At 44.1% G+C, this 288,358-nt stretch overlaps 5 protein-coding genes across 12 annotated transcripts; 2 read left to right on the plus strand and 3 right to left on the minus strand.

The window, feature by feature from the left end:
• Positions 1-6,802: 6,802 nt before the first annotated feature.
• Positions 6,803-57,551, minus strand: LOC141089102 (twisted gastrulation protein homolog 1-A-like). The gene is made up of 5 exons (XM_073575390.1): positions 56,276-57,551; positions 52,094-52,213; positions 51,216-51,315; positions 36,979-37,188; positions 6,803-9,371 (listed from the first exon to the last, which is right to left on the minus strand). Exons 1-5 carry the CDS (start codon positions 56,285-56,287, stop codon positions 9,124-9,126), a joined length of 690 nt encoding a protein of 229 aa, XP_073431491.1. The 5' UTR covers positions 56,288-57,551; the 3' UTR covers positions 6,803-9,123.
• Positions 57,552-57,701: 150 nt separating this feature from the next.
• On the minus strand, positions 57,702-75,335 carry PPP1R3E (protein phosphatase 1 regulatory subunit 3E). Of its 2 annotated transcripts, XM_073575387.1 has the most exons (3): positions 74,857-75,335; positions 73,225-74,813; positions 57,702-61,901 (listed from the first exon to the last, which is right to left on the minus strand). In XM_073575387.1, exons 2-3 carry the CDS (start codon positions 73,636-73,638, stop codon positions 61,407-61,409), a joined length of 909 nt encoding a protein of 302 aa, XP_073431488.1. In that variant the 5' UTR covers positions 73,639-74,813; positions 74,857-75,335; the 3' UTR covers positions 57,702-61,406. The 2 variants fall into 2 exon arrangements, with proteins under 2 accessions (XP_073431488.1, XP_073431487.1); XM_073575386.1 differs by having other exon boundaries at positions 73,225-75,132.
• A 197-nt stretch (positions 75,336-75,532) lies between these two features.
• LOC141089100 (polyadenylate-binding protein 2) lies at positions 75,533-126,339 on the plus strand. 2 transcript variants are annotated; one of them, XM_073575388.1, is made up of 7 exons: positions 107,499-107,834; positions 108,322-108,436; positions 111,856-111,923; positions 112,177-112,283; positions 120,154-120,241; positions 124,605-124,753; positions 124,844-126,339. In XM_073575388.1, the coding sequence occupies exons 1-7, from the start codon at positions 107,520-107,522 to the stop codon at positions 124,881-124,883; spliced, it is 882 nt and encodes a 293-aa protein (XP_073431489.1). In that variant the 5' UTR covers positions 107,499-107,519; the 3' UTR covers positions 124,884-126,339. The 2 variants fall into 2 exon arrangements, with proteins under 2 accessions (XP_073431490.1, XP_073431489.1); XM_073575389.1 differs by lacking the exons at positions 107,499-107,834; positions 108,322-108,436; positions 111,856-111,923; ... (2 more) ...; positions 124,605-124,753; positions 124,844-126,339 and adding exons at positions 75,533-75,683; positions 76,695-77,120; positions 77,245-78,398.
• A 51,343-nt stretch (positions 126,340-177,682) lies between these two features.
• Positions 177,683-282,505, minus strand: EFS (embryonal Fyn-associated substrate). Of its 6 annotated transcripts, none has more exons than XM_073575396.1 (7): positions 282,420-282,505; positions 261,459-261,511; positions 192,433-192,744; positions 192,229-192,339; positions 190,173-191,156; positions 189,997-190,074; positions 177,683-178,298 (listed from the first exon to the last, which is right to left on the minus strand). In XM_073575396.1, the coding sequence occupies exons 3-7, from the start codon at positions 192,667-192,669 to the stop codon at positions 177,879-177,881; spliced, it is 1,830 nt and encodes a 609-aa protein (XP_073431497.1). In that variant the 5' UTR covers positions 192,670-192,744; positions 261,459-261,511; positions 282,420-282,505; the 3' UTR covers positions 177,683-177,878. The 6 variants fall into 6 exon arrangements, with proteins under 6 accessions (XP_073431497.1, XP_073431494.1, XP_073431495.1 ...); XM_073575393.1 differs by lacking the exons at positions 261,459-261,511; positions 282,420-282,505 and adding exons at positions 192,836-192,893; positions 204,956-205,219; XM_073575394.1 differs by lacking the exons at positions 261,459-261,511; positions 282,420-282,505 and adding exons at positions 192,836-192,893; positions 205,107-205,124.
• On the plus strand, positions 267,522-287,336 carry CMTM5 (CKLF like MARVEL transmembrane domain containing 5). Its single transcript, XM_073575397.1, has 5 exons — positions 267,522-268,261; positions 278,707-278,859; positions 279,273-279,371; positions 284,816-284,909; positions 287,095-287,336. Exons 1-5 carry the CDS (start codon positions 268,166-268,168, stop codon positions 287,109-287,111), a joined length of 459 nt encoding a protein of 152 aa, XP_073431498.1. The 5' UTR covers positions 267,522-268,165; the 3' UTR covers positions 287,112-287,336.
• Positions 287,337-288,358: the final 1,022 nt, after the last annotated feature.

Below are 288,358 nucleotides of genomic sequence, written 5' to 3' on the forward strand. Positions count from 1 at the left end.
CAAAGTAGCAGAACTAGCTCTATTATTTAAAGCAAATTCGGCCAAGGGCAAAAATGAAACCCAATCATCCTGATCAGCAAAAAATAAAATATCTCAAATACGACTCCAAAGTCTGGTTTGTTCTCTCCGTCTGCCCATTGGTCTGAGGGTGAAACGCAGAGGAGAAGGACAACTGAATTCCCAGCTTGGAACAGAAAGTCCTCCAAAATCTAGACACAAACTGAACTCCTCTGTCAGATACAACGTTCTCAGGAATCCCGTGCAAGCGAACCACCTGTTGCAAAAACAAGGGCACCAACTCTGAGGAAGATGGCAACTTATGGAGTGGTACAAGATGGACCATCTTAGAGAATCTATCACAAATCACCCAAATAACAGTCATTCTCTGAGAGACAGGCATATCAGAGATAAAATCCATTGAAATATGGGTCCATGGCCTCCTGGGCACCGGCAAAGGCATCAACAACCCACTAGAGCGAGAACAAGGTTTAGACCGAGAGCAAGTCCCACAGGACTGCACAAAATTTCTGACATCACGAAAAAAGGCGGGCCACCAAAAAGACCGACTCACCAAATCTCTAGTACCAAAAATACCTAGATGACCAGCCAATGCAGAGCAATGAACTTCAGACATCACTCTCTTCCTCCACTGGTCAGGAACATACAATTTTCCAATGGGACAACGCTCAGGTTTATCCTCCTGAAACTCTTCCAGAGCACGTCTAAAATCGGGCGAGATGGCAGAAAGAACTACCCCCTCACCTAAGATGGTAGCAGGCTTGGTCACAACAGGAGAATCAGCAAAGAAACTCCTAGAGAAGGCGTCTGCCTTGACATTCTTAGTGCCCGGAAGAAAAGAGACCACAAAATCAAAACGTGTGAAAAACAAGGCCCACCTAGCCTGTCTAGGATTCAAGCGTTTGGCCGACTCCAGGTAAATCAAATCCTTGTGGTCAGTAAGGACCACGACTTGATGTTTAGCTCCCTCCAACCAATGTCTCCACTCCTCAAATGCCCATTTCATGGCTAACAGTTCCCGATTCCCCACATCATAGTTACGTTCGGATGGGGAGAACTTTCGGGAAAAGAAAGCACAGGGATTCATTTTAGATGTTACAGGATCTTTTTGGGACAAAACAGCTCCTGCACCAATCTCAGAAGCGTCCACCTCTACCTGAAACGGGAGTGAGACATCAGGTTGCCGCAAAACCGGAGCAGAAGTGAACCTTCGCTTCAGCTCCTGAAAGGGAGAAACAGCCTCCAGAGACCAATTCAGCACATCATCACCCTTCTTAGTCAAATCAGTCAATGGTTTGGCAATACCAGAAAAATTAGCTATAAATTTACGATAAAAATTAGCAAAACCCAAAAACTTCTGGAGGGCCTTCAAAGAAGAGGGCTGAACCCAATCATAAATGGCCTGTACCTTGGCCGGGTCCATTTCAATAGTTGACGGAGACAAAATAAATCCCAAAAATGAAATCCTCTGTACACCAAAAAGGCATTTCGATCCCTTGACATACAGGGAATTCTCCCTCAAAATCCGGAACACAGTCCGAACATGTTCCACATGAGAGTCCCAATCCTTGGAAAAGATCAAAATATCATCCAGATAGATGATCAAAAATTTATCCACCAAGTCTCGGAAAATATCATTCATGAAGCACTGGAAGACAGAAGGGGCATTAGTGTGCCGAAAAGGCATCACCAGGTACTCAAAATGTCCCTCCGGAGTATTAAACGCCGTCTTCCATTCATCCCCATGCTTAATGCGAATAAGATTATACGCCCCCCTGAGGTCAAGCTTTGTAAACCAGCAAGCACCTTTAACTCTGGAGAATAGATCAGAAATCAGGGGTAGAGGATACTGATATTTAACAGTAATTTTGTTGAGGGAACGATAGTCAATACAAGGCCTTAATGACCCATCTTTCTTAGCCACGAAAAAAAAAACAGCACCTAAGAGTGAAGAGGATGGTCTAATATGACCCTTCTCCAACGACTCCTTAATATAGGATCGCATAGCCTCGTGCTCGGGTACAGATAAATTGAAAAGTCGACCCTTGGGAAATTTACACCCAGGGCTCAGCTCAATTGCACAGTCATAACTCCTATGAGGAGGCAAAGACGCAGACTCATTCTCACTAAATACATCATAAAAATCAGCCAAATAGTCAGGAACATATTGCGACTGGGGAGAGGTGGAGAAAACAGGAGCATCACTAAGGGCACACCGACAACCCCAACTCACCACAGACACAGATTTCCAATCCAAAACTGGATTATGGTTTTGCATCCAGGGAAACCCCAGAACAATAGTATCATCCAAATTATGGAACTCCAAAAATCTGCAATTCTCTTGATGGTCTGGGGCGACCCGCATTACCACCTGGGTCCAAAACTGAGGTTTATTCTTCGCCAAAGGAGTAGCATCAATAACCCTCAAAGGGATAGGCGTCCGCAGAGGTGTCATAGGAAATCCACAACATTTAGCAAAATCCAAGTCCATCAGGTTCAGAGCTGCTCCCGAATCCACAAAAGCCTTAGCGGAAAATGTGGACAGGGAGCAGGTCAGAGTAATTGCCAGAAGAAACTTAGGTTGAACACCACCCACAGCAAATGTGTGTGCAAAACGTTTCTCTCGTTTAGGGCAGACAGAAATAATATGCGAGGCATCACCACAGAAGAAACACAGCTTATTACGCCTTCTGAACTCCTGACGTTGCGCCCTAGACAAAACTCTATCACATTGCATAGGTTCAGATATTTGTTCAACAGGTGGCAACACCTCTCGTGCGGTTTTGCGTTCACTCAAACGCCGATCAACCTGAATGGCTAATGACATAGAATCGTCAAGACCAGAGGGAACAGGAAATCCCACCATAGTATCTTTTACGGTTTCTGACAAACCCTTTCAAAAGAGAGCTGCCAAGGCACCATCATTCCAGGTAGTAAGGACCGCCCACTTTCGGAATTTTTGACAGTACAACTCTGCAGAATCCCGACCCTGGCTCAATGCCAACAGGGCCTTTTCAGCCTGATCAATAGCATTAGGTTCATCATACAACAACCCCAAGGCTTGAAAAAATGCGTTCACATTAGTAAGAATAGGATCATCAGGTTTCAAAGAAAACGCCCAATCCTGGGGATCGCTGCGCAGCAAAGAGATGACAATTTTAACCTGCTGCGCGGAGCTTCCCGACGAGTTAGGCTTCAAGGCAAAAAATAATTTACAATTATTCTTAAAATTCAAAAATTTAGACCGATCCCCAAAAAACACATCAGGAGTAGGGAACTTTGGTTCAGCAGCATGTGAATGAGCAAGATAGGCGGAAATTCCCCGCACTTCAGCAGTGAGCTGCTCCACACGATCAGACAATTGCTTCATCTCCATTGAGAAAGAAAAAAAAATTCCCCCTACGGCCTCAGAGACATAGAGGAAAAAATATACACAAAAGAAAAAAAATTCTGACAAACTCTTTTTTTTTTTTTTTTACAATTCTTTCCTGCTATTGAGTACCCTAGGATCTGTGGTATGGTTGGTGATTCTGTTATAAATGAGTCACCAAAGGAGGAAAAAACAAAAATACAAGCTAAGTCCAGAAAACCGGAGAGGTTGGTAGCTATCGGATTGCAGACCCCTGATCCTATCCACAACAACTAACAGTAGCCATGGGGGGTTCCTACGATGCCCTAGACCCCTCGATCACAGCCGGAGAACTAAATAGGACTAAGGAAAGAAAGGGGAAATCTAAACTGCCCCAGAGCAGACCCCAAAGCAATAGGCAGCCCCCAACATATAATGACGGTGAAGCAAGATGAAAACACTAACACAGATAGAAAGATAGGTTGAGCAAACGATGGGGCCCAAGCTAACTAAACAGGACAGGATAGAAAAGCTGCTGTCTGCAATCCATAAAAAACCCTACCAAAAAATGTCCCAACCGTCTGATAGGAAAAACAGGCCCTGAAGTCGCTAGGACTTCAAAATGACTATATCAGCACTCAGGTAAATTCTGAAGACAGAGCAAAGAGACAAACTGATCAGAGACAAAAATGGAACTCAGCACACCCCCGACCGGGGATGGCTGAACTCCAAAAAACAAGGTAAACAAAACTAATAAGTTCAATAGCAGAGCAAAAACTTATCTTTGGAAGCAGGAATCAGACTGGTCTCCAAGAATCCAGCAGAGAAATCACCAGCGACTCAGAAGGGCGTCGGCTGCCTTATATCCAGTCAGAAGTTCCTGTTACCCAGTCATCATCTACCAGACCAGGTGTTTGGTAATCAGCATCACTACCTTCCTTCACCAGAAGAGGGAGTTCATCAGACATCGATGGTGAAGGGGAAAATGAACTCACAACATGAACCGATATAAAAAGGTATTTATGCATGAAAGGTGCGGGGTCAGGAGGAAGCAAAAGTACTAAGAGAATCCTTATGTGACACACAATTGAATGATAGCATTATATGATATCTCAAAAAAGGGGTGACAGATTCCCTTTAAATGTTTTTATTGAGCTTTGCTGTGTTTTTTGCATGTGTTGTCATTGTTCAATAAAATTTAAAACTTTTTGCCTTTTATAATTGTGGATGTTGCCAAGGTTCTATGCATGCTTCTTTGATCTTTTGTTTCCTTCCACATTTATTTAGTTATATCGCAGGCGGATGAGGAATACCCCCATCAGCCACTCCTGCTGTCACGATTATTAGTGTCAGCAGGTGTAGGTTGATGGGAGTAATAGTCCCAAAAGCCCCCACTTGCTGTCATCGTTCATCATTCTCCCCTGCTCGCACCGATCGCTAGCAGAGCAGGGGAGAATGAGAAAAGCGTCTTCAGAACCTGCCGCCAGGGAACAGCACTTACTGTAGCACTTCTTCCCCAGCGCCGATACGTGTCACATGAATGACATCAATGTGTGTTCTCGGTGTGCAGGACATTTTGCGGCCCGTACTGACGGTAAAAAACGGACATGTCAGCATGTTTTGTGCATGGACACACGGTCCGTGGAAACACACTGACATGTGCACAGACCCATGAATGGGTCTATGTGTGTCAGTGTCTCTGGTACGTGTGAAAACAGTCACCACACGTACTGGAGATACAGAGGTGTGAAAGAGGCCTAAGAGCATTTAAGATGGGTGGTGGTTGGGTCTTCCAGTATGACAATTACTCAAAACACACAGCCAGGGCAACTAAGGAGTGGCTCCATAAGAAGCATTTCAAGGTCCTGAAGTGGTATTGCCAGTCTCCATACCTGAACCCAGTAGAAAATCGTTGGAGGGAGCTGAAACTCAATGTTGCCCAGTGACAGCCCTGAAACCTGAAAGATCTGGAGAAGATCTGTATGGAAGAGTGGGCCAAAATCCCTCCTGCAGTGTGTGCAAACTTGGGCATGAACTACTGTAATTGCAAACAAAGGTTTCTGTACCAAATATTAAGTTCTGTTTTTCTTTTATATCAAATACTTATTTCATCCAATAAAATGCAAATTAATTATGTAAAAATCATACAATGTGATTTCCTGGATTTTTTTAGATTCTGTCTCTCACAGTTGAAGTATACCTATGATAAAAAATACAGACCTCTCCATTCTTTGTAGGTGGGAAAACTTGCAAAATCAGCAGTGTATCAAATACTTATTTTCCTCACTGTAGATGAAATAAATAGTGGATGATCAAATATGTATATTGGCAACCTGATAGCTCCCTAACATTTATTGGGCAAAGGAAGCATTTTACATATTTGATTTCAACATATGTAAAGACACTGGTAGAAGTGTCACGCTCTGGTTTATTACATCTCACTCTATTGGAATATACATACTTGGATGTTACGGCAGTTTTATGTTGCTGTTTTAAATGTATTACAGAAAGGTAAGAGCTATAAAATGAAAGCTATAGCTTTTCTCCCACAGAAATTTTTTTTGCATAAAAGTAAAAAGTGAGAATAATATGTAAAACATGATGTGCGACCAATGGACAGAATACCCTATTTTTCGGATTATAAGACGCACTTTTTCCCAAAAATTTTTTTGGGGAAAATGGGAGTGCGTCTTATAATGCAGATATACCTTACCATCCGCGGTGAAGCAGGGTCCCGGGGTCGCTGCTGGAGGAGGCAAAAGTGGCGCATTGCTGCAGGCCGCAGGCTGAGATGAGGGGAAGTTCCAATGTGTGCCGCTGTGGGTGAAAATGGCTGCGGTGCTCTGTGGTGCGGGGGGCTCCCACGGAATTTTGTGAAAGCCCGGAGCTCCCCGCATATCCATTACTGCGATGTGGTGGCTTCCGGGAAAATGGCTGCGGGGGCAGTGCATGCTCAAATTGAGATTTTGGCAACAAGATCTCGTCTAGAGATCTTGGCACCCAAGATCCCGTTGCCGAGATCTCAATCTGAGTATGAGCCGCCCCCTGCGGCCATTTTTCTGGAGCCCCCCGCACATCCATTACTGCGATGCGGTGGCCTCCGGGAAAATGGCCGCCGGGGGCGGCGCATGCTTAGATTGAGAACTCGGCAACAAGATCTCAATCTGTAATGGATGTGCAGGGTGGCTCTGGGCTTTCATAAAATGCCGGCAGAGCCCCCCACACCACAGAGCAGCATAGCCATTTTTATCCGCAGTGGCGCACATCGGAACATCCCCTCATCCCTGCCTGCAGCCTGCAGCAACGCGCCACTCTTGCCTCCTCTAGCAGTGACCCTGGGACCCCACTTCATCACCCCCGGTAAGCAATAAGATGCATGGATTATAAGGGGCACCACCATTTTATTAAAAAAATATTTTTTTCCTCAAAATTTGGTGTGCGTCTTGTAATCTGGTGTGTCTTATAATCCATAAAATACAGTATTCTGTCACTTGCTGCAGACTGAAATGTTTCTGTTTGCTCAATTTTCATCTTTGTATTCACACTGTGCTCACAGAGTTTGTGTGACACAAGCACCAGGAATGCACCCGATACATACATCAATCATTTCCGTAGGGTTATATTTACCTGATCGGAGGCAAAAGAGTGTCTATTTGGCTTTTGTTAAGCTAGTACACATCACAATGTAGATCTCTGCACTATTCCGCCTCCTGACAAATGCCTCTGACATATACTGTGTTGGGACTAGAGCGCCGTACTGGTTATAAACTTTTTTTGTAATTTGGTTAATTTGCTTAAAACAAAGTAATTTAATTTATTTTTGCCTTTAATTTATCAAGTTACCAAGCTAAATCGTCTGGGAATTTTTATATTAAGTTGACCACAATTGACAACCTAACATAGGCCAAGGTTGTTGAATTGACATATGTGGCTTGCTACATCAGCCATGTTTAAATGCAGAGTAAGCTAAAAGCCATGTAGGTGTTTTCTTTCTTCTGTACAAGGAAAGAATGGTAACATATGGGAGCTGTATGAATGCTTATAACAGTTCTGGATAGGTGAGAGTTGTTGTTACATTAATTCGGGAAACATGATGTTCAATCATGTTGAAAAATAATATTTTGCTCAGTGCAAAAAATCATTAGTGATAACGTACATCTTAGTGAGACCATTCCTCACAGTGCTAGCGGTGACGTCATGAAGGTTATCGCACTTCATCGGCTGGCTCACACTGAACTGAGCATGGGAACAACTGACAATGACCAGCGGTAACCTCTATGGCATTATCGCTTGTCATTGAAGCTGAATCTCAAGCTCACCTTAGTGTGTCCTGGATTCATGGCTAAGAAGTCGCATCATGGCACTGTTCAGTCATGTAATCCAGATGTAGCAGCGCTGCAAATGGATTGTCGTTGGACAGGTGAGGAATATGGTGTTTTATAATTTTAATTTTACAGTATAAATGGTAAAAAGAGGGTGGGGAGTGTTTATTTCAAATAAAAGAGTCTGTGTCTTTATTTCAATTAAAAGTACTTTATTCAGCCTGTGTATTTTTTACTATATGACTATGGGGTTAGTAATGGGGATGCCCCTCCATTACTAACCCCTAGGCTTGATGTCAGCGGCCATAAAACCACTGACATCAACCCCAACCTTATTACCCCACTTGCCACTGCAGCATGACAAGTGGGAAGAGTGAGGCTGTGCGCCAGATTTGGTGCACCTTATGGATGTGCAATTTCTGTGGCAGCTGAGGGCATATGTTGTTATCCTGGGGGGGCAATATCCCTGGCCCCTTCCCAGGCTATTAAAATTAGCCCACACCTGTCTGTTTAGCCTCAGCTGGTTAGAAATTATAGGGGCACCCTATGTAATTTTGTTTCTGGGGTCCCCCGTAAACTAACCAGTAAAGGCTAAACAAACAGTTGTAAGCTGTTATTAACAACCTGGGAACCTATTGGCATTTTGGCCCCTTTCCTAGATTATTAACATCAACCTCCAGCAGTCAGCTTTTCCTCTGCTGGTTATGAAAATTAGCCAGGAGCCCATGCCATTTTTTTTCAACTTATTTACTCCCATCATTGTTGCCTGGTCACGCTGATCTCAGGGAGACCAGGAGACAATGATGAGAGTTGTCGTCAGCGCAAACGCAAACCGCACCGCTTTTTTCTAGGTGTCCTTTACGTGTGACACTGATGACACATGGATGTCATCTGTGTGTCATCAGTGTGCATGTATGCGTAACATTTTGTGGCCCGTGCTGCTGCTAAAAAACAGACATGTCAGCGTATGTTGCCCAGAGACACACGGTGCGAGGAAGCCCACTGACATGTGCGCAGATGGGTCTACGTGTGTAAGTGTCTCTAGTATATGTGCAAACTGTCACCACACTACTGGAGACACTGACATGTGAAGGCCTAATAAAGTACAATGGCTGTGTCGCATGATACCACAGTGACTTGGCAGTTTGTCTTGACGGAGCAAGATGGATTTGTGTTGATTTTCCAGAGTGGTTGACAAATTCAGGAGGCAGGAGGAGAGGGAGAAGTGGCAGATAAGTGGGGAAGTAAGCTGATTTCCCTGGTAAGATGTATTACAATTTTTTTTACATTCCCCTGTATTATTTATTTACAAAAATGTTATTGAAAATACAATTACATTTTTAACACTGTATGAATCAACTTTTTCTGCACTACGGATTATGGATTTAAAGCTCACCTCTTAAATTTTCCTTTAGGTTTTGTATATTTCTATTACTACTTTGTATCTCCTTCTCCAGCAGTCAATGCTCCTTTAGGGTGGCACTGCTGGCATAGCGGTTCCTTGCCTCCATATCCATAGCAGTCTGGTCCTACACACTGACAACAACCATTGTGAAACCAACGGTATCTGGAGGATCCAGTAAATTCACAGGTTTCATGACAACGTCTCATAGACATGCAGGTTTTAATGTACATTACAGTGCAGACACCGGATGTATTCACTGAAGACGGAGCAGGTACAACTGAATGGCAAAAGAAAGAAACAACTTAGTCCGTTATGTGCTGTACATGTTACACATATAAATTGGGGCACAGTATGAGTAATGACAATATAGATACTTGATTTCACTCTTGTCATTATGAGTAAGTATTGTAAGGTAGCGCTGTCATTCAGATAGAGGACACTCGCTTGGCAGCCAAATAATGAGATCCGGCAGGGGTTTTCCATAAAACAATCTCAGTCCATGCGGTTTATTCATGCATCATAAACCATCAAAGCAATAGAAAACAGCATGGCGTCCAAGTCAGAGCTTCACTTTGTCCAGCCTGTGGTCACACAGGTTATGCAATGTTCCATACACAGGCTCTTCAGCCTCACAGTTATCTCACCCGTCAGAGTTCCCTCATGGCTGCTTCAGCTCACTGCAGATGTCCATTCCCTCCAGGGAACTGTCAGGCACGAGCAGCCATTAAACACGGCGTTCACTTGCTGTCAGGAAGACAGCCTCATCTCTCTCAGACGGGACCTTCCAAAACGGACCAACCAGGTCCCAGCATTCACCTCATGTGACCTATCCTGGCCACCTTATATGGTCCGTAGCCATGCCCACCAGGTCACATGGCTATGACCTCATCACAGGTCCTTCAACCACTCATACACACTTTACAATAGCATTCTTTACCACACCCCTGGATGGATTTGTAGGTAACTGGTTCCGCCCGTCTCACCAGCTACCTAGAGACTTCCCAAACACATTGAAAAAGCACCTCAGCAGTATCACTGCTGATCAACATACACACAAGTCTCCATCCCAAGGCCACCCACCTTGAGATACATAACGGTCATTCAGTATTCTGCCACTCATCCTCTCTCCTGGGACATCCACACAGCGCCCCCTAGCGGACACAGTGGTCACTACACCACAGTATCAATATGTTCAAAATGAAAGATTTTATATACATACAGCAATATGAAAACCAACTTGTCACATAATATTTGATATATCACACTGAATCATTTCTTATCTTTACACTGTGCTGTCATGTTTAAGGGTAAGTGCATTGAACTTGCAAAAAAAAGTACAATAATTTTTTTTTTACCTGACGTTTTTACGGATACAATTTTGGGTTTTTGATCGCCTGTTATTGCATTTATTGAAATTTTGTGGCAGGCAAAAGCCGTAATTTCGGTACACCATTTACCGATTGGATGAACTTTATTTGATATTTTTAATAGATTGGACATTTCTGAATGCAACAATATCAAATATCTGTATTTTTTTGTTTATGATTAATGGGGCAAAAGGGGGCAATTTGAACTTGTGTTTTTTTTATTTTTTCATATTTAATTTTTTTTTACTGTATTTAATAGTCCCCTTAGGGGACTTGAAGCTGTGATCATAGCACTGCTATGTATAGAGAAAATCACAATCTCCAATTTGTGCCAGGCATGGGCTGGTTTTCACAGAAGTATCATAATGACAATCTCAAGGGTCATCAGCAGAAAAATTTGGCATGCTAGAAAAGTGAAAACTGGCAGGATAAGTCTAAGAGGGCTTGCCACCAGTCCAAAAGTGGCCAGTTTTTGGTCTTTTAATCTCACAGTATACTGTGGGTTTTTTCTTTTTAATCCTCTATATGGTTCCAGAGTTTTGGTCCTTTTTATTTAGTGTACCTTTTTATGATCTGTAGAAAAGGGTCATAGCTCACAGGATCACAGGGTAATAATGAAGAGAAGCCTGAAGGCATGCCCAAAGAGAATCCTATGGGTTACTCCCATTAAGTAAAGTCCATAAGAACTAGCAGAAAATAAAAATGCCCATATCTCTGGAACCATATCGTGGATTTAAAACACAAAAATGGCATACTCAGTCGACAGCGGGAACAAAATAAGAACAAATGCTGGTCACTTTTGACTTAATGATACTGTAAGTCTTGTTTAAATGATTTTTTTTACATGCCAAAAAATAACCTGCTGCACAAAAGCTCTGTATTAAAAAAGCCATAAAGGGGTTGTTCACTACTCAGACAAGCCCTTCTCAATCACAACGTTTCTCTCCAGTTAAATACTAAGGCTCGAGTCAGACACAACGTATAAAAATACCGACCCCAATGACAGGTTTTAAACCACAAACAAAAGAATAGATATAGACACATAGAATATATATATATATATGCACTTAGCCGCTCTATTCCATTGCCCTGTAGAGGTGGCTAATGGATTAATAGTAATGGATTAATGTCACCTTGCTATTGGAAGGTGACATTAAGCTGGGTTAATAATGGAGAGGTGTCAATAAGACATCTATCCATTATTAACCCTAGAATAGGAAAGGGTTAAAAAAACCCTCACACAGACATTAATTAAAAATTCTTTTAATGAAATAAACACATCAAGTTTTTGACCAAATTTATTCATCTGCTAATGCAAAAAAACCCATGGATCTGTAAAAAAAATAAAATAAAAAACGATATACATACCTCTTCCACTGTTCAGTCAGGTCCCCCACTGCGAACCATCAGAAGGGGTTAACTGGTTTACAACGGGGAGCGGTACTAGTGCGACCGCCCACTGTAAACCACTGCTGAATGAATTAATCTCTGCGCAGCCTCCCCGGCTGACTGGAGATGAACTAATGAGCGTGGGAAAGTTTCTGAACTTTTTCCCACGCTCATCAGTTCACCTCAGGTCAGCCAGGGGACTCCGCGCAGCCTCACTGACGTCAGCAGTAGTCACTCAGAGATATAGATTGAAACCCCTATGTAAGTGCTCCACCTAGAGTGCCTGTCAGATGCAGCAATCCTTCATTATCTCCATGGTGCTGCTTTCACCTTTATATTTTAGGCTATATATTGTAGTGTGTTTTTTCATGAAGATTTTTTTATAGGGTTAGCACATTTTGTTTACCCAGGCTTCTTTTCTGTGCATGGTCATTTGGTTTGCTTATGAATATATGGGGACTGTTTCACAGTATATTGTGTGCTTATTATGTAATTTTTTGTCCCCTCTATAGGGATATTCTAAGGACGGTTCCCTGCATTATATCTTCCAGCTACGCAGGATTTCCTCAGGGATTGTTTCATATATATATATGCATGTTGTATGTTTAGATTTGTATCTTATGTCTTGCTCTGGGTCATTTATACCTGAGGTTTATATTGGTGGTTTCTTATATTGTGCATGCTATATTCTATCATTTAGGGTTTGTGGAGGATTTTGACCCATATCATTATCTTTGCAGTTACCCTGTATTGCATGTGGGAGAGATTGGTCTGTTTTTAATTGTTTTTTTATGTTTCATTGTCAATAAAGTTCCCTTTTTTATATATTAAGACTGCGGTGTGCATGCTCTTCAGTGGTGTCTTTCCCCTTCTCTTTTTGATGCATTGTTTATTTGCCACTGTCATTTGTACGCGCTTTTTGCTTACACTATTTCATATATGTGGTGCGCCTAGTGCTCATTAAATTATTGCTTCCACGTTACTGGTAGCATAAAGGCTCTGGAAAAGCGAAATGGCTCCTCGCCCCCCAAAAGAAATTCAGCAAATTATCCGCTTCCAAATCCAAATGCCCCCCTCCCTTCTGAGCCCCAGTGTGCCTAAACCACATTTAACGCCCACATATTTGGGATTCCTGTAGTGATGAGAGCCCGCCTAATTTACAGGTGTGTGTCTCCAGGAGCATGAGTTGGGTATAATGTACTGGTGACTGCAACCGCAGTTTGCAATTTTCACTCAGCAACATCCACTGCTGTTTTTTTTTGGAAAACACCCATGGAGTCAGAATAGTCAATACACCTGTAGATAAATTCCCAAAGGGGTATAATTTACAAAATGGAGTCAGTAGAAGGGGGATTCTGCTTTTCTAGCACTTAGGGGCTCTGTATATGGAGTCCGCAAACTATTCTAGGAAAATCTGCGCTCCAGGAGGCAAATAGCGCTCTGTCCCTTCCGAGTCTCTCCGTATGGCTAAGCAGTACTGTACAGCCACATATGGGGTATTTCTACATTCAGCAGAAATTGCAAGACAAATTTTGGTACCATTTTTACCGTTTTCCCAGTATGAAAATGGTAAATATGTAAATTATTTTTTCTTCACTGCCCAATGGTATAAAATTCTGTAACACACCTGTAGTGTCAATATAATTACTGCACCCCTAGATGAATTCATTGAGAGGTTTAGTTTGTAAAATGGGGTCACTTATGGGGGGGTTCTGTTGTTCTGGCACCTCAGGGGCTCTGCCAATGTGACATGGCACTCTCAAACCAGTGCAGCAAAATCTGCACTGTAAGGCCAGTTTTACACGTCCTGATATTTCAGGTACTGGAAAAAACGATACCAGAGATATCCCTGTACATGTGTCCATTTGTCACATCTGTGTGGCATCCATGTGCTATCAGTGTGTCCGTGTGTACCATCCGTGTGTGATCCATGTGCTGTTCGCGTGGATACATACCAGAGCCTAGTATTAAAACAATTTGTTTCAATTTTAACCCTAGGACTTTAAAAATGCACACTGACGGCACATGGACGCCATCCATGTGCAGTATGTGTTTACACTGACCCATTGACTTGTATGGGTCCGTGTGATCTGTGCAGATGCACAAAAACGGACATGTTGACATGTGGAGCACACGGACAGACGGTCCGTGAGAAAACACAGATATGTGCACAGACCGATTCATTTGAATTGGTCTACTTGTGTCAGTGTCTCTGGTACGTGTGAAAACTGTCACCACACGTACTGGAGACACTGATGTGTGAAAGAGGCCTAATATGGCACTACTTCCCTCCTGAACTTTGCATAGTGCCTCAAAAGTAGTTTTCAACCACATATGTGGTATCGGTGAACTCAGGAGAAATTGCAAAACAATTTTTGGAGTCTTGTTACCCTTGTGAAAATACAAAATTTGCAGCTAAAAAAGGTTTTTATGGGAAAAATGTGATTTTTTTATTTTCACGGCTTAACGTTATACACTTCCGTGAAGCACCTGGGGATTCAAGATGTTCAATACAATCTAGATAACTTCCCATTTAGGATTTAGGGACATCAAGGACTCTCCAAATGGGACATGGCGCTCACAGGCCATTCCATCAAAGTCTGCGCTCCAAACCATAACTTTTTCCCTGCTGAGCCCTGCTGTGTACCCAAACAGTAGTTTTCCACCACATATGAGGTATTGGCGTACTCAGGGGAAATTGCACAACAATTTTAGGAGCTCACCACAAATCTAGATATGTTTCTTGAGGGGCCTAGTTTCCAAAATGGTGTCATTTGTTGGGGGTTTCCACTGTTTATGCACATCAGGGGCTCTCAAAACATGACATGGCGTCCACTAATTATGCCAGCAGATTTTACATTCAAAAATTGAAAAGGCGCTCCTTCACTTCCGAGCCCTGCCGTGTGCCCAAACAGTAGATTTCCCCCACATATGGGGTATCGGCATGCTCAGGATAAATTGCACAACAAAGTGTATGGTCCATTTTCTCCTGTTACCCTTGCAAAAGTAAAAAAAAATAGGTCTAAAGGAAAATTTTTGTCAAAGAAAAGTAAATGTTTATTTCTTCCTTCCACATTCCAAAAATTCCTGTGAAGCACCTGAAGGGTTAATAGACTTCTTGAATGTGGCTTTGAGTACCTTGAGGGGTGCAGTTTTTAGAATGCGGCTGGAGTCACACTGGCGAATAAAACGGACGAATGCAATGCGATAAAATATCGCATTGCATTGAAACCCATGTTATTCTATGGGGCAGCTCTCATCATGCGATTTTTTATCGCATCCGATCCTCTGACCGAGACAATCGCAGCATGCTGCGATTGTCACCGATTTTCGGATCGGATTTGACAATGCATGTCTATGGGGGCAAGAAAAACTTGGATTGAAAACGGACCCGATGTGTGAGTTGCGATAAAAATCGCACCAAAAACCGGCAATTTTTTTTCCTAAATACACTAATATCAAATTGTCCAGTTAAATAAAGCAACGAATTAATAGATCTAGACACATTAAATAAATATATATATATTTTTATATATATATATATATATATATATATATATATATTTTATACATGTTATAGAGACACATTAATATATATATTTCTAGTTCATACAGTTCTTAATTGCAGAATAGCCGCTGACACATTAGCCGGCTTTTTTATAACATTCTCCTGCCCGACATGAAATGACACATGATTTACATATAGTTAACCATTTCATTTCATGGTTTTTTTTTAATGTCTATCACTAATAATTATATGAGGGCTTGTGGGTTAAATTTTGGGCTTGTTGGGGTTCATTTAAGGGGTTAATTAGTTGTATTAAATTACGGGGACTCCCTGCAGCCTCAGTGACGTCAGCGGGAGTCCCCGCAATTTAATACAACGAATTAACCCCTTAAATGAACCCCTACAAGCCCAAAATTTAACCCACAAGCCCTCATATAATTAATAGTGATAGACATAAAAAAAAAAAACATGAAATGAAATGGTTAACTATATGTAAACCATGTGTCATTTCATGTCGGGCAGGAGAATGTTATAAAAAAGCCGGCTAATGTGTCAGCGGCTATTCTGCAATTAAGAACTGTATGAACTAGAAATATATATATAAATGTATCTCTGTAACATGTTTAAAATATATATATATATATATATATATATATATATATATATATATATATATATATACAGTGCCTACAAGTAGTATTCAACCCCCTGCAGATTTAGCAGTTTTACACATTCGGAATTAACTTGGCATTGTGACATTTGGACTGTAGATCGGCCTGGAAGTGTGAAATGCACTGCAGCAAAAAAGAATGTTATTTCTTTGTTTAATTTTTTTTTAAATTGTGAAAAGTTTATTCAGAGGGTCATTTATTATTCAACCCCTCAAACCACCAGAATTCTGTTTGGTTCCCCTAAAGTATTAAGAAGTATTTCAGGCACAAAGAACAATGAGCTTCACATGTTTGGATTAATTATCTCTTTTTCCAGCCTTTTCTGACTATTTAAGACCCTCCCCAAACTTGTGAACAGCACTCATACATGGTCAACATGGGAAAGACAAAGGAGCATTCCAAGGCCATCAGAGACAAGATCGTGGAGGGTCACAAGGCTGGCAAGGGGTACAAAACCCTTTCCAAGGAGTTGGGCCTACCTGTCTCCACTGTTGGGAGCATCATCCGGAAGTGGAAGGCTTATGGAACTACTGTTAGCCTTCCACGGCCTGGACAGCCTTTGAAAGTTTCCTCCCGTGCCAAGGCCAGGCTTGTCCGAAGAGTCAAGGCTAACCCAAGGACAACAAGGAAGGAGCTCCGGGAAGATCTCATGGCAGTGGGGACATTGGTTTCAGTCAATACCATAAGTAACGTACTCCACCGCAATGGTCTCCGTTCCAGACGAGCCCGTAAGGTACCTTTACTTTCAAAGCGTCATGTCAAGGCTCGTCTACAGTTTGCTCATGATCACTTGGAGGACTCTGAGACAGACTGGTTCAAGGTTCTCTGGTCTGATGAGACCAAGATCGAGATCTTTGGTGCCAACCACACACGTGACGTTTGGAGACTGGATGGCACTGCATACGACCCCAAGAATACCATCCCTACAGTCAAGCATGGTGGTGGCAGCATCATGCTGTGGGGCTGTTTCTCAGCCAAGGGGCCTGGCCGTCTGGTCCGCATCCATGAGAAGATGGATAGCACGGCCTAACTGGAGATTTTGGCCAAGAACCTCCGCTCCTCCATCAAGGATCTTAAGATGGGTCGTCATTTCATCTTTCAACAAGACAACGACCCAAAGCACACAGCCAAGAAAACCAAGGCCTGGTTCAAGAGGCAAAAAATCAAGGTGTTGGAGTGGCCTAGTCAGTCTCCTGACCTTAACCCAATTGAAAACTTGTGGAAGGAGCTCACGATTAAAGTCCACATGAGACACCCAAAGAACCTAGATAACTTGGAGAAGATCTGCATGGAGGAGTGGGCCAAGATAACTCCAGAGACCTGTGCCGGCCTGATCAGGTCTTATAAAAGACGATTATTAGCTGTAATTGCAAACAAGGGTTATTCCACAAAATATTAAACCTAGGGGTTGAATAATAATTGACCCACACTTGTATGTTTAAAATTTATTAAAATTTAACTGAGCAACATAACTTTTTGGTTTGTAAGATTTATGCATCTGTTAATAAATCCTGCTCTTGTGTGAAGTTTGAAGGCTCTAACTTATTTGCATCTTATCAAACCTGCTAAATCTGCAGGGGGTTGAATACTACTTGTAGGCACTGTATATATATATATATATATATATATAAAAATATATATATATATATTTAATGTGTCTAGATCTATTAATTAGTTTGTGTCGGGAAACCTGTCATTGGGCTCCATTATATGTCCATTTTGCTTTCCAGCGAGAAAATCTCGCCAGACGGATGTCAAAAGGATCCTTACATGCGATTAAAATCGCATCAATGAAGATAAATCCTCACAAGATCTCCTTCTCTACTCCCCTCTTATCTCCTCTTCCCACAATCGCATACAAGATTTCTCTCGCGCATCACCCCTACTCTGGAACTCTCTACCACAACATATCAGACTCTCACCTACCATCGAAACCTTCAAAAAGAGCCTGAAGACCCACCTCTTCCGACAAGCCTATAACCTGCAGTAACCACCGATCGACCAAACCGCTGCACGACCAGCTCTACCCTCGCCTACTGTATTATCACCCATCCCTTGAAGATTGTGAGCCCTCGCGGGCAGGGTCCTCTCTCCTCCTGTACCAGTTATGACTTGTATTGTTTAAGATTATTGTACTTGTTTTTATGTATACCCCCCTCACATGTAAAGCGCCATGGAATAAATGGCGCTATAACAATAAATAATAATAATAATAATAATAATAATAATAAATCGCATCAAAAACGCATCACTGGTTAAGATACCTTTGTGCGATTTCGGACCGTTAAAATGGGACCGATTTTTTATTCGTTGTGTGTGACTCCAGCCTACTGGGTATTTTCTGTCATATAGGCTCCTCAAAGTCACTTCAAATGTGTGGTGGTCTCTAAAAAATTAAATGGTTTGGCAAACTTTGTTGTAAAAAACAGAAATCGTTGGTCAACTTTTAGCCCTTATAACTTCCTAACAAAATAATTATCTTTCAATAAGGCTGACTTCACACGTGGCGTTTTTTTCGCATTTCCGCGGCGGTTTTAACCGTGCGATTTTGCCGCGAAAACGCGAAAAATAAGCATCCCATGCATTCCTATGGGATTCCGCAATGCTGTGCTAATGCTGCGGTTTTTACCGCGGCGGAATCGCTTCGCGGTAAAAACCGCAGCATGCTCATTAATTTGCGGAATCGCGGCGATCCCGCACCCATAGGAATGCATTGTTCCGCTTACTTCCTGCATGTGGCTGTGCACACCATGCGGAAAGTAAGCAGAACAGTTGCGGATGGTACCCACGGTCCGGAGGAGAGGAGACTGTCCTCCGGGCGCTGGGTACCATATCCCTATAAAAAATAGAATTTAAAATAAAAAATATTGTTATTCTCACCCTCCGACGTCCTGCGCAGTCTTTCCGCTTCTCTCCACGCTCTCGTTCCCAGTAATCCTTTGCGAAAATGCCCGTGATGACGTCCGTTCTCGCGGGATCGCGAAGTCTCGCGGTCTTTCGCACGACATCATCGCGAATTACCGCGAGACATCGCGATCCCGCGAGAACGGACGTCATCGCGGGCATTTTCGCAAAGGATTACTGGGAACGGCTGCGCGGGACGTCGGAGGGTAAGAATAACACCATTTTTTATTTTTTTTTACATCCTATCTTTTACTACTGATGCTGCATAGGCCGCCTCAGTAGTAAAAAGTTGGTCACACTCGTCAAACACTATGTTTGACCAGTGTGACCAACCTGTCAATCAGTTCTCCAAGCGATGCTACAGATCGCTTGGAAAACGCTAGCATTTTGCAAGCTAATTACGCTTGCAAAATGCTAGTTTTTCCACGGGAAAATCGCGGGAATTTAAAATGCGATTTTCCCGCCGAATGGAATTCCAGAACTCTCGCGGTAATTTCCGCGAGAGTTCCGGTACGTGTGCACATAGCCTAACTGTGCTGATATAAAGTAGACATAACGTAAATGTTATTTATTAACTATTTTGTGCGATATGAATCTCTGATTTAAGGGCATAAAAATTAATAGTTTGAAAATTGCAAAATTTTCAAAGTTTGTTGCCATCTTTCTGTTTCTTTCACAAATAAACGTAAGTCATATAAAAAATTTTTTACCGCTATCATGAATTACAATATGTCTTGAGAAAATAATATCAGAATCAGTGGGATCCATTGAAGTTTTCCAGAGTTACGATCTAAGAAAGTGACGGTGGTCAGAATTGTAAAAATTGTCCTCGCATCAATACCCAACACTGCCGCCTGCACTCGGGACCAGAGTGTGCGGCTGCATGTATTTCTACAGCAGCGCACTGATTCAAGAGCTTTGTTAAAGGTTTAAGCGATATCGCTACATGTGACACTCACCTCCTACTGGCCCCCCCGCTGGTTATCGGTGATCGCGCAAGATCGGCCTGGTCCATTTCTCGTCGTCGGCTTCCTGCTGGTGCCGACGGGCGAGCCATGGACGCAGGCGGAAGACGTCACCCTCGCTGTGTGTGACGGTAAGTATTGACCGCCGACCGCTGCTGCATCTCTAGTGAGAGCTGCCTGTTTGGCAGCTCACTAGCGACCATTTAGCGATGCACCAGCGATCCTGACCGGGTCATATCGTGGTCGGGATCGCTGGTGCATCGCTAAATGTAACGGGGCCTTTACCCAGGTTATTGAACTTTTAATTTAATGATTAGATCTCAGCCAGTCAGCACAACAAACAGGGGTTTTTTTTTGCTTTTTGTTTTTAATTATCTTGTAGCACTTTTTTTGTAACGAGCAGTCTCTTGATACTAGGAGAAAACTCATTTAGAAATATTGGCTCTGGTTATAGAGCAGTACTTCTTAGCAATTGTGATTAGATGAAAGTGCAGTTTTGGCAGCTAATGATTTCTAGTTGCATTTTCATAGCCTGTGCCACATTAATAAAAATATCTAACAATGCCAGTCCTGATCTAATTTTACATACTGTATATGCAGGGGCGCACTGATTTCCCTATATGGGCTCATACCCATTTGGGATTAAATAAGCGGTCCGATTTCTGGACTGTAAAAAAGGGAGGAGTGCTATGCGAGAGTCATGCGATTTCTATGCGATTTTTAATCTTTCCATCAGTTTTCCATTCCTTTTAAAACGGTTTTAATCGGATTGCACTCATCCGATTTTCTCTCCAGTGAGTATGAGTCCTTACCCTGAAACCCTCCAACACCGCTCATGAGAAGCAGTCACTCAGCTATGGAGGATGTCCAGGACTTTGATGTTGACAGCCTACTTTTAGGATACGTTAAATAAGTGGGGGTTTGACACTCTCCCCAATGTTCAAACGCATTAACCTGTAAGGGCTTGCTCCCACTTGTGATTAAATCGGACGAATGCAATCCAATTAAAAGTCGTATTGCATTCCTACCAATATTATTCTATCATTGTGTGTCTATCTGCAATTTTGTTTTCACCAGATTGGATCACAATTGGACTGGAAAAAAATTGCAGCATGCTGCAATTGTATGTGAAAATCAGATTGCATTCATCAATGGAAATCAATGAAGAAAAAAAAAAAAATCGCACAGCACTCAGACCATGTGAGTGCAGTCCAATTTTTACACACCCATGTTCTTGAAAACCTACATTTCAGCAGCCCCAGTAAATTCACAGCGGGACTTGACAGAATAGAGTAGATACTGTATATACACATAGAATTATAGATAGCTATAAAGATGTCAGTCACATATATAATTACAAATATTATAATATTATATATTGCCTAATAAAGGCGGCATTTCCAGTAAATACATAAATCATACAAAAGAAGAAGGAAAACCATGTGCCATAAAAACAATAGACTTTTATTATAAATAAATTTATAAAAGCATTGAAGTACAATGCAATCATGTAAGGAGACAATGAAAGCAACAGAACAACGGTCTATACAACAAGTACAATAAATTATATGCAATTCAATAGTCCATATGGAGCTACAACAGCTTCCAGATAAAATGTAATTCCCAAAATATGAGAATAATAAGGGACTATATCAAATATCATTAGCATCTAAAGCCCCCAAAAGCCATACTCATGAAGTGGCACATTGTTCAGAGTATTTATTATACAAAAAATAGAAATGTATCAAAACCAATGTTAAAGATGCCTACATAAATGATGGCATGCAGCCATAAAATCAGATCCTCAATCGCCAATATAAGTGAGTATTAGATCTTAAATTAAATGCAGCAAGTGAAACAGGATAAGAAAAGAGGCTTAGTGCAGTCACTATAGACCGTTGTTCTGTTGCATTCATTGTCTCCTTACATGATTGCATTGTACTTCAATGCTTTTATAAATTTATTTATAATAAAATTCTAATGTTTTTATGGCACATGGTTTCCTTCTTCTTTTGTATGATTCACATATATAATTAGTACAGTGCTTTTGTAGCTTACTGTACATGTATTTAATTAATAAATAAAATCTCTGAAAAAAATGTTGTGGGTCCCTGACATTTTATTAACCAGCAGAGGGAAAGCGGACAGCTGGGAGCAGATGTTTATACGTAGCCTGGGAAGGGGGTAATACCCATGGAGCTTCCCAGGTTGCTAATATCAGCTCATAGCTGTATACTTAGCCTTTACTAGTTATTAAAATGGGTGATCCCCCCCAAAAAAAATTACATAGGGTTCCCCTATAATTAATAACCAGCAAAGACTAGGCAGACATCTGTGGGATGATATTAATAGCTTAGAAAGGGGCCATGGTAATTGGCTCCCTCCCAGAGTAAAAGCATCAACTCTCAGCCGCCCCAGAAATGGTGCAACCATAAGATGCGCCAATCCTGTCACTTGGACTCTTTTTTCCCACTTGCCCTGGTGCGGTGGCAAGTGGAGTGATAGTATCGGAGTTGATATCACCTTTGTATTGTCAGGTGACATTAATCCCAGGGGTTAGTAATGGAGAGGCGTCTATAAGATGCCCCCATTATTAACCCCATAGTCAAATTGTCAAAAAAAAAATAACACCCAGAATAAAGTCCTTTATTTGAACAAATGACGCAGACTCCTTTATTGACTCTTATTCAACCAAAATCACATACTCACCTTATGCCCAATCCATTGAAGCCCATGTCTCCTATAATAAAAATAAAATAAAGCAACATCATCCTCACCTGTCCCCGACGTGAAAATAATAATCCATTTGATCCATGACACGTCTAGCTCTGCTACATCTAGATGGCAGGATGCATTGTTGCATGATGTGACTATATAGCCTGCCATCCAGCAGATACACTGTGCTATGCATGCTTGCTCAGCTCAGTGCCTTGGGGTGAACTCCTTTTACCTCACTGATGTCACCGCGAGCGTGAGAATCTTCTCACGCTCTCATGGTGCACTCAGATAGGTCATCGAAGTTCAGATCCAATTATCTCCTTTCATCTCTTTTCAATGATCTTTTTATTGATTAATCAAAAGATGATAACACCACATAGGAATTTAGATTGTGAGCCCCAATAGGGACAGCGATGACAATGTGTGCAAAACTGTAAAGCGCTGTGGAATATGTTAGCGCTACATAAAAATAAAGATTATTATTATTATTGAAATAACCAATTTAAGGTAACATGGATTGTAATGGTGTAAAACATTTAGCAAATGCAAAATATTTTCATTTATGAAAGAGTAGAACTAACAATAGAGATGAGGGGGGAAGAGAGGCGTAAAGAAAATGTGGGAAAGAGAGAAGGAAAGAGAGAGGCGGGGGGGGAAGTAGAGGAGAGATAGAGAGAGAGGGTAAGTGTTCCGAAACATCACAGACCAAGTTTCGAGTTAATCAAATATTCATACTTGTAGAGGAAAAAAAGAAGAAATATGCAGCACTCACCAATGTAGCTGAAAAACTGTGAGTCTTTATTTCACATGATTTCCATCAAATGTGTGGACATGCAGGACGTGGAGGAATGTTAGGGGAGGGAGGTGCCAGACAACGGCCGTTTCGCGATTACTCGCTTCTACGGGTCCAGGTGAGGGGATTAGCTAAAGGTCATTCCCTTTATAGGAACACAGACCTTACTAATTAACATACATAAGTTGTGAAACAAACATTTACAAAAAATATATAGTTATACAATATTCGTGGTTTATATTATTTTTTGTCCATGTGGTTATTTTTATATTGGAAAAACTATAAGACCACTTACGATACGTTTTGGTGAACACTATAGATCTATTACATCAGGAAAGGGCTCACTGCGATTAATTAAGCATATTCAAGATGTGCATAAAGCTAACCCAGAAATTTTGAGTTTTGCAGGGATTGAAAAGGTCAATTTTCCACCTCAAGGAGGCAACCATGACAAAGCTTTATTGCAATAAGAAGCAAAATGGATCCTGAAAACGAACGCACAAGGTCCTTTAGGACTAAATGACCGGATCGATCTATCAGTATTTTTATAAAAAAATGTTATATAAAAAATTGTATGTAAAGTTATTTAGATTATAATCTTCCTATGATATTGTAAAAATATAGATTATCTTGTAAATCGATATGGAAAGATTTATTCTTTACTAGTATCTTGCACTCTGTATATTGTATAACTATATATTTTTTGTAAATGTTTGTTTCACAACTTGTTATGTATGTTAATTAGTAAGGTCTGTGATCCTATATAGGGAATGACCTTTAGCTAATCCCCTCACCTGGACCCGTAGAAGCGAGTAATTGCGAAAAGGCCGTTGTCCGGCACCTCCCTCCCCTAGAATTCCTCCACGTCCTGCATGTCCACACATTTGATGGAAATCATGTGAAATAAAGACGCACAGTTTTTCAGCTACATTGGTGAGTGCTGCATATTTCTTCTTTTTTTGCTTCACATTGAAATATTCATGTTTTTTCATGCAAGCACCTCCTTTTTTTGACTGAATCATATGCCGCAATACTTCAGATAAAGAGCTCCGTCTGGTAATGTGGTGATTTGTGTGCCCTAGTATGCCGTTCATCTGTTTGCTCTTTGCTGGGATAATACTTGTAGAGGCTTGAGGGTAGATCTATACTTAATCCAGGAGCGCCAGTTCTCTTCAAGAGATAACCGTGAATGGTTCACTGAGGCAACAATCTCAGCCATATGATATAGTTGGTCAATTTTTGTCAGCAGTTGATGAGAAGTGGGTATCTAGGTTGTACCACAGTAAGTCGAGATTAGGAGTTTGGCCGCAGCTATAATATTGTGGACTAAGGTGTGAGCCTTCTTTTGTTTGAAGTATATAGGGAGGTTCAGCAGAGCTGTCTCGGGTGTCAGCGACACTGGGGACTCTGCGATATCTCTGATGAATTTCTCTGTTGCTGCCCAAAAAGGTCGGAGGACAGGGCAAGTCCACCATATGTGAAGGTAGTCACCCCCCCCTCTTCCTCGCAACGCCAACACCAAGCCTGAGCTCCCGACCGCCAGACACAAGTCTGTGCCGGTGAAATGTACCATCGTGTAACTATTTTAAAAGCGTTTTCTTGGGTTTTCACGCAGCTCGTTGGGCCGTGTGAATGCGTATAGATATGGTCTATTTGTGATTGTGTGAATTTGTATCCTAGGTCTTTTTCCCAGAGGGCAAAGTATGCTCTTTTCAGGAATAGGTCTTTAGATAAGAGTGTCTGGTAAATTGTAGCGAGGACCTTGGTTGGTCTTGATACCCTGGAGCAGAGAACTTCATAAGGTGTAAGCTTGCATGGATTATCCGGACAATATTGTATACGTTTCAATAGCTCTCTCAAAGAATTATAGTGGAGAAAAGTGAAGCTCGAGGGGGCCAAGAGATCACTCAATTCAGTTAGCGGAAGGAGTGCCCCATCCGCCATTATCTGATCAATGGAGATTTGTCTCAATTTCTGGGCTAGGTCACCTCCCTCCCTTAATGCGTCCAGAGATGGAGACAAGGCGTCGGATAGTTTCAATAGTGGGGACGAGGGGGGTACCAGGAGGGTGTGGAAGCTCGACCAAACCCTGAGCAAAGCCAGAGAGAGGGGGTTGTTGGGGGGAAGGAGATAGAATGTTTTCTATGTTGACCCAATGTTTGTCACTAGAATTCCTAATCAGGTCCACTGATCAAGAAAGCACCGCTGCATAGTAATAGCTTTTGATGTCGGGGGCTCCCATTCCACCTCTATGTTTTGGCAATGATAGTGTGCGCGAGTTAATGCGGGGTCTTGCGCCCCTCTAGATGTATTTGATAAATAAAGAGTTCACTCTAGATAAGAAATAGTTTGGTACATGGATGGGTAGAGTTGAGAATAGGTATGTGAATTTGGGAAGGATCAAGCTTTTTTGGGAGATTCTTCCTTCCCGTCCAACTCCTTTCATCTCAATTAAATCAGAGAAGTTTAGTGTCACACTCTAAAAAACGCTTTTTATTTCAGAAACTAGTTTTTGCATCACCATATTTTGAGAGCTATAATTTTTCCATAGTTTGGTCCACAGAGACATGTGAGGGCTTGCCTTTTGCGGGACAAGTTGACGTTTTAATTGGTACTATTTTTAGACATATGACATTTTGATCGCTTTCTATTCTGATCTTTTTGAGGTAAAATGAAGAAAAAACAGCAATTCTGGAATTTTTGTTGTTTTTATTTTTTTTATGTCGTTCCACGTGTGGTAAAACTGATAAGGCAGTCTTATTCTTCGGGTCAGTACGATTACAGTGACACCCCATTTATATAGTTTTTTATGTTTTGTAAATATTTTTCCCAGCAATATGCGCTCCTGAAGGATGATGATAGAACTTGATTTAAGAATGATTTTTATTTCAAACTAAAACACAACCGGTTTCGACTTCTTAGAGTCTTCCTCAGGTATAATGTCATTCTTTCTTGAATCAGAATATTGAGTTCCATCATCATCCTTCAGGAGCTCATATTGCTGGGAAAAATATTTACAAATTGTTATCGCCTATGAAAGCACTGTTCAGTACTCTCATTAGTTCCCAGATCCAGGGGCGGGACTACCGCGGTCGCAGGGGGACGCAGCTGCGACGGGGCCCGGAGTGTTTAGGGGCCCCATCGAGGAGCTGCAGCCGCTCATTGGCTGTGCAGCTCCTTGCTTTGAGTGGCTGTGTGTGATGTCTGCACACAAGACCTGTGATGAGGTCACAGAAGGGGAGGAGTCAGGGGTGACATGATCAGGAGCCTCATGTATGCAGGACACTGCTGACCTGGTTGTCATGATGCTGTCTGGATGAGGGTAAGTTTATGTGTGGGGGTCAGGAGGGGTTTACAGGGTGGATGTAGCGGAGCCGTGTGTGTATGAGGTGTATGGAGTGCAGCCGCATGTGTACGGGGTGTACAGAGTGGAGCCGTGTGTGTACGAGGTGTATGGAGCGGAGCCGTGTGTGTACGAGGTGTATGGAGCGGAGCCGTGTGTGTACGAGGTGTACGGAGTGGAGCCGTGTGTGTACAAGGTGTACGGAGAGGAGCCGTGTGTGTATGAGGTGTACGGAGCGCAGCCGTGTGTGTACGAGGTGTACGGAGCGGAGATGTGCATGTATTTTGGCATGGGGGGCCCCATTTGAAAGTACGCATCGGGGCCCATAACTTTGTAGTTACGCCACTGCCCAGATCTCTGCAGCAAACTGAATGGAAACAGGAATGGTGTGATCCATGAATTGGATCTACACGTACGTAGTATCTCAAGACACCAAAAAGGTGAGTGGATTCACATTGAGTATATACCTTTGAAAACTAACTACTACACTCAGAAGCCTGTGCATCCCATTTCTCTCCCTATAATCCCCTCTTGTTTTTTATGTGTTGTCACTTTTACACAATAAAAATTATTTTATTGAAAAAATAATTATTTTTGCATTGCTTTATTCTGAGAGCTATAACTTTTATTATTTTTTCACTGCTGGAGCTGTATGACATCTTGTTTTTTGCAGGACAAGATGACAGTTTCAACAGTACCATGCTTATTTATATTAGTCTTTTTGATCGCGTTTTATACCATGTTTTGTTTGGCGGTATGATGATAAACCATTGTTTTTTTGCCTTGTTTTTTTTTTATGATGTTCACTAAAGGGGTTACCATATATACTCGAGTATAAGCCGACCCGAGTATAAGCCGAGGCCCCCAATTTTGCCACAAAAAAACTGGGGAAACTTATTGACTCGAGTATAAGCCGAGGGTGGGGAATGCAGCAGCTACTGGTAAATTTCAAAAATAAAAATAGATAGCAATAAAAGTAAAATTGAGACAGCAGTAGGTTAAATTTTTTTGAATATCCATATTGAATCAGGAGCCCCATATAATGCTCCATCCAGTTCATGATGGGCCCCATAACATGCTCCATACAAAATACACCCCATGTAATGCTCCATAAAGTTCATGATGGGCCCCATAAGATGCTCCATACAAAAATATGCCCCATATAATACTGCACAAAGGTTAATGGCGGCCCCATAACATGCTTCATATTAATATATGCCCCATATAATGCTGCACAAAGGTTAATGGTGGCCACATAACATGCTCCATATTAATATATGCCCCATATAATAATGCTGCTGCGATTAAAAAAAGAGACATACTCACCTCTCATCGCTGCCTGCTGCTCCTCAGCGCTGACTGTTCAGGCAGAGGGCACGCACTAAACATGTCATTGCGCCCTCTGACCTAAACGTCACAGCCAGAAGACAAGGGAGACAGAGCGCAGCGGTGGAATGAGGACAGGTGAATATGGCATGGCTTGTCCTACTCACCCTCCTGGTGACTGCATATCAGGCTCTAATACATCTCAGTCCCGGCGTCTACTTCTCTCCCTGTCTTCTTCCTGTGCGGTCATGTGATACTGCTCATTAAAGTAATTAATATGCGCTCCACTCCTATGGGAGTGGAGATGCGTCCATATTCATTACTTTAATGAGCGGTACCACGTGACCGCTCAGGAAGAAGACAGGAAGAGAGAAGCAGATGCCAGGGCTGAGATGTAGCAGAGCCTGATATGCAGACACCAGGAGGGTGAGTATGATGTCTTCTGCTCCCCCGACGGCTTTTTGGCATATGACTCGTGTATAAGCCGAGAGGGGCATTTTCAGCACAAAAAATGTGCTGAAAATCTTGGCTTATACACGAGTATATACGATAGAAGTGGGTCAGTTTTAGAGGTAAGGTCATTATGGATGCGGTGATACTAAATACAATGGGTATGGAAAGTATTCAGACCCCTTTAAATTTTTCACTCTTTGTTTCATTGCAGCCATTTGGTAAATTCAAAAAAGTTCATTTTTTTCCTCATTAATGTACACTCTGCACCTCATCTTGACTGAAAAAAATAGAAATGTAGAAATTTTTGCAAATTTATTAAAAAAGAAAAACTAAAATATCTCATGATCATAAGTATTCAGACCCTTTGCTCAGAATTGAGTAGAAGCACCCTTCTGAGCTAGTACAGCCATGAGCAGGGTTGAACTGGCCCACCGGAGAACCGGATGATTCTCCGGTGGACCCAGGCACTGACACCTGCTGGCATACAGGGCCAGCAGCTGCCGAGGGCCCCTGCTGCTCCAGGAGCCCCCAGCCAGTGGCTTGTTGCTACTAGCGGCATTCCACGTAGCTGCTATGGGGGCCCCCGGTGCCAGCGAAGCAGCAGCGGGTGACAGGAGGCAGAAGCCGGCTGCTGTGGCTAAAGCCTGCCCCCGCTGCTAAAGAGAAATTAATATTCACTCTTTCCCATGCCTCCATGGGAGTGGGAGAGTATCTGAATATTCATTTCACTTTAATAGCAGGCAGTGTTAGCTGCAGACTGCGGCTAACACTGCCCGCTATCAGGGCCGGCAGACCAGGTCCCCCGCTCTCCCCCAGGGGCCCCCAGCCCACACGGCCGCTATGAAGCAGTAAGTTGGGGGGGGCCCGGCGGCAGCGCCGTCCCCCCAGTGCGCGCCGCATTCAACTGTATCGGCATCATAGATGCCAATACAGTTGAAAGCAATTACGGAGGAGAGCGTCAGATGACGCTCCCTCTCCCATCATTCCCCTCTGCCTCCGACACAACCGATGTGTGATGACGTCACTTCATCACATACAGTTGTGGCCAAAAGTATTGACACCCCTGCAATTCTGTCAGATAATACTCAGTTTCTTCCTGAAAATGATTGCAAACACGAATTCTTTGGTATTATTATCTTCATTTAATTTGTCTTAAATGAAAAAACACAAAAGAGAATGAAGCAAAAAGCAAAACATTGATCATTTCACACAAAACTCCAAATATGGGCCAGACAAAAGTATTGGCACCCTCAGCCTAATACTTGGTTGCACAACCTGTAGCCAAAATAACTGCGACCAACCGCTTCCGGTAACCATCAATGAGTTTCTTACAATGCTCTGCTGGAATTTTAGACCATTCTTCTTTGGCAAACTGCTCCAGGTCCCTGATATTTGAAGGGTGCCTTCTCCAAACTGCCATTTTTAGATCTCTCCACAGGTGTTCTATGGGATTCAGGTCTGGACTCATTGCTGGCCACCTTAGAAGTCTCCAGTGCTTTCTCTCAAACCATTTTCTAGTGCTTTTTGAAGTGTGTTTTGGGTCATTGTCCTGCTGGAAGACCCATGACCTCTGAGGGAGACCCAGTTTTCTCACACTGGGCCCTACATTATGCTGCAAAATTTGTTGGTAGTCTTCTGACTTCATAATGCCATGCACACGGTCAAGAAGTCCAGTGTCAGAGGCAGCAAAGCAACCCCAAAAACATCAGGGAACCTCCACCATGTTTGACTGTAGGGACTGTGTTCTTTTCTTTGAATGCCTTTTTTTTTCTCCTGTAAACTCTATGTTGATGCCTTTGCCCAAAAAGCTCTACTTTTATCTCATCTGACCAGAGAACATTCTTCCAAAACGTTTTAGGCTTTTTCAGGTAAGTTTTGGTAAACTCCAGCCTGGCTTTTTTATGTCTCGGGGTAAGAAGTGGGGTCTTCCTGGGTCTCCTACCATACAGTCCCTTTTCATTCAGATGCCGACGGATAGTACGGGTTGACACTGTTGTAACCTCGGACTGCAGGGCAGCTTGAACTTGTTTGGATGTTAGTCGAAGTTCTTTATCCAACATCCGCACAATCTTGCGTTGAAATCTCTTGTCAATTTTTCTTTTCTGTCCACATCTAGGTAGGTTAGCCACAGTGCCATGGGCTTTAAACTTCTTGATTACACTGCGCACGGTAGACACAGGAACATTCAGGTCTTTGGAGATGGACTTGTAGCCTTGAGATTGCTCATGCTTCCTCACAATTTGGTTTCTCAAGTCCTCAGACAGTTCTTTGGTCTTCTTTCTTTTCTCCATGCTCAATGTGGTACACACAAGGACACAGGACAGAGGTTGAGTCAACTTTAATCCATGTCAACTGGCTGCAAGTGTGATTTAGTTATTGCCAACACCTGTTAGGTGCCACAGGTAAGCTACAGGTGCTGTTAGTTACACAAATTAGAGAAGCATCACATGATTTTTCGAACAGTGCCAATACTTTTGTCCACCCTCTTTTTTATGTTTGGTGTGGAATTATATCTAATTTGGCTTTAGGACAATTCTTTTTGTGTTTTTTCATTTAAGACAAATTAAATGAAGATAATAATACCAAAGAATTTGTGTTTGCAATCATTTTCAGGAAGAAACTGAGTATTAGCTGACAGAATTGCAGGGGTGTCAATACTTTTGGCCACAACTGTACCTGCTGTGTGCCAGGCAGATGGCAACGCAGCTCCTGACATCTGAGTGGAGCTGGAATCAGCGTGGGTGTGAGGAGGAGAGGTAAGTATTGTGTTTTTTATATACAGTGCCTTGCGAAAGTATTCGGCCCCTTGTAACTTTTCAACCTTTTCCCACATATCATGCTTCAAATATAAAGATACCAAATATAAATTTTTGGGGAAGAATCAACAAGTGGGACACAATTGTAAAGTTGGACAAAATTTATTGGTTATTTAAAATTTTTGTGGAAATTCAAAAACTGAAAAGTGGGACGTGCAATATTAACTTAATACTTTGTTGCACTACCTTTTGCTGTGATTACAGCTGCAAGTCGCTTGGGGTATGTCACTATCAGTTTTGTACATCGAGAGACTGAAATTCTTGCCCATTCTTCCTTGCCATACAGCTCGAGCTCAGTGTGGTTTGATGGAGATCGTTTGTGAACAGCAGTTTTCAGTTCTTTCCACAGGTTCTCGATTGGATTCAGGTCTGGACTTTGACTTGACCATTCTAACACCTGGATACGTTTATTTGTGAACCATTCCATTGTAGATTTTGCTTTTTGTTTGTGATCATTGTCTTGTTGGAAGACAAATCTCTGTCCCAGTCTCAGGTCTTTTGCAGACTCCAACAGGTTTTCTTCAAGAATGGTCCTGTATTTGGCTCCATCCATCTTCCCATCAATTTTAACTATCTTCCCTGTCCCTGCTGAAGAAAAGCAGGCCCAAACCATGATGCTGCCACCACCATGTTTGACAGTGGGGATGGTGTGTTCAGGGTGAGGAGCTGTGTTGCCTTTACGCCAAACATATCGCTTGGCATTGTTGCCAAAAAGTTTGACTTCGGTTTCATCTGACCAGAGCACCTTCTTCCACATGTTTAGTGTGTCTCCCAGGTGGCTTGTTGCAAACTTTAAGCAACACTTTTTATGGATATCTTTGAGAAATGGCTTTCTTCTTGCCACTCTTCCATAAAGGCCAGATTTGTGCAGTGTACGACTTGTTGTTGTCCTATGGACAGACTGTCCCACCTCAGCTGTAGATCTCTGCAGTTCATCCAGAGTGATCATGGGCCTCTTGGCTGCAACTCTGATCAGTCTTCTCCTTGTTTGAGATGAAAGTTTAGAGGGACGGCCGGGTCTTGGTAGATATGCAATGGTATGATACTCCTTCCATTTCAATATGATCGCTTGCACAGTGCTCCTTGGGATATTTAAAGTTTTGGAAATCGTTTTGTATCCAAATCCAGCTTTAAACTTCTCCACAACAGTATCACAGACCTGCCTGTTGTGTTCCTTGGTCTTCATGATGCTCCCTGTGCTTCAAACAGAACCCTGAGACTATCACAGAGCAGGTGCATTTATATCGAGACTTGATTACATACAGGTGGATTATATTTATCATCATTAGTCATTTAGGACAACATTGGATCATTCAGAGATCCACAATGAACTTCTGGAGTGAGTTTGCTGCACTGAAAGTAAAAGGGCCGAATAATATTGAGCGCCCCACTTTTCAGTTTTTGAATTTCAACAAAAACTTAAAATAACCAATAAATTTTGTTCAACTTTACAATTGTGTCCCACTTGTTGTTGATTCTTCACCAAAATTTTACATTTGGTATCTTTATGTTTGAAGCATGATATGTGGGAAAAGGTTGAAAAGTTCCAGGGGGCCGAATACTTTCACAAGGCACTGTATATATATATATATAAATATATATATATATATATATATCAGGTGTGTCCTGGTTGCATTATACCCTATGAGGGGGCATCATTATTCCCCATGAGGGGGCAGCATTAAACCCTATGATTGGGTAGCATTATACCCTGTGTGGCAGCATTATACCCCATGATGGGGCATCATTATACCCTATGAGGGGGGCAGCATTATACCTTATGAGGGGGGCAGCATTATACCCTCTGAGGGGGCAGCATTATACCCTATGATGGGGCAGCATTATACCCTATGAGGGGGGTGCATTATACCCTATGGGGGTGGCTCTATTGTACCCTATGAAAGGGCAGGATTATTCCCCTATGAGGAGCATCACTGTACCCTATGAGGGGGGCAGAATTATTACCTATGTGGGGGCAGCATTATACCCTATTAGAGGGGTAGCATTATATCCTATGAGGGGGTCTGCATTATCCCCTGTGAGGGGCAGCATTATACCCTATGAGGGGGCTACATTATATTCTATGGAGGGCTGCATTGTACTCTGAGGGGGCTACATTATATTCTGTGTGGGGCTGCATTATACTATATGAGGCTGGCTGCATTATACCCAATGAGGGGGCTACATTAAATTCTATGGGGGCTGCATTATAGACTGAGGGGGGGCTGCATTATATTTTATGAGGGCGCTACATTATATGAGGGGGATGCATTATACTATATGAGGGCTACATTATATTTTATGGGGGCTACATTATATTCTATGGGGGGCTACTTTATATTCTGTGAAGGGCTGCATTATACCCTATGAGGGGTCTGAATTATACTATATGAGGGGGCTACATTATACTATATGAGGGGGCTGCATTATACTATATGAGGGGGCTACATTATATTCTATGAGGGGGCTACAATATATTCTATGAGGGGGGCTACCCCAACTCCTGCTACATAATTAAGACGTGTACTACCTTATACCCGGATATTAGCGCGTTTTACTGCACAAATGGTGGTCTTGTATTTATTTCTATGTAACTACATAGTGGGCCCCAAGAATGATATTCTCTGGTGGGCCCAAGGTGCTCCAGTCCAACGCTGGCCATGAATCTTCTTGGGAATGATGCAACAAGCAAGTTTTTCACACCTGGATTTGGGTATCATCTGCCATTCTTCCTTGCTGATCCTCTCCAGTTCCATCAGGTTGGATGGTGATCGTTGGGTGGCCAACCATTTTCAGGTCTCTCTAGAGATGCTCAATTGGGTTTAGGTCATGGCTCTGGCTGGGCCAGTGAAGAATGGTCACAGAGTTGTTCTGAAGCCACTCCTTTGTTTTTTTAGCTGTATGCTTAGGGTAATTGTCTTGTTGGAAGGTGTGTGCCTTTCCAAATCAAGTCCTATCAGTTTAAACACAGCTGGACTCCATTGAAGGGGTTGAATCATCTCAAGGAGGATCACAAGGAAATGGACAGCATGTGACTTAAATATGAGTGTCTGAGCAAAGGGTCTGAAAATTTGTGACCATGTGATATGTTATTTTTAATATATATTTTTACAATTTTTTTTACACACTTTTTTTACTTTTTTACTTTGTTGCACTATGGGACTTTCATTTTTTGCAGGCTGATCGTTTGTATAGCATGGGGTTGTAGCAGCATACCCATAATATGCAAACTGTCAGTGCTGCACTAACAAAGTTGCTTGATCATGCTTTGAGCATGATCAAGCAACTTTGTTTGCTCTGGTGACCCAGAATGTCATCATGATGACATTGGGGCACCATGCAACAATCGGGACCCCACAATAACGTCACAAGGTCTCCAGTTCAAGGGTAAAGGGTCTGTCTTCCCTCTGCCTGCTGCCAAAATGTTGCAATCAATTTAAATCGCAGCATTTACTGGGTTAAAGTGCCAGGAGCAGTACGGGACCGCTCCTGGCACTGATTGCCAGGTGTCAGCTGTTAGAATCACAGAGACATATCCATACGGCACAGGTCAACACATCGGAGGTCACACGGACCTATTGATATGTCTCGTGTGGGAAAGAGGTTACTAACTAGTAAAGGCTTAGTATACAGATTGATATTAATAGCCTGGTAAGCTCCATGGGTATTACCCCCTTCCCAGACTATAAACATCTTGCCTCCCAGCTATCTGCTTTTCCTCTGCTGGTTAATAAGATGTCAGGGCATCTAACACTATTTTTTTTTCAGAAAGGAATTTATTACTAAAAAAAACGTATGGTAAACTACACAAAGCACTCATTATATATCTCACATACATGTGCTTCTCATAAAATTAGAATATCATCAAAAAGTTAACTTATTTCAGCTCTTTAATACAATCAGTGAAATTCATATAGTCATTACAAACAGCGTGATCTATTTCAAGTGTTTATTTTTGTTAATGTTGATGATTATGGCTTACAGCCAATGAAACCCCAAAAGTCATTATCTTAGTAAATTAGAAATATTAACAAAAATCATATGCTAAGACTACAGGAGAGTATAAAAAAAGTCACTTAGTCTGTTTTAGTCCACAATTATGGGGAAAACCGCTGACTTGACAGATGTCCAGAAGGCAGTCATTGACACACTCCACAAGGAAAGTAAATTTTGCATTTCATTTCCAAATCAAGGTCCCAGAGTCTGGAGGAAGAGTGGAGAGGCACACAATCCAAGCTGCTTGAGGTATAGTGTGAAGTTTCCACAATCGGTGATGGTTTGGGGAGCCTTGTCATCTGTTGGTGTAGGTCTACTGTGTTTTATCAAGACCAAATTCTCCAGCAGGACTTGGCACCTGTCTACACTGCCAAAAGTACCAATACCTGGTTTTACAGTGTGGACAGTATCACTGTGCTTGATTGGCCAGCAAACTCACCTGACCTTAACCCCATAGAGAATCTATGTGGCATTGTCACGAGGAAGATGAGACACCAGACCCAACAATGCAGACGAGCTGAAGGCCACTATCAAAGCAACGTGGGCTTCCATTACACCTCAGCAGTGCCCCTAAGCTGATCGCCTCCATGCCACACTACATTGATGCAGTAAGTGATGCAAAATGAGCCCCGACCAAGTATTAAGTGCAATTACTGAACATACATTTCAGTAGGCCAACATTTTGGATTTTAAACACATTTTTCAAACTAGTGTTCTAAAGTATTCTAATTTACTGAGATAATGACTTTTGGGTTTTCATTGGCTGTGAGCCAACCATCAACATTAACAGAAATAAACACGTGAATTAAACACTGTAATGACTCCATATAAATATGAGTTTAACTTTTTGTATTGAAGAACTGAAATAAATTAACTTTTTGATGATATTCTAATTTTGTGAGAAGCACCTGTATTTTTATCTATCTAATCTCTCTATCTCCATATCAAATAATATTTCCTTGGAAAACTATGTGGAAATGACATAGAATTTCTCTATGTAAAAGTTCATTTTAAATTTGTATTGCTATCGGATCGCATTTGCATGTAAACAGGATGTCATTTGGATGCTAGGTAATAAAATCTCACTGTACTCACATGAAAAACACATGACACTCATCCAACTTCTCAGGAACAAAATCGGACAGATTTTAAAAACGCTAGTGTGTCTCCCGCCTTTATGTGGTCACTTTGTAAATTTCAAACTGTGGCTACTGAGACAGGACAAATGGCATAAATCTAACCATGCTCAATTTCTGAGTAACTTTATTTACTACTTTTAGGCGAGCAAAAAAAAGCTAAAGTAGTTACCAATCTGTAATCTGTAAATCTGGCCTAAAAGGATATAGAATGGCCACAGCTGAAAACAAGTTTCAATGGAATAGACACTTTGTAGGCTGTGTTCACACATTACGTCCACAGTGATTTTTTTTTCCCTATGATTTTCCAAAACACATAAAATTAGAAAAGGTAAATTACATTGTTTCTGCTGCAGTTTCACCAAAATCGCAGTGTTTCAGTTTTTCTGATATCGCAGTCTAAACTGTGGAGTTTCGTCTCAATTTGAATGTTATGGTAAAAACAATCCATTTTGAAAAACATCAGCAAAAAAGCCTCAGACTGTAGTCTGCATCGTACCTGTGTGTGCACCAAGCAGGATGTGATCTAGGTGAGATTGCTGGCTCAGCTCTTTAGTGACTGGCAGGGTGTGAACATCCCAGTCCATGGCTGCATCTCCTTGTAGGTCACTCAGTGACTGAAATAGAGAAGGCAGTGGCACAGGGAGCACCTCCAGGGAACTTCTACGGGCCGCATGTTTCCGATTCACCTTATTTTCACTGCACAACCCTGAGAGACAAAAATTGGCAATTATTACTGTCAGGCCATGATCACACGTTCAGTATTTGGTCAGTTTTTTACCTCAGTACCTGTAAGCCAAAGCCAGGAGTGGGTGATAAATACAGAAGTGGTGACGTGTTTTTCTATTAGGCCGGGGTCACACTAACCGACGCAAAATACGGTCCGTAGTTTACATGCGTAATACGCATGAATGACCCCTAAATAGTGCTCCGTATGTCATCCGTAAGCAAGGTGTGGTCGCATATTTTGCGCATGTCAGCATCCGTATGTAATGCGTATGGCATCCGTATTGCGAGATTTTCTTGCAGGCTTGCAAAATGGACATTTAACGGTTTGGAGGCCTGCTAACTATTTAAATCATTAGCCTGCACCCTATTTATTGCCTCAGGAACAGGTGGCTACCTCCATTCTGTCCATTTGTGACCTTGCCTTCAATAGGTGTGTTGCTGTTGTATGTGCAACATGGCAGACAGTCTGACTTTCAACACAACTGAGCAGGTTCTCTTCAACTGGCTTTTGTCACGACGCTTTGGTCAACCATACCCAGTGATAGTGGATCCGCAGAGGAGGAGACGCATGTGGGTACATCCACTTTTGAGGCAACGACTCAGAAGAGGTCATTTTCACCGCCTCTATTCTTCTCTGCGGGAGCATCATTCAAAATTCTACCAATATCGTCACATGAGCCTTGCAACATTTGATCGACTCTTGGAGACAGTGCGCCCTGGGATAACCTTTCAGGACACAAGGATGTGCAAAGCTATATCTGCAGAGGAGCGACTTCTACTCACATTACGGTATGTACTACACAACCACATTCTCTATGTTCATGATGTGTTGCCCAAAGTATGTATTTATTGCTTCATGGACTAATTTTAATGCCCTCATCTTATTCCAGATATGTTGAAACTTACAGACCAGAATGTTATGTGTAATATGTACTGAATATCACTTAGTCATTGTGCAACAAAATATGTGTGTGTTAGTAGATCTGACAAGTTTGGTATGTATGTACCTGTTTTTTGTTTAATTTGTGCATTCTAAAATGTCCCTTTTCTGTTATTCTTCAGCTTCCTGTCCACTGGCCTGTCTTATGCCGCCCTCCACCATGAGTTTCTGATTGGAAGATCTACCATTTCTGGCATAGTCAGGTCGACATGTAGTGAGATATGGTCAAGACTACATCAACTCATCATGCCAGAGCCCAGGATGGAAGACTGGTTGAGGATATCAAGGGACTTTGAGGAGGAATGCCACTTTCCTAATTGTATTGGGGCCCTTGATGGCAAACATATCCGGGTGCGTAAGCCGCCGAACTCTGTCTCCCAATTCTTCAATTATAAACAATACTTTTCTGTTGTACTGTTGGCTCTGGTCGACCCTCAATACAAGTTTATAATTGTTGACATTGGGGCCTATGGAAGGACGGGAGACTCTAGAGTCTTCAATATTTCCATTATGGCTCGACGGCTACGCACCAACCAGTTGGATCTACCCCCACCATGCCAGCTACCAGGCTCCACTCAAGAATCTGTCCCTTATGTCCTTGTGGCAGATGAGACGTTTCAGTTAACGCGCAATGTCATGAGGCCATATCCCCAGCGCAACCTTGACCACCGGCGCAGAATTTTTAACTTGCGCCTATCACGTGCTCGGCGACTGGTGGAGTGTTCCTTTGGGATTTTTTGTGCCAAATGGCGGGTACTCCAGTCTGCCATTCAGCTGAGTGAACAAAATGTTAATGAAGTAGTTACAGAGTGTGTGGTTCTTCATAACTTTACCAGGATACATGATTGTTCCTCCTCTGCTGGTGTTGTGCGTGGGTTGGACAATGTGCGTAGGGCGAGACCACCTATCAACCCTCAACGTAGGCCGCTGTCTGGGCTCAAAGTGCGTGATATTTTCACAAATTACTTTATGTCACCTGAGGGTGAAACTTCTTGGCAAGAGCATGCTTTGTCTATGTTATAATTTTTTGGTTTATGTGTGTCTAAATATATATATTTCTACCCCTTATGATTCTTTGAGTGTTATTTTGCATTGGTAAGCGTATGTTAGCATGCTGACACTGTTTTTTATAATTGACACAGAGACGTTAAATGTAGTAGACAAATGTTTACTTTTGCCTATTTTTTTGGTTGTTTTTTTTTTTAAGCCAAACATATTATTGCCATATGAGAACTGTGCCAATGGGCCAAATTGGCCTTTTTGCAGATGTCAACATTTGTTCAAAATAACATTTGCACAGAGACAAAAATAAAAACAAAACATTATGCAGTTCCAAAATGGCTACATTATAAATTGTGGAAAGTTGGGTGTTGTGAGTTCATTTTCCCCTTCACTACTGAGGCCCGAGGAACTCACTCTTCTGGTAGAGAAAGGTAGTGAACCTGATTGTCAAACACCTGGGTCTGATCATGATGACTGGCTGAGTGGAGTTACTGACTGGATATAAGGCTGCTGACGCCCTTTTTCCCTGCGGGTGATTTCTCTGTGGACTTCTAGGAAACCAGTCTGATTCCTGCTCCTCTAAAGCTAAGATTTCTGCTTTGCCTTTTTGCATTAGTGTTTTGTTTTCCCTGCTTTTCTGGATTCTGCCATTCCCTGCTGGGGTGAGCAGAATCTCCTTTTGCCTGTTGCTCTGTCTTCAGAATATTCCTGAGTACTGACATAGCCTTTTTTGAAGCCTAGCGTCTTCAGGGTCTTTTTTACTATCAGTTTGTTGGTTCTTATTTTCATAGGGTTTTTCACGGATTGCAGACAGCAGCCTTCCTGTCCTTTCCTTTCTAAATTAGTTTGGGCCCCATCTTTGCTCAGTCTATCTTTCTGTCTGTGTTTTGTTCTTTCTTCTTGCTTCACCGTCATTATATGTGGGGGCTGCCTTTTGCTTTGGGGTCTGCTCTGGGGCAGTTTAGATTTCCCTTTCTGTCTTTAGGCTATGTAGTCCTCCGGCTGTGATCGAGGGGCCTAGGGCATCGTAGGAGCCCCCCACGGCTACTGCTAGTTGTGTTGATAGGTTCAGGGGTCTGCAATCCGATAGCTGCCAACCTCTCTGATTTTCTGGACTTAGCTAGCATTTCTATTTTTGCCTCCTACGGTGACTCAATCATAACAGAATCACCCGCCATACCGCAGATTCTAGGGTACTCAATAGCAGGAAAGAATTGTATAAAAAAAACAATATATTTTTTGTATATTTTTTCCTCTATATCTCTGAGGCCGTAGGGGGAATTTTTTTTTTTCTCTCAATGGAGATAAAGCAATTGTCTGATCGTGTGGAGCAGCTCGCTGCGGAAGTGCGGGGAATTTCCGCCTACCTTGCTCATTCACATGCTGCTGAACCAAAGATTCCTACACCTGATGTATTTTTTGGGGATCGGTCTAAATTTTTGAATTTCAAAAATAATTGTAAATTATTTTTTGCCTTGAAGCCTAACTCGTCAGGGAGCTCCGCGCAGCAGGTTAAAATTGTCATCTCTTTGCTGCGTGGCGATCCCCAGGATTGGGCGTTTTCTTTGAAACCAGATGATCCTTTTCTGACTAATGTGAACGCATTTTTTCAGGCCTTGGGGTTGTTGTATGACGAATAGAGTTGAGCGATACCGTCCGATACTTCAAAGTATCGGATCGGAATGGATCGGCCGATCTTTAAAAAAAGTATCGGTATCGCTGATTCCGATACCGGAAGTCCCATTCAAGTCTATGGGACTTCCGGTATCGGAATAAGAAAAACCCTGTTTTTGCCTTGTACAGCCTCTCTGGGGTCTGTACGGGCCTTTCGGGGGGCTGTGCTGGCCTGCCAGGGGGTCTGTGCAGGCTCCGGTGGTCTGTGCCGGCCTGCCGGGGGGCTGTGCCGGCCTGCCGGTGGTCTGTGCAGGCTCCGGTGGGCTGTGCCGGCCTGCCGGTGGTCTGTGCAGGCTCCGGTGGGCTGTGCCGGCCTGCCGGGGGGCTGTGCCGGCCTGCCGGTGGTCTGTGCAGGCTCCGGGGGGCTGTGCCGGCCTGCCGGGGGGCTGTGCCGGCCTGCCGGTGGTCTGTGCAGACTTCGGGGGTCTGTGCAGGCATCGTCCGATGGGACTACAAGTCCCATCGGGCGATGCCTGCTACCATGACAGTGATTGACACATTAGCCAATGATGGGACAGTAGTAGTCCCATCATCCGGCTAATGTGTTAAATGTTAAAAAAAAAAAAAAAAAAAATACTACATACATACTACATGCATGCTACATACATACTACATGCTACATACATACTACATGCTACATACATACTACATGCTACATACATACTACATATATACTACATGCATGCTACATACATACTACATGCTACATACATACTACATGCTACATACATACTACATGCTACATACATACTACATATATACTACATACATACTACATACATGCTACATACATGCTACATACATACTGCATGCTACATACATACTACATACATACTGCATGCTACATACATACTACATACATACTACATACATACTACATGCATGCTACATGCATGCTACATACATACTGCATGCTACATACATACTACATACATACTACATACATACTACATACATACTACATGCATGCTACATGCATGCTACATGCATGCTACATACATACTACATGCTACATACATACCACATACATACTACATACATACTACATGCATACTACATGCATACTACATACATACTACATACATACTACATACATTCTACATGCATGCTACATACATACTACATGCATGCTACATGCATGCTACATACATACTACATGCTACATACATACCACATACATACTACATACATACTACATACATACTACATGCTACATACATACTACATATATACTACATGCATGCTACATACATACTACATGCTACATACATACCACATACATACTACATACATGCTACATACATACTACATATATACTACATGCATGCTACATACATACTGCATGCTACATGCATGCTACATACATACTACATACATACTACATGCTACATACATACCACATATATACTACATACATACAATACATTCATACAATACATACATAAATATACAGTACATATAACATAGAGTAACATACTTACCAATACTTGTCACATTGTTCCCCGAAGCCATTGTCTTTTCTGGAATAAATATTAACATAACAAACCACAAAAATACTCACCCACGATCCGAAGCAGTCCACGAGTGTGTCCCACGACGATCTTGGGTAGAGAACTGCAGCATCAGATGATGCTGCCGTTCTCTACGGGCTGCAGGAATCCAATGACGGAAGGTAGGTATCCTTCCGCACTGTATTCCTCCGCCACTTAAAAAAAAAAAAGTCCCTAGTCTCACTTTATGCCATTGCTGCGTGGGAAATTCCCACACAGCAATGGCATAAAGTGAGACTAGGGACTTTTTTTTTTTTAAGTGGCGGAGGAATACAGTGCGGAAGGATACCTACCTTCCGTCATTGGATTCCTGCAGCCCGTAGAGAACGGCAGCATCATCTGATGCTGCAGTTCTCTACCCAAGATCGTCGTGGGACACACTCGTGGACTGCTTCGGATCGTGGGTGAGTATTTTTGTGGTTTGTTATGTTAATATTTATTCCGGAAAAGACAATGGCTTCGGGGAACAATGTGACAAGTATTGGTAAGTATGTTACTCTATGTTATATGTACTGTATGTCTATGTATGTATTGTATGAATGTATTGTATGTATGTAGTATATATGTGGTATGTATGTAGCATGTAGTATGTATGTAGTATGTATGTAGCATGCATGTAGCATGCAGTATGTATGTAGCATGCATGTAGTATATATGTAGTATGTATGTAGCATGTATGTAGTATGTATGTGGTATGTATGTAGCATGTAGTATGTATGTAGCATGCATGTAGTATATATGTAGTATGTATGTAGCATGTAGTATGTATGTAGTATGTATGTAGTATGTATGTGGTATGTATGTAGCATGTAGTATGTATGTAGCATGCATGTAGCATGCATGTAGTATGTATGTAGCATGCATGTAGTATGTAAGTATGTAGTATGTATGTAGCATGCATGTAGTATGTATGTAGTATGTATGTAGTATGTATGTAGCATGCAGTATGTATGTAGCATGTATGTAGCATGTATGTAGTATGTATGTAGTATATATGTAGTATGTATGTAGCATGTAGTATGTATGTAGCATGCATGTAGTATATATGTAGTATGTATGTAGCATGTAGTATGTATGTAGCATGCATGTAGTATATATGTAGTATGTATGTAGCATGTAGTATGTATGTAGCATGCATGTAGTATGTATGTAGCATGTAGTATGTATGTAGTATTTTTTTTTTATTTTTATTTTTTTTTTAACATTTAACACATTAGCCGGATGATGGGACTACTACTGTCCCATCATTGGCTAATGTGTCAATCACTGTCATGGTAGCAGGCATCGCCAGATGGGACTTGTAGTCCCATCGGACGATGCCTGCACAGACCCCCGGAGCCTGCACAGACCACCGGCAGGCCGGCACAGCCCCCCGGCAGGCCAGTACAGACCCCCACAGGGTGCACAGACCACCGGCAGGCCGGCACAGCCCCCCGGCAGGCCGGTACAGACCCCCACAGGGTGCACAGACCACCGGCAGGCCGGCACAGCCCCCCGGCAGGCCGGTACAGACCCCCACAGGGTGCACAGACCACCGGCAGGCCGGCACAGCCCCCCGGCAGGCCGGTACCGACCCCGGGCAGTCCACACAGCCCCCCGGCAGGCCGGCAGTGACCCCCGGAAGGCCCGAAATGACGGCGCATCATGATGCGCACACACCGCGCATCATGATGACGTCAGGCCGTCAATCAACTTTGAACTTCCGATTCCGATGCCGAATTCCGATATTGAAAAAATATCGGAAGTCGGTATCGGAATTCCGATACAGCAAGTATCGGCCGATACCCGATACTTGCGGTATCGGAATGCTCAACACTAATGACGAACCTAATGCCATTGATCAGGCTGAAAAGACCCTGCTGGCATTGAACCAGGGTCGTGATTCTGCAGAATTGTACTGTCAAAAATTCCGAAAGTGGGCAGTACTTACTACCTGGAATGATAATGCCTTGGCTGCTCTCTTTCGGAAGGGGTTGTCAGAAACCGTAAAAGATACTATGGTGGGATTTCCTGTTCCCTCTGGTCTTGACGATTCTATGTCTTTGGCCATTCAGGTTGATCGGCGTTTGCGCGAACGCAGAGCTGCACGAGAAGTGTTGCCACCTGTTGAACAGATATCTGAACCTATGCAATGTGATAGAGTTTTTTCCAGAGAGCAGCGTCATGAGTTCAGAAGGCGTAATAAGTTGTGTATTTTCTGTGGAGATGCCTCGCATATTATTTCTGTCTGTCCTAAACGCGAGAAACGCTTTGCACACACGTTTTCTGTTGGTGGTGTTCAACCTAAGTTTCTTCTGGCTATTACTCTGATCTGCTCCCTGTCCACATTTTCCGCCAAGGCTTTTGTGGATTCGGGAGCAGCCCTAAACCTAATGGACTTGGATTTTTCTAAACGTTGTGGATTTCCGATGACACCTCTGCAGACGCCTATCCCTTTGAGGGGGATTGATGCCACTCCTTTGGCTAAAAATAAACCTCAGTTTTGGACCCAGGTGGTAATGCGGGTCGCCCCAGACCATCAAGAAAATTGCAGGTTTTTGGTGTTACATAATCTGCATGATACTATTGTTCTGGGGTTTCCCTGGTTACAAATTCATAATCCAGTTTTGGATTGGAAATCTGTGTCTGTGGTGAGTTGGGGTTGTCGGTGTGCCTTTAGTGAGGCTCCGGTGTTTTCCACCTCTCCTCAGTCGCATGATGTTCCTGATTATTTGGCGGACTTTTATGATGTATTTAGTGAGAATGAGTCTGCGTCTCTGCCTCCTCATAGGAGTTATGACTGTGCAATTGAACTGAGCCCGGGGTTTAAATTTCCCAAGGGTCGGCTCTTCAATTTATCTGTACCCGAGCACGAGGCTATGCGATCCTATATTAAGGAGGCGTTGGAGAAGGGTCATATTAGACCATCCTCGTCACCCTTAGGTGCCGGTTTTTTTTTTGTAGCCAAAAAGGATGGATCATTAAGACCTTGTATTGATTATCGTGCCCTCAACAAAATTACTGTTAAAAATCAGTATCCGTTACCCCTGATTTCTGATCTATTCTCCAGAGTTAAAGGTGCTTGCTGGTTTACCAAGCTTGACCTCAGGGGGGCATATAATCTTATTCGCATTAAGCATGGGGATGAATGGAAGACAGCGCTTAATACTCCGGAGGGACATTTTGAGTACCTGGTGATGCCTTTTGGGCTCACTAATGCCCCTTCTGTCTTCCAGTGCTTCATGAACGATATTTTCCGAGATTTTGTCGATAAATTTTTGATTATCTATCTGGATGATATTTTGACCTTCTCCAAGGATTGGGATTCTCATGTGGAACATAATCGGACAGTGTTCCGGATCTTGAGGGAGAATTCCCTGTATGTCAAAGGATCGAAATGCCTTTTTGGAGTACAGAGGATTTCTTTTTTGGGATTTATTTTGTCCCCGTCTACTATTGAAATGGACCCGGCCAAGGTACAGGCCATTTACGATTGGGTTCAGCCCACTTCTTTGAAGGCCCTCCAGAAGTTTTTGGGTTTTGCTAATTTTTATCGGAAATTTATAGCAAAATTTTCTAGTATTGCCAAGCCATTGACTGATTTGACTAAGAAGGGTGCTGATGTGTTAAATTGGTCTCCGGAGGCTGTTTCTTCCTTTCAGGAGCTGAAGCGAAGATTCACCTCTGCCCCGGTTTTGCGGCAACCTGATGTCTCACTTCCGTTTCAGGTAGAGGTAGATGCTTCTGAGATTGGTGCAGGAGCTGTTTTGTCCCAAAAGGATCCTGTAACATCTAAAATGAATCCCTGTACTTTCTTTTCCCGAAAGTTCTCTCCATCTGAACGTAACTATGATGTGGGGAATCGGGAACTGTTGGCCATGAAATGGGCATTTGAGGAGTGGAGACATTGGTTGGAGGGAGCTAAGCATCAAGTCGTGGTCCTCACTGACCACAAGAATTTGATTTACCTAGAGTCGGCTAAGCGCTTGAACCCTAGACAGGCTAGGTGGGCCTTGTTTTTTACACGTTTTGATTTTGTGGTTTCTTTTCTTCCTGGAACTAAGAATGTCAAGGCTGACGCCATCTCTAGGAGCTTCTTTGCTGATTCTCCTGTGGTGACCAAGCCTGCTACCATCTTAGGTGAAGGGGTAGTTCTTTCTGCCATCTCGCCCGATTTGAGACGTGCTCTGGAAGAGTTCCAGGAGGACAAACCTGAGCGTTGTCCCAGTGGAAAGTTGTATGTTCCTGACCAGTGGAAGAAGAGAGTGATGTCTGAAGTTCATTGCTCTGCTTTGGCTGGTCATCCAGGTATTTTTGGTACTAGAGATCTGGTGAGTCGGTCTTTTTGGTGGCCCTCCTTGTCTCGTGATGTCAGGAATTTTGTGCAGTCCTGTGGGACGTGCTCCCGGTCTAAATCGTGTTCTCGCTCTAGTGGGTTGTTGATGCCTTTGCCTGTCCCCAAGAGGCCATGGACCCATATTTCAATGGATTTCATCACTGATATGCCTGTCTCTCAAAGGATGACTGTTATTTGGGTGATTTGTGATAGGTTCTCTAAGATGGTTCATCTTGTACCACTCCCTAAGTTGCCGTCTTCCTCTGAATTGGTGCCCCTGTTTTTACAACAGGTGGTTCGCTTGCACGGGATTCCTGAGAACATTGTGTCTGACAGAGGAGTCCAGTTTGTGTCTAGATTTTGGAGAACTTTCTGTTCCAAGCTGGGAATTCAGTTGTCCTTCTCCTCTGCTTATCACCCTCAGACCAATGGGCAGACAGAGAGAACAAACCAGACCTTGGAGTCATATTTGAGATGTTTTATTTCTGCTGATCAGGATGATTGGGTTTCATTTTTGCCCTTGGCCGAATTTGCTTTAAATAATAGAGCTAGTTCTGCCACTTTGATGTCACCTTTTTTTTGTAACATTGGGTTTCATCCTCGATTTTCTTCAGGGCAAGTGGAGCCCTCTGCCTGCCCAGGTGTTGACACTGTGGTGGAGAGAATGCACCAGATCTGGGACCAAGTGGTGGATAAGTTATCTCTCTCCCAGGAAAAGGCCCATCGGTTTTCCACCCGACATAGGACCAATGGTCCCCAGTTTAAGGTTGGTGATATGGTGTGGTTATCATCAAAAAATATTGCTATGAAGGTGGCTTCTCCTAAGTTTAAACCTAGATTTATTGGACCTTACAAGATTTTGGAGATTATTAATCCGGTCTCTTTTCGTTTGGCTCTTCCTGTCACATTTAAAATCCATAATGTGTTCCATAAATCTTTGTTGAAGAGGTTTGTTGAACCTGTTGTTCCGGGGGTGGCACCTCCAGACCCTGTATTGGTTGAAGGTAACATGGAATATGAGGTAGAGAAAGTTCTGGATTCCCGTCTGGCTAGACGAAGACTCCAGTATTTGGTTAAGTGGAGGGGTTATGGTCAGGAGGATAATTCCTGGGTCTCTGCCTCTGATATTCATGCCAAAAGATTGGTGCGTGCCTTTCATCGGGCTCACCCTGATCGCCCTGGTGGCGTGGTTGAGGGTTCGGTGACCCCTCCTCAAGGGGGAGGTACTGTTGTGAGTTCATTTTCCCCTTCACTACTGAGGCCCGAGGAACTCCCTCTTCTCGTAGAGAAAGGTAGTGAGCCTGATTGTCAAACACCTGGGTCTGATCATGATGACTGGCTGAGTGGAGTTACTGACTGGATATAAGGCTGCCGACGCCCTTTTTCCCTGCGGGTGATTTCTCTGTGGACTTCTAGGAAACCAGTCTGATTCCTGCTCCTCTAAAGCTAAGATTTCTGCTTTGCCTTTTTGCATTAGTGTTTTGTTTTCCCTGCTTTTCTGGATTCTGCCATTCCCTGCTGGGGTGAGCAGAATCTCCTTTTGCCTGTTGCTCTGTCTTCAGAATATTCCTGAGTACTGACATAGCCTTTTTTGAAGCCTAGCGTCTTCAGGGTCTTTTTTACTGTCAGTTTGTTGGTTCTTATTTTCATAGGGTTTTTCACGGATTGCAGACAGCAGCCTTCCTGTCCTTTCCTTTCTAAATTAGTTTGGGCCCCATCTTTGCTCAGTCTATCTTTCTGTCTCTGTTTTGTTCTTTCTTCTTGCTTCACCGTCATTATATGTGGGGGCTGCCTTTTGCTTTGGGGTCTGCTCTAGGGCAGTTTAGATTTCCCTTTCTGTCTTTAGGCTATGTAGTCCTCCGGCTGTGATCGAGGGGCCTAGGGCATCGTAGGAGCCCCCCACGGCTACTGCTAGTTGTGTTGATAGGTTCAGGGGTCTGCAATCCGATAGCTGCCAACCTCTCTGATTTTCTGGACTTAGCTAGCATTTCTATTTTTGCCTCCTACGGTGACTCAATCATAACAGTTGGGGAAGGAGAAGGCGGAAGACCAGCCTGTGGTTGCTGCTGGCTACTTTGCCCAACATCGCCCTGTGTGGGGGCATACAGTTGCCCATGATGTGGGTAATGTACTGCCTCCTGGGATTGCTGTGGGTACTGGCCATAGTGAGACTGAAGAGGGGCATCTTGTTGGGTCTGGTAGGCCCGTGTCTTATACCCACCAATATATCCATGTCGTCCCCAACCAGGTTGGGACCAGCCTCCAACACTGAGTGGGAACAAGTGGCCATATTGGTGAGGTTGGCTAGAGGCAGACATATGTGGCTGCTGTTGGGAAGGCTGGGTAGGGGGAGGAAGGGGGTGAGGTGTAGGCCCACGTATTTGAGGATCCTCAGAGCCTGCTTGAGCAAGCATGTGTGTGGGGTGTCTAAGTCGCATTAGATTTCTGGGTGAAAGCTGCCACCTCTCCAGATATTCAAATAATTCATATGGGGTATTGGTGTGTGTGCAAGCATCGAGCAGGATCTGAAAACATCCTCGAATATGGAGCCTCACCTCACGGGAAAGGGCACAAAGGTAAAGGGCCAGGCTTCGCGAGTATGCCTCCTCGCCATCATCAGTATTGACTCTAGCCAAATAGTTGAGGACCCCAGTGTCCACATTTGTACGTGTATCCTGGGCAGGGATCTGGCGCCTTCATCTTCCTCGCCGGGATGGTCCAGCAGGCTGTGGTGAGGCCCGGATCTGGCCAGTTGGGCTGCTGCTCATGTTGCCCTGCTCCTCCAGTATGGCTGATGGTGCAGTAGCAGACGGTCCTGGTTGTGGATGTTGTCCTGGTGGTGGGGTTTGTGGCACAGGCACTGGGTTTTCCTGCGAGGATTCTTCACTCATGCTTCTTGTAGGGGGAGAAGATGGGCCAGCCACCTCATCCCCTACAGGATCAATGATGGGCTCTGTATCTGAGCCAGTTCCTCTCTCCGTAAGGTTGGAGTGAGTTCTGTTATGAAATAGAACAGAGCCAAAAAATAATCAATATTTTTGGCCCTGTAAAGTATCTGTGTAATGTGGTGTGAGGTATCTACTTACGGTCTCAGATCCAGAATAGGGGCGAGGAAGGAGAGGCGGTCATAATAAATGTATTTCCGCTTTAGGTGGCCCGCATCACCACTCCTGGACCGCTGCTGACGTTCCCACCTGTATTGGTCGCGGATGCTGCGCCACCGTCTCATCACATCTTCCACTGCAATGTGACAGGAAATATTTTCAATTTCACATATTTGATATGTCACATTTGCTACCAGTAGCCTAGGCATGTGGCCTTCTGGGGTGTGCTTTCTACAAAGGGTGGCATATATAATTGGGGCATCCAGGCCAGTTACACAGGGTCACAGTAGTTCATGTATCAAGTAACTACACTTACTAACTTGGTAGGCTAGGAGGATGAGGAGCTTGTGGCCTGGGACAAATTAGAGCAGTGTTAAACCATGGGTCACATCAAAATCTATCCGCCTCATGAGTAAAAAAGTAGAAGCACAGGAAGGGGGGGGGGGGCTGATTCTATATGCATTTTTTGATGTGAGGTAATTTTACACAGTTTTTGGGTTGTACTTACTCAGTTGCTGCTGCTCCTCACGTGGCCGATCACCAAAATCGTGGAACATCTGGCGACATATGTGCCTCCATGACGCCTCCTTTCTTGCCCGGTTGGCATAATGGGCATCACGTTGGTCCCAGTTTTCTGGCCGCTCCTGCACTAATACAATCAGCATCTCCACATTGAGGAAATATGGCGCCATGACGCTGATGTACTCCGTGGAGGCGTACTTCCTGGATGTCTGGAGCGCTTTTTGAGTTCATTTGCATGTCTAAGCTTCCTGATGATGGATTGGCCCATTTCCTGTCACCTGCCAAAAGACCTGCGTATTTCTCGCAAGTCACACGTGTGTTCCATGTTTACTCTGTATTTTTAGCGCACCCATAGACTTGCATTGGCGTACTACGGGCGTAGTACGCTGACAATCGCAGCATGCTGCGATTGGCACGGACCGTAGAATACGGACGAGAAATATACGGCTGTTGGGAGCTGCCCCATAGAGAATCATTTGTCCGTGTGTAATGCGTGCTTTTAATGCCTCTCACTCGTCCGTATTCCTCTCTAGTGTGACCCCGGCCTTAGACTTTTCCTCTGATTGTTCCACTCCTGGTTTTGGCTTACACATACTGAGGTAAAATACTGACCAAATACTGAGCGTGTGAATGTGGCCTAATGAGACGTTTTCCTGTGAATGTAAAATGCACTTCCTATAGCAGTCTCTATTTGTACATCCTTATATCATTTAATAGAGACACAAGAATACAATCAGTTCACCTGTCCTGGTGCACGGCAAAGCGCTCTATGACGTCCATGTAGAAGCCTGCACTGTCTTCCAGTTCTATTTAAGATGTAGTGCCGGCTTCTACTTGGATCTTCTTATAATCTTATATAGTTTGCAGATTTGTTTTACTTTGATGCCGCAAACTACTTACCCACACAGCTGCAGCACTGGTCCCATAGATTCCCAAGACACAGCATGCAATCCTGACAGCAGGGACAATCATCTTCTTTCATGTTGCACTGACAGAGCTCCTGAGGAGAGACCATTTAGGATCAGACTGCTCTATCCGCAATATAATGCTGCAATGTCCGGACGGACTGCAGGTCTCTGGACCCAAACGAACAGCCTCCTATATGCCTGTGAGAGTGTTTGGGGCAGGAATCTCATTGTCAACCAGGACATTGTAGTCCATACACATAATGTGGACTTGAGAATTTAGCCTAAAGCCCCATTCACACATCCGATTATCATGTCCTTGTGCTTTCTGATAGCACACAGACTCATTATAGTTAGTAGTTTTTTTTCATTATCCGTTATGTTTGCATCCCCGTGGCTTCATGTCTCACGGCTGTTTGTTAGGGAATCCCTGCAAGTGTTGCGACTGTCGAACAGCCGCGACACAGGCAGTCGCGGGGACTCAAACATATTATTAGAGCACACCGAAGATGCTCTATTAGCACTCGAGCATATGCTCAGATAACACCTTATCTTGGCACACTCGCTCATCACTAGATGTCATATCAACTGTACGGTGCAATGTGTAGGTGTCCTAATATTTTTATCCGTATAGTATATATCCATATATATATTTTTTTTAATTATCATAAGACCAATTTAACACAAGCATACTGTATGTACATTTCTGTACTCATTCTGTGCCTATCAAGTCAGCATTTGTGGACATAACATGGATGCAGTAATGTTCTTATTATGCCCTTGTAAAATTGGCCTAATAATGACTAGGATGCAATAGAATATTAATATTGGAAAACACAACCAGCTGTTCATCCCTCCCACCCATTATCTTACCTGCAAGAGGCATTTGCTGACATCACTTGCACATAGAGCTTTGTTGCAACCAGCTACTGATGCAATCAGAGTGCCGTACATTGTGGCCAATATGAGCCCTGTCAGATGCCATGATATAACCTATCCAAAATAAAACACATCATCACCATCATAACTCCAGAAATGTGTAACTGTCCCCTCATATAACTAAGTATATCTACATTATATATACTATTCATGTTACTTGTAGCCACAACATGTTTCCTTCCTTATGCGATAAATGAAAAGTATGCTAATTGGAGGTAGATGTGCACATTGTGCGGGTATTAATGCGGGTATTACATGCTTTGCTACTTAAACTACAGGGGACAAATTTGGACACTCTTGTTCAAGCAATGGTTTTCCTTACTCTTACTGGAATGTGCACATTGTAGACTTAAACAAAAGGCAGCAAAATAACATGTATGGAAACAAGGAGTGAAGAAACACATAGCAATCTAGCCAGAATATGTATTATCTCTTGCATTTCTCAAAGTACCCTCATTTTATACCGTATTTTACACCCTTGGATTTCTCTTAAGCTGCTCGAACGGGTAAACACCTGGAATGACTTTCAGTGAACAGGTATGCAAAGAATTCATTTGTGAAATTACAGGCCTTCAGAAAATTCAGATCTGTTTTATAGAGGCAGTATTGGTACACAGTTCCAAACAGTGCTGAGCCATATTCCACACCTGTCCCAAGCCAAAATGTGGAAGAAGTCACTCCACTAAGTAAAGAGAAATGACAGTCCATCATTACTTTAGGAAATGAAGGTCTGTCAATCTTCTGGAAATTTTCTAGAATCTTGTAGTCACAAAAACCATTGATCACTATTATGAAACTGGTTTTCATGAGGATGACTGCAGGAAAAGATTATCATGAATTACCTCTGCTGCAGAGGATATGTTCATCGGAGTTATCAACCTCAGAAACTGCAAATTAACAGCACCTGAGATAAGGATCCTCATAAACTATACACAAATATCAAGTTATCTCCTCATCAACTCTCCAAAGGAAACTGCAAGAAGCAGGTCTTTATGGTCAAGTTGTTGCAAAGAAGCAACTACCGAGGAAAGCATCACTGGCCTTATATGGCAAGAACCACTCAATTAAGTAAAGAGAAATTAGCCATCATAACTTTAAGACATGAAGATCAGTCAATCTGGAAAATTTCTAGAAACTATAAGGTATCCACAAGTGCAGTCATGAAATCCATCAATCGCTATGATGAAACTGGCTCTCATGTGAAACGTCGGAAGTGCAGACTGTGAGCCCTCGTGGGCAGGGTCCCCTCTCCTTCTGTACTTGTGTGTCCCTTGTCTTACACATGTTTATTATACTTGTCTATATTTCCCCTTTTCACATGTAAAGCGCCATGGAATAAATGGCACTATATAAATGCATAATAATAATAATAATAATAATAATAATAATAATAAAGTGCGATGATGTCACTGCATTGTGCTGCTAACATCCATTAAGAGACCAGATAGAAGAGGAGACACACTGAGGAAGAAGAGGAGCCTGGATAAGGTGAGTATAAGGATTTTTTTTATTTTTGGGGGCTGTGGGGGACCAGCATGCTGTTTGGGGGATCATCATACTATATGATCGGCTGTGTAGTGGACCATCATACTATATAGGGGGCTGTTTCGGTGACCATCATATTATATGGGGGGCTGTGGGGTGGACCACCATACTATGTAGGGTGTTGCTTGGGAGGACATCATACAATATGGAGGGTTGTGGGGTGGACCATAATACTATATAGGGTGTTGTTGGGTGGAACATCATACTAGATGGGCGGCTGTTGGGCGGACCATTTTACTATATAGGGGTGTGAAGAAACCAGATTATATCCTAATTACCCAGACAACTATTTTTAGCAAACCAAGAGGAATATGCTGTTATCTATACTTTTGTTTGTGTAAGCCTGGTATATTGACTTGTAAGCTGATATTTGATAACATAGTGTGCTCTCATCCTTGATGAATAGTGAGGTCTACTGATATGCTAATTATACATTGTCTAGCTCAGATAGTTTGTTTATTTTTTAAAACAGAGGAAAATCTATGCAAATAGATTACATAATCAAAGAAGGTGACTTGACCATCACCATTCTTTCCCTTATTTGTGAGGTTGGACTGAAGGGTAAATCTAAAAATAGGTTTCATGTGTCTATATAAAGAGTGAGAGTCAGCCAGAGATTCTGCTAAGACACCCAAAGGACAAGAGACAGGACAGCGCCAATATCATGGCTCCATCCAGAGGGACATGGATCTGTCATTCTACAGAAAAACAACCTAGGGGTTTTCGGCTCTGATTGGAAGAATACAGATCTGTTCCATTGACCATTACTGAACCATAGATAGGTTTGGAGGCCAGGATTAGGACCCGTTGGTCACCTTGCTCCATGGATATGTTCAGAGAAGCCAGGTTGTGATTCTCGGATCATCTGGCCTTGTACCTTGTATGGACTCAATGAACTGTCATCTTCCTATGTTTGTCGTTACCTCTTCTCTGTGTGTGCCACAGGTGGGGTAGTGACCCTGGAAAATCTGAAGTCACAGCTATTATCCAGGCGAGTCAGCGGAAGGGTGAGACTCCGTAATGTGCACCATCTTGGGTACTGTGCTGGGACTGTTCTATGTATTATCCGCCTGTTTTGTAATTTTCACGTCACTTTCTCCCATTGCCAAAATAGGAGATGCTTTGGGCGAAATGGGGGGTGATGCCAGAGCTTGTCTAAGTCATGAGGAGCTGTTACTCCAGTCAGAGGCTGGAGTAAGGTTTCTGGTGTGGCGTACATCATTCATCAGATGCCCGATTCAGAAAGAGGCGTACCACTCTTCATGAATCAGGAGCATCAGACTCCACCACACCCCCTCATCAAGACCAGTGAGTAAGTCAAAGGATCTTGATAAATTGGGGCCATAGTTTTTTTTCCATGAGTCCGAATTTGAGATTTTTCCTGATGGATGGTTTCAATATGTGTGGTGTAGATCAGGAATTATGGCTGGTGAAGTGTGAAGGCGAGGCGCTTTGCTGGTGACATTGTTAGTGGATTATTTCAAATTCAAGGCACACTTACCCAGCATGGCTACCATGTTGTCTGCAATGACTTGCCATCCCATCAGGTTTGCGGATAGTGGAATCATTATTACTTGCCACAGGACAATGAGCAAAAACATTGTCTTAAGCTGACGTTTTCATTATTTTTCATTGTATTCTTTGATTGTCATATTAATGAGCTGTATAAAATCTCTGTGTAGTGCCATAGTGTTATCCATGTGACTTGCTTTTTTATGTATATTTGTTTGTTTTTTTGCTAAACTCCAATACAATTACCAGGTGTTAACTGAATGATTTTTTGACAAGCATTTTCTCTAGAAAAATATACCGATTAGGTATACATTTTCTTCTTTTTCCTGCAAAGTGTCTGATGAAGGTCAAATTTATAGGACGGACGTGTCAACTATATTATTTGCATTGCCTTACAATAAAATTGGACTTTTTTTTCACATTGGAGTGCGGAGAACATTTTTATGTTTAATGACCAAAAATTGCTGCTTGTCAATTCTTTTTGCAGATTTATACTGTGCAGTTCACTTTGCAATACACATGCGAAACAAAATCTGCATGTAACACATTCCAGACTTTTTGTTGATCTAAGACAAAATCCAAAACTGATGTTTTTTTCCTTCACGTTTGGACACCCAAATAGTGGTTGGAGGAAAATAAATATACAGACCACAAACAGAATGATAATCAGTAATGAAGTTACCACATTTTACTTTTTCTCTGCTCATATTTATATTTTGGGTTCACTTTTGTGAAGGGGTCTTTCATTCTGAAATTAGAGTTGCCGTATGTCTAGTTTTCCAGTACATGAATATCAATTTTTGTTATCATATCCAGCATATAAATTAGAGTAAATTCTATAGCTTTTTGGAATTCTACGATTATTAGTGGGACTTTAAGTAACACATAATTGATCTTTTGGGAAGGCTGATATGCAACCCTAAATAAAAGCATGACTAAAACAAGGAATTCAGGGCGAAAAACCCCAAATACACAGCAGTATAAGCAGCAGCAAACAAGTGTGGGCCAGGCCAGTAATGGACGTACTCGTAGGATCCAACTCCAATAGCTACACCTTACCTTCAAGTCCATGTTCACCTACAATCCTATGGCCAAAACCAGTGTTTCTTCTTAGTGTCTGCTTTTTGTGGAGTGCTGTATGGAAGGACTGTGTGTGGCAGAGGAGACTGGTTTGTAAGAAAAGGGGGAAGTGTGATGAGTTTAAGGAAAAGAGTGGGGGCCTGAGAGCGAAGGAGGGTGGTAAGAAGGAGAGGGAAGGCTGCAACTTCTATGGGGAGTCAAAAGAAAAACATGTGGAAAAGATTATAATTTGGAGTGGAGCCAAGATAAAATGTAGAGCTGAAGGTAGAGAGGAAACAGCCACAGGGGGAGGGTTAATCAATGGGAATGAGTGAAGAACACTTAGGGAGACATGAGTGGATGGAAAATGTGGTGCTTTTTACGTTCAAGATCCTAGATCCTCTCATCCTCCACATATATCCATAGACACAAGGTTTGCCGTGCCTTTTAACTACACCAGTCCAACATAGGATTATTTGCCAGGCCTGTCATCTGTGGTGGAAAATATGTTTTATCCAAACACCCTTATTATTTATTGCCACAGAGTATGTCATTACTTGGACGACAAGGTGATGAGCAAACAGATTAGCTCAGGGTAACATCCTCCGATGCTCAGGATTTAGGTAAACTTTCCTCATAACATATTCCTGTAATTTCCAGTACCATATTTATAAGCAGCTTCAGCAGTGTGGTTGCATATACCAGAGATTGTAGACAAGTAAAAGGCTAAGGCCATCTGGATATCCGTGCTTTACTCCTGTACAAACAGCATTTCATTAAGTTACGTAACGAACAGTGTAGGTCTCTTCACTTTACGCCTCAGTGCACCTGGTCTAGTGTTGTGGTTTGTTTCTGATCTTCGGATCTCATGTCTATCATTTCTGGAGCTGTACATCATTTTGATAGAAAAAAAATTGCTGGAATCTGTAACAGAGGCTCCATGACATAATAAGAAGAATGATCACACCAAACGGGATTTGGATACTTTACTCCACAGTCCTGGTCATACGTCAACAGATATTGCATTTTATTAAGTCAGTAATGATAAGGCAACTTGAAGGCCTCCGAGGTGGAAAAACTATTTATACATGCTTCTTTCATAACCCAAGAATGATTGCAGTATTATAAGGAGTATGTGCCAACCTGAACAAAGGTTAGAGTGCTGAGATTGGAGATTACAGCTGAAGATTACAGTCAGTTACACATCACGCAAGACGGATTCACCAGCAAAACTATAATATCCCATTCCTTTAGTAATTCTGAATCCTACATTGTTACAAATAGCATGGAGTGCTCTGCTTCTCGTTGAGATAGAGTTTGTCTCCCTTGATAATAGACAGGATTTAATTCACATATCCATGTAAAAGAAATGGTCTGTTTGCCACCATTTCTTATTGATGGTCCCCAATATCAGAATACATGGAGGTGGTTTTCATTTTTTATTCGATTATCTCATTTTCAATTTCATGACATTTTGGATTATCAGATAGACCAACCATAACTTGTCCTGGTCACTGCATTCAGAGTTAGTTATAACTTGGCATATATTTTCTAAACATAGAGAAAACTGCTTAACCCAAACCTCAAATATTTTACTACCAGAGATCTATTCTAAAATATCATTCATTACAAGATAACCTAATATTGCTTACTGCATGAGAAACAGGCTACATCCTACACCTACTGTATATTATCTATAGTATACATACTAGACATAATCTTCCTCTCTACAATACACACCATTTTACTTGGAGAAATCACAGGACAAAACATCATGCACACACCTAGAAAACACATACAGTGTGGAGTAGTCTGAGAAGGAGCCTACAAGGCAAGTAGAGTCACACGATTCCCTGAGAGTCCATGCTGTCTCAATCTTATTTGTGCTCCACTGATAGGTTAATCTATAGGTGTTTATACATTACAAAATACAACACTTCTTTTAGCTTCATGCTGTGCAAACTGAATTTACAATAATTTGTGCATACATGTACTCTAATAGTATTTCTATATTATTTTACTAGCATTTTTTATGTCTTCACTGCCCTCACCCCATAAATATCCTACCTTAGGAACATCACCTCTTACTATAAGCCATACTTCTGCCACAACTTGACAGTAATGTTAATACAGCTAATCATGAACATTCAATAATCCTCTCATTTACTTGATTATCATGCTTGACTGTATTCTTTTTATATACACCAAGAATTGGCTAAAAATATAAGGTGGACTGATTCAAAACGTTACTAGCAGTGATCAGCTCAGACACCAGCTCTGACGTTCAAGTCCACCTAACACCATTAGTAAAGGACAATCTTACCCATTCCTACAATCCAACCCCAGTAGTGATAATTTTCCTCCTGTAGATCCATTACTTACAATTTACACTCTCGTTTGATGTGAGCCAACTGGTTTTGCCATTTCAGTCTATCAGAAGGGTGTAAACTAGATGTTTGTAGGAACCTTCATTATACAACTAATAGAAGCCAAGTTGGTGGCACCATATACAGTACCTAGCATCAAGCTGGAATAAAGTCTATGGAGTACAGCTGATTTGGGCTATGTTCATACTCATAGCCTCCACAGGCAGTTCAGTCACATTATTCTTGCTGTCAAAATGAGGTAAGTAGATGTCAACTGAAACCCAACCGCTTCCACTAAAAGTTACCAGGGTTTATTGGGTCAGATCGATTGTGTGATGGAGTCGACACACTGTGAGTTCTCTTATAAGTGGAAGCCAGATTGCAGATGTGGAGAATCTTACATAAAGCAACTGCCAATAATTCTCCCAAAAATGCCTTTCAGCTGAATACCGTGTAAAATGTATGGAACCAGACTCGTAAATTGTTCTATTTATTGAACATCTCCATTCGCAACCAAATTTATTTATTCGTCCAAAACAGTCCACTGAATTTAAGTAATGTGACCATGTAATTTCTGGTTATAATGGCTCACACTCCTCTAATATACTGCATAAGAACTAAAAGAAGGCAGTAACTAACATGAGCAGCCTCAATAAAGACAACTTCATCTACATTTACCAAATGGTAAGTTGAAATTTGTGTCAATTATTCAACCATCATTTTAATGGCAATTCCTGAGCTGCTAAGGCAGATGCTCCAGAGTAAACGGTATAGCTACAGGAGTCTGTGTATTCGCATGAGGAACACACAGGTACAGTGTAGGTAAAGACAAAGGCGGCAGGCACTTTAGCAGTGGTTGAACACTCAGTTTCCATCTATTATAATAGTAGGCTTACAATTGTCCTACATTAAAACAATTCAGCTTTGACTAGAATTCATATAAATTTTCTACTCCTCGTTGGTTGTGCATTTCATAGACTATAATGGAGAGTGACATGTGCAGACACCTTTCTCATAAGAACAGGTAACTCCCCCATTCTAAAGATTGTATTGATCTCTGTACCTGGTCCACCACCAAACATACTTATCTTTTCAGTCTTCATACCCTACATTTACTAGCTCACATTTCAGTTTCTAGGACACCTCCTAAGACAGGATTAACTGTAATCACATCAGGGCAGGCATATTCGTATTAGGCTAAGAAAAAATAGCCCGATTGCCAATAAGCAGATGTGGTGACTCCAACTTTAAAAGGTGCACATGGATGTTTCCCAAATAAAACTATTTCGGCAGGAATAGAGAAGATGAATGGTGATGTTCCGATTCCCCCCAACAAGAGATTTTATGGCATCTTGAATTTAAACTCCCTCTCATTCACCCCCCCCCCCCCCCCCCCCCGATCAATTGATCTCATGAGTGATAAGTCATTGCCAGACATGAAAAGCAACTGCACACTTCCCAAGACAAACAGTCCTGCGGCTTTGGAAATAATCAAGCACTAGTTTGGTATTGACAGATTTTTCTATAAAATGAACCAGTTCTTTGAGAAATGTAATAAGTAGATTAGCCTGCTGGATTGAAAAAGGGCACTCTCTCTAGCGTAAAACCTTGCCATTTTCAGCACTTGTCTTGGTTCATAAAATTACTCCCTTTTAGGGTACCAGTAAGGCAAATTTTGGTCACACATCCACAAAAATGCAAAAAAATCTAATGAAGCTACTACTGATTACAATACACAAAGACAATATGTAACAGTCAGAATACACTTCTTACCCTAAATGTAGATTATTATTTTTTTATCAGCCCGATTCCTTTTAATCTCTCCCTCTCAGGTCTGATAATCAGTTTCTCACAAAATATCAGTATTAAAATCTATGTACATTGTGACATTCAACATATTTAAGTACTGAGGTATTAGTTTAAAGTCTGTGATCTGCATATATAGTGAACAATGATTACACTCATAATGCCTTAATATTATTTCACATGAATAAAACATAATAAATTAGTCAGCTATGTTTTTCTCTAGAAAGCAGCATAGTCTACGGAAAACTAATAATTTCACATAAGTCGTGTTGTGCTTTACAGTGTCATTAGTTCAGAAGACAAGATTCCTCTTTTTGTATGTTGAGTCTTGTGCAACTGTGTTAGCCTTGACCCCCACCATCAAGCCCGCCACTCTGCAGATATTTCCATATTTCCAAGCTATGATGATGGCGCTCCAACTGAAAGCAAGGCTTCTGTAATGCTTAATGATGTGTCAGAGGATGACTAAAGGTTGACCTTCATGGGTGAGGCATGGCGTCGTGAAGGAGCAAGAAGCTGTCTGCCTTATGCATTATCTATTAACTCCCAACATATTAGGCAGCTGTGTTAAAGGAAACCTGTGCACTTCTATATATTCGTTATCAACAGAAATTAGATTTCTATGGCCAGTTCCACCATGTGTGAACACGCCATGACCCTTGGGCTGGCCACGGGAGACTTGCAGCATAGTAGTCCATATTCAGACTGCGAAACACAGATGTATTATATTAATGTAAATATGTGATCAGCTACTATGGGTTATAGCCCTATATTAGGTCTTGAGAATTTTAATGTCCTTGGCCAAGCAGAAGTCGTCTGGTCTCTCATCCTTTTTTTTTTTTTTTTTTTTTTTTTTAAGAAGTACTTTCATTAGCGGAGATTATTTTATCTTTGGTGTTACTTTAAGACAAAAAGGTAAATTCTGGGGAATATAGAGAGCTGAGGCTCTCTGGTCTTTATTATATGAAATGTATCCATCCATTCTCAGATTCTTGAGTTCGTGAAGGCCCAGTTTCAGGTCGAACAAGGCTGTAATTTCTGCCTCTGTTATTGTCCCAAAATTCTTGATCCCCAACTTGATAGCGGACAGCGAACTCTAGCGATGAAGACCGTGGTTGGTCCAGTTGTGGAAGTGGAAGACGAAAGGTAAAGAGATCTGTGCCAGGATGCCCAGGTCCACCATGGCACAGACGAGCAGCGTATAGAGCATGTGTATCTTGGTAAGAGAGCCATTTGTTAAGAGAATATCGCACGGTGACTCTTTTTTCATAAGCCAAATCCAGAACTCTAATTGAGCCCCACAAAAAACAGCTCTCACAGCGCATGCTCTGCAGACACACACGCTGATCCCATGTCTCTTGATCCCATGCACTTCGCTCCCAGCTTTGTTTCTCCAATGTTCCGCGCTCTACTATCCATGATGGGGATAAAGCATGACGAGCCTCGCACCAACTCTGAAAAACAGCCAGATTTAGAAATTAGGAATACTTTGATGTGTATTAAAAGCATATTAATGTATTAATAACAGTCCCGCTTATCTAAAATGTGTCATTCCAGGCCAGAATATGGAAACACAGGTGCTTATGCATATGAAATAATATATTCATAGATTAAAGTCTTAAACGTGCTGGTCTTTATTGATTAACTTACGAAAAGTTAGGTGAGCTGCTACAAAAGCAGCCCACCACTATCAGATTGTAGGGCACAATTCTGATTTGTATTGTTTCAAAGCTGCAATTTAGTATGGAAAATATAAATAATAAAACCATATGGATTGGGTTAATGGGTGATCACATCAGCAACTATCCAGAGGACTAAAAAGTGGTTTGCGTGGAAATTTTCCAGAAAGGAAAGTCCCAGCTCAGTAATAAAAGTGCACGCTCTTAACCTCATGTGACTGACGTACTATTCTTGGAACTAAATGAACCATCCAACTTTGATCTGAAGCCATTGCAGCCTGGAACAGAACACATACTTCATACTTATGGTTAAAAAAAACCAAGAAACTTTTTTTTGCATTTTAACTAATAAATATGTTCCTATCCTTAAAAAGACATAAAACTGTTATTTAAGAAAAAGCCACTCAGACATTAAAGTCATATCAATGGGGGTCTAGCAGCTGGTGCCATGAAAATGGAGCAGCCTATGTATAATGACACACAGAGCCCTTAGACATTCGTGCTACTAGACCACACAGTATACGATGTTTCCCCCTAGAAGCATATTGTACAAAAGAGCAACCACATTTTATTCTGGGGAATCTATTCAAAATTCTGCAGAAAATAAAATTTAAAAAAATCCTGATTGCAAAGCACAGACTTGTTTGCATTACATTTTTCGTTACTTTACAACTAAGAGCTTGTTCAGACCTGAAATGTGTCATGCGCATGACCCATTGACAGCACATATGTATGAAAGCAAAAGTAATACCCACAAAGAAGCAGCATTCACCATCTGTAAAATCATTCTTTTTATTTTCTTCCATTAAAGTTACATTAAGGCTGGTTTTACACTTACCGTATTTTTGCGGGCTGATTTTGCGGCCGCAATAGCTTTCTATGGGGCTTCAAAATCGGCCCGCAAAAATTCAATGGTGCGCCGTGTGCCGTATGTTCCGTATATACAGCCATGAAAAAATATCGAGCTTGTTTGATATTTTTCACGGGTGACGGACCACGGCCCCCATTTAAATCAATGGGGCCGCAATAACAAACTGGTTTGTTTTTGCGGCGCACCATCACTTCCGGTTTTGCGTAACGCCGTTTTTTTTCTCCAATACTATTTCCATAGTATTGGCAAAAAAAAAAACTGCGATCCGCAAACATTTTTTGCTCCCCATTATTGCAGTACAACACAAAAAATGCGGCGATACGGCCTGCAAAAATGGGCCGCAATAAATGCGGTAAGTGTAAAACCAGCCTTAACAGGCAAAGCAGAAGATCACATCCCACAAGCTCCCATTTTGCCTGTTAAATGCATTTTACAGCTGGGGAGTGCAGTGTTTTTGTGATATTATTACTACTTTTATGCACAGGTGCTACGGACAGGAAAGCAAAGAATCACAAAGACTAAGTCTGTAAAATGTAAAAGCATGTATGACCTCTAATCAGAACGCTGAGAGTGCCAAGTGAAATTGCATGCCCCCACTGTATATCCTGCTGGAAAGCTCAAACAAAGGCCGGGATCACACATGCGAGAAACTCGGAAGAGTCTCGCATCTTAATACCTGGCACTGCCGCCGGCACTCGGGAGCAAAGCGTGCGGCTGCATGTATTTCTATGAACCCGCACGCGCCGCTCCCAAGTGTCGGCGGCAGTGCCGGGTATAAAGTTGCAAGACTCGTCCGAGTTTCTCAAATGTGTGATCCCGGCCAAAAAACGTGAGAAAAGCCTAGTGCATCATTCTTTCTGTTGTCGTGATGCAGGGCAATTTAGTTGGCTGTTACCAGTCAAACCTCTCAGGATGTTGGGTATAACTGAAAATCAAACTCTTAAGAAAGCCCTACTTGTAAGATGAACAATGGCCAAGCTCACCAAGTTTGGTGAGACCAGCAGACCACCTAATGCTAATAGTGTTTATTGTCCTGACTCTTCCCCTACACTAAATGTCGGGAGAAAGATGTCTATATAACATGCCCCATCCTTTGTTTCACAGGTACTTAGCTGCCACCAGAATCTATTCCTTTCTCCATACTAAGAAAACGCACACTCGGCTGAATTAGGTGTGCATGGGGATATTCCTGGACACTGCAATATTCAGGCCGGCAGCAGTATTTTGACAGTCACTAGCCCGTTCATTTCTTTTTGCTTTGTGAGCAAGCAGTGGTCATGTCACTACTGAGCGCTGAGGCACATGCAGTGAAAGATTATATCCTGTCACCAGTGTCAGAGTCAGGACATACTTTATGGGCAGAGTTAGAGCGCAATTTATAAGGCCCCCAAAGGATGCTATAAATATCCTAATGGCCACTGGCAGGAAAAAGATCCCCCACCCATTTTAGATAGATAGATATATGTGAGATATGTAATTTGTGCCTTGCGTGTGTAGCTTACTGCACATGTATTAACCTAATAAATAAATGAATGGAAAAAAATGACTTGGGGTCTCCTCGATTTTTTGATAACCAGCAAATGTAAAGCAGACAGCTGTCAGCTGATATTATCAGGCTGGGATGGTCCATGGCAGCTGCTCCAGAATTGATGAATCATATCTGATGCTCCAAGTCTGTCTGCCTGGTACATTGGCAATCTGTATAATGGAGGTTGTGGTTGATGCCAGCTGTGAATTGTCAAAAAAAACACAGCCGACATCAAACCCTCATGTTAGGAGAGGTGTATATCAGACACCCCCATTACTAACCAAGAAATAAAAAAAAAATACACACAAAAAATGTTACAGTGGCTTGCAAAAGTATTCCAAAAGTATTCACTCCCTTGGCTTTTTACCTATTTTGTTACACTACAACCTGTGTTTAAATATTTTTTAATCCAATGTGTGTGATACATCAGCACTAAATAGTTTAGGTTAGTGAAGTGAGAAAAAATATAGGCATAAATTAAATCTGTGGGATCAAATAACTAAAAATTGGCATGTGCATATGTATTCACCTCTTTTGCTATGAAGCCTCTAAAAATTTCTGGTCCTTTTCTGAAAGGTCACAGGGGCTACAACACCATTAAGCAAGATGCACCACTAACCAAACCCCATGAAGACCAAACAATTCAGGGACAAAGTTGTTGACAAGTACAAGTCAGCGTTGGTTTCTAAAAAATATCCCAATCTCTGATGATTCCCCAGAATATCATAAAATCCATTTTCATCAAATAGAAAGAACATGGTCCCACAACAATCCTTCCAAGAGAGGACCGTCCACCAAAACTCTCAGCCCAGGCAAGGAAGGCATTAGTTAGAGAGGCAGCAGAGAGACCAAAGGTGACCCTGAAGGAGATGCATAGTTCCCAAGCAGAAACTGGAGTATCTGTTCATACAACCATAATTGCCATACACTCCTTAGAGGTTGTCTTTATGGAAGAGTGGGCAGTAAAAAAGCCTTTACTGACACACAAAAACTGTAAGGCTCGTTTTGAGTTTGCCAAAAGACATGTGGGAGACGCCCCAAATGTATGGAGGAAGGTGTTGTGGTCAGATTAAACCAAAATTAAACTTTTGGCCACCAAGTTAAACTCTATGACTGGCGCCAAACCAACACAGCTCATCACCCCAAGAACACCATCCCAACAGTGAAACATGGTGGTGGCAATCATGCTGTTGGGATATTTTTCAGCAGCATGGACAGGGAAAATGGTAAGAGTCGAGCGGAAAATGGATGGTGCTAAATACAGGGATATTCTTGAGCAAAACCGTTTCAGTCTGTCATTGATTTGAGACTGGGACAGAGGTTCACCTTCCAACAGGGCAATGACCCAAAGCATACAGCTAAAGCAACACTCATGTGGTTTAAGAGGAAATGTGTAAATGTTTTGGAGTGGCCTAGTCAAAGCCCAGACCTTAATCCTATTGAAAATCTGTGGTCAGACTTGAATATTGTTGTTCAACAGAGGAAACCATCTAACTTGAAGGAGCTGGAGCAGTTTTGTCTTGAGGAATGGGCAAAAATCCAAGTGGCAAGATGTGGAAAGCTCATATAGACTAATTCTATTTGTTGTTTGCTTCACAATAAAAATAAAAAACAAATGTTCACAGTTGTAGGCATGTTCTTTACATCAACTGATGCAAACCGATAAAAACAGTGAAATTCCAGGTTGTGAGGTAGCAAAACACAAAAAAAAAATGACAAAGGGGTGAAGGTGCGGGGGTGAATACTTTAGCAAGCCGCTGTATTTAAATAAACACTCCCTGACACATTCCCTGGTTCACCACTTTTTAAAAAAAAAAATCCCCACACAGGTCTGCCATAGTCCACTGCATCTGCTGTAGTTCAACTAATGGAAACCTGAAAAGAACATACACAGGGAAATAAAGCAAAGACACTTTGCCTCGTTCACCACTTTATTAAAAGAAAGTTCCCACGCAGGTCAGACATAGTTCATGTGAATCCAGTGAAGTCTATCGAATCCTCTGTACACAGAATATGGAGCCTCGTTCTGAAGCTCCATAGTCTTTGCAAGCAGCCAATGCCGAGTCTTGCTGAGCAAGACCCTGAGGCTCTGACCAGCGGTGAAATCAATAACGTTACCACTCATCAGAGTCGCTGGGTCATGCATCATGCAGAGGATTCGCTTGACCTATGTCAGATCTGATGGACTACATCAGAACTTTTTTTTTTTTTTTTATAAATTGGTGAACAAGGGAAAGTGTCTGTTTTATTTATCTGTGTTTGTTTTTTCAGGTCTCCATTTGCTGAACTACGTCGGATTCGGTGGACTATGTCGAACCTGAGTGTGTTTTTTCTTTTAACAAAGTGGTGAACCAGGGAAAGTGTCAGGAAGTGTCTATTCCAATAAAGTATTTCTGTGTGGGTTTATTTTTTTTTAGTGGGTTAGTAATGGGGGAGTATGATAGACCTCTCTCCATTACTAACACCAGGGCTTGATGTCAGCTGTATTTTTGGACAATTTTTGAATGCAAACTTGGCTGAAATCAAGAGCAGATGCCATGTCGCTTTTAGAGAGCCCCTTATGTGCCTAAGCAGTGGAAACCCTGTACAAGTGACCCCATTTTGGAGACCAGACCCCTCAAGGAACTTATATAGATGTGTGGTGAGCACCTTGAACACTCAGGTACTTCACAGATATTTATAAAATGAGTTGTTAAAATAAATCACATTTTTTTCCACAAAAATGATCTTTTAGCCTCAAAGTTTTTATGTTCACAAGGGTAACAGGAGAAAATGGAACCAAAAATTTGTTGTACAATTTCTCCTGAGTATGCCGATGCCCCATATGTGGGGGAAAAACAATGTTTGGGTGCACGACAGAGCTCGGAAGGGAAGGAGCGCACTTTGACTTTTTGAACGCAAAATTGGCTAAAATTGACAGCGGATGCCATGTCGCGTTTAGAGAGCCCCTGATGTGCCTAAACAGTGGAAACTCTCACAAGTGACCCTATTTTGTAAACTAGACTCCTCAAGAAACTTATCTAGATTTGTAGTGAGCACCTAATATTGTTGTGCAATTTCCCCTGAGTACGCCGATACCTCATATGTGGTGGAAAACTACTGTTTGGGCGCACGGCAGGGCTCAGCAGGGAAAAAGTGACGGTTTGGAGCGCAGACTTTGAAGGAATGGCCTGCGAGCGCCATGTTGCGTTTGGAGAGTCCCTGATGTGCCTAAATCCCCCACATGTGACCCTATTTTGCAAACTAGGCCCCTCAAGGAATTTATCTAGATATGTAGTGACTACCTTGAACCCCCATGTGCTTCACCGAAATTTATAAAGTTGACCCGTGAAAATAAAAAAAAAAATCTAATTTTTACCACAAAAATGTTTTTAGTCCCAATTTTTTTTTTTGATTTTCAGAAGGGTAACAGGAGAAAATAAACCCCTAAAATTGTTGTGCAATTTCCCCTGAGTACTCCGATACCCCATATGTGGTGGAAAACTACTGTTTGGGCACACGGCAAGGAAGGAGTGATGGCTTCTAGCGCAGACTTTGATGGAATGGTCTGCGAGTGTCCAGTTGCATTTGGAGAGTCCCTGATGTGCCTAAACAGTGGAAATCTCCCACAAGTGACCCCATTTTGGAAACTATACCCCTGAAGGAATTTATCTAGAGGCATATTTATAGTAATGATTATACAGCAATGCTTTTGGTTTTACTGGTGCATGAATTTATAATGTGGCGGTATGTGTAAGTTGTGCGGAGTACATCAGATTATAAAACTGTGTTGTGTTAACAGGGAAAAAACACATTTTATGAATTTGTGGACATGTGGTGCACTATGAAGCAATCCTTAATGCAAAGGCCAGGTTTCTCAGGTCAGGTTTCACAACGGTAAATTGTGTCTTTTCGGATCCCCCTCTTGGTGTATGCTCTGCACTGTTTTGTGATCTTCCCTTCTTTGCTGTTTGGGAAACCTCTGCTGGAAAATGTTGACCTGCTATGGTGCGAGCACCATCAGTTTCGGAAGTACTGGGACCCTGACCGTTCTGACTGCCAAACATTAGGGCCTTGATGACTACCTCCTGAAACTGAAGAAAGGTCCCCATATTGCCTTCAGATCGAAACAGCACAAAAGCATTGTACAGTGCCATCTGTACAATGTGCATGGCCAACTTTTTGTACCATACTTCAGCTTTTTGCATGGCACTGTATGGTTTGAGGACTTGATCTGAAAGATCTACACCCCCCCATGTACCGATTGTAATCCAAGATACATTCTGGCTTTGGGACTTGTGTTGTGGTACCTCGGACAGTGACATGGGAGCTGTTAATACCTAAAATCTGTAATTTCTATTCAGTATTCTATTCCGGTACATGACTGCATACGAATGGCACACAGATGAAACATGGATGGCCAATGGAAAACCACACAGATAGCAAAAATGAATGTCTCAAGCATATGTTTTTTTTTTTAAATGAACGTCTGAAGGGGGCCTAATGCAGAGTCTCATAGAATCTTGTTTCAGGACCAAGATCTGGAAGACTAGAATCAGTCTCTGATAAAATCACTTGTAGTTTGGCCAGTATTTAAAGAGGACGTTTCACCAAATTTTTTTATGTTGAACTGGACACATGATGTAATGATGGCTGCAGAGATGGATACAATGTTTCCTTTTTCTTTTGTTTTTAAATATTGACTCTCTGCTGCAGAAATATTATCAATCAAAATATTTGGCACCTTTTTTGTGTTAAGTCCAAGTGGGTGTTATCAGACAGCTTTCATCTTGGAGCCTGTACTTCTCCCTGTATGATGCTGACCAATCGTAATCAGGCAAAAAAAATGCACTGAAAAGAAGAAACGCCCCATCATACATTACAGCAGATTTCTCAGTGTGTGAAATGCAATGATACCACTCTGATCTCCCGGCTTAACCTCCTGCATAAGTCAGTGGGGGAAGCGGCAGTGCAGCTAAGTTTAGCTGTGTCACATTACAAACCTTACAGCTTTCCTGTTTATTGAGTGTGTCAATAAACTCATTTATGTCTGCTGTGCTCAATTAACTTCTAGATCAGTGCTCACAAAGGAGCAGTGTCAGGATCCTGACAGCGCCAGCGTGCAGCCTCCGCTGAGCAAGGACTCACCCGCACTGTAGGGGGCCCGGGGTCAGGTACAGCCGGAAAGTACAGATGCACAGGACCTGTGAATGCTGAAGTTAGTAAGCAGTCATAGGACCTATGGTCACGTGACTGCAAGGGGGCGGGGCTTAGCGTCCTGATTTCAGAGATGGCAGGACACTATACAAAAACTCAGAGTCAGGCAAAACGGAGGTCATACACAGTACGGGCAAGCAAGGTACAGGAGGGATATACAGATGGGAGGTCAGACAAAGCCAAAGGTCATACACAGTAAGGGCAAGTGCGGTACAGGAGGGATATTCAGGAGGGAGGTCAGACAAAGCCAAGGGTCATACACAGCACAGGCAAGGCAGGTACAGAGTTAGCAAACCAGAGTCGTAAACCGTAATAGAGCAGGGTTAGAATACCAGGCAGACGGACAATGATTGGCGTGACGCACGGACGGAGCAGGGTCGGGCATACTCAGATAGGAGTATAAGCGACAGGGGACGGCTCTCCCCTGACGCTATAAAAACCCTCCCCAGATCCACAGAGAGGCTCTCAGAGTTAACTCCTTCACCACCTACCCAAAACACACCATGACAAGCAGCCTTCATGTTCTGCACTACTTCTGTGTGAGATGTAATGACAATTGCTCTGCTCTCACTGCAGTGAGTGCAAGTTGAGCACAACAGACTTTAAAGTGAAAGTGTCACCAGGTTTTTCATAATCCATCTGAGAGCAGCATAATGAAGGTACAGAGAACCTGATTCCAATGATGTATCCATGTGTATAAGGCATGGGTCCTCAAACTACGGCCCGCGGGCCACATGCGGCGCGCGAAGGACTTTTATCCGGCCCCTGGCCAGGCCGACATTAAACTGCACTGATTACAGGGCCGACGGGCCCTGTAATCGCGGGCGGGACGAGGCGCCGAGGAAAGGCGTTGCGCAGCCCTCAGTATGCAGCAGAAACCACACAGACGACGTGATTATCATCACGCCGCCTGCATGGCCTGATGACGTCACGCCGCCTGTGCAGGAAGAAGACGAAGATAAGCGGGTGCCTCTTCAGAGCAGCAGGGGACATAGGTGAGTACTGTTTTTTTTTTCTTTTTAACTCCGGGTCCTATTGGGGACCTGTGCTGCCTTTTGAAGACATGTTCCTGCCTATTTGGGACCTGTGCTACCTACTGGGGACCTGTGCTACCTTTTGGGGACCTGTTACAGTACGTATTGGGGACATGTTCCTGTCTATTTGGGACCTGTGCTGCCTACTGGGGACCTGTGCTACCTTTTGGGGACCTGTGCTGCGTATTGGGGACATGTTCCTGCCTATTTGGGACCTGTGCTGCCTATTGGGGAACTGTGCTGCCTATTGGGGACCTGTGCTGCCTATTGGGGACATTTACCTGCCTATTAGGGACCTGTGCTACCTATTGTGGACCTGTACCTGCCTATTGGGGACCTGTGCTGCCTACTGGGGACCTGTGCTACCTTTTGGGGACCTGTGCTACGTATTAGGGACATGTTCCTGCCTATTAGGGACATGTTCCTGCCTATTGGGGACCTGTGCTGCCTATTGGGGAACTGTGCTACCTTTTGGGGACCTGTGCTACCTGTTGGGAACATTTACCTGCCTATCAGGGACCTGTGCTACCTATTGGGGACCTGTACCTGCCTACTAGGGACCTGTGCTGACTATTGGGGACCTGTGCTACCTTTTGGGGACCTGTGCTACCTTTTGGGGACATGTTCCTGCCTATTAGGGACCTGTGCTACCTACTGTGGACATTTACCTGCCTATTGAGGACCTGTGCTACCTTTTGGGGACCTGTGCTACCTATTGGGGACCTGTGCTACCTATTGGGGACCTGTATCTGCCTATTGGGGACCTGTTCTACATATTGAGCACATTTTCCTGCCTATTGGGGACCTGTGCTGCCTATTGGGGACCTGTGCCCCCTATTGGAGAACTGTGCTGCCTATTGGGGACCTGTGCTACCTATTGAGGACATTTACCTGCCTATTAGGGACCTGTGCTGCCTATCGGGGAACTGTGCTGCCTTTTGGGGAACTGTGCTACATATTGAGCACATTTCCCTGCCTATTGGGGACCTGTGCTGCCTATTGGGGACCTGTGCTGCTTATTGGGGACATTTACCTGCCTTTTAGGGACCAATGCTGCCTATTGGGTATTCTTGCACCACACTAGTCTGAGCCTGTGGTAAAAGTGGAGTTCCACCAATATGGGCACTGGTGAGGCTGCATTGATGGGCGCTGATCAGGCTGCATTGATGGGCGCTGATCAGGCAGCATTGATGGGCGCTGATCAGGCAGCATTGATGAGCGCTGATCAGGCCGCATTGATGGGCGCTGATCAGGCCGCATTGATGGGCAGTGCAGTCTGTATGTCTCTGTGTGGGAAATTTTATTGCTGGTATATTGTTTTTGTAGCGCTGTATATATGTTGGTATTTTACTAATAGCAATTTTGAATCCCTAGGAAACAATGATATCAAGAAAGAGAAAAAATTGACTTGAAGTGTAGGATATTTTAAGAACCCAAAAAAATCGGTAAGTTTGATAATTTAACTACTTCTTCATTTTTAATATTGTATTTGTTCCCATTTTGTTTTATTATTTCTAAATAAGATATGTGCAGTGTGCATATGAATTTGGTCCTAATTTTTTTTAAACTATATTCCGGCCCTCCAGTGGTCCGAGGGACCGTTATCTGGCCCCCTGTTTAAAAAGTTTGAGGACCCCTGGTATAAGTGATGAGCTGCTTGCTGTAATTTTTATAAAATCACAGTTTTATCTGCTGCAGATTTACCAGCTCCCTGTATTACCCCTCTCACACCACTGATTGGCAACTTTCTGTGTGCACAGGCAGAAAGCTGCCAATCAGTGGAGAGGCTGGAGTATACAGAGCTCATAAATATGGAGAACTATAGGGCTGCAGATTTATCTAGTGGTAATCCGTTGATATATTAGTGATTTTATCAAAATAACACCATGCAGACTAGTTAATTACACTTTGTTGGAATCAGGGTCTCTGTTCCTACACGATACTGCTTTCGGATTGTGTGGCAAAAACCTGGTGACAGAGTACATTTAATTATGATACTGAGACTTTGAGCTCTCTTCTCAGGACAGTAGGTGTGGGCAAGGGGCAATATGGCAGAGGTTACTTTGCTATGTAACAGCTAAACTCAGTTGTGCTGCCTCACCCCCCACACTGACTCATGGAGGAGGTTAGACCAGGAAATCAGAGCTGTATCATTACATCTCACACACTGAGAAATCTTGCAATGTGACTGGCCGCTTTGGGGTTAACAGTGACAGTCCAAGTCCTTCCTATGATGGTTGCAGGTGTTGGATTCAGCAGTCAGGCATCACAATCGTTCTTGTTAGCTATTGACTCTAAGCTATGCCAGTGATAAAATGGAAAGATTTTCCTATGGAATGATGGTACTAATTTTGGCACCCATATCTTTTGCATGAATTTGCTGGAAAGTCAAAGAATTCAATATTCTTTTTCACAACGGTCACATTTTTGTGCCTATAAGGAAAAGTAGTGAAGAAAAAAAACACATACCACATCCTCCCTGGCAATGCAAGAGCCTCCAAGCTGTTCCAGCAGCTCCTTCTGCAGCCTATAGGTGACATGCTGAGGGATACAAGGAAGGTCCTCCCGTCTGAAATGGCGGACAGACTCTAGCTCCAATCCCAATGCATCAGCAAAGCGCACTCTCTTCCTAGTTTCTGGACTACGGTGTCGTTCTACCCGGGACACGCGTAGCGCGGGTGCGGATCTTGAGCGCCATCTGCGAGGGGCAGTCTGGGTTTGCACTGTGCAGGAATGGCCGGGGCAAGATGGCCCTTCTTCTACCTCATCGTGCTCCTCTAAGCTGGGCCTGGCTGTGCGGTAGTAGGCTCGCTCATACAGCCCGGCTATGTAACTTAGATTTCTAGGGATGTCCCCACAGGGAGGTCGAGAAGGACGAGACATTCTATGTAACAAGCTATATTGTCTGTGTCATACAGCTTCCCAGTGCCCACCTCACACCCCCTCTGCTACGCAGTTCACACCTATCAGCTGCCCAGTGCCTACTTCATATCTACCAGCCCATTCTGGGCCAAATTACATCTCTCAGCCCTCTCCTGAGCAGATTACACCTCCCAGCCCTCTGACGCCCACCTGTCACCTCTCAGCCCTCTGACGCCCACCTGTCACCTCTCAGCCCTCTGACGCCCACCTGTCACCTTTCAGCCCTCTGACGCCCAGCTGTCACCTCTCAGCCCTCTGACGCCCAGCTGTCACCTCAGCCCTCTGCTGCCCACCTGTCACCTCTCAGCCCTCTCCTGACCAGATTACACCTCCCAGCCCTCTGACACCCAGCTATCAGCCCTCTGCTGCCCACCTGTCACCTCTCAGCCCTCTCTTGCCCAGCTCTCACCTCTCAGCTGCCCAGCTCTCACCTCCCAGCCCTCTGCTGCCCACCCGTCACCTCCCAGGTGCCTATCTCTCACCTCCTAGCCCTCTGCTGCCCACCTGTCACCTCTCAGCCCTCTCCTGAGCAGATTACACCTCTCAGCCCTCTGCTGCCCACCTGTCACCTCTCAGCCCTCTGCTGCCCACCTGTCACCTCTCAGCCCTCTCTTGCCCAGCTCTCACCTCTCAGCTGCCCAGCTCTCACCTCCCAGCCCTCTGCTGCCCACCCGTCACCTCCCAGGTGCCTATCTCTCACCTCCTAGCCCTCTGCTGCCCACCTGTCACCTCTCAGCCCTCTCCTGAGCAGATTACACCTCTCAGCCCTCTGCTGCCCACCTGTCACCTCTCAGCCCTCTGCTGCCCACCTGTCACCTCTCAGCCCTCTGCTGCCCACCCATCACCTCTCAGCCCTCTGCTGCCCACCCGTCACCTCTCAGCTGCCCAGCTCTCACCTCTCAGCCCTCTGCTGCCCACCCGTCACCTCTCAGCTGCCCAGCTCTCACCTCAAAGCCCTCTGCTGCCCACCCGTCACCTCTCAGCTGCCCAGCTCTCACCTCAAAGCCCTCTGCTGCCCACCCGTCACCTCTCAGCTGCCCAGCTCTCACCTCTCAGCCCTCTGCTGCCCACCCGTCACCTCTCAGCTGCCCAGCTCTCACCTCAAAGCCCTCTGCTGCCCACCTGTCACCTCTCACCTCAAAGCCCTCTGCTGCCCACCCGTCACCTCTCAGCTCTCACCTCAAAGCCCTCTGCTGCCCACCTGTCACCTCTCACCTCAAAGCCCTCTGCTGCCCACCCGTCACCTCTCAGCTGCCCAGCGCTCACACCTCTCGCCCGCGTCCTATCACTGCTGTGTTCCATCAAAGCCTCCCGCATCCCAGCATCATGCAGTCATCTGGACCATTACCGTATTGCTCAGTGTGGAGTGGCAGCCCCCACTCCAGACCGTGCCCACCCCTCCTCCTGTCCGCACAGCAGATTGGAGGGGAGCTGCAGGGCGGAGCCCAACGCAAGGTGATCTGTACAGGAGCAGACATGAGGAAACCGGAGACAAGAGTGGCGGTAACCGGCATGCTCGGCCCAGTACTCGCCACTGTCACTGCATGTGAGGAGAGCGCCACGCTACCCTGCCCGGGACATAAGGCTGCAGCCAGGAGCAGCCCGGCAGAGGAGTGCATGCGGCGCCGCATGGCCGGAGCTTGGTGCGGGGACATGACCGGCCGCTCTGGCGGTGGCCGCACGGGACATTGTAGCAGAACTTGTGCCGTGAGTGGCCGGTACTTAACGGCGAGGCGGCTAACAACGACGTAAGCTACGGCTGCAGCCGCGCACCTCATCTACACATTACGGTATGGCGGCATTTTCTTCTCCCATGCGCCAGGCTGCTCCGTCCAATCAGGAGGCGGCCACTGAGGCGGTGTGGACGTCATCGGGCGTCGCCATGACAGAACCGGAAGTGAATTCGGCTGAAACCGAAAAGGGGAGAAGAACGGACCGAGGTGGAAGAGAGCAGCATGAGAGTGGCTGCAAGAGGCTACGGGGGGTCCCCGAGCAGCACATGACTGGTGAGAGGCCGCACAGACAGGGCAGGGGGGTCTGTCCTCTGTAGAGGGGCTAGGGCTGCTCCGTGCTGCAGCGGTGACAGGGGGCTTCACATCCACACTGAATGGTAAGACCCCCAACCTGGGCCCCAGAGCTATCGGTGCAGACTGACCCCCTCAGTCCATCCCCACACAATCCCACCTGTATTTATCCAAGGCTCCCACTGTAACAGAACTGTTGTCCAGACATGAAGGTGTAGAGCTGCTGTATGTACTGTATGGCGGTCAGCCCCGAACTCCCGCCTTCTCTGTCAGGCTTGCTGTACTTGTTAGGCTCACTCACTCTGTCTGCAATAGTGATGTGTAAGACGGGGTGGACTGTGCATCAGCCATGGTGGAGAAGGGGGCCGTCATTGTAATCACACTGAAAGCCAAGCGTATCACAAACTGGCACTGAGAGGAGAGGGAGAAGCTTCCTTCTGGTGTCGGTGACCAGTGCTGCATTCATTGTCTATGGGATTTATTTTACTTACACAGAGCCTTCATATTCCACAGCGCTTTACAGACATCACTGTCCCCAATGGGGCTCACAGTCTAGATTCCCTATCAGTGGGTCTTTGGAGACTGCTTACAATAGCCGAGCACAGTACCAGGCTGTCTCCGGGAATGAATGTAGCAGAAGGCAAACGTGTTCCTTAGCTCCATTTAAGACAGAGCTCTCCCCTCTTTCTTGCAAATGCTATGGATAGGGTCTATTCCTAGAAAAGTAAATTATCTCTCTAATCCCCCACCAGTCCCGGCTGTTGCTGGTCTTAACCATAGTTGTTTTTGGCTCAGTAGTGTAAAATCTGCTGACAAGCACTTTTAATCAAGCGGGAATATTATCCATCAGGAAATCTAAAAGCCTCCCCAGCCTATCATTAAAATAAGGAAGTAGCTTTGTCCTGGAAATCCCCTGTAATATCTGCAGTCACCATGCTGCTGCCGCCACACTTTATTCCTCTATTCTAGAATGTACATGTATTTATCTTTCAGAAAGCCTGGATGGCGCAGTCGGACCCAAGAACCCGCCCCCTGGTGGAAGACTTTGTACGGTATAAATTGTGCAAGCGAAGTCTAGTACCAGAACCAAACCAACCTGCATCCTGTCCTCTACATACAGCCATGAGGGCTGCTGGGGACGAATTTGAGGAACGTTTCCGGCAAGCTTTCAGTGAAATCTCTGCACAGATACACGTGACCCCTGGCACAGCATATGCACATTTCGCGGAAGTGGCAAGTGGCCTGTTCCAAGGTGGGGTGAATTGGGGTCGTGTAGTAGCATTTTTTGTCTTCGGTGCTGCTCTTTGTGCAGAGAGTGTCAACAAGGAGATGGCCCCTCTTCTGCCACGGATTCAAGACTGGATGGTGACCTACATTGAGACTAATTTGAGGGACTGGATCCTGAGCAATGGTGGATGGGTGAGGCTTTCTTTTACAACATGAACACTTTGTATAGGTCTTTAGTACATCTCCTGCTCATTCCCCTTACGTTCTGTGTGACATGTACTAATGATGGCTATCTTTGCTTCCATTTCTTCCTTAGAATGGGTTCCTGGCACTCTATGGAGACGGGGCTATAGAGGAAGCACGACGGCAACGAGAAGGAAACTGGGCTTCATTGAAGACTGTACTGACTGGGGCAGTGGCTCTTGGGGCTCTTATGACTGTGGGAGCTCTGTTTGCCAGCAAGTGACACCCAAAGCAACAGACACTAAATGTCCATTGCAAACAGTGTGCTTATCCATGCGCAACCGTCGGTGTGTCTGAAGCTGAATGGCATTGTTTCTCGGTATATGTACATTAAGTGTGAGTGTGACTGGTATCGCTGTGCATGTAGGCTAGGTATGTTGTTCGGAGTTGGTACACGGCATGTCTGCAGCCATATATCTTTCCATGCATGTGATGTAAATTTGTTTTGTGTGGAAGCAATGCTTGTGTGTCTGGTGCCTGTGATGCTTTGTGTATGGAATAACGACCTGGATTGCTCTGTATCCATTTGTGTCTGTGAGCAGTGCAGGTATTTATTGCTTTTTCTTGCTGCTGGTCATGTACACTTTAATAGAACATGTGGGAGCTTTTTCCTCTGCTGCAGTAATAAAGTTGATTTCACAGTTGCCCTTTAATCTAGAACAACAGCTTAGGCTTGGTTCACATTGACATTGCTGAGGCTTTGCTGCAGTTTCTGTCGCTTTACTGGACCAAATAGTGCAGCACGTTGCTCTATATTTATCTTTTTTCCGGTAAAATTATAGAAACTTGATAAACACCATTGCAAGTCAATGCTGTTAGTCATGTAAAAGATCTGTCCCTGGCACAGAATTAGTTCATATATTCTTAATTCATAGCATTTATGTGAACCCAGCCTAACCAATGGATTGTTCGTAAATGTGTGTTTCATTGATTGTCAACCCCCTTTGTATATTAGCATGTCTATTTTTTTGTTCTGCAGTTGGGAACATCCATAATATTGGAATCTAAGTTTATGGTTCTATATGCCACCCACCCCCTGTCATCACCTGGTCCAAATATTTGTTTTTATTGTCTTTATCAGTCTTAGTTTGACACGCCTGCTGAGGAGGAAGCTCCCACCTAGGTCATTCTCACAGAAGGGAACAGTGGCTTCCTTCCCTGCAGAACACTATTACAAAGAAAATTGGAGCAAATGTTATCCATGCATTAAAAATTCATTAGCCACAACTGTTTGCTGGCTGTTTAGTTACTTGCGGTCTCTTACGCCACGTACCGAGTTGTGGGCTTCCATGAGGGGTTGTGGATGCTTTATTTATAGAGAGCTGCTGTTTTTTTTTTTTTTCCTCTTTCTCCACTCCAAAGGCACAGTTAGTGGTTGCAGCTCAGTGTGTTTTGAGAATGGCATGTGCAGAGAATTCATCATAGCGTTTGCCCCTTCTACATTGAAAGCAATATATTTGGCTTTAAAAAATCTGCAATCCACACTTCTGTGCTGGTAAAGCCAGCATCGTTTGGATTTGTGAAATGATGTATGAAAAATGAATTAGCCAGGCACTGTAATCCTCCTGCTGACTTTTATCTCCAGGTAAAATCCACAGCCATTTCATTCATATGTGGACTTACACACGTGGTCGAAATTGCTAGTATCCCTAGTTTAATGACAGAAAACCCACAGTGGTCACAGAAATAACTTGAATCTGACCAAAGTAATAAAATAAATCTATTAACATGAATAAAGTCAGACATTCCCTTTAATGGTGTAATACAGCGTTTATAAAAAAAAATATACACTGCTCAAAAAAATAAAGGGAACACTTAACCTCTTTCCGACCCATGACGCCTACGTAGGCGTCATGAAAAGTCGTGCCTAAATGACCCATGACGCCTACGTAGGTGTCATGGTATAAATCAGCCTCCTGTGGGTCGGGTGACTGGGGTCAATGAAAGGTCACCCGACCCACACAGGACCCTTTATACTTTCCACGGGGGGTGGCTTAGCCCCCATGTGGCTACGATCGCTCTGATTGGCTGCTTCACTTTCAACAGCCAATCAGAGCGATAGTAATATTTCATCAATGAAATTTGATGAAATGTTACAATTCAGTCATGACCGATGCTGCAATAGCATCGGGAATGGCAGGAGACACTAATCCCCCCCCCCCACACCAGCTGGCAGGGGCGATCGGCCTCCACCACGGACTGTTGGCAGCCATCGGCCGCCGCTGTCACAATCTACACCCCCCTCCCCCCCGTCACCCTCAACGGTGCCTCCGAGTCCCGCTCTGGCTCCCGGTGTCTCGCCGTGTCCTGGCTCATGGGCGCCGCCATCTTGGAAAATGGCGGGCGCATGCGCAGTGCTATTGTAATATTTCACCAATGAAATTTGGTGAAATATTACAATCAAGCCATAGCCGATGCTGCAATAGCATCGGCCATGGCTGCAGACACCTATGAGGACCCCCCCACTGACTGACAGCACCGATCGGCCACCGTCTGACGGCAGCGATCGGTTACCACAGTTATCATCAGCTCCCCTTCCCTCCACTCCCCCCAGCCTTCCGATTCTCCTCACCCTCCCCGATACCTCCTGTCCCTCTGGGTGTCCCGCATCATGGGCGCCGTCATCTTGGAAATGGCGGGCGCATGCGCAGTGCGCCCCCTGGAATCTGCCGTATGCAGATTCATTCATTTATTTTGATCACTGTGATAAACTCTCACAGTGATCAAAATAAAAAAAGTAAATAAACCCCCCTGTTTATCACCCCCATAGGTAGGGACAAATAATAAAATATTTTTATTTTTCCATTAGGGTTAGAATTAGAGTTAGAATTAGGGATATAGGGTAGGAATTAGGGGTGGGTTGGGATTAGCATTATGATTAGGGTTAGGGGTGTGTTGGGGTTAGGGTTGAGATTAGGGTTAGGGGTGTGTTGGGGTTAGGGTTCCACTGTTTAGACACATCAGGGGGTCTCCAAACGCGACATGGTGCCACCATTTATTCCAGCCAATTTTGCGTTCAAAAAGTCTAAACAGTGGTCCCTCCATTCCAAGCCCCAACATGTGCCAAAACAGTGGTTTACCCCCACATATGTGGTATCAGCGTACTTAGGAAGAATTGCACAACTTTTGGGGTCTAATTTCTCCTGTTACCCTTGGGAAAATAAAAAAGAAAAAATGATTTTTTATTTTCATGGCTCTGCGTTATAAACTTCTGTGAAGCACTTGGGGGTTCAAAATGCTCACCACACATCTAGATAAGTTCCTTGGGCGGTCTAGTTTCCAAAATGGCCTGCTGGAGGTCATTTTGCAGGGTTCTGGTAGTGCTCCTTGCACAAAGGCTGAGGCAGCGGTCCTGTTGCTGGGTTGTTGCCCTCCTACGGCCCCCTCCATGTCTCCTGGTGTAATGGCCTGTCTCCTGGTAGTACCTCCAGCCTCTGGATACTACGCTGACAGACACAGCAAACCTTGCCACAGCTCGCATTGATGTGCCATCCTGGATGAGCTGTACTACCTGAGCCACTTGTGTGGGTTGTAGAGTCCGTCTCATGCTACCACAAGTGTGAAAGCACAACCATCATTTAAAAGTGACCAAAACATCAGCCAGAAAGCAATGGTACTGAGATGTCGTCTGTGGTCCCCACCTGCAGAACCATTCCTTTATTGAGGGTGTCTTGATAATTGCCAACAATTTCCATCTGTTGTCTATTCCATTTGCACAACAGCATGTGCAATTGATTGTCAATCAGTGTTGCTTCCTAAGTGGACAGTTTGATTTCACAGAAGTTTGATTTACTTGGAGTTATATTCTGTTGTTTAAGTGTTCCCTTTATATTTTCGAGCAGTGTATATATGTCCGAACTATGAATAAAAGTGCATAAGTGCTCCAAAAGACACCATATTAGACCAAATGTATATGGGTATGAGACTTCTCTGAGGAATCCAATGGAGAGTCCTGAAAAATTTCACGAATGGAGCCCCCATAGTCCAAAAGAACTTCATCCAAGTGACTAGTCATTTATAGTGCAAAGTACTTTTATGAACAAGGTTTCTCTCATAGTTTGTCTACATTGTTTGGCCAGCTGTTCATTATTATTAGAGCTTCCTTGGAACTGTATATGAACACCTACACTTACCTTTAATTGGTTATAACTGATCCATGTACTTCTGTATTTTTATTTTGCATTGCTTTCCCAGTTTTGTTCACAGCACCATATGTTCTCATCTATGCATTTTCTTTATGCATATGATGTACATTGGTTCATATTTCCATGTGCTTGGTATGGCTTGACATCTATTCAGGATATGGGATGGCAGGCATCAAACCCCCCCACCCCTTAACACCTTCCTAACTAAATGAAACATGGCATATGGTGTGCTGATAAAAGGCCACGGTATTTATTAATGGTTAGTCAAATATTAACTATATAAAACCAATAACCAATCACAAAGATTACTCCATAGCAACTTAAAACCATCCAATCTCCACCCAGCATAGCTGGGTGAGCACCCATCTAATAAATACCACAACGACATTATTCATAAGAGAGGGCGGGCAGCTGTTTCTTCAAAAACCCAGGTGCTGCGAGACTTCTGACAGGAATGCCGGGCTTAAAAAGGCTCTTCTCTTTCTCGCCGAAATCTGTCCACCAAGCAAGCTCCTGTCGCTCATTTCTGCCTGGTACCTGGAGACTAAGGGTACGTGCACACGCTGCGGATTGGTCTGCGGATTTGGCCGCGCGGATTTTGTAAAAGCCACAGGTAAATTTGCAGGTCAAAAGACCTGCGGTTTTTCATCTCCACAATGGAGGAGACGGTAAACCGCAGCGGAATCCGCAGAAAGAATTGACGTCAATTCTTTCTGCGGTTTAGAAACCGCAGGAAAACCGCGCGGAAAAATCCGCACCGTCTGCACTGCGGTTTTTAATATCCATAGGATATTATGGTACTGTACACTGCAGCAGCAATAGAGAAAAATCATAAAACATAACCTTTAATGAATAAGATTAAAGTGCAGATAAAAACACACTGAATCAAATACCACAGACTATAACAGAGAGTGTCTGTATGAATCTCAACAACAGATCACCCCCAGTATATACATGTGGCTATTCCAAGTCCAAAAATTTGAAAAGATTGGACTAAAATATACTTGGTCTAAACCAATATGAGTAGGGATGCACAGGGATTTTGTAGGGCTATTATTGTGAGGGTTAGATGTAGACTGCCCTTGTTAGGGCGGGAGTCATGGCTGTTAGAATTGTTAGCTCCTTTAGGGCTTGAATAGGGCGAATGCCTTTTTTTCCTGACATGACTCAGATGGGACATCTGACTTTGGACATCCTCCATCTGCATGTGGTGAGATCGTTCCTTTTCTCATAATGTTCATGGATTCTTTATTTTGATGTCTTCTCTATACGCATGAATAGGCATATTCCTTGATAACCTGAACAGGGTAGAGGTTTTTCTTATATATTCCTCTGATAAGGAAACTGTTCATTGTTTGTGCTTGGTCTTTACTAATATTGGTTTAGACCAAGTATTTTTTAGTCCAATCTTTTCAAATTTTGGACTTGGAATAGCCACATGTATATACTGGGGGTAATCTGTTGTTGAGATTCATACAGACACTCTCTGTTATAGTCTGTGGTATTTGATTCAGTGTGTTTTTATCTGCACTTTAATCTTTGGTAGCTTTAATTATATTCATTAAAGGTTATGTTTTATGATTTTTCTCTATTGCTGATTTGCTACTCTATCGTGAGAATTTGTGGGTATTCAATCCACTTAGTGCTGTATTTCTACTGTACACCTGCTGCTGCGGATCCGCAGCGGCCAAATCCGCTGCGGAACCACAGCAGAATCCGCAGCGTGTGCACACACCCTGCAGTTTTTGCTGCGGTGTACAGTACCATAATATCCTATGGCTATTAAAAACCGCAGTGCAGACAGTGCGGATTTCTCCGTGCGATTTTCCTGCGGATTCCGCTGCGGTTTGCCATCTCCATTGTGGAGATGATAAACCGCAGGGCCAAACCACAGGCTAATCCGCAGGTGAAACCGCAGGTCTTTTCACCTGCAGATTTACCTGCGGATCTTACAAAAACCGTGCGGCCAAATCCTCACCCCAATCCGCAGCGTGTGCACATACCCTAAGAGACCAATCTAGAGACGGTAGATACCATTAGACATTACATAAGAAAAAGGGAGGGGGGAAAGGAATAGAAGTCCACTGCTAAAAGAAATAATGGGACATACCAAGACTCAACCCTAACTAAACTAGACTTTAGTCAACATGGGGCGTAGGTGCCGTAATCCCATGAAGCCCCCACGCTATTTGCTTTAAAGGGGGTGTGATGCAGTGACCCCTGCTACAGCTAGGGGGCGCTGTATGGGCTCCCCAGGACATGCATGCTGGCTGTTTTTTTATTGTGATGTAGAAACAGTGACTGGCAGGGTTGTAAATGGCCAGTATGTATCACAGGGGTGGGTGGCCGTGATGGAATCCTGCTGAGGGTTTTTGCTTTACATTGGGAGGCTTCCAGGTGACTTGGAGAGATGGGTGGGTCCAATCACCTACATACCCACCCAAGGGCGTGTGTATGAACACCTAAGATAAAGCTTGTGTGCCTGTGTGTGTGGCTGTGTGTAAAAGGACCTGCAGTGAGGTTATGACCATGTGATCTTTACCTCACCTGTGGGTATGGTTAGAACCATATAATATGACTGAGGTCTGGTCACATGGGGGAGAGTGTGGGGACCTGATTGGTTTGTGTGGAAGATCCTGGAAGGCCTATATGTTGGTAGGTGTGCTACCTTCCTGAAGAGCACGTGGTGAGACTTTGGACCTGGAGGCCGGTGTATTGGTTGATCCTGGGAGTAAGATCGGATCCCTGACTAGCACCCGGTGAGGCCTGTGTGTTGGATGGTCCCGGGGGGATGGACGTCCTGAATAGTGCATGGAGAGGCCATGTTTGCAGAGTCTGTCACGGCATTGCATTGGGGAAGCTAACGTTTTTTCTGTGGGTCTGGACTGTCAGGAGTGCCCTGGTCACAAGGACAGTGATCCCAGCAAGGCAGCTTCCCCGGGAGAGAGAACTGACAAGGAGTCGGCGTCTGGAGCAGGAGCTCCTGTAAGGTACCTCCATAGACTGTTGGTGTTTGTAAAGTTCTATGAACATTAATGAACTGTTCGGAGTGCGGTCGCCCACGGTCACTGGACGGAGGGGTCCGGCGTGTTTAGGGACTGCAAGTTTAAGCCATATGTTGGAGTATTATGGATGGTGTTAAGCCTGTGACGTGCAACAGGAGCCTATCGTGTGGTTTATGCTGTATAAAAATAAACCTCATAGACTGTTTACACTGTGTTCCAAATTATTATGCAAATGATATTTTTCTCTGATTTTCCTAAATAGTCAGTACAAATGACAGTCAGTCTAATAAAAGTCATCACCGGTTAGAGTATACATCAAATTTTATTGAAGAAACCTCCCAATAATAACAGTATAATCTCCAAAATGAATAAAAACTCAAATTGCACTGTTCCAAATTATTAGGCACAGTAGAATTTCTAAACATTTGATATGTTTTAAAGAACTGAAAATGCTCATTTGTGGAATTTTCAGCATTAGGAGGTCACATTCACTAAACAAAAAGGATATTTTGGAGTTAAATAGCTTAACAGGCCAAGTTACATGGTAACATAGGAACCCTTCTTTGATATCACCTTCACAATTCTTGCATCCATTGAAATTGTGAGTTTTTGGAGAGTTACTGCTTGTATTTCTTTGCATGAAGTCAGAATAGCCTCCCAGAGCTGCTGTTTTGATGTGAACTGCCTCCCACCCTCATAGATCTTTTGCTTGATGATACTCCAAAGGTTCTCTATAGGGTTGAGGTCAGGGGAAGATGGTGGCCACACCATGAGTTTATCTCCTTTTATGCCTATAGCAGTCAATGACTCAGAGGTATTCTTTGCAGCATGACATGGTGCATTGTCATGCATGAAGATGATTTTGCTCCTGAAGGCACGTTTCTGCTTTTTATACCATGGAAGACAGCTGTCAGTCAGAAACTCTATATACTTGCAGAGGTCATTTTCACACCTTCAGGAACCTTAAAGAGCCCTACCAGCTGTTTCCCCATGATTCCGGCCCAAAACATGACTCCTCCACCTCCTTGCTGACGTGGCAGCCTTGTTGGGACATAGTGGCCATCCACTACTCCATCCATCTGGACCATCCAGGGTTGCTCGACACTCATCAGTAAACAAGACTTTGAAAATTAGTCTTCATGTATGTCTGGGCCCACTGCAACCATTTCTGCTTGTGAACACTGTTTAGGGTTGGCCGAATAGTAGATTTATGCACCACAGCAAGCCTTTGAAGGATCCTACACCTTGAGGTTCGAGGGACTCCAGAGGCACCAGCAGCTTTAAATATCTGTTTGCTGGTTTGTAATGGCTTTTTAGCAGCCACTCTCTTAATCCAATGAACTTGCCTGGCAGAAACCTTCCTCATTCTTCCTTTATCAGCACAAACATGTCTGTGCTCAGAATCAACCACAAATCTCTTAACAGTACAATGATCACGTTTACATTTTTGGGAAATATCTAATGTTTTCATCTCTTGACCAAGGCATTGCACTATTTGATGCTTTTCAGCAGCAGAGAGATCCTTTTTATTTCCTAAATTCCTTGAAACCTGTGCCCTGCTTAATAATGTGGAACATCATTCTTAAGTAGTTTTCCTTTAATTGAGCTCACCTGGTAAACTAATTATCACAGGCATTTGAGATTGATTTCAGTGATCCAAAGAGCCCTGATACACAATACCATCTATGAGTTTATTTGAAAAATAAAAAATAACATCTTTATGACACTTAAATCCAATTTGCATAATAATTTGGAACACAGTGTATGTGAGAAAACGTGCCTGTCTACGTTAATCCCGTGCCAAGCGAGTGTCCCCCAACACAAACAGTAAGGGTCTTTATATAAGGTGGAGAATGGAGGGTCACAAAGGTTTTTTTTTTTTTCTCAATTCAGCTTGCTGTGACTCAGCGGGGTCACGAAGGTGACAAGCGTCTGGCTGTAACTCGGGGTTACGAAGGTTTGCTTTGGATCGGCGGGTCCACGAAAACGGCGCAGCAAAAGCGTGCAGGGCCTTGTGGTAGCAGGAGCTGCAGTTAAAGTTGCAGTAAGAGGTTCTGCAGGAGCTGCAATTCTGGCACTTAGCCCCTCTTCCCACTGCAGTGTAGCGGTGGCATATGGGGTAATAAGGGGTTAATGTCACTTTGCTATTGGAAGGTGACACTAAGCCCAGTTAATAATGGAGATGTCAATAAGACGCCTATCCATTATTAATCTTATATTAATAGAGGGTTAAAAAAACGCATAAGAATAGAGTATTTTAATTAAATAAAACATGACATATTTTCAAAATTATTATTACACGCCCAGATCCTAGCGAAGCCATCGATCACCTGCAAAAAAAATAAAAAAACAAACCAATTATATACTCCCTGTCCGACGTAATCCCATTAATAACGATTGTCCCACGACGATCTCCCCTATAGAGCTGTCACATCAGCAGATGTGACCTCTATAGGCCTCCGATGACACACTGATTCGAGATAACCCTCCAGCAGTGTGTCATTGGAGATAAGCCTCTTGCTTTACTGCACTACAGCGTGAGAAAATTCTCACGCTGTAGTGCCGCAAAGTGACAGGTGAACTCAGGTGACCTGTCGGGGGCGGAGTGAAACAATGCAGAGGATTATCGCCGTCATTGTATCACTGGAGCCCCTGGAGAGCGGTCACATCTGCTGATGTGAACGCTCTCCACGGGAGATCGTCGAGGGACAATTGTATTAATTGGATTACGTCGGATAGGGAGTATAGTGTTTATTATTTTAATTTTTTTTCTAGTGATCGATAGCTTTGGGGATTAGCAGTATATCGTGAGTGTGAACTATATATGTTTTTTTTTTTTTTTTTTACATTCAACACATTAGCCAGATGATGGGTCTACTACTGTCCCATCATTGGCTAATGTGTCAATCACTGTCAGTGGAGCAGGCATAGCCTGCATACACAAACAAACACACACACACAGCCCTGCAGAGCCCCACAGACCCGCGCATGACCCCTGCATACCCCCCGCACAGACCCCTGCATACCCCCCGCACAGACCCCTGCATACCCCCGCACAGACCCCTGCATACCCCCACACAGACCCTTGCATACACCCGCACAGACCCACATACGCACACACACATAGCCTGCACACACCATACAGGCACACAGTGTCGGCGCATGCGCAATTAAAAAAAAAATGGAATCCGTTGCCGGATTCCGTCATTTGTCGGACGGCGATGGAACCGTCGCCCATAGGCTTCTATTGTAGAAAAAAATCGGACAGCGACGAATCCGTCGCTGTCCGATTTTTCAACGTAGACAAAAAACTTTCCTATGTCCGTTGTATCCAGCCGACGGACAAAGAATTTTCCCACAGATCTGTTGAACGACGGATGAAACGTGCGGCCATCCGTTGCTAATACAAGTCTATGAGAAAAAAAGTGATCCAGCGGCATCAGTCGCCGGATCCGTTTTATTTAAAAAAACGACGGATTGTGACTGATGGCAAAAAACGATATGTGAAAGGGGGCTTAGACTGTCAAAATAGACCTAATTTTCCATATCTCCTTCGAAAACTGAGGTACGATTGAGAAATCCCTGAAAATAGATATAATTGTACCTTCTAAGTTACCTTCCAGGCCAGTGGAGTGAGGGAGCTAGAGGGCATCATATTATGTAGATCTGTAGGGACTTTGTATCAGTTGGAGGGTATATTATACTACATGAAAGTCACTGAGGGACAATGAGCCAAGGCAGAACTTGGGTATCTGAGAAAAAAACTGATGAAGAAATGGGGTGTGAAGGGGTCTGTTTGGACTCCAATACATAAAATGTCACCAAGTGTGTATTTCTCACCAGACAAGACACAAACCATAAGGTCACTGTTGACTTTTGATGTGAGTCAAGGGTGTAGGAAAAGGAGGACAGCTAGGAAGGAAAGTTCCTGGAATCTAAGGGTCCCTTCACACCAAACGATGCACCAGCGATCCCGACAATGATATGACCTGCATCGCTACATGATCACTGGTGAGCTGCCAAACAGGCAGACACACCAGTGATCAGGACCAGCGAGGACGCTGGTATCCAAGGTAAATATTGGGTAACTAAGCGCGTGCGTCGCTTAGTTACCCACTGTGTACCTTGGATACCAGCATGCTCGCGCTGAGAGCTGGTATGCAAGGTAAATATCGGGTAACTAAGCGCGAGCGGCACTTAGTTACCTGCTGTTTACCTTGGATACCAGCTCGCAGCGCGAGCACGCTGGTATCCAAGGTACACAGCGGGTAACTAAGCGCCGTGTGCACTTAGTTACCCGATATTTACCTTGGATACCAGCTCCCAGCGTCTGCTTACAGCGCTGGGAGCTCACTGATCGTTGGTCTCCCGCTGCCACATGCAGCGATGTGTGCTGGCCAGAGGGAGACCAACGATCAAAAAATGGCCCAGGACATTCCTGCACGATCAGCGATACCCGGCGGGCGGTCGCTGATACGTGTCACACACAGCGAGATCGCTGGCGAGATCCCTAATGCGTCACAAAATCAGCGATCTTGCTATGTGTGATGGGCCCCTAAGGGCATAGAGCCCAAGATGGCTGCTAATAGTGAGTTATCTATTGATAAGGTAGCATTTACTTTCTTTTTTTTTCAGATGAGAGCCAACTTTGATAAAGGAGCCTGCAATTAGACATCTGTGAGTCTGCCAGACTATAGCAGAGAGTCAAGTCATTTGCAAAATTCAGAGTAAAAAAAATTCAGCTAGATCCTAATTAATTTCCTTTGTCACAAGGGGTCAAGATTCGAATCCATGTCAATGGCTGAGAGGAAAAACATGAAAGGAAAACAATGGTGGGTCTGAGATGAATGAATCCATAGAAGGTAGTGTTATGTGGTACCAGGAAAAAAAAAAAGGTGGTGAAGCCAAAAGTAAACATTGTGTGGCTGGGGAGTAGCGGAAACAACAGCCTAAAGAAGAAAAGCGGGAGGAGAAACTTGAACATCTAGTGTTATGTTAAGGCCTCCTTCCCCCAAGACCACCACCCTTTCAAAAAATTATCCATGCCTCTAAACAAAGGCTCCAAAAAACCTTCAGTAGTATTGGGAAGGTAGACTGTGCGAAAATTATAGATGGAATTAACCAGTTTTATTTTTACAAGAACGAGCAGCAAAATGTTGCAGGCACGAAACCTGACTAGTTACTGCCTGATCTTGTGTCTCTGACTAGATAAGCGCTGTATGTAGTGCAGATGTCACACTTATTGGTGTGTGTGTATATAAGTATACACTAGAGTTAAGCAAACATTTGCAGTACCCTGTAGTCCAGAATCACTTCTGAAGATGTCCTCACAGGCACCTCTGGCGTTTGCTAGTCCCCGGCCATGTACGTGAAAACGTTGCTTGGGTTCTAGTATAGTAACTAGACCTCATGCAACGTCATCACATTGTGTGCCTAATAAAAGTCAGCTGTGCCCAGGAGACCGGCCACAAATGTGAAGATTGCCTAGGTCCAGCTGCCACGGAGGACCACACTGGACGCCAGACCAGATTAGCGCACGTTTTTACTCAGGTCTATTATACACCAATGACCACCACATATACTATATATCACTGTACCGCCTACGCCACAATGTTTCTGATAGAACAGGAGCTGAGGAATCTCTTTATTCATAATGGGCCTAATCATTTTTAAATATAACTGGCCAGTCAGGTAGGGGATGGGTCCTATCGACAGAAAACTACACACTCAAATAAGACTCAATTTTTGTTTTGAAACTGCAAGGATTGGTGAGAATTGTGATCCTGGCAGTGTAAGCCCTCGGACACTGCATTACAGAGGTCGCCACTTTCACTTATTAGTGCAGTTTCCTCACACACTGACTAGACCTTCTGTCCATAAAATGGCCACTGATGGATGAGCATGTGACCAGACCAGTCCATCAGCCTCCTCCAGGAGTAAAACGCGTCACAGGAGAAAGCTGCTCTCCTATTGGAGGAGGCTGATGGACCGGTCTGGTCACATGCTCCTCAACCCGCAGGTGCTACAGGTTGGCCACCTTCTCTTGTTAGTGCAGCTTTCCTCCCAGAAGTGCTGGACAGTGTGTGAGGGAAAACTGCACTAACAAGAGAAGGTGGCCGACCTCTTTAAGTAGCACCTGTGGCATCTAAATGGGTAGAATGAGGAAAGGGGTCCCTCTGTCAGCCCGTTTATCCTGCACTGCAGTTGGATTGCAGATATGTCATGGCTATCAGGGGCCCAATAAAGGCCTCCATGGCTGCCATCTTAGTAGTCCTATAAGGGTATGTGCACAAGATCAGGAATGGCTCAGGATTTGATGCAGGTGAAATCTGCATCTGAGGTCACTGGCAGGTCACCTGCGTTTTTGATGTGATTTTTCCACACGCATTTTTGATGCGTTTTTTGTCCCTTGAATTAAAGCTAATTGAGGCTGTGTGCCCACGTTGCATTTTTTTAAGCGTTTCCGCAGCGTTTGTGCCGGCTCAGACGCTGCAGAAACGCTTAAAAGATGCTTCAAATTAATTTGCATGCTTTTTTGGCTTTTTGTTGCCAATGCATGCGTTTTTAACCGCTCGGGAATTGCTTAGCGGCTAAAAACGCAGCATGCTCATTAATTTCCGCATTGCTGAGCGTTTTTAGCCTTCCCCAATGTTCCCAGAAAACGCGTGTCAAAAAACGTGCGGCTTTTTTGCACAAAACACGCAAGAATCGCGGGGAAAAAAGAAGCGCCTTTTCTGGGAAAGGGATCAGTTTCCTGAGTGTTTAAAAATGCTAGCGTGGGCACATAGCCTGAAAGTTGGCTTCTGGGAAGGAAATAAAAGTGATTTTCTGTTTAAAGATATATTGGGGTATGTGCACACGGTCAGTAAACGCTGAGGGTTGGATGCTGCGTTCATCCGCAGTGTCAAACCCGCAATGGCCAGATGTTACAGCATAGTGGAAGGCATTTCAAGAAATCCCATGCCCACTATGTGTGCACCAATGTCCGCGGCTCACCCGCAGAGACGGACATGCAGACCGCAGCATGTCAATTTATGTAGCGTTATGTTACGTAGTGTTATGTAATGTTATGTTACGTAAATTACTCATACACTTTCATTAGATGTGGTAAAACCACATTATCTTTCTAGTAACATGCGTATTAAGTGCGGGAACGCAGCTTACTACGCATGTGTACTAATTTAAATAATGGTGAATCTTGTGACACAGCTGGAAGTACACGACCCAGGAAGTGGAGGAAAGCACAGAGAGCTCCCCTCCTTTTTAATAAATAATAATTTAAAAAAAATGGCATGGGGTACCCCTATATTTGTTAACAAACCAGAGTAAAGCAGACTACTGGGACTTGTATTTCAGGCTGGTAAGGATCCAATATCCATGAACCTTACCATCCTGATAATACCAGGCCGCAGCAGTCTGCGTACCTTGGATGGTTAGCAAAAATAGTGGCATCACCTCAAAAAAAATAGCGTGGGGTCCCCCTATTTTTGTTAACCAGCCAAGGAAAAAGCAGACTGCTGTGGCCTGGTATTCTCAGGCTGGCGAGGACAATGGATTTTGGCCCTCACCAGCTGAAAAACAGCAGCCCGCATCCGCCCCACAATTGGCGCATTCAAAGATACTTGCGGTGGCAAGTGGGTTTCATATTTGTGGGGTTGATGTCACCTTTGTTTTGTCAGGTGACATCAAGACCAAGGATTAGCAATGGAGAAGTGTCAAAGTGTCTATAAGATACCTATCCTTTACTAATCCTATGGTTATATGGTAAATAATAAGATTGCTGTAAATAAATTACTGTAAATGAATAAAGACCACTGTATTAATAATCCGAGTTTTTAGTGATTCGCAGCGCGGATTATCTGACCACATTTTTCCTATCCTGAATCTTATATACACAGCCAGAATAAAGCCCGTTAATTGAAATAATGACACAGACTTCTTTAATAATCTTAATTAAACCATACGTACTGCATCCCCTAATTCCACCGAAGACGAACGTCTCCTGGAAGAGAATTAAAATAAAAAGCAACAATATCCTTACCTGTCTGCAAAGGAGATATACATACTGTCCCACGACAAGTCCAGCCCTGCTACATCTGTATGCCTTTTGCTGAACAGTGGCATTATGCCACTACTCAGCCTGACAGCCAGACACAGCGGAACTTGAAGATGATGACCGCAGTCAGCTCAGCTCATCACGAGAACTGCAGTGAACACAAAAACTTCCAGCTGTGGCAGAAGATAAGACATTATTTAAATTAGTACACATGCGTAGTAAGCTGCGTTCCTGTACTTAATACGCATGTGACTATAAAGATAATGTGGTTTTACCACATCTAATTAAATCCTATGGGTAATTTACGCTGCGGACACTGAACGTATCCACAATATAGACATGCTGCGGTCTGGAAAGATGCGCCGCATGTCCGTTTACGCAGGGAAGCCAGAGGTGTCTCTGAATGGATAGTGCAGATGGGATTTCATGAAATCCCATCCACTATGCTGTAACATCTGGCTGCTGTGGGTTTGATGCTGCAGATGAACGCAGTGTCCATCCTGCAGCGTTTATTGACCGTGGGAACATACCCTAAGACACTGCCAGAGGAAGAGATAGGCCGTGTTCACACGTTCAGTATTTGGTCAGTATTTTACCTCAGTATAAGCCGAAACCAGGAGTGGAACAATCAGAGGAAAAGTATAATAGAAACACGTCACCACTTCTGGATTTATCACGCACTGTTAGAAATAATTAGGTGGACATTATTCTCGTTCTCCAGTGACGCCTCTCTGCCGCTAGTCCTGGTCTACTACAGTACATGTAAACCATACGCTGAATAAAGTAATGAGGGAAAAAAAAATTAATTGCCAGAATTGCTGGTTTTCGGTCATCAATCTAACCTCTCCAAAAAGTTTAAAAATCATAAAATAATTAAGTTGTGTACCAAATTTGCAGTATTAGGCCAGATTTGCAGCATTGTAAAACACAAACCGTGCTTGTGTCACAGTGCCATGACCTGAGCCAACTGCTTCATATATGCCTATGAGGTTGTTACCTCTGAAGACCTGGCCTGGTGTTTTACCGTGAACACAGTCCCTGTATCACAGACATGGCAAATAGTCCTCATTCTGTAAAAACAACACAAGCCCCCCCCCAGCCATATCGGATGAAAAAGAAAAAGCTTAGGATATTATGATGCCGATACAGTTGAAAGTAATGATGAAAGAGGGAGGGTAAACTGACACCTCCTCCTCGGCATCTCACGTCTCACAGCAGCGGTGAGACGTGCGGCTCTTTAAAGCGCTCACTGCAGAGACCGGAGCAGTGGAGGAACAAGGAGAGGTGAGTATTGTATTTTTTTATTTTTAAATTGTGGTGACCATAATACTGAATGGAGGACTATGGGAAGTGCATTATAAAGTAAGGACGACTATTGGGAGTGTATACTATATGGAGGACGATGGGGTGAATTACACTATATGGAGATCTATGGGGGATGCATTATACTATATAGTGCCTACTGAATGTTTGCTAAATTCATTTGTTGCATTGAACTCAATACTTACTGCTGTATAGCCATCTTGGGGCCAGTAGAGATGTTATCAGGTGTAAGGTGTTACTAGCATATGGATGTAGCCAGGCCCTGTGCCTTTGATTGTCTAACATCCCCTGGTGTGCTAGGCAATTGGTAATTTATCCCAAATCAGTTCCCACAATCCCTCTCACCTGATCCTCTACTCAGTCCTATATATTCAGATGCCTTCTAGGGGGGGCACGTGTGTCTCCCTGCAGCATAAGTATCACTGCAGCAAAAGTATCGCGAAAATGCAGTTATTACTACGGCAGTTAGTCTCGGCAGGAGTCAGGACCCCACACTATCTACCTGTCTCTTTTGGGTATGTCTGCTGAGTAAGCCATTCTTATTACTTGGACCTAGCTTTTCTTAACCTATCTTATTTCTTCACCATGTTTACATATGCCCTCACAGTGTTTGCTCCTTTAGTCCTCACTCTCCTTTGCTATCCCCAAACCCCAGTAGCCTCTAACCAAATAATGATCTCCCCTTCCCTCTTTCCTCCCCACCTGACCTCTGCTGAACTGCTCCTCAACCTCAAATCTGTCCGAATGAAACATAAAACAAGCTGCCCACTCTCCTACCATCTGCTCTCCCTTTCTCTGCTTCTCCTCACTGCTGGCGACATATCTCCCAATCCCGGACCCCCACAGCTCTCACCCCCCACTACTTCCCCTTCCTACCGCTCCCTATCTAATAAGAACTACCACAATCATTCCAACTTAAAACCTGTGCCATTGACACCCAACCCCCTGCTCCCTCTCTCGGGTGCACTTTGGAATGCCCGCTCCATATGCAATAAGCTCCTTGTGATTCATGACCTCTTTCTCTCTCACAATCTTGCCTTCCTCGACCTCACAGAAACATGGCTGACACCGCCTCCCCTGCTGCGCTGTGTTACGGCGGCCTCCACTTTACCCACACTCCTCGCCCTGGCAACAGACACGGTGGAGGAGTGGGTCTTCTCCTTTCTTCCAACTGCACCTTCAACCCAATCCCACCTCTTCCCTCCCTAATCCTCCCCTCTTTTGAAGTCCACTCTTTCCGCATCTACTCTCCCTCCAACCTCCAAGTGGCCATCATATACCGACCTCCAGGCCCAACCACTGCCTTCATTGACCAATTCTCTACATGGCTTCTTCATTTTCTTTCAACTGACACCCCCACTATCATTATGGGTGACTTCAACATCCCCACTGATACCCTTCAGTCAGCAGCCTCCAAACTCCTGTCCCTTACTTCATCCTTTGGACTTACTCAGTGGTCCTCCTCAGCCACCCACACAGATGGACACACATTAGACCTGGTCTTCACCCGTCTCTGCTCTCTTTCTAACTTCACCAACTCCCCTCTCCCTCTATCTGACCATCATCTACTCACTTTCTCATCCCTGTCCTCCTCACCTGGCACCCATGTCCAACAACACGCACACCCCCGCAGAAACCTTGCACACCTAGACACCCACGCGCTCTCGGACTCTATTCTACCACTGGCATCCATATCCTCACTCCATGACACAGACAGTGCCACTGCTTTCTACAATGCCACTCTCTCATCAGCTAATGACACGGTTGCCCCTCTCGTTCATGGCAGAATGCGACGTATCAACAGACAACCCTGGCACAATAACATCACTAAAAAGCTCCGGCAAATGTCCAGGACTGCAGAGCGGCGCTGGAAGAAAACAAATTCGCAAGATGACTTCACCACATTCAAACAGGCAACACTCGACTTCAAATCTGCCCTCATCTCTGCTAAACAGGCCTACTTTACAACCCTCGTATCTTCCCTATCTTACAACCCAAAACAGTTATTCAAAACTTTTAACTCCCTCCTCCGCCCACCACTGTCTCCTCCAACCTCCCTCATCTCTGCCGAGGACTTTGCCACACACTTCAAAAACAAGATTGACCAAACAAGGCAAGTCTTCATCAATCAACCACCACAACCCCTTTGTATACCAGACCAATGCCCAAACCCCATAACCTCACTCTCCAACAACACTGAAGGGGAGCTTAATCGCCTCTTTTCCAAATCGCATCTCACAACCTGTGCACTTGATCCCATCCCACCTCCTCCCCAACCTCACCACCACACTTATCCCATCCCTAACCCACCTCTTCAACCTATCACTAACGTCCGGTACCTTCCCTTCTGCTTTCAAGCATGCCACAATCACGCCTATCCTTAAAAAGCCAACCTTCGACCCAACCGCTATGTCCAGCTATCGCCCAATATCATTGCTTCCATTCGCTTCCAATCTCCTGGAACAGCATGTCCACGCTGAACTTTCCTCCCACCTATCTTCTAACTTGCTCTTTGACAATCTACAATCTGGTTTCCGCCCCCATCACTCCACTGAGACAGCCCTGACCAAAATTACTAACAACCTACTTACAGCCAAATCAAATGGACAATACTCTATACTCTTGCTTCTAGACCTGTCCTCTGCATTTGACACAGTTGACCACTGCCTCCTACTACAGATCCTCTCCTCCTTCGGCATCAAAGGCCTTGCCCTATCCTGGATCTACTCATACCTTTCCAACCACACATTCAGCATCTCCCACTCTCACACCACCTCCTCATCATCCCACCCTCTCTCTGTTGGAGTCCCCCTACTCTTCTCAATCTATACACTTGGTCTGAGGCAACTCATAAAGTCCCAAGGATTCCACTACCACCTTTATGCTGATGACACTCAGATCTACCTCTCTGGCCCAGACGTCACCTCTCTGCTGTCCAGAATCCCAGAGTGTCAGCCATATCCTCCTTCTTCTTCTCTCGCTTCCTCAAACTCAATGTAGACAAATCTGAACTCATCATCTTTCCTCCATCTCACAGATCTTCTTTACCTGACCTAGCTATAACAATTAATGGCATCACACTTTCCCCAGTATCAGAAGTCCGCTGCCTCGGAGTAACCTTTGACTCTGCCCTGTCCTTCAAACCGCACATCCAAGCTCTTTCTACCTCCTGTCGCCTCCAGCTCAAAAATATTTCCAGAATCCGTCCTTTCCTCAACCCTCAATCTACTAAAATGCTTCTGCATGCCCTCATCATCTCCCGCCTCGACTACTGAAACATCCTTTTTTGTGGTCTGCCTGCTAACACCCTCGCACCTCTCCAGTCCATCCTTAACTCTGCCGCCCGACTAATTCATCTCTCTCCTCGCTACTCCTCCGCTTCTCCCCTCTGCAAATCTCTTCACTGGCTCCCATTCCCTCAGCGTATCCAGTTCAAATTACTAATACTGACCTACAAGGCCATCTATAACCTGTCTCCCCCATATGTCTCTGAACTAATCTCCCGATACCTTCCCTCACGTAATCTCCGGTCCTCCCAAGACCTCCTTCTCTCCTCCACACTTATTCGCTCCTCACCCAACCGCCTCCAAGACTTCTCCCGAATAGCCCCTATTCTCTGGAATTCTTTGCCCCAACAAGTCCGACTATCAACCACATTTGGATCCTTCAGACGGAACCTGAAAACCCACCTCTTCAAGAAAGCCTACAGCCTGCAATGCCCCCACTACCTCCTTCTCTCTCACCACTACCGTTGATATCACCTCAACCAACACCGGAACTGCTGCAACCCACCAACCTACTGTCTCCTTCCCCACAATCCTGTAGCATGTAAGCCCGAAAGGGCAGGGTCCTCTCCATTCTGTATCAGTCTATCATTGTTAATTTGTTTACTGTAAGTGATATCTGTAATTTGTATGTAACCCCTTCTCATGTACAGCACCATGGAATCAATGGTGCTATATAAATAATAATAATAATAATAATAATAATAATAATAATAGAGCACTATGGGGAGTGCAATATACTTTATGGAGGATTATGGGGAGTAGATTATACTATATGGAGGACTATGGGGTGCATTATACTATTTGGAGGCCATTGGGGATACATTATACTATATGGAGGACTATGGGGTGAATTGCACTATATGGAGGTATATGAGGGATGCATTATACTATATAGAGGACTATGGGGATGTAACGGTCACGCGTGGCTGGACATAGCGCCTCCAGCAGGGCGGATTTAGATGACACGCGTGACCCTGGATACACCGCCTCCAGTTGGGCGAATTTAAATAAAACGTGCAGCTGGATACGCCGCCTCCAACAGGCGAATTTCGGAAATACACGTATGTCTGGAAACGCCGCCTCCAGTAAGGCGAATTTAAACAATAAAAGGGAAAACCTGGGTATCAATAACAATGGTGGCGCTGCGATAGGGAACGGGGAAGTGGAGACCTCCTGCACTCCCCTGAGTCAGTGTCTCTACACTCCTAACGTTCCCTAGGCCGGTTCCGCACTGGGCGCCGCTCAGGATACCTTTAAACCCTAGCTCACCCTCTACCTACCCCTTTCTAGTGAAATGGCCGGAGCGGAAACTAATCTCACCACTGCACTAAAACACACATAAGGAAAAGAGACAAAACAGGGAAACACGACTTAGCTTTGCTCTATTGCTTACGCTCCCAGCAACAGAGCCCACCACTTGCGTGCATCTTTTCCTCCGACCGGATCCAACACCATAGTGCAGCCTTGGAGCAAACAGAGTCCACCACCTGCGTGCAGCTGTTCAGAAACAGAGTCCAGCATATGAGTCCAGCTTTCCAGCAAAAGAATCCAGCATCATGAGTGCAGCTCTACACCATAGCTGCCATTCCACCAAGCCATGCAAGAACTCCTTGCTGACACCATAGCTGCAACTCCACCAAGCCATGCCTGCCCACCTCGCAGACACCATAGCTGCCACTCCAGGACTCTCACTGAGCTGCCCGGGACTCTCCTTCAGCTCCATCCTTCACCCAGGCTTGCTTGTAACTGAGGACTTATCACCAACAGTGATTACCACACCTGACACCCTTTTATAGAGCAATCACACCTGTTTTATAATTACGTGCACAAAACTAAAGTAACCAAGGTGCAATGACCCTAATGGCCACCGGGGGGAAACTAAGAAAAAGGCACCACTGTGTAATAATCCTAATGGCCACCGGGGGCAAAAACCAAACCTTGAGCAAACAGCTCACAGAAAAAAAAGGTTACTTGTGCATTTATCTCTCATATCCAACCTGGATCATGACAGGGTAGTGCAATATACTGTATGGAGGATTAGGGGTTGCATTATACTATATGGATGCTATTGAGGGATGCATTATACTATATGGAGGACTGTGGGGTGTATTATACTATATGGAGGACTACTGGGAGTGCATTATACTATATGGAGGACTATGTGGCGCATCATACCATATGGAGGACTAAGGAGAATGCAGTATACAATATAGAGGACTATAGACTGTGCATTATACTATATGGAGGACTATGTGGCCCATTATACTATATGGAGGTCTATGTGGCCCATTATACTATATGGAGGTCTATGTGGAGGCCATTATAATATTTGGAGGGGTATGTGGGAGCCTTTATAAAGGGCTATGCGGGGGCCATTATACTGTATGCAAGCAATTATACAGTATGAAGGTTTGTGTGGGGTCCATCATGTGTGGAGGACAGTATAGGAACCATACTAGTCTCCTTAATATTGCGTTGATCCAGGGAGCTAGTCTGATTGCCGTATGTGGAGTCGGGAAGGAATTTTTTTCCCCAATGTGCAGCTTACTGTTGCCACATGGGTTTTTTTTGCCTTCCTCTGGATCAACATGTTAGGGCAAGTTAGGATAGGATATGGGTTGAACTAGATGGACTTAAAGTCTCCCTTCAACCTTAATTACTATGTTACTATACTGTTTGTAGAGCTAGTGGGGCTATTATACAGTGTGGTGATGTGTGGGGACCATTATACTGTATGTAGGCCCATTATACTGCATGAAGGGCTGTGTGGGGGTCACAGTTGGGGGATCATAGTGTGTTGGGACACCATACTTTGCCAGGGGAGTTGAGGTGGGGTACAGTAGGTTCATCATACTATGTGTGTAGAGGGTACTGTGGATGTATGATAAAGTGTTTGTGTGACACTTTTGTTGGCATTACACTTTATGGGCGCAATGAAAGGGGCATCTAGGGCTTCAGTAACAGTAAAATTACTTTGTAAAGGCTTCAAAGTTTTGACATACGATCTTCCGTGACCCTGCCATTTTTTTTTGTTAGAGGGGGCCCAATTAGAACTTCTGCAATGGGGCCCCATTTTTTATATACAGTACAGACCAAAAGTTTGGACACACCTTTTCATTCAAAGAGTTTTATTTATTTTCATGACTATGAAAATTGTAGATTCACTCTGAAGGCATCAAAACTATGAATTAACACTTGTGGAATTATATAATTAACAAAAAAGTGTGAAACAACTGAAAATACTGTGTCTTATATTCTAGGTTCTTCAAAGTAGCCACCTTTTGCTTTGATTACTGCTTTGCACACTCTTGGCATTTTGATGCCTTCAGAGTGAATCTACAATTTTCAGAATCATGAAAATAAAGAAAACTCTTTGAATGAGGTGTGTCCAAACTTTTGGTCTGTACTGTACGCCCTTGAGTTAACTTGCTGTATGGTCTGGCAGCTGGAAACCCTAGGGATTCTGACATCAGCCCATTCTGTATGGAATGGAGGTTTACATGTTTGGCGGTCGCTCCTTTCATTGTCTATGGGGCTGCCAGAGAATTCTGAGTACAGCATTTAGCTATTTCTGGGAGTCCTATAGACAATGAATGCAAACCTCCACTCCGTTCAGAAGGGGCTGCAGGGCTCCAGTCCTGGGGTCTCCCTGTCATCAGCACGTTATCCCCTATTATATGGAAAGAGGATAACTTAATTTTCTGGGGACTTTGAAAACCAGACCATGTAATTACTCCCAAAAACATGGGGGCTATTATAAGAAGGAAAGGGTAGCAGCCCAAATTTAGCGCCAGGAAAGAGAATAGATTCTGTCCTGTTGGGTCTAAAAAGCATTTCTGATAGCCCTAGCTGGACACAGCCCACCTGAACCCTAACCGGACATGACCCAACTCAGTCCTAACCGGACACGGCCCACCTGAACCCTAACCGGACACGGCCCACCAGAACCCTAACCGTACATTGCCCACCAGAACCCTAACCGGACATGACCCAACTCGTTCTTAACCGGACACGGACCACCTGAACCCTAACCGGATACGGCCCATCAGAACCCTAACCAGACATGGCCCACCAGAACCCTAACCGGACACGGACCACCTGAACCCTAACCGGACACGGACCACCTGAACCCTAACCGGACATGGCCCACCAGAACCCTAACCGGACATGGCCCACCGGAACCCTAACCGGATACGGCCCACCAGAACCCTATAGTGATGTGTCGTTCATGAACGATCCGATTCAAAGAGCCGGCTCTCCGCTGGGAACGAAATGAGCCGGCTCTGCACTGTGAACGAGCCGGTTCTTTTTTTTTTTTTTTTTTCTGGCGCCAGGCAGTGGCAGTGATTTATCTGGGAGGAGGCGGAGCTGTCAGGAGACCGAGAGAAATGTGTGCTGTCTGTGCTGGAGTGAGTGGAAATATTTAAAGTGATATACTCCTCCTAGTTTCAGACATGCATGCATGGCATACAGTATATGGCATGTGACTGTAGAGGGGTTAAACTCAAGTGACAGCAAATTGGTCTCATGTAGACTCTCACATATACTATAGTATAGCATACTATTAGTTAAAGTCAGCCGACTCAGCTCAGCCTCAGCAGCAGTGCAGCACTGAGTGAGTGAGGAGGATTCAGGACAGTCACACAGGACAGGAACCCTACAGGGAGAAGCGTCAGTTCTTGCTGAGGGTAGGGTAAAGCTGGAGTCACACATAGCGACTTACCAGCGATACCGACACCGATATCAAGGTGTCAGGATCGCTGGTGAGCTGTCACACAGACAGCTTCACCAGCGATCAGCACAGCGATGCCGAGCGCCCGGCATCGCTGGCCATCCCTGTAAAAAATAGAATTTAAATAAAAAATATAGTTATTCTCACCTTCCGACGTCCCGTGCAGCCATCCGGCCTCTCTCCACGCTCCGGTCCCAGTGATCCTTTGCGAGAATGACCGCGAGACGTCACGGTCTCGCAGGAGCGCGAAGTCTCGCGGTCATTCTCGCAAAGGATCACTGGGACCGGGAGCGTGGAGAGAGGGGATGGCTGCGCGGGACGTTGGAAGGTGAGAATAACAATATTTTTTATTTAAATTCTATTTTTTACAGCTGATCGCTGGTCTCCCGCCTGTCACACGCAGCGATGCGTGCTAGCCAGCGGGAGACCAGCGGCCAAAAAAAATGTCCAGAGGTTTCTTACAGCTATCAGCGATACCAGCAGGGGGGCTGATCGCTGTCACACACAGCGATCTCGCTGGTGAGATCGCTGTTACGTCACAAAAGTTGTGACTCAGCAGCGATGTCGCTAGCGAGATTGCTGTGTGTGACTCCCGCTTAAGGGTAAGCAATATAATAAAGTGATTTCAGGCAAGACTGTGCAGAGATCTAGGTCCAGCCCCAATAATTAGGCCATGTGCACACGTAATTTTTGGTGCTGCGGATTTGGAAAAATCCGCAGGTAAAAAAGATCTGCGGATTAGCCTGCGGTTTCACACCTCTACAATGGAGGTTTGAAACCGCAGCGGATTCTGCACAAAGAATTGACATGCTGTGGATTTGAACCCGCAGCAAATCCGCGTGGAAAAATCTGCAGCATGTGCACAGCGGTTTTCAGTTTACCATTGAAAACAATGGTACTGTACAACGCACCTAAAGCTGCTGCAGAGCCTGAAACACTGCAGATCTTCAGCAGAATCCGCACCGTGTGCACATGGCCTTATGGGGTTAAGCTGGTTTCACACTTGCATATTTTGGCTGCACACAGATCCGTTTTTGTCTCCATTGACTTTCAGCGGTGACGAATGGGACTTGCGTGTGCATCCAGGTGTCACCGTTTTCCCATGGATCGCTGTGTCGGCATATTTTATCAGATGCACAAAAACGCAACTTGTTGCAGTTTTGTGTCATCTGAAAAACACGCAGGAACAGGGAGACGCACGGATGCACAGCTACACGTCTGGAATTAACATGGAGCTCTATGGAGCACGGATCCAGGAGAACACGGGTCTGTGTGCAGGGATCCGTGTTGCGGCACTGATGCTCGGAAGTGAGGGATGTGCTATGGGAAATTGATGAACCTGTATGGGACCAGACTGCAGACATAATATAGACTATGTCCGCATGCTGCTCTGTCATACAGTGATCTTTCCCGCCTCACTAGAAGGGCTTATGCCCTGTGCTATAGTGTGGTAATGATAATAAAATGTATTGGGAGCATGTATGTAACATGGGGGCTCCTGGTTAGGGGCTGCAAGAGTGGGGCTGCGTTCACACTAGTGTTTTGGTACGGTGCGTTGTGAAACGTAACAATCCTGATGCATCCTGATCCAGATCACATCTCTATACTTAACATAGGGAGGCACGGACCTGCGTTTGCATCAGGATTTTCCATGTTCTCCCAAAATGCAGCTTGTTGCGAATTTTGGGTGTTAAAAAAAATCTGCAGACATTCTGATATGTGTCAGCAAAAACATATGATTGTCAATGTAGACGCACCTGAATCAGGATGCCTGCGTCCAATCTGCATGTGGATTTCATACTGCGCAGGCTCCCAGCCCCATTTTCTTTTTTTCTTTCACCAGTCTCTCTCCCCTCTCCTCCCTCTCCCCCTATCCTCTGCCCCAGAAGTCAGAATTTCACATGTCCAACCAAATCCTGATCAGGGTGCAGTTCCATGCGTTTGCATCCATTTGCAGAAAAAACACGGATGCAAATAAATCGCGTCCAAGAGGGAATGACTACAGCAATGAAGGTGCGGACTACTAGTCTGGGGGAATAGACGTCCCGCTGGGCTACTGCTGGTTCATTATCAGATCACCAGTGCCGATAGGAAACTATTCTTACTGCACATGACCTTATTACACTGCAGTAATAGGGGAGTCAGGAGGAAGGTGCCACTTGGGGAACATGAAGGATCTTTTCAGTGTAATATGGAAACAAAACTAGCCCTAGTCCAAATCATTTTGCAGGCTTCAAATAAGTACACCTGCGAGGTTGTCCATGACTTTAATGCTGGCTAACCTTGGAATAGGTCAACTATGTCTGATCAGTGAGGGGGCGACACCGAGCACCCCGGCCAGGCAGCTACTCTCAGTGTCTGATTTTACCATTCAGTATGCTTTGCTTACATATTTTGGAGTGTGTGTGTTGGCCCAGTGCTTCCAACATACCTTTTACGGATTAGGCCGGGGTCACACTAAACGACGCAAAATACGGTCAGTATTTTACATGCGTAATACGGATGAATGGCCCCTAAACAGTGCTCCGTATGTCATCCGTAATCAAGGTGTGGTCGCGTATTTTGCGCATGTAAGCACCCGTATGTAATCCGTATGGCGAGATTTTCTCGCAGGCTTGCAAAATGGACATATAATGGAGCCCTATGACCGGGTTTCTAACAGAAACCATAGAATAGATATAGACACATAGAATGCATATATGTATAGATATATGTGTGTGTGTGTGTGTGTATAGATATACACTCACTGGCCACTTTATTAGGTACACCTGTCCAACTGTGTGTTAAGACTTAATTTCTAATCAGCCAATCACATGGCGGCAACTCAGTGCATTTAGGCATGTAGACATGGTCAAGACAATCTCCTGCAGTTCAAACCGAGCATCAGTATGGGGAAGAAAGGTGTTTTGAGTGCCTTTGAACGTGGCATGATTGTTGGTGCCAGAAGTCCTGGTCTGAGTATTTCAGAAACTGCTGATCTACTGGGATTTTCACGCACAACCATCTCTAGGGTTTACAGAGAATGGTCCGAAAAAGAAAAAATATCCAGTGAGCGGCAGTTCTGTGGCCGGAAATGCCTTGTTGATGCCAGAGGTCAGAGGAGAATGGGCATACTGGTTCGAGCTGATAGAAAGGCAACAGTGACTCAAATTGCCACCCGTTACAACCAAGGTAGGCAGAAGAGCATCTCTGAACGCACAGTGCGTCGAACTTTGAGGCAGATGGGCTACAGCAGCAGAAGAACACACTGGGTACCACTCCTCTCAGCTAAGAACAGGCATCTGATGGCTACTTTCAGCAGGATAATGCGCCATGTCATAAAGCTCGAATCATCTCAGATTGGTTTCTTGAACATGACAATGAGTTCACTGTACTCAAATGGCCTCCTCAGTCACCAGATCTCAATCCAATAGAGCATCTTTGGGATGTGGTGGAACGGGAGATTCGCATCAGGGATGTGCAGCCGACAAATCTGCGCCAACTGTGTGATGCCATCATGTCAATATGGTCCAAAATCTCTGAGGAATGCTTCCAGCACCTTGTTGAATCTCTGCCACGAAGAATTGAGGCAGTTCTGAAGGCAAAAGGGGGTCCAACCCGTTACTAGCATGGTGTACCTAATAAAGTGGCCAGTGAGTGTGTATATATATATATATATATATATATATATATATATATGTGTCTATATCTATTCTTTTGTTTCTTTATTAAACCTGTCAGTATGAGTTTACTGTATCTCGCACTGAATTGCCGGCTTTGCTAAAAGACACCTGGTGCGTATTTCTCGCAGGTCACATGTGTGGTCCGTGTGTAATCCGTATTTTTTGTGCACCCATAGACTTGCATTGGCGAACTACGGCCGTAGTACGCTGACAGTCCCAGCATGCTGCGATTGGCACGGACTGTAGAATACTGATGAGAAATATACGGCTGTTGGGAGCAAACCCATAGAGAATCATTGGTCCGTGTGTAATGCGTGCTTTTAGTGCCTCTCACTCGGCCGTATTCCTCGCCATTGTGACCCCGGCCTAATACTCTTATACAGCGCCAACACAGATTGCAGCACTTACTAATCCAGACAGGACATGTACAAAAAACGCCACAGATTAGAAAGGAATACATGGTTAGGCCGGGGTCACACTGGCGAGGAATACGGCCGAGTGAGAGGCGCTAAAAGCACGCATTACACACGGACCAATGATTCTCTATGGGGTCCCTCGCACCAGCCGTATATTTCTCATCCGTATTCTACGGTCCGTGCCAATCGCAGCATGCTGCGATTGTCAGCGTACTACGGCCGTAATACGCCAATGCAAGTCTATGGGTACGCAAAAAATACGGATTACACACGGACCACACATGTGACTTGCGAGAAATACGCACCCGGTGTCTTTTAGCAAAGCCGGCAATTCAGTGCGCTATACAGTAAACTCATACTGACAGGTTTAATAAAGAAACGAATGAATAGATATAGACACATAGATATATATGTATTCTATCTATCTATATATATATATACACACACACATCTATACATATATGCATTCTATGTGTCTATATCTATTCTTTGGTTTCTGTTAGAAACCCTGTCATAGGGCTCCATTATATGTCCATTTTGCAAGGTGGCGAGAAAATCTCGCCATACGGATTACATACAGATGCAGACATGCGCAAAATACGCAACCACACCTTGCTTATGGATGACATACGGAGCACTATTTAGGGGTCTGTCATCCGTATTACGCATGTAAAATACTGACCGTATTTTGCGTTGGTTAGTGTGACTCCAGCCTAAGACTGTCTGCAACCAAGGAGCCGGGGCCTGATCACAAGAGCTGACAATCTGAGGAGACAGCAATGCTGAATAACAGTCTACACTGCATCACTAGAGCCTTATATAGGTGGAGAATGAGGTCCTCACTTTACAGGCAAAGACCTGGAACGATGACTGTGGAAAACGGATTAATATTAAAAAAAGAGCCGTTAAAAGAGCCGAACTTCCCATCACCAGAACCCTAATCGGACATGACCCAACTCAGTCCTAACCGTACATGGCCCACCAGAACCCTAACCGTACATGGCCCACCAGAACCCTAACCTATCACGCCCCACCAGAACCCTAACCGTACATGGCCCACCAGAACCCTAACCTATCACGCCCCACCAGAACCCTACCCGGACACAGCCCACCAGAACCCTAACCAGACATGTCCAACAAGAGCTCGAACCTGACACGGCTCGCCTAAACCCTAACCAGACACCATCCAACGGGGCCCTAAGTGGACACGGCCCACATAAGCATCACATGAGTGCCGCTGTGGTCACATTCACTATAACTGGCCGGGCTACAGCCTGCTGGCTGGCTGACAGGTCGCATGACTTTGCCATCCTTCATGCACTATAAGTGGCCACAGACCAGTCTGACATTTTCCGCCAACACAGCCGTGTACCAACAAGTTTCAGCCAGATTTTGGCGGTACGGTCTAAGCCGCATTGTACGAGTGTAGCCATACAGCACACTGCCTCAGTCCTAGGACACCGACTATCACCAGGCGTGTTCCGGCCCCACGCACAGGCCTGGGAGCAGCGGGGCGGGGTCGGAGCTTTGATTGACACGCCGGACAGCCATTCCCCACACACCGGATGGACGGGACTTTTCCCTGGCGCGTAACAAAACAAAAAATCAGTCTTCCAGCCAATTGTCGATTGCGCTTCTATGATTGACAGCAGGATGGCCCAATCACAAGTCTAGCTTGGTTATAAGGGCCGCCTCTACGGCAGGCTGCTCAATTTCTGTAAGATGGCGGCCGTGTCCTCGGCAGCAGCGCTGCGTGGGGCTGATTACGAAAACGGGCTCCGTGGTGGTTCTGGTAGCGGCCAGGATGTTGGCGATGACGAGCCTATGGGTCGGGGAGGGCTGGATCTCGATCTAGAGCTGTTGGGCCCGGGCAGAAGAATTCGACGGATAGGGGGCAGAATAACGACGGGGAGGAGATCCGGCGCACGGGGGAGCACGGAGAGCGGAGGTGCTGGCGCCCTGGAGGAGCTGGAGGAAGAGGAGCTGGAGGAGGAAGAGCCCGGAGAGATCGGCGGAGATCCTGCTATTGATGACCCGGTGAGCGCACGGGGGAGGGGCGGCTGACGTCACGGGCGGATGGAGGCTTTTGTCCTGACCGCCCCCATTACTGCCCGCGCTCTGCCTGGCGGCTGATATTGGGGGAAGAAATGGGGTAAGATGTAATGGGTGTAACCTGTGTGATGTCACAGCCCGCATGACTGCAGCAGCCAATCGCTGGCCTGGGCTCTTGCATGCATGGTGATTGGCTGCTGCAGTCCTGTTCTTAAGGCTGGGGTATCATTGCTGTAGGGTCAGTGGAGACCCCTGGAATGGAGGAGCAGGTGAGTGCAGGCTGTTAGCCCAGCCCCCTCATATTGTCCCCCCATGTTCTTCTGACTCTGTACAGGAGGCTGCCCTTGTGACCTGGCCCATTGGTCTTACTAGTCCTCCATGAGCAATGTTTGTGTAAGTGGGTGCAGACACTCCCCGGGCAGCATGGGGCGCCACCAGGATTTGTGAGTGATCGTCTCTGTTGTCGGCACAGGAGCTGGAGGCGATCAAAGCCCGTGTTAGAGAAATGGAGGAAGAGGCTGTGAAGCTGAAGGAGCTACAGAACGAGGTGGAGAAACAGATGAACATGAGCCCCCCGCCCGGCAATGGTAAGCCTCCAAGGATGGCGGTCAGGCCGCTGATGTTTGGTAATGGGCAGAATGTCTGCAGGGTGTGCGGAAAGCAGCAATCGGGCACTGTCTGTGAGGGCCAAGACCCTACATAACTTCCCACCATCCTTCCTGACAATTGGAGCTGCTACTGTTTCTCTTGTGTTATTTCACTTTTCTTATCTTTGTTTAAGCAGATGTTGGACGTGACTTTTGGCACTAACTTATTTCTCGTATAGCACCAATAATTGCTCAGCATATTATACATCACTTGTTAGTGCAGCCTTTTGTCACAAATTGTGCTCCTCAAAATGGCCGCTGATGGAGGAGCATGTGACCAGACTGGTTTTAGCCTTCTGTGAGATGTTTTTCTATTGGACCACTCTAGTCACCTGCTCCTCCATCAGCGGCCATTTTGAGGAGCACAACTTGTGAAAAACTGAACAAGTTCAAGAGTAGGACCTGTAGTGAGGGCCTCGGTGTTCCTATTACTGTGAGGAGAAAGTGGTCTCCTCTGTGCTGGATGCAAATTTAATCCTAACTTTTAGACAAGACCATCTTTGAAATGCGTTAAACTGATTTATGTGGGTAACTGGTAAATTGGGTCATTTTTGATTGGGGAACATTTGCAGGCTGGTTACTTTGTGCTGCATTTTATGCTAAGCACCCTTTCATGGCAGGCCAATTATAAGACTTCTCAACCTCATGCTGTGATGGGTTCTCTAAAAATCTCCATTTATAGATGTGCACAGAAACTGTCGTACAATAACGCCTTACCTGCAGTCACTGCGTCCTCCAGCACCTTGCCTGACAGCCAGCTTGGCACACAAGTGTTGCAAATGGTGTTTTTTTTTTAATGTTTGTTCTTTAACCCCTTAACCCCAAGGGTGGTTTGCACGTTCATGACCGGGCCAATTTTTACAATTCTGACCACAGTCCCTTTGAGGTAATAACTCTGGAACGCTTCCATGGATCCCGGTGATTCTGACATTGTTTTCTCGTGACATATTGTACTTCATGTTAGTGGTAAAATTTCATTCATAAAACTTGCATTTATTTGTGAAAAAAATGGAAAATTAGCAAAAATTTCGAAAACTTCGCAATTTTCCAACTTTTAATTATGCCCTTAAATCAGAGATACGGCGCACAAAAAACTTAAGTAACATTTCCCACATGTTTACTTTACATCAGCACAATTTTACAGCCAAAACTCTTTTGTTAGGAAGTTATAAGGGTTAAAAGATGACCAGCAACTTCATTTTTGCAACACCATTTTATTTTCATGGACCACATTTGAAGTCACTTTGAGGGGTCTATATGATAGAAAATACCCAAAAGTGACACCATTCTAAAAACTGCACCCCTCAAGGTGCTCAAAACCGTGTTCAAGAAGTTTATTAACCCTTCAGGTGCTTCACAGGAATTTTTTGAATCTTTAAAAAAATGAACATTTAACTTTTTCACAAAAAAAAATTACTTCAGGTTCAATTTTTTTTTTTTTATTTTACAAAGGGTAACAGGAGGTATTGGACTGGAAAAGTTATTGTGCAATTTGTCCTGAGTACGCTGATACCTGATATGTGGGGGGAACCACTGTTTCGGCACATGGCAGAGCTCAGAAGGGAAGAGCGCCGTTTGACTTTTTCGATGCAAAATTGGCTGGAATCCAGATCGGACACCATGTCACGTTTGGAGAGCCCCTGATGTACCTAAACAGTGGAAACCCCCCACAAATGACACCATTTTGGAATCTAGACCCCCCCCCCCCCCCAAGGAACTAGATGTGTGGTGAGCACTTTGAACCCCCCAGTGCTTCACAGAAGCTTACAACGCCCGGGTGTGAAAATAAAAAAATCGCATTTTTTCCACAATCATGACCTTTTGGTCCCCAATCTTTTTATTTTCCCAAGGGTAACAGGAGTAATTGGACCCCAAAAGTTCAATATTTGTCTTGAGTACGCTGATACCCCATATGTGGGAGAAAACTACTGTATGGACACACGTCGGGGCTCGGAAGGAAAGTAGTGACGTTTTGGAATGCAGACTTTGATGGAATGGTCTGCGGGTGTCATGTTGTGTTTGGAGAGCCTCTGATGTGCCTAAACTGTTGAAACCCCCCACAAATGACACCATTTTGGAAACTAGACCCCCTAAGGAACTTATCTAGATGAGTGGTGAGCACTTTGAACCCCCAAGTGCTTCACAGAAGTTTATAGCGCCTGGGCGTGAAAATAAAAGAAATCATATTTTTTTCCACAAAAATGATATTTTTGCCCTCAATTTTTTATTTTCCTAAAGGTAACAGGAGAAATTGGACCCCAAAAGTTGTTGTACGGTTTGTCCTGAGTAGGCTGATACCCCATATGTGGGGGTAAAACACTGTTTGGGCGCATGGCAGAGCTTGGAAGGGAAGGAGCACCATTGACTTTTTTCTACGCCGTATTGGCTGGAATTGAGATCAGACGCCATGTTGCGTTTGGAGAGCACCTGATGTGCCCAAACAGTGGAAACCCCCAATTCTAACTCCAACCCTAACCCTAATGGGAAAATGGAAATAAATACCTTTTTTTCAATTTTCTTTTTCCATAACTAAGCGGGTGATAAAGGGGGGAGGGGGGGGTTTGATTTACTGTTTATGGCGGGTTTTCATGTTTGGCAGCTGTCATACGCTAAAAGACGCTTTTTATTGTAAAAGTAGTTTTTGCATCACCACATTTTTGAGGGCTATAATTTTTCCATATTTTGACCCACCGGGTCATGTGAGGTCTTATTTTTTGCGAGACGGGTTGACTTTTTTATTGTTACTGTTTTCGGGCACGTGATATTTTGATTGCTTTTTATTCTGATTTTTTTTGGACACAGAATGAACAAAAACCAGCGTTTCATGAATTTCTTTTGGGGGTGCGTTTACACCGTTCCACGTGCAGTAAAATTACATAGTGCTCGGTGTCAGATGTGATAATCAGCTGACACCTGGCTGCGATCAACAGTGCTCTCCCCGCTGTGAAGTGCTTTCCCGTCCTTGGGAATTAAGTCCCAGGGCACATGGATGGGATAGTACATCATATGGAAGAAAGGGGTTAAATTCATATTACTTCAATTTTCTTTGTGGATTTTACCCTTTGAAATACATAAGTCAACTGCAAATCTGCTTCCATTTTTGATGCACACTTTATCTGGCTCTTGCTTAGTTCCACACAGACTTTTTTTTTTTACCACTTGTGTCCAGTTCTTGCTTCCCTTTCTTTGCCCATTAGCTGCACTGTGCATGTGATTATTCTAGAGACCGACCCTGCTCTGGACTTGCACGAGTCCTTATATTGGACAACTGCCGCACCAGTGTTTAATGTCTGTAAATTTGAGCTTTCCTGGCAGCACTAGTACATGCTGTCACATCCATGTTTCTTGTTACATTGCAGCTGGTCCAGTTATCATGTCCATAGAGGAGAAGATGGAGGCGGACGCTCGGTCGATATATGTAGGAAATGTAAGTTCTCTACCGTTCTACAGCGCTACCACTACTCATCCTTGTAGTTTATAACTTCCATCCAGCTTTGTGTATCCAGATTGGGCCATGTTCTGGGACATTCTTTTTGCTCTGTATCGGAAATGAGATTTGTGCTCCATTGGTGCACCCTGTCTGACTCCATTGTACAGGAGTATATAACGCTTTGGATTAGATTTCTGCTGTTCTACCAGCAATAATTCGAGTAATTACTTTTTTTTTCCTATACCTACAGGTTGATTATGGTGCAACAGCTGAGGAACTCGAAGCACACTTCCATGGCTGTGGCTCTGTGAACAGGGTAACCATTCTTTGTGACAAATTCACCGGTCACCCTAAAGGGTAAGTTCTTGGTTATCCAGGCTTTGCAAATCCTACTGTGCTGAGGTAATGTTAACCTTCCTTCTAGTCAATAGAAATACTCATAGAATTTAACAGGTCTTAGTGTGGCTGGGAACATGTATATTTTAAGATTCAGTGTGCCCCCCACATATTTGATTTGGACAGATCAGTTGTAAACTCCCACTATATATATATATATATATATATATATATATATATCAGAGTACTAGACACCATTATAGAAAATGATCAATTTTATTATGTTCAAAAAAGACATGCATATGACTCGATAAACAAGGACAAAAAACCTAGATGTTGGCCAGAAGAAGCCTGGGATGGACATGGACCACAATGTACTTGGTGTATGCTAGTAAGTAATCTCTGAATAAATGAGTAAATGTTGCACAAAACACTGTAGATCACAGGGCTGTGGAGTCGGTAAGCCAAACCTGCGACTCCGACTCCTCAATTTCCCTTACACCGACTCCGACTCTCCGACTCCCACACATATTGCTTATATTTAAATGAAAAATTTATTGTAGTACAATGTGAACCTCAGACATTTAATCATTTTTATGATCCAATAATCAAGATATTTAGATAGAACAGAATATATATTGGTGTACTACCCGGTTTTCATTCTTTTTGGTACAGATACGATATGGATAGACAGATATGGATAAATGGATAGAGCAGATTTCTAATCTGCTTTTGCTATTGAAAACATTATCTATGAGCTCAAAAACCTTTCAGGTGATGCAGTTTTTTAAAAAGATCAGCTTTTGCAGCTGAAAAACGTATCCTCAAAAAACACAGGAAAAACGCTGTGTGAATGTAGCCTTAGATCAGGAATAGAACAGCCATTTATAGGACATTTCATAACTTTCCCAAACTCCTATGAAAAAATATTCAGCACATCCTGCATTGAATTACTGTACCCAATTTATTATATATTTTAGGAGTCGGTCCATTTTATACCGACTCCACGACTCCGACTCCACAGCCCTGGTAGATCATAATACATAAGATGTGAAAGGGTGAGGTGGCAATGCCTTATCTATCTTGTCATGGAAGAATTGATACGAGTAACTTAAATGAAAGCTCAAAGTAAAGAGTGCTCACCCATATTGCAATAGATGTCGGCCCCCGGGGATGGCAGATTCCCGACGCATGTTTTGTGGTACCTTTTTTCACTGGGAGAAACCATATATGTAAAGCTGGCTTTAAATCTAATCAGTAATTGGGTTGTGTTGTCATGGTGCGTGTGATTTCTGCCTTTTCCCCAAGAAGTGGATTATCACATCTCTGTAACTCCCCAGACCTGCACATCATGGAGAAAGCTCCTAATGACATCAGACATGCACATCTGGGTGGTTTGAGGCTCTGGCTGTGAGGTCCCATCTGGTGTCATGGCATGCGCTGGACAGCAGCCACTTTAGCGAAGACCTTCATGAGGATGTGAATGCTGCCCCCCCTTCCCCTGTTTCACCGCCGCTCTGTGCTGTCTTCTGCGTCCTTGGGCTGTGACACTCGGGTCAGAGGGCGTGCACTAAACACTTCATGGCGCCCTCTGAACAGTCACTGCAGAGACCCGAAAGACAGAGCGGCTTGTGGTGGTGGAACGGGGACAGGTGAATATCACAAGTGCTGTGGGCCTGTGCCAGCAGCAATATACATCTGGCCCCAGCGACGAGAGGTGAGCATGAAATTTTTTTCTTTTAATCGCAGCAGCAGCATCTGGGGCATATTCTACAGAGCATCTTATGGGGCCATCAACCTTTATGGAGCAGCATATGGGGCATATTCTATGGAGCGTCTTATGGAGCCATCATTAATATTAATGCTGCCATAGCCTCCCATTAACTAGCGCATCGCAACGTATTCTGTAAAGCGGCACACGTTCGCGATGTGCCGTTAAGCACTGACAGACTCGGACGCAGCCTGCAGCGTCTGAGGCTCCGTCACAGCTAGAGCTGATTCATCTGTGCTAGCGGTCATAGCATAACGCATATTGCGTTATGCTATAGTGTTAACACAGCCCATTAACGCTATGCGTTGATGGGGCTGGTTAATGCTATGTGAACCTGGCTTTAGGAGTTTGAGAAGCTCCATGAAGCCCTTGGTGCAATTGTTAGCTAATTCCTCACATCCACTAATGATTCATGGTGAGTCAACCTCAAAGGAAATAAACACTAGCACCCGTAAGCCCCTAGGTATTTTTCCAAGAAACCTTTATTCCACCATGTCCTCATTTGGAGCAGTGATTTTAGTTTCAGTATCAAATCCTGATATTCTCTAGCATTGCATTTAAAAGCCAGGCTAGGGATTGTCCTTGAAAACATCATTAATTTATGAGAACCAGGATGAATCTCTAGCTCTGAAGTCCATTTGTGTGGAGTCGCAGGCTGTGAGCAGCAGAGAATATCAATAGAAATAAATTCACAGAATTTAAAGTCTTAATGTGGCTGGGAACATGTATATTTTAAGATGATCAATTTGTCCCCACATAATATTCGATTTGGACCGATCAGATGTTGTAAACTCCCATGTACATGAAACTGCACCTGATGGGACGCCACAGCCCCACGGCCTCAAACCACCCACATGCGCATGTCCGTGACATCATTAGATTTCTCCATGATGTGCGGGTCTGGGAAGTTGCTGAGATGTGGCGATTTGCTTCTGGGGAAAAGGCAGCGTGACCCAATTAGTAATGATATTTAAGGACAGCTGTACATGTATGGTTACTCTGTTAAAAAGCTACCCCAAAACACACTTTGGGACACACACACACACACACACATTTACCACTATATGGGTGAGCACTATTTGCTTTGGGCTTTTCATTTAAGTTAGGCCGGTTTCACATTAGCGCATTTTCAGCGCGCGCACGGCAGGGGGTAGCTCCGCCCCCGAGCCGGCTCTCTGCCCGGCGTGCCCGCCCCTTCCTTGTAGCGCCGCCTCCTAGCGGACAGCGGCGCCTGCGATCGGCGCACCCTATCTTTAGCATAGGGTGCGCCGATCGTGCGCAGGCCGTGCGCTAGTTGCGCTTTGACCTGCGCTGAGCACTTTTGACGGTGCGCCGTGCGCGCCAAAATCCGAAAAGTTTGATTTTGGCGCGCACGGCGCACCGTCAAAAGTGCGCAGCGCAGGTCAAAGCGCAACTAGCGCACGGCCTGCGCACGATCGGCGCACCCTATGCTAAAGATAGGGTGCGCCGATCGCAGGCGCCGCTGTCCGCTAGGAGGCGGCGCTACAAGGAAGGGGCGGGCACGCCGGGCAGAGAGCCGGATCGGGGGCGGAGCTACCCCCGGCCGTGCGTGCGCATAAAATGCGCTAATGTGAAACCGGCCTTACTCACATCAATGCTTGTATGACAAGTTAGATGAGGCATTGCCACCTCACCCTTTCAAATCTTATGTATTATGATCCACAGGGTATTGTGCAACATTTACTCATTTATTCAGAAACTACTTGCCTAGCATTCACTGAGTATGTTGTGGTCCATGTCCATCCCAGGTTTCTTCTGGCCACCATCTAGGTTTTTTGTCCTTGTTGGTGGTTGTCATGTCTTTTTTTTTTTTTTTTTTTGTTTTTTTTTGTTTTTTTTAACATTAATAAAATCTTTGATTTTCTATAATTCCTGCTAGTCAGTAGTCACCATATCTAGGTGTGAACAATCCTGACCTACAGAAACCTGCAGAAACTTTAGGCTATGTGCACACGTAGTTTTTTGGGTGTGCAGATTTCGTCAGTGGGCACACGCGCAGACCCCCCTGGGACTCCTCTCTACCGCCCGGTGCTGGTAATTATTACCGCTTTTCCGCTATATGCGTTTCTGCTTGATAGTGTGCACCAACCACTGAGGCATTTGTCTAACCATTTGGTGGGGCAGATATATAGTGACATCTTCCCTTTATTATTTTAGCGGTTCTCTGACTATTAGTCTTAGGGAAGAGCAATAATGTGAGTAGGGCTGGTAGGTCTGTAAATGAACATTCAAGATGTTATGATATAATGTTAATCTTGTATGCCTATCTATGTGGGGAGATTTCAGTGTCCTTTTGGACTATATTATTTAAGTCTCTTAGGGAGGTCTGCTATGTTTCCCATGGTACGTGGATCATTTTAATGCACTATCGAGCACTTTTTTTGTCTGGGATCTGTTTGTGTCCTAATAAAGATATATATATTTTTATATCGGATCTATAGTCGTTCATTAGTGGTTTTCCACTCCCCCCCCCTTCTTTATAAGCGATAAATCTGCAGACTTAAGAATCCCCCCAACACATGCACTGTGTGCTGGGGGGGAATCACTGGTTTCTGAGCCGGGACCAGAGGGGTACATGTGTTATACATACTCCCAACCAGAGCCTGTCCTGTGGATGTGGCCTCGCCCCATACACTTGAATTGAGTGAGGCTGCACCCCAACTAGTGATAAGGCTGTCCAATGGGTGTGGCTGACTAGAGGGCGTGGCCTTACACCATACAAGTGTAAAGAGCGAGGCTGTTTCCACTGGATGGCCTCTTGCTGGGAGTATGCATAACTCGATATACCCTCTAGTCCCGGCTTGGAAACCAGCGAATCCTCCCAGTGCATAGTATGTGAGTGCAGACTTATCGATTTTGACCGAACACCCTTATTGACAGCAAGTCCTGGTATATTTTGCAGGTTTTGTATGAAATTCCAGATCTCACTTTATATCAAGCAATCCATGTCAATCTTATACATTTGTAAACATTCCCAACTTCATAAATGGGTATTGTTGGATACTGCTAGTATTTATTTACTAGCAATTTACATCTTAAGGATTCAAATTTTCATCTTGAAATTTTCATGTGTTCTTGACACTAATTTTCTGGTTTCTAGCTCGTTCCCTTGGAGACCAACCACCACTGATACACTGAAGAACACATGCAGTTCTCATAAGCTCCTTACTACTGAGATTGTAAGCACTGTTGCTACTGGCCCAGAAGACTGGTTCCTTCCTAATCCTGGCCAACTTCAGTGTTGCATACTAGACAGCAGTGGTCAGCCTCCTAGACAGCGAGATGTAAAGTACTACTAATGTCTCAAGACCAGTTGAAAATTAATAGGCCATCAATTGCAAAAGTTTCTTTTTAAAAAGTACTGACTGACAATATCAATCAACAATGTTAATTTGGGTCTGAGAACAGTATCTGGCGTACATAATATATTGTGTTAAAAGGATGGCAGTTTCAATCCTTTTTTCATGCTTGACTATTGCAGCTTAGTCTGCATGAAGCAATTATATGGGTGCTATCAGATACGTAAGGGTTTTAGGAGTTGGACACAAGCTGCAAATGTAACAACAATTAGGGTATCTTGCCACGTTCAGTATTTGCTGTGGATTGGATGCTGCTTACAGCCACAGTGGCCAGATGTTACAGCATAGTGGAGGGGATTTTATGAAATCCCATCTCCACTATGCTTTCAAAGACGCAGGTGGCCGACCCACGTATATGCACATGCGGCACATTTTTCTAGACCGCAGCATGTCTATCTTGCAGAGACGCTCAATCCCCACAAGATAAATAGCACTGTTCTATGTATAGGATGCGGTCATTCCGCATCTGTTCAATGAACACATGCGGAATCGCCATATGTACAAAGCCGGCAGAGCGGGCATGGCCTGCCTCTAAAGTGCTGCCGATTCTGGACCGTGGAGACACCCTTAAATATTCCACTTACTCCTCCTTGTATTCCACACATTTCACAAAATTCTTTTAGTCGCTTTGCTGTCACTTCCTGTGTTTGCAGGTATCGCTGCTGAGGGTTTTTACACTTAGGCTATGTGCACACGCTGCGGATTGGTCTGCGGATTTTTATCTTTGGAACCGCAGGTAAAATAACCTGCGGTTTATCACCTCTACAATGGAGGCGATGGTAAACCACAGCAGAATTCGCAGAAAAGAAATGACATGTCATTTCTTTCTGCGGAATCAAAACCGCAGCTTTTATGCAGTTAAAAATCTGCAGCATGTGATGCGGATTGTAAATCCCATAGACTAACAACTACTATACACTGTCTGCAGAACTGCTGCAGATCTGCAGCAAAAGCCGCAGCGTGTGCACATAGCCTTAGCATCATGTACTTTTTAATAAAAAATCATTTTTTAACCTCCAGATTCCATCATTCAAATAACTGATGACGAATGTCATAATAAATCCATAGTTTAAAACAAAGTCTCTCACTTCAGTTCCCTAACCCCAAAGCCCAGCATTCCACAGATGACCACTTTCATTTTCAGAACAGTTCTAGAATAACTGAGTATAACATTCGTAGGAGGGGGAATAAAAAGAGGACTAGCAATTAAGGCTGTGTGCCCACGATGCGATTTTTAAGCGTTTTTGCCGTGATTTTCGGCGCAAAATCGCTGCGAAAACGTTTAAAAATCGTGTACAGAACGCACCCCATGCATTCCTATGGCATTCAGCACATGCTGTGCTAATTCTGCGCTTTTTTCCGCGGTGGAATCGCATCATGGAAAAAATCGCAGCATGATCATTCTTTTGTGCGGAATCGCAAAGAATTACCGCGATTCCGCACCCATAGGAATGCATGAGAACCGCTTACTTCCCGCATGTGGCTATGCCCACCATGCGGGAAGTTAAGCGTCTCATGTGCAGTTGGTACCCACGGTGTGGAGGAGAGGAAACTGTCCTCCAGGCCCTGGGTACCATACCCCTGTTAAAAAAAAAAAAAAAAAAAAATCGGGGTATATTTACCTTCCGACGTCCCGCGCTGCCATCCCGAGCCTCAGCGTTCCCAGTAATGCCTTGCGGCAAGGTCCTGTGATGACGTAGTCTCGCCAGATCGCTATAGTAACGAGAGACCGTCATCACAGGTCTCGCAAGGCATTGCTGGGAACGCTGAGGCCCGGGATGGCAGCGCGGGATGTCGGAAGGTAAATATACCCCGATTTTATTTTTTTATTTTTTTTTTAATTTTTTATAATTTTTAACATTCTAGCTTTTACTATTGATGCCGCATAGGCGGCCTCAATAGTAAAAAGCTGCTCACACTTGTCAAACACTATGTTTGACGAGTGTGACCAACCTGTCAATCACTTTCCAAGCGATGCTTCAAATCGCTTGGAAAGTGCTTGAGAAAATCGCACAGGAAAAAACGCGTGATTTCTGGGAAGGAGTCCGGTTTTCACTGTGCGTTTTAAAACGCTACGTGGGCACATAGCCTAAGGTATAGCATTGCAAATATTCTGTCTCTAAATGGATTTGTGGGCAGCCCTGGAATATCCAACCAAGGGCTCCATATTGTAGCAAAGTTGCAAATGGTTACATTTATGGTAGACTCCTGCTTTCCAGATTATAATTTTGTTGTAGTTCCCCCATAGATGGAGGCTGTGTCTAATGAGATGCAAGACTTGTAAACAGCCATGGGTCAGGAATGACCAGTCTCTCCTCATCCTTATTACATTGGAGAGTTTGTCGTTTTATTTGAGCATGTTTATGCCATTAATTCCCTGATCATGGTTTGTACTTTACAAAATATGGGGTGGTGGGGACTCAACAAGCAGTGTTATGTAGCACATATAACAATTGTGGCATAAGGATCATGTTAAAGATTTCCTCTTCCTATAATTGATAGTGGGAGTTGAGACCATGCACTGAACTTAGTTACAAATTTATCTAAAATGTCTGTGTAAAGTTCCATATTCTCTAGGCTTGGTATTGACACTTATTCCCAAGTATTTCACCTTGTCTACTACTTGTAATTAAGATGGTTCCACTATTTTGGAATGGGGCAAAGGGTCTACTGATGCGTCGGACTCTTCTTTAATTAGGTGTTTAAATGGGTACTGGATTTCAATTAACTGTTTCTGCAGGTTTGCCTACATTGAGTTCTCTGATAAAGAATCTGTTCGGACATCCATGGCATTAGATGAGTCTTTGTTCAGAGGTCGACAAATAAAGGTAAGCATATTCCGATTGCATTATCATTGGTTTCATAAATTCACTTCATTTTCTGTTTCCAAATCACCATCTGGTCAGTTTGAAGGGGGTAGATGGTCTTCTGGTCAAGAACACTGGTTTTCATATGGAACTACAAATAAAGTATACTAGTGGCTACATTTCTTGAGGCTAAATTGCTGGGTTGTTAAAGAAGTATTTTTTGGGTGCCATTATCCTTGGTCGTCATTCCTCCTGGTAAATTACCTTTGATGTGGTTTTTGCAACAAGAAGTCTAATTTCTTCTGGGTGCAGGATTAAATAGTTAACACTTATTGTGGGCATGGTGTTACTTGATAGTGACTTTTTTATAGTTTTTTTTTTTTTTTTTTTGTGAATATAGATCTCTCCTAATAAAATACAAAACAAGCTGCCCACTCTCCTCCCACATGCTCTCCCTCTCTGCTTCTCCTCACTGCTGGTGACATATCTCCCAACCCTGGACCCCCACAGCTCATACCTCCCATTACTATCCCCTTCTATCATTCCCAAACCAACACAAACACCAGAAATCTTTCCCACCTCAAATCCATGCCCCTGACAACCACCACCCTGCTCCCACTCTCTGGATCACTCTGGAATGCTTGCTCTGTCTGCAATAAACTCCATGTGATTCACGACCTCTTTATCTCTCGTAACCTTTCCATTGGCCTCACCGAAACATGGTTGATACCCTCCGACACTGCCTCCACTCACTGCGCTATGTTACGGCAGCCTCCGCTTCAACCACACTCCTCGCCCTGGCAACAGACATGGCGGAGGAGTGGGCCTTTTCCTTCTAACTGCACCTTCAACCCAATCCCACCTCTTCGCTCCCTTGTCCTCCACTCTTTTGAAGCCCACTCAGTCTGCATCTATTCTCCCTCCAAGTGGCCATCATATACAGACCTCTGGGCCTGACCACTGCCTTAATTGACCAATTCTCTACCTGACTCCTTCACTTTCTCTCTTCTGACATTCCCACCATCATCATGGGTGACTTCAACATCCCCGTTGACACCCACCAGTCGGCAGCCTCCAAACTCCTGTCCCTTCATCTTTTGGACTTACTGGTTCTCAGCCACCCACACAGACGGACATACACTAGACCTGGTCTTCACCCACCTCTGCTCTTTCTAACTTCACCGCCTCCCCTCTCCCTCTATCTGACCACTATCTACTCACACTCATCCCTGTCCTCCTCACCTGTCACCCATGTCCAGCAGCATGCGCAGCCCTGCAGAAACCTCACATCTAGACACTTGCACACTCTTACTCTATTCTACCACTGTCCTCTGTATCCTCACTCCACGACACTGACACTGCCACTAGTTTCTACAATGCCACTCTTGCATCAGCCATCGACTGTCGCCCCTGTCATGCATAACAGAGTGTGACAAATCAATAGACAACCCTGGCACAATAACACCACTAAAGCTTTGGCAAGCATCCAGAATTGCAGAACAGCGCTGGAAGATAACGCATTTGCAAGTCGACTTCACTGAACTCAAACAAGCAACACTTGCATTCAAATCAGCTCACCTCTGCTAAACAGGCCTTCTTTACATCCCTTGTATCTTCTTTATCCCACAACCTCAAACAGTTGTTCAATACTTTTAACTCCCTCCTCTGACCACCACTGCCCATTCTGACTTCCCTAATCTCTGCTGAGGACTTTGCTGCACACTTCAAAAACAAGAGAGACCAAACATGGCAAGTCTTTATTGCCCAACCACCACAACCCCTTTGTATACCAGACCAATGCCGAAACCCCATAACCTCATCTAACATCACTGAAGGGGAGCTTGCTCATCTTCTCTCCAAATCACACCTCATCACTTGTGCACTTGACCCCATCCCACCACCACTCTTATCCCATCCTAACCCACCTCTTCAATCTATCACTAACTTCTGGTACCTTCCCTTCTGCTTTCAAACATGCCACAATCACGCCTTTCCTTAAAAAGCCAATCCTCGATCCAACAGCCATGTCCAGCTATCGCCCAATATTGCTGCTTCTAAACTGGAGCAGCATGTCCATGCTGAACTTTCCTCCCACCTCTCCTCTAACTTGCTCTTTGACAATCTACAATCTGGCTTCCGCCCTCATCATTCCACGGAGACGGCCCTGACCAAAATTACCAACGACCTACATACAGCCAAAGCTAACGGACAATACTCTATACTCCTCCTTCTAGACCTGTCCTCTGCTTTCGACACAGTTGACCACTGCCTCCTACTACAGATCCTCTCCTCCTTTGGCATCAAAGACCTTGCCCTATCCTAGATCTCATCATACCTTTCCAACCGCACATTCAGTGTCTCCCACTCCCACACTACCTCCTCATCCCACTCTCTGTTGAAGTCCCCCAAGGCTCTATTCTAGGACCCCTACGCTTCTCAATCTATACACTTGGTCTGGGGCAACTCATAAAGTTCCATGGATTCCAGTACCACCTTTATGCTGATGATACTCAGGTCTACCTCTCTGGCCCAGACATCACCTCTCTGCTCTCCAGAATCCCAGAGTGTCTATCAGCCATATCCTCCTTCTCCTCTCGCTTCCTCAAACTCAATGTGGACTAATCTGAACTGATCATCTTTCCCCCATCTCACAGATCTTCCTTACCTGACCTTTCTATAACAATTGACAACATCACGCTTTTCCCGGTACCAGAGGTCTGCTGCCTCGGACTAACCCTTGCCTCTGCCCTGTCCTTCAAACTGCACATCCAAGCTCTCTCCACCTCCTGTCGCCTTCAGCTCAAATATTTCCAGAATCCATCCCTTCCTCAACCCTCAATCTACTAAAATGCTTGTGCATGCCCTCATCTCCTGCCTTGACTATTGCAACATCCTTTTCTGTGGTCTCCCTGCTAACACCCTCGCACCTCTCCAGTCCATCCTCCACTCTGCCGCCTGACTAATTTCTGCTCCCTACTCCTCTGCTTCTCACCTCTGCAAATCTTTTCACTGGCTCCCATTCCCTCAGCTTTTCAAATTATGAATACTGACCCACAAGACCAACTATAACCTGTCTCCTCCATACAACTCTGAACTAATCTCCTGATACCTTCCCCCACGTAATCTCTGGTCCTCCCAAGACCTCCTTCTCTCCACACTTATTCACTCTTCACCCAACCGCCTCAGACTTCTCCCAAATAGCCCCCATCCTCTGGAATTCCCTGCCCCAACACGTCCGACTATTAACCACACTCGGATCCTTCAGACGGAACCTGAAAACCATCTCTTCAGGAAAGCCTACAGCCTGCAATGATCCCCGCTACCTCCTCACCACTACTGAAGCTACTGCCTCACCATCACTGGAGCTGCTGCAACCCCCCAACCTACTGTCTCCTTCCCCACCATCCTGTAGCATGTAAGCCCAAAAGGGCAGGGTCCTTTCTCCCCTCTAAATCAGTCTGTTTGTTTACTGTAAGTGATATCTGTAAGTTGTATGTAACACCTTCTCATGTACAGCACCATGGAACCAATGGTGCTTTATAAATATAACTTTGTGAGTTTTGAACACTTGGTTCATGACACTATTTGGCATGCTAATACCTTGGTAAACAGGCAGTACCCAATGTGATCAGATGTAATTGCTTGACCCACTGAAACTGTGGGAACTGGTGAGAACACGGTTTAACCACTTAAATGCTACTGTAGCTATTGACAGCTGCATTTCAGTGGTTGGCGGAAGCCCAACCCGGTCGCCAGGAAGCTGATGTGTTCATGGCAGTTTGGGCCTATCTATGGCCTGCAAAGCTGCCTTTTTAGTCCTATTAGACCATGGCAAAGGGGAGAAACATCACAACTGATTATTATTCTACAGATAATGTTATAATGTAGGATATCACAATTGTTCCTCCTGACTGTAAGCTGGTAATAAAAAGAAAAAAAAAAAAAAACATAGAAGGGAAACATAATGTGTCATCCTAGCAGATAAAATGGTACAGATACTGACTCTAGCATCCAACTTGATTCCTAGCCTTCATTGAGAATTTGTATGTACTGCTTCAAATTGCAAGTTGCATCAGTGGAGCATCAAGTGATCAGCTAAAGAGGAGAAAGCAGGAGATTGCAATGCCAGGAAGTTCACTGCATATGAGGTGCAGAAAATAATAAAACTTTTTATTTTCTATAACTGCACCCTCCAATTATGTAGTGCTTGTTTATAGTGGTGGTCTACACTTAAGAGATGATGCTTGGTAAACTGCAAGAAATCTGTATCAAAGGAAGTAACATGTAGATCTGAGACAAAGAACCTTTCTATATTGAACTCCTGTGAAACCTAGAATAAGCATGAAACTATAGCCCTGAATTTTCTAATTGATCTGTCTTTCAGGTGGTTCCCAAAAGGACTAACAGACCTGGTATAAGTACAACGGACAGAGGGTATCCACGGGCAAGATACAGGGCAAGAGCATCTTCCTATAGCTCCCGTTCCAGGTTCTACAGCGGCTACACAGCAAGGCCCAGAGGACGCGCGTACAGGTCTGGGGAAGGACTGAAGTAATGGTGACTGTCGGTTGGGAGTAGAGTGTATATTATGTCTCTTGCTTACCCTATGCTTATCTTTTTCAGGGGACGGGCTCGAGTGACATCATGGTATTCTCCTTACTAAAAAAAAATATATCTTTAGGAAGACCTGAAAGGCAAAAAACACAAAAAAAATGAAAAAAAAGAAGACTGGAATGCATTTTAAGAGAATTGATAACATGAGCTCCTCTGTGGGCCATCCTTTTCTCATTTTATCCCCTGCCCTCATGTACAGGCTTCAAACACCGTGTCAAGTTGGGTTTGATAGTCCAGGTTCCTGAATCTTAATCTATTTTGGGGAATATAGGTGATTACAGTCCTTAAGTGTGAGTGTATGATTTGTCCCTGGGTTACTTGGGGTCTGATTGTTCCATGTTGGGGGAGATAAAGGGTTATAATGTAATGTTGAATGGTTCCCAGTGTAACTTTAGATATGGGGAGGGAGGGTGATGTCTGCTAAACATCCTGCTGTTTTCTTTTTTTTTTTTTTTTTTTCTTTTTTTTTGCGTGTCTTTATCTTTACAGGTTTCTTTCTATGGGAGAAGCTTGCTTCCTGGACACTCAGCTGCCCCCTCACATCAGCCTTTTCTTTAGTTTTATTCTAGCTCAGATTCCTGCAAACTGTTGAAGAAGCAAGCTCTGGGCATCTTTTGTGTTTTTAGAATGGTTTCGTTTTTTGTTTTTTTGAGTTTTTTTTATATATAGTGGCAGGCAGGGAAAAAGAGAAAAATAAAAAAATGGAAAAATGGATTGCCTGTTCTGTTTAGTAAAATGTTAAATCCAGTATAGCCTGTTAGTAAAATGTTAAATCCAGTATGGCCTGTTACAACTGCAAGTTGTGTCCTGATTGGGGTCTCCTGACCAGAACTACCTGTTTTATATGCCAGTTGCCCTGTTAGTCAAGGTCAGAAGACAGGCCCTAATGGACCATAAAATAGTCACTATACGCTTGTGTGATTGCGCTTTTATGTAACAACATAGTGATGAGCACAAGTGCTTGTTACTCAAGTTTGCCTAGGGTGCTTGGGTATTGCGAGTGTTCCTGTGACATGTTTGTGGCTGATAAAGAGCCACAAAACACAAAGGATTGACACACTGGCAATCCTCTGCATGTTTTGTGGTTGTCTTAAAAGCTGTGAAGGCTGCAGGGATGCTAAATGTCACTCGAGCACCCTAGGCAAACTAGTAACAAGCACTTGCACTCATCACTACTAACAAACCACGATGTAACGACAAATCTGACAACGACCTCCTTTATTCTCCACTTAGTATCTGCATAGTGGCTTCTGTTCCAAAATAAATGCACCAAGTGCTGGGTCTGTTGTGTTGGATACAAAGTTCTCAATCTTTTGAGTCTTCTGGGTTGTGTGAAAGTTTCCCTAGTTGTAATTTTAAACATTGACAATTTTGGAATTTTAAAAACCTGTAGTATGAAAAAGGCTCATCTAATGACAAAAATGCAAACTTAAAATCCTCCAATGTGCTGCAGTAATGGATGAGAATGAAGTGTTAAATGGTTATTAAAGTAAAACTAAAAAACAGGCTTTTTTCCTCCAGTCTTCAAATTCCTGTCTGTTCTCTATGTAGAGCTGGCACATTGTGACATTGGACTTTCAGTATCAAGAACCACCACTGTCTTGTTAAAAAAAAAAAAAAAAATTGTACAGTACTGGTCAAGTTTAGCTAGAATTCAGACTAAAGGCAGCAAAATGCAGAATAAGTGTGTTAAATGCCTCAGTACCCTTTTTGGCTTCATTCACACATCTGTGGCATGTTCATCGCTTTGTTTTTTTTTTCCTCTTGTCCAGTACACTGACCCATAGTCTTATTGAGGCATAATTAAAAAAAAAAAAAGCATCAGTTTTAAAAGTAAAGCAGTGTCTGGTCTGTGGCTCCAAGAATGTCCCAATTAGTTTTGCAGCCAAGACTTTGCCAGTACAGTCTGTCACACAGATGGAACACATTGTTTCACCTGCTTATAAGGGTTCAGTATGTGCAGCAGAAATATCTGCAAATACTGAGGTGATGGTAGGAACAGCATAAAATATATGCATTTTTGAGGAATCTTTCTGATTCATTACAACAGGGTCTTCAGCAAAAAGATATAATTGACAGCTGTACATTTAAAACTGCAATGAAAAAGTAAGCAGCGTGTTTGAGACCCAAGAAAGCCAATGAACTTAACAGACCCAAATTGATGCAGTAAGGGTGTGTGCACGTGTGTCTTGTTCTGTGTGTTATTGACAATCTGAAGGAGTTCCTATTACCAACAAAGTAAATGTGATTCCTGAAGTCTTGTGCACATGTTGCTTAAAGGTGGTGCAATTTTTAATTGATTTTATTCTAATTAATGGGTTGTATAAACTGTTAAATACACTTATCATTTTTATTTTTTTTTCTTCAACTACTGGGGATTGCTGTTTGATGTGTATAAGTGTCTGAGCACAACACTTAGGCTGTGTGCACACGCTGCAGATTATGTGCGGATTCATCCGCGTGGATTTTGTAAAATCCGCAGGTGAAACCGCAGGTCAAAAGACCTGCGGTTTTACCTGCGGATTGCTCTGCGGTTTTGCCCTGCGGTTTTTCATCTCCTCAATGGAGGAGATGGCAAACCGCAGGAGAATCCGCAGAAAGAATTGACATGTCAATTCTTTCTGCGGATTGAAAACCGCAGATAATCCGTGCGGAAAACTCCGCACCGTCTGCACTGCGGTTTTTGATTCCCATAGGGAATCGTGGTACTGTACACCGCAGCAAAAACTGCTGCGGGTCCGCAGCGGCCAAAACCGCTGCGGAACCGCAGCAAAATCCGCAGCGTGTGCACACAGCCTTAAGCCCCTGTTACACACTGTGATATTGCTAGCAATATAAAGTCACCGATTTTGTGACGTTGCAGCGATATGGCTAGCGATATCGCTGCATGTGATACTTACTTCCGACCGGCTCCCCCGCTGATTAACGCTGATTGCGTGAGAAGCTCCTGGACCATTCCTCGTCGTCAGCTTCCTGTGGCGCCGACGAGCGAGGCGTGGACGCGGGGGGGAGGACGCAGGATTGACCCGTCTGACAGGTAAGTAGCGATCCCCGACCCCAGCGATGTCGCTGGTGAGATCTGCCTGTGTGGCAGCTCCCTAGCAACCACCTAGCGATGCACCAGCGATCCTGACCGCGTCATATTGCTGGTGCATCGCTAGGTGTAACGGTACCCTTACACACCAAGTGCAGCAGCCCCTGGGCATAGGAGACTATTTTATCAGTGGTCTTCATGTGTTTTATGCAAATTTCCATCTGTGTTTTACAGTATCGGCAAAGTCTGAGACTTCTGAAATCTCATGTACACACACTTTCTTGTCCTCAGTATTTTGTGCAATACCCTGCTTTTTTGCAAAATGCGGCATGTCAATATTTGCAGCTTTTTCCACCCATGGAACGCAACAGGTAGTTCAAGAAACACTGAAAACGCAGGTATCAGTTTTTGGTGCCAAAATCTGATGTAGAATCAGTTGTTTTTCTTTAAGCACCAAAATTTATCAACATGCACAAGAGACAAATGTACCATAACTAAAATGCTACAAAAACCTAAACAAAATGTGCTTTTTTTTTAAGCAAGTTTCTAACTATGAAGAGTAGGTTTTGCATGTGTGAAAAGCATAAGAAAAAAACGCAGTGTGTGAACAGTGCCTCAGCCCTATGGCAGGTTCTGAAGGATGCTTACACTGATGTTATAGACCATGTAACTAATATACATCATGTATGCTGTGTATCTAATGCTTGTCATGTGATATGTCTCATAGTTGTGTATCTAATGCATGATATAGGTCTCTAGGTTGTATCTAATACCCATCATATTACACCACAGTTTCCTCAAAAGTGGATGGAGTAGGGACTTGCATTACTACACTGTTCTTATAGAAGTGGACAGAGCTTGGTCACACGTTACATACCTTTTTGGTTGTCTGTGTATCAATAGTTTGAACTTCTGACTTTCAGGCTCCATACCTCACCATTCATTACAGCTTTGATAGGGAGACTACAATCATCTTATAAATAATCATCTTGGCTATCTTATACATAAATTTGACTTGTAACTATTTAGCATGTGACTAGTGGTGCAGATTCTTGTCATGTCACTACATTGTTACTGCTTTGCGCCTGGTGGTGGAAACATATTTTTCCTCACATTCCCTAATAGCTCAGTGTATTATGTTGATTCCTAAGAGAAAGGACACTGGTTTGAAGCAAGTAGCCATGAAGATTTAACAAGAAAAGACAGACTGCATCATCCAGCTGATCGGTAGCAGTCTCTTAGTCAAGAAAATTGCCAAACTGCATCATGTCTGTGCCATGATGGTTGGAAAAATACCAAATGAAGGTTGTCCAAGCAAAATATCAGTCATTAAGTCTGCTTATCACAAGGTCTATCAGGTCTGGTGTGACAAACATGGCAGTGGAGGTGGCTCCTATGCTTTGTAATAGATCACAGCTGTCCATGTGCCTTATGTTATACAAGTCTGGAATAGTGGCCTGAAAAAAGGTGAAGCCTTAACTTCAATATTGCATACGTTTGCAAGAAAGTACAATAAGTGGACAGGAGGTGATTGAAAATGTGATTTGGAGTGATGAGATTAAAGTCAATAGTCTAGACTCTTGATAGGTCTGGAAGAAACAAGGGAAGTGGAGGAAGCCTGATGATGTGGGGTTGTTTCACAGCCAAAGGTGTTGGATACTTGACCAGGATCAATGGTGGTCTCAATGCTGAGCTATATGTGAGTATCCTACAAGACTAATTACTTCGTACACTCGAGTACTACGGGTATGAGAAGGATGATCATGTGACAACACAAAGCACATGTTGCGATTGGTGAAGAAATGGTTCTGTGATAATGAAGTGGAGGTGCTGGAATGGTCCCCAGACCTCGAACCAATTGAACATTTGTGGGTAGAGTTAAAGAACAAAACTATACATAAGTGAGTTGACCATTATGTACCAACTTTTGGAAGGGGTAGAATAGACCTGGTATCAGATTTTTTTTCGAGACATGCTTGAATCTGATTGAGAGTATGTGCAGAAGGATTCAGGCAGTGTTGAAAACCAAAGGTGGATTTACAAAATGCTAACAAAATTTAGATTTTTACGCGCAAAACATTAACAATGCAGCGACTTGACAAGAATCTGCATAACTAATACTAAATAATTGCAAGTCAAATTTATGTATGAGATAGCCAGTATTATCGTCTATAAAATGATGGTAGTCTCATGAGCTGAGCGAAACAGTAGTGGATGGTGAGATATGGAGCCTGGAAGTCAAAAGTTGTAAACATTGTTACCCTTTAGTTTGTCACTGTCCATTAGATATTGGGTAACTAATTTCATCCTGTGTGCTATATTCTGCTGAGCCCTATATCAAATCCCATCTTGTGATTCACTACACTGGGCCTTGTATCAAATCGGAGAGTGTTGTACTCTTTGTATCGCAGTATGTGATTCACTCCACATATCTAATGCCATTGCATGATAAAGCTAGCAGCACCAACTAACAATCTGTGCTGCCGGCCGTCCTTGGTGACACTTTCCACAAGTCAATATCACTTTGCTGTCACCAACAAAATGGCTCCACACTGTGATCCTAAACATCATCCTCCCTTATCTTTTTGCAAACGCCCAGAAGGGGAGAAGAGGAAAGACGTCACCCACGAAAGCAGATCATGCGCTCATTTACTGCATAAGTAATGCAAACTAGTTGTCCACTAGGCTTTCATGACAAATGTCAGCAAAACTATTTTTCATATTTTGGAATCAATACTGTAGAGGAGAAAATCCTGCACCGTTGCAACACCTGAGCCCAAATATCCACTTCCACTATGTGTGATTACCTTGTCAAATACACCGCCCTTATGGATTCACGGGTGCCAACCCACATAAACAATTGCATAAATCCATATACTGAAGAGAAAAAAGGTGGCACTCACTGTTTCTAAAATCCAATCTTTATTGTGACAAAACATCTTCAGCGGGGGGGTAGAACGGGAAGAAAAAGTTGGACGACTGCCGTTTCGCGCTCCCTTGCGCTTCTATGGGTCCTGTTGGTAATGGGAAGTGACAAGGCAGAACAAATACCCTATGGCAAATAAGGTCCTCCCTCAGTTTTTTTTCTGTCCTCCCTTAAGGTACTGTCACACTTAGCGATGCACCAGCGATATGACGCTGTCAGGATCGCTGGTGCATCGCTACGTGGTCGCTAGTGAGTTGCCACACAGGCAGATCTCACCAGCGACATCACTGGGGACGGGGGTCGCTACTTACCTGTCACACTAGGCGATCCTGCGTCCTCCCGCCCGGCTCCATGCTCGTCACTCGTCTCTCCACAGGAAGCTGACGACGAGAAACTGTCCAGGACGTTCTCGCCCGATCAGCGATAACCAGCGGGGGAGCCGGTCGCTGGTAAGTATCACACACAGCGATATCGCTATAACGTCACAAGTTATAGCGATATTGCTAGATATCGCTTAGTGTGACAGTACCTTTACAATTCCCAAAATACCTAATACAATGATTATATACAATTTCACATTTACAATGGCATGATCGATACACAAAACATCAAAACCAGAGCTTATAAATTTTTCAAAGAAATTTACAGAAAAAACATGAAAAAAAAAAATCGTCACAAAAAACACATGTCTACTTTGTCATTGACGCATGTAGCTTCTAACGCGCATGTACTCCATCCACCTGGCTTCTCTTCTCAGGAGTAATCTGTAAATCTCCCCCTTGTGGTGGTAAAGTAACCCATTCCAAACCTGCAAAACGTAGGACACCTGAATCCCCTTCATGTTGTTCTCTAATATGTTTAATGACTTGTGGAACTCCTTTACCTGTACGTATTGAATTCACATGTTCCCGAAATCTAATAAATAAAGGGCAAATAGTTTTCCCAATATTAAAAAACCTGCATGGTCAAAATAAAGCATAAACAACATAATTGGTCCTGCATGAAATGAAGTCCCATACAACATGATGAATGGAACCTATTTGTAAAGAATGACCTACAAGGTGTTGAGGACTAAAAGAACAGTGGCCACATTTAAAATTACCCTTAGGAGTGCCCATCCCTAGCCAATCTTTTTTTATCAGTGCTCATGCGATTATGAACAAGTACATCTTGCAGGCTTGTATTTCTCTTACAAGTAATCAATGGCCCCATATTGTCCATTTCCGCAATGTCTGAATCTCGTAAGATATGCCAGGTTTTCCTAATGGTCGTACGAATCTGTCTGTCCATTGGACCATACTTGAAGCAAAATACAAATTATCACTGAAATTTTTCTTTTTTCTCTTACTGTAGTGTTAAATCCCCCAAATTCTCTGATTTTTCTAAGGCTGTATCTAAGAATTGTTTGGGATACCCCCTTTCCCTAAACCTGTCATATAACTCAGCAGATTGTTTTCTAAAACCTTTAACAATATTATTGACCCTCTTAAGTCTTAAGGTCCTGTTACATTTAGCGATGCACCAGCGATCCCGACAACGATACGACCCGGTCAGGATCGCTGGTACATCGCTACATGGTCGCTAGTGAACTGCCAAACAGACAGATCTCACTAGTGATGCAGCGGCGGTCGGTGGTCGTTACTTACCTGTTAGACGGCAGCTCTGGTGACGACTTCCTCCCGCGTCCATGGAGTCGCTCGTCGGCGCCAGCAGGAAGCCGACGACGTGAAGTGGACCAGGACGATCTCGCACAATCAACGATAGCGGGGAGCTGGGTTGGAGGTGTCACATATAGCGATATCGCTACCGATATCGCTGTTGCGTCACAAAATCGGTGACGCTTTAGCAATATCACTGTGTAAAAGGCCCTTAAGAAACTCCATGCTATTATAATGTAAAAGGGAGTTCATCGAGGCAGGCTTCCGGTAAACTTCCGTAGTCATACCCTGATTGATTCGAATTTTAACATCCAAAATCCCAAGGGATGAACCTCCAAAATTGGAAGTGAGTTTCATGTTCATGGTGTTGTATAGATAGAAGAACTCCACAAATCCCTGGAAATCCTCCCTGCTTCCATCCCACTCCATGAACACGTCATCCACAAATCGCATGTATAATTTGATATGTTTCAAAAACTCTTTTTTCAGAATAAACATATCTCTCTTCGAAACCTGCCCAAAAAAGGTTAGCAAATGTACATGCTACCGGAGCCCCCATCGCAGTACCTGTTCTTTGAAGGTACCATTTATCCATAAACTGGAAAGCGATATGTTTCAAAATAAATTCTAACCCCTCACAAATAACATCAAAAAATATAGAATCGTAGAGTTGGAAGGGACCTCCTGGGCCATCTGGTCCAACCCCCTGCTCAAAGCAGGATTCGCTAAATCATCCCAGTCAGATGTCTGTCCAGCCTCTGTTTGAAGACTTCCATTGAAGGAGAACGCACCACTTCTCGTGGCAGCCTGTTCCACTCATTGATCACTAACTTGTCAAAAAGTTTTTTCTGGGGGCGTGGCCTGCTTGCTAATGGCACCGGTCACTTAGCTGCTGAGCTCCAGCCACTTCGACTCCTAATCGGCTCATTGCGGCTCGCCAGCGGCACCAATCTCTCTGCACACGGGGGGGGAGTGCTGCGGAGGTATCCAGGATCGTAGCATGCCAAGGGGAAAATCCCAGAAGAAGCCGTCCCCGGCAAAAGTTACAGACTTCTTCTCCAGCACGGGGCGAGGGAAAATGGCAGCAGCATCCTCCACTGCTTCCTCACGCTCATCCAGGAGGGGATCCACAGCAGGCCCAGACTTGGACACAGACGCTGCAGATATACCGCTTACCAAAGGTACAATGCAGAAACTGCTCAGTGCCCTCCGCTCATCACTGCAGCAGGATTGGAAAGATATGGTGGCTGAGCTGAGGGGAGATATCACTGCCATAGGCAGCCGTACAGCACATATTGAATCTAAAATGGGGGAGCTGACAAAGTCACACAATAGCCTCATTGATGCCAATGCAGCACTGGAGGAACAAGTGCAAAAGCTCCATACCAAGGTCTTGGATTTAGAGGACAGGTCCCGCCAAAATAATATAAGAATCAGGAATTCCAGAGGCCATACCAGACAAGGGGCTGCAGAGTTTTCTGGGCTCCTTGCTGCAGGAGCTGCTCCCAGACCTGACTGCAACTGATTTCCTGGTGGACAGAATACACAGAGTCCCTAAGCCTAAATCCCTCAGTGCTGATGTCCCTCGGGACACTTTAGCTCGCCTGCACTTTTACAAGACCAAAGAAGCCCTGCTGCAAGCCCTGAGAAAGAGACCCCCTCTGTCTGAGCAATTCCGGCACCTGTCCATTTTTCCAGATCTGTCTGCAGGAACCCTGGCAAAAAGGAGGGAATTTGCTCCTTATACCAAAGTTCTCAGGGATGAAGCTATATCCTATAGATGGGGTTTCCCTGTAAAGATCCTGCTTTTCCGAGCAGGAAATACCCACGCCTGCCATTCCCCACAGCAGTTGGCAAAGCTCCTTTCCTCATGGAACTTGGCAAATCTCCCGGCCAGATCTCCAAGAGCTACAGGATCATCCCAACAGGATAAAGTGAATGAAGATTGGTCCGTCGTGTGAGTTATGTGATATGTTTGAGTCGCGGCTGAGACTTAGTTGCTACTTTTAAGGTCTGCTGGTTCTGTTCAACCAGGACCCTGAACCCCCATGGCGGTAAATTTCCACCATACCGCAGGCCCCTTTTTTGGGCTTTTTTCTTTGTGGACTGATGCTCCCTACATCAGTAATGTTAGTGATGTCAATATTGTTAGTGTTATCTCTTTCCTGCCTAACCTTCCTTTTCCCCCTGCAGCTCTAGGCAAGAGACTTTTTTTTCATGTACAATGGTACTGAACTGTATGTCTATAAATGTTAGGGGTCTGAACTCGCCAGCCAAGAGATCCATGTTTTGGCGGGAAGTGGTTAAATCCAAATGTGATGTAATATGTGGTCAGGAGTCTCATCTCCTCCAAGGGGACTCGCACAGGTTAAATAATGCTAAATTTCCTTTCATACTGCTGGCTTGTGGAAAAAAAAAAAAAGGCTGGAGTATTCATTTGTGTAAAAAATACTGTTGCGTTCACACTACATTCACAACATTTAGACCCTGACGGTAGATACGCCATTATTAATTGCTCCATAAATGGATCTAAGTATACTATTGCAACCGTTTACGCCCCCAACTCTGGTCAGATCAGCTTTTTGCGGAGGTTTCTTTCCAAGCTTTCATCCGTTAAAGAGGGTAAGCAAATAATCTGCGGGGATTTTAACATGGTAATGTCCAGCACTCTGGATTGCTCCAATACTGCTGTAAAGAGGAAGGAGATGAGCACAATAATTTCAGAAAGGCATCTCCATGATATATGGAGATACCAACATGCAAATGAGAGGGACTACACATTCTTCTCGCCTCGGTTCACCTCTTACAGCAGATTGGACTACTTTCTGGTTGATAGCTCACTTATTATGGATTGCTCAGATTCAAAAATTGGACTTATAGCTTGGTCGGACCACGCCCCCATATACCTGACAGTTCAGGAGCAAAACCGCGTGCCTGTTTTTACCCGGTGGCGCATGAATGACTCCCTCCTAGCCTGTAGACAAATCTCTGAGGAGTTGCAGGCCGACCTCGCAGAGTTTTTTAACTTTAATGATAACAAGGAGGTGACAGAGGAAACGCTTTGGTCTGCACACAAGGCCTATATTAGGGGGTCATTCATCAAAATTGCCACTAGGGAGAAAAGGAGGCGTCAGGCAACTTACAAAGCTCTACTGTCCCACATAGTACTTTTGGAAGCCCACAATAAATCTGCCCCAAACTTGTCGACATCTGACGAACTCAGGAAACTAAGAACACAGCTCCGCCAGGTGTTGATGGCAGACTATGAGAAAAACTTAAGATCCCTCAAACAGCGGTACTATGTGATGGGTGACAGGGCGGGTGCCTTACTAGCCAGGAGGGTTAAAAAACGAGAAATGCAAAATAAAATTGAATACCACGTGACGGGTTCTAATGCCACAATACGCAACCCAACGGAAATAGCCAACGCATTCGCTGACTTTTACCAGTCTCTCTACAACCTTAAAAATGACCCCACTGCCCCAAAGCCTACCCAAACAGCAATTAATTCCTTCTTAAACAATATTAATCTTCCTCGGTTATCTGCAGTACAGCTGGAGCAACTAAATTCCCCTTTTTCTCTGGAAGAGGTTCGCCAGGCGGTGACCACAGCCAAAAGAAATTCAGCTCCAGGCCCAGACGGCCTCACTAACTCCTATTATAGGCAATTCACTGAAACCCTGTCTCCTTTCCTCCTGAGACTTTTCTCCTCTTGGCGAGCCACAGCAGATATTTCACCAAATAATCTAGAGGCCATTATAACTACCCTGCCAAAACCAGGAAAACCCCCTATTTCACCGGGAAACTTCAGGCCAATATCCCTCCTAAACTGCGACTTAAAATTGTACGCCAAAATAATCTCAGCTAGAATACATAAAGTTCTTCCATCACTGATTTCCCCGGATCAAGTGGGGTTTGTGGCGGGGAGGCAGGCGAAAGATGGGACGAGACGTATGCTGGATCTGATTGCGGTGGCTGAGGGGAGGAAAATCCCCAGTGTATTCCTGTCCCTGGACGCAGAGAAGGCGTTCGACAGGGTGCACTGGGGATATCTGAAATCTGTTCTGGCCAAGTTTGGTTTCAAAGGCCCCATACTTAATGCCATAATGGCGCTGTACTCTAACCCTAACGCCAAAGTTCTGGCATCCGGATTTATATCTCGGAGTTTTGAATTAACCAATGGGACACGCCAGGGGTGTCCGCTCTCCCCTATCATCTATGCCCTTGCTATAGAGCCTCTGGCGCAGACTATCCGTGAATGCCCTCGGATCTCGGGGATTCGAGTGGGGAGTATAAATCATGTGGTCAGTCTATATGCAGATGACGTGATTTTATCTTGCACTAATGTAGAGGTGTCCCTACAACACGTAATGGAGATCCTGTCCTCCTTCGCTCAAGTCTCGTATTACAAGCTTAATATTACCAAGTCCTTAATTTTTCCGCTCTTCTTGCCAGCCTCTACCAGAGCCACTCTTTCTCATCTTTACCCTTTCAAATGGGAAGACGAGGGAATCCCCTACCTGGGTATTATACTGGCCCCGCTACACTCCGTGATCCGGAAAAATCTGCTGACCCTGCACACCTCATTGGATAAAGAACTTACTCGCCTTTCTCTTCTCCCGCTCTCTTGGGTGGCGAGAATGCAGACTTTTAAAATGATCTGTCTCCCAAAAATTATCTACTTACTTCGGTGCCTGCCCCTAACAATTCCGCAACGGTATCTCACCAAAATTCATTCGCTAATGAGTAAATTTATATGGGCTGGGAAAAAACCTAGAATAGCCCTGAGATGTATGCGTGCCCCGTTCAGTGGTGGAGGAATGGGTATTCCTAATATTCTAACATATCACAGAGCTGCTATCCTGGAACCGGCTCGAGATTGGTGGAAGAATGATTCAGACTTGAGATGGTTACAGATTGAGTACACCTGGGCACAGGCCCACTCCCCTAAACAATTCATAGACTCCCTGCTCCTAACCCCTTCGCCCCCCGGCGATCTTCTACCCACCACAGCAGCTCTAAAGAAAGCTTGGTCCTTATGGAGCAAGCCAGTGTCACAGGCTCTAGGTCCCAGCCTTCCCCTTAGATCGCTGGAAGCCTTCTTGCCGCCTGGACACGTGGAGGTCCAATTACCCTAGCAGATCTCTATAGAGAAGGCGTCCTACTCCCGTACTCAGAAATGTGTGTTACATTTAACCTCCCCCGACACAGTTTATTCCAGTTTTTTCAAATACGTCACTTCCTTCAGTCCGCTCCTCACCTACCGGTTCCCACAACAGCCGACCACGCTGCAATTAAAAAATTCTTTCAAAATAGCAAAATCAAAGGCCTTTCATACATCCATAACCTGCTAAATTCCCAGGATCCGGACAAACAATTGCCGTATATGCTCAAATGGGAAAAAGATCTAGCCTCTCAGCTTCCGTCGCAAGAATGGTTCGCGGCCTCAAAATGGATCCACAAATTCTCTTCATGTCTCAATCACATAGAGCAATTAAAAAAGGTTCATCTGCGGTGGTACAACTCCCCTACTAAACTGGCTTCTTTTTCCCCACATATGTCACCTTTGTGCTGGAGGGGATGCAACCACAGGGGCACCTTGTGTCATATGTGGTGGCTTTGCCCTAAGTTATCTAACTTCTGGCAGGAGGTGTTCAATCTAATCCATGAGGTTACTAGTCTCCGTCTTTCCCCAAACCCAACCTTAGCGGTGCTACACATTGGCCTAGATGGGATCCCGGATCTTTTAAAAAATATCATTTCTCACATTCTCATAGCTGGCAGGTACTGTGTGGCATACAAGTGGAGGTCGGTGAGCCCCCCTACAAAAACAGAACTAATTGAGAGGACCAACCTACACTGGCTATACGAAACCAACTTGACCCCCAATCTAGAGAAGAGAACGGTGAGACTTAAACAATGGCATCCGTGGGCCACTTCCCTTTATGCAACGGCCCTCCCCCAGATACAGACACCTACACCATAAATAAATTGATTGTGCCTAAGAATGTCATGCATGTAGAGCTGCTTCCCCTTCCCCCTCCCCCCTCTCCCCGCTTCTATGTTCAAGTTGTTGTTGGAAGGGGTATTTAATGTCCCAGATTGATATTCTAATAATGGCTCGAGGTTATTCCACCTCTTGCTACTAATTGCTCCTGTTCTTGATGTTTTTGTATGAGAAGTTTGTATTTTTTCTGAAAACTCAATAAAAACCTTTATGATAAAAAAAAAAAAAAAAAAAGTTTTTTCTAATATATAATCTGTGTCTCCTCCCATTCAGTTTCATCCCATTGCTTCTAGTCTTTCCTTGTGCAAATGAGAATAAAGATGATCCTTCTACAATGTGACAGCCCTTTAGATATTTGTAGACAGCTATTAAGTCTCCTCTCAGTCTTCTCTTTTGCAAACTAAACATTCCCAAATCCTGCAACCTTTCCTCATAAGACAGGGTTTGCAGACCAGTCACCATTCTGGTCGCTCTTTTCTGAACTTGCTCCAGTTTGTTGGTCTTTTTTAAAATGTGGTGCCAAAAACTGGACATAATATTCCAGATGAGGTCTGACCAAAGAGGAGTAGAGGGCAATAATGACTTCACGTGATCTAGACTGTATGCTTCTGTTAATACATCCTAGAATTGCATTTGCCTTTTTTTGCTGCTGCATCACACTGTTGACTCCTATTCAGTCTGTGATCTATTAGTATACCCAAGTCATTTTCACATGTGCTGTTGCTTAGCCCTATTCATCCCATTCTGTATATGCTTTTTTCATTTTTATCGCCCAGATGTATTACTTTGCATTTTTCCCTGATAAAAACCTTTCTGTTAGTTGCTGCCCACTGCTCCAGTTTATTTATATCTTTTTGAATCCTCTCTCTCTCTTCTCTAGTATTAGCTATCCCTCCTAGCTTTGTGTCATCAGCAAATTTAATCAGTTTACCCTCAATTTCTTCATCTAAATCGTTGATAAAGATATTGAACAATACAGGGCTCAGGACAGAGCCCTGTGGTACCCCACTTGAGACATTCTTCCAACTAGATGTGCAGCCATTTACGACCACTCTTTGGGTCCGATCACTAAGCCAGTTATGAATCCACCTAACAGTTGCCTTGTCCATTCCATACTTAGTCATTTTTTCAATAAGGATTGTATGAGATACTTTGTCAAATGCTTTGCTGAAGTTAGTCTGACATGACTTATAGTTACAAACCCATGCTGACTCTGTTTAATCACTTCATTCTTATCCAGGTACTGACATACATGTTTAATAATTTGTTCAAAGATCTTTCCTGGTATAGAAGTCAGACTCACCGGCCTATAGTTGCCTGGGTCCACCTTCCCCTTTTTGAAGATAGGAACAACATTTGCTCTTCTCCAGTCTTCTGGGACTTCTCCTGTTCTCCAAGAATTTTCAAAGATTATGGAGAGGGGTTCAAAAATTTCTTCTGCTATCTCCTTCAGTACTCTGGGGTGTAATTCATCTGGACCTGGAGACTTGAATTCATTTAGGTTAGCTAAGTGTTTCCTCACTATCTTTCTGTTTATAGATATCCTGGATTCTTCTATTCCCTTAATAGGACAGTGAAGAACAGTTGATGTTACATTTCCTTTCTGAGAGAAAACAGATGCAAAATAGGAATTTAAAAGTTCGGCCTTCTCAACATCCTGTCTTACCATTTCATCATTTTCATCCTGTAAAAATCCTATAGCATCTTTGACTTTTCTTTTACTTTTGACATATCCCCAAAATCCTTTATTATTGCTTTTGACATCTCTCGCAAGCCTCAATTCAGTGTCAGCTTTAGCTAATCTGATTTGTGCCCTGCAGGCTCTGCAGACATCATTATATTCTTCTTTAGATATGCCTCCCTCTTTCCATTTTATAAACATTTCTTTCTTCCTTTTTAGCATGTGCTTATGTTCTGTTTTCATCCATCCTGGTTTCCTTAAATGCTTCCTATTTTTCCCTCTTTTTGGAATTGTTAACAATTGTGCTTTGAGAATTTCATTTTTCAAGATTTCCCATCCTTCCTGGACATTTTTGTCTTTAAGGATATCCAGCCATTGGATCCCTCCAATTCTCTTTCTGAATCCCTTAAAATCTGCCTTTCTGAAATCTAACCTTGAAGTCTGAGTCTTCACAGGTCTTCCTCCTCTAGTTATCCAAAATTCTAAAATAGCGTGGTCGCTACCTCCTAGGGTCCCAGCCACTTTTACCTCCTCAACCATTTCCTCCCTGTTTATAAGGATTAGATCCAAGGTAGCAGTTCCCTTGTTTTCTCCCCTACCTTTTGGAAGATAAAGTTGTCAGCAAGAGAGGATAAGAATTTCCTTGACCTGTTAGTTTTGCCTGAGAGAGATTCCCAACAAATGTCTGGATAGTTGAAATCTCCCATGACAACTATGTCATATTTTTTGGAGAACTTGGCCATTTGATGCATAAAGAGTTCATCCATATCTTCAGCTTGCACAGGCGGCCTGTACTAAATGCCTACAATGGTGTCCTTTCCATTGTTCTGTCCTTGCATTCTTACCCAAACAGTTTCCACAGAACTCCCAGTCTCTGAAGCTTCAATCTCTGTGCAGATATACGCGTTTCTAACGTACAATGCGACACCTCCTCCTCGTTTATCAAGTCTGTTTCTTGCAAATAAGTTGTATCCTTCTAGTCTTGTATTCCAATCATGTGTATCGTCCCACCAAGTTTCAGTGATTCCAATGACATCCTATTTCTTTTCCTGCGTTAGTAGTTCGAATTCTCCTTGTTTGTTGCCCATGATTTGTGCATTAATATAGAAACATTTTAGTTTGTGATTGTTTTCTCTTTCTCTAATATTTTTATTAATTAGATTCTTTTGTCTTTGTTCTTCCTTTCCACTTCTAATAGCAGAGTTCTCAATAGCATTTGTCAGGTGTATGGCTTTTTCTGGCCTTTTGCTTCCCTTCCCACGTTGTTCTAGTTTAAAGCTCTCCTTACAAGTGTAGCAAGGCGACTTCCAAATACATGTTTTCCAGTCTTCGTAAGGTGCACCCCATCTCTAGCAAGTAGTCCATCGTATAGGTAATTCACTCCGTGATCCAGAAGTCCAAATCGTTGCTGATGGCACCATCGACGTAGCCAGTTCACTTGCAGAATCTTATTCCACCTCCTTGTTCCATGGCCATCCACTGGGAGGATGGAAGAGAAGACCACCTGCGCTCCCAGTTCTTTCACTTTCTTGCCTAAGTTTTCAAAGTCTCTGCAGATGGTTTCAAGGTCGTTTCTTGCGGTATCATTTGTCCCCACATGTAGTAGCATTAATAGGTAGTCATCTGTAGGTCTGAAGAGTCCTGATATCCTGTCAGACACATCTTTAATTTTTGCACCTGGAAGACAGCACATTTCTCTTGAAGTTATATCCGGTCTGCAGATAGCGGCCTCTGTTCCTCTCCACAGGGAATCCCCCATGACCACCACTCTCCGTTTCTTCTTCACAACATTTTTCTTTCTCCGTCCAGGAGGACTCTGAGGGCGTACAAGGTTGCTGTTTGTGGGCAAAGTCTTATCCTGATGTATTTCTTCATCGTTTTCCTGCTTGAGAGCCTGGTACTGGTTCCTGAGAAGTATGGGTGCTGACTGCCTCCTGATCCTCCTGCTTCTCTGGGTCACATGTTTCCATTCCTCTGTTTCTTCAGGTGCACTACGAATTTCTTCTCTTTCTGTAACATGAAGAGATAATTCTGCTCTGTCTAAGAACTCTTCAGCTTCCTTAATGATCTTCAACGTAGTTAACCTGAGAAGATTTACCTGTGTTGGATAATGCCTCTCTAACTGTTCCTACACCCGTATTGTGTGGTATTCTGGTGTAGAGACTCTTTACATCTATGGATACTAGTTGAAAACCATCCTGCTATGTGAAATCTCTCAAAGAATCCAAAAAATCTTTTGTATCTTTTATATACGAGGGAACATCCTGTAATAATCGTCGGAGGAGCCAGTCCATGTATTGGGACAGGGGTTCAGTCAAGGACCCTATCCCTGATACGATTGTGTGTCCTGGTGGTAAAGTGCGGGATTTGTGAATTTTGGGAATATGCTACCAATGCAGTTTATGGGGGAACACCGGTAGCAGTTTTTCTCCCTTTTTTTTTTTATAGAAATGATCCCCATTTCAACATATCTCCTCAAGAAGGTGCGCAATTCATTTTTGTATTTAAACGTGGGGTCCTGTTGTAAAAGCTGATAAGTAACCTCATCCAATAGCTGTTTAAAGGCTTCGGTAAGGTATTGGTCCCTAGACAACAAAATTGTATTACCGCCTTTGTTGGCAGCTCTAACAACCATGTCTGACCAACCCTTTATTTCCATCAGAGCCTGTTTCTCTTGCAAAGATAAATTAGAGGGTAATCTTTTTTATAACTGAGCCTCCATATCTTTGACTACTTGGGCCTCATACAGATCAATCACGTTCCCCGGTGATACCGGTGGCATATAAGAGGTTTTTACTCCTGTGAAGGGGGAAAATATTTTTCCTGCTGTTCTATGTTTTTCTCACATGTGGATTAGTTAATTCCAATAATAATGTTGCATCATCTCTTATGTCAGCTAGGGAATTAGTGCCTGCCAAAAATCCTAAGGGACCCACTGTACATGGACAATCCCCTTCTAACTGTAAATCTGTTGCTTCTTTGGACGAAGCAAAAGATTTATAAAGATGGATTTTCCTGATGGCTTTAAATAAATCTACTTTGAAATCCATAAAATCAAAGTCATCCGGCAGACAAAAATTTAAGCCTTTTGAGAGAACAGTCAAATGTGTTTCATTCAAAATATGATCAGTCAAATTAATCACAGCAACTGATGAATCATTCTGCTGATTCTCTATCTTCAGGAGACTTGGTTACTTTTGCGATACTTTTCTCCATTTCGACCTCTTCCCTTCTCCCTGTGTCCTGCGTCCAGGGAAGACCTTAAAAAAGTCAGATGGGGTCGTATGAGTAGCTCCATCAGAAAAAGTTTTTCTGTAAATTTCTTTGAAAAATTTATAAGCTCTGGTTTATTGATGTTTTGTGTATGGATCATGCTATTTTAAATGTGAAATTGTCTATAATCATTGTATTGGGTATTTTATAGGTATTTTGGGAATTGTAAGGGAGTGAGGTGGAGGAGAGAGAAAAAAAAATGGGGGAGGACCTTATTTGCTATAGGGTATTTGTTCTGCCTCGTCACTTCCCATTACCAACAGGACCCTTACAAGCGCAAGGGAGTGTGAAACGGCTGTCGTCCGACTTTTTCTTCCCGTTCTACCCCCCTGCTGAATATGTTTTAATTTGTCACAATAAAGATTGGATTTTAGAAATGGTGAGTGACACCTTTTTTCTCTTCAGTACATATTCTGCCTCATGGCCAAACTGTAAGTGTTGGGCGCTCAGACTACCATCCCATGGCGTCTGTTTACCATTACGTTTAGTGATGTCCGCAAATAGCTTAAACTCGACTGAAAAAGAGCACGTTTGAGGAGTCCAGTAGAAGGTTTATTCTCAGCTGAATCCTTGCATAATGCACAGTTACAGTAGGTAAAAAGAGACTTTCCTTGTACAGAGCTGTATAAATGTGTGTGTCCAAGATGGAGAAAGACTCAAAGATGGAGAAGAAGGGAGGGTTTACAGAAATCAGAGTCACATGCGAGGGGGGAGGAGACAGCCTCTAAAATGGACAGATCTATACCCATCAATAAAAAACAACAATATAATTAAATGCAGTACTGTCTGTATGATTCTAAATCATGTGACATGACACTCCCCATCTGAAATCTTTAGATTTCATGATAATTCAACTTGGCATGACGTGTTAGGATGATGATCAACGACGTCCTAGAAACCTGGAAGACAAAAAAGAAACACAACATGCAAAAATAAACTGTAACATTTGTAAGTCCAATTCTTGGTTGATGATGTGAAGTCCTCAATGGATGGCTAGTCCAAGTCCATAGGAGAACCTATCTTCAGATTGGGGAAACCACCTCAAGCAAGCACTTCCACCAACCCAAACAATCCAAAGATGAAAGTTCAAGTTCTTTACAGCTAAGGGTGTATGTCGGTATGCTCTTGTGATGCTGTCGATTTTGTGACAATAATCTTGTTGGACACACCTGATGATCTGTTCTGCATGCTCAATGTTGGCAACAGAGTGTCCTTTGCAAATGTGCCAGCCACAGCACTCTGATGATTTGTTGCTGCTAAAACAATGGGTGATGTGAAGAAGACGAGCTACAGCCCGCACGACGGACGACCAGCTTGAAAAGTGTTCAAACCGATGAGACCTTAGCTTCAGTTTTGGTATCACAAAAGTGTAGTGAGTAGAGATGGTTTCTGATTTCCTTGTCAGATTTTGGTTCTACCAGCTCATAAGTGTTTCTGATGTCCTTTGAACAAGGGTCTTTATACAGGAAACTTGGAGGCGACAGCCAAGTGAGTTTAGACGCAGCTGTAAGTCTTGTTCCTCTGTCAGCCGGGTTCAGATCAGTGGGAATGTGATGCCACTGCTCAGGAGTAGAAAATGCTCTGATCTATCCTATTGCTAACATAGACGTAGAATTGTTTTGTTTGATTGTATATGTAACCAAGCACCACTCTACTGTCTGTGTAGAACATAAATGAGTCAATAGCAACAAGCCATCCCTTATAACTTCTGCAATTTCTACTGCTAGTACGGCAGCGCAAAGTTCAAGCCTTGGTATGGAATGTGTGGGTTTCGGAGTTAGTTTTGCTTTACCCAGGATGAACCCACAATATTCCCTGTTGCTGGATTCTGAGGCTTTCAGATAGGCCACTGCAGCTATAGCCTCTAGATGCATTAGAAAATATGTGGACTTCTTTTCGGACGGCAATTGAAAGGGACGTTAAAGAATAACAACGTGGGACTTGAAGATGTTCTAAGATCTTTAAAGATTTCTTCCATGTTTCCCAACCTTGTTGTTTCTGGGATGGTAGCGGAGTGTCCCAATCTGTATTCTCGGCAGTTAACTGTCTCAACAGTATCTTGCCTTGGATAGTGATGAGTGCTATAAATCCAAGGGGATCGTAAATGCTGTTGACCACGGATAAGACTCCTCGTTTGGTGAAAGGCTTATCGCAGGCCGATACCTGGAATGTGAACATGTCCTGTTTAATGTCCCACAACAGACCAAGACTACGTTGCATGGGATTGACATCAGAACCCAGATCAAGGTCCTTCAGGCTTGTTGACTGGTCTTCGGATGGGAATGCTTTCATTACCTCCTGATTGTTGGAGATAATCTTGTGCAGTCTGAGGTTTGCTGAAGACTAGAGTTGAGCGAAACGGGTCGAAAAATTTCAAAAGTCGCCGACTTTTGTCAAAGTCGGGTTTCATGAAACGAAACCCGACCTTAGGATGAGGTCGACCACGAGGTCGGCGACTTACGCGCCAAAGTCGCGTTTCAAAAGTTTGTTTTGCGCTCTTTTTCAGCCAATCAGGATCCACGGACACTGTGGGCAACGTGATGACATAGGCAGGGGTCACCACCATCTTTCAGAAGGGCATGCAAGTGATTGGCTTGCTTTGGTGGGCGTCACAGGGGGTATAAAAGGGCGTGCACGCCGACCGCCATCTTACTTCTGCCGATCTCAGTATAGGGAGAGGTTGCTGCTGATTCTGTAGGGAGAGCGTTAGGCAGGGAAGAAGACAAAAAAACTGCTTCTGCTGCTAGCGATTTGGCCTGCACAACACACCAGTCACTGTGTGTGCAGTGCAAGGGGAGGCTATATAGTGGTGTTGGTTGTTGGGCTGCCTTCTAAGGCTTCCTGACATTCCTGCATTGCTGTTTACCCACTGCTCCACAAACTGCTTTTTTAAAAGCAATCCCAATTTTTTTTTTTTGTCCTGCTGAGAAGAAAAAAAAACTTCTTCTGCTGCTAGCAATTTGGCCTGCACAACACACAAGTCACTGTGTGTGCAGTGCAAGGGGAGGCTATATTGTGGTGTATCAGTGGTGTTGGTTGTTGGGCTGCCTTTTAAGGCTTCCTGACAGGCTGGCATTGCTGTTTACCCACTGCTCCGCAAACTGCTTTTTTAAAAGCAATCCAATCTCCCTTATCCTGTAGTCACTTTGGTCACAGCTGTGCCATCGAGCCTGTCACATAGCGCTCAGATATTCATTGGGCCTCACACAATCCAAAAGTGTCCAGTGTCCAAAAGTGTGTGCAGAGATTCAAAATCTCCCTTATCCTGTAGTCACTTTGGTCACAGCTGTGCCATCGAGCCTGTCACATAGCGCTCAGATATTCATTGGGCCTCACACAATCCAAAAGTGTCCAGTGTCCAAAAGTGTGTGCAGAGATTCAAAATCTCCCTTATCCTCTCGTCACTTTGGTCACAGCTGTGCCATCGAGCCTGTCACATAGCGCTCAGATATTCATTGGGCCTCACACAATCCAAAAGTGTCCAGTGTCCAAAAGTGTGTGCAGAGATTCAAAATCTCCCTTATCCTGTAGTCACTTTGGTCACAGCTGTGCCATCGAGCCTGTCACATAGCGCTCAGATATTCATTGGGCCTCACACAATCCAAAAGTGTCCAGTGTCCAAAAGTGTGTGCAGAGATTCAAAATCTCCCTTATCCTGTAGTCACTTTGGTCACAGCTGTGCCATCGAGCCTGTCACATAGCGCTCAGATATTCATTGGGCCTCACACAATCCAAAAGTGTCCAGTGTCCAAAAGTGTGTGCAGAGATTCAAAATCTCCCTTATCCTCTCGTCACTTTGGTCACAGCTGTGCCATCGAGCCTGTCACATAGCGCTCAGATATTCATTGGGCCTCACACAATCCAAAAGTGTCCAGTGTCCAAAAGTGTGTGCAGAGATTCAAAATCTCCCTTATCCTCTCGTCACTTTGGTCACAGCTGTGCCATCGAGCCTGTCACATAGCGCTCAGATATTCATTGGGCCTCACACAATCCAAAAGTGTCCAGTGTCCAAAAGTGTGTGCAGAGATTCAAAATCTCCCTTATCCTCTAGTCACTTTGGTCACAGCTGTGCCATCGAGCCTGTGACATAGCGCTCAGATATCAGTGGGCCTCACACAATCCAAAAGTGTCCAGTGTCCACAAGTGTCTGCAGAAATTCAAAATCTCCCCTGTCCTATAGACACCTTGTACCTTGTTTTACATTACTATATAGTTTGTTGGATTTTGTCTACATTTCTACCAAAAATGAGGAAGGCTGGTGGAAGAGGCCGTGGAATTGGGCGGGGGTTGGCAGCTGGTAATGATGGTGTTGGTGGTGGATCTGATGGTAGTGGCAAGAGCAAAATAGGACCGAATGCAGGAGGTTTTGAGCCTGCGTCATCGTCTGGCTACATAAGGCCTCGAACGCTTAGTTTTCTAGGAGTTGGCAAACCGCTTTTAAAGCCAGAGCATCAGGAAAAAGTTTTGTCTTACATTGCTGACTCAGCCTCTAGCTCTATCGCCTCCTCTTCTTCAGTTGTAAAAAGTAAAAGCACTGAGTCGTCATTGGAGGCTCATGTTCATGAACCACACCTTTCCTTGTGTCCTTCACCCCAACCAAGATTGAAGGATGACGCAGGCCATACTACTGATTACTCCATGGAGCTGTTTTCACATACCATGCCTGGATTATCAAGTCAAATGGTGAATTACCCAGGCCAAGATGAATCTGACATGGAGTGCACTGATGCACAGCCGCTGATGGATGATTCTGCTGGTACATTCACTCAGAGCACTACATTGTCCTCGCAGTGTACAGAGCCAGAGTCTGACCCTGATGAGACTCAGGTGCCCCTTCCCGCACACTATACCACCATACACGGTGACACAGAGGAAGGTGCACATGACATAGAAGAGGAGGTGATGGATGACCCAGTTGTTGACCCAGATTGGCATCCATTGGGGGAAGAGGGTGCTGCTTCCAATAGCTCAGATGAGGAGCATCCACAGCAGACATCGACATCGCAACAGCTGTTATCTGGCAGGCCCGTAGCACTCCAAAGACAGGTTCCAAACATCAAAAGAGTTGCTGGACAGCTTGTCCAGAGGGTCAAAAGATCACAGCGTGCTAGGCCGCAAAATGTCTGCCAAAGTAGGAAGAGTGCAGTGTGGCACTTTTTTGAACAAAATCCTCATGATCAGGCCAAGGTTATCTGTAAGAAGTGCGCAAAGACCTTTAGCCGAGGGAAAAATCTGAAAAATTTGAATACCAGTTGCATGCTTAGACAATTAACCAGCATGCACTTGAGAGCGTGGACACAACACCAAACCTCAAGTGCCACATGTGCAACTGATCACAACGAAGGTAGTCAGCAACGCTACATTGTTTCCCCCACTGTAAGCCCACCGGTTAGCACAGCAGCAAATGTTGAGGTGTCATTGCAAGGCCACAGCAGTCAGGGAATCCCACTGTTATATCAATGAAAGACTGATTCTAGGCCATCAGAAAGAACACCAACTCCATCACCATCATCAACCCTCTCTCAGTCCGCCCTGTCCACCGCTACTTCCACCATATGCAGCTCTCAAGTCCAGCTCACCCTCCCAGACACTATGAGTAGGTCAAGAAAGTACTCAGTCTCTCATCCGCGTACACTGGGTTTGAACGCCCACATTGCCAAACTAATCTCGTTTGAGATGATGCCCTTTCGGTTGGTGGAAAGCACAGCTTTCCGCGAACTCATGGCCTATGCAGTACCACGCTATGACCTACCCAGTCGCCACTTCTTCTCTCGCAAAGCCATCCCAGCCCTCCACCATCATGTGAAAGACTGCATTGTCCATGCACTCAAGCAGTCAGTGAGCGGAAAGGTGCACCTCACAACTCATGCATGGTCCAGTCGGCATGGCCAGGGCCGTTACGTGTCCATCACTGCGCACTGGGTTAATGTGGTGGATGCAGGGTCTACAGGGGACAGCGGTGGTGGGACAGTGCTGCCTAGCCCACGGTATAGGAAACAGTTGGCTGTAGGCGTTCGACCCTCCTCCTCCTCCTCCTCCTCCTCCTCCTCCAGAAGCGAAAGCTCGTCCACAGAGCGCAGTCGTACGAGCACTCCATCTGCAGCTGCCACTGTTGCACACGATGTGTCCCCCTATCGAGCAGCTAGTGGAAAGCGTCAGCAGGCTGTGTTGCAGATGATGTGTTTGGGCAACAGACACACCGCCGAGGTGCTGGCCGAGTACTTGAAGCGACAAACTGAGTCATGGCTGGGCAGTGTACATCTTGAGGCAGGCAAGGTAGTTAGTGATAACGGCCGTAATTTTGTGGCAGCCATAGCCCTTTCAAAACTCAGCCACATACCTTGCTTGGCTCACACCTTGAACCTGGTGGTGCAGTGCTTCCTCAAAAATTATCCGGAGTTAACAGCCCTGCTCCAGAAGGTGCGAAGACTGTGCGCGCACATCCGCCGGTCGCCTGTACACTCCGTTCGTATGCAGAAGCTGCAGCGATTGCTCCACCTTCCCAACCACCGCCTCATTATCAACATTGCAACAAGGTGGAACTCCACCCTGCACATGGTGGAGCGGCTGTGCGAGCAGAGGCAGGCCATAATGCATTTGTGGGAGGATACACGGCCAGGCACTTTGAGAGCAGACATGGAGTTGACAGGTGTGCAGTGGTCGAAGCTGAAAGACCTCTGTAAAGTCCTTCAGTGTTTTGAGGAATGTACACGGCTGGTAAGCGCAGACGACGCCATCCTAAGCATGAGCATCCCACTTATGCGTCTGCTCATGCAAACTTTGACGCACCTTAAGGAGCAGGCGTCTGCAGCCAATGTTGATGAGGAGGAAGAGGAGGAGGGAATCCTTGATGACATTCAGCCATTGTCTGCTCAGGGACCTCTCCTGGACGAGGTGGAGGAAGAAGAGGAGGAGGAGGAGGATGATGATGGGGATGATTACTTAGGGGAGGAGGATGCATCTCGTGGGGCAAGTGAAAATGTTGGCGTGGCAAGGTCTGGTACAGGGTTTGTGCGTGACTGGAGGGATGTGGATTTGCCAGAAAGTGCTCCTCCACCCAGCACTCGCAGTGCATCATTGACACCGGGAACATTGGCCCACATGTCAGATTATGCCTTGCAGATCCTAAAAAGGGACCCCCGCATTGCCAAAATGATGAACGATGACGACTACTGGTTGGCCAGCATCCTGGATCCACGCTATAAAGGCAAATTACAAAACATCATGCCACAGGAGAACCTTGACCTAATATTGGCTAATAAACAAGCAACTCTGGTAAATCGGTTGCTTGAGGCATTCCCAGCACACAGCAGCGGTGATGGTTCTCACACGAGCCGTACGGGCCGGGGGCAGCTTGGCAGAGGTGTTCGTGGTGCACACAGCAGAAGTGGCGTTGGAGACAGGGGTTTCATGACAATGTTGTGGACTGATTTTTCAAATACCGCTCACACAACTGGTAATACTGCATCGATGGAAAGTGACAGGAGACAGCAGTTGTCAACTATGGTTACAAACTACTTTTCCTCCCATATTGATGTTCTCCCAGACAGGTCATTCCCCTTTGACTATTGGGCCGCTAAACTGGACACCTGGCCTGAATTGGCCCAATATGCCTTACAGGAGCTCGCTTGCCCAGCTGCAAGTGTGCTATCGGAAAGAGTCTTCAGTGCAGCTGGATCAATCCTGACAGAAAAAAGGACCCGTCTGTCAACCCAAAATGTGGATGATCTAACCTTCATTAAAATGAACCATGCATGGGTTTCCAAGGATTTTGTCCCACCTTCCCCTGATGACACATAGGGTGACAGAAAAATGGCTTGCTTTGGTCCACCTCTTCCTGGGACTTCACCTATTTCGCCTTTTGCATCAGCTGAATGTCCAACATCAACATATGCCACTTTCTAAAACTCCCTAACTGTGCTGCCTCCCCCCCCCATGGCCGGGGTCACCACCTAGCGCACGACACCGTGCGAGTGCCGTTGCCCTGGACAGGTGGGTAGGCCGACTCTTGGGCGCGGGCACTGGCACAGGGTCCCTCATAGTGCAATCAAGTGTCTCTGACGGTGGTGGTACACACCGCTGTACTATGAGGGGCCCAGTGCCAGTACCGACGCCCACGAGTGGGCCCCCCTTGCTTGGGCAGGGCCCCAGCATTTGCAATCTTTACCTCTCCCTGCTCCTCCGCTGTGTAATCTGGGCCGTCAAATCCATACTGTGCCTGACACCGTCTGAGCCTGCCTCCTGAGACATATATTTTGAATGTGTACGCTATCCATACATGTTATCTGGGGATACGGTACCCTTTCTAACCTTTGTGCAATCACGTGCAATCCATACTGGGCCTAACACCATCTGAGCCTGCCTCCTGAGACATATTTTTTTTTTAATGTGTACGCTATCCATACATGTTATCTGGGGATACGGTACCCTTTCTAACCTTTGTGCAATCATGTGCAATCCATACTGGGCCTAACACCGTCTGAGCCTGCCTCCTGAGACATATATTTTGAATGTGTACGCTATCCATACATGTTATCTGGGGATACGGTACCCTTTCTAACCTTTGTGCAATCACGTGCAATCCATACTGGACCTAACACCGTCTGAGCCTGCCTCCTGAGACATATATTTTGAATGTGTACGCTATCCATACATGTTATCCGGGGAAACGGTACCCTTTCAAACCTTTGTGCAATCACGTGCAATCCATACTGGGCCTAACACCATCTGAGCCTGCCTCCTGAGACATATATTTTGAATGTGTACGCTATCCATACATGTTATCTGGGGATACGGTACCCTTTCTAACCTTTGTGCAATCACGTGCAATCCATACTGGGCCTAACACCGTCTGAGCCTGCCTCCTGCTGTATAGACATATATTTTGAATGTGTACGCTATCCATACATGTTATCTGGGGATACGGTACCCTTTCTAACCTTTGTGCAATCGCGTGCAATCCATACTGGGCCTAACACCGTCTGAGCCTGCCTCCTGAGACATATATTTTGAATGTGTACGCTATCCATACATGTTATCTGGGGATACGGTACCCTTTCTAACCTTTGTGCAATCACGTGCAATCCATACTGGGCCTAACACCATCTGAGCCTGCCTCCTGCTGTATAGACATATATTTTGAATGTGTACGCTATCCATACATGTTATCTGGGGATACGGTACCCTTTCTAACCTTTGTACAATCACGTGCAATCCATACTGGGCCTAACACCGTCTGAGCCTGCCTCCTGAGACATATATTTTGAATGTGTACGCTATCCATACATGTTATCTGGGGATACGGTACCCTTTCTAACCTTTGTGCAATCACGTGCAATCCATACTGGGCCTAACACCGTCTGAGCCTGCCTCCTGAGACATATATTTTGAATGTGTACGCTATCCATACATGTTATCTGGGGATACGGTACCCTTTCTAACCTTTGTGCAATCACGTGCAATCCATACTGGGCCTAACACCGTCTGAGCCTGCCTCCTGAGACATATATTTTGAATGTGTACGCTATCCATACATGTTATCTGGGGATACGGTACCCTTTCTAACCTTTGTGCAATCACGTGCAATCCATACTGGGCCTAACACCGTCTGAGCCTGCCTCCTGATGTATAGACATATATTTTGAATGTGTACGCTATCCATACATGTTATCTGGGGATACGGTACCCTTTCTAACCTTTGTGCAATCACGTGCAATCCATACTGGGCCTAACACCGTCTGAGCCTGCCTCCTGCTGTATAGACATATATTTTGAATGTGTACGCTATCCATACATGTTATCTGGGGATACGGTACCCTTTCTAACCTTTGTGCAATCACGTGCAATCCATACTGGGCCTAACACCGTCTGAGCCTGCCTCCTGAGACATATATTTTGAATGTGTACGCTATCCATACATGTTATCTGGGGATACGGTACCCTTTCTGACCTTTGTACAATCACGTGCAATCCATACTGGGCCTAACACCGTCTGAGCCTGCCTCCTGAGACATATATTTTGAATGTGTACGCTATCCATACATGTTATCTGGGGATACGGTACCCTTTCTAACCTTTGTGCAATCACGTGCAATCCATACTGGGCCTAACATCGTCTGAGCCTGCCTCCTGAGACATATATTTTGAATGTGTACGCTATCCATACATGTTATCCGGGGAAACGGTACCCTTTCAAACCTTTGTGCAATCACGTGCAATCCATACTGGGCCAAACACCGTCTGAGCCTGCCTCCTGAGACATATATTTTGAATGTGTACACTATCCATACATGTTATCTGGGGATACGGTACCCTTTCTAACCTTTGTGCAATCACGTGCAATCCATACTGGGCCTAACACCGTCTGAGCCTGCCTCCTGAGACATATATTTTGAATGTGTACGCTAGCCATACATGTTATCCGGGGAAACGGTACCCTTTCTAACCTTTGTGCAATCACGTGTAATCCATACTGGGCGTGAGAACGGCTGGCGAGCTGTTAAGCAAGCTACAGCACCTGTGGTTTGCACACGTAAGTTTTTCATTTTTTCAGGAATGACGGTTAGGCCTAATTCCGGAACTGCGGTTGACCTGCACTTACTGGGAAATCATTGTTCGCGGGTAATAATTGTAATCAGTGATCCCCATCACTAACGTTGTTCAGCGGGTTATCTGCACCTGTAAGCGACAAACGCTGGCCTTTTCAGTGTAGCGCACATGCAGCCACGGACATGTAAGGGCATGACACACCAGTTATTGGCCAATCTCATGTGCCAGAGCTTCACGTGTCCCTCTAGTAAGCCGGACTCGGACCGCGGGGCATGACGGAGTGTGCATCTGTTCTGTAGCTGGCATGGTTGAGGTTTCCCAGGTGGAGTCGAATTTAACCGTAGGCTCCACTCCTGGTGGTGCCCTTCTGGACATTCCTTTAAGGTTCAGCTTTGCAACCATACTGCCCACGTAAAACAAACACTTTGCCTTCATGAACGCTGTTTGGAGGGTCATGACTCGTGGGAATAACGCCGCCCAATCAGTTAACCTGCTAGAGAGATCCTTCGTTGCTCCCAAGCATGACATCACACTCCCTAGGAAGAAGGTAATGCCACTGTGGCGACCGTACTCCTGGGGGCGACACAAGTGCACTGATGCCCAGCCACTGCTCGATGAATCTGCTGGTACATTGACCCAGACCACTACATTCCCCTCGCACGCTACACGACCTGAATCTGACCCTGATGAAACTCAGGTTACCCTTCCCATATACAGTTCCATCTTACACGGTGACAAAGAGGAAGCTGCAGATGAAAGTGCAGGTTCGGCCCACCCGCCATCAGACACACCACCGTATTATCATGGGCCCTGTGCCAGTGCCGTCGCCAACGAGTGGGCCCCCCCTGCTTGCCCAGGATCACAGCACTTGCAAAGTTGAAATACTGTGCAGTGAGATGGAAGATGGGGACGACGAGGAATTCAGACAACTACAGGGATTCCCTAGCGAGGAGACTTATTTGATTGTTTTCAATGTTGGGACAGCAATTTTTGGGGAGCACTATACTCTGGAGAATGATAGATGGGGCCCACCATACACTGGAACATTCCAAAGGTGGACATCAGACACTGGAGCAGCATTTACAGGGCCCATTATACACTAGAGCATTAGAAATGGGGCCCAATATGTTTGGAGCATTATTTGGGCCCATAAGACAGTGGAGCTTCATCCATGGGGACCAACATATACTGTAGCATTATGTGGAGCTCATCATATACTGTTTCAAACATTATATGGGACCAATGATTCTGTATGGAGAAATAGATGGGCCTCGTCATGAGATGTAAAAAGTGAGGTATTTTTCATTGTACTATACCGCTATTTCTCTGCCGTATCGGAGCATGATGAGTTGTGGTATGTGTTAAAGGGGCGCTCTTTCGCCCAGGGCACATGAAAACCTGCAGCCAGCCCTCCCCCCCACAACTTTAGCCAAATAACCCCCATTTTTCAGTGCGTAACTTGTATTATGAAGTTAATTAAGGTTGACAAGCTTAAGTAAGAAGAATTGATGCTTTTGGCATTCAAATGGGCACTGTAGGTGTGTTTCCTGTCCTCCTCTCACTGCCGACTTTTATTCCCCATTGACTTACATTGGGTTTCGTGTTTCGGGACGACCCCGACTTTTCCCTATAATCGGACGATCTTGCTCGACCCGACTTTTGGAAAAGTCGGGTTTCACGAAACGAAACGCGACCCTAAAAAACCAAAAGTCGCTCAACTCTACTGAAGACAGCATTTCCTGTGTTCTGCCCAGCAGATCAATTGCTTCTTCACTCATGGGCAAAGACTTAAGTCCGTCATCAACGTAGAAGTTCCTTTCCACAAATAGACGAGCATATGATTCATACTCTCTCTCACCTTGTTGGGCTGTCCATCTCAGTCCATAGATTGCCACAGCAGGTGAGGGGCTGTTGCTGAAGACGTGTACCTTCATCCAATAATCTATTACCTCATTGCGGATGTCATTGTCCTTGTGCCATAGGAACCTGAGGTAGTTTCTACTGTCTTCCCTCACGATGAAACAGTGAAACATTTGTTGGATGTCGGCCATTACTGCAATGGATTCTTGTCTGAAGTGAACCAGTACTCCTATGAGACTGTTGTTCAGGTTGGGTCCGGTGAGGAGCAGGTTGAGAGACATACCTTCATACTGAGCACTCGAGTCAAACACCACTCTGAATTGATTGGGTTTGCAAGGATGGTAGACACCAAAGAATGGAAGATACCAGCATTCTTCTCTTTCCTTTAGTTGTGGAGCTGGCTCCGCATGATCTCTATCAAAGATATTCTGCATGAAGTCGAAATGTTTTTCCATCTCTGGTTTCTTTTTTAAAGTGCGTTTTAAAGATGCAAGTCTTGCAGTTGCTTGCTGCAGATTGTTTGTCAACCTTGTCCTTGGAGAAAGAAAGGGTAAGGGTGCTGTCCAGTTGTTGGAGTCATCCTGGCTGAATTCCTTGATCATTACCTTAATGGATGCTTTGTCCTCTCTTGCTGGTGCCAGCTTGTTATCTTCATTTGTAGAATCAAACACCGTTTATCCGAGGTTGTCGTGGCAGGACCAGAAGATGTTCATGTTGTCATGGGTTTCTCGCTGCAGCTTACAGTCACTCAGCGTTTCTTTCACCCAGTAGTCATGTGGGCATGGTTGACAGTATGTACTGCGACCATTTGGCAAGACATGAGTCTTACTTGAGTGAATCTTTGTAGGCCTCTTCATCTTGTCTATACAGACGTTGCCTATGATAACCTAGCCTAGATCAAAGTGTTGCGCAAATGGAGCATCATGCGGTCCATTGATCTGCTGACGTACCTTGTGCAGTCGGAGAATGTCTCTACCAAGCAGGATCAGGATATCTGCACTGTTGTCAAGAGCTGGTATCTTGTTCGCTACCATCGTTAGATGAGGGTGGTGAAGAGCAACCTGTGGCGTTGGAATCTCCTCTCTACTGGATTGTATCTGGTTGCACTCGACGAATGTAGGCAGAATTATCTTTACGTAGTTCTCAAGTGAAGATACTATAAGTCCATTGGCTCTTCTCCCAGAAACCTCTGTAACACCACTGCAAGTACCCAAGGTGTAGGGGTAAGCATTTCCCTTTAAATCAAACAAATCAAAGAGCTCTGACCTTGCAAGTGATCGGTTGCTTTGATCGTCCAGGATGACGTACACCCTTGTGCTCTTTTTGGGCTGACCCTTAGGATATACTGTACATTCAACAGGCATATCTTTGCGCATGATTTGTCCCAGAGGTCTTCTCCACAAACTTCTGTGCATGAAGATGATACCTTCGTAGGACTTGCTTGTTCTGTTTCCTCCCCGCCATAGCTTGTGGTGGGTACGGAAGGTGTAAGCTGAGCAGAGCTAAGTTGGGATGGATGGAGTGAATCATAGAATCATAGAATCGTAGAGTTGGAAGGGACCTCCTGGGCCATCTGGTCCAACCCCCTGCTCAAAGCAGGATTCGCTAAATCATCCCAGTCAGATGTCTGTCCAGCCTCTGTTTGAAGACATCCATTGAAGGAGAACTCACCACTTCTCGTGGCAGCTTGTTCCACTCATTGATCACTCTAACTGTCAAAAAGTTTTTTCTAATATCTAATCTGTGTCTCCTCCCATTCAGTTTCATCCCATTGCTTCTAGTCTTTCCTTGTGCAAATGAGAATAAAGATGATCCTTCTACAATGTGACAGCCCTTGAGATATTTGTAGACAGCTATTAAGACTCCTCTCAGTCTTCTCTTTTGCAAACTAAACAATCCCAAATCCTGCAACCTTTCCTCATAAGACAGGGTTTGCAGACAGGTCACCATTCTGGTTGCTCTTTTCTGAACTTGCTCCAGTTTGTTGATGTCTTTTTTAAAATGTGGCGCCCAAAACTGGACACAATATTCCAGATGAGGTCTGACCAAAGAGGAGTAGAGGGAAATAATGACTTCACGTGATCTAGACTGTATGCTTCTGTTAATACATCCTAGAATTGCATTTGCTTTTTTTGCTGCTGCATCACACTGTTGACTCATATTCAGTTTGTGATCTATTAGTATACCCAAGTCTTTTTCACATGTGCTGTTGCTTAGGCCTATTCCTCCCATTCTGTATATGCTTTTTTCATTTTTATTGCCCAGATGTAGTATTTTGCATTTTTCCCTGTTAAAAACCATTCTGTTAGTTGCTGCCCACTTCTCCAGTTTATTTATATCTTTTTGAATCCTCTCTCTCTCTTCTCTAGTATTAGCTATCCCTCCTAGCTTTGTGTCATCAGCAAATTTAATCAGTTTACCCTCAATTCCTTCATCTAAATCGTTGATAAAGATGTTGAACAATAAAGGGCCCAGGACAGAGCCCTGTGGTACCCCACTTGAGACATTCTTCCAACTGGATGTGCAGCCATTTACGACCACTCTTTGGGTCCGATCACTAAGCCAGTTATGAATCCACCTAACAGTTGCCTTGTCCATTCCATACTTAGTCATTTTTTCAATAAGGATTGTCTGAGATACTTTGTCAAATGCTGTGCTGAAGTCAAGATATACTATATCTACAGCATTTCCTTGATCCACCCAATCAGTGATTCCGTCATAGAAGGAAATTAAGTTAGTCTGACATGACTTATTAGTTACAAACCCATGCTGACTCTGTTTAATCACTTCATTCTTATCCAGGTACTGACATACATGTTGTTTAATAATTTGTTCAAAGATCTTTCCTGGTATAGAAGTCAGACTCACTGGCCTATAGTTGCCTGGGTCCACCTTCTTCCCCTTTTTGAAGATAGGAACAACATTTGCTCTTCTCCAGTCTTCTGGGACTTCTCCTGTTCTCCAAGAATTTTCAAAGATTATGGAGAGGGGTTCAAAAATTTCTTCTGCTATCTCCTTCAGTACTCTGGGGTGTAATTCATCTGGACCTGGAGACTTGAATTCATTTAGGTTAGCTAAGTGTTTCCTCACTATCTTTCTGTTTATAGATATCCTGGATTCTTCTATTCCCTTAATAGGACAGTGAAGAACAGTTGATGTCACATTTCCTTTCTGAGAGAAAACAGATGCAAAATAGGAATTTAAAAGTTCGGCCTTCTCAACATCCTGTCTTACCATTTCATCATTTTCATCCTGTAAAAATCCTATAGCATCTTTGACTTTTCTTTTACTTTTGACATATCCCCAAAATCCTTTATTATTGCTTTTGACATCTCTTGCAAGCCTCAATTCATTGTCAGCTTTAGCTAGTCTGATTTGTGCCCTGCAGGTTCTGCAGACAGCATTATATTCTTCTTTAGATATGCCTCCATCTTTCCATTTTATAAACATTTTTTTCTTCCTTTTTAGCATGTGCTTAAGTTCTGTTTTCATCCATCCTGGCTTCCTTAAATGCTTCCTATTCTTCCCTCTTTTCGGAATTGTTAACAATTGTGCTTTGAGAATTTCATTTTTCAAGATTTCCCATCCTTCCTGGACATTTTTGTCTTTAAGGATATCCAGCCATTGGATCCCTCCAATTCTCTTTCTGAATCCCTTAAAATCTGCCTTTCTGAAATCTAACCTTGACGTCTGAGTCTTCACAGGTCTTTCTCCTCTAGTTATCCAAAATTCTAAAATAGCATGGTCGCTACCTCCTAGGGTCCCAGCCACTTTTACCTCCTCAACCATTTCCTCCCTGTTTATAAGGATTAGATCCAAGGTAGCAGTTCCCCTTGTTTTCTCCCCTACCTTTTGGAAGATAAAGTTGTCAGCAAGAGAGGATAAGAATTTCCTTGACCTGTTAGTTTTGCCTGAGAGAGATTCCCAACAAATGTCTGGATAGTTGAAATCTCCCATGACAACTATGTCATATTTTTGGGAGAACTTGGCCATTTGATGCATAAAGAGTTCATCCATATCTTCAGCTTGCACAGGTGGCCTGTAGTAAATGCCTACAATGGTGTCCTTTCCATTGTTCTGTCCTTGTATTCTTACCCAAACAGTTTCCACAGAACTCCCAGTCTCTGAAGCTTCAATCTCTGTGCAGATATACGCGTTTCTAACATACAATGCGACACCTCCTCCTCGTTTATCAAGTCTGTTTCTTGCAAATAAGTTGTATCCTTCTAGTCTTGTATTCCAATCATGTGTATTGTCCCACCAAGTTTCAGTGATTCCAATGACATCATATTTCTTTTCCTGCTTTAGTAGTTCCAATTCTCCTTGTTTGTTGCCCATGCTTTGTGCATTAGTATAGAAACATTTTAGTTTGTGATTGGTTTCTCTTTCTCCAATATTTTTATTAATTAGATTCTTTTGTCTTTGTTCTTCCTGTTCTTCCTTTCCACTTCTAATAGCAGAGTTCTCAATAGCATTTGTCAGGTGTATGGCTTTTTCTAGTCTTTTGCTTCCCTTCCCATGTTGTTCTAGTTTAAAGCTCTCCTTACAAGTGTAGCAAGACGACTTCCAAATACATGTTTTCCAGTCTTCGTAAGGTGCAGCCCATCTCTAGCAAGTAGTCCATCGTAAAGGTACCTCACTCCGTGATCCAGAAATCCAAATCGTTGCTGACGGCACCATCGACGTAGCCAGTTGTTCACCTGCAGAATCTTATTCCACCTCCTTGTTCCATGGCTTACACGTGGTTCTCACTGTCACACTCCAAACACTTAATAGGAATTTTACAGTCCTTAGCAAAGTGTTCAGTAGAAGCACAACTTCTGTGACATACACCAAATGTCTTTAGAAGTTCCTTGCGCTCCTGTTGCGGCTTCTTTCTGAAGCCAATCCACTTCTTTAGGGGATGTGGCTTGTTATTAATGGGACCCATACGATTAGGATCTTCGACCTTGTCCCCTGTGTTGGTCTTGTCTGGAGCTGATGTAGGTGTGGGGACGAAGTCAGTCTTTTTAGCTGACACTGGGCATCCTTGGCTTTTCAGGTTAGTACATGGGCCCTCATACTTAGGAGGGGTTGGACCGGGTCCACTGGGTTCTACATAGGAAAAGCTTGGGTCGGTCTTACGCTCTGCAATATCCTTGATAAAATCACAGAAGAATGAAAATGGAGGAAAAGAGGCTTGATTGGCCCTTTTGTATTTTGACCCAATAGTGGTCCACTTCTCTTTTATATTCAATGGCAGCTTAGAAACTATTGGGTTAACGCCCCGAGCGGTTTCCAGGTAGCTGAGACCAGGTAGATGCGTGTCTGCCTTTGCTAACTGGAGTTCTAGGAGCAGGTCGCTGAGCTCCAAGAATTTTGAACTGTCCTTGCCGGATATTTTGGGGAAATCCTGTAGATGCTTAAATAGTGCATTCTCTATTGCTTCAGGAGTGCCAAAGCCATGTTCTAGTTTTTCCCATGCAGCCATGAGACCAGCTGCTGGATTGCTGATGTGGACGGATCTGAGCCTCTTGACCCGCTCTGTGGATTGAGGTCCGAGCCACCTGATTAGCAGATCCAGCTCTTCAGCAGCAGTAATGCCAAGGTCACTAATTGCGGCTTTAAAGGAACATTTCCAACCTCTGTACTTTTCAGGCTGGTCGTCGAACCTTGTGAGACCAGTGTTGGTGAGTTCTCGGCGTATTATGTATCTCGCAAAATCGGACATGTCTGTTCTTTGTGACTTTGGAGAAACATTTGCTGGCTGAGTGATGCTGTTAGCGTGGGTCATAGCTTCTTAGTTCAAGAACATGGGAAGATACGGAGTGGCATAGGCGTTTAGACCAGCAACCAGTTTGTGGCATATGATCTTTGTTGTATGCGGGGCTGGAACCACACAGTTGTCGGGAGCGTAGTGCCTTGTCAGCATGTTAGGTTGCATGTAGACGTTGGCGTATGGCGTTTGCTGAGGTGTAGGGTCAGGTCGTGTATTGACGCATGAAGGATGTTCGGGTTTGAATGTTTGTGGTACATTGGACTGACCTTGAAAGCTGTGAGCTGCAGGCGGATCAACATTCTGATGCTCTAGAGAGAGGTCGGTGTTGACAGGAATGTTGTTGGCGGTCAGGGGTTCGTTGGTTTGGCTCAGCACGTAATTTCTTGTGTGCTTAAGTGGGTCTTCCATGTCGAGTTCATATGAATTGAGGCTGCCTCCTTGGCTCCCACCTAGAGCCTGCTCGAAGACCTTTAGCTTTACCACAGCTGCTGCATGTTTGTATTCCTTCTGCAGGGCTTCCATTTCCGCCTTCTCGCATGCAGATTCAGCTTCCATCTCTGCTTTCTTGCTTGCAGATTCCTGTCATGATCCATGCTGGATCAGGACTGATAAAAAGCACAGGTAACCTTTTTTTTTCTTAAGCTGTGCTTAAGTTTGGTTTTTGCCCCCGGTGGCCATTAGGATTATTGCACTGTGGTGTTGTTTGTTCTAAGTTTGCCCCCGGTGGTGGTGAGCGTCATTGCACGCTGGTTTCTTTAGTGCATGTGATTATAATGCAGGTGTGATTGCTCTGGCTCTGCTATAGAAGAGTCACAGCTGTTGCAATCAGTGTTGGTGATAGTGTTCATTTCAACCATCCTTGGTGGAGGAAGGAGCTGGAGAGCATTCCTTGCAGCACTGTCTTAGCCCTGGTGTTGAAGGAGTCAGAGGGGATTTCCTTGTAGCTCTGACAGAGCTTGGTGGCAGCGATTCAGGAGGAGAGCTGCATTCTGGTGGTGGACTCTGTTGCCAGGAGCAAGTGCAACAGAGTAAAGCTAAGTGGTGTTTCCCTGTTTGTGTTTTTCCTTAGTGTGTATTAGTACAGCGGTGGAGCCAGTGCCTGCGCCACCCAGCTCCCTAGCAAGCGATAGATGTAGGGTGTGCTAGGACGACAGGTTCCTGATCGGCGCCCGGTGCGGAACCGGCATAGGGAACGTTAGGAGCGTTAGGGACACTGACTCAGGGGAGTGCAGGAGGTCTCCACGTCCCCTTTCCCTATCGCAGGGCCCACCATTGTAACGGTTTCCCCTTTTCTGTGTCTTGTTTTAGTTACCGGCCTGCTGGTCGCGTCACACAGGATGTGTCATCGTGACATTATCACCAACCAATAACTTTTTTTTTCTGCTGAGCCATGGACCCAGTTCAGCCCTTTTCCCAAATGCTGCAGATCCTTACTAATGAGATTAGGGGGCTACGCGGAGGGTTGGTGCGGCAGCTGCGGCTGTTGGTGGGCTCTGGGGGCTTTGTTCAGGAACAAGCTCAGCCAGAACCCAAGATATCCCTCCCTGACAGATTTTCTGGAGGGAGAGATAAATTCTTGGTGTTTCAACAAGCCTGTAAATTGTATTTCAGGCTGCGCCCTCGTTCATCAGGGAGTGAAGAGCAACGGGTGGGAATCATTATGTCCCTTCTTAAATGGGATCCCCAATCCTGGGCCTTCTCCCTACCGGACGATTCTCCATCATTGGTGTCCGTGGATGAGTTTTTTGTGGCTTTGGCGCTTGTGTATGGGGATCCTGATGGCGTTGCCTTGGCAGAATCCCGAATCCGTAGGTGTAAACAGGGAGCCCGGGTTGCTGAGGAGTACTGCTCAGAGTTTAGGAGATGGGCCACTAACACTCAGTGGAATGACCCTGCACTTAGGAGTCAATTTGTGCAGGGTTTGTCTCCAAAGTTGCAGGATACTCTGGTGCAGTACGCCGCCCCCAGGTCGCTGGAGGCCGCCATGTCCCTTGCCATCCAGGTGGATAGACGCCTTAGGGAAAGACATATACAAAAAGTGCCCCCTTATGTCCTCGCTAGGGAGGAAGACCCACCAATGCGGAGGGAGGAACCCAGACAGCTCAGTGTTGTTGATACAAAAAAGGGGTGTCTGCGACTCGTCATGGTGGGGGGGTATGCTTTGCTTGGCTATTTTATGAGAGCCTGCCCAGTTCATGCCAAGTCTCCAGACGAACCTATGCAAGTAGGAGGAGCTAGTTTGTATTCGGAGCTGCCTACGGTTCGGGGAGTGGTGTCGGCATGTTTGTACTGTGGGCAAACTGGTCATGTCCTGAAGGCTTGCCCATTGTGCGCCAAGTTATCTGTGCCATCTGAGAAGCCGCATTCCCCTGGTCGCTTGGAGGGAGGCGACCAGGGAGTATACATTTCTTCCATTTTACCCTCCAAAGGTACCATGTCAGCAGAGATCTTGGCTGGCGGGCTACCGGAGGTGATACCGGTGCTTGTGGACGGCGGAGCAGGAGTCAGTCTGGTGGTTGCTCGCTTTGTCCAGACTCATGGCCTGAGGTGTAGGACGCTAGCCCAGCCTATAAGCGTCCAGGCCATAAACTATGTTCCACTGAGCCAGGGGAGCTTGACCCAAGTCGTAGAGAATATCCATCTGCCTATAGGACATCATGAGGAGTCCTTGTCATGCTACATCTTGGAGGGAATGCCAGTACCTATTGTTTTAGGTCTCCCTTGGCTGAAAAGACACAACCCGGTAATAGATTGGCGGGCGAGGGAAGTGGTCAACTGGGGGCTCTCGTGTGAGGGCTGCTGCCTAGGAACTACTGTCTCTGCCGTCTTTCTTCAACGGACCCCTTCCTCTCCGGTGAGAGCAGCGGATGTGCTGCAGGAGAGTAGGGGCAAGTCTCAACCCTCGCCATTGGCCAACCCTGGGAGGCACAGACCTCGTGGTGGAAGGGGTTGTAGGGTGGTGTACCCCTTGGTGAAATGTGGGGGTGTGAGTGTGGTGACACAGGGGGACGCCTCTGTTGTCAATCCCAGAAAGAGTTCTCCAAATGGTGACAAACGAATGAGTGGCAATAAACGTTCAGGTCCGGACCTGTGTGTGAACGAGCGTGTATGGGTGGCCACCAAAAAACATCCAGTGGAAGTGTGTTGTGGAGTGTTACCAGCTCATACCAAACATACACATGCATAACTCGTTCCCCAGGTCAGCACTTCGGAGATGTGTGGTGCCTTCAGAAACGTTGCCAATACCAGTGGGCTCGTTTGTCATCAACCTGATGTGCAGGTAGTTGCTGGGGTGAACTCTGGGTCTGGGCGTCCCCGCTGTAGGTGATTCCCTGATGAGGAGCGGTCTTGAGGGTCCAGAGGCCCCTCATTAAGGGGAGGGTACTGTCATGATCCATGCTGGATCAGGACTGATAAAAAGCACAGGTAACCTTTTTTTTTCTTAAGCTGTGCTTAAGTTTGGTTTTTGCCCCCGGTGGCCATTAGGATTATTGCATTGTGGTGTCGTTTGTTCTAAGTTTGCCCCCGGTGGTGGTGAGCGTCATTGCACGTTGGTTTCTTTAGTGCATGTGATTATAATGCAGGTGTGATTGCTCTGGCTCTGCTATAGAAGAGTCACAGCTGTTGCAATCAGTGTTGGTGATAGTGTTCATTTCAACCATCCTTGGTGGAGGAAGGAGCTGGAGAGCGTCCCTTGCAGCACTGTCTTAGCCCTGGTGTGGAAGGAGTCAGAGGGGATTTCCTTGTAGCTCTGACACAGCTTGGTGGCAGCGATTCAGGAGGAGAGCTGCATTCTGGTGGTGAACTCTGTTGCCAGGAGCAAGTGCAACAGAATAAAGCGAAGTGGTTTTTCCCTGTTTGTGTTTTTCCTTAGTGTGTATTCATACAGTGGTGGGGCCAGTGCCTGCACCACCCAGCTCCCTAGCAAGGGATAGGTGTAGGGTGTGCTAGGGCGACAAGTTCCTGATTGGCGTCTGGTGAGGAACCGGCGTAGGGAACGTTTGGAGCGTTAGGGACACTGACTCAGGGGAGTGCAGGAGGTCTCCACGTCCTCTTTCCCTATCGCAGGGCCCACCGTTGTAACTGTTTCCCCTTTCCCGTGTCTTGTTTTAGTTACCGGCCTGCTGGCCGTGTCACACAGGACAGTATCACGTGCCGCATCTTGTTGTTTTAGTTACCGGCCTGCTGGTCGCGTCACACAGGATGGGTCATCGTGACAATTCCATTCCCATCTCCGCTTTTTTGCGTGCAGATTCCGTTTCCCTCTCTGCTTTCTTTTGAGCGAAAATGGCTTGCACTTTCGTAGATTCTGCTTCAGGACGCGCTCTAATGAACTGTTCACTGAGTACCTTGATGAGCTTGACAAAAACCACTGACATTATAGCGATATTGCTAGCGATATCGCTTAGTGTGACAGGCCCTTAACTGTTGGGCGCTCAGATTGGCATCCCATGGCGTCCGTTTACCATTACTCACGTTTAGTGATGTCCGCAGATAGCTTAAACTCGACTGAAAAAGAGCACGTTTGAGGAGTCCAGTAGAAGGTTTATTCTCAGCTGAATCCTTGCATAATGCACAGTTACAGAAGCTATAAAGAGACTTTCCTTGTACAGAGCTGTATAAACGTGTGTGTCCAAGATGGAGAAAGACTCAAAGATGGAGAAGAAGGGAGGGGTTACAGAAATGAGAGTCACATTCGAGAGGGGAGGAGACAGCCTCTAAAAGGGACAAGTCTATACACAGCAATAAAAAACAATAATATAATTAAATGCAGTACTGTCTGTATGATTCTAAATCATGGGACGACAGTATATGTACCGTATTTTCTGGCGTATAAGACGACCCCCCCAACTTTTCCAGTTAAAATATAAAATCTTAAAAGTAGTGGGTCTTCTTATATGCCGAGTGTCGTCTTATAGGGCGGTGCGGAGGAGTAGTTCTGATGACGAGTTGAGGGGGTGCCTCACCGGGAAGGTGTAAATGAAGTACCGTATCCTTATTACCTCCTTGCGGCAGCGGTGATCTGTGCGGCTTTTTGTTCAGCGTGGGGAGGCTCAGCCGGCGGCTTTGTGCAGCGTGGGGGGGCTCCGCCAATATTTCCTCAAAGCCCGGAGGCCCCGGCAGCTCCATTGTTGTGATGCGGTGGCCTCCAGGAAAATGGCTGCTGGGGGTGGCGTATGCTCAGATTCAGATCTCTTCCCGAGATCTTGGGAGATTAGATCTGAATCTGAGCATGCGCCGCCCCCAGCGGCCATTTTCCCAGAGGCCACCGCATCGCAGCAATGGAGCTGCCGGGGCCTTCGGGCTTTGAGGAAATGCCGGCGGAACCCCCTACGCTGCACAGAGAGCCGCCGGCGGAGCCCCCCACGCTGCACAAGGAGGCACCACACCCACCCAGCACAGAGAGCAACACAGCACCGCTGCCACAAGGAGGTAATAGCGATACCTCATTTTCACCTTCCTGGTGAGGCGCCCCTTAACCTCGTCTTTGGGACCAGTCCTCCGCACCGCCCTATAAGACGATACCCAGTGTATAAGACGACCCACGACTTTTACGATTTTCAGGGGTTAAAAAGTCGTCTTATACTCCATAAAATACGGTATTTTTCATATTTTACTCCAGCAACCCCCAGCCCGTTTTCAGCTTCCTGACTAGACCAATTTTTTGACCAATAATTTTAAGAGGTTATAACTCTGGAACGCTTTAACATATCCCAATGATTCTGAGATTTGTTTTTTTTTTTTATGACATGTACTTCATGCTAGTGGTAAATTTTGGTCGATATGATTTGTGTTAATTTATGAAAATATCAAAAAATGTAAACATTTTTTTAAAATTTTGCAATTTTTGAACTTTGAATTTTTATGCCCTTAAACAAGATGATTATATCACCCGTAATGGATAATAAATATCATTTACCACATGTTTACTTCACACCAGCATCATTTTTGATTGTTAGGTAGTTAGAACGGTTAAAAGTTTATCATCAATTTCTAATTTTTCCAGCAAAATTTCAAAAACAATTTTTTAGCGCTCACATCCCGTTTGAAGTGACAGAAAATTCACAAAAGTGACCCCATTTTAAATACTACACACCTCAAAGTGCTCAAAACCACATTCAAGAAGTTTATTAAATCTTTAGATGAAAGGAAAAATTTAAAATTTTACTTTTTCCCCACAAAAATATTGCTTTAGCTCCAAAATTTGCATTTTCAAAAGGGTAACAGGAAAATTGACTACAGTTTGTTGTACAACTTCTCTTGAGTACGCCGATATCCCATATGTGGTGGAAAACAACTGTTTGGGTTCTCGGAAGGGAAGGAGCACCATTCAACTTTTGGAGAGCAATATTGTCTGGAATAGATAGCAGGTGCCATGTCGCGTTTGCAGTGCCCCTGATGTACCTAAACAGTGGAAACCGCCCACTAGTGACTCCATTTTGGAAAATACACCCCTCAAGGAATTTATCTAGAGGTATGATGAGCATCTTGAACTCCCACGTGCTTCACAGAATTTTATAATGTGTTGCTTTAGCCCCAAATTTTTCATTTTCATAAGGGTAATGTCATCTGTGGTGGAAAACTACTGTTTTGGGCGCACAGCAGGGCTTGGAAGGGAAGGAGCACCAATTGACTTTTGGAGCACCAAATTGTCTGGAATAAATAGCAGATGTCATATCATATTTGCAGAGCCTCTGATGTGCCTAAACAGTGGAAACCCCCTGATGTCTATGCCGGCAGCTGCAAGCCGAAAAAAAGGGTGACAGATTCCCTTTAAGTTTGAAAATCCACTACGCTTCTCTATTTCTAAGTGTAGTTTCTGTGTCACCACCTCTAATCGGTCTATGTATTTTTTTTTTTCTATGCCATAAATGGCATGGAAAAAATACATAGACTGATTAGAGGTGGTGACACAGAAACTACACTTAGAAATAGATCAAAATGTTAAAAATGATCAAAATTTGGAAACCAAAAAAAGAAAACACATGCGATTTTTTTCCATTTAATGTTTATAAAAGTAAATTAATAATTTTTTTTAGATATATCTATTCATCATATGTTTTATTTGTAAGGAATGGTTAAAATCCAGAAAAAATATGCGATTTTCTATTTTTTTTATGTACACACAAAATAACAAAATATGAAATAAAAGGTATAAGGAACGATGAAAAATATGGAAATTTGATAGATTTACATCTATGCTATAAATTTTGTTGTTATTGTGGATATTATTATTATAAAACATCTTATCTATGATCCTTTTGAGGTGTTTAGCATAAATACTTAGAAACAATGTGTCGCATGTACATAAAAAATAATGAAAAAAATATGTGAAATAAATGTCTAAGGAATAATGGGCAATAATGAGCCATGATAAATTTATATTTATGTCGCAGTTTTAGTGACATTATTGTAGACACCACCATTGGAATTCATCTTATCTTATTTTTTTATCTCTTTGTGATTGTCAGTATAAATACCCAGAAATAACACACTACTATTTTTCTCCATTTCTTCTTTCCTATATGAATAGTTTAGCTACATATATAGAGAACAAAAAAAACCTCGAGAATACAAGGATAAACTACAGGAGAAAGAAAATCAATATAATTACGTGCGCATATATATGAATAAATAGAAACATTTTTTATTGATTAAGAACGTTACAAACTATAAATTACTCTGATTGCACCTTCTGGTCATTTTCTGACCTTTTTTCTGTGATTGTAAATGTATTTGTATTTCATGTTTTTACTTTGTTAATTTTTTAATTATTAATTACCAGTGTGTAGACCGGATTCAGCATAAAAGTTCTGTCTGTAACATTGCTTGACATCATGACTAAGGGTGCGCAGTCACCAGAAACGCGTTGAACGCAAGCAATCATCTGTATTATGTTCGCATTTTAACCTCGTTTGTACTTTTGGATTGGAGTGAATAAAAGAATTTATATTTTCTCCACATCGTAGAGCTGGACAATCTCTTCATTCCTGCAGTCCTCAGCGCCTTGACACGGCGGCTCCATGCTCCGATGGAAAAGATGCCTTCTCTGGTGAGCTGGAATTTTTGATTTGCGTTGTACAGTACCATTATTTTCAATGGTGAAGCCAAAAACGACGTGCACATGCTGTGGATTTTTCCGCGCGGATTTGCTGCGGGTTACAATCCGCAGCATGTCAATTCTTTCTGCGGAATCCGCTGTGGTTTCACACCTTATCCATTATGAGGTGTGAAACCGCAGGGCTAAACCGCAGGACTTTTGACCTGCAGATTTACCTGCGTTTTTTTACAAATCCGCAGCTCTCAAAAGTACGTGTGCACATAGCCTAATTGAATTCTAGTGTGCAATTTTGGCTGGAAATATCACATTTGAAGAGCCCCTGACATGCCAAAACAACAGGCACCCCTCAAGTCACCTCATTTGGAAACTACACCTCTCATGGAATTCATCTCTGGGTGTAGTGAGCATTTTTAACTCTCAGACGATTCACAGAATTCTATAACATTGGGCTGAATCAATGGAAAATTCCAATTTTTTCCACTAAAATGTTGCTTTGACCCCAAGTTTTCAATTTTCAAAATGGATCAAATAAACGCACCACCTAATTTGTTTTGCAATTTCTCCCGAGTACATTAATAACCCATATTTGGTCAGAACTACTTTTCAGGCACAATGCAAGACTCAGAATGGAAGGAGCGCCTTATTGGAGTTCAGAGTTTTCAGGAATGGTTTGAGGATACCATGTCACATTGGCAGAGCCCCTAAGGTGCCAGAACAGCAGAACCCACCATAAGGGACCCCATTTTACAAACTACATCTCTCAATGAATTCATCAAAGGGTGAAGTGATCATAATGACACCACCGGTGTGTCACAGAATTTTATGCCATTTGGCAGTGAAGAAAAAATAATTACATTTTTATCACGAAAAAAAAAATATTTAGGCCCAGATTTTACATTTTCACACTGAGAAATGGGTAAAAGTGGAACAAAAATTTGTCACACAATTGCTTCTGAAAGTGGCATCCCATATATGGCTGTACAGTACTGCTTAGACACATGGCGAGAATAGGTAGGAAAGGAGTGTTATTTGAGTCTCGGTAACAAATTATCGTAGATTAGTTTGCGGACTCTATAATGAACCCTAAGTGCCAGAAGAGCAGAACACCCCCTCAAGTGACCCTATTTTGAAAATTACACCCCTCCTTGAATTTATTTAAAGATGTAGTGACAATTTTAACTCCATGAGTGCTTGTCAGAAACAAGCAGCAGTGATTGTTGAGTAAAAATTGGTGTTGATGTTGTATTAGTCTTTGCGTGATGAAGAGACCTGAGTAGTCTCGAAAGCTTGCAATGTGTTACCATCTTTTCAGTTAGCCATTAAAAGGTATCAACCACTGGGGACTCTCAATTCTGAATATTTTCTATCTACTGGCTAACACGGAGCAAAGATATATACATCTTTCCTGAGTAAAAATGTGAATTTCTTTGGGAGGCGAGGAGCCATAGCACTTTTCCAGGGCATTTGGATTACCAGTAACGTGGAAGCCCCTATATTTCCATTGACAGATGATGGACCTGAGTGGGAATTTGTTTTTTTTGTGGATTTTGTTGAAACTTTTATTGGGAACATTTTACATATTTTGGATCACGTTTATCTGGTGCTCTACCCTGATTACTTACATCGGGGTTTCCATCAAATTCTCCGAATGATGTGATTTAGATGAAACCCGTGAGAGATCCATTCATTATAATGAAGCAGCAGTTACTCTGGGCTTCATCTATCCTTCTTTTCGGAGGTGTTCAAAACTGACCAGCCGGTCTTTTAGTCACACTTAAAATGACAGACACAACTGTATCACAGGCCAGAGTCCACAGTGCCTTCATCTGCCTCCCTATAGGGAATCTTCCATCGGGGGTTCCGTCTGAATCACGTACTTCAGATTTACATGGAAACCCCGGTGTAAGCGCTCAGTGCTGGGAGATACAGCATAGAGGGACATTGCCATGACATCAGGTTTAGTAATTTTCTTTTGTTATCCCCTTTTATTTTATCTGATTGTATATTCAGTACTATTTTGTCCCCTTTTGTAACATTTTTTGTATATTTTTATAAACAGTCTACTTTTTGGATTAAATATACAGTATAAACGTGCCAATATTCACATAGCACTTTGGTTACACATTCAAATTTAGCGAGCCACAAAACACACTGAACTTTCCTCTATACCGTCCTCATCTCGACTGGCATGGGCTGCTCCACTGTTTACACAGTGTTACGTCATCATCTGCGCATGTGTCCATGCTGCCACATCATCCTACAGAAACTGGGAGTTTTTCTTTTTTTTTTTTTGGAGCAGATTTCACATTTCTGTCGTCTTTTGTTGCTTTTCTGTGACTAGTCAAAAGTGCACCATGACTTTACAGACACACTATATACTGTATATTCCATACGTTTGATTCGGGTGTATATATACTATACTGTATATTCCATACGTTGGATTCGGGTGTATATATACTATACTGTATATTCCATACGTTGGACTCGGGTGTATATATACTATACTGTATATTCCATAATTGGAATATACAGTATATTGGAATCGGGTGTATATATACTATGCGTTCACTGGAAAGTGCATCATAACCTGCCTAGTAGCAAAAGCAGCTGTGGCCTCGTTCATTAATGGTTAGTTAATTGCGCAATTGTCCGGCGGTTGGAGATACCAGAGTGCTGGATCCTGAAAAATTGGTGGCAGTGGTGGGATCTCTGCGTGATCTCCCGACTGTTCCCAGAAAGTCAGTATTTTGCAACAGTGTTTGTATGACAAGCTCAGGAGTGGAACTTCCAGAGAAAAATTATAATTGAAAGTTTGACACCTGTTTTGGAGACACTCCTGGATTTGACATACAAATATTGATTAAATAATACTGATGTGTGAATAAAGCCTTATCTTGTGGTTTTACTTTCTTCTGTTTGCATCTACAATGTGCACATTCCAATAAGAACAAGAAAAATCATCGTTTGAACAGGTGTCCAAACTTTTCAACAGTACTGTAAGTTGGAATGTTTTTGTTGTCGGACGAGGTGTAGATTGCTTTGGAGTACATATGATTTTTTTAATCCTTTATTACTCTTTTTTTTAGGTGGCGACATTATTTAGGGCTTTCTCGAAGCTGGACAAATAAAGCAATATTTTATTTGTTCTTGACTCACTGCACTAACATACAAGCGTACGTAATATATATCATGGATAAGAAGTTCTGCCTAATTATTGGGATTTAACCTTGTAACAACTGCCGATGCGTGTTAAAACGGCGGCTGCTAAGGAAACTTATTCCTTGTCGTTTTAAAACGGCGATCAGGAATACGGTTGTTGCGCCCCCCAGAGTTGGAAACCTCCTGGGTCTACTGAGGGTAGCTGAGACCCTGGAGAACATGATCAAGGCCGGATTTTACGGTCCTCAATCACAAAAAATAAAGTGTGCCCGCTGTTACAATGATTTCTCTCTCTTCTCACATGGTATACATTTAAGAGAGAGAAATGATGCCCCCCGAGAACTCCGGATACCCTCGCCATCCAAATGCCTTCATGATCCATCCCCCGGCCCTCCGTGTTATCTTCCTGAAAAAACAAACCAAGATCTGCCGGCCTGTACCCGGCAACAATAGAGGACATTTTTCCTATTGGATCCTTTTGATCTCTGTGATTGACCCTAACACAGTGATTAAAAGAAAAAAAATGGTAAATCCAATCCTCTTTGGTCACCCCCTTAGTTAGATACAAATTATTTATATGTTTTTTTTTTTTTCATTCTTTGCAGTTGGAGTTAGGCTATGTACCCACGTATGAAAATAATGCTCCAAAAAGACATTATTGACCCATCACCAATAATATATTGTATAGTAGACCTCAATCATATTTAATATTTGCAATAGAGACGACTCCTTGAGCAGCATTAGAAGAACATGTACCCACGTATGCAGAAAATTCCTGACTAAAAACCGGACTCCTTCCCAGGAAACACGTGTTTTTTTCCGCACGTTTTTTATGCGGTTTTTTTCCCAGAGCATCCCCAGTCTCATAGAATATAGTTAGAAATGTAGATTTTTCCACGAAATTATTGAGCATGCTGCGTTTTTTCGCTGTAAAAAACGCATTAATATGCACAAAAAGTGCGGAATTCAATAAAATGAATGGGATGCTTCTTGTAAGCGTTTTTGCTGGTAAAAACACTTAAAAAATGCGAGAAAAAAAACTCTTACGTGGGTACGCAGCCTTAGGGCTGTGTTTAGAATTATTTTTTTATTTTTTCTAAAGTAAAAAAAAACATTATTTTTTTTATTTTTTTTTAGTGCAAGTGCTCGCTACTTGAGTTTGCATCGGGTGCTTGGATATGCACAGAGTATCGCGGATCCCTGCATGTTTGGGTGTCTAACAGCCGCGAAACATGCAGGGCCTCGAGCATGTCACTCAAGCACCAGCGCTATTCGCTGCATTCGGTGCCTACCCGAGAACCCAATACAAACTGTAGTAGCAAGCTCTTGCGCTCAACACTAATAACGACGTATTCAATAAGATGACCTAATGTTATCAAATTCTGTGACATTTCTATGGTTTGAAAATGCTCACTATACTCCTGGATGAATCCTTGAGGGGTGTCGTTTCCAAAATTGGGTCACTTGTGGGGGTTCCCACTATTTAGGCACATAAGAGGCTCTCCAAACATGACATCTGCCAATTATTCCAGGAAATTTTACATTCAAAAAGTCAAATGGCGCTCCTTTCCTTCCGAGCCCTGCCGTGCACCCAAACAGTAGGTTTCCCAAACAAATAAGGTATCGGCATGCTCAGGAGAAATTGCACAACAAATTTTGTTGTCCATTTTCTCCTGTTACCCTTGTAAAAGGCTGGAGTCACACTACCGAATTTCTCATGCGATAATCGCATCGCATAGCACGGACTGGCCGGCACCTCTCCTGACCTGAGCATGACAGCGTGATGGATTACTATGCTGCTGTCAAGCTCAGGTCAGAAGAGCAGACAGCCAGTGCGAGTTTTACGATGCGATTCTCGGACAAAAAAATATGCCAGTGTGTCTCTGCCCTAAAAATAAAAAAAAGTTTGGGTCTAACAAATTGTTTGTGAAAAAAATTAAATGTTCATTTTTTTCCTTCCACGTTGCTTTAGTTCCTGTGTAGCACCTGAAGGGGTAATAAACTTCTTGAATGTAGTTTTGAGCATGTTGAGAGGTGCAGGTTTTAGAATGGTGTCACTTTTGGGTATTTTCTGCCATATAGACTCCTCAAAGTCACTTCAAATGTGAGGTGGTCCCTAAGAAAAATGGTTTTGTAAATTTTGTTGGAAAAATGAGAAATCGCTGGTCAAATTTTAACCCTTATAACTTCCTAACAAAAAAAAAAAAAATTATGTTTCCAAAATTGTGCTGATGTAAAGTAGTGTTGGAAATGTTATTTATCAACAGTTTTGCGTTATATAACTCTCTGATTTAAGGGCGTAAAATTAAAAGTTTGAAAATTGCAACATTTTTGCCAAATTTCCATTTTTTTCAGAAATAAATGCAAGTCATATCGAAGAAATTTTACCACTATCTTGAGAGGATCGAAGCACAGCTGCGGAGGAGACTGAGAAAGTAATTTCTTCATACGCTGCGTCCAAAACGCTATTCCTGATTGTGTGCACACGATGCAGAATTCCTGCGGATCCGCAGCGGATTTTACCGCGCAGAAACGCTGCGGATCCGCAGTGTGATTTACAGTAGCATGTAAATCAATGAAAAAAAAAAAAAACCGCTGTGAAGACGCTGTGGTTTTTTCCGTGCGGTTTTCCTGTGGTATAAAATCCGCAGTATGTCATTTCTTTTGTGCGGTTTTCCACCTCCCCAGTCTCCAAATCCGCAGGTGGAAAACCGCAGTGGATAACCGCATTAAAAATGGAAGAAATCCGCAGGAAAAATGCAGGTCATTTGACCTGCGGATTTCTTCAATTCTGCGTGGGAAAAATCCGGAGGGCATAAAAGTACGTCTGCACTCAGCCTAAGGGTGTGTGCACACGTTGAGGATTCTGCTGTGTATTATTACGCATGGATTTGTCTAAATCCGCAGGTCAAAATATCTGCAGATTTATTGCGGATTAGTCTGCGGTTTTCCCCTGCGGTTTGATATCTGTCATGGAGCAGGTGCCAAACCACTGCGGAATCCGCACAAAGAATTGACATGCTGCAGATTTAAATCCGCAGCAATTCCGCACCGTATTTTTCTATTTACATAGACTAAAAGGGTACTATACAATGCAGCAGAAACTGCTGTGGATCCGCAGGGCCACATCCGCAGCAGAATCCGCAATGTGTGCACACACCCTTAGGGTTTGCTCAGCTCACACTAGTGCAATGCGATAAAAAAGGGATTGCACTTGAATGTTAATCAATGAGGCAGTGCAGATCTGTTTCTTTCAGCTATATTCCGCGTAAGAGAAAAATCACGGCATGCTATTTCACTCCGAAATCTAATGGGTGTGAGAAAGAAAAAAAAGATCAGATCCATAAGGATCATCAGTAAGACCTCCGATTTTTACGAATACATTATAATTCTGTAACATAGGAAACTGTAAATGCTCATGTAAAAGATTAATAGCTGTTGACAAGTGAGAAAAAAAATCACCCCATTTTTCTGGATGAGAATGGGGCTCATTTTTTTTCTACGCTAATGTGAGCGAACTCTTACTAAAATACCATGCACTATGTGGATACGATGGTGTCAGCTGTACTTCTAGTGGTGACTGGTAGGGTGCTTTCTTTAAAATATATGACCCACATTTACTAGGATTGTAGTTTTTGTCACCAAGTCGAATGAGTGTAACTGGGTATTTATGCAGTTTCATTAATTTTCTATATCAACTCTTCCTGTTTCCATATGAGAAGCATTTCTTTCGGCAATGCTTTAGTGGTAATTGATACAAGTTCCCTGATTATTGCATGTGTTTTCTTTATACTTGGTAAAAGATAATAACCTATACCATAGAGCAGTAGTCATAGGTGATACAGTAATAATGCATATACCTGTGATGGTCACACATCCAATATCAAAAGGATGTATAATGCAGTTCTGGATGTGAGACTGCAGTTCAGCGTCAGTGCCGTCATCATTTCAGTTCACTATGGGGGCAGAGGGTTCTCTGATGAGATGGATAGTTAATACACCCATCTGAGGTCTCCTAAATAACATTAAAAGGGAACCAGTCACCATTACCAGCAGGTTACAGAGCAGGGAAAGCTTTTCTTTTTCTGTGAGAAAAGACTCAGCATAACCTGTGTATTAATCATTTAATTATCTGCTATTTTAGGGATTTTGGGTCCAGTGGGCGGTTCTATTGACAACTATACCTGTAATCACACTTCTACAAATACAGCTGCCAATCACTGATCGGACCGCCCACTGGACCAAAAAGCCCTGAAGGAGCAGAGGCTTAAATGAATAATGCACAGAGTATACTGAGTCTTTTCTCACAAAACTATATATCAATCTGCTCCGCACTCCCTGCTCCATAACATAGTGCCTGCAGATTGAACTGCATTTTCAAGGCGACAGGTTCCCTATAAAGCAAAAGCCAAATTGGGAGACATGATGAACAGACCAAGGACAGATTCACAGAACTGTTGGCTGCAGAAAGCTGTACTACTACCACACAGCAAATTCTGGATGTGAATGTTTTTGTGCCGAGTTTAGAGGGTTACTTAAAGAAGCAGCTCTAGGAATGTTTTGTATGGAAAGCAGCATGTGTTTTGGAAGAGATAACGGATACCGGTGTAAAGTTATCAGCTGGATGTTATGGTGCCAGGTGCCTGAAGTATTCAATGTAAATGTGCCCCATGGCTGAGGGAAAGGGTGGGCTGGAATCCCCACTAATCCCTTTATAGCTGATGTGCACGTTTAAACATTGAGTGACACTAGTGGCCACCCTGAGAGTCATCATCCACAATAGCCGGCGCTTGGTTGTATTTAGAGAGTAGCTCTAATCATTTTGCCATGTCGTACATTAACTAATTGTGTTGCCCTCAAACAAAACAGTTAAACGCATGAGAATGGTTGACCTGAGTATACCAGACCTTTAGGCTTCTGTATTGAGATTAACACACGAGTCAGTTTGTCTTATACAAAATAAATACTTTAAAAATGGGGAAAACAATACTCAAAATGTCCATAGATGCTGACGCGTTACATTGTATTACTCCAGCTATTAGCCCATTCCACACCGCAAGACTTCAAATATCCACGTCTCAGCTGGCCATCTTCTGGAGAAGGTCAGTGAAGCTATGTGCACAGGTGCATAGTACGGAGACACTAACCGCCATAGCTTTGAGTGCAACAGGAGATGGGTAGAGTGCAGCAGCCTCTTTGGTTGCTAGTACTACTTCCTTAAGTGCCTGGCACAGGGCACCGCCTTCACCTGTTAGCCTAGCCTGAATTTGGTTGCAACTAAGCAGTCGACCAAGTGTGTCCCCAATAAACACTAGCTTGTGTGCAGCGATCACCAACTGCTTTCCGTGTCCTACAAAGACACGTGGAGGTTGAGAACTTGCACTCCCAAGGAAGGTGTTCACACAGGATTGCAGAGTCTGTAGATGTCCATGGCTTTGAGATGCATAAAAACGGAGCAAATGCCGATCCTCTTCAGACGCTTCTGGGCAGGTGTCAATCTTGGAAAGAATAAAAAAATATTCAGTACTTGTAAAGGTAAGAACATGTAATAAGGAGTGGATTCATAAACTGGTCCTTTTTACAACTTATCTTCGTTTCAAATGTTTATGTTTTTGGAGAAAAGTAAAGCAAAACTGTATAAAACATAAATCACCAAATAATGGCAGTACTATTGACAGACGAAGGGAGGTCATGCTAATAATGCACTTAGTAAGGAGGTATACTCATACAGCAGTAGAAGCTGCTCCTTATTCCCAATGATATTGGACACCGACATTAATTAACCAACGGGTCCTTCATATTTTTGTTCTTTTGTTAATTACACCCTTCTGTGTTCTGTAGAGATAGCAGCAGGAAATCCTTACATGACTTTCACTGTAATTGTAGTGATTGTAATAGCAGATATTTATGGTTAGAATGTTGTTTATAGAAATAAAACATCAAGTTGATAAAAAAAAAAAAAAAAAAAAAAAAAAAAAATAAAAAAAAATAAAAGCTAAACAGATATCGAATAAATCATCCTTCAAGCCATTGATGGGCCCTATTGACATCAGGATTGTAAATAACCCAGCCTTACAACCAAGCATGCTATTAAGATCTCATCCCTACACTAGGACACCCATGCATGTAGCTGTAATATCCTTTATACTTCGTAACAAAATTGTAGCAAATTAAATGAAAGAAAACCAACATAGAACAAATGCAACATTTTTCAAGCTTGAAATTAAAGGGAACCTGTCATTCCTAGCAACCAGCAAGGAGGGAAATAAGGGTATGTGCACACGCTGCGGATTCGCAGCGTTTTTGGCCCTGCGGATCCACAGCAGTTCTGCAGATATGGTACAGTACCATGTTATCTTTCAAAACCGCTGTGCCGATGCTGCGTTTTTTTTCCGCGGTTTACAAACCGCAGCATGTCAATCCTTCCTGCAGATTCCGCAGCGGTTTGGCACCTGTTCCATTGTCCAGGTGTCAAACCACAAAGGAAAACCGCAGGTCACTTTACCTGCGGTTTTACCTGAGGATCCGCGTGGAAAAACCCGCAGGTGAATCCACAGAGTGTGCACATAGCCTAAGAGTGAGGCAAAGGCCAGACAAATGTTGGTGGTAGGGGACTCTATAATTAGACGGGCAGACAGGATCATCTGCTGCCGACACAGTGAATGCCGAACAGTGTGTTTGCCGGGTGCTTGGGTTTGACATATTGCAGATCAGATAGACAGATTGCTGGGTGGGGCTGGGGAAACCCCAGCGGTCAGGGAAAACATTATTACCAATTACAAAGTTAGAGGGAGGTAGAAGGTCCTTAAGAATGATTTTAGGGAAGGAGAGAAACTGAAGGCCAGGACCTCCAAGATGGTGTTTTCAGAAATACTGCCAGTGCCACGAGCGTCACTGGATAGGCAGTGGGAGCTTAGGGAGATAAATAAGTGGCTTAGAAATTGGTGCAGGAAGAAAGGGTTTGGGTTCCTGGAGAACTGGGCCAACTTCTCTGTCGGCTACAGGGTCTACAGTAGGAAAGGGCTGCACCTCAATGGGAATGGTGCAGCTGTGCTTGGGGAAAAAAATGGTAAGACAGATGGAGGAGCTTTTAAACTAGGATCGGGGGGGGAAGGGTAGTTGTGTTAATATGGGGATAGATAGAATAGACAGGGAGAGTGAGGCAGTAGGGGTAAATGAGTATTTAGGTGACTGGGGTATGCAAGGAAAGCATGGAGCAAAGTAGGAGTAACAAATGTGCTAATAATACACTGCTCAAAAAAATATAGGGAACACTAAAATACGACATCCTACATATCTCTGAATGAAATATTCCAGTTGCAAATTTTTATTCATTGCATAGTGGAATGTGTTCAGAACAATAAAACATTTCAATTATCAATGTGAATCAAAGTGGAAAATCAAATTACAGGCTGATCCCAATTCAGTGGAAATACCTCATGACAAAGAAAAGATGCTCAGTAGCGTATGACCTCTCTACAACGCCTGGGCATGCTCCTGATGAGGCAGCGGATGGTACCCTGAGGCATCTCCTCCCAGACATGGACTAAATCATCCGCCAACTCCTGGACAGTCTGTGGTGCAACGTTACGTTGGTGGATGGAGCGAGACATGATGTCCCAGATATGCTCAATCGGATTTAGGTCTGGGGAACGAGCGGGCCAGTCCATAGCTTCAATGCCTTCATCATGCAGGAACTGTTGACACACACATGAGGTCTGGTTTTGTCCTGCATTAGGAGGAACCCAGGACTAACCGCACCAGCATATGGTCTCACAAGGGGTATGAGGATATCATCTCGGTACCTAGTGGCAGTCAAGTTACCTCTGGCGAGCACATGGAGGGCTGTGCGGCCCTCCAAAGAAATGCCACCCCACACCATGACTAACCCACTGCCAAACCGGTCATGCCGAAGGATGTTGCAGGCAGCAGATCGCTCTCCACGGCGTCTCCAGACTCGGTCACATGTGATCAGTGTGAATCTGCTTTCATCTGTGAAGAGCACAGGGTGCCAGTGGCGAATTTGCCAATCCTGGTGTTCTGTGGCAAATGCCAAGCGTCCTGCATTGTGTTGGTCTGTGAGCACAACCCCCATCTGTGCACGTCTGGCACTCAGACCATCCTCATGTAGTTGGTTTCTAACAGTTTTTGCAGACACATGCACACTTTTTGCCTGCTGGAAGTCATTTTGTAGGGTTCTAGCAGTGCTCCTCTTGTTCCTCCTTGCACAAAGGCAGAGGTAGCGGTCCTGCTGCTGTGTTGTTGCCCTCCTACGGCCCCCTCCACGTCTACTGGTAGCGCCTCCAGCCTCTGGATACTACGCTGACACACACACAGCAAACCTTATTGCCACAGCTTGCATTGATGTGCCATCCTGGATGAGCTGCACTACCTGAGCCAATTGTGTGGGCTGTAGAGTCCGTCTCATGCTACCACGAGTGTGAAAGCACAACCAACATTCAAAAGTGACCAAAACATCAGCCATAAAGCATTGGTACTGAGATGTGGTCTGTGGTCCCCACCTGCAGAACCACTCCTTTTAGTGTGTCTGGATAACTGCCAATAATTTCCATCTGTTGTCTATTCCATTTGCACAACAGCATGTGAAATTGATTGTCAATCAGTGTTGCTTCCTAAGTGGACAGTTTGATTTCACAGAAATTTGATTTACTTGGGAGTTATAGTCTGTTGTTTAAGTGTTCCCTTTATTTTTTTGAGCAGTGTATTAAATGTCTGCTGGCAAGTGCAAGTAGTCTAGGAAACAAAATGAATGAATTGGAGACTCTTATGACGGTCACAGAATACAATGTGGTGGGCATTATGGAAACCTGGCTTGATGAGAGCCATGACTGGGTAACAAACGTAGAGCGTTACAATACATTTAGAATGGACATGGAAGATAAAAAAGGTGGAGAGGTGTGCATCTTCGTAAAATCCACATTAAAACCTGTGTTCAATGAAGACATTGGGGGGGAGTTACAGCAATGCAAGAGTCACTACATGTGGATGGCAATAATGGAAAACTGCTAATTGGAGTTTGCTATAAGCCTCCTCACAGGTATAGGATGAAATGCTACAACAAATTAAAAAGGCTGCAAACAGTAACAGGGTTCTTATAATGGGGGATTTTAACTATCCAGACATTCAATGGGACATAGAATTTTCTGGTTGTGCTAAAAGCTACAATTTGTTATCCACAGTTCAGGACAGTTAAGCCCCCGTTACACATAGCGATATCGCTAGCAATATCACTGTAACGTCACCGATTTTGTGACGTAGCAGCGATATTGCTAGCGATATCACTATGTCTGATACTTGCCTCCGACCGACTCCCCTGCTGGTCGCGCGAGAACGTCCTAGGCCATTTCTCGTCGTCAGCTTCCTGCGGCGCCGACGAGCGATGCGTGGACGCGGGCGAGAGGACGTCAGGATCGTCGCGTCTGACAGGTAAGTAGCGACCCCCGGCCCCTGCTATGTCGCTGGTGAGATCTGCCTGTGTGGCAGCTCACTAGCGACCACTTAGCGATGCACCAGCGATCCATATTGTTGTCGGGATCGCTGGTGCATCGCTAAGTGTAACAGTACCCTTACCTCTCTCATCTGGTAAATAACCAACCAGGGGAGGTAATCTGCTGGATCTGGATCTGTCAACTAGACCAGATACAATTTTTTTCTTCAAATGTTTTATTTATTAAGAATCATTGCTTAAATGACAACTGCATCAACATGCTTACCAATGCAAACATGAAAAAACAAAAGAAGCAAATAGTACATTGTTCAAAAAGCCACACTGGCCTCAGAGGGAAAAATGATATCCAGTAATCTTTCTAAGTTTACAAGAATGAAAATGCAAACACCCCCGTCCAAATATCATTGATATGCAAAATGAATGATTCTTGATTACAATTAACAAACAAACATAGTAGGTTAACTAAAGCCCCCGTCACACACAGCAAGATCGCTGCTGAGTCACAAGTTTTGTGACGCAACAGCGATCTCACCAGCGACATCGCTGTGTGTGACAAGTATCAGCGACCGGCCCCCCTGCCGGGTATTGCTGATCGTGCTCAAAAGCCCTGGACATTTTATTTATCGTTGGTCTCCCGCTGGCCATGCACGCATCGCTGAGTGTGGCAGGCGGGAGAGCAACGATCAGCGAGCTCCCAGCTCGTATCCAAGGTAAACCAGCCGTTTACCTTGGATACGAGTTCCCTGCACCAGGGCGCTGGTATCTAAGGTACACAGCGACGCACGAGCTCGTCGTCGCTGGTGCTGATCGCTGGTGAGATCTGCCTGTTTGGCAGCTCACCAGCGATCCTAACAAGTTCATATCGTTGTCGGGATCGCTGGTGAGTCGCTATGTGTGACGGGGCCCTAACTGGAAACAGAATTAGAGTACACAAAGGAAGTGGGTAAACAGAGGGTAGGTATCACGGGATGGGGAGGGAGGAAGGCAGAAGGAAAGTAGTCCACTGGCGTATTGGTCATGTCCAAAATCAAAGTGCGGGATCAGGCACACATAGGGGATATAAAATTTATTTGATTTCCTATACGTTACCCAGAGACTCCAGACACACGAAAAGGAGGAAAGGCTATGTGTCAAAAGTGCTGCTAATTCTTCAGTATGATACAGTTGGTCGACCTTGAGTAATAGCTGGTTTGTGCTTGGGATATTAGGCGAATGCCATAACGTAGGTATAAGTAGCTTACCAGCTGTTAGAATGAAAGAGACCAATTTAGATATAAATTTGTTATTTGGAACTGTTGGGAGATTAAGGAAAACATGTTCCAGTGTTAATTTTATATGGGTACGCACCACTTCATCTAAAACTTGCGATATGGTGTTCCAAAATTTTTGTATGATGTGGCAGGACCACCAGATATGAAGGTATGAGCCTCTGTCCTTTTCGCACCTCCAGCATATGTCTGGCAAGTAGGGAACCATTTATGTTTAGGAGAGGTGTTGTATACCAGTGGGTTTTTATTTTGGAGCTGTTTTCTTGGGCTCTCACATTGTGAAGGGCCATATGAAGATTTGTAAATTAGATTAATTTGGGAGTCAGAAAAGGATTGGCCTAATTCTTTTTCCCATCTCAGCAAAAAGGCTCTTTTCGGAGGTATTTGTTTTAAGAGTACCATATTATAGAGGGCAGAAAGCACTTTTTTGCGAGGTTTTTGTTTGGGAGCATAATGTTTCAAAAGTGATTAACAGTCGCGTAAGGTCACCATTAATCATGACTTGGCATAGCGTCTTCCTAAGAGACTCATAATGTATAAAGGTGTAATGAGACCTTGTGAGTAGTGCTTTCATATCTTGAAAGGATATCATGGTCCCCTCGTTATATAACTGGTCCAATAGGGGTGATCCATCATTTGATAAAGGCGATATACTTACCATTAAGCGTTTTAACTTATCATTTGATAAAGGAATATACTTACCTTCTGTCAGCCCCCGGAGTCCTCCCGGTCCTCAGCAGTGATTTCCAGGACTCCGGGGGCCGACAGAGGGTAAGTATATCCCTATTTTTTACAGGAATATGGTACCCAGGGCATGGAGGAGAGTCTCCTCTCCTCCAGACCCTGGGTACCATCCGCACATGAAGCACTCACTTTACGCATGGTGGGCATAGTCACATGCGTAAAGTGAGCGTTTCAACGCAATCCTATGGCGACGGAATTTCCGCAATTACGCAAAATTAATGGACATGCTACGGATTTTTCCGCAATGCGATAACGCAGCTGAAAAATCCGCAGCATTGGCACAGCAACTGCGGAATCCCATAGGATTGCATGGGATGCATTTTAACTAGCATTTTTTTTAAGTGTTTCCGCGGCGGCCACTGGTGAGGCCACATCTAGAATATGGAATCCAGTTTTGGGCTCCACAATTTAAAAAGGATATTCAGAAGTTAGAATCATTTCAAAGACGGGCAACTAGATTATTACAAGAGATGAAAGACCTTTCATATGAGAAGTTGGAAAAGTTGGGCTTGTTTAGCTTAGAAAAGAGTACGTGGAGTAAGAGGCGCCTGGTTCATTAAGAGGCATATGCCACTTGTAGAATCAGGTTCACCTTAACGTCTGTGCGCATCAACAGAAATCTTACTATGGTCACATCTGGTAATAAATTAGACTGTCAAAAGTTGCCCAGCCGGAACCACATGAAAATGGCAAAAGTCACAAAATCTTTGCGCAATGAAAACATTTTGTGACCATTCAAAGTGTTCTGCCCCATAAGACCCAATTCACCATTGTTGTTTCTCAATTTTTGGGGAGAGCAATAAGCAGTGACAGAGGTTTTAGATCTTCCATAGCTTTTCAGCTTCATTTGTACATCAATTCAAACGCCAATTTCTCAGAAATGGAGTAACGGACTGACCATGTAAAGGCATTTATGGACTTGTCTTTGAAAGAGCTACATGGGTCTATGAATAGTTTGGGGTGGATGTAAGGTGAAATCTTGCTGACAGATTCCCCTTTAATTTGGTGATTTTTTTTATTTTTATTGTTTTAGAAAAATGCACAACTTTTAAAGGATTCACAGCTTTTTGAGCTAGGTAGTTGCAAAAGATGGTGAAACACAAAAATAAAAAAAAAATTTCTTAAATTCTGTGCCAAATTCATGAAGGATTTATCAAAAACTTGAAAATTCCACAAAACAAAAAAGTGACTTCAATACATTGCAAATGATGAATCTGGGCCATAGTCCATGGCTTTTCAAAGTATGTTTAGTCTGATACACTGCAAAGTTTTATAGTATAACATACATGGCTGCAATCACACAGCCAGTTTCTGATACTGCACTTGGTCAAGGCAGCATGAATCTAGTGACAGGTTCACTTTAAAACTATAAGGAAAAACAATGGGGGGGGGGCGTGGCCAAGTGGCGTATGTAGAGATACTTGCTTCCAGAGAGCTCTCACTCCAATCATCCGACTCTGCCTATCCAGAGGTGCAGATCAGTCCAGCGAGCACCTCACCTGCCGGTTTGAGACTTCTGGAGTCCAGGGAGCTGCTTTGCGGGCTGTGGCGGTCCCATAACTCGGAGTAAAAAGATGTGCAGTGTGGATCAAATTGGCGCTCGCGAGAGGGAGGAGACAGAGGGATCTGAATGGAGATGTGGCGGCATGGCTGGAGCAATATGCCTGCAGATCCCATCCATCCAGCAACCACACAGAGGGCACATAGTCCAAGAGACCAGGCCGGGTTGGCAGACCCCTGTGTCCCATTTTAATTCAAATTCTACACTACAGGACATCCTCCTTAAGGCAAAAAAAGAGACAGGGCATAAATCTGGTGGGCCTAAGAGTGTCCTTTTCTCCGTGGAGGTTCAGAAATGAAAAAAAAGAGGATAAGGGCAATCGGTCTGCAATGCTCAATGATCTATGCTGCTAAACTCAGGGAGGTTGCCTACCAATTTCTTTGATTCTCCTAAAGTTGCCCTTTGGTCATTAGATAGCCATGAGCAACAAATCCACCATGAGGTTTCTGCTGGCAATAGGGCCTGATCTGGAACAGGTCTGTGTCTAAGAACTTAGAATGGTTTGGGCCGCCCTTATATATTTTATTTTCTTAGCCCTTCATTGTCTCCTGTCAGTCCGGACATACTTGCGACCCTCAAATCTGGGGTTATGTTTCAATTTCTCTACTCTAAACATGCGTTATGTTCATGGTTTTAATCTGTTCAATAAGTTCTTTCTTATTTTTTTCATTATTGCAGTGGGTCCTCTTTTGAAGTTCCATTATTGAGATTATTCTCACTTCTTGTCAAACACTCCTTATTCACAGGAGTGTACACCCAATGGTAATGATAATGTGTAATTCCGTGCCCCAGCCCTTACTGGTAAGGCTAGGTTTAAGCTTTAAAAGGGGGGTGAGAGGGGGGGGGTTGTGATTCAGAGTTAGAGTATGGGAGATGGAACTGCTGCTATTGTGTTAATCAGGTATTTATAACGGTATATTGTCTGCATGTAGTTTTAATGATGAAGAAAATGTCCTATTTACACCATCTAAAAATGGGTAAGAAAATTAATTTACCATCTTAGAATATAAGAAAACTAAGCAATAACTAGAAAAGATATGCAATGTTTACATATATTAAAAAGGTTAATCTCTCAATAAGGAGCAACAATGCTAAAAAATGGAATACGCTAATTTAAGGATTTCAATAAGAAAAAAAACAATTGGTTTTCCTTTTCCTTCAATTTCCTTCAACTGAATCCCAACCAACTTCCCTAAAGCTTTTTAATATAAAGAAACTACTAAATACCCAAGAAACTGCTAAAGTAAGAAATCTCGGGGGGCTTGTCAGTTTCTTTGATGCAGGCACAGACCCATCCGCTTAAGGTTCACAGAGAGAATTTTAATTTACATCATGAGAGGAGATACCTCTCCAAATTGTTAGGGGTTTAGGTGCACAATATATTGTGCATACAGACTACAGAAATTTAAATCCAGACAACACTACTGAAAGAATAGATCAGATATGAATAGAAAGCCAACAATGGCTATAAGTAGAAAAACTGTAGGGGGACCAGGAAGCACAAGACCATCAGGTGATACCCTTTTGGGTACAAGTAAAGGAAAAGGAAGGTGTCCTTCATAGGCACAGAACCTATGAATACCTGAAAATATCAGCTGCTAGGGAATGATCTCCTCCAGGATAGTAGACTGATTTGGAAGATAACCTGATACCAGGCTGTGCTGCTGTAATGAAGAACCCTTAGGACCAAGATAAATTCTGGAGAACAGGAAAAGTTCCAAAAGAATGGAGAAAGGCAAATTTGTCCCCATCTTCAAAAAAGGAAAGAACATGGAGCCAGAAAATTACAGGCCAGTGAGCCTTACTTCTATACCAGGAAAGATCATTGAACAAATTATTAAACAGCACGTATGCAAGTACTTGGATAAGAATACAGCAATTAACCAGAGACAGCATGAGTTTGTAGCAAACAAGTCATGCCAGACTAATCTAATTTCCTTCTATGATGGGATCACTGGGTGGATCAGGGAAATCCGGTAGATATAGTACATCCTGACTTCAGCAAAGCATTTGATAAAGTATCTTATACTATCCTTATTGAAAAAATGACCAAGTATTGGATTGACAAAGCTACAGTTAGGTGGATTCATAACATACTCAAAGAGTGGTAATACATGGTTGCACATCCAATTGGAAGAGTGTTTCAAGTGGGGTACCACAAGGCTCTGTCCCGGCACCAGTGTTGTTCAACATTTTTATAAATTATCTATATAAGGGAAGTGAAGGTAAACTAATCAAATTTGCAGACGGTGCAAAGTTAGAAGGCATAGCTAACACTAGAGAAGACAAAGGATTCAGAAAAATCTAGGTAAGTTTGAACAATGGAAAGCGACTTATAGGAGAAATGCAAAATTCTAGATTTGGGAAAAAAAATGAAAATGACAACTACAGAATGGGAGGAATAGAACTAAGCAACAGCACACGTGAAAAAGACTTGAGTATACTAATAGATCAGACTGCACGAGTGAACAGTGTGATGCAACAGCAAAAAAGGCAAACAGTTCTAGGATTTATTAAGAAAAGCATAGAGTCTAGATCAGGTGACGCAATTATCCCCCTCTACTCCTCCTTGGTCAGACCTCATCTGGAATACTGTGTCCAGTTCTGGGCACCACATTTAAAAAAAAAAAAAAAACATTGAGAAACTGAAACAAGTGCTGAGAAAAGCTACCAGGATGGTGAGCGGACTGCAAACTATGTCCTAAGAGGAACGATTAAAGGATCTGGGACTGTTTAGCTTGCGATAAAGAAGACTAAGAGGAGACTTAATAGTGGTTTATAAATATCTGAAAGGATGTCACAGTGTAGAGGGATTATCATTATTCTCACTTGCACATGGAAACACGAGAAGCAATGGAATGAAACTGAAAGGGAGAGGATACAGATTACATATTAGGAAAACTTTCTGACAGTGAGAGTGATCAATGAGTGGACTAGGCTGCCACCAGAGGTGGCGAGTTCTCCTTCAATGAAGTCTTCAAACAGAGGCAGGATAGACATCTGCCTGAGATGGTTAAGTGAATCCTGTGCTGCATTAAGCAGGGGGTTGGACACAATGACCCTTAAAGTGTCTTCAAACTCTAACATTCTATGAATTGAATGGTTTTTATTTCCACGATGCGTTTCAACGCTGGAGTGGCGTCTTTTTCTAGTGAAAAAACATTAGTTTTTTCACTTGAAAATGACACTAATCAAGCTTTGAAACACAATGTGGAAATAAAGACTATTCGAGTCATCTTGACCCTTAGGCCTGTTTCACACATCCGTTTTCTCCCTTCAGTCAAAATCCGCCAAATTTTAAAAAAAAACGGATCCGCCAAAAAAGGGGCGGATCCGTTTTTTCCCACATAGACTTGCATTATTGGCGGATCTTGACTGACGGTCGTCCGTCCCACCCGTTTTTTTACGGCTCTGCCAAGATTTTCGCGGCTCCCGGGCGGATGAAACGGACCCTGCAACTTTTTTTGCTTTGACGGTCCGCTAATTTCAGCATTAACCCATAAATGCCGCTCCGGGAGCCGATAAAATCTCCTCGTTCTCGCTCTCTCTCATTGCGCTCCAACTCACCCGTCCCTCCCGCGATATCCCGATCGCGCTCCACCTCCCGCGATATCCCTCTCCCGATCGCGCTCCACCTCCCGCGATGTCCCTCTCCCGCGATGTCCCTCTCCCGATCGCGCTCCACCTCCCGCGATGTCCTTCTCCCGATCGCGCTCCACCTCACGCGATCTACATGCAATTCGCAACCGCCGCGGTCGCTTTAAATTTGGCCGCATCGCTTCTCCCACGGATCCTTCATCCTACGTACTCAGCTGACATCCGTCCGTCACGGATCAGCTGGTTTCAACCTTTTGCGGATTTCAACTGACCGCCGATGACGGAGGTATGAAACAGGCCTTAGATCCTTCATTACAGCAGTGCAGCCTGGTATCAAGTTATCGCCCAAATTGGTCAGCAATGGCTATAAGTCATTTTCACACAAGTCAAGGTTGGCGTCCATACATGAAAAACTTCATCTTTGCCCTGAAGAAGTCACGATCATCCAAACTTGACCGTCATGTAGGAAAAGATTTATCTAGATTTCCTTATAGACACATACAGTTGATATAAGCATATTGGCTTAACTTTACCAGACATAAATAACCAACTTTTACCTTTCTCTCTTGTAAAGGTTTCTGATCCACAGTCTTCTGTTGGTCTTTGGATTTCGGAGCGGTTTGCGAATTTGTACCCTGGTAGGATAAAAATAAAGCAAAACAAAGATTGTTAATACCAATAGGTACCAGAATCAAGGAGGTGAAAAACGACTAATGTATGAGCTTTAATGCACCTGTAAATGAACATAGTGATTGTCTCTGCATTGAATCCTCTCGTATTCACTGTGAGCATCCTCCCCTGGATCACTAGGTGCGCGATGAAGGATAGGTGGTGGTGGCAGAGGTCGATCCTGAATGCTGCCCTTGCGATGCGATGCTGGAGATGCACTGGGAATGGCAGGAAGAGGCCGTCGTGAAAGGCTTTCACTAGAAGAAAGCCGTGGTCGTGGGAAGAGAAGCGCTGCATTAGCATTTACCAAGGCCACAATACACCCACTCTGCTCCTGAATTAAATGAGTCAATGATAACGCTGTATCACCATCCTGTAGTGCCCGCAATGCATGTTCCAGTTGCTCAAAATGCCCAGAAAGTTCTCGATGAAGCGATGGATCTGATGCTTGGCAAGAGTGGAGAAGAACAATTTGTGCCAATCCAACAAAATCTTTAAGGACTTCAACACCTTGAGTTGTTCCTTTACTTTCCATGCATCCTTGTCTTGCACCTTCCTGAGGGTTATCTCTTAAAATTATCATTGCTTTTTGTAATTCCTGATGCTGTATTCGCAATGCCTCCACTGTACAAAGCCCATCAGTACGAGGATCCCTAGACAAAATGGATGGTAGAACAGACTCTCTACTGCCACCAGAATCTGCAGATCGACCACTGCCAGTGCTTGAAACTGAAAGACGGTGGGTCTGTTTTGGGTCAGTGGGTTCTGGTAAGTTACCACAACTAAGAATATCTTCTGGTGCTTCATATAGATTCTGAAGCCCAGACACTCGTTTCAGGTTAGAGGGCATGGAATAAATCCCCTCATCTTCCTCATCATCTAGTGGTACATTGTGAAATGTTGGTGGCACATCATAAATGTCTTCTGGAATCTCTTCAGGTGGTGGGACAGCCTCACCCTTTACTTCTTTTAGTCGCAACACAGGACTATCATACATACTAGACATAGAATGTGTATCTTTCAGTAATGATGATGGCATATCGTAAACCTGTAGGACATGGGTAGAAAAAGTATAAATTAGATGGCTCCTAGCTATTTATATAATTGCTTTGTAATGTTTTCATTTCCTGTTCTGTCCTGATGTCATCGTATCCCAGAATTCCAAATGGAGGACGTTCACCGACTGCCATATTGGGACACCCAAGAGATGGGTGTCTCAATATGGAAACTGCTGCTGGTACCAACCTATTGCCCGATACCACCAGCGGAACACCGTCACACCACACACACTCTCTATACATGCACCACACACACAGTCACACTCACGCAGCCTCTTGTGTGATACCACCAGCAAAACACTGTCGCACTGCGCCTGCACGAATTTCGCGCAGGTGCAGTGAATCATTCGGCTGATCCGGTGCAGATGCGCGATGTGTCTACAGGCAGAGGAAGCTGGTTACATTAAAAGGGTTTTCACACGAACGAAAGTTAATTGTAAAAATGGTTGTGTCTGACCGTGTACGGCACATACCACATCTCCTGGGCAGGGGAGGAAGCAAAAGACAATACTGACATTACAGCAGGAGATCACAGAGGATTCATTTTGTGAGGTAAAATATTTTACTGACTGTTTAAAAACAGTTAGTCAAATATTTTACCTCACAAAATGTATCCTCTGCGATCTCCTGCTGTAATGTCAGTATTGTCTTTTGCTTCCTCCCCTGCACAGGAGCTGTGTCAGCTCAGACACAGGGGTGAGAGACAGAGCACAGGGGGGAGACAGCAAAAACAGGACAGCACATGAGGGGAGAACACAGCACAGGAAGGAGAGAGACAGCAGACAAGGAGGATAGCACATGGGGTAGACAGGTCAAAGAAGAGAGCACAGACGTGATAAGTCAGCACATAGGGAAAGAGAGAGTGGATAGGTGGGTGAGCACATGGGGGGAGAGATTCTCAACGCTGCAAAGCCTGCCCTCATCATGACATTACCGCCCTCCCAATGCTATTGCATTGGGCCTCCATCTAGTAAAATCATAAGTACTAACTGAAATTCCCAGACACAATGCATACCGTTGCATTAACATTTTATCAGGACAGGGGTTTTAAATTTTTCTCACCTCCTGTGGTTCAGGCTGAGGCACCTCAATCTGACGTGGAGAGTTATAGATATCATCGTCAGTTGTAGGTGGGGATATACAAAGGCGGGCTATCGGTGGAACTTGATATACCTAAGAGAGAAAGGAGACGAAAAGAAGAAAATTAGTCTCCATAACTATTTCTGCCATCTCATATTTTGATTGCGTTTTGAGCCTTAATCTTACCTCTGTACATGATGGGCTCTCCTCTTCATCTTTGTAATTTTTTCCTTTGTTGTCAGGTTTTTGTGGTTTTGACATAACAGTAGCTCCAAGAAGTCGAGGTGCTTGGTATTCATTTTCCTGTGATTCTGTCACCGGAAGAAGCCGTAAACGGTTTCCAGGAGCAATTCCCTGCTTCCCCTTAAGCGAGCATCTCCACCATCCATTAAGAGTCGGAGGGTCTTGTTCTAAAACCAACATCACGTCACCTCGACGAAAACTAAGCTCTTCAGGACTCTCCGCAGCATTGTCATATAAGGCCTGTGCCAGCTGTGCCTAAGTGGAAATAAAAGTACATTAAAATTTAGATACAGGAATCAGAAGAGAAATTCTACACCAGTCTGACAGATGACTACATGGTGCACACCTGTTGGGGAACACCACGCATGCTATTGAAGCATCTTGTTGTTCTGCACCCTGGTCACCTAATCAAGAAATAAAACATACAACCACAACAAAAAGGTGAGGACATCCATGAATTTAGTATGTACTTCATTTTTTTTCCATTGCACTTCTGTCTAAAAACCACAATAATTACATTGATTATCAGTATTGGTAAAAAGTAAAGGCGCCAAAGTCAAAACCATCACTAAATGGAGATTGGAATGACAGACTTAATGGTATGTTGCTCCTTTAAAATATAAAGGATTTAGATAATCACAATATATTTAAAGAAAACTAAAAACACCTATTATTAACTCATTTACCTAGAGAATGTCCCTCAAGGCAACCCTGAAGTCAACGGCATGCATATTAACTGTGGATGGAAGATCCTGCGATACAAGCAAACCGAGATAATGTCCACAGCTTAATGATACGTACATCAGTTACAGGCACACCCGGCTGTAATTTGGATAATCTAGTAATCTGATCAAGCACATGATTTTTACTATTGAAGATGAACAACAGCATCAGTCCAGAGATGACAACTCTACAATGAACAGCATTATTCATTGAACATCTCAAACTGGAACCTCAAGGTGCTGCAAAGCTCACTGCAACCTCTACATACACAAAGCCATCCTTGCTTCTCAAGGTTAATGCATCAGGATTTGATAGGAGCCCCTTGCTTACCCTGCTATGTCTTTCTCCCATTATGCAGAATGCTTCTGTCTCTTTAAGAGAACAGAACATGTGGTGGTGACATCATCCCCGATACAGAATAAAGAGAAAGAGAGCACTGTGTCCAAGTCAATGCCCAGTGTAAACCAGATCAGAAGCTGCTCTCATACAATCTGTAAATTAGATAGACATGACATCCCATTTGATTCTCCTCATACGTCACCATCGGGCTTCGTAATCTGTCCTCTAAACAGCCAGCTAGTCATGTCCTGACAACCACAGCTCCTGCAACATAATACCAAATCTCACTGACATCCTTATGGAAAATGTGCAAGCAAAAGCTCTGTTCTCCCATGACTAAACCCCAACCCCCCTCTCAATCCTCCAGTTGCTCAGACTAGAGGACAGCTGGCTGCCTTCAGAATGGGAATGTATAGCTCTGTGGCCATTGGGAGGATCCTTCTTTTAGGTTGTCTTGGCCTTTGTGGATAATTTTGGACAGCACGATCTTACATTACACCATTAACTACACGGCAGAGAAAAACCACAATTACTGGGATAATGCAACGTCTTCCCAGAATAATCAGGGTGGAAGCACTTAGAGGAAAGTGCATATCATTCCAAGCTCCGGCCAACAGGCAGAACTGCTGAAGTCAGGAAAATAAAGCATTTCCTTCAAACATCAGAAGGTTGCCTATAAATATAAGTCCTTCAATTGTCTTCTGACATGATACCTACAATGCTGTTCAAACTTTCAGGATTTTATCAGTTTCTGGAAAGAATAGGAGCACTGGTGGCCATTACTGCTCCTATAGGGGTTCTCATCCAGTGTCAGTGAATGCTGCTGGAGGTAAGTAATGTAGCAGGCCATGCATCATCACAGCATTTATGAAAGCTGGGTTACAGTAATTACTACAGCCTGTACACGGAAACTGAAAACAAACATGTATGGACCTGTTCACATCTCCATTCTCAGTGCGAATGGAGGTATAGATCCCTGAAAAATCTGACATATAGCCGCCGTGCCCAAAAGCCCCTATTCACCCAGATTATGCCAAAAGGTAATAGTGTACATTTCTTCCTAAAGTGGGGGAAGGGGATTAATGGGCGATCTACGGGACATATACGTAATGCATTGACTTGCCTAACCTACATCAATACCATCACAATCATTTCTCCTATCAGGGTTGGGTTTTTACGGGACTAGTGATAGTGGATTTGTAAGTAAACCTAGACAAAGGACATTGTGATTACCTGGTTGTGCAACAAGGCAGAAGCCATGTGATGTCATACAGACAGAAATGCTGCTAAACAACAACAGAGTTACATGTACGGCCGCTAATCTCAGTAAAGTCTCCCGTGCATCGTGAAGAGCTATTCTTCACAACCACTTCCACCCCCACATGTACGCTGGGCCGAGTGTCCATGTGTTCTCAATGGGGAGAGAGGATTAGGCAGCTGATCTCTCATAACAACAAGAATTCAACAAGATGAATCACCGCACACTTTAAGGGAATCAGTCTGTCCCTCAAAAAAATGGGGGTTTCGGAAAACTTTACTTCTAGATTTTATTTTAGCATTCTTTAATTAAAACTGGCCTTCGGCAACATGACAAGCGGAGAATGCGAGTCTGCTGCCAAATGCTGAGGGACAAGTGCAAGAATGTTCACTGAAATGTAGAAAATCTCAGCAGAATTGGGTCATGTGCACATCATTTCTGAAGAAAAAGAAGAACCAGGCCGAATACGAAGAAAAAAAAAATATTAAGGAGAGGGTCTTCTTTACAAGGTGCCATTATTGCTTATGACTGCAGTAAACATTCACACTTACTCTGTAAAACCTAATTATTACCAGATTTTCATTTGTTTTTGATACATTTGGCTAGCACCACAACTGGGGAGATAGATAAAGCTTACTTGACACTTCATCATCCATTTAGTCTGCAATAACACAAATAAAACCTTATGTTAGGTTGAGTTTTTGGCGAGTTTCTGATGCCGTGTATTTTCCAAAAAATGCAAGTAACCAATTTTACTTAATGGGTGCAGAAAATCTCCAACATCAAAAACTCATCAAAAGCACATTGGGGGGGGGGGGGAACATAGCCTTAAAGGGATTGTCCACTTCTAGGATAACCCCTTATTGATCAAAATGTTTAGCCCCGATAACATAATAAAGCTTATACTCGCCTCCCGTGCCGCCGCCGTTCTTGCAATGTCAGCACTTGCTCTCCTTAGTGCTGTGATTCGGTGTTGTGACATGTGAAGCCTGGCGCCTAATAAGCACTGGCGTCACTGTCCCCGACTTTGGACAAATCGAACATGAGGAGGAAGTCCGGGCTGCAGCTGATCCATGACTTCCTCTTTTCGTTCGATTTGTCCGAAGGCGGGGACAGTGACGCCAGCACTGATTGGGCGCTGGCGTCACAACACCGCACAAGAGCCCCGGGGGAGAGTGAGTGCCAACACCGCGGGGACAGCGCCAGTATGGAACGCGAGTATAAGTTTTATTATGTTATCAGGGCCAAGTGATGGGTATAGGAAGAAGTTTTGCAAGTAATGGACAACTTCTTTAAAGCATTAATTTACACAAGAGGAATTATTTTTGTACATTAGACAATGAGTAATGTCAGCATTGCATGTCTATTAGAGCTGTAGCTACAGTAATTCCTATACCAATTAATAAAATTGTTCTTGCCATGTCCTCAGAATTTGTCCTCTAAGGCTAGCTTCACACTAGCGTTTATTCGACGCAGCGCACGACGCTGCTAAGCCCCGCCCCCTGCCGGCTCCCTGCCCGCCCCATTCGGTCATCGCCGCCTACTATCGCACATGAACGCTTGCGATCTGCGCACCCTATCTTAAGCATAGGGTGCGCAGATCTGCGCTGGCCGTGCGCTAGTAGGATTTTGGTGTGTGCTGCGCACTTTTGAAGGTGCGCGCCGAACGCAGCATGTTGCATTTCGGCGCGCACAGCGCACCTTCAAAAGTGCGCAGCGCACGCCAAAATCCTACTAGTGCACGGCCAGCGCACGATCTGCGCACCCTATGCTAAAGATAGAGTGCGCAGATCACAAGCGTCCATGTGCGATAGTAGGCGGCGATGACCGGATGGGGAGGGCAGGGAGCGGGGCTTAGCGGCGCCGTGCGTCGCATAAACGCTAGTGTGAAACTAACCTTAGGATCCTTGAAGAATGCACATTTGGAACACCCACAGTTAGACAGAACCAGACTTGTACCTCTTATCAGTGGCGTAACTTGAAGTTTTTTGGGCACCAATGCAAAATGTCCAACAGGGCACTCAACTGTCATAGGTTGTTGATAGTACTGGATTACTCATATGGGTCAAAGGAACTTTTTGCAACCCTTCCCTGGTAAAAAGGCCCAGGTGCGACTACAACCCATGCATCTACAGTTATGCCCCTGCCTCCTGCATTTCTTCTGAACTAATCCATGGTGATCGAAGTATTGAATCTGTAATATAAAAGCTAAATTGTGTCTGTAGTACAGATGTGTGTAAGCAGCCTGAGATGATAGTAATGATGCATTTTAGTGTTTATCTTAGCATCTAAATCACCCACCCTCCCCTTGTTGGCACAACTATTGCCTATTGCCAACAAATTGCTCCTTAAACTTAAAGGGAACCGGTCACCTCCTTTTTCAGCTATGAGCTGAACTCCACTACAGAACTATAGGTTCCCAGCTATCTCCCCTTTTTTAATGATATTGTTCTTATATGAGCCAAAATGACTGCGTAGGCTCCAGGGCTTGGGTGCGACTGCAACCCCTGCACTCGCTATTGTTACGAGCCTGATCTCCCATGATAAAATTCATGACTCTTCCATCACTGAAATGGAGAGCCAAAACTGTTAGGCTATGTGCACACAGTGCAGATTCTGTGCAGTTCTGCAGCAGATTTGGCCCCGCAGAACTGCAAGTTATGTACAGTACCATTTAAGGCTATGTAAAACAAAAAACGCTGTGCACATGCTGCAGATTTTTCCACGCAGATTTGGTGCGGATTTAAGGCTATGTACACACACTGCGGATTGGTCTGCGGATTTTTATCTGCAGAACCGCAGGTAAAATACCTGCGGTTTGGCCCTGCGGTTTGCCACATGGACAATGGAATAGGTTGCAGTCACACCCAAGCCCTGGAGCCTACGCAGTCCTTTTGGCTCATATAAGAACAATATCATTAAAGAGGTGAGATAGCTGGGAACCTATAGTTCTGTAGTGGAGTTCTTCGCACCAATCCAGTCTTTCCGTGCTTTCATGGGGCAGCTCTTCACCAAGTGCCAACAGACCCAGGCCCCAAACTTATTCCTCAATTAAATTATTTTTTACAGGGGATGCATATATTCGCCAAACGCTTCCAGAGATATGGGCCTTTTTATTTAGTGCTAATGGTCTTTACCAAGGTGGTGTGGCTCACAGAGTAATAGAAGAAATCAGCCTAAAGACACGTCCTCAGAAAATATATGTGAGCCACTCCTCAATGGTAATTGCCTTAATAATTAGCACTAAATAAAAAGAACCATATCTCCGGAGCTGTATGGTGCATTTGTAAAAGCATTTGCTTTTTGTAAAAAGCAAAGGACAGAATAGTCAGAGAAGTAGCAGGAATAAAATAAGCACAACTTTTGAGTTGGTGATAGGTCCTCTTTAAAAGGTTTGTACCAAAATTTGAAGTTATCCTCTATCCAGGGCTGTGGAGTCGGAGTCGAAGTCGGTGCTCATTTTGGTGGAGTCGGTATAAAATGGACCGACTCCTAAAATATATAATAAATTGGGTACAGAAGTTCAATGCAGAATATTTTTTCATAGGAATTTGGGAAAGTTATGAAATGTCCTATAAATGACTGTTCTATTCCTGATCTAAGGCTACATTCACACACAGCGTTTTTCGAGAATACGTTTTTCAGTTGCAAAAGCAGATCTGCTTTTTAAAAAACCGCATCACCTGAAAGGTTTTTGAGCTCATAGATAATGTTTTCAATAGCAAAAGCAGATTAGAAATCTGCTCTATCTATATATCCATTTATCCATATCTGTCTATCTATATCATATCTGTACCAAAAAGAATGAAAGCCGGATAGCACACAGACTAACACTCCTTTTTTTTTTTTTAGCACCAGCCAGGTACACCTCATAGCTGCCCAAAAGGACGCCCAGGACACGCATTGCTCGTCTTCAGTAACATCAACTGATAGTTAGAATAAATAGACTGCATTCATCACCACATCTTCTTAAGGTGCAGGCTTTATTTTCAAGTGTAGGGGTGTGAAGTATGAGGTTCTGCAGCAGCTGAGGTGTGCAGTATGAAATTCTGCGGAACAGTATGAAATTCTGCCCCCCCTAGGTTTGATCCTGGCTACGCCCATAGTGTGAATGTAGCCTGAGGATCTAGGCTTTATCTTAGCCGGGATAAGTCATAGTGTGTATATATATATATATATATATATATATATATATATATACACACACACACACACACTACAGACCAAAAGTTTGGACACACCTTCTCAATCAAAGCGTTTTCTTTATTTTCAGGACTATGAAAATTGTAGATTCACTCTGAAGGCATCAAAATTATGAATTAACACATGTGGAATTATATAATTAACAAAAAAGTGTGAAACAACTGAAAATATGTCTTATATTCTAGGTTCTTCAAAGTAGCCACCTTTTGCTTTGATTTCTGCTTTGCACTCATGGCATTCTCTTGATGAGCTTCAAGAGGTAGTCACCAGAAATGGTTATCACTTCACAGGTGTGCCCTGTCAGGTTTAATAAGTGGGATTTCTTGCCTTATAAATGAGGTTGGGACCATCAGTTGTGTTGTGCAGAAGTCTGGTGGATACACAGGTGATAGTCCTACTGAATAGACTGTTAGCTGCTTTTTTCTTGCCATAATACAAATTCTAAGTAAAGAAAAACGAGTGGCCATCATTACTTTAAGAAATGGAGGTCAGTCAGTCCGAAAAATTGGGAAAACTTTGAAAGTGTCCCCAAGTGCATTGGCAAAAACCATCAAGCGCTACAAAGAAACTGGCTCACATGAGGACCGCCCCAGGAAAGGAAGACCAAGAGTCACCTCTGCTGCGGAGGATAAGTTCATCCTAGTCACCAGCCTCAGAAATCGCAGGTTAACAGCAGCTCAGAATAGAGACCAGGTCAATGCCACACAGAGTTCTAGCAGCAGACACATCTCTACAACAACTGTTAAGAGGAGACTTTGTGCAGCAGGCCTTCATGGTAAAATAGCTGCTAGGAAACCACTGCTAAGGACAGGCCACAAGCAGAAGAGACTTGTTTGGGCTAGAGAACACAAGAAATGGACATTAGACCAGTGGAAATCTGTGCTTTGGTCTTACGAGTCCAAATTTGAGATCTTTGGTTCCAACCACCATGTCTTTGTGCGACGCAGAAAAGGTGAACGGATGGACTCTACATGCCTGGTTCCCACCGTGAAGCATGGAGGAGGAGGTGTGATGGTGTGGGGGTGCTTTGCTGGTGACACTGTTAGGGATTTATTCAAAATTGAAGGCATACTGAACCAGCATGGCTACCACAGCATCTTGCAGCGGCATGCTATTCCATCCGGTTTGTGTTTAGTTGGACCATCATTTAGTTTTCAACAGGACAATGGCCTCAAACACACCTCCAGGCAGTGTAAGGGCTATTTGACCAAGAAGGAGAGTGATGGGGTGCTACGCCAGATGACCTGGCCTCCACAGTCACCAGACCTGAACCCAATCGAGATGGTTTGGGGTGAGCTGGGCCGCAGAGTGAAGGCAAAAGGGCCAACAAGTGCTAAGCATCTCTGGGAACTCCTTCAAGACTGTTGGAAGACCATTTCTGGTGACTACCTCTTCTCATCAAGAGAATGCCAAGAGTGTGCAAAGCAGTAATCAAAGCAAAAGGTGGCTACTTTGAAGAATCTAGAATATAAGACATATTTTCAGTTGTTTCACACTTTAATTATATAATTCCACATGTGTTAATTCATTGTTTTGATGCCTTCAGAATGAAGCTACAATTTTCATAGTCATGAAAATAAAGAAAACTCTGAATGAGGTGTGTCCAAACTTTGGTCTGTACGGTATACATGTACATGTATACAGTGTATTACATGTTTACAATTTATTACAGTTTTGTGTTCTAAAGTTGTATTCCAATAAATTGATATTATGTTCTATCTAAATATCTTGATTATTGGATCATAGAAATGATTAAATGTCTGATGTTCACATTGTACTACAAAAAATTTTTCACTTAAATATAAGCAATATATATGTGGGAGTCGTGGAGTCGGAGTTGGAGTTGCAGGTTTGGCTTACCGACTCCACAGCCCTGCCTCTATCCACAGGCTAAAGGCCCCGTCACACATAGCGATCTCGCTAGCGAGATCGCTGCTGAGTCACAGCGATCAGCGAGCGGCCCCCCTGATGGTATCGCTGATCGCTGCAAGAAACCTCTGGACATTTCTTTCGTCGCTGATCTCCCGCTGGCCAGCACGCATCACTGCGTATGACAGGCGGGAGACCAGCGATCAGCTGGTAACTAACGTACACATCGGGTATCCAAGGGACGCGCGTCCCTTAGATACCCGGTGTACGTTAGTTACCAGCTCCCTGCATCAGCGCGCTGGTAACTAACGAACACAGCGATGCCGCGCGCTTGGCGTCGCTGTGCTGATCGCTGGTGAAGATGTCTGTGTGACAGCTCACCAGCGATCACATAGCGACTTACCAGCGATCCTGACACGTTGATATTGTTGTCGGGATCGCTGGTAAGTCGCTATGTGTGACTCCAGCTTAAGGGATAACTTCTTGATTGATGGGGTCTGACCTATGTGACCCCCACTAATCCTGAGAACAGGGATCTGAAGAAGAATCATGTCTGAATGGAGTGAGGTTGAGCATGTGCACCATCGCTCCATTCATTCTCAATGGGGGTGCTGGAGATACCTTAAGCTTATATCTGTATAAGTTTATGGGCACATTAAATGTGTGTGTCATTCGACTTTTCTAGCATACAGTGGCACATAAAAGTTTGAACACCCTGGTCAAAATTACTGTTATTGTGAACAGTTAAGAAATTTGAAGATTAAAGGATTTCTAAAAGGCCAAAAGTTAAACATGACACATTTCCTTGGTATTTTGGCCGAAAAATATTATATAATTTTCTCATTTTAAAAAGTACTAAAAGGAGATTTATGTGTTCAGATAACTTTGACCAAGGTTTAAGACCTTAATTAGCCTGTTAGGGGTTATGGCTTGTTCACAAAACCCAGCCTCCTCTAGCCTTGTGCCAAAAACCAGCAACCATGGGTTCACAAAGCAGGGGAAGGCTATAAGAAGATAGTAAAGCGTTTTAAAGTTTACCTTTCCTCAGTTTGAAATGTAATTAATAGTGATTACCAAAAAAGTCCCTGCATATATTGCAGCTGTGGAACAGCCGGGAGATGTGCACCCGTGGGGACTCAAACATATTGTTCAAGGACGTCGAAGACACTTGGTTAACATACGAGCATGCTCTGATAACACCTTATCTGAGCATGTTCGCTCATCACTAGTAATTAAGAAATATTAGTTAACAGGAACAATGGTGGTCAAGATAAGGTATGGAAGACCAAGCTGCTTGTAGGATTGCTAGAGAGGCAAGTCAAAACCCCTGCTTGACAGCAAAAGACCTTCAGAAAGATTTAGTATGCTCTGGGATTGTGGTACATTGTTCTACTGTTCCCAGACACCTGCACAAATATGGCCTTCATGGAAGAGTCATCAGAAGAAAACCCCTCCTGCATGCTCACCATAAAGTTCATAGAAGTATGCAAAAGAACATCTAAACAAGCCTGATGCATTTTGGAATCAAGTCCTGAGGACCAATGAGGATAAAATAGAACTTTTTGGATACAATGATTAAACATGTGTGGAGAAGAAAGAGCATAGAATTTCAGGAAAAAAATAAATGGATAGTGATCCTAAACCCATGTCAAAATCCATAATAGGCTATCACAAAAGGCACAAGTTGAAGATTTTACAATGGCCCTTACAGTCACCCTAATCTGAACATCATTGAAAATCTGTGGCTAGACCTCAAAATTGCAGTGCGTGTAAAGGCCCCGTTACACATAACGATGTCCTAGCGATCCGACATGATGGGATCACTGGGACATTGTTAGGCTGATCGCTGGTGAGCTGTCACAAGACAGCCCCTCCAGAGATCAGGACCAGCGACGCTGGTTTCTAATGTAAACATCAGGGATCCAGGAGCCGCGGCTCTTGGATACCCGATGTTTACATTAGAAACCAGCGTCCAGCGTCGCTGATCTCTCGCTGCGATGCGTGCTGGCCAGTGGGAGACCAGCGATCGAAAAATGGCCCGCTGGCGAGATCACTGTGGCGTCACAAAATCAGCGATCTCGCTAGTGAGATCGCTGTGTGTGACGGGCCTTAAGACGACCCAGGAATCTCACAGAACTGGAAGAACTTTCCAAGGAAGAATGGATGAAAATCCGTCAAACAAGAATTGAAAGACTCTTGTCTGGCTACAAAAAGTGTTTACAATCTGTGATACTTTCAAAAGGGGGTGAAACTAGATCCTAACCATCAGGGTTGTGGAGTTGGTAAGCTAAACCACTGGCTCCGACTCTCCAGCACTGGTCACTACTGAGCATGTCCATAAAGTGCAGCACAGATTCATCTCCACTAAAAGCCCAGATCCTCAGATCAGGAACAGGACAGACATTTATAGGACATTTCATAACTTCCCCAAATTCTTATGAAAACATTTACAGCACATCCTGCATTGTATGACTGTACCCAATTTATTGTATATTTTTGGAGTCGGAGCCGGTCCATTTTATATTGACTCCACAGAAATGGACCACAGCCCTGCTCACCGTGCAGGGTGCCCAAACTTTTGCACTGGTCCATTTTCTTTTTTGCTGTGGTTTTTAAATGCAGGAGATGAAAGAATAGTTTTCCTTTTTTCGCCTAAAATATAAAGGAATTTGTCATCTTTAACCCTTTTCGAGATCATTTCATCTTCAGCTTGCTTAATTGCTCACAATAACAATAATTTTGACCAGGGGTGCCCAAACTTTTACATGCCACTGTATAATCTTTTGCCCCAAATGTAACGTGATCATACAACTGAGGTAACAATAGAAGGGATAAATGACTGGACAAGGAGAGAAGAAGGGGGGGTCCATAAAACTATGGGGTAAGATAAAATACGCGGAGGAGACCGGAGCCTCAAATCAATAACATCGGGCACAGACGCGAGGGGATAATTGGGGCAAGTCACATGTAATCTTAGGCTGGTTTCACATTTGCGTTTTTTAGCGCTGGAAAAAAACGCATATGTGCGCATGCGTTTTTTCCCCTATATTTAACATGGGTGCGCATACCTGCGCGCTGGTAAGCGCATGTATGCGATTTTCATGCGCTGCGTTTTTTTGGGGTGTGCGTTTGCATTTTCCAGACGCAGCATGTTGCATTTTTTGGCCCTGCAAAAAAGCGCATGCGCACATATGCGCACGTTTTGCGCTAAAAATGGCCATTATAGCCTATGGATGCGCATACATGCGCACTGGCATGCTCATGTATGCGTTTTTTTTGCACATGCGTTTTTTTTTGTTAACCATGGAATTTAGGGGTTTGGGTAAGAGTTAGGGTTAGTTAAGGGGGTTTAGGGTTAGGGTCAGGGTTAGGGTTGGGGTTAGGGTCAGGGTTAAGTATGGTTTGGTTAAGGGTCAGGGTTAGGGTTGGGGTTAGGGTTAAGTATGGTTTGGTTAAGGGTTAGGGTCAGGGTTAGGGTTAGTTAGGGTTTAGGGTTAAGTATGGTTTGGTTAAGGGTTAGGGTCAGGGTTAGGGTTAGGGTCAGGGTTAGGGTCAGTAAAGTCATGGTTTGGGTTAGTGTGAGGGGCCACCTAATGTTGGAAAAAAACGCAAACGCGGTAAAAACGCACTAAAAATGCATACAAACGCATAAAAACGCTGTGTTTTTTTCATGCATGCTCATAAAAATGCTTGAAAAAAACGCAGCAGTTGTATGCTTTTGTATGCGTTTTTTCAATGCGTTTTTTTGCGGGAAAAACGCGCTGCAAAAAAAAGCAAGTGTGAAACAGGCCTTAGGGAGCCGGACTATTACGACCATCGCGATGGAGATTATTACATCAATGGAGAGAAAACGGCAAAATAAAAAGTAATAAATAATAATAATAAAGGAGAAAAATACAAAATAAGAAGATGGTGATTAATAAAGCAAAGGAAAAACAAAACCCTAAACAAGCCCTGGGTGACGTCGCTCGCCCCGCACCTTACACCCTAATGAGGTCACCCATACACCCGTGCCACACGGGAAGGACACGGAGGGCGAGCTGGGCACAAACACGACAAGAACGAGTCACTTACTGGCATTGCGTCCTCGGTGCCAGTCACTCACATGCCAATGGAGCTTCCCCGGGAAACATAGGTGTCCTCACACAGCCTGGCACAAGGCGAGACAGACAGTGAGAAGGCCCCAACACAGGAGTCCGGCACTGCCACCTGCAAGGGAGGCTACCTGGGCACAAGGAGTCCCGGGTCTTGTCCTACAGCGCAGAGCAGGCAGGAGGGAAGGACACAGCACAAAGGTGGGGGAGACACGGGAGGAGGAGACATGGCGGCCGGGAGGGGCTGAAATAGGAGATGAGCCCCTAGCCGGCCAATTGTACCGGCAACAGAACATGGAGGAGACTGAGGGGGCGGGGGATGGGCGCTCCTTAACACCTTGCTCACCGAAGGCACGGTTAACCCCTTCAGGTACCAGGATATCGTGGGGAGAACCCCGCCGGCAGCAGCCGTGCTGGAGGTTTAACCACCTGGGTGCCGGCAGCCTCCCCTCAGCCACACAGTGAAGCGATTTACCACAGAGACGGGCCGCTTCCCGTGAAAGGCGGCTGGGAGTTTGGTTTTCATGAGAACAGTAGTTTCTTGTGTGAAGGGACGGTCAGCACCAGCCTCCTGCCCACACTGCATCCACATACACAGGGGTCTTCTGTTCTGGCCGCCATCCCCCACCCCGGCTCCCGCTACTGCATTACTGAGGGGATGTATGGATGCACTTATCAATGCACGGGCTGTAGGAATCTATGTTCTGCCCCTACGTACTTATATACTTGTAGAGCCAACCACACAAATAGTTGTAATATAGCTATAAATATATAAGTGTACATTATCTGTCTGTCCAGGTCTGAGCACCCGTGGAAGAGCATAATATATGAAATATATATACACACAGAACAGACCAAAAGTTTGGACACACCTCATTCAAAGAGTTTTCTTTATTTTCAGGACTATGAAAATTGTAGATTCATTCTGAAGTCATCAAAACTATGAAGTAACACATGTGGAATTATATAATTAACAAAAAAGTGTGAAACAACTGAAAATATGTCTTATATTCTAGGTTCTTCAAAGTAGCCACCTTTTGCTTTGATTACTGCTTTGCACACTCTTGGCATTCTCTTGATGAACTTCAAGAGGCAGTCACCGGAAATGGTCTTCCAACAGTCTTGAAGGAGTTCCCAGAGATGCTTAGCACTTGTTGGCCCTTTTGCCTTCACTCTGCGGCCCAGCTCACCCCAAACCATCTCGATTGGGTTCAGGTCTGGTGACTGTGGAGGCCAGGTCATCTGCCGTAGCAACCCATCACTCTCCTTCTTGGTCAAATAGCCCTTACACTGCCTGGAGGTGTGTTTGGGGTCATTGTCCTGTTGAAAACTAAATGATGGTCCAAGTAAACACAAACCGGATGGAATAGCACGCCGCTACAAGATGCTGTGGTAGCCATGCTGGTTCAGTATGCCTTCAATTTTGAATAAATCCCCAGCAGTGTCACTAGCAAAGCACCCCCACACCATCACACCTCCTCCTCCATGCTTCACAGTGGGAACCAGGCATGTAGAGTCCATCTGTTCACCTTTTCTGTGTCGCACAAAGACACGGTGGTTGGAACCAAAGATCTCAATTTTGGACTCATCAGACCAAAGCACAGATTTCCACTGGTCTAATGTCCATTCCTTGTGTTCTTTAGCCCAAACAAGTCTCTTCTGCTTGTTGCCTGTCCTTAGCAGTGGTTTCCTAGCAGCTATTTTACCATGAAGGCCTGCTGCACAAAGTCTCCTCTTAACAGTTGTAGAGATGTGTCTGCTGCTAGAACTCTGTGTGGCATTGACCTGGTCTCTATTCTGAGCTGCTGTTAACCTGCGATTTCTGAGGCTGGTGACTAGGATGAACTTATCCTCCGCAGCAGAGGTGACTCTTGGTCTTCCTTTCCTGGGGCGGTCCTCATGTGAGCCAGTTTCTTTGTAGCGCTTGATGGTTTTTGCCACTGCACTTGGGATCACTTTCAAAGTTTTCCCAGTTTTTCACACTGACTGACCTCCATTTCTTAAACTAATGATGGCCACTCGTTTTTCTTAGAATTTGTATTACGGCAAGAAAAAAGCAGCTATCAGTCTATTCAGTAGGACTATCAGCTGTGTATCCACCAGAGTTCTGCACAATACAACTGATGGTCTCAACCCCATTTATAAGGCAAGAAATCCCACTTATTAAACCTGACAGGGCACACCTGTGAAGTGAAAACTATTTCTGGTGACTACCTCTTGAAGCTCATCAGGAGAATGCCAAGAGTGCAAAGCAGTAATCAAAGCCAAAGGTGGCTACTTTGAAGAACCTAGAATATAAGACATACAGTATTTTCAGTTGTTTCACACTTTTTTGTTAATTATATAATTCCACATGAGTTAATTCATAGTTTTGATGCCTTCAGAGTGAATCTACAATTTTCATAGTCATGAAAATAAAGAAAACTCTTTGAATGAGAAGGTGTGTCCAAAATTTTGGTCTGTACTGTATATATATATACAGTCCAGTATATATATATACACAGTACAGTATATATATATATATACACACACACACTACACATATACATGCACACACATTATATATATATATACACACACACACACACACACACACACACACACACTCATGGCCGAAAGTGTTGGCACCCTTGAAATTGTTCCAGATTTTCAGCCAGTATTATACGAGGCTGAAGTTGGTTTCTTATTTGTCCAGTTTCTTATTCGGGGCTGAAGTTGGTTTCTTATTCGGCAATTTTTTCTTTTCTAATAAGAAACCAACTTCAGCCTTGTGACAATTATTGTATTGGAACAACACAAAAACTCATAGATCAAAAGGCAACTTTACAGTGCTTTGTTTCCATCCATTTTAGGGTTCTTCTTGAAGTATGTTTGGGGTCATTGTCCTGCTGGAAGACCCATGACCTAAGACACAAGCCCAGCTTTCTGTCACTGGGCACTACATTATGATCCAAAATCCTTTGGTAATCTTCAGATTTCATGATGCCTTGCACACAGTCAATGCACCCAGGAGCAAAAGCGTCAAAATAACCTCAAAACATCCTTGAACCTTCACGATGTTTGACTGTAGGTACTGTGTTCTTTTCTTTAAACAGTAGAATTATGTGCTTTACCAAAAAACTCCATCTTGGTCTCACCTGTCCATAAAACACTTTCCCAAAAAGATTAAGGTTTACTCATGTATATTTTGGCAAACATTAGTCTAGCTTTTTCTGTCTCTGTGTTAGCAGTGGGGTCCTCCTGGGTCTTCCGGCACAGTGTCTCATTTCATTGAAAAGTCGACAGTTCACACTGATACTGATACATCCTGATCCTACAGGACAGCTTGAATTTCTTTGAAACTTGATTGGGGCTGGTTATCCACCATTCAGACTATCTTGTGTTGCAAACTTTCATGCATTTTTGTCTGCTATTCACATCCAGGGAGATTAGCTACATTACCATGGGTTGTACACTTCTTGATTATGCTACGCTCTGTGGACAAAGGAAGATCTCTGGAGATGGACTTGTAACCTTGAGACTGTTGATATTTTTCAACAATTTTGGTTCTCAAGTCTTCAGACAGTTTTATTCTTCTCTTTGTGTTCTCCATGCTTAGTGGGGCACATACAGACACACAATGCAAAGATTGAGTCAGCTTCTCCCCTTTTTATCTCGTTTCAGGTGTGATTTTCATATTTCCCACATCTGTTACTTGTCACAGGTGAGTTTGAACGAGTATCACATGCTTGAAACAAAGTTGTTTACCCACAATTTTGCAAAGGTTGGCATCAATTTTGTCCTGCCCATTTTTGGGCTTTTGTGTGAAATTATGTCCAATTTGCCTTTTTTTTCACTTTTTTTTGTGTTGTACCAATATATACAAATTAAACTAACATGTGGTAACAAAGCTACTCACTTGGGTGCGGGACGAGGTTTCTCCACATAAACCGCAACACAGGACAACTTAAATACAGCCTTTGTCCGGCACAAAGTGAAACATATAGTAAAATCCTCATTCAAAAGTAGTAAGCATTTGTCCGCTTGAGTTAGATTCCAGCTTCTTAGACTCTTGGCCAAGACACACACTCCTGGAGATCTGTACACCTTCACACAGAGAACGTGTGTGACACACAAAACATGCGTGTAACACACAGGCCCCACTTTACAATGTGAACTACACCCAGAGATGGAGATATGGTGAACTGTCCTGCTCAACTTTTCAGCCTCATAATAAATCCGGCCTTGTCATGGCCGATTAAAGGGAATCTGTCACCCCTTTTTTCGAATATGAGCTGCCGGCACCGACATCAGGGGTTTATCTACAGCATTCTGTAATGCTGTAGATAAGCCCCCGATGTAACCTGAAAGATAAGAAGAAAGAATTAGATTATGCTCACCCCGGCGTCCAGTCCGATGGGTGTCGCAGTCCGGTCCGGCGCCTCCCATCTTCATACGATGCCGTCCTCTTCTTTCCTTCTTGTCGTGGCTCCTGCTCAGGCACACTGCTCTGCCCTGCTGAGGGCAGATCAGAGTCCTGCAGTGTGCAGGCGCCATGAGAGGTCCGGCGCCTGCGCACTGCAGTATTCTGCTCTGCCCTTGTAGGGGAAGTGGACTGACATACGGACCTGTCTGCAGTGGGAAGGTAAAGGTGTAGTGTGCTTTAGGTGGACTGTTGCATTTATAGATGGGAGATAGTTGGAGAAGGGAAAGATGGGTGTAGTACTACAGTTTGGCCACAAGATGGGAGTAGAGAGAGTTGTGAGAAATGGACTTAACATCAGCTTATGGCTACGAAACCGCACAGTCATGGGGGGCGGGGTTACAAGAACTCTAGGGGGAATTCCCAAGGAGGGGGATAAAAGGAGGCTGGAGAGTTCTAGAAGCAGTCAGTCCAGGGAGAGGAGCTCAGGAGAGAAGACTGAAGGGAGAGACAGAAGAAGCTACTGGAAGGACTGACAACGTAGACAGTCAGGGGGTGGCCCTGACAGGAGAAGCCGCAGACGGAGAGACAAGAGAAGCCGCAGACGGAGAGATCCTCGGGGTACCACAAGAAGGACGGACTCGGGCAGGCGAAGCGCTGTAGTGGTAGGCCTAGGGCAGCTGCAGTGAAAGAGCCGCGAGGGCCGTCATATGGAAGTAAGGAGGAAGCGAAGGTACCCGGGCCTGTGTGCGGAGAGTGTCTAGCTGCTGCTTTATGTTGCTGCGGGTTGTCAAGAGGACGGCCAATAGAGGGGACCTGTTGGACGCACTTCAGTCTCGTCTCAGTCTGTTCGCGGCGGTAAGAGGACCACCCCCCAGTCGGCTCATGTACCTACACCCTTAATAGGGCAGAGCAGTGCGCCTGCGCCGGAGCCACGACAAGAAGGAAAGAAGAGGACGGCATAGTATAAAGATGGGAGGCGCCGGACCGCAACACCCATCGGACCAAGACCGGACCGCCCCCCGGATGAGTATAATCTAACGTGTTTTTCTTATCTTTCAGGTTACATCCGGGGCTTATCTACAGCATTACAGAATGTTGTAGATAAGCACCTGATGTCGGTGCCGGCAGCTCATATTCGAAAACAGGGGTGACAGATTCCCTTTAAACCCTCTTAGCACTATGTGTAATACGGCAAATACAACATTACTACAGGTTTATATCAGTGGACAACCATCTCTGTGACACATATCTCCCATCCACTATGTGTACCAAAGCCACAATGTGTATAACCAATGTGTATAACAAGACATGTATATATGTATGTATATATATATATATATATTTAATATATAAAGCTCAATGTGTGTATGTATGTGTGTGTATGTCCGGGATTGGCATCCGCACCGTCGCAGCTACAGCCACAAAATTTGGCACAGTTCAACGTCTGGACCCCGAGAGTGTCCTAAGCTATGTTGTGAGGCGAAATTTTAACCCCGCGCGTTCCAATTCACCAAACAATTTTGCCCCTATCTACATAATGGGGAAAAAGTGTGTGTGTATCAAGCCCCGCCCCTCATTATGATGTCATAATGGTTGCCATGGCGACGCTGATGTCATCATAGGTTGCAAGCCCCGCTTGTCATAATGGTTGACTATGGGATGGAGGATGTGTGATGGGTATATGGGCACTGGACTATGGGATGGAGAATGTGTGATGGGTATACGGGCACTGGACTATGGAATGGAGGATATGTATGACGGGTGTATGGGCACGGGACTATGGGATGGAGGATATGTATGATGGGTATATGGGCATGGGACTATGAGATGAAGGATGTGTGATGGGTATATGGGCATAGGACTATGGGATGGAGGATGTGTGATGGGTATACGGGCACTGGACTATGGAATGGAGGATATGTATGACGGGTGTATGGGCACGGGACTATGGGATGGCGAATATGTATGATGGGTATATGGGCATGGGACTATGGGATGGAGAATATGTATGATGGGTATATGGGCATAGGACTATGGGATGGAGGATGTGTGATGGGTATATGGGCACTCGACTATGGGAAGGAGGATATGTATGATGGGTATATGGGCACGGGCCTATGGGATCGTGGATATGTATGATGGGTATATGGGCACGGGACTATGGGATGGAGGATAATTATAATTTGTTACAACTAACCACAGTTAGTTACTATGCCCGGGCAGCGCCGGGCTCTTCAGCTAGTGTATATATACATATATGTAGATACAGTTGTGCTCAAAAGTCACCCCTCACCTAACTAAAGTATTTAGCCTCTCTCTATCTTCTGGTATCTTTCCCTCCTCATTTAAGCTTGCCATCATACATCCACTACTTAAAAAACCATCCCTCGACCAAAACTGTGCCGCTAACTATAGACCAGTCTCTAATCTTCCCTTCATCGCTAAACTCCTGGAACGCCTGGTCCACTCCCGTTTTATCCACTCTCTCTTTGATAACTCTCTCCTCAACCCTCTCTGATCCGGTTTCCGCTCTTTACACACAGAAACTGCCCTCACTAAAGTCTCTAATGATCTACTAACAGCTAAATCAAATGGTCATTACTCCATGTAATTCTCTTGGATCTCTCTGCAGCATTCGACACTGTGGATCATCAGCTCCTCCTCACTATGCTCCGTTCCATTGGCCTCAAGGACACCGTTCTCTCCTGGTTGTCCTCCTCTCTGACCGCTCCTTTACTGTATCTTTTGCCGGTTCCTCCTCCTCTCACCTTTCCTTACTGTTGGGGTTCCTCAAGGATCGGTTCTAGGCCCCCTCCTCTTCTCCTTGTACACTGCCCCTATTGGTCAAACAGTCAGTAGATTTGGTTTCCAGTACCATCTCTATGCTGATGACACCCAATTATACGCTTCTTCTCCTGACATCACACCAGCCTTTCTAGAAAACACCGACGATTGTCTAAACGCTTTGTCTAACATCATGTCCTCACTATATCTGTCAAAGACTGAACTCCTTGTGTTTCCTCCCTCTACTAATGTACCTATACCCGACATTGCCATTTCCATGTGTGGTTCCACTATTACTCCCCAGCAACATGCCCGCTGTCTTGGGGTCATACTTGACTCCGAATTTTCCTTTGCCCCCCACATTCGATCAATGGCTCGCTCTTGTCATCTGCACCTCAAAAACATTTCTAGAATTTGACCTTTTCTTACTTTTGACTCTGCAAAAACGCTTACTGTTTCTCTTATTCATTCTCATCTCGACTATTGTAACTCTCTTCTAATCGGTCTCCCTCTTACCAAACTCTCCCCTCTCCAATCTGTCTTGAATGCTGCAGCCAGGATCATATTCCTCACCAATCGTTACATCGATGCCTTTACCTTGTGCCAGTCATTACACTGGCTACCCATCCACTCCAGAATTCAGTATAAACTTATTACCCTCACCCGCAAAGCCCTCCATGGCTCAGCACCACCCTACATCTCCTCCCTTGTTTCAGTATACCACCCTACCCGCGCCCTCCGTTCTGCTTATGACCTGAGGTTAGCATCCTCAATAATCAGAACCTCCCACTCCCGTCTCCAAGACTTTACCCGTGTTGCGCCAATTCTTTGGCATGCACTTCCCAGGTCAATACGATTATTCCCCAATCTCCACAATTTTAAGCGTGCCCTGAAAGCGCATTTATTCAGACTGGCCTACCGCCTCAACACATTAACCTAATCTATCCCTGGGTGGCACAGTCAAAAGTTTTACCATAACCAGGTTCCCCGCATCATGTTCCCACATGCTCTATGCATCCATTAGCCCTATGTGTCTGTACTGTTACACACTTAACATTATGGCTGGTCCAAACAATCAGGGCAATTGTTACCACCCACCTTTCGTGTCTACCTCTTTCCTCATAGACTGTAAGCAGGACCCTCATTCCTCTTGGTATTTGTTATAATCTATGTGATTATTGTAATGCTGTAATGTCTATTATCTGTACAAATCCCCTCTGAAATGTAAAGTGCTGCGGAATATGTCGGCGCTATAGAAATAAAATTTATTATATTATTAAGAGTTTACATATCCCAGCAGAAATTTTGCTTCCATTTTTCAGAGAATATGAATGATAACACCAAAACCTTTTCTCCACTCATGGTTAGTGGTTGGGTGAAGTCATTTATTGTCATACTACTGTGTTTTCTCTTTTTAAATTCTAATGACAGCCCAAAACATCCAAATGACCCTGATCAAAAGTTCACATACCCTGGTGATTTTGGCCTGATAACGTGCATATACACTACCGTTCAAAAGTTTGGGGTCACCCAGACAATTTTGTGTTTTTCATGAAAACTCATACTTTTATTAATCAAATGAGTAGCCAAATGAATTTAAAATCTAGTCCAGACATTGACAAGGTTCGAAAAAAAGATTTTTATTTGAAATAATAATTTTGCTTCCAGAAGACCCTCCCACAAGTTGGTTTGACTTGATGGGCACTTTTTGCTACTCCCACAACAGTTCAATGGGATTGATAGCCTTCCTTATTCAAAATCCATTTTACCTTGTACAAATCTCCCACTTTACCAGCACGAAAGTAACCCCAGACCATCACATTACCTCCACCATGCTTGACAGATGGCGTCAGGCACTCTTCCAGCATCTTTTCAGTTGTTCTGCGTCTCACAAATGGTCTTCTGTGTGATCCAAACACCTCAAACTTGGATTTATCTGTCCATAACACTTTTTTCCAATCTTACTCTGTCCAATGTCTGTGTTCTTTTGCCATATTAATCTTTTCCTTTTATTAGCCAGTCTCAGATATGGCTTTTTCTTTGCCACTCTGCCCTGAAGGCCAGCATCCTGGAGTTGCCTCTTCACTGTAGACATTGACAATGGCATTTTGCGTGTATTATTTAAGGAGGTTGCCAGTTTAGGACCTATGAGGCGTCAATTTCTCAAACTGCAGACTCTAATGTACTTGTCTTGTTACTCAGTTGTGCAGCGGGGCCTCCCACTCCTCTTTCTCCTCTGGTTAGAGCCTGTTTGTGCTCTCCTCTGAAGGGAGTAGTATACACCGTTGTAGGAAATCTTCAGTTTCTTGGCAATTTCTCGCATGGAATAGCCTTCATTTCTAAGAACAAGAATAGACTGTGGAGTTTCACATGAAAGTTCTTTTTCTGGCCATTTTGAGAGTTTGATGGGACCAACAAATGTAATGCTCCATGTTCTCAACTAGCTCAAAGGAAGGTCAGGTTTATAGCTTCTCAAATCAGCCAAACTGTTTTCAGCTGTGCTAACATACTTGCACAAGGGTTTTCAAGGGTATTCTAACCATCCATTAGCCTTCTTACACAGCAAACACAAAGTACCATAAGAACACTGGAGTGATGGTTGTTGGAAATGGACCTCTATACACCTATGAAGTTATTGCATTACAAACCATACTTTTGCAGCTAGAATAGTCATTAACCACATTAACAATGTATAGAGTGTATTTCTGAATCATTTAATGTTAGCATCCTTGGAAAAAAACAGTGCTTTTGTTTCAAAAATAAGGAAATTTCTAAGTGACCCTAAACTTTTGAACGGTAGTGTACAGTATGTGTATATATATATATATATATATATATATATATATATATATATATATATATATATATATATATATATATATATATATATACACACAGCTCTGGCAAAAATTAAGAGACCACTGCACAGTTTTATAAAAATCAGCTTCTCTACATGTCTGACAGCCTTTCCATTCCACCATTCCTGTGTCAGTTGAATTCCAACCAGAGTACACCTCATTCTACTTAATGTGCTTCTGATTAGGTGATCACCTGAACCAAATCTTATTTAACGATGGAAACTATAGAAAACCCTACTGTGGTGTTCACAATCCTCTTGCAATAGGACAAGCTGGATGGCAAAACAAGTGCTAGTAATCACCCATAAGTAATAGGAGTGATGAAATAACTTTTAAGCATGCCAAAGGAGTTGAAAAGAAAAGTCTTGAGTAGGGATGGGCGAATCCTGAAATAATCGGAATCGCTAGACTCTAACGAGTCCGACTCGGAAACTCGCTATTCATTGCAAGTCTAGCGAGTCCAATGTTAATGAATGGGGATGCGAGTATTGCAGCGATTCCTGTGCTGCCATTTTTTTTGTTCCGCTTACTTCCCGCATGTGGCTGTGCACACCATGCGGAAAGTAAGCAGAACAATTGCGGATGGTACCCACGGTCCGGAGGAGACTGTCCTCCGGGCTTTGGGTACCATATCCCTGTAAAAAATAGAATTTAAAAATAAAAAATATTGTTATTCTCACCCTCCGACGTCCCGCGCAGCCTTCCCGCCTCTCCATGCATCCGTTCCCAGTAATCCTTTGCGAAAATGCCCGCGATGGCGTCCGTTCTCGCGGGATCGCGAAGTCCGATGGCGTCCGTTCTCGCGGGCATTTTCGCAAAGGATTACTGGGAACGGATGCGTGGAGAGGCGGGAAGGCTGCGCGGGACGTCGGAGGGTGAGAATAACAATATTTTTTTTTACATTTTATCTTTAACTACTGATGCTGCATAGGCAGCCTCAGTAGTAAAAAGTTGGTCACACATGTCAAACACTATGTTTGACGAGTGTGACCAACCTGTCAATCAGTTCTCCAAGCGATACTACAGATCGCTTGGAAAACACTAGCATTTTGCAAGCTAATTACGCTTGCAAAATGCTAGTTTTTCCGCGGGAAAATCGCGGGAATTTAAAATGCGATTTTCCCGCGGAATGGAATTCCGGAATTCTCGCGGTAATTTCCGCGAGAGTTCCGGTACGTGTGCACTTAGCCGAAAAAACTAGGATTGCCATTGATTTGCATTGGACTCGTTACTGTGCGAGTAATCGCTTGGAAACTCGCAGAGTACCGACTCCTGCGAGTCCCCTACTACTCGCAGAGTAACGAGTCCTAACGAGTAGATTCGCCCATCCCTAGTCTTGAGTGAGAAAAAGAAGGGCTCAATTCTGGCTTTACTAGCAGAGGGATACAGTCAGCGTCATGTTGCCTCCATCCTTAAAATTTCTAAGACGGCAGTCCATTACAACAAGGTCAAGCAGCAGACATTGGTGACAACAAAGCTACAGCAGAGGGTGAAAAGGACTCTCCAGTGACCAGGATGACGTCATCTTAGTCAAATGTCACTCAGCAACCGCAGGATGACATCAAGTGACTTACAAAAGGAATGGCAAATGGCAGCTGGGATGAAGTGCACAACAACAACAGTTCGTAACAGCATCCTAGAGGAAGGGCGCAAGTCATGTAAAGCTAGAAAAAAGTCTTTCATCAATGAGAAGCAAAGGAGAGCCAGGCTGAAGTTTGCCAAAGACCATAAGGATTGGACCATAGAGTACTGGAGTAAGGTAATCTTCTCTGATGAGTCTAATTTTCAGCTTTGTCCAACTCCTGGTCGTCTGATGGTTAGACGGAGACCTAGAGAGGCGTACAAGCCACAGTGTCTTGCACCTACTGTGATATTTGGTGGAGGATCAGTGATGATCTGGGGATGCTTCAGAAAGGCTGGAGTTGGGCAGGTTAATCTTTGTGATGGATGTATGAATCAAGCTGCATACAAGGTTATCCCGGAAAAACAGTTGATTCCTTCTGCTCAGGCAATGTTCCCCAACTCTGAGGACTGGTTTGTCCATCAGGACAATGCGCCATGCCACACAGCTAGGTCAGTGTGTGGATGAAGGACCACCACATCAAATCCCTGTCATGACCAGTCCAATCTCCAGACCTGAACCCCATTGAAAACCTCTGGAATGTAATCAAGAAGAAGATGGATAGTCACAAGCCATCAAACAAAGAGGGACTGCTTAAAGTTTTGTACCAGGAGTGGCATAAGGTCACCCAATAGCAGTGTGAAAGACTGGTGGAAAGCATGCCAAGACGCATGATAGCTGTGATTAAAAATCATGGTTATTCCACAAAATATTGATTTCTGAACTCTTCCTGAGTTAACACATTAGTATTGTGGTTTCTAAATTATTATGAACTTGTTTTCTTAGCATTATTTGAGGTCTGCAAGCACTGCATTTTTTTGTTATTTTGACCATTTCTTATTTTCTGAAAATAAATACAAAATTCAGTGCTTGGAAATTCGGAGACATGTTGTCAGTAATTTATAGAATAAAAGAGCAACTTACATTTTACTCAAAAACATACCTACAGTTGTGGCCAAAAGTATTGACACCCCTGCAATTCTGTCAGATAATACTCAGTTTCTTCCTGAAAAAGATTGCAAACACAAATTCTTTGGTATTATTATCTTCATTTAATTTGTCTTAAATGAAAAAACACAAAAGAGAATGAAGCAAAAAGCAAAACATTGATCATTTCACATAAAACTCCAAAAATGGGCCAGACAAAAGTATTGGCACCCTCAGCCTAATACTTGGTTACACAACCTTTAGCCAAAATAACTGTGACCAACCGCTTCCGGTAACCATCAATGAGTTTCTTACAATGCTCTGCTGGAATTTTAGACCATTCTTCTTTGGCAAACTGCTCCAGGTCCCTGATATTTGAAGGTTGCCTTCTCCAAACTGCCATTTTTAGATCTCTCCACAGGTGTTCTATGGGATTCAGGTCTGGACTCATTGCTGGCCACCTTAGAAGTCTCCAGTGCTTTCTCTCAAACCATTTTCTAGTGCTTTTTGAAGTGTGTTTTGGGTCATTGTCCTGCTGGAAGACCCATGACTTCTGAGGGAGACCCAGCTTTCTCACACTGGGCCCTACATTATGCTGCAAAATTTGTTGGTAGTCTTCAGACTTCATAATGCCATACACACGGTCAAGCAGTCCAGTGCCAGAGGCAGCAAAGCAACCCCAAAACATCAGGGAACCTCCGCCATGTTTGACTGTAGGGACTGTGTTCTTTTCTTTGAATGCCTCTTTTTTTCTCCTGTAAACTCTATGTTGATGCCTTTGCCCAAAAAGCTCTACTTTTGTCTCATCTGACCAGAGAACATTCTTCCAAAACATTTTAGGCTTTTTTAGGTAAGTTTTGGCAAACTCCAGCCTGGCTTTTTTATGTCTTGGGGTAAGAAGTGGGGTCTTCCTGGGTCTCCTACAATACAGTCCCTTTTCGTTCAGACGCCGACGGATAGTACAGGTTGACACTGTTGTACCCTTGGACCACAGGGCAGCTTGAACTTGTTTGGATGTTAGTCGAGGTTCTTTATACAACATTCGCACAATCTTGCGTTGAAATCTCTTGTCAATTTTTCTTTTCCATCCACATCTAGGGAGGTTAGCCACAGTGCCATGGGCTTTAAACTTCTTTATGACACTGCGCACGGTAGACACAGGAACATTCTGGTCTTTGGAGATGGACTTGTAGCCTTGAGATTGCTCATGCTTCCTCACAATTTGGTTTCTCAAGTCCTCAGACAGTTCTTTGGTCTTCTTTCTTTTCTCCATGCTCAATGTGGTACACACAAGGACACAGGACAGAGGTTGAGTCAACTTTAATCCATGTCAACTGGCTGCAAGTGTGATTTAGTTATTGCCAACACCTGTTAGGTGCCACAGGTAAGTTACAGGTGCTGTTAATTACACAAATTAGAGAAGCATCGCATGATTTTTTGAACAGTGCCAATACTTTTGTCCACCCTCTTTTTTATGTTAGGTGTGGAATTACAGTTGTGGCCAAAAGTATTGACACCCCTGCAATTCTGTCAGATAATACTCAGTTTCTTCCTGAAAATGATTGCAAACACAAATTCTTTGGTATTATTATCTTCATTTAATTTGTCTTAAATGAAATAACCCAAAAAGAATTGTCCTAAAGCCAAATTGGATATAATTCCATGAGCATGGAGAAAAGAAAGAAGACCAAAGAACTGTCTGAAGACTTGAGAAACCAAATTGTGAGGAAGCATGAGCAATCTCAAGGCTACAAGTCCATCTCCAAAGACCTGAATGTTCCTGTGTCTAACGTGTGCAGTGTCATCAAGAAGATTTCAACGCAAGATTGTGCGGATGTTGGATAAAGAACCTCGACTAACATTCAAACAAGTTCAAGCTGCCCTGCAGTCCGAGGGTACAACAGTGTCAACCCGTACTATCCGTCGGCATCTGAATGAAAAGGGACTGTATTGTAGGAGACCCAGGAAGACCCCACTTCTTACCCCGAGACATAAAAAAGCCAGGCCGGAGTTTGACAAAACTTACCTGAAAAAGCCTAAAATGTTTTGGAAGAATGTTCTCTGGTCAGATGAGACAAAAGTAGAGCTTTTTGGGCAAAGGCATCAACATAGAGTTTACAGGAGAAAAAAAGAGGCATACAAAGAAAAGAACACGGTCCCTACAGTCAAACATGGCGGAGGTTCCCTGATGTTTTGGAGTTGCTTTGCTGCCTCTGGCACTGGACTGCTTGACCGTGTGCATGGCATTATGAAGTCAGAAGACTACCAACAAATTTTGCAGCATAATGTAGGGCCCAGTGTGAGAAAGCTGGGTCTCCCTCAGAGGTCATGGGTCTTCCAGCAGGACAATGACCCAAAACACACTTCAAAAAGCACTAGAAAATGGTTTGAGAGAAAGCACTGGAGACTTCTAAGGTGGCCAGCAATGAGTCCAGACCTGAATTCCATAGAACACCTGTGGAGAGATCTAAAAATGGCAGTTTGGAGAAGGCACCCTTCAAATATCAGGGACCTGGAGCAGTTTGCCAAAGAAGAATGGTCTAAAATTCCAGCAGAGCATTGTAAGAAACTCATTGATGGTTACCGGAAGCGGTTGGTCGCAGTTATTTTGGCTAAAGGTTGTGCAACCAAGTATTAGGCTGAGTGTGTCAATACTTTTGTCTGGCCCATTTTTGGAGTTTTGTGTGAAATGATCAATGTTTTGCTTTTTGTTTCATTCTCTTTTGTGTTTTTTCATTTAAGACAAATTAAGTGAAGATAATAATACCAAAGAATTTGTGTTTGCAATCATTTTCAGGTAGAAACTGAGTATTATCTGACAAAATTGCAGGGGTGTCAATACTTTTGGCCACAACTGTATATATATATATATATATACATATGCACTTAAGACTCCATCTGTGCATTATATACCATAAGCATGAAGTCTGGGGGGTTAATAAAGTGATGTCTATTTGGCAGAATTACATTTAAGCTATTTTTCTCCTAAAAAAAAGTTGGCACCACCATCACAAGTTCTTCATTCAATACATTTTGTTACTTCTTTCATCCAATCTGTTGTAAATGTTACAAGTTTTGCTTAAACCCATTTTAATTGACACTCATAATGGTAATTATTTGTCCCCATCTTACAATTTAGAGGAAAGTTGGTAAAATAGCGGCAGCACTTATTCTCCTCTTTCAACTGATAACACATATAGGCTGGCAGAGTGAGCACTTGTACGGTTGACTTGCTGTCTGCTGAACATGTATGTGGGCATCTTTAGAGATATGTGGCTGCACACGAAGGGCACAACTTCACACTTCATGCTGTGGACTTGTAAGGCAGTCAGTTGTTTTGAAGGCTGGAAAAGCATTTTTTCGTAATACACTTTGCGAAAATAAATGACCAAATATAGCACATTTGAATTCCTGAATTGCCATATAATTATACCACAGGGAAAGAATAATAAAAGTCATTTGTAATAAAGTTTCTTCTCCCAGTTATGGGTTTTATATTCAAAATATACCATTAGGTCTGACCTTAGTAAGAACGTAACAGAAAAGAGGCATGGACAAAAATGGGGAGATTTATAAATGCCTTAGGCTACTTTCACACATCCGGCTTTTGTAATCCGGCACGATGCAGCAAAATTTGTAACAACCGGCACCGGATCCGGTTTTGTCCCATAGACTTTCATTCTCGCCGCATTGTGCCGGATGGGTATGCGTTGCGTCCGGTTTTTGACGGATACAACAAAAAATAGCCGTCTGGCATCTGCAAAAAACGTTCCCTGCAATGTTTTTTGCCAGCGCCGGACAGGTTTTTTGAACAGCGCATGCCCGGAGACTGTGAGTTTTAGCCCTAGAAGTGGCGAATGAAGGGAAAATATCTCTCTCCTTTCTGCGTGTGTGCTGCTCCTTTAAATAGGAGTAACACCGTATCCGGCCACAAAAGGGATCCGTTGTCAGCGTTTTCTCCTGGATCCGGTACTACGGCTTTTCACCACATGGCGCCGGATTACAAAAGCCGGATGTGTGAAAGTAGCCTTAGTGTGAAGTTGCTGCATTCTTTACCGCCACATGTACGACATGGGCATAAAACAATACAAAACTTTATGTTACATTCTAACAGCTTATGAATCTAGGTAAGAAAAAAAATCTGTTATTTTCTAAAGCAGAGAATATAAAACAAAAATGTCAACAATTAGAACAATTCCATACGTGTCCCTGAAGCATGTGTGATGTTTATTCCTACTTGACAGCAATGGGGAAAATGCCGCAGGTAAAACAACATTCAATTATATCACAAACACATTCTTTACATAGAGCACAACAATTGAAGTTTTCATAGAAACAGTTTCAAGAAACACTAGAAAAGGTTACTAAAAAAAAATCAGACCCAACTAACAATTGTGGCAAAAACACCTGAATTCCCCCCAACATCCCATACCAATGTACTATTGACTTAGCCAAGTGTGCTTGTGTTCCCAGTGAAGACGCCTGCACATGCGGCCAAGATACCCAACCCTTCTTTCCTTTGTCATCTGCCATCAGAGGAGATACAGGACACCCCCATATATAAATTAGTGGGTTGAGCGGACAGTCATCTAATATTTATGAATAGCTTTATGGGTTTCTCACTCCACTCTATTTTCAGAAATGTGGACCAATAGCTTAGCTCTGAAATCTGTCAACATAAACTAGAAATCAGCCAGTAGGACTAGTACATATAATGCAGAACAAAATGTTTGTATTCTGGTGGAATGCTAGAGGCCATTGGAGGAGACAACTTTACAGCAACATTTCACACTATTCGATTATATCCAGTTCAATCTTTTAATACTTTTGGCTTGTACACAGTGTCGGACTGGGGAGCGAAGCGCCCACCAGTAACCAACGCTTACATCCATGTGAACAGAGGATGTGCTGCTGATTACATGATATGCAGTATACACAGAACAATTGTATTAGTGACTCTTCTGTGCTGTTAGGCGTCAGATTTCTTTCACTGCACAGCGAGAATCCCGAGCCTTACTTCCAGCGGTCTCCCTTTCCTCTCCAGCTGCAGAGGAGGTTGCTCAGCAAACTCGTCGGTCCAGGCGCTCTGCCCAGACCAGCTTCATGGGTTTGCTTGCTGCTGCCACCTCTGGCGCAGCTATGACAATACATGCTGCTCAGCAGCGAGATTCTCCAGGGACTAAGTCCCCATGTCGGGCCACTGAGCATGCCCGTGGAGTGTTCTCCCATTGGAGATCGAAGGTCACGTGCTCAGGTCCTGCTCCTGTTCGGATTGGCCCATCCGAGAAGCCAGGAAGGTCCCGGACGCTCGCGGCTATAAAAGGTCTGCATGGCCACTCGGCCATGCGCTAGGATAAGATTGTACTTACAGACTATGTGGAGTGAGTGATGTATGCACGCATGAATGTCTCTGGTGAATGACTCATTAAGAAACCCCTACCCTTGGTACGCATGTGTTGTGCAGCCTAGCCTGCTAGCGCCCAGGCTTTTGCGTAGGTAGGACAGAGGTTGAGTCAGGCATCAGTCCTCACCAGGGACTTGGCACGCCTCAGTGCACGTGGTCCATAGCCAGCGTCTATAGCGGCATTCGCGGCAGCGACGCCGCGCGTTCAGTGGGCCTAGAAGGACTAACCCCATGTCCTTGGGGTAGAGTTCTGTGGCCGTACACTGTGCGCTCTTTTGGCCGGGCTCTGTGAGCTTCACAGGCTCCGGCATTTACATTCAGCGGTTGTGCGGCTTTGTGCATTAACAGAGTTCGCCCCTGTTCACATTGGGTGACGTAACCCACGTGTGACTGGTTTCACACCGCTTAAGTCTTCTGCCATTACTTAGCAGCAGTGTACCACCTCTGCACGGTGGACCCCGGGCTGCGAACGCACCTACTATTATTTTATAATTTGATGCGTTCCGCCAGCCCTAACATCCTAATGCCAGGGTCTGGCTAGTAATGGCGGATGAACAGCGACTGCTGCAGTACATCCGGCAGCTGCAGGGCAGGTTGGCGGCTCTCGAGCGTTCAGCCTCAGCTGCGGATGTTACTGCGGTCGCTGTCCAGGCAGCCACAGAAGCTGTCTCCCGTGTGACCACAGCCATCCCTGCCTCGACTTTGTCCCGCCTCCCGCTGCCTGAGAAGTTCTCGGGTGATAGTGCTTCTTGTAGGGGTTTCGTAAGCCAGTCCTTTATACAGCTGGAGCTGCTGGCTGCACGATTCCCCTCTGAGTGGGCTAAAGTGGGATTTATTATTTCCCTCTTGTCGGGCAGGGCTTTGGAGTGGGCCACACTGCTGTGGGGGCGTGGTGATCATGTGGTGCAGAGTGTCTCACGGTTCTTGGACACTCTGAAGCAGGTCTTCCTGGGACCACGAGTCACCCATGACACCGCGCTCCGGCTGCTGGCATTGTCACAGGGCTCATCCATGGTCAGCCACTTTGCTATTCAGTTCCGGACGCTGGCTTCAGAGTTAGAGTGGCCAGATAAGGTCCTCATTCTGGCATTCTGGAGAGGTTTGGCTGGCCATGTGAAGGACGCTCTGGCCATCAGGGAGATTCCCGCTACACTGGAGGAGCTTATCACTGTCTCCACCCGTATAGATCTTCGCCGAGCGAAGGTTGGAGCGGGACCAGTGTAGGCAGAGGTTTAGGTTGGCACCTAGTTTTACTAAACCTCTGGAATCTTCCGATCGGGTGTCCGAGCATCAGGGGGCTTCCCGTGAGGGATCCAGGCCCCGGTCCGCTCGAGCTCCTTTGAGCTGTCATGTTTGCCGGTAGTCCAGTCACCTTGCCAACCGGTGCCCACAGCAGCTGGGAGAACGCTCGCGCCTACTGGCCGTAGGAGGCGGCGCACTAGAATCAGCGACGTTTTCCTCCAAGCTGTCCTTTAAGGGGACACTTGAGTTTGATTCTTCCACTCTGGCGGTGGAGGTTTGTGTGGATTCCGGGGCAGAGGGCAATTTTATGTCGTCAGCCTTCGCTCAACAGCACGCTATACCCCTGGTTATGATGTCTACACCAGTCACCGTCAGAGTGGTGAACGGCACCACTCTACCCTCACAGATAACCCACCAGACCGTCCCCTTGTTACTCTCAGTGGCCCCATCTCATCAGGAGATGATATCCCTCCTCGTCATGCCCGAGGGTATTGACCAGGTACTTCTAGGGGTCCCCTGGCTGCGGTACCACTCCCCCCATATAGAGTGGTCCTCAGGGAGGATTATTGGGTGGAGTAAATCATGTGAGGGTAGATGTCTGAGGGAGTGCGTTCAGGTTGCCTCCACCAAGGTTCCCGCTGATCTCTCCTCGCTCCCCAAACACTATCGACAGTATGCGGACGTGTTCTCCAAAAAGGCGGCAGAGACCCTTACACCGCATCACCCCTATGACTGTCCTATTGACCTCTTGCCTGGTGCTGAGCCTCCCCGGGGTCGAGTCTATCCCCTCTCTCTCCCAGAGACAGAGGCCATGTCTCCAATACATCGGAGAATCTGGCAAGAGGATTCATTAGGAAGTCAGTGTCACCAGCGGGGGCGGGATTCTTCTTCGTCCAGAAGAAGAGTGGGGAACTACGTCCTTGCATTGATTACAGGGGTCTTAACACCATCACCGTTAAGAATAAGTATCCTCTGCCCCTGATATCAGAGCTGTTTGATAGGCTACGGGGAGCGAGGGTGTTTTCCAAACTTGATCTGCGGGGGGCTTACACCCTGATTCGCATCCGTGATGGGGACGAATGGAAGACGGCATTTAACACCAGGGATGTGCACTATAAATACCTGGTAATGCCCTTCGGCCTCTGTAATGCCCTGGCCGTCTTCCAAGACTTTGTGAACGATATCTTACGGGATATGCTTACCACCTCGGTTGTAGTCTATCTGGATGATATTCTCATCTACTCTCCAGATATTGACTCCCACCGGAGAGATGTTTACAGAGTTTTCGATCGCCTGCGGGCAAACTCCCTCTATGCCAAGTTGGAGAAGTGTGTGTTTGAGCAGGAGTCCTTGCCTTTCCTGGGCTATATCATCTCTGCCCGGGGATTGGCCATGGATCCTGCCAAGCTACAGGCGGTGATGGATTGGCAGGAACCTCATTCTCTCAAAGTGGTGCAGCGCTTTATGGGGTTCATAAATTATTATCACCAATTCATCCCCCACTTCTCGACTTTGGTAGCACCCTTGGTAGCCCTCACCAAGAAGGGTGCAAATCCCAAGTTGTGGTCGGAACCGGTCTCCAAGGCCTTCTCCTCCATTAAGTCCCATTTCGCTAGCGCTCCCATTCTACATCGCCCCGATGTAGATAAGCCCTTCATTCTGGAAGTGGATGCCTCTTCCGTCGGTGCTGGAGCCGTCCTGTTTCAGAAGGACACGCAAGGTCGGAAGCACCCATGCTTCTTTTTCTCCAAGACCTTCACACCGGCGGAGAGGAATTATGCCATCGGGGACAGGGAGTTGCTAGCGATGAAGTTGGCCTTCTCGGAGTGGAGACACCTCCTGGAGGGGGCTCGCCACCCTTTCCAGGTGTTCACCGACCACAAAAACTTGGTCTATTTGCAAACAGCCCAGTGGCTAAACTCTCGCCAGGCCAGATGGTCTCTGTTCTTTTCCCGGTTCCACTTCACCCTCCATTTTCTCTTCGGGGAGAAGAACGTCCGAGCCAATGCTCTCTCCCGCTCCATGGTGTCATTGGAGGAAGAGGAGGAGGAGCCTCGGCTGATCGTCCCATCCGAGAGCCTGAGGACTGTGGCTCCGGTTGCCCTTGAGTCAGTACCTCCGGGCAAGACATTTGTCCCTGCCCATCTGCGACCGGAGGTCCTCTCTTGGGCTCATTCGTCCAGGGTGGGTGGACATTTCGGGAGAAAACGGACCTCTGAGCTTTTGGTGAGTACGTACTGGTGGCCGCATATGGCCCGTGACGTCAGGGATTATATTCAGGCATGCGTCTCTTGCGCCCAGAATAGGTCCTCTCGGCAGCGGCCCGCTGGGCTTTTTCCTCTGCCGGTAGCGGACAGGCCCTGGGAGATGGTCGGTATGGACTTTGTGGTGGGGCTACCCAAGTCCAGTGGCACCACAATCATTTGGGTTGTCACCGACCATTTCTCTAAGATGGTGCACTTGGTACCTCTCTCCCGGTTACCTTCTTTGCGGGGCCTGGCAGTGTTGTTCATTAAGCACGTTTTCTGCCTGCATGGCATGCCGGACAAGATTGTCAGTGACCGGGGTCCTCAGTTTGCATCCCGGTTTTGGAGAGAGCTTTGTTCCCTGCTCAGCATTGAGCTGAATCTCTCCTCGACCTATCATCCCGAGACGAACGTGTTGGTAGAGAGAGCCAACCAGACCCTGATCACATATCTTCGACATTTTGTCTCGGCCAGGCAGGACGACTGGGCATCCTTGCTGCCGTGGGCAGAGTTCGCTTTGAACAATGCTGTGGCCGACTCCACCGGTCAGACCCCATTCCTCCTAAATTACGGTCAGCATCCGCGCGTCCCGGTGCCCATGCCCTTGTCATCCACTGACTCCAGGGTGACAGACTGGGCGGTGGAGGCACGCAACATTTGGGATCACACCCAGGATGCTATCCGGGCTTCCAAGGAGAGAATGAGGACCTCCGCTGACGCACACCGGCGCCCTGCTCCGACTTTTGCCCCTGGCAACTTGGTGTGGCTCTCCGCCCAAAACATCAGGCTGCGGGTAGAGTCCGCTAACTTTGCACCACGCTACATTGGCCCCTTCAAGGTCCTCGAGCAGATCAGCTCTGTGATCTACCGTCTGGCCTTTCCACCACACTTGGCTATCTCTGATACTTTCCACGTGTCCCTCCTTAAGCCTGTTCACTTGTCCCGGTTCTCCGAGTCATCTGCCGGGACATCAGACTTGTCTTCGGACGAGTTTGAGGTCAATGCCATCGTGGGATGCAAGGTAAAAAGTTTTATTTGGTGGATTGGAAGGGTCATGGTTCAGAGGCTCGGACCTGGGAGCCAGTGGAGAACATCCACACTCCTCTTCTCATTGTGGAGTTTGAGCGCAGTGAGGCTCAGAGGGGAGGGGGCCCTAGGAGGGGGGGTAATGTTAGCCGTCGGATTTCTGTCGCTGCACAGCGAGAATCCCGAGCCTTACTTCCAGCGGTCTCGCATTCCTCTCCAGCCGCAGAGGAGATTGCTCAGCAAACTCGTCGGTCCAGGCACTCTGCCCAGACCAGCTCAGTGGGTTTGCTTGCTGCTGCCACCTCTGGCACAGCTATGACAATACATGCTGCTCAGCAGCGAGATTCTCCAGGGACTAAGTCCCCATGTCGGGCCACTGAGCATGCCCGTGGAGTGATCTCCCATTGGAGATCGAAGGTCACATGCTCAGGTCTTGCTCCTGTTCGGATTGGCCCATCCGAGAAGCCAGGAAGGTCCCGGACGCTCGCGGCTATAAAAGGTCCGCATGGCCGCTCGGCCATGCGCTAGGATAAGACTGTATTTACAGACTGTGTGGAGTGAGTGATGTATGCACGCATGAATGTCTCTGGTGAATGACTCATTAAGAAACCCCTACCCTTGGTATACATGTGTTGTGCAGCCTAGCCTGCTAGCGCCCAGGCTTAGGCGTAGGTAGGACAGAGGTTGAGTCAGGCATCAGTCCTCACCAGGGACTCGGCACGCCTCAGTGCACGTGCTCCATAGCCAGCGTCTATAGCGGCGTTCACGGCAGCAACGCCGCGCGTTCAGTGGGCCTAGAAGGACTCTAACCCTGTGTCCTTGGGGTAGAGTTCTGTGGCCGTACACTGTGCGCTCTTTTGGCCAGGCTTTGTGAGCTTAACAGGCTGCGGCATTTACGTTCAGCGGTTGTGCGGTTCTGTGCATTAACAGAGTTCGCCCCTGTTCACATTGGGTGACGTAACCCACGTGTGACTGGTTTCACACCGGTTAAGTCTTCCTCCATTACTTAGCAGCAGTGTACCACCTCTGCACGGTGGACCCCGGGCTGCGAACGCACCTACTATTATTTTATAATTTGGTGCGTTCCGCCAGCCCTAACATGTGCAAGTAGAATATTTGTTGGCCTGTCTACACACGTTAGTAAATGAAAGGCTATCAGCCTTAGTTAACAGCCTAAATCGACTTCGTAGGATTGAATCCGCAATTAGACCTGGTTCACAGAATTTTTTTTTCATTTTGACTATGTTCTAAGGCCAATGATTTGGTGTACATGCTTTTTTGAATGTGCAGAGAAACAAATCATGAAAAAACTTTACCTACAACAGGTTGCAGTTTAAAAAAAAAGCCACAAACTGAACTGCTATGTGTTTAGATCTTCATATGTTCTTATAGACTAACATCAAACATCTGGCTGCTCATTTGTACACATACGTCATACTGAATATGTAGCAAACATAATTCTGGCAATGTATGGTACATCATTTCTCCAGCCAAAAAAAACAAAACACAATGCAGCAAAAAGCACCATAAAATACCATTGCTATGATTCTCTTCACAAGGGTCATTGGCCATATTATATAATAAATTCTACATCCGTCACCACTTTTACTCAATCAAAAACAGACAATATACAATTAAGAATTGTATGAGTAATATACTCAGATATTAACATAACAATAATTGTTATTTCTATAGCTGACATATTCAGCAGCACTTTATATGTTAGAGGGGACTTGTACATACAATAAAGACATTACTGAATAACTTATCAGATACCAAAAGGAGTGAGGACCGTGCTTGCAAGCTTGCAATCTATGAGGAAATTGGGGAGACAAGAAAGGTAAATGGTAATAAGAGCTTGTATTGTACAGTTCAGCCATCAATATAATAAATAGGGTATTCACATAACGCTGCATGAACCAGTCACCAGCCAGTGTGTGTGCAAGAACAGACACAGAGGGCTATTACGTGCATGGAGGGTGTGTGAACAGATGATACTAGGGTCTTGATTTTGAAGAAAGTTTTGTATGGGCAAAATGGGGATAGTTAGATAAGTGTGGTGAGGCGGTAATCCAGTCTAAAGCAATGTGTTTTTAGGCTACGCTTAAAACTGTGGGTATTGGGAACTAATCAAATTGTCCTGGTAGTGTATTCCAAAGAATTGTTGCAGATCGTGAAAAGTCTTGAGAGGAGTGAGAGGTCTGAATTATTGAGAATAGTTAGTTAGATTTAGCACATTAGCAGAATGGAGGGTGCGGGTAGGGTGGTAGCCTGATATGAGGGAGAAGATATAGAATGGTACTGATCCGTGGAGTACTTTGTGGGTGAGAATGATAAGTTTATATTGAACTCTGTAGCAAATGGGCAACCAGTGCAATGACTGGCACATGGTAGAGGCATTGTTGTAGTGGTTGGAAAGTATTATGATCATGGTTGCAGCATTAAGGACGGATTGTTGAGGAGAGAGTTTAGTAAGAGGGAGACCGATTCGTAGGGAGTTGCAATAGTCCAGACAAGAATTAATAAGAGCTACAGTAAGCGTTTTTGCAGAGCTAAAGGTAAGAAAGGTTTGAATTCTAGAGTTGTTTTTGAGATGTAGATGACATGAGCGAGACAATGATCAGATGAAGGGGGAAAATGAAAAATCTGACTCCAAGACAGCGGACATGTTGCTGGGGAGTAATGGTAAAACCACACACAGGGATTGGCAATATCAGGCATAGGTAGGTTAGTAGAGGGAGCAAACACAAACAGTTCAGTTTTTGACAGATTCAGTTTTAGATTGCCAAAAGACATGATGTTAGAGACAGTGGAAAGACAATCACTGATATTTTGTAGTAATACAGGGGTGATGTCAGGAGAAGTATAATTGGGTATCATCGGCATAGAGATGGTACTGAAAAATGAATCTACTGATGGTTTATCCAATAAGGGCACTATACAAGGAGAAAAGGAGGGGGCCTTAGACTGATCCTTAGATATGTCTCATATAGATATCCATCATTATAAAAGTGCTGCTAAATTATCCACCCCCAACAAACAGCAGCCAACCCCCATAGAAAACCCTTAGTAATTAGATGCTGTGAGTGCATGTTGCTTAACGCTGACAGCGCAGTATGGTGGAGTTCCTCCATGTTTCTAGATCTCCTATAGTGCTTTATCAAAGCTAGCCTCTGAGTTCACAGAGTCTCGTTTACCCCATGGTGGCAGCTTGCAATACAAATGAATCACAGTGAGACCAGGCCTCGGATATCTGTAGCTCACCAGCTGAGCCTACATAAACTTCTTTGCTGATGCAACTTGTTATGGGTAGGTGGAAAGGACAAAACTTAAAATGTAATTACATTTTTAATGGAATATACATAGAAATCTGCATAAGCTTTGATTTTCTGATTTTTGTATTTATTTAAAGATAATGACCTAGATTCATAATTTACATTTTTTAAGTCACTTTCCTTTATTATTAATAATAATAATTTTATTTCTACAGCACCAACATATTCCACAGCACTTTACATTTTAGAGGGAACTTGTACAGACAATAGACATTAAGCATAACAATAAACACATACAGCTCTGGCAAAAATTAAAACACTGCACACTTTTATAAAAATCAGCTTCTATACATGTCATTCCATTCCAGTGTCAGTTGAATTCCACCCAGAGTACACCTCATTCTACGTAATGTGCTTCTGATTAAGTGATCACCTGAATTAAATCTTATTCAACGAAGGAAAGTATAAAAAAAACCCTGCTGTGGTGTTTACAATCCTCTTGCAATAAGACAAGCTGGATGGCAAAACAAGTGCTAGTAATATCCCAAAAGTAATAGGAGTGATAAAATAACTTTTAACCATGCCAAAAGAGTTGAAAAGAAAAGTCTTGAGTGAGGAAAAGAAGGGCTCAATTCTGGCTTCACGCGCAGAGGGATACAGTGAGCGTCATGTTGTCTCCATCCTTAAAATTTCTAAGATGGCAGTCCATTACAACTTGGTCAAGCAGCAGACATTGGGGACAACAAAGCTACAGACCGGCAGAGGGTGAAAAACAACTCTCCAGTGACCGGGATGACTGTCAATTTATTCGAATGTCACTCAACCGCAGGATGACATCAAGTGACATACAAAAGGAATGGCAAATGGCAGCTGGGATGACGTGCACGGCAAGAACAGATCGTAACAGGCTCCTAGAGGCAGGGCGCAAGTCATGTAAAGCTAGAAAAAAACTTTCATCAATGAGAAGCAGAGGAGAGCCAGGCTGAAGTTTGCCAAAGACTATAAGGATTGGACCATAGAGGACTGGTGTAAGGTGATATTCTCTGATGAGTCTAATTTTCAGCTTTGCCCAACACCTGGTCATTTAATGGTTAGATGGAGACCTGGAGAGGAGCACAAGCCACAGTGTCTTAGGCTAGTTTCACACTAGCGTTTATTTCCTGCAGCGCACAGCGCTGCTAAGCCCCGCCCCCTCCCGGCTCCCTGCCCGCCCCATCCGGTCATCGCCGCCTACTAGCGCACATGGACGCTTGCGATCTGCGCAACCTATCTTTAGCATACGGTGCGCAGATCGTGCGCTGGCCGTGTGCTTGTAGGATTTTAGTGTGCGCTGCACACTTTTGAAGGTGCGCCGTGCGCGCCAAAATGCAACTTGCTGCATTCGGCGCACACTGGCGCACTTTAAAATCCTACTAGCGCACGGCCAGCGCACGATCTGCGCACTCTATGCTAAAGATAGGGTGCGCAGATCGCAAGCGTCCATGTGCGCTAGTAGGCGGCGATGACCGGATGGGGCAGGCAGGGAGCCGGGAGGGGCGGGGCTTAGCGGCGCCGTGCGCTGCAGGAAATAAACGCTAGTGTGAAACTAGCCTCAGTATTGTTGTTTCTAAATGATTATGAACTTGTTTTCTTTGCATTATTTGAGGTCTGCAAGCACTGCATTTTTTGTTATTTTGACCATTTCTCATTTTCTGAAAATAAATACAAAATTTAGTGCTTGGAAATTCGAAGAAGACATGTTGTCAGTAGTTTATAGCATAAAAGAGCAATTTATGTTTTACTCAAAAATATACCCATAAAGAGAAAAATCAGACAAACTGAAAATTTTGCATTGGTCTCTTAATTTTTGCCAGAGCTGTAGATCAACAGATGCTAAGACGAATGAGGGCCCTGCTCGCAAGCTTACCATCTATGAGGAAATAGGGGAGACAAAAATGGTGGAAGGTAACAATTGCTTTCATTGTTCGAACCAGCCATAATGTAGGAAATCGGGTGTTCATGTAATGCTGCATTATCAGTCAGAATGCGTGCAAGTACAGACAGAGAGGTATATTAGTTGCATAAGACGTATGAGAACATGATGCAAGGAACCTGGTTACGGTAAAAATTTGGAATGGGCAACACAGCGATAGTTAGATTAATGTGTTGAGGCGGTAGGCCAGTCTGAAGAGACATGTTTTAGTGCACGCATAAATCTGTGGGAATTAGAGATTAATCAAATTAACCTGAGTAGTGCATTCCAAGAAATTGGCGCAGCACGTGAAAAGTCTTGGAGACGGGAGTGGGAGGTTCTGATTATTGAGGATGTTAACCTCAGGTCATTAGCAGAACGGAGGGCACGGGTAGGGTGGTAGACTGAGACAAGGGAGGAGATGTAGGGTAGTGCTGATCCATGGAGAGCTTTGTGGGTGAGGGTAATAAGTTTATACTGAATTCTGGAGTGAATGGGTAGCCAGTGTTATGACTGGCACAAGGTAGAGGCCTCGATGTAATGGTTGGTGAGGAATATGATCCTGGCTGCAGCATTCAAGACAGATCTTGTGTTATTCCTTCTTCAAAACAGCACATGTGATTCATTAAATTGGCACAAAGTAAAAAAATCATCTTTTTTGGTACTATTTCTACAACATCTTTAAATCAAAGTTCGTACAGTTCACAAACGGTGTAAACATTGAATAAAAACACTGATGTACTAAAAAAAACTGGGGGAATTGTTTCGAGTTACGCCAAATTTTACACCTATTTTTTGTAAGTTGCAATTGATGAACCAGTCAAAACCATCTGAAATCACTAAACTCTGCACAAAAATCGGGAAACAAGACAGGCGAACACATATAAAAAATAAAATAGTGCAAATAGAATAACGAAATAGGTGCAAACAAAAAAGGTACTAAACACACAAAGCTAGGTAATAAAACGGATGCAAAGTCAGTGATGATTTGGGGTCAATGTTGTTTTCTCCATTCATTTACACAGTTTTGTTCAAAATGTTCTCACATTTTTTTGGACCAGCAAATGGCTTAGCACCACTCTATTGTCTGACATGTGACTCAGCAGCCAGTGGCATACATAGAAATCATGGGGCCCCATAACAGATGTCCCAATTGCCCCTCAGCCTTTAAAAAAAAAATAGCTGCGTAGGAGATGTCATGATGCATAGGTGCTGTCACAAAAGGGCGTATCTCCCAACTTTTAAAGATAGGGATGTGTATTGTGCTTATAAAGTAGTTTTGCCACTATTGAAGCCTCTTTGGCCACGTGCACACGTTTTGTAATTGGTGAGAGGTTTTTTTTCTCTCAGTATTTGTAAGCTAAAGTCAGGAGTGGAACATCAGAGGAAAAGTATACTAGAAACACGTTACCACTTCTGTATTTATCACCCACTCCTGGTTTTGGCTTACACTGAACGTGTGCACGTGACCTTAGTGTTCTCACCCACTACCCTTTCATGGCCTCCATAAAGTCTGATGCCAACAAAAATGACCCACCCCACTCCCTCAAGCACAATGTGATACCCCCATAGTGAATACCTCCCCAGTATGATGATTCTGAAGTAACATCAAAGTATCATGCCCCCATAATGTCCCCACATAGCCTGATGTCCCTACAGTTCACCAACATACATTATGAGGCCCCCAGTGACCCCAACATAGTATGATGTCCTCACAGCCCCCCACTTAGTATGATGTCCCCACACACAGTCCCCTGACACAATAAGATGGCCTCCACAACCCTGTACACAGAATGATGGCCCCTGTAGTACTATATAAAATATGACATCCCCACAGTCCCACAACATGGTGTGTTGAACCCCAACATGGTGTGTTGAACCCCACAGCCCTCCAAACCAGCATGGTGACCTCCACAGCCTTTCACACAGTATGATGGCCCTCACAGCACCTCATGCAGTATGATGGCTCCACAGCACCCTCCCCATCAAAAGTATGATGTTCCCCAATCCCCACTGTCCTCCCACACAGTATGATGTGCCCACACAGTATATCAGAAAACAAAATGGGGATGAAATTACCTGGGAGGGATTTATTTATGCTACTGTAACATCCCCTGATGACGCTTCATGTTGAGGTGATGTGTGTCTAAAATTATATGTCCTGTTTTGCCAAATAGGGATGACACCCCGGGTTCCATCACCCTTTAGTTAAAACAATTACATAAACATATCTTACTAGAGGCAGAGTAGAGACATAATTCTTATCCTTGCCCAGTATATTTTTTGAACATTTAATATTAAAAGCTACATTTTATGGCTTTTTATAGAGGGATTAATTTATAGGGTTCTCCCATTTTGGTTATGCCCACAAAGTATGATCACCCCCACAGCCCCCCACGCATAATAATGGACTCCACAGTCTTCCACACACAGTATGATGTCCCAAAATTCTTCAACTCAATATGATGGCTTCCTCAGCACTATACACTGTATGATGCCCCCACAGCTCTATAAACAGTATGATGGCCCCACAGTCTCACCACCCAGTATGATGGCCCTACTCAGCCCCAATCACATAATATGATGCCCCTTTAAAACTCTCTCATGCATTATGATGCCCCCATAGAGTCCTCTCACACTGTATGATGGACCTCACACAACCCACTTACAAAGTATTATGGACCACAAAAAGTATGACCAACCCCCATACTCGACGGCCCTATGGTCTTTTAGGTAACAGATTTCTTACAGATTGTGTTTCAGTCATTTAAACAGGCAAAGAGCAGAATTTTAATAGGCACATTGAATATTTGTAAAGCATCAAAATGTCACTCCAAATAAATCAACCATGGACCCCATATTCTCTCAAATTGATTCATTGTATTACATGTTTTGTATATACCTTTTTCCAGTCTAATGATATTAATTATTCTATTTTTAAATTCTCCATTTATCGAGGGTGCAGGATTGATTAATTTAGATGCAATTTTTCCTAGCCTGATATAATATCTGGGAAATCCCTATCTGAATAGAGTGAAATCCCATTATCCTATATTAACCCTAGCATGCATTTTCTTGGATGTGCCTGAATCTCAATATTGTATACTCTCCTAATGATTGACAAAATCTTTTTCCAGTAATTCCCCAACTCAAAACATTTCCACAGCATGTGCAGTAACCCAGCATCCTCCAATTCACATCTTGGACATTCATCATCAGGACGATATGTGACATATAAAAATCTAGGTGTCTTATACTTCCTATGGATTAGTATAGTTCTGGAGAATCTCTGTGCCTTATTTAATGATAATCAGTTCCAGGATTGAGTTCCATTGATCCTCTGATATTGGTCCTACATCTTCCTCCCATTTTTGTTTAGCTTGTATAGGAAATTTCTTCAAATAGGCTTTAAGTAGGAGTATACAGTATATATAAAAAAAATACGGACCCTGGAGTTTCTTTTGTCCACAACCACTTTAACAAAAGTGTTATTATCTATTAACAGGCGTGTCAATATTTATTGTGCATTGAATGAATGTCTAAACTGTAGATATTTGTAAAATTGATTATTTGTAAATGTAAGCTCCTTTTTTCATTTGTCAAAGGAATTAAGGATATTCCAGACATCCAGTGTACGTACACTTGAAACCAGAAGTTTACATACTGTAAGGTAGCGCTTGTTATTCAGGTAGGGGACACTCGCTTGGCAGCCAAATCACCAGGTCCGGCATGGGTTTCTCATATAACTCCAACAGTCCATGCGGTTTATTAAGCATCATAAACCATGCACCGCAACAGAAAGTTCATATACAACAGCATAGCGTCCATGACAGAGCTCCACTCTGTTAACCCTGTAGTCACACAGGTTATGCAATGTCCAATACGCAGGCTCCCTAGCCTCACCCCGTGGCCGGCTTACCTCATGGTTGCTTCACCACACTGCAGACGTCCATTAACTCCCCTGGGAACTCTCAGGCACTTGCAGCCACTAAACACAGCGTCCACACATGCTGTTAGGAAAGCAGCAACATCTTCCTCATTCGGTCTCATGTCAGCCCAGATGAGACCTTTCATATAGACCAACCGGGTCCAAGCATTCACTCATGTGACCTACCCTGGCCACCTTATATGGTCCGTAGCCACGCCCACTGGATCACATGGCTATGACTTCATCACAGGTCCTTCAATCATTCACACACATATACATTACTATGGCATTCTAGATACCCGCCCCTAGGTGGGTTTGTAGGTAGCTGGTCCAGCCCGTCTCACCAGCTACCTGGAAAGCTCTCTCTGACACAGTGTAATGAAAGATCAGCAGTACCTCTGCTGATCAACACACATATTCAAGCTTCCATCCCAAGGCCACCTACCATGGGATACATAACGATCATTCAGCACTCTGCCACTCATCCTCTCTCCTGGGACACTCACACAGCACCCCCTAGTGGACACAATACAATACAATACACCACAATACACTATATAAAAAGACACATATGCATGTTTTTCTCAATATCTGACATGAAATCAGAATAAATCTTTCCCGTTTTAGGCCAATTAGGATTGCTATAATTATTAATATTTGCCAAACGGCAGAATAATGAGAGAGAGAATGTTTTAAGCATTTTTATTACTTACTGCAAAGTCAAAAGTTTACATACACTAAGATTACTAGGCCTTTAAACAATTCTGGACTGCCCATGTTATGATGTCATGTGTTTGGAAGCTTCTGATTTTTGTCAACATCTGAGTTAGAGACAAATCTGCGGATGTATATTAATGCACACCTGAAACATACTGTTTCTTTGTGTAGCATCAAGGGACAGTCTAAAAAAATCAGCCAAGATATCAGGAAGATAATTGTGGACTTGGAATTATTGGATCCTTCCCTGGTTTTCAAAGTACAACTACAATTGCCTCACTCATAGATTTTGACATGTGGCCAGAGCTTATGGCTTCCTTGAAGGTCTCTAACAATTTGGAAATCAATAAATCACTATTCATTTGCAGAATTCACATGGCAATCCATCAGAAACAGGTGCCTTTTGATTAGATAGATATTGTAGGACTTCCTCCAGTTCAAATACTGTTAATGGGCGTTGTAATAATGAACTACTTTAGGCCATAAACTTAGGCAAATTTATTTTACCTAGGAATTCCCCAAGATCTTTCTCATTGCTTTGAAATCTAGATCTATATACAGTAGTGTAGTTGGAAACACACTTAATACACTTGCATTTCCCGATATGTCTCCATTCTCTGTTTTTCAACTATATGAGAAGGACCCTCCTATGATTTGATTATGGTAGCTAATAAGCAGGGCAGGTTTTAGGCAAATTGGGGCCCTAGGCAAAGTTTAAAATGGGGCCCCAAATGCTAACATATTGCACATTACACAGAAGCATTTCGATTGTATTTACATGCGCTGAGTTCAGGCCGCTAAATGAGTGTGATCGACAATATTGAAGTCGTTCAACACTTGTTTCCTGGCCTCTTTCCACCGTCTTGGAAAGAATGATGGGGACAGAATGATCACTAATGGATCAATCTGTCCGCATACAGTATCATTTTATCAGCAGCACATCTACAGTTTACACCCCATAGTCCTCCATATAATATAATGTGCCCCATAGTCTTCCATATAGTATAATACACTCCTCAGTCCTCCATATAGTATAATACACTCCCCATTGTCCTCCATATAGTATAATACACTCTTCATAGTCCTCCATATAGTATAATACACTCCCCATAGCCCTCCATATATTAAAATACACTCAGTCCTTCATATAGTGTAATACACTACTCAGTCCTCCATATAATATAATACACTCCTCATAGTCCTTCATATATTAAAATACACTGCTCAGTCCTCCATATAGTATAATTCACTCCTCATAGTGCTCCATATAGTGTAATACACCGCCAGTCATCCATGTAGTACAATTCACTTCCCATAGTATAATACACCCCATAGTTCTTCATTTAGTATAATGTATTCCCCATAGTCCTCGATACAGTATAATGCAGCCCACATATAGTATAATGCAGCCACCCCATAGAGCATAATGCAGCTACCCCACAAGAGTATAATGCAGCCCTGCCATACAATATAATGCAACCCCCATAGAATATAATGCAGCCCCCTCTTATAGTATAATGCAGCCACCCATTAGAGCATAATGCAGTTACCCTACAGAATATAATGTAACCCCCCATAGAATATAATGCAGCCCTCCTCATATAGTATAATGCAGCTCCTCCATAGAATATGTGGCAACCCCCTCAGAGTATAATGCAGCCCCCCATAGAATACAATGTAGCCCTCCTCATATACTATAATGCAGCCCCAATAGAATGTAATGTAGCCCCCTCATAAAGTATAATGAAGTCCCCATACAATATAATCTAGCACCCATATTATATAACACAGCCTCCCCCATAGAATATAATGTATAATATACCCCCCATGGTATATAACACAACCACATAGTACATAGCACAGCCACAAAGTATATAACACAGCCACATAGTATATAGCACAGCTCACACAGGATATAACACAGCCCACATAATATATACCACAGCACCACATGGTATATAGCACAGCACCACATGGTATATAGCACAGCCCCACATGGTATATAGCACAGCACCATGGTATATAGCACAGCACCACATGGTATATAGCACAGCACCACATGGTATATAGCACAGCCACACATGGTATACAGTACAGCCCCACAGGGTATACAGCACAGCCCCACATGGTATACAGCACAGCCCCACATGGTATACAGCACAGCCCCACATGGTATGTAGCACAGCCCCACATGGTATATAGCACAGCCCCACATGGTATACAGCACTGCCTCACATGGTATATAGCACAGCCCCACATGGTATATAGCACAGCACCACATGGTATATAGTACAGCACCACATGGTATATAGCACAGCACCATGGTATATAACCCAGCACCACATAGTATAGAGCACAGCACCACATGGTATATAGCACAGCTCCACATGGTATATAGCACAGCCCACATGGTATATAGCACAGCCCCACATGGTATACAGCACAGCCCCACATGGTATACAGCAAAGCACCACATGGTATATAGCACAGCACCACATGGTATATAGCACAGCCCACATAGTATATAGCACAGCACCATGGTATGCAGCACAGCCCCACATGGTATACAGCACAGCACCACATGGTATACAGCACAGCACCACATGGCATAGAATACAATGTAGCCTCCTCATATAGTATAATGTAGCCCCCTCATAGAGTATCATGCAGTCACCCCCCATAGAATATAATAAATATAATACAGCCCCCCATAGAATATAATGTAGCCCCAAATAGAATATAATACAGGCCACCTCCCCATAGAACATAATGTAACCACCATGTGGCACAGTACCACATGGTATATAGCACAGCCCACCTTGGTATATAGCACAGCACCACATGGTATACAGCACAGCACCATGGTATATAGCACGCACCACTTGGTATATAGCACAGCCCCACAGGGTATACAGCACAGCACCACATGGTATACAGCACAGCACCACATGGTATATAGCACAGCCCCACATGGTATATAGCACTCTCTCCTCCATCATTGCTTTGAACTGTATCGGCATCTATGACGCCTGTATAGTTCAATGTGGAGGCGGGGGGAGTCAGCGCTGGCAGCAGGCGGGCCCCCCTGCCTCACTGGCCCCATAGCGGCTGCATGATGTGTTACTAGCTCGGGGCCCCTGGTGGAGCGGGGGCCCTAGGCAGCTGCCTGGTCTGCCTGCCACCAATGCCGGCCCTCCTAATAAGTGCCCAGACTTTCCCTTTGTTCATAACATTTCTGTCTCGTAAACAACCATTTGTTTTCAGCCTTGGATATAACATGATCATTAAAAAATTTCTGGACTGCCACAAGATCTTAACTGTGATTAATTGATGGATTTAAGATAAATTGACACTCAACTTGCTGAACACATCACTTTGTAGGCTTTGAGTGAGTTCCCTAGATTTAGATTTATATCTGAAGATATGCCTCTAACATACGCTGTCATTGTGTCCAAGATTATTGCCCTTGATGTTGATCCCTCATTTATTCCAAAGAATTCCTCTAATTCCTGCTTCATGGATTCCCCTATCAATGTGGGCCAATATGAATTTAGTCGACATAGAGATCTAGTTCCTCCCTCAAATTCTCCCACTTTCATTTGTAGTCATATCTGGGAGTGATCCGAAATTCCCCTCGCTAAATATTCAATATCATGAATTAGAAGGATCATAGATTCTGTTCCAATTGCCATATCAATCCTTGACATTGAGTGATGGGTAGCAGTTCTCTGAATGTTGAGCTCTGTATAACCCCGTCCACACCACTGATTGGTAGGTTTCTCTGTTCACTGTGCATAGGTGGAATGCTGCCAATCAGTGGTGTGGGCAGGGTTTTATAGAGCTCATGAATACAGAGAACTACATGGCAGCAGTTTAATACTTCTCTACTGATATTCTGTTCCTGATAAAACAATGATTTTATCATAATTGAAGCCATCAGTCCAGTAAGTGACACATCACTGAAATTAGGGTCTCCGCCCCAACATTATGCTGCTCTCAGATTTGGTGGCAAAACTTGCTGACAGATTTCCTTTAAGAAGCTCAAAATTAATGTAACGTCTCTCTCACCCCATTCCGTACACCATAACTTAAGAATGTGACTCAGCACCACCTGCTATCTTTCAATATGGCCTTTGAGCTAAACCCTAATTGGGCATCTCTAGTGTAGACCATCTGCTGCTCATGTTCACTGAAAAGACTACCCATGAAAATGTCCCCTCCCATGAAGCCCATTCTCCACCACAACTGTCTCCATTGTCTGACAGCTGTTTCTACTAATACAATAAGCTTGATCTGTCGAAAACCAAACCTCTTGTGCTCCTTGGCTTTGACTGTACAAACCACAATGCCATTGGTAATTCATGCTTATATTTGTATTCCATCACCACTACGAGTCCACAGAAGAAAATAGCAGCCCTCAAAAATGGATTAAAACTATGGAATTGCCTACTTTTTATGTAGCCACAGAAGCAAAGATTTCTCTTAGTTTACATGATGGAAAGGGAATATTGCATTGTCGATAACCTTATAAATATGAGAAGATTTTATTAGGAGTATTTTCCTCTGGCTAAAGAGACATTGCTGGGAATTTAATTTCCTTCTAGCTCCCTGCTCCGTGATCTGAACTCTAGATAATGAAGGAAACGATAAGCAAATGCTGTTTATGTGGACACATGATTTATTAATTCTAAATACATATGCTCAAAAGAATATCATTTATGCAAAAGAATAAAAAGGTTTTGGATTTTCTGTCACTGTCACTTGCCATAGACTTCAATCTAAGGCACATGTGACTGCGACTTGTATGTGACTTGTCTCTGATTTGGCTGGTGTTTTTTTTTTATTTTTTGATAATTGCTGTTGCCCTGTAGCCCCGATCACAAAGGAAAGACTGATACGTCAGTATTTTGTATCCATTCCTGGGTTGGGCTCAAGAGACTGTATCAAAAACTGCCAAAAAACTGCATGTGAGATTAAGGCTGTGTGCACACGCTGCGGATTAGGTGCGGATTCATCTGCGCGGATTTTGTAAAATCCGCAGGTGAAACCGCAGGTCAAAATACCTGCGGTTTTACCTGCGGATTGCTCTGCGGTTTTGCCCTGAGGTTTTTCATCTCCTCAATGGAGGAGATGGCAAACCGCAGGGGAATCCGCAGAAAGAATTTACATGTCAATTCTTTCTGCGGATTGAAAACCGCAGATAATCCGCACGGAAAATTCCGCACCATCTGCATTGCGGTTTTTGATTCCCATAGGGAATCATGGTACTGTACACCGCAGCAAAAACTGCTGCGGGTCCGCAGCGGCCAAAACCGCTGCGGAACCGCAGCAAAATCCGCAGCGTGTGCACACAGCCTAAGACTACACTGTCCACACTTTGTCTTTTTCTGCCAGTCTTTGAGTTGATCTGCTCAAAAAATGGCAGAACAATCACTAAAACTCGATCAAAAGAGAGGTCCTAGAAATTTTTATGGAAAAACAACTTGCTTTTCATATGTTTAGTATTTTGAGCATCTTTTAACCCCTTAACCCCCGAGGGTGGTTTGCTAGTTAATGACCGGGCCAATTTTTACAATTCTGACCACTGTCCCTTTATGAAGTCATAACTCGGGAACACTTCCATGGATCCCGGTGATTCTGACAAAGGTTTCTCGTGACATATCATATTGTATTTCATGATAGTGGTGAAATTTCTTTGATATGACTTGCATTTATTTGTGAAAAAAAAACAAAATTTGGTGAAAATGTCGCAATTTTCAAACTTTGAATTTTCATGCCCTTAAATCAGAGAGATATGGCACACAAAATACTTAATAAATAACATTTCCCACATGTCTACTTTACATCAGCACAATTTTGTAACCAAATTTATTTTTGTTAGGAAGTTATAAGGGTTAAAAATTCACCATCGATTTCTCATTTTTACAACACCATTTTTTTTGTTTTGGGACCACATCACATTTGAAGTCACTTTGAGGGGTCTATATGATAGAAAATACCCCTAAAAAACTGCACCGCTGAAGGTGCTCAAAACCACATTCAAGAAGTTTATTACCTCTTCAGGTGCATTTAACTTTTTTCACAAAAAAATGTAATGCAATTTTTTTTTATTTTACCAAGGGTAACAGGAGAAATTGGACCAAAAAAGTTGTTGTACAATTTGTCCCAAGTACGCTGATACCCCATATATGCAGGTAAACCACTGTTTGGGTGAATGGCAGAGCTCGGAATAGAAGGAGCGCCGTTTGACTTTTCAATGCAAAATTGGCTGGAATTGAGATTGGACGCGATGTTGCGTTTGGAGAGCCCCTGATGTGCCTAAACAGTGGAAACCCCCCACAAGTGACACCATTTTGGAAACTAGACCCTTAAGGAATTTATCTAGCTGTGTGGTGAGCACTTTGAACCCCAAGTGCTTCACAGAAGTTTATAACATACAGCCGTAAAAATAAAAAAATCATTTTTTTTGCACAAATGATCTTTTCGCCCCCAATATTTTATTTTTACAAGGGTAACAGGAGAAATTGGACCCCAAAAGATGTTGTCCAATTAGTCCTAAGTACGCCGATACCTTATATGTGGGGGTAAATCACTGTTTGGGCGCACAGCAGAGCTCGGAAAGGAAGGAGCACCATTTGACTTTTTCAACGCAAAATTGGCTGGAATTGAGATCAGATGCCATGTCGCATTTGGAGAGCCCCTGATGTGCCTAAACAGTGGAAACCTCTAACTCCAACACACCCCTAACCCTAATCCCAGCCCTAACCACAAACCTAACCCTAACACACCCCGTAACCTAATCCCAACCCTAACCCTAATCCAAACCCTAATCCTAACTTTAGCCCCAACCCTAACCCTAACTTTAGCCTCAACCCTAACCCTACCCCTTATCCTACCCCTAACCCAAATGGGAAAATGGAAATAAATGCTTTTTGTAAATTTTATTATTTTTCCCTAACTAAGGGGGTGACAAAGGGGGGTTTCATTTAAGTGGGTTTTTATGTTTGGCAGCTGTCAAATGCTAAAAGACGCTTTATTGCAAAAAGTAGTTTTTGCATCACCACATTTTGAGAGCTATAATTTTTCCATATTTTGGCTCACAGAGTCATGCGAGGTCTTGTTTTTTGCGGGACGAGTTGACGTTTTTATTGGTACCATTTTCAGGCGCATGACATTTTTTGATCGCTTTTTATTACAATTTTTGGGAGGCAGAATGAACAAAAGCCAGCAATTCATGAATTTTTTTTGTGGGAGCGTTTATACCGTTCCGCGTATGATTACAGCGATACCTCATTTATATCTTTTTTTATGTTTTGGTGCTTTTATACAATAAAAACTATTTTATATAAAAAATAATTATTTTTGCATTGCTTTATTGTGAGAGCTATAACTTTTTCATTTTTTCGCTGATGAGGCTGTATCGCGGCTCATTTTTTGTGGGAAAAGATTACGTTTTCAGCGGTACCACGTTTATTTATATCCGTCTTCTTGATCACCTGTTATTCCACTTTTTAGTTGGCGTTATGATAAAGCATTGTTTTTTTGCCTTGTTTTTTTTTCTGGAGTTCACTAAAGGGGTTAACTAGTGGTACAGTTTTATAGGTCGGGTCGATACGGACACGGCAATACTAAATATGTGTACTTTTATTGTTTTTTTATTTACATAAAGAAATGTATTTATTGGGGAAATATTTACTGTATTTATTCTTTATTTAGGAATTTTTAAAAAAAATATTTTTTCATATGTTGTTTTTTTTTTTTTACTTTATTACATTGTCCCAGGATGGGACATCATTATATCATGTCAGATCGCTGATCTGACACTTTGCACAGCACTGTGTCAGATCAGCCATCTGACACTCAGTGAAGGAGGCTTGCCGGTGCCTACTTTTAGCAAGCACTGAAGCCACTTCACTGCAAAACCCGGAAGGACCCCGCGGCCATCTTGGAGCCGGGGGTCTCCATGGAGATCCTCAGAACAACGCGATCACATCGCGTGATGAGGGAGGCACGCAGGGAGCCCCCTTTCTGCGGTGCTTCTGTATGGCAAAGGAACACTGCGATCATGTTTGATCGCAGTGTGATGGGGGTTAAAGTGCCGGGAGCAGTCCGTGAGAATCAGCTGACATACGGCCGCGATCAGCCACGCTGCCCCTGATCGTGTATGACGTACTATTCCGTCCATGGGCATTAAGTCCCAGGGCACATGGATGGAATATTAGGTCCAAGGTCAGAAAGGGGTTAAATGCTTCACACTCTGAAAGTCACCAAGCACTTTCTGCTAGGAGGATGCTCAGGCATCTTTTTGAGCGTTTCGTCAGCATTTTTTGATAAAAAAAGTTTTTTTGTTTAATGGATGTTATTTGAAAATTGTGTTCTTCAATTTTCCGCTTTGTACTTGCATATATTAAACTTATGGCTACACCCATTTTATTTGTCAAACTTTTTTATGTAATAGCTATTATGTTGTTAACCTCACAACAGCGGCCTTATGACAGATAGAAATGGCATGAACCCACTCTGAGGCTGGAGTCACACTAACATGCGCAAAATCCGGTCAGTATTTTACATGCGTAATACGGATCAATGACCACTAAATAGTGGTCCGTAGGTCATCCGTAAGCAAGGTGAGGTCGCGTATTTTGCGCATGTGTGTCTCCGTATGCAATCCGTATGCAATCCGTATGGCGAGATTTTCTCGCAGCCTTGCAAAATGGACATTTAACGGTTTTGAGGCCTGCAAACAATTTAAATCAGTAGCCTGCACCCTATTTAGACACTCAGAAACAGGTGGCTGCCTACATTCTGTACATTTCTCACCTTGCTTTCACGAGGTGTGTTGGTGTTCTTTGTGCAGCATGGCAGAGGGTCTGACATTCAATACAACCGAGCAGGTTCTCTTTACCTGGCTTTTGTCACGGCGCTTTGGCCAACCATATCCTGTGATAGTGGATCCGCGGAGGAGGAGACGCATGTGGGTACATCCACTTTTGAGGCAACGACTCACAAGAGGGCATTTTCACCGCCTCTATTCGTCTTTGCGGGAGCATCCGGACAAATTTTACCAGTACTGTCGAATGAGCATTTCCACATTTGATCGCCTCTTGGAGACAGTGCGCCCTGGGATCACCTTTCAGGACACTAGGATGCGCAAAGCCATATCTGCAGAGGAGCGACTTCTACTCACAATATGGTATGTACTCCACAACCACATTCTCTATGTTCATAATGTGTGTGTTAATTTATGTTTTTTGGCCTTCTTGGACAATGTTTAATACCCTCATCTTACTCAAAATATGTTTCACCTGACACAGCAGAATGTTACATCTAATATGTCCTGCATATCACTTAGTCATTGTGCCACCACATATGTGTGTGTTGTTATCTCTCATTTCCTACCAAGTTTGGTCGGCATGTAACTGATTTTTTTTTACTTTAGCCATTCTAACCTGTACTATTTCTGTTGTTCTACAGCTTCCTGTCCACTGGCCTGTCTTATGCCGCCCTCCACCATAAGTTTCTCATTGGAAAGTCCACCATTTCAGGCATAGTGAGGTCTACATGTGCAGAAATCTGGACAAGACTCCATCAGGTGGTCCTACCCGAGCCCAGGATGGAAGACTGGTTAAGGATTTCAAGGGACTTTGAGGAGGACTGCCAGTTTCCAAATTGTATTGGGGCCCTGGATGGCAAACATATCAGGGTGCGTAAGCCGCCGAACTCAGGGTCCCAATTCTTCAATTATAAGCAATACTTTTCTGTTGTATTGTTGGCTCTGGTAGACCCTCAATACAAGTTTATAATTGTTGACATTGGGGCCTATGGAAGGACGGGAGACTCTAGAGTCTTCAATACTTCCATAATGGGTCGGCGGCTACGCACCAACCAGTTGGATCTCCCACCACCACGCCAGCTACCAGGCTCCCCCGAACAATCAGTCCCTTATGTCCTTGTGGCAGATGAGGCCTTTCAGTTATCACGTAATGTCATGAGGCCATATCCCCGGCGCAACCTTGACCACAGGCGCAGAATTTTTAACTTGCGCCTATCACGTGCTAGGCGACTGGTGGAGTGTTCCTTTGGGATTCTTTGTGCCAAATGGCGGGTACTCCAGTCTGCCATTCAGTTGAGTGAGCAAAATGTGAATGAAGTTGTCAAAGCCTGTGTTGTTCTGCATAACTTCACCAGGATCCATGATTGTTCCTCCTCTGATGGTGTTGTGCGTAGGCCGGACAATGTGCACAGGGTGAGACCACCTATCATCCCTCAACGTAGACCGCTCTCTGGCCTCAAAGTGCGTGATATATTCACGAATTACTTTATCTCACCTGAGGGGGCAACGTCTTGGCAAGAGAATGCTGTGTCTATGTTATAATTTCTTTATTTCAAAGTGTGTCTAAATATATAATACTCAAGCCTTTTTATGACTCTATGAGTGTTTCTTTGCATTGGTTGGTGTCTGTAAGTATGTTGTGATGGATAGTGAGAAATCACACAGAGACGTTAAGTAGAGTAGACAAATTTTTAGTTTTGCCTTTTTTTTGTTTGTTTTGCTTAAAGGCAAACATAATTTTGCCAGAACACAAATTTGGCAATGGCCAAAAAGACCTTTTGGGCCTTCTTTAACTTGGTGTAACATTAACATTACGGAAAAAAAATGGACCAAACATTATGCAATTACAACATTGCTGCATGCCTACATTAACCTTGATTAGGCAACAAAGGGTGAGCTCCATCACCAAAATAAAGTGAATAAGATAACACTCACATTTCCTCATAATGTTTTCCAATCATAGAAAGATTCCACCATGACAGGCAAGGCTACCTCACATGTTTCACACAGATATTACCTGTCTGTAGAACAGACAATATTTAAGCATGCTATACTGGAAAGGATGAAAATACAAAACTCACTTGTTAAGACATAGAGAGAGCGTGATATTGTGAATGCTGGTCGCCTCAAATTGGTTTACTAGAGAATGCTAATAACAAAGTTGACTACTTAACTAAAGGCAAGCACGCCTTTCCTATGCATTAGCAAGTGATTAGTGTATTTTCATCTTTTCAGGTAAAACAGCATAGCGCATTTAAATATTCTCTTTTATACACACATGTAATATCGGTGTGAAAGGCGTGAGGTAGCATTGCCTGTTATGATGGATTGTTTCATATGTTTGGAAAACATTGTTTAAAAATGTGAGTGTTAAATTATGTTCTAAATGTTGGTGAAGGAGAACACCTGTTTTTTTGTCTAGATTAGAAGCACCAGATACATGTCACTGGACATCTCCAAATTTTTGATTCATAAATCCTCATATGTAGGGGAAGGGGAACGGGGAGGAACAGCCTGTGGGTGCTGCTGGACATTGTGGCCAACATCGCCCTGTGTGGGGCCATACTGTTGCCCATGATGCTGTTGTTGTCCAGCCTCCTGGGCCTGTTGGTGATACTGCCCAGAGTAATAATGATGATGGTGAGGGGCTTCTTGTTGGCTCTGGTAGGCCCGTGGCTCATACCCACCAAGATAGCCAGATCGTCCCCAACCAGGTTGGGACCAGCCTCTAACACTGGGTGGGTTACAAGTGGCCATATTGGTGGGGTTGGCTTGATGAAGACATTTGGGGCTGCGGAATAGAAGGATGGGTAGGGGGAGGAAGGGGTTGAGGTGTTGGCCCACGTATTAGGGGCTGTTCAGACCCTGCTTGAGCAAGCATCTGTGTGGATGGTCTCATGCGCATTAAATTTCTTGGTGAGAGCTGCCACCTCTCCAGAAATTCAAACACCTCATATGGGGTATTGGGGGGGGTGCTTGCATCAAGCAGGATCTGAATACACCCCCTAATACGGAGCCTGACCTCACGGGTAAGGGCACGGAGATAAAGGGTGAGGCTACGTGCATAGGCCTCCTCACCATCATCTGTAGTGACTCTGGACAAGTAATTCAGCACCCCAGTGTCCACATGGGTCCGGCTCTCTTGAATGGCGACCTGGCGCCTTCTTATTATTCGCCGTGATGCAAGAGCAGCCTGTGGGGAGGGCCTGATCTGGGCAGTTGGGCTGCTGCTCAAGTTGCCCATCTCTTCCAGGATGGGTGAGGTTGCAGCTGCAGACCGTCCTGGTGGTGTGTTGTGTCGGGCACCCATTGGGTGGTCTTGTGATGCCTCCTCTTCAGACATCCTTCTTGTAGGGGGAGAAGATGGGCCAGCCACCTCATCCCCTACAGGATCAATAATGGGCTCTGCCTCTGAGGCCGTTCCTCGATCCGTAAGGTTGGATTGAGTTCTGTTATGAAATAGAACAGAGGCAAAAATACATCAATATTTTTGTCCCTGTAAAGTATTTGTGTAATGTTTTTGTGTCATGTGGTGTGAGGTATGTACTTACGGTCTCAGAGCCAGAATTGGGGCTAGGAAGTTCAGCCGGTCATAATATATATATTTCCGCTTGACATGGCCAGCATCCCCACTCCTGGACCGCTGCTGGCGTTCCCGGCGGTACTGGTCCCGGATGCTTCTCCACCGTTTCATCACATCTTCCACTGCAATGTGACAGGAAAGATTGTCAAAATCACATATTTGAGAGGTCACATTTTCAAACAGTAGTCTAGGCATGGGGCCTTATGGGGTGTGCGTTCTACCCATGGTGGCATATGTATTTGGGCCGATACCCAGGGTCTCATTAGCTCCCCTGAAACTAATTTTAGTGGCTAGGAGGATGAGGAGCTTGTGGCCTAACCCCTAATTATGGCTGTGTGAAGCCACGTGTCACATCCTAATGTAACGGCCTCATGAGGCTAAAATTACATGCCCAGGAAGGGGGGGGGGGCTCATTGTAGAGTCATTTTATAGCGCGCGCTAACGTTAATTATATTTTTATGGTTGCACTTACGAATTTTCTGCTGCTCATCACGTGGTCTGTCACCGAAGTCATGGTACATCTGGCGACAGATGCGCCTCCATGACGCCTCCTTTCTTGTGCGGTTCGCATAGTTTGCGTCGCGTGGGTCCCATATTTCTGGACGCTCCTGCACCAGCACAATTAGCATCTCCACATTTATGTAAGTGGACGCCATGCTGCTGCTGTACTCCGTGGAGGCGTACTTCCTGGATGTCTGGAGCGCTTTTTGAGCTCATTTGCATGTCTGCGCTTCCTGATGATGGATTGGCCCATTTCCTGTTCACCAGCCAAAAGACCTGCGTATTGCTCGCAGGTCACACGTGTGTTCAGTGTGTAATCCGTATTTTTTGCGCACCCATAGACTTGCATTGGCGTGCTACGGGCGTAGTACGCTGACAATCGCAGCATGCTGCGAGTGGCACGGAGCGGAGGATACGGAGGAGAAATATACGCCTGGTGCGAGTGACCCCATAGAGAATCATTGGTCCGTGTCTAATGCGTGCTTTTTGCGCCTCTCACGCACCCGTATTCCTCGCCAGTGTGACTCCGGCCTAAGGGTATGTTTCCACATAGCGGAAACATTCAGTATTTGCTGCGGATTGAACAGTTGTAGCGTTTAATCTGCAGTGGACAGATGTTACAGCATAGTGGAGAGGATTTTATGAAATCCCGTCTCCACTATGCGTCCGAATAGTCCGAATACGCGGGTGAAACACCCGCTAAACCGGACATGCGGCACATCTTTTTAGACTGCTGCATGTCTGTTTACCTTGTGGAGACGCATGTACAGAAGGGGGCGGCGCTTTGGGCGGAGCAGGGTTTCCACTCCGTCCAAAGTGTAGACATTACGGTACGTGGAAACGTACCCTAAAGTTTCTAATTGAATTCCCTCTATGTATGTATGTGATTTTATTCCACAGTGGAAAAGCATTAAAACACAATCGGCACATGACTTCATCAATAAATGTTATCAAAATTAAATAATAATGATCTTTATATAGCACTAACATATTCCGCAGCACTTTACACGCATTTTCATCACTGTCCCCGCCGGGGCTCACAATCTAAATTCCCTATCAGTATGGTCTTTGGAACGTGGGAGGAAGCCAGAGTACCCAGAGGAAACCCACGCAAATACGGGGAGGACATACAAACTCCTGTTGTCCTTGGTGGGATTTGAACCCAGGACTCCAGCGCTGCACGGCTGCAGTGCTAACCACTGAGCCACCGTGCTGCCCAATTAAATAACAAGTTTCCAAAACAAAGCAGTGTTACTTAAAACATGAAATACTAAAAAAAGTAAAAAAGCACAGGAAAATAAATGCATGTAAAAAAAATGCACTCAAAAACACAATGAAAAACCTCAATTAACATACCGGTAATTTAGATAATAAGTGTAGAAATGCTGCAGAAAATCTGCAATATAAAAAAAACACCCCAAATACTTATGGAAACTTAGCCTTAATATTTGTAGTAAATATGTTCTTATAAATGTTTTTTTCACAGGTGACTAGTACAACTAGTAAGACATGTTACTACCTCTACTTCGCAGGGTGTGTACTACTCAGGCTTAGATTGAGATATGCTGACTGTGTGGTCCACCAACTCAGGGACGGATTCTAGCTTTTCTGCTTCCTGACGTGAAGATTGAAATGGCGCCCTTCCCTGCAGTGAATTTAAACTTGAAGTGAACAAACACAATTCCATTATTGGTTTTGCTTTTTCAGTATTAAGTCATTATTATTTAGTCCTCATAAGAGACTTTAACCAGCAATTGTCTGATCGAGTATACGATATAAAACCAGTCAAAACATATAAAACACAGTATATAAAACAAATCATAGTCTCCTATGAAGGGATCAGGGCCGGTTTTAGGTAAAGTGGGGCCCTAGGCAAAGTTTAAAATGGGGCCCCAAATGCTAACATATTGCACATCACACAGAAACATTTCGTTTGTGTTTACATGCGCTGAGTTCAGGCCGCTAAATGAGTGTAACCAACAATATTGAAGTCGTTCAACACTTGTTTCCCGACCTCTTTCCATTGGCTGAGAAAGAATGATGGGAACAGAACAATTGTGGAAGAGGGGGTCCCAGCCGGCTGTCCGGGTCGGAACCAAGGAGACCGTCAAATGGGTTCTGGGGGAAAATGTTCCCGGGGGACAGAGTTCAGGGACGGACCGCTGAGATGGACAGGTGGGCTGGGGGAGGAGCCAGTATAAAAGGGGCGGGGAGCGCTAGTCACGATGAGTCAGCAGACTGGGACACAAGCAGCAGGAGACCTTGGGAGCAACTGAGAGCAAAAGCGACTCACCAGTGCCAGGGGAGACGCTCACTTAGGACATCAGAGGGACGGTGCCCAGACAACCGTCCGAGACCTGCTGCCCCACCTCAGCCCGCGGCTGCGGCCTACCCGCAGTCGCTCGCGGCCGTTGCCGCCTCGCTCCAGCCCGCGGCTGCGGCCTGTCTCCCACCACCCACAGCCGCCCTGCCCTCACCAGTGGTCGCGGCACGTCCAGTGCCATCGGCAGCCACCACTGTCCCACTCCGGTTCGTGGCAGGGGCCGAGCCTCTGCTTGCCACAGATTCCCCGTCGCAGCTGCTAGCTGCACAGGTGGCCTGCCACTCGCCACCCCGCACCGCTACCACTCACTCCAGTCTGGGGGCCGTGGCCCACTCATCCAAGGACTCCTCCGGGGCCGGAGGTGCCCCAGTGTCACCGGAGCGTCGGAACGCTCGAAGGCTACGTCGACTCTTCAGCAGCTGGGCCCAGTGACTGCTACGCCGAAAGACCACCATCCCGAATGGCGAGGGACGTCTGGACGGCTAAGTTGACTATATAATTAAGGACCCGTAGTCGGCCATACTGCGGCCCTATAGTGACCGGCTCGTGCCGGACGTAGCCGTGTTCTACCCCGTTTGTGTTTGCTTGTATAGAGCCCCTGCAAGGGCAACCCTTGCTACCCCTTTTTGTTGGTCAGGCTGTGACTGAGGATAGTTACCTCTAGGCCTATAAACGTTGTCATATAAAGCACCAAACCGTCTCGCAACTCGTCACTGCATCCTGCATACCTGCAAACACCACACAATCACTAATGGATCACTAACAGATCACCATACAGTATCATGTTATCAGCAGCACATCACAGGTTTACATCCCATAGTCCTGCATATAATATAATGTCTCCCATAGTCCTCCATATTGTATAATACACTCCCTATAGTCCTCCATATTGTATAATACACTCCCTATAGTAATCCATATAATATAATATAATGTGCCCCATAGTCCTCCATATAGTATAATACACTCCTCAGTCATCCATATAGTATAATACACTCCCCATAGTCCTCAATATAGTATAATACATTCCTCATAGCCCTCCATTAAAATACACTGCTCAGTCCTCCACATAGTATAACACACTCCTCATAGTGCTCCATATAGTATAATGCACCGCCATAGTCATCCATGTAGTACAATTCACTTCCCATAGTATAATGCACCCCATAGTTCTTCATATAATGTATTCCCCATAGTCCACGATACAGTATAACGCAGCCCTACATATAGCATAATGCAGCCACCCCACAGAGTATAATGCAGCCCCGCCATACAATATAATGTAACCCCCATAAAATATAATGCAGCCCCCTCTTACAGTATAATGCAGCCATCTCTTAGAGCATAATGCAGCTGCCCCTCAGAGTATAATGCAGCCACTCCGCAGAATATAATGTAACCCCTCCATAGAATATATGGCAACCCCCTCATAGAGTATAATGCAGCCCCTTATATAGTATAATGTATCCCCTCCATAGAATACAATGTAGCCCTCCTCATATAGTATAATGCAGCCCCCATAGAATATAATAAAGCCCCCATACAATATAATCTAGCCCCCCATAGAATATAATGCAGCCCCCCCACAGAATACAATGTAGCCTCCTCATATAGTATAATGTAGCCCCCATAGAATATAATAAAGCCCCATACAATATAATCTAGCCCCCCATAGAATATAATGCAGCCCCCCATAGAATACAATGTAGCCTCCTCATATAGTATAATGTAGCCCCCTCATAGAGTATGATGCAATCACCCCCCCATAGAATATAATAAATATAATACAGTCCCCCCATAGAATATAATGTAGCCCCAAATAGAATATAATACAGGCCACCTCCCCATAGAATATAATGTAACCACCATGTAGCACAGTACCACATGGTATATAGCACAGTACCACATGGTATATAGCCCAGCAACACATGGTATATATTCTAGCACCACATGGTATATAGCCCAGCACCACATGGTATATAGCCCAGCATGGTATATAGCCCAGCACCACATGGTATATAGCCCAGCATGGTGGCATAGCCCAGCACGGTATATAGCCCAGCAGAGTATATAGCCCAGCACAGTATATAGCCAATCACAGTATACAGCCCAGCATAGTATATAACCCAGCATGGTATATAGCCCAGCACCACATGGTATATAGCCCAGCATAGTATATAGCCCAGCATGGTATATAGCCCAGCATAGTATATAGCCCAGCATGGTATATAGCCCAACATCACATGGTATATAGCCCAGCATGGTATATAGCCCAGCATGGTATATAGCCCAGCACCATATGGTATATAGCTCAACATAGTATGTGTGTCAGTGTCCAGCTGCAGCAATGAGACTCATGGGTCTTTCCCACCTGGTAATCAAGAACCTGCACGGACTGGATTAGGAGTAGATCCTTCAATAGGAGAACAAAAAAGAAATCCAGCAAGAACTCAGCAAACCAAGGTTGGAGTAAAATGATGCTTTTCTTTATTTCTTCAACAAGGTAAAAAAACGACCCACAAGGATCAGAAACCAGAGTTCATGGCAGAAATAAACGCAAATGGGACTACCAACCCTGGTTTGCTGAGTTCTTGCTGGATTTCTTTTTTATAGCTCAACATAGTATATAGCCCAGTACCACATGGTATATAGCCTAGCATAGTATATAGCACACCATGATATATAGCCCAGCACGGTATATAGCCCAGCAGAGTATATAGCCCAGCACAGTATACAGCCCAGCATAGTATATAGCCCAGCATGGTATATATATATATTTTTTTACAGCAGAGTATTTTTGCACGTTTGTCATACTGTGTTTCTTCTTTGTGTTTCAGTTTTTGGCTGGTGTGAACACTGTCCAACCGACCTGTTCACTTTTATGCATGTCACATGTGTTTTTAATCTATTAGTTTCTTGCTTACGCAAGGTTTGGGGGATCCCCGCCCCTCTCTTGTGTGACATGCATATAAAGAGCCGTCTTACACAGCGTGCCCACATCAGGAAGCGTCTTTCTGAATCCTGCTCATATAGGTACTGTTCACATGATCAGGTTTTGAATACATTAGATAGGACTGCTCCGAGATGGGTATACCGTGACGTTGGTGAAGTGGCTTAGTATACATTTTTTGCAAAAAACCTATCAACTAAATACCCTGTTTTTGTTATCATTTTTTACTAGCACTTGCTGTCTACTGTGATATATTTTTTACAGCAGAGTATTTTTGCACGTTTGTCATACTGTGTTTCTTCTTTGTGTTTCAGTCTTTGGGTGGTGTGAACACTGTCCAACCGACCTGTTCACTTTAATGCATGTCACATGTGTTTTTAACCAGCATGGTATATAGCCCAGCATGGTATATAGCCCAGCACCACATGGTATATAGCCTAGCACAGTATATAGCCCAGCATGGTATATAGCCCAGCACCACATGGTATATAGCCCAGCATGGTATATAGCCCAGCACCACATGGTATATAGCCAAGCATAGTATATAGCCCAGCATAGTATATAGTCCAGCATGGTATATAGCCCAGCACCACATGGTATATATCCCAGAATAGTATACAGCCCAGCACCACACGGTATATAGCCCAGCATGGTATATAGCCCAGCATAGTATATAGCCCAGAAAACCACATGGTATATAGCCCAGCATAGTATATAGCCCCCCCGAATGGCCCCACAGTCCAGTACTCACACTGATATATTAAAAAAAAAAACTCCTGCTCTGCCTGGCACACAGTGAGAGCACGATGACGTCATCGGGCACCCGCTGTGTCAGAGGCAGAGCAGGGAATGATAGGAGAGGGAGCATCAGCTGACGCTCTCTCCTCCATCATTGCTTTGAACTGTACTGGCAATCGCCGGTATAGTTCAATGCGGTGGCGGTGGGGGAGTTGGCGCTGGGAGCAGGCGGGCCCCCCTGCCTCACGGGCTCCATAGCAGCTGTGTGATGTGCCGCTAGCTGGGGCCCCTGAGGAAGTGGGGGCCCTAGGCAGCTGCTTGGTCTGCATGCCACTAATGCCGGCCCTGGAAGGGATACAGCACCAGAACCACCAGCAGTATATGAATATAACACCAGATCCACCATCAATACATGAATACATCACCAGAACTATCATCAGTACATAAAATCCACACTAGAGCTATCTTCAGTGCATAAATACATCATCTGAACCACTATCAGTAAATTAATACAGGACCAGAACCACCATCAGTAGATAAAGACAGCACCGGAACCACCATCAGTACATGAATATATTACCAAAACTACTACCAGAACATGAAAACATTACCAGAATAACAATCAGTATATGAATGCATTACCAGAACCATCATCAGTACAGGAATACAGCACCAGAACCATGAACAGTACATGAGTACATCGCCAGTACCAATATCAATATATGAATAGAGCAGCAATGTTAGTACAGCTATCAATTATATACACAACAGATATATGTATAACATAAACCTAAAACTCCTAGTCAGAGCTAGTGTTAGACAAAGTGGGACCCTGGGCAAAAGTTTAAAATGTGCCCCCAAATGCTAACATATTGCACCATCACACAGAAACATTTACTATGTATTTACATGCACTGAGTTCAGGCTGTTAATCGAGCGTTATCGACAATATTGAAGTCATTCTGTGCTTGTTTCTTGGCCTCTTTACATCGGCTGAGGAAGAATGATGGGGACAGAACAATCACCAGTAGATCAATCTGTCCCCATACAATATCATGTTATCAGCAGCACCTCTGCAGTTCACACCGTGCTGCTGAGAACAATGATTTTTGTTCCAGTATAAACAATCCAATCACTCGATGAATAGGCAGCATTTTGCTCCTTTAGTATAATGCACCCCATAATCCTCCACATAGTATAATGCACCCTATAGTCTATATAGTATATACTCTATATAGTATAATGTGCCCCATATTCCTCTATTGTATAATGCATTTCTCATAGTCCTCCATACAGTATAATGCACTCCCCAGAGTCCTCAATGAAGTACAGTGAAACCAATAGTCCTCAATAGAGTATAATGCAGCATCCACATGGTACATATAGTATAATACACTCCTCATAGTCCTTGATAGAGTATAATGCAGCCCCCTTACGGTATAATGCAGCCCCATAGAATATAATGCAGCCCCCATACGGTATAATGCAGCCCCCATACGGTATAATGCAGCCCCCATACAGTATAATGCAGCCCCCATACAGTATAATGCAGCCCCCATACAGTATAATGCAGCCCCCATACAGTATAATGCAGCCCCCATAAAGTATAATGCAGCCGCCCTAAAGTATAATGCAGCCTTATATAACATAATACGGCCCCATATAGTATAATGCTGCCCCATAGAGAATAATGAAACGCCCACAGAGTATAATGCAACCCCCTATAGTATAATGCAGCCCCATATACTATAATGCAGTCCCCACAAAGTATAATGCAGCCCCCCATATAGTACATATAGTATAATGAAACCACCTTAGTTCACCAGTATTATGGCCACCACATACTCACTGATTTAAAAAAAAAATACTCACCTTTCCCGTTCCCCCGCTGCTCTGGTCTTTGCAACTCATCAACTCAGCATCTCCACTGCCTGACACAATGTGGCGCAATTAAGTGATGTCATCGTGTCCACTGGATGAGACGTCAGACACAGAAGGGGAATGATGGGAGAGGTAGTGTCACTTCTCCAACACTGGTTTCAACAGTATCAGCATCTGTATTCAGCAAGTCCTAAAATTAAAGATCACACATTTCCTTTGTATTTTAGGAAAAAAAAATATTGTCATTTTTTACATGTTAAAAATTGCAAAAAAGAAAACGGGCCAATGCAAAAGTTAAGGCAACCTTGGAGATTTGTATGCTCAGATAACTTTGACCAAGGTTTCAGACCTTAATTAGCCTGATAGGGTTATGGCCTGTTTGTTATCATTGTTAGGAAAGTGCAGATGATGCAAATTTCACGGTGTTATAAAAACCCAGCTTCCTCTAACCTTGCGAAAAAAACAGCAGCCATGGATTCTTCTAAGCAGCTGCCTAGCAGCCTGAATATGAAAATGATGGCGGCCCACAAAGCAGGAGAAAGCTAGGTCAAGATAAGGTCTGGAAGACCAAGCAAAATTTCAGTGATTGCTAGAGAGGCAAATCAGAACCCCTGCTTGGTTGCAAAATACCTTCAGAAAGATTTAGCAAACTGTGGAGTTGGATTACATTGTTCTACTGTTCAGAGACAGCTGAACAAATATGGAAGAGTCATAGCCACAAACCTCTCCTACATCCTCACCATAAAATTCAGTACCAGAAGTATGCAAAGAAACATCTAAACTAGCCTGATGCATTTTGGAAACAAGTCATGAAGACCAATGAGGGTAAATTATAACTCTTTAGCCATAATTGATCAAAGGTATGTGTGGAGAAAAAAGGACACAGAATTTCAGGAAAAGAACATCTTGTCACCATTAAGCATGGGAGTAGATCAATCATGCTTTGGGGTTGTGTTGCAGCCAATGGCACAGGGAACATTTCACAGATAGAGGAAAGAATAGATTAAATTAAATTTCCAAAAATTCTTGATGCAAAAATAACACCATCTGTAAAAAAGCTGAAATTGAAAAGAGGATGGCTTTTACAAATGGATAATGATCCTAAACACATATCAAAATCTACAACAGACGACCTCAAAAGGCGCAAGCTGAAGGTTTTACAATGGCCCTCACAGTCCCCTGGTCTGCACATCATTGAAAATCTGTGGTTAGATCTGAAAATAGCAGTGCATGCAAGATGACCAAGGAATCTCACAGAAGACTCTTTTCTGGCTGCAAAAATTGTTTTCAAGCTGTAATACTTTCAAAATGGGGTACTAACCACACTGGGTGACCAAATTTTTGCATTGGTATATTTTCCTTTTTGTATTTTTTAAAATTTAAAAGATGAAAATGTATTTTTTCCTTCCTAAAAAACATAGGAAATGTGTCAACTATAACTTTATGCCTTTCAGAGATCATTTTATCTTCAACTTGATTAACCTTTAGCAATAACAGTAATTTTGATCAGGGGTGCTCAAACTTTTACATGCCACTATATATCACCTAAAATCCCCCCAAAATACATTTAGGTTTGTAGGTGTAATGTGAAAAAAATTTGGAATAGTTTGTGGGGTATGAATACTTTTTCAATAAACTGTATTCCCCCACACAGTTCCTCTTATCATAATTAGCCTCCACGCTGTCCTTTCCTAAAAAATATTGCCTTCACACCATCCACCCGAATAGACTATAAGACACCATCACCCCTTATCAGCCACCCTTACAAACTATAATCTCCACACCATCCACCATAATGAACTATAACCTCCATATCATCCCCCTTTATGAGCTATAACCTGCACATTGTCCATCCTTATGAACTATATCTGCCAAATCGTCCCACTTTATGAGCTATAACTTCTACATTTTCCAACCTTATGAACTATAACCTCTACATTGAACTATAAAACACTATCACTCCTTATGACCTACAGTATAACCTAAACACATTCACTAGTTAATACATAATACCCCACATAATAGTTATTGCTTAGTTTGGTGTGGACACCAGCAAAACACATGCTGAAAGCAAAAAACACAGTATTTACACTATATGTGCACACAGCTTTACAGACCCCAAAAAGTAGCATCAAATCAAATGTCATATAGTGAAACTTACATAAAAATGAAAAAGATCTGACAGCTGCAACTATGAATAAATGAACAAAAAATAAATACCATATTTTTCGGACTATAAGATGCACTTTTTTCCCCCAAGAATTTTTGGGAGAAATGGGGGTGCGTATTATAGCCTAGATGCACTTACCAGGAGTGTGGCGGCAGCAGAAGTCGGGCGATTCTGCCGTCTCTGGACTGGGAAGAGGGGGAGTTTGGTGGTCCGACGCTGCAGGGCAATGATCAGACTCCCATCCCAGACTGGTGCGGCAGGTTCGGTGGTGCCTGGTGGTGTGGAGGCTCTACCGACATTTTGTGAAAGCCCAGAACCCTCACACTTCCATTGCTGCAATGCGGTGGCCTCCAGTAAAATGGCTGCCGGAGGTGGCGCATGCGCAGATTGATATCTCTGCAACGGGCTTTCGTCCCAAGATGGACCATCGAACACCTACTGTGACCCCGCTCCACCAGCACTGCAGATTCTGTACCCAGTAAGCTGAATTAGGACTGTAAGATGGACCCCCATTTGACGCATTCATTTTTTTTGCCTTGAAAATCTGGGGTGCTTCTTATAGTCCGAAAAATACAGTACATAGGTCCCAACCATCTCCGATACAGCAGGACACTCCCATACTTAGGTCTATGCCCTGCATGCCCAGGTTTCTGCTCAATGTCTCTCACTGCAAACGACCCCCTAACATCTCATCCTGCCAGGATAGCAAGAATGGTAAATGGACACTACATGTGCTTAGAGACACGTATCGCAAAAGCGCAACAATAACCGATACAATACGTAAACCAAAGTTTCCACTTTTCGGTTGTCTTTTTTTAAAAAGATTGATACATTAAAAAAAATGGAAAACTTTGTTTTTAATTTTGCAGATATTTATGTTCCATTTGTAGAGGATCATTTTTTTTTGTTTAAGATAAAACTGTATCTGTTACAAACGAAAGAAAACTGGACATGTGATCGGACTATCATTCCTGGTCCCCTTGTGAGCAAAGCTGTAGAATATACTGATACTTTGTAACAAGGAGCCAATTTTTGCTGATCTGAGCTGTCTCCTATAGGGAAAGGAAACTGAGCATACAAATAAACATGTTCGGTAATTATACAATTCAGTATGACCTACTTAGTCAGCAACTTTTTGTCCTCAGCTTTCCAAAAGTGCCAAGTTACAGTCTTCTGTAAAAAAAAAAAAAAAAAAAAGGAAAACTGTTAGTAATTCTTGTGTGTACATTTTTGTATTGTATTGCTCTAATATTAGTCTAGGATGGTGAGATGCTATATAGATATGCTGCTATGCAGAATTATATCGAGAACCCCCCACCCTGCGCCTCTTTTCTTCTGCATTTACATGTAAATTTCAGTCTTCACTGTAAATCTTATCTTTTATTTATGCACCAAGAATATTTGTATTATCTCGAAACATTTGTAAAATGATTGAAACATATACCTAGATCGTTCTATATCCATGCTGCAGGGATAATGAAGCATTATACAATGTCTATTGAAATCAATGGGGTCTCTGTCTAAGTCATGAACAAGCCAGATTCTTCCAGAGGGAAGATCGCAGTATCTAGCGGCTTTCTCTGCTTTGGCTAAAAGATGTGGGTCTCAAGCGAGGGACCTTTGACTATTACATACGCATTTTACACCAACAACTCCCAACCCCTAAAGGTCATTTAGTCGACAAATAGAGAATGTGCATTGCCCGCTTTCTCCAGGCGTTTGCAACTGAAAGCTAACATTCCAGCGCTGTCTTAAAATGTCACAAATCTGTTTTCGCTCGGAAATAATAAATTGGACTGTTTAAAATCCAGCCCTTGTGTCACTCAATGGCAGAGAGACAGGCAGTCTGAACTAAGTTATTAGATTATGGGAAGATCACATCAGAATCGCCAAAAATCTGTTGGGTATGAAATAATCTGTAGGGGTATAGCAGCTGGGATAGTTATGGGGGCACTGCGGAAATTGCCAATTTACTTCACTTCTAGTTTAGGAGTTATGTTTCTTTTTACTATCTAAGCAAGGATGAAGTCATCATCTGAGATACAATCACATGAGCAGATAGATTTAAAGGGGTTGTCCACTACTAGAAAAACCCATTCTAAATGTTCGGCCCCGATAGAATAATAAAGCTTATACTCCCCTCCAGTGTTGGCACTCACTCTCCCCGGGGCAAAGATGCGCTGTTGTGACACGTGACACCAGCACCCAATCAGCTCTGGAATCACTGCCTCCACCTTCGCACAAACTGAACATGAAGAGGAAGCCAGGGCTGCAGTTCATCTTCATGTTCAGTTTGCGCAGAGGCAGTGACGCCAGTGCTGATTGGGCGCTGGGCATCACGTGTCATTTCACTGCACGAGAGCCCCGGGAGCAAGAGTGCCGACACCGCAGGTATAGAACCAGTGCTCGAGGTGAGAATAGGTTTTATAATTTTGTTGGGGCCGAACATTTAATTTAAGAAGGGGTTGTCCTAGCAGTGGAAAACCTCTTTAACTTGTAACTTTGTTATCTGGTCACTTAAGGCCTCTTTCACACTTCAGTTTTTGACCATCAGTCAAAATCCGCCAGTTCTTGAAAAAAACGGATCCGCCATTTTTTTTGGCGGATCCGTTTTTTTCCCCATTGAGTTGCATTACCGGCGGATCTTGACGGATGGCCATCCGTTGGATCCGTTTTTTTGCGGATCCGCCAATATGTTTGCGTCCGCTGACATGCCTGGACGGACCCTGCAACGTTTTTTTGGCTGTAGAATCCACATTTTACAGTGCGCATGCCCGGAGAAAGGAAGTCAGCCGGGGATTTAACCCTGAAATTCTCTCTCTCTCTCTCTCTCCTCTTCCCGGACTGCGGCTCCTTTAAAATTCTGCATTCAATGGATCCGTCAAAAAAAACGGTCCGGTGGCATCCGTTTGCATCAGTTACAAACGGATCCGCTTTCCGCCATTTTAGCAGATTTTAACTGACAACAAAAAACGGAAGTTTGAAAGAGGCCTAACCTGAAGGGGTTCTGGGTGATTGTATCTGTGTAAGGGTACCGTTACGATGTACCAGCGATCCCGACAAGGAACTGACCTGGTAAGGATCGCTGGTGCGTTGCTACATGATCGCTAGTAAGCTGTCAAACAGGCAGATCTACGCAACGATGCGGCGATCCGTAAAATGACCTCGGCGGTCGTTGGGACCTTTCACACAGCAGCTATTCTGACGACTCACGCCTGCGTCCCCGAGTTCTGCGTCGCCAACGAGGTCGCTCGTCGGCGTCAAACACAGCGATGCGTGCTGGCCAGCGGGTCGCCAATGATCGAAAAATGGCCTGGGACATTCGAGCACGATCAGCGATATCCAGCGGGGGGGCCGGTCGCCGCTATGTGTCACACGTAGCGAGATTGCTGGTGAGATCGCTGTTGCATCACAAAATCGGTGACGTTCCAGTGATCTCGCTAACAATCTCGTTATGGGGATTAATTTAGACTTCTGGGCAAATTAATTGAAGTGCTGTTTAGAAGACAGTGACCACAGAAACTGTTCCATATACGGACGCTATTAGTCATAGTAACCTTTTCAGCTCTGTTGCAGATAGTGATTTATAATATTAGGGTAAATTGTACTGTTCAGGAAACAATATTAATTGATCCTGTCTAATCTGTAACACTGCTGACCAATAATACTAGATAAATATTGGAAAGTATGCAAGTCAAAAGAAGTGTATAGATGCATTAGAAAAGATGACCATACACATCTTACATTGGCATAGCACCACCTATACACATTGGATATATTTCTGGACACAAAAAATGTGACACCCCCTAGCTATTACTTTTTCTTTAGGAAATATTTTGATAATGTGAATTGGCCATGCACAACATTCGCTAAAGAATGTAAAAGCAGTGGTGTTAGGGGAAATGGGTGGTACTTAGTGGGTACAAAATTTCAAAAGAAAGAAAAAGTAGCAGTGATGTCGCTAGCACTGAAGATCTAGGGTAATGCATATATCTCAGACTTCTGGTCGGGTGTCCTGAATCTCCAGGCAAGGGCCACTTTCATCTGTATGGGCATTAACCCCTTAATGTCCAATTACACACACCGTCCGTCATTGGACGCCTCCCCCTGTTTAGTGCGGGCTCCGGCGATGAACCCGCACCTTTTCCGGGCCATGACAGCTGATCTGATCAGCTGACATGTGACCGGAACAGCCGTGGGTGAAATCGCGATTCACCCGCGGCTGTTAACATGTTAAATGCCACTGTCAAACTCTGACAGCGGCATTTAACATGCACCCGCAGGAAGCCGTCCTTTCTTCCTCCCATCGGCGCCCGTGTCACATGACAGCGTGTCACCGATGGGTTGGCATGACAACCCGGGGTCAGGAGAAGACCCCTGTGGTTGTCATTGCTGGATAGATATGAGCACCGCCTGGTGGTCGGCGGTCATAACAAGTGAGCATTTCTGATACATAGAGCAGGGCTGCAGCCCTGCTGTATGTACCAGAGGTCATCGGACAAGTGCAGCTTATAGTTTCCCATGAAGACTGTTGAAGTATGCAAAAAGTAAAATAAAATGTTTTTAAAAATATAAAAAAATTAAAAAAAAATAAAAGTTGAAATCACCCCCCTTTCGCCCCATTCAAAATAATACCATTAAAAAAAAACAAATTTACACATATTTGGTATTACCGCCTTTAAAATCGCCCTATCTATATAAAAAAAAAGAATTAATCAAATCGGTAAACGGCGTAGCGATAAAAAATGTAAACCCCAGAATTACGTTTTTTTGGTCGCTGCAACACTGAAATAAAACGCAATAACGGGTGATCAAAAGATCATATCTGCACCAAAATGGTATCAATAAAAATGTCAGCTTGGCATGCAAAAAATAAGCCCCCACCTAGCACCAGATCTTAAAAAATAGACAGGTCATGGGTCTCGGAAAATGGCAACTTTTTTTTTTTTTTCTTTAGCAAAGTTTGGAAATGTTTTTTCACCACTGAGATAAAAAAGAACCTAGACATGTTCGGTGTCTATGAACTCGTAATGACCTGGAGAATCATAATGGCTGGTCATTTTTAGCATTTATTGAACCTTGCAAAAAAGCCAATCAAAAAACAAGTGTGGGATTGCACTTTTTTTTGCAATTTCACCGCACTTGGAATTTTTTTCCCATTTTCTGTTATGCAACATGGTAAAACCATTGGTGTCGTTCAAAAGCACAACTCGTCCTGCAAAAAGCAAGTTCTCACATGACCATTTTGACCAAAAATTTAAAAAAGTTATGGCTCTGGGAAGAAGGGGAGCAAATAATAAAAATGCAAAACCAAAAATACCCCTGGTCGGTAAGGGGTTAACATTACACAACACAGTTGGATCCTATGGCAGAGCAGGGAGTCTCTGCATTATTAGGCCTCATGCTGCTGTATGCCTGTGGACTACAAGACATGCTGGTCAATAATGTCTCTTGTCTAGTACCACCTATGCCAACCTGCTCCGTGTGCAGGGAGAAGAGGACTTGGTCAATACAATAAAGTATAAACTTTACCTTTTTGTACAGAGTGGCAGAAAGGTGGACTTATTACTTTTGGAGTGGGAACTCAGTTTCATAATTTCTTTTTAAGGGGGCACTAGGGGAATCTTTGTTTTAAGGGGGCACTTAGGGGACATTATTTCTGGGGCATGGGGTGCAATACTTGTATTTTCCAAGGGCACTGGCAACTCAAGTCATGCCACGGTGTGAGAGTCCATAGGTCTGTATCCACGAGATGATCATTAATTAACAATAGATATTTAGCCTATCATTTTGTATGTTAGGAAAGTTGTAGCAGAATTATACATTTCCAACATTCGTGGCATATCATTCATCTGGTCATGTATGAAAGTTCAATTCTATGAATTATACACAATTATTAATTTCTTTATCACCCGGTCATTCACTGAAAGATTCTGAGAATGCAGATTGCGAGCCTTTCTGGGGACAGGGTTACTTAATACATTCTATGCATACAATGATGTAAAATTATATAGGTACTGTAGTAATAACAGGAAATCAGTATAAAGAAAAGTAAAAACCGATAGTAGTGTAATAACAATTTATTCTTATAGTCAGGGACGGGGATGGCACATCCACACCATGGACACTACGATTATAACTGGCACAGGGAGGTGGACACTGGAATTATGCCTCTGCTTATAGCAATAATAAATCAAATATGATCTAATAGTAGTGAAAGCAGAAGTAATATCTTCTTAACATTATATAAATGTTTGCTTTCTCCTTGTAACCCCTTCTTGACTTTGGGATTTTCAGTATTTGCGTTTTCATTGCATAAAAGGTCCAATTTCACAATTGTTTTTGTTTTTTTATTATGTTCACTAAATGCTAAAACTGACCTGCCATTATGATTCTCCGGGTCATTTATAAAAAAAACAAAACAAAAAGGCACCATTTTCTGAGAGCAGTAGCATCTCTCTTTTTTCATATCTGCATCTAGATCTGAGGCTGGGTGAGGACTTATTTTTTGTGCACCGATCTGACGTCATTGCAATGTTGCGGGAACAAAAAAAACGTTATTCTGGTAGTTTGATTTTTTTCTTATTAGGCCGTTTACCAATAGGATTAATTGTTTTTTGTATTTTGATAGATCACAGCGATACCAAATATGTATATTTTTAGGTTTTTTTATAGTTTTATATTGAATGGGGAAAAAAGGGGGGTGATTTTATTTTTTTTACTTTTTTAATATTTAAATATATCTATATTTTTTCTTTTACTTGCCTCAATAGTCTGATTGCTTGTTCTTCAGCCCTGCTATGTGTAGCAAAAATCATAGCAGATCTGAAATGACAAGCACGTGGATTTCCTTCAGACCCCCGGTTGTCATGCCATCCCATTGGTGCCCTGTGATCATGTGACAGAGGAGCAGTTGGGCATGATTTGTGACGCACTTCCAGTGCGCTCATGTCAAATATCACTGTCAGAGATTGACAGCGCCATTTATCATGTTAACAGCCGCAGGTTTTTCGCGATTCTACCGGCCGCTGTTAGGGGCACATGACAGCTGATAAGATCAGCTGTCATGTGCCTGAAAAGATGCGGGCTCAGTGCCGAGCCTGCATCAAAGGGTGATACACGTCTTCTGAAGTATCTATACATCATAGGTCGTGAAAGGGCTGAATCAAATATTATCTAACGTTAGTGAAAGCAGAAGTAATATATTCTTAAACATTATATAAATGTTTGGTTTCTACTTGTAGTAATTTTTTTTCATACCCTCATGGACACCAAAAGTTACTATTGCTACAAATTTTTAACAGGATTTACAGAAATTGCAACGTTCCACTCCATAAAAAACCTTTGGGTGTTTGTGTCAGTCTCTTTCCTTCTTTTTCCTCAGTCTCTTTCCCTCCCCCTCTTCCTGTAACACAAATCTGGATCATTTGCAACTCCACTTCAGACACAGTTTTTCCTCCTTGTCCAAGCACACATCAGGAGGACATACTCGGGAAGAAGCTTCCCTCTCTCCAACCTTTCTCCTTCAGTTTATAGATTTTACTACATCACCTAACACATCATTCTTACATTTACTTACTCCTTTGGTCTCAGTATCACATACTACAGCTTAATAATACTGTTCGCATCTCCCAAACAACACATGTAATGTAACTTGCTCTTTGTTTCCACTTTTGTCCATTCTGTCTCACACCCTCTGGTAACTAAACCCTAAAGCTTCATCTTTATTGGAAATAAAAACTAAAACTCCCACAGTAACTTCTCTATATTTTCTTATCTCCATCCCCCTCACCTCTCTCTCATTTTGTTGTGGCCCCTGCCTTGGGGATGAGTGGACAGGAAGGTCCCGACAGCACTGGTGGCTTTTCTCTGGATAAAGAATTTCTAAACTCACCAAAAGGACGGATTTTACTTGCAGAGCTGGTAACGTAATGGTACCTGAATATTGTGTTATAGTGGCTGTCTGTCTATCTATAGAATACAATCAATTGACTGGTTTATGGATTTTTATATTATATTGCACCATAGGCACTTTTGTATTTCACTTTATAGTGTTGCAAATAAAATCGTTCTGCACTTTATATATAAATATGGAAGAACAGATATGAAATTGTACTGTTTGGACACTAATTGATGTAAATTGTATTCACTACTTGAAAAAGGCTCACACACAGAGCCAAAATGTTGCGCACAAATGGACTATTAAACTAGCTTTTTATGCACTAAAATGAGGGTGTGCTGCTTCTTTGATTTTTCTAATATAAGGACTGGTATGTACCTGTGAAGCCTTGCACCCAACTATTGCCATTGTTCAGGTGCCGCTCTCTGCTTAATTTTTTCTATCTATCTATTTGTATCTATCTATCCATCATTATCTATCTATTATCTATCTATATAGCCTATCTATCTATCTATCCAGGGTCGGACTCGGGTGCCTATGGCCCGCCAGGGGAATTAACTCTAGGGGCCCACTCTGCAGCTTCCGTAAACTTTTTCTTTGTATATAATGTAAGGACAGGATGTTAAACATACTGTATTTGTAATATACCTCATTAGGAAAATTAGTTTCTGGCAGCAGCAAATGATGAGTCCTGATGTTCCTGAGCTTCCATCTTTCTCTACACCTGGACCCTGATGTGCAGGTTTATGGTTTTTTTTTTTAAAACTGAATTAGCAGCGGGGGCGGAGAAAGTCAGGAACTCATGAATATTTAGGACTCATCATTATGTGCTGGAAATTCCAATACAAGACTTTGGTACAACTGCTATGGGGATCTGTCACAAGTTTGTAACCCTTAGTTAGGATACCATAAAATCAGTGGCAAATTCCCTGTAAGAGAATCCCTGGATAACACCTTTATGCAGGGCCGGCCCGAACGTATAGGCGAACTAGGCGGCCGCCTAGGGCGCCAACCCAAAGGGGGCACCAGAGAAAAAATAGAAAAAATTATAAAAAATCTTTTCAAAAGGCAAAAAGTTTTAGGGATGGAAAGAAAAGTGTACATATTTAAGGGCAAATATGACGCAAGAGAGGTTGATTGGGTTGGCAACAATTTCGATAGAATCTGAAGTTGCTAAACAAATTAATCTGGTGACTTAGTGTCATCCTTTTAAAAAAAAAAAAAGGCAAGGAAAGAAAAATTTTAATTACCTATAGTCGTTTTTGTTTTGTGTTATTGATTACTTTGTATACATTTGTCCTATACAACTTCTCAGAAGATTAAAGAGTTAGGAAAGAGTTAATTAATCATTGTTGTTGTGGTTTATTTTGCTCCTAAATTTATATCCCAAGTTTTCATCTACTGCCAAGAATAGTAGGGGCGCAACAAAATAGTTTCGCCTAGGGTGCCGTAATCTCTCGGGCCGGCCCTGCCTTTATGGGTAGTTTCACACTACTGCCCAAATGCACTCTCAAAAGATATAAAGCGCAAAAGACACATAGCAATATATGTGAGGTATTAGTTAATATTCTGGCCAAAATACATAAGCTTCAACCCATGTCAATGGTCCCCATTTTTTGTTGTAAGCCAGATGCTCTACATCCTTTGTGTGTGAACACTGTCACATACAGATTGTATTTATTTGCACTGGTGTACCAAACGGCCAATCCCTGATTGTAGGCTGGCTGTCTCATCGGTATTACTGCACCTGTGTAGTCACCATCTTTATTTGGGTCCGCTGCACCTTGATAGTGTATTTGTCTTGAGGTCTAGAGAGGTAAGCATCTTTGCCTGTTTTTTGGTGTGTTTTTTTTCTAGATTATTGGAGGATTTTCAAGTCCTCTTTTTGTGGATATATTGTTAGAGTAGGACTTGCAAAAGTGGGGACCCTTGATGTGGGTTGCAAGCTTACATACTTTGGACAGAATATTAACTAATACCTCTCATATATTGCTATGTGTTTTTTTTCACTTTATATCTTTTCAGGGTGCATTTGGGCCTGGATGGCTCTGTAAACTGTGGTCTCTGTTCACACAGGATGCATTTTAGTTAGCACTGGGCAGCCCGCCATAGGGTGTTATTAATAGGCTGTAAGCCAGATGCTCTGCATCCTTTGTGTGTGAACAGTGCCGCATACAGATTGTATTTGTTTGCACTGGTGTACCAAATGGCCGATCCCTGATTGTAGGCTGGCTGTCTCATTGGTATTACTGCACCTGTGCAGTAGCCATCTTTATTTGGGTCCGCTGCACCTTGATAGTGCATTTGTCTTGAGGCCTAGACAGGTAAGCATCTTTGTCTGTTTTTTGGTGTGTTTTTTTTCTAGATTATTGGAGGATTTTCAAGTCCTTTTTTGTGGTTTTGTTCCCTGCCTCTAGAAGCCTTTTACGAACTGTTCTTACCGTACACTTCACCCCAGCTGCCATTTGCCATTCCTTTTGTTAGGTCACTTGGTGTCACCTGTGGTTGCTGAGTGACATTTGAATAAGATGATGGTCATCCTGGTCAGTGGAGAGTCGTTTTCACCCTCTGCCGGTCTGTAGCTTTGTTGTTCCAAATGTCTGCTGCTTGACCTTGTTGTAATGGATGGCCATGTTAGAAATTTTAAGGATGGAGGCAACATGACGCTCACTGTATCCCTCTGCTAGAATTGAGCCCTTCTTTTCCTTACTCAAGAATTTTCTTTTCAACTCCTTTGGCATGGTTAAAAGTTATGTTTTCATTCCTATTACTTTTGAGATATTACTAGCACTTGTTTTGCCATCCAGCTTGTCCTATTGCAAGAGGATTGTGAACACCACAGCAAGGTTTTTTATACTTTCCTTCGTTAAATAAGATTTCGTTCAGGTGATCACCTAATCAGAAGCACGCTAAGTAGAATGAGGTGTACTCTGGTTGGAATTCAACTGACGCTGGAATGGGATGCCTGTCAGACATGTAGAGAAGCTGATTTTTATAAAACGTTGCAGTGGTCTCTTAATTTTTGCCAGAGCTGAATATATATATATATATATATATATATATATAAACATACACCTAGCATACATACAGGCATATATATATACAATTTATATATTATGTAAGATAGTGCTTACTGTTTGTGTTGGGGGACACTCACTTGGCTGCAATATTGACATGGTCAGACATGGGTTTTTCTCATAAAACAGTCCATTCGGTTTATTTTATACAGCATAAACCTCACCGTAGGTCATGTTGCACATCACATACCAAACTCATAATCCATAACTTATCACATAAGGCTTTATCAGGCGTTTACTAGTCACGCCTGACTTTCTCCAGTCACCAGGTGACTGTACAGTTCAGTAACGGACCATTGCCAGCGCACACAGTTATTTCCCCATGTCCGAGGTTACCTCTCAGGAGCTCCTGCTCCACAGACTGACCTCCTGTCAGTCCTGGTTCCTGGGGAAGCTGCCGAACTGGGATCACCATCCTTGTGTCCAGTGCACTACCGACAGTCCAGATCCTCAGACGGAGGGTAGCTCCCCCAAACGCAATGCCTTCAGACTCCTCAAAGACACGTGGCCTGACCGGGTGCTATTCAGGACACATTTGTCCAACACCCAGGCCACCAGGTCCGGTGCTATTCAGGACGTCCGTCCCCTCCTGGGATAATCCAACACACAGGCCTCACTGTGTGCTATTCAGGGATCTAATCCTACTCCCAGGATCTCCCAACACACCAGCCTCACCAGGTCCAGGGCCTCAACATGTGCTCTTCAGGGATCCGATCCTACTCCCAGGATCTCCCAACACAGACCTTACAGGACCTTGCACCCTGAACCATTCAGGTACACATACTCTCCCCCATGTGACCCACCCTGGCCACATTATATAGCTGTAACCACCCCCATATGTGGGCGGTGTATGTGTGGCTAGCCAGTCCCACCCAGCTCTTTGACTAGCCCTGTAAGCCTCCCTAGTAAACTAAACAAATCTCTTGTGGAACTACAAGACCCAGCATACCAACATTACTGGCTTACAGCGCAGAGGACTTCTGTGACACATACTGACCATTTACAATAATGCCTCTTACTGTTTCCCCATCACTATAAAAGAAATGCCTGCATGCATGTCCTGGGGAGCCCATACAGCGCCCCCTAGCTGTAACAGGGGTCACTGCATCACATACCCCCCACCCTGTTCAAGCTTGTGGGGTTGAACACTTGCCATAAACCAGGGACCTTGAGACCGGGCACCCATGTCACCTTGCCCTACCAGTCGAGAGGGCCCTCTCAGTCGTCTTTGAGCGTCAGCTCCCGAGACGTAGTCCATCACTGTCACTGTATCCCTCTCTGTGATCAATGCATTTTTGGACTTTGCCCTTTCATGTTTCAAAGCCAAACTGTCAGGCCTCCCCCACCCCCAGCAGTCCTTATGTCGGCCTTGAGCTTTGGCCCTTAAGTCACAGTCCAACTGTGACACCAGACCCTTTTTAGTCTCCACATTTCTGCAGTATGCCCTGTCACCCGACTTTTCTCTCAGTGGCCGGCTCTCCCGGTTAGTATGGTCAGAAGTCCCACTTCCAGTCGAGTCAGCTGTCTGGCCTGAGTCTGACCCATTTAGTACATCACAGGAGCTACTGTCCAGGTCTCTCCATTTCATACTGAAAGTAGAACTGCCACTTGCAGATTCTCAACATTCTTGTGTTGCTGAAAGTCTTCGTCTACCTGCCATTTCATTATTTGAAGGATCCCTTCGGGTCCTTGTGCCTTGGGTTGGAGCCTGCCGCCGCCTGATGTTCTGCATCTGTTTATTAATGTCTGTGTCACATCCCACAGTACGGTAAACCCTCAAGGTGCTCTCTGTTCGGGTGTCAGCCACTCTTTTTAATTACCACATGACTATCAGTCACCCTGTGGTACCCGTCAGGTAACATCATGTCCGTAAGTCGGGCAGACGCATCCTTCCTTTGGTCACCCTGACGTCTGACCCATCAGTGTTGGGATGTGTTACTGCCTTCATGTACGCAGCTCCATCAGGAGTGAGTCCTCCATCCTCCTGCTGTAGAGGAATTCCCTTCTCCCACATGTCTGAGAACAGCTTAGAGTCCTGGCCTATGATTACCGGACAAGATAAATTTGGGACTATACCGACATCCTGACCTGTACTGTCCCAGGTCGTCTCAAGGATAACCCTGGCCACTGGATTGTCCTTAGTGCTCCCATTAATGCACGTGACCCCGACCTTCCTATTGGGTATTACAAATCCCTGGGGCGCCACCCTCACTAGTCACTGAGCTCCCAGAATCGACCAGTCCGCACATTTCCTTCTCAATCATCTGCAGGGCACACCCACGTAGCCTCTTGCAGGGTGGGTAGATTATATAGCAGACTGGGCACACATAGTACACTTGCCCCTGGCAATCGTCTGTCTGCGTCACCCCTTTAACTTCAGGATGCTCCGCCCCAATTCCCCGGGACTTCACCCCTTTTTGGGCAACTACTCCCTTTTGGGATACTGCCCTCTTTTGGGACTCCACCCTTTTTGGACAACTACTCCCTTTTGGGATACCGCCCCTTTTGGGACTCCACCCTTTTTAGGGCACCCATCGCTGTTTTGGGTTACCGCCCCCTTTTTGGGACACCACCCCATTTAGGGACACCACCCTGCTATGGGGTACACTCTGTGGACTCCCCCACGGCACGCTCAGGTCCGAGTTCACACAATCCCTTATGTCTTTCTGGGGCTGGTACTGGCCCTTTAAGAGGTTGCACACTCTGAACCTCTGATGTCCTTAGGGCACCTCACCAGCTCCTACTGGCACTGCCACAGCTCCTGCTGTAGCCACAAACCACTGGCACCTCCTGCTGCCGCTCACAAGCAGCTGCTGTTGTCACTGCAGCTCTTGCTCCTGCAGAACTTCTTGCTGCAACTTGCAACTGCAGCTCCCACTGCCACAAGTCCATGTACACTTCCCCTGCACCGTCTTCGTGGACCCGCCGATCCACCGCAACCTTCGTAACCCCGCCGAGTTACAGCCAGATGCTTGTCACCTTGGTGACCCCACTGAGCCACCGCAAGCCGACTTGAGAAAAAAAAAAACTTTGTGACCCCGCTGAGCCACAGCAAACACCTCACATGTGCTTTCTGGACCATTGCCCACATTCTCCACCATATGTAAGATAGTGCTTACTGTTTATGTTGGGGGACACTCACTTGGCTGCTATATTGACATGGTCAGCCCCGGTTTTTACTCATAAAACAGTCCACATGGTTTATTTTATACAGCATAAACCGCACCGTAGGTCATGTTGCACATCACAGACCTAACTCATAGTCCATAACTTATCACATAAGGCTTTATCAGGTGTTTACTAGTCACGCCTAACTTTCTCTAGTCACCGGGTGACCGCACAGTTCAGTAACGGACCATTGCCAGCGCACACAGTTATTTCCCCCATGTCCGGGGTTACCTCTCAGGAGCTCCTGCTCCACAGACTGACCTCCTGTCAGTCCTGGTTCCTGAGGAAGCTGCCGAACTGGGATCACCATCCTTGTGTCCAGTGCATTACAGACAGTCCAGATCCTCAGACGGAGGGTAGCTCCCCCAAACACAATGCCTTCAGACTCCGCAAAGACACGTGGCCTGTCCCGGTGCTATTCAGGACACATTCATCCAACACCCAGGCCACCAGATCCGGGGCCTCACCGGGTGCTATTCAGGACATCTGTCCCCTCCTGGGACCGTCCAACACACAGGCCTCACCAGGTCCAGGGCCTCAGCATGTGCTCTTCAGGGATCCGATTCTACTCCCAGGATCTCCCAACACAGACCTTACAGGACCTTGCACCCTGAATCATTCAGGTACACACATGTGGTGCCTCGGAGGCTCAGTCGCCACAGAGGTACTGCACCTTCTCCTAAGGTGTAGTGCCCCACCATCCAGGTAAGGTGGGAACTCCTTTCCACGCTCCAACACTCGCACCCCACACAACAGGGTAGTTCTGCACAACCACATTGCGGCTCAGTGCTTAGAGAGTAGCAGAGCACCTTTGGTGGTTCCCTGCTTGGAACACTGGATGTGCTGGGAGGTGGGTGGAGTTGAAATATATAAAAGAGTGGGAAGGTGTAGTCTGACAGGAGGTCAGTGAGGGGAAGGAAGCCACTCGGGAGGAGTTGGGATCCCTGGAAGAAGGGATGGAGGAAGGAGTGCTGCAGCTGCCTCAGTGATCTGAGCCAGCTGGCACGGGAAAGGAAAAGAAGGAGGAAGACGTAGAACTGCAACCTAAGCTTCCATAAGAGAGAGAAAGACAAGTACGGAACGAAGGAGTAGGAGAACAGAGAGGACGTGGGTTGGAAGAGGAACGCTGCCTATAGGTTCTCAGCGCAAGGCCGGGGCCCGGTCCCGAGGTTGTATGGACACTTATGGTTCTGCAGCAGACATCGGTGGAGTAGTAGGCTGTAAATGCACTACTCCCATCTAAGACTTGGGGCACAACAGCAACCGATTTAGAGAGCCGGGACTCAGAAGGGAGTCCCCGAAGTAGGCTACAGCTGTCATACGAGTAGAGTTCTTGGGAACATCTGACAGGAGGAACTCCAGGGTACCATGGTACTGGAGCTCTTCACACTTTAAGGTGCAATAGAGGACATGTTGGCGGAGTGTTGGAGAGGAGCTTTCCATCTGGCCTGGAGGTTGGCTGAGTCTCTGACCCGGAGGACACGGCCCGGAGGCAGGCACCCTTGTGTACCGCAGACTGTGAGTAAAGCTTTGGAACTGCAAGCCTCGGTGTCCTCCATTCAATCTTGCGCCAACCCGCTCAGCACCGCTACATCTGGGTACCATTTTTTACACTGCCTGCGCCTTTCCACAACCATCACCACTTCACTGCCCTGGGACATCAGCCCTACCTGTGGAGGGCTATACCATCACTGCTGCATCATACCATCTGTCCCAGAGGATCTGTCTGCAGCGTCGGCTTAACACCTCCCTTGCCGAGCACCACAGGTGGCGTCACGAACTATTCCATTCCATTAACTACATTCCCCGATTATTTGGGCGCCCAGGGCCACGGACCGGGTCACCGCCGCTGTGACACTTTCCCCTGACACCGGCCCGGTGCCGAGTACCCCATGGCCCTGGGAGGGTGACCCACACACTCTCCCCCATGTGACCCACCCTGGTCACATTATATAGCTGTAACCACCCCCATATGTGGGCGGTGTATGTATGGCTACCCAGTCCTGCTCAGCTCTTTGACTAGCCCTGTAAGCCTCCCTAGTAAACTAAACAAATCTCTTGTGGAACTACAAGTCCCAGCACACCAACATTACTGGCTTACAGCGCAGAGGACTTCTGCGACACATACCGGCCATACTGGCTATCAAAAGACAGTGTGAGCGCTCTGCTGTGATCAGAGGTATAAAGTTTACCTCCAGTCACTGGTGTCAGCCATTGGGACTACTGATCCCATCATCCGATACCTGCTACCACTAATTACAGTAAAAGCAGGAGCGACGGATGGGAATATTTATCAAACGCACTGTAAATAAATAATTAAAAAAATAAAAAAGGCGTGGGTTCCCCTGTATTTTGGCTAACCAGCCAGACAAAACTTAAAGCTGGGGGCTGCAACCATCAGCTGTCATCTTAAGCAAGGCTAGTTATCAAAATAGAGGGGTCCACACGCTGATTTTTTAATTATTTAAATAATTTAATAAAAAGGCGTGGGATCCCCCATTTTTGACAACCAGCCTTGCTAAAGCAGACAGCTGGGGACTGGTATTCTCAGTAAGTAAGAGGCCATGGATATTGCCCCCTCCAGCCTAAAAATAGCAGCCCACAGCTGCCCAGAAAAGGCACATCTGTAAGATGCGCCAATTATTGCTCTTTGTCTAGGTCTTCCCACTTGCTCTGTAGCTGTGGTAAGTGGGGTGATAGTTGGGGGGGTTGATGTCATCTTTGAATTGCCAGGTGACATCAATCCCACAGCTAAATAATGGAGAGGCGTCTATCTTTTTGTTTCCTGGTTTTGCGCCATGTTTATTTTGTTTAACCCTGCACTGGTTTATACCATGACTTCAATAAACCAGCGGAACAAATGTTCCTGTGTCTACCTCTGTAAGCAGCTGAGTGAGTTAACCTACCACAATAGCCACAGTCTCTGTCCCTATCTTTTGTATTGAAGCATCTAATAAGCACAAACAAAAGTCTTTGTAAAGGGATGGGGGGCAGGGCCAGCTGTAACATCACCGATTGTGATTGGTGGATCCTGTGTTATCAGCTGTGTATAGAGGCATTGTAATCATGCCTCTGATGACAAGCAGCCTGCTAAAAACTGTTCCTGAAAGGACAGTAAGTATTGTATGAGTATAAAACCTTCAGTGGCCAGCATCACAATTTAAAGATCACTCATTTTGATTTTTTAGTTTGTTTTTTGTAAAGTAAATATCGTATTATGAAAAAAAGCATTGCCAATTTTTATGTTTTTTTTTACATACATGTAACACAAAAATCTGATTTAAACAATAGATAATTTTCTGATGACATATTCCCTTTAAGTTCTTCAAAATCCCTTATTTCATGGTATATAGCGACAGACCTATAATTATGCCACATGTAACATTTTGCAATTTGGGTTAATAACATAATAAAGTTTGCCTTTAAAGGTATCCTGTTATCAACTCATATATTTACAAGGTAATGTTGGGTGGGAAATCAAATGGGACCCTATGTAGTAAAGGAAATTGTTCTCACTTTTCTTTGTCTATAGTGTTTGGGTCTCAGAGGTTTGTGTTAATATGGAATAGGAATCTGTCAGTAAGATCAACACCCCAAAGTGCATATATGGATATACAGGTCTTTGAAATGTTAATTCATTGACTCCTTTATATTTCCTATCTGTTGCTGCATTCCAAAGAAATTTGTGTTTTGATGTCTATGCAAATGATGGATTAAGTGCTCTGAGCATGACAGAGAACTTAACTTGACTTTGCCTCCAGAGTTTGTTTCCCTGTTCAATGCCAGCCTCTATGCCTGTGTGACATCAGGTGCCAGGCAAGGAAATCAAATAGTGGCCATCAATCAAGGTAAAGAAGCTAGTGCTGGGTGGGGAAAGAGCATGGGGAGGCAGTGACTTATTAAATGCACTGTAATACCCAGAGCACTTATTACCTCATTTGCATATGAATTAAAACACTGATTCCTTTGGAATGCAGCAACATATAGAAGAGATAAAGGTGTTGATAGATTTCAAAGACCTGCATGCCCATATTTGTGGTTTGGGGATTGTTCTTACTGATAAATTCCCTTTAAGTTATAGTGATAACTACCAAAGAACAATCTTCTACTCAATAATCAGGCAAGGAAAATAAGTGTACAGGAGACCCATTGTTTATCAGTCTACCTACTGCTAATATCATATGGAACATGATCCTAGTTTCCTTCCATGTTTCTCTCCACAGGTCCTCTGCTTTGTGATATTTATATGTTTTGCGGCCTCCATATCTTCCTATTCGGCAGCCCCTCTGATTGAGCTTATTATCACTCTCATGTTCCTCATCCTCTTCTCAAGTCACTACCATCTGCGTCTTGCTGCTCTCAACTGGCCCTGCATGGTGTGTAAAACATTAGAAAAAGCATTTGGTTTGGATTTACTGTACCACACCCCAGAGTGAGAATGTAATGACATCATTTAGCAGCAATTGCAAAGTTTGTTCTATTTATTCTGCTTAATTTGCTGTAGCATTTACGGAGCCGGACAGATAAAGTTACAGTGATTTGAAAGTGCGAGCAGTCATTTGGATTTCATTAGCAAACTCAGCGGTTAATTATTAAGTTGTTCCCTCTGTGTGTGATAAATACTATGGGAACCAGACCTGATATCCTTCCAACCAGTTACTTTTGTCCCATTAGATACTGAAATAATGCACCCTGTAAACTAGATACTAATTATCATTGTTGGTGCTGCCTGCACAGAAATCAAGCAAATGTCTTAATTACTACCAATACTGCATTCTGTTGCATTTAGGATTTCCTGCGCTGTGTCTCTGCTGCAGTCATTTTTGTGGTAGTGTCAATTGTGGCTGCCGCCCGGAGTTCGGGAGATGCAGGAGCAGTTACGGGAGCTGTAAGTATTTTGGCACACCTCAGTTACTTTACTTGTGACACGACCCTTATTAGGGTAGACACCGGCTTTATAGACACACTATGCTGACACTGTGATCAAACTCTGATGAGAGTTTGATCAGTGTCGTTTATATAATTGATTCCATTTTCTCGGATGACAATAAATACACTCATGTGCACCTAGCCTAAGTTTTATTCAATGAAATCCCTGGTGTTTGTATGGATATAGTCAGGGCCGGTTTTAGACAAAGTGGGGCCCTAGGCAAAAGTTTAAAGTGGGGCCCCAAATGGTAACATTGTAAAAACACACATTTAGGTTACAATACATGAGCAGGATGCGGATACAGGTGGCAGAGGGGCCTGGAGCCAGTGCTGGCACTGTGGTCCCCATATTCAGGGGCTTTATATCAGCCAATGGGTCTTCCACTAATAGCATTACACAGGAGCATTGCTAGGGTCAGAAAAGATTGGGGGCCCAACCCCAAGACAAAGCGTTGTCCCCCAACCCCCTCTTAAAGGGAATCTGCCACCTACTTTTGGCGGGCTATTTAAATGAGGTCGGTCCGGTCCAATGGTCGGTCCGGTCCAATGGGCGGTGTTTCCGATCTTTGCTGCCTCCCCATCCTTTGCCGCCGGCCGCAGTTTTTTCATGAATAGGATTAGGTGTCCGCCATATTTCGCGTGTGCGCTAAGCATTCTTGGCTCGTGCACGCGCAGTAAACTTTGTCCAACTGCGGGCAAAAATGAAAAGCCTGACTGCGCATGTGCCAGTTAACTAAGCCCCAGAAGTATTTTGCTGTGTTCCTGGGCCCAATTAAGCGGCACATGCGCAGTCAGGCTTTTCGGCTTTGCCCGCAGTTGGGCAAAGCATACTGCGCATGCGCGAGCCAAGAATGCTTAGCACATGCACGAAAAATGGTGGACACCTACTCCTATTCATGAAAAAACTGCGGACGGCTGCCAAGGATGGGGAGGCGGCAAGATCGGAAACACCACCCATCGGACCGGACCGACCTCATTTAAATAGCCCTCCAAAAGTAGGTGACAGATTCCCTTTAATTTGTTTTTTTAACACTGCAGATAACACAGCAGGGCTCCCAACTGTCCTGGATCCAGCGGGACAGTCCAATTTTGACACTCCCACCCGCTATCCCGGCCGGGATTGCAGTTTTCCCGCGCTGCGAATCAGCCACCATGCCCACCTGTCGTTTCAGAAGGGGCTGTGTACCGATCGCCATATAATTCCCTCTATGCACAACACACTCCAGAACAGAAGCCCTCCCTGGCTCACGTGACCAGTCATATGACTGTGACCTCATCCTATGTAACACCAGAGATAGCAGAGATAACTCTCGGAGAACAGATAATATAGTAGATGTCACCTGTAGTCCTATGTAACACCACAGATAATCTTACTCTGAAACGCTATGGCTATGTTCACATGCATTTTTTTCAGTAGCCAAAACATGTTCTATTGGCAGTAAAAATGTTGCATTCAAAACACCTGTTTTTCAGCTTGTTTCTGGTGTTCTTTACACTTATTTCAGCTTTTTTTAAAGTGTGAATGTTTGCTTTGTCTACAGTATGTTAATGGCCACGTTCACACGTTCAGTATATGCAAGTCAAAACCAGGCGGGTGAGAAATCCAGAAGTGGTGACATGTTTCTACTATACTTTTCCTCTGATTGCTCCACTGCTGTTTCTGCATTACAAATCCTGATGTGAAATCCTGACCAAATACTGAACGTGTAAATGAGACTTAATAGTTTAATTCACCAAAAACACTTAAAAAATTGCAGCGAAAAATGCCGTTGAAATATCTGCAGTTTTTTTTTTTATTCTTTCATTGCTTTCTACGGGTGAAAACACACTGAATGAAGTGACAAGCTGCAGATTTAAGCGCATGCAGGAGAATTCGGAAATCTCATATGTTTCGCTGGCACTTTATAAAGCAGCTTTTGACCGTGTTCATATGCAGAATTTCTGCAGCTTTTTCTTCTGCAAATAAGAAGTTTACGGCATTTTATAGCACAAGCAAAGACTGAGATTTTCCGAGATCTCCTCACACCCTTTTATTTTCTCCTGACTGAATTTCACAACTGCAGTGTTTTTAAATCCGCAGCTTGTCACTTCTTTCAGCAATTTTTTTCACCCGTAGAAAGCAATGAAAAAATTTAAGAAAAGCTGCAAATGTCGCAACGTTGTTTTCGCTGCGTTTTTGATGAATAAAACGAACTTTATTAAACATGTACTGTAGACAAAATGAACATTGTAAAATAAAAAACAGCAAAGCTCTTAGGGTCTGTGTCCACAATCAGTAAACTCTGGATGCTGCGTACATCTGCAGCATCCAACGCGCAGCATCCAGATGTTACAGCATAGTGGGGGGGATTTCTAGAAATTCCATGTCCACTATGCGTGCACATACTCCCGCACCTCACCAGCGGAGACGGACATGCAGCACGACTCTCCAGACCGCAGCATGTCAATTTATCTAACATAGATGCGAGTCTCTGCAATAGAAATCTCACCCCTACGATGTATTGGGTGCAGTGATTCTGCACGGTTCAGTGACCACTCGTGGAATCACCTGCGTTCAACAGATGGAGCACATGTCCGCTGCGTCCAAAGTGCTGTCATTTCCGGATCGTCTGCACATACCCTAAAAAATGGGCATTTTGAAAGCAGTGTTTTTACTGCCAAGAGAGCCGGCTTTGGCTGCAAAAAAAATGCACCAAAAACGCTGATTCCTATGCACACCTGTACTATATATACGTATGGTTTACCCTTATTTCACATGGGAATTCATTTATTTCTATATTATAAATCCCCGGATTCAGCAGACAATATCCCTGTCTTGTGTCATTCGGACAGCAGTGACAGGAGGAAGCCCTGTCACATTACAAGCAGTGATTAGTGACTGTGGTCAGAGCTGATGCTGATCGCTGTTGTATGTGGCTGTGAATCCTGATCCTACAGCGATCAGCACAGAGCTCTGGGACCACAGTGAGAAAATCCTTGCACTCTAATGTGTTATTGCTGCTCTTACCAGGTTCTGCGGCTTCACTTTGGCATATCCATTCTCAGGACAGTGCTAGGAGCAGCCATGATCAGGACTATGGAGGAGACATACAGAGCTGCAGGCATCTCCTGGCTGTCATTGTGCTGTAATCGACCCCTCCCCCTCACTCTCAACTTTTAACCTGACTGCAGGGAGAAAGAGACAGGGGGGGCTCAAGGGGATTTGCGAGAGACGCTCCAAGACTTCAGAGCAATGCACAACATTATTCACTGTTGTACATCCTCTGGGCACTTCATAAATGGGCAGCAGATGCAGGGGGCCCCCTTTGTAGGTGGGGGCCCCAGGCATCTGCCTGGTCTGCCTGGTGGAAACGCCGGCCCTGGATATAGTGTGTGGTTCTACTCAATTATTGACAGCTAAGGCCTGTTTCACACTACCGTTTTCTGGCGTCAGTCTAAATCCGCCAAAGTGTTGAAAAACGGATCCGTTACATATTTGGAAAAAACTGATGCACTGGATCTGTTTTTTTGATGGCTCTGTCACAGCAGTTAGTGTAGGAAATTTAAAGCTACAGAATTCTGGAGAAAGAGAGAGACTTTTCTGTGCCAGAATGGATTTTGGGGTTAAATTTATGGAAGGGAAATTCTTCTGGGCATGCTCAGTTTGGAAAAACGGAATCCGTCAACGGATTCCATGCTGCGATGGATCTGCCACCCACAGGCGTCCATTATACCAGGCGACGGATCCGTCACCAGCCGTCTTTTCGACGCAGACAAAAAATGTTCCTAGGGATGTTTTTTCTGGCTGACAGACCCAATTTTATGACGTATCCGTCGCACAACAGACCCAACGGAAGGCCATCCGTCACAATCTGCCACCAATACAAGTCTATGGGGAAAAAGATGGATCCTCCAGGCAAATCCGTCAGATCCATTTTTTTTCGCCAAACGGCAGATTTTGACTGATGCCAAAAAATGGAAGTGTGAAACAGCCCTTACTCTGCATGCACTGTCATATAGGGACCCGCCACTAGAGTCTTGCATACAAACAACAGGGCTATCAATGAATAAAATGTATTTCAATGAATACAAATGTTACTGAAACTTTTCACAAAAAGATGTAAATCAACGTGCTCAGCTCCTCCTCCTGCTCTTTAACATCCTAACTACAGATCAGACTGTTTTCAACATGATGGGTTCTCTTAAAGACCCCATTCACATGTTTATGTTTCACAAATGTGTTCTATCACGAATATTTAACATGCTCACGTGTCACTGATTGCCTGTAAAAACAAAAATGGAGACCTGTTTGATTTTGATCTGATTTGAAGATTAAAGAGACCCGTTCAAGCAATGTGTCCTAGCACTGTCTAGTTGAGAGTAGACACATCGCCAAACCAATCCTAAGTAAATGCTCCGCTGGACTGGTCCTGGTCACTTTGCTTATGACAAGTTGCACTATATAACTTGTTTGTGTACACATGTGTGATATTTGTATGGGACATCAAGAAAAGTATCGCAGAAATTGGTATAATTGCAGTGTGAAAACCATGAGGGTACTGACAGCTTACCTGTAAGAACATTAGAATGAGCATAACTTTTCCTAAAGTTCCCCCTTATTGATCTAAATATACTATATAATTTAGCAATATTCATTCTTGAGGAGGGCTTGGTAAAATGCTTTTTACTGCTTATGGTGGAGGTGGAGCCGCCGAGTCACACCTGTTGGGTGGCCATGACGTAAAAAACAAAACCAGTAGCAACCAGTAGCCACTGTGATTAAAGATCTTTAAAGAATTACTTGATTTGACAGGGAACAGATGTTTCATTCTTGAAAACAAATGGCCAATTGTAATGGTCATGACTTGGCCATTAGTCTGACCTTACTCTTACCTCGTGGCCATAAACGATGCAACTGCTTTTAGCCCCACCGATCATCACGTTTGTGTGATTTTCACCGGTATTGCAAAATCTGATAATTGTGTAGCTAATAATTGCCTTGAAATACTGTGTTTGCTTTAAACCACGTCTGGTTCTGCCACCTAGTGCCATGCGTTGGATGCAGGGCATACAACCTCTATGTGTGAGCTGAGCTTGCATGCCAGATCATTTTCACTTACAATGAAAATAATTGTCATCAGTTGGAAATAAATTCTGCTCGATATAGTCACAATTATTCAGGCTGCGTGCAAATTCTAGTACATAAATTAATTTACTCTAGAATATGAGTCTATCACACAGCCATTCACACTGGTTCTACACTAGTTAGCTGTAGGTGCCTAATGTGATTATTATGCAATACGCAGATGTGATACATCATACACACCTGAATTCAGTCATAGATGAAAAATGATTAAAAGTCGCTTGACCAAGACAGTCTCCAATGACATATGTAACACTAAGATCATGGTTTGTTTTTTCCAGCTCTTTGGATTCCTACTGGTTGGAGTGTTCTCTTATGATGCTTATAACATTTACAAGACAGAGATCACAGACCGGGCAGCTGAGACAGGAGATGGTGAGCGCACAGAAGTGTGTTGACCCCCTATATACATGTCGTTTTCCTTCTGCAAATACATCGTAAAATGCTGACATTAAAAACTATAGGTTAGCAGTAACACTAGAATTATTTTTTTTGGTTGAACCTTTGCAGTATGCATCTTGTTAAAGGGAGTTCCCATCACTTTATTATCGGTAGGGGTCTGAACTATGGACTCCTTGAGAATGAAGAGTCCGTAGCGTAGGTGTCGTGCTATGCCCCCTTCTAAGTAGTGGCCTGTGTAGCAACCTGCAGCATAGCTGTATAAAAGAGGGCTGTGCTGTAGATATAGTGAAGCATGTGAAAACATGTAAATGGGTTAAAGAATTAAACCAATATTGCTTTTCCTTTATTTTCAAAATCAATGGCGATCCCAGAGTCCAGACCCCACATACTATAAGGTCACATCATATGTGAGGATAGCTCAAGTCATGTGTGATGGGAATAAACATTTTATTGGCTAAATAGTACTAAATGTGCCGGTGCAGAACTAACAACCATTTCATTACAATGTTAAAATTATGTCATTTATGTAATCAGAAATGTCAATATTGGCACCCCAGATCAGTAGTGAGCATTGTATCCACTGCCTATGCTAACCCCTTGTCCACTGCAGATGATATGTATCCTCCATGTGCACACATTTGTGGAGCTATGAATGAAGCAATTGATTTCTAGCTTGTTGTCATCAACTGAACAGTTGAAAAACAAAGATCCAATATTCAGTGTTTGCACAGGAGCCTTCTATTGTCGTTGCCACCATAGATGCCATAAGAGCAGAGAATAGTCGTATAAAGGATCATATAGCTTAAACTGTTTTGTGACATTTCCTAGTATAATTCTGACTTAGGCCTCGCTCACACAGCGTATAACACGGCCATTGTTTTATCCGATGGCATTAAGACCAAATGTATACTGTGAGCAGTGCTGATCTGCGTATTTATTCAGCATGGGAGACAAATCACAGCATGGTGCAAGTGGCTCTGTAAATTGGATCACATGCACCTATACAAGTCTATGGGTGCGTGTAAAACATTGGACTGCACTCGGATGTCATCTAGTGCAGTCCAATTTACGCGGTCACAGACCATGGTGAAGATGGGGAAATTAAGGTCTCTTAAGGTACTGTCACACTTAGCGATGCACCAGCGATCCCGACAACGATATGGATCGCTGGTGCATCGCTAAGTGATCGCTAGTGAGGTGCCACACAGGCAGATCTCACCAGCGACATAGCAGCGGTCGGGGGTCGCTACTTACCTGTCAGACGAGGCAATCCTGACGTCCTCCCGCCCGCGTCCACGCGTTACTCGTCGGCGCCACAGGAAGCCCAGCAGGAAGCTGACGACGAGAAATGGACCAGGCCGATCTCGCGCGATCAGCAATAGCCAGCAGGGGAGCCGGTTGGAGGTAAGTATCAGACATAGCGATATCGCTAGCAATATCGCTGCTACGTCACAAAACCAGTGACGTTACGGCGATATTGCTAGCGATATCGCTTACTGTGACGGGGCCTTTAGGCTAGGTTCACATTGCGTTAGGGCATCCATTTAACGTATCCGTTAAACAGATGCGCTAACGCTTATGTCATTTTTGTGACCTAGCGCTAACGGTATGCATTAACGCTAGGTAGTGCTAAGGTACCATGCGCTACCTACCATTAGCCCATACAGTTCTATGCACAGCGAACGGTTACTGGCAACGCACCCAAAAACGCTGCAAGCAGCATTCGAGGGTGCGTCATGAATTAACGCATACTTTCTAACTCATGCCAATTTTGGCATGCGTTAGTACGCATATCATGGCGGCCAATGGGTGCGTTAACGGAGCCGTTACATAGCGTTAGTGCCGCTATGTAACGGATCCGTCAGCGCATTGCCCCGTAACGCAGTGTGAACCCAACCTAAGCCGTGAGAATCGGATCACAGTAAACTGACTCTCGGCTCAAACCCTGATCAGAGTGTCATTATCATAATCGAGACGATTCTCTGGCATGACAGAATCAACGCTTGTGTGAGCGAGCCCTTAAGATTATTTCCCAGTGGGTGCATGAATTAAATAAATTGAATAGGTAATTTAGTTTCTAAAATATTTTCTGGAATTTGAAATAGCAGTCTTAAATTGCCTCTCAGGTCCTTATATCATTGACTTGCTTATTTCGTAGGTGCTGCTGATCAATAATGACTTATCAAGGTTTGGAAATTGATATAAAGGAATAAAACAGATATTCGGACATCATCAGGATTTATTTCCTCATTATAATCTGTCCAAAACTAATTTCACCAACAACTTCTGGATTCTCAGTATTTATCAACAAACCTGTCCTGAGCCAACATATCGAAGTCCATGTGAGACATGCAATGTGAAGATCTGTGCCTTATTAAATGTGTGCTTGTCTACCAAGAAGACTTGTGTTTTACTATATAAGTAAATGTATCTCATTGTCCTGCCAACAGTATATTCAGAGGGTGGGCTACATGACCAAATTGACTCACAAAACTGAGAAATATGCCTAAAATTGCATATAGTACAAAGTGTTATGAGCTACAGCTAACCCAAGTAGCGCTTTTAAAGTAAATGTAAAATTGGTATTAATATGCTTTTTTGAATAGAGTATGTGGGATATTTTACTACTGTCATGTGCCCCGTCCTGTGTGACACGGCCAGCAGGCCGGTAACTAATACAACAGGACACAGCACGTGTAATTGTCCTGTGTGACGCGGCCCGCATGCCGGTAACTAATACAACCAGACACAGGGGATAGGGAAACATTTACAACGGTGGGCCCTGCGATAGGAAACGAGGGACCTGGTGACCTCCTGCACTCCCCTGAGTCAGTGTCCCTAACGCTCCTAACGTTCCCTATGCCGGTTCCGCACCGGGCGCCGATCACGAACCTGACGCCCTAGCACACCCTACACCTATCCCTTGCTAGGGAGCTGGGTGGCGCAGGCACTGGCCGCACCGCTGCTCTAACACCAACATGAGGAAAAGTGACAAACAGGGAAACACTTAGCTTTGCTCTGATGCACTTGCTCCAGGCAACAGAGTCCAACACTTGAGTGCATCTTCCTCCCACCGTGTCCAACACCTGGCTGCAGCTGTCCAGCAATGGCATCCAGCACCTGAGTGCAGCTGTCCAGCAACAGAGTCCAGCACCTGAGTGCAGCTTCCAGCAAAAGAGTCCAGCAACTGAGTGCAGCTCTACACCATAGCTGCCACTCCACCAAGCTTTGCAAGAATTCATCACTGACACCATAGCTGCCACTCCACCATGCTATAGGCGAACTCCTCGCTGACACCATAGCTGCCACTCCTGTACTCTGACTGAACTGTCCTGGAATCTCCTCAGCTCCTTCCCTCACCCAGCATGGTTGGAAAAGCCCTAACAATATCACCAATGCTGATTGCAACACCTGAGACTCTT

This window comes from Dendrobates tinctorius, unplaced genomic scaffold, assembly GCF_039654945.1.
Source record: "Dendrobates tinctorius isolate UK_male_01 unplaced genomic scaffold, ASM3965494v1 ptg000044l, whole genome shotgun sequence".
Classification (NCBI taxonomy): domain Eukaryota; kingdom Metazoa; phylum Chordata; class Amphibia; order Anura; family Dendrobatidae; genus Dendrobates; species Dendrobates tinctorius.

Coding starts and splice junctions, on each gene's coding strand:
- CMTM5 (XM_073575397.1), top strand. CDS start 268,166: ATGAGTGGACAGGAAGGTCCCGACAGCACTGGTGGCTTTTCTCTGGAT. Junction 268,262..278,706: donor GGATTTTACTTGCAGAGCTG/GTAACGTAATGG, acceptor TTCTCTCCACAG/GTCCTCTGCTTTGTGATATT. Junction 279,372..284,815: donor CAGGAGCAGTTACGGGAGCT/GTAAGTATTTTG, acceptor TGTTTTTTCCAG/CTCTTTGGATTCCTACTGGT.
- PPP1R3E (XM_073575387.1), bottom strand. CDS start 73,638: ATGTCTCGTCCTTCTCGACCTCCCTGTGGGGACATCCCTAGAAATCTA. Junction 61,902..73,224: donor GCATTGCCAGGGAGGATGTG/GTATGTGTTTTT, acceptor GCTGTTTTTCAG/AGTTGGTGCGAGGCTCGTCA.
- LOC141089102 (XM_073575390.1), bottom strand. Junction 51,316..52,093: donor TCAGCAAATGCCTCTTGCAG/GTAAGATAATGG, acceptor GTCTCTCCTCAG/GAGCTCTGTCAGTGCAACAT. Junction 37,189..51,215: donor CCAGTGCTGCAGCTGTGTGG/GTAAGTAGTTTG, acceptor TTTGTCTCTCAG/GGTTGTGCAGTGAAAATAAG.
- LOC141089100 (XM_073575388.1), top strand. CDS start 107,520: ATGGCGGCCGTGTCCTCGGCAGCAGCGCTGCGTGGGGCTGATTACGAA. Junction 107,835..108,321: donor ATCCTGCTATTGATGACCCG/GTGAGCGCACGG, acceptor TTGTCGGCACAG/GAGCTGGAGGCGATCAAAGC. Junction 120,242..124,604: donor TCAGAGGTCGACAAATAAAG/GTAAGCATATTC, acceptor TCTGTCTTTCAG/GTGGTTCCCAAAAGGACTAA.
- EFS (XM_073575391.1), bottom strand. CDS start 205,271: ATGTTCTGTTGCCGGTACAATTGGCCGGCTAGGGGCTCATCTCCTATT. Junction 192,745..205,106: donor CCGGGACTCCTTGTGCCCAG/GTAGCCTCCCTT, acceptor ATTTCCACTTAG/GCACAGCTGGCACAGGCCTT. Junction 178,299..189,996: donor AACCTTTACAAGAGAGAAAG/GTAAAAGTTGGT, acceptor ATTCTTTCCAAG/ATTGACACCTGCCCAGAAGC.